This window comes from Rhinichthys klamathensis, unplaced genomic scaffold, assembly GCF_029890125.1.
Source record: "Rhinichthys klamathensis goyatoka isolate OS25496 unplaced genomic scaffold, OSU_Roscu_1.1 h1tg000323l_1, whole genome shotgun sequence".
Classification (NCBI taxonomy): Eukaryota; Metazoa; Chordata; class Actinopteri; order Cypriniformes; family Leuciscidae; genus Rhinichthys; species Rhinichthys klamathensis.
In genome coordinates, this window is record NW_026606839.1 from 18,151 (window position 1) to 237,956 (window position 219,806).

The 219,806-nt window shown below is 37.9% G+C and overlaps 10 protein-coding genes and 1 non-coding gene across 27 annotated transcripts; 4 read left to right on the plus strand and 7 right to left on the minus strand.

Annotated features, from left to right (window-relative positions):
* Positions 1–5,537: 5,537 nt before the first annotated feature.
* Positions 5,538–6,601, minus strand: xcr1b.3 (chemokine (C motif) receptor 1b, duplicate 3). Its single transcript, XM_056271620.1, has one exon. The coding sequence runs from the start codon at positions 6,599–6,601 to the stop codon at positions 5,573–5,575; it is 1,029 nt and encodes a 342-aa protein (XP_056127595.1). The 3' UTR covers positions 5,538–5,572.
* Positions 6,602–8,016: 1,415 nt separating this feature from the next.
* Positions 8,017–17,445, minus strand: xcr1b.2 (chemokine (C motif) receptor 1b, duplicate 2). Of its 4 annotated transcripts, none has more exons than XM_056271702.1 (2): positions 17,383–17,435; positions 8,017–9,128 (listed from the first exon to the last, which is right to left on the minus strand). In XM_056271702.1, the coding sequence occupies exon 2, from the start codon at positions 9,126–9,128 to the stop codon at positions 8,043–8,045; it is 1,086 nt and encodes a 361-aa protein (XP_056127677.1). In that variant the 5' UTR covers positions 17,383–17,435; the 3' UTR covers positions 8,017–8,042. The 4 variants fall into 4 exon arrangements, 2 of the variants coding, with proteins under 2 accessions (XP_056127677.1, XP_056127676.1); XM_056271701.1 differs by lacking the exon at positions 17,383–17,435 and adding an exon at positions 9,279–9,376; XR_008809641.1 differs by lacking the exon at positions 8,017–9,128 and adding an exon at positions 17,086–17,136 and having other exon boundaries at positions 17,383–17,445.
* Positions 15,843–17,002, minus strand: xcr1b.1 (chemokine (C motif) receptor 1b, duplicate 1). The gene has a single exon (XM_056271703.1). It carries the CDS (start codon positions 16,988–16,990, stop codon positions 16,004–16,006), a length of 987 nt encoding a protein of 328 aa, XP_056127678.1. The 5' UTR covers positions 16,991–17,002; the 3' UTR covers positions 15,843–16,003.
* Positions 17,446–20,655: 3,210 nt separating the features above from the next.
* Positions 20,656–46,153, plus strand: fyco1b (FYVE and coiled-coil domain autophagy adaptor 1b). 2 transcript variants are annotated; one of them, XM_056271618.1, is made up of 18 exons: positions 20,656–20,769; positions 21,279–21,379; positions 22,672–22,778; positions 23,820–23,945; positions 31,202–31,308; positions 32,154–32,297; positions 32,629–32,722; positions 33,637–35,721; positions 35,797–35,889; positions 36,426–36,535; positions 36,650–36,817; positions 36,980–37,123; positions 37,428–37,621; positions 39,685–39,805; positions 40,174–40,269; positions 41,025–41,235; positions 43,270–43,379; positions 45,276–46,153. In XM_056271618.1, the coding sequence occupies exons 2-18, from the start codon at positions 21,328–21,330 to the stop codon at positions 45,352–45,354; spliced, it is 4,041 nt and encodes a 1,346-aa protein (XP_056127593.1). In that variant the 5' UTR covers positions 20,656–20,769; positions 21,279–21,327; the 3' UTR covers positions 45,355–46,153. The 2 variants fall into 2 exon arrangements, with proteins under 2 accessions (XP_056127593.1, XP_056127592.1); XM_056271617.1 differs by having other exon boundaries at positions 20,684–20,776.
* Positions 46,154–85,813: 39,660 nt separating this feature from the next.
* Positions 85,814–126,876, plus strand: adcyap1r1a (adenylate cyclase activating polypeptide 1a (pituitary) receptor type I). Of its 6 annotated transcripts, none has more exons than XM_056271594.1 (15): positions 85,814–86,020; positions 88,416–88,519; positions 96,631–96,730; positions 107,724–107,831; positions 109,253–109,353; positions 110,013–110,110; positions 111,028–111,160; positions 116,905–117,058; positions 117,289–117,349; positions 118,678–118,747; positions 118,866–118,957; positions 119,979–120,062; positions 124,081–124,210; positions 125,202–125,243; positions 125,661–126,876. In XM_056271594.1, exons 2-15 carry the CDS (start codon positions 88,424–88,426, stop codon positions 125,883–125,885), a joined length of 1,494 nt encoding a protein of 497 aa, XP_056127569.1. In that variant the 5' UTR covers positions 85,814–86,020; positions 88,416–88,423; the 3' UTR covers positions 125,886–126,876. The 6 variants fall into 6 exon arrangements, with proteins under 6 accessions (XP_056127569.1, XP_056127570.1, XP_056127571.1 ...); XM_056271595.1 differs by having other exon boundaries at positions 119,982–120,062; XM_056271596.1 differs by having other exon boundaries at positions 85,815–86,020; positions 125,674–126,876.
* A 3,673-nt stretch (positions 126,877–130,549) lies between these two features.
* Positions 130,550–152,102, minus strand: ghrhra (growth hormone releasing hormone receptor a). Its single transcript, XM_056271610.1, has 13 exons — positions 152,023–152,102; positions 151,323–151,431; positions 147,475–147,582; positions 144,287–144,387; positions 143,715–143,812; positions 143,421–143,553; positions 141,353–141,506; positions 139,449–139,509; positions 139,178–139,247; positions 138,938–139,029; positions 137,238–137,367; positions 137,067–137,108; positions 130,550–131,208 (listed from the first exon to the last, which is right to left on the minus strand). Exons 1-13 carry the CDS (start codon positions 152,065–152,067, stop codon positions 131,053–131,055), a joined length of 1,299 nt encoding a protein of 432 aa, XP_056127585.1. The 5' UTR covers positions 152,068–152,102; the 3' UTR covers positions 130,550–131,052.
* A 2,549-nt stretch (positions 152,103–154,651) lies between these two features.
* trnal-uaa (transfer RNA leucine (anticodon UAA)) lies at positions 154,652–154,734 on the plus strand. The gene has a single exon. It is a non-coding gene; the product is annotated as a tRNA-Leu (tRNA).
* Positions 154,735–157,597: 2,863 nt separating this feature from the next.
* Positions 157,598–173,095, plus strand: eef1da (eukaryotic translation elongation factor 1 delta a (guanine nucleotide exchange protein)). 8 transcript variants are annotated; one of them, XM_056271600.1, is made up of 10 exons: positions 157,672–157,754; positions 160,163–160,668; positions 161,774–161,894; positions 162,244–162,315; positions 170,240–170,305; positions 170,748–170,835; positions 171,196–171,296; positions 171,408–171,605; positions 171,705–171,899; positions 172,964–173,095. In XM_056271600.1, the coding sequence occupies exons 2-10, from the start codon at positions 160,166–160,168 to the stop codon at positions 173,000–173,002; spliced, it is 1,383 nt and encodes a 460-aa protein (XP_056127575.1). In that variant the 5' UTR covers positions 157,672–157,754; positions 160,163–160,165; the 3' UTR covers positions 173,003–173,095. The 8 variants fall into 8 exon arrangements, with proteins under 8 accessions (XP_056127580.1, XP_056127581.1, XP_056127582.1 ...); XM_056271605.1 differs by lacking the exon at positions 160,163–160,668 and having other exon boundaries at positions 157,598–157,754; XM_056271602.1 differs by lacking the exon at positions 170,240–170,305 and having other exon boundaries at positions 157,668–157,754.
* On the minus strand, positions 173,084–195,140 carry ftr87 (finTRIM family, member 87). The gene is given in 15 exon segments (XM_056271707.1): positions 173,084–173,957; positions 176,553–176,606; positions 176,723–176,782; positions 176,901–177,060; positions 177,242–177,475; positions 181,995–182,081; positions 182,169–182,750; positions 185,634–185,640; positions 186,045–186,099; positions 186,241–186,327; positions 188,838–188,897; positions 189,021–189,174; positions 192,703–192,936; positions 194,225–194,320; positions 194,405–195,140. Coding segments are annotated over 15 exon segments (3,018 nt in total). The 5' UTR covers positions 195,002–195,140; the 3' UTR covers positions 173,084–173,406.
* Positions 195,141–197,261: 2,121 nt separating this feature from the next.
* Positions 197,262–201,369, minus strand: si:ch73-52e5.2 (protein THEM6). Its single transcript, XM_056271615.1, has 3 exons — positions 201,282–201,369; positions 200,346–200,850; positions 197,262–197,495 (listed from the first exon to the last, which is right to left on the minus strand). The coding sequence occupies exons 2-3, from the start codon at positions 200,844–200,846 to the stop codon at positions 197,388–197,390; spliced, it is 609 nt and encodes a 202-aa protein (XP_056127590.1). The 5' UTR covers positions 200,847–200,850; positions 201,282–201,369; the 3' UTR covers positions 197,262–197,387.
* A 1,186-nt stretch (positions 201,370–202,555) lies between these two features.
* them6 (thioesterase superfamily member 6) lies at positions 202,556–205,799 on the minus strand. Its single transcript, XM_056271614.1, has 3 exons — positions 205,715–205,799; positions 204,096–204,600; positions 202,556–202,699 (listed from the first exon to the last, which is right to left on the minus strand). Coding segments are annotated over exons 1-3 (618 nt in total). The 5' UTR covers positions 205,717–205,799; the 3' UTR covers positions 202,556–202,588.
* Between the last annotated feature and the right edge of the window lie 14,007 nt (positions 205,800–219,806).

Here is a 219,806-nt window from a genome sequence, read left to right on the forward strand (position 1 = left end):
TTTCAGACTCTGATGTTGAATGACAAAATTACCTTATAAAATTCCTACACTATTCGGTTGAGTACATAAGTATATAGTGTATAAGTGCGTCATTTGGGACACTGTGTCGTTTGATTTGAACAAACTCATAGTTTTCACTGTCTTCCTTCCATTACAGTATATAGGCATATTATGGGCTTTTTTCACCTGCTATATGTCTTCCAGGAGAAAATCATAAGTCCAAACATTTAGAACAGTAAAAATGTGTGGTATTTTTAATGTCCAGAGCACAAATGGTGCAGGACGAGTTTTAAGTCCCGGAGCGATAGGGGTTTGTTCAAATCCACCCTAAGGACGCCTCAGCAAGCGCTAATAAATTAGACGGTTCTGGTTATAATGAGGAAGAGATTAGTATAAAAATCCTTTAGAGAACAGATGTCTATCGGCTTCAATCAATGCCACACCTGGTTATTAAAATGCATCGTTTCATAAGCAAGACCTTTGAGTGAGCAGAGAATAATTCCTTTGATATTTAGAAGAGAAGAGTTTTGTTTTAGTAAGATGACTCTAATTCTCTGTTCTGGCACTTAAATTAAAATCATGTAAATAAAGAGTTGTTGCTGTTACGCAGAACATCACAGGTGTAAAAAAAAAATCATGAAGAAATGAATATAGTTGAATCCTATATTCCATAGTTCTCCTCTCTGACCCGGTAGAGTAGCTGTGCGGTGTGACTCATGTTTTTGGTTTGATCAAGGATGATTTGAACACTGTGTTTCACTCCAATCTGCTCTCAATTAACCCTGATGTCCTCTGAGGTTTGCCTGAGGCATATGCACCTCTTTCCCTCTCATTTACAACAAGCACTCTCTCTACAAATTTATATTTGAAATCTATTTCTAATCAACTTTATTTGTTCTTAGAATTATTATATATAGTAAATATATAATAGTATGATAATGTAATAATGTATTTTTTTGCATATGTATATATTTTTCTTCATGTATATATATATATATATATATATGTATAGCCTATATATTTAAATATTATTCTATGCAGAATATGAGAATAAGATTTTTCATATTATATAGTAAATGTATAATAACTAATAGTAGCCTACATATAATACTATAATGTATTTTTTGCATATAGGCTATCTAATATATATTGCATATTATATTATACCATATTATTCCTATATATATATTTTATATTATTTATATAATACAATATAATTATATGTTATTCTTTTGCAGAATATGAGAATAATATGTTTTTTAAATTGTATAAGAAAGCTTGTCACACTTTTTACTCAAACTTCATAGTGTAACATGTTGTCAAAGTGTATGGGGTAAGTTGTCACAATGGGACCCTGCCATTACATTTCAGGCAGTAGTATAGGTCATGAAACATGATGAAGAAACATAAACACAGCAAAAATAGGCCATTAAAAGATATTACAATTGATCAATTTGATAAAATTACAAATTTAATGTGATAAATGTGACATTTTACCCGGATCTAACATTTGTGAAAAATAATATCAAAGAAGGAAGACAGAAATGTGCTGGTTTTAAACTCCTGTCAGAAAACGAGGGCATTAAAAGGCAGCAAAAGAAACGAAAAATCAAACTACGTTAAATAAAGACAGGAGGAAAACAGGTAAGAAGAAGAAGTCTAATGAGACTATTGAGCAGAAAACAACATCTGTTTGGCTCCTGGCTATAATCTGAGCACACATTTGCCAGAGAGGTACAGTATGGTGAAGGACCGCGTCTTTCAAGAAACCTGCAAACAGATGCAGCGAACAGGTTTGTCTTTTCTCAACTTTTCCGACGACGAGAAACTGTTTCCGTTCAAACTGAGAAGATTTCAAAGGTCTTCGAAGGATTTAACACTATTTTCACCCTAGATAAGGTGAATAGCAGGTGTTTCTCCGTCTAGCTCTAAAAAACACTGAGGAACGTAAAGACTGTATAACTCCTGCCATGTTATGAGCAAGACATCAATCACATGGTCTCTTCTGAAATGTTGTCCATGTTTGGTGAAACAGCACGATCAAGGACATTTAGCGAGGCATGTCAGTGATATAAACACTGTCATTTTAACACTGCTGAAATGTCATAGCAGACGTGTTGTCAGACAGTGCTGGGCAAGCACATACGCATGGACAGAGACAAAAAAAATGATACACTTGCGTTCAAAATTTGGGGGTGTGTAATTTTTTTTTAAATAAAAAAAATCTTCAGCTCACATATTTATTTGATAAAAAATACAGCGAAAACAGTAACATTTAAAATAACGGTTTTCTAATTGAATGTGTTTCCTAATTGAATACTGTACATGTTAAAATGCAATTGATTCCAGTGATTTAAAGCTGAATTTTCAGCGTCATTACTCCAGTCTTCAGTGTCACGTGATCCTTCAGAAATCATTCTAATATGATGATTTGCTGCTCAAGAAACTTTTATGATTATAATCAATGTTGAAAACAGATGTGCTTCATATTTTTGTGGAAACTGCGATGAAGAGTAAAAGAACAGCATTTTATTTTAAATCTTTTGCAACAATATAAATGTCTTTACTGTCACTTTTGACCAATTTAATGTATCCATTTAATGCCATCTTTCAGCTGACCCTCAACAGTTTGTACAGAATGAAGTTATGAGTGCCTGGTTTCAGACAGGGTTTAGATTAAGCCAGGATTAAGCCTTATTCAATTAGAACATTTAAGTATAGCTTTTATAAACGTGCCTTAGAAAAAAAGAAAAGAAAAAAAACATTACTGGTGTGCATCTTACGACAAAACAACGGCACTAATATATTTTAAGATATATTAGTGCAAGTTGCTTTCAGTTAAAACAGCTCAAACATGCATTTTAGTCGGGAGGCTTACGCCTTGTCTGTGAAACCGGGCAATAATGTTCTGGTACAAATTTCATATGCATATTCACCTTGATTTGAATTTGTGGTAAATCACTCCAGAACCGAGCTTAGTCTGTGTCTTGTCTAGGAGAGCAATTGACTGCCGTCTGTTAGGATTGTGGTTTGGGAGTTTTATGGGATCAGATCAGGACAGAGACTGTGTGGGAATCTGAGTTGCACTGAATGAGATATATCAGGAGGCTATTAGACAGATATCACACATAATCACGTTAGGTGTTATATTAAAGATACCTTGGAGTATATGTATCTGTGATATCCAGAACGCAGATCCGCATTCATATGAAATACTCCAATGAATAGCAAAGCAGAGAGCTGTCAATCATCCACTTGTCATCTGGGCTGGATGGTTTACTGGCAAATAATCTATACATTTATTCACTGTGAATTGAAATTATTCCAAGTGTCCGCAGCAGGGGGTCCACCAAATTTGGGGGGGGGGGGGGGGGGGGGGGGGGGGATTTCAGACTGTTTTTCTTTTGTGAAAACATGAAAACATCCATTAAACAAAGATAAAATATTAACTTTGACTAATTGTTATGTTAAGAAGCTAAAGTTCTGCTAAATTATTAATGGCTTTTTCCACGATAAAATGTAAAGAACTTGCTCAAGTTCATCCTCATGTATTTTTTAAAGCATGACTTCCTTTATTCTGTGGGATACAATGACCAAGCTGCTCTTTTATGATACAATTAAAGTGAATAGCAACCATAGTAAGATTTTTAAATATTTCTGCAAAATTAATTATGAAAAAAAGAAGTGAGTCTAAATGATACTGGACAAAATAACACTCGAAAATATAATAAAAATGACATTAGAATCATGTAATCCATAGTGCCAATTGTCTCACTTATTGACCTCTATTGCCACCTACTGGATACTAACAGGAATGAACCATCATGAACCTTAGTTTGTAACCCAGAGGCCTAGGTATACTAAAAACTTCTCATAAAGCTTTCTCATTTCTTTCTTTTTTTCATTTTTTTTTTTTCATTTTTACTACACAGTGGAAAATTATCCTTTTCAATATTCTGCTATCACACTTGGTTTTCCATCTGCTTTTTTTCTGTCTCTGTTCCTCTTTCAAAAAAGTTGACAAATTACAGTCATGATAAGCACTTCTCCAAACACAAACTCAAGCATGCACATATTACTGTAATACATGGAGTTCAATGACACGCTTTTCTATTTTTTTAGATCTATAACACATTCAATTAATAAAGACAGCTATAATACACATATGATAAACATGTTTTCATTTGATAGTTTCTGGGGCTTAAAGGCAAAAATGTGAAACTATCTAGAAAAAAAGACTAAAGAAGTTTGGTACAATAGGCTAGCTTCTTTTAAAAATAAGCAGTAAAGCCATTTTATTTTTGAATAACCAACATTCAGAAATCCATTTTGTCACAGGAAACCCATAGAACAGAAATTATATCACAAAACAGACCATGTAGACCCTCATGGCTGTGTGCCAAGTATATTTCGATATCTTGACCGTTTTATTACATTTAAGGTTAATTAAAACTGTTAAATGTCTACTTTTTTAATGTATAAATCAAAATGAATTGCCATTTAGATTACATTTCTAAGAATTTGATCCATTCTTTTAAAAATCGATTTATTAAGTTTTTATTCATCTGTGACATTTAAGTAACACTTTCCAACGATTTTTATTTATTAACATAAGTTAACATTAACATGAACTAAGAATGAAAAATACTTCTAAGCATTTAAATCAGTACTAATCTAAGCACTAAAATCTGTTAATATCATTTAATGGACTGTTTAATATTATTTAACAAACTAAAAGACAGTTGTATTTTAATTAAGTCAAGTGAAGTCTTCATTTATATAGCGCTGTTAACAATATTAACAACAATAGCTTTACAGTGATAATAGGAAATTAAAGCAACAGAGATTTTTTTGCAGCTCTAGAATAAAGTTATTGTCCAGCTAAAGTTAGTTTTGATTCATTCATTTCCGTTGCAAAGATCATTAGTTATTAACTTAATGCTAACACGACACCGTTCTCACAGAAAACCCTTAACGCAGTCCGGCCGCTCATTCGCACATCAACAGTGCCTGGTGGTTCGAGAACGCAAACCTTGAAATAGGTTCCAAGGTGCAAGCCTTGAATAAAAATAAAAAAAAGAAATAAAAAAAAAGAAGTTATCTCTGCAAATTTCAAAAACGCAAACCTGTGAGAACGCCGACGTCGTGCACATGCGTATTAAGTGTTTAGTCTAGGTATGCGCGTTTGAATATATATGTGCGCAGGCGTGTAGTCTTTTTTTTTTACAAATTGACCTCAGCAAATTACTTGTCTGGCCTTAAAAATGTATAATAGCCTACAGAATTATTTATCGCTTCCGCGAAAACGGAATTATTTTGACAGCGTTTTAAAGGGAAGGAGAAGCGGGCCTTCACAGTGGAGAGACTAGTTGACACTTCAGGATTGCGTTGTCGTCGTGTCCAGGCTCAGGTCCTTCATCAGATCTGGACACGGCTTGATGGCATCGGCGCAGTCTCAAGTCGGACAAAATTTCTAACAGGCATGCACTGCTTTAAGTCAGACCATGATGGGTTTGCAACGCTATGAAGCCAACACACCTCATGATATCATGACACTTGACCCTTGATATGATCAGAGATGAAACTGCCCTGAGAAGCTGCTCTGATTGCTGAAGGTTTGAGTGCTGAACCTCTGTGAGAGCCGACGAAAGCCTCCGGCCCATGGCAGGTATCTCCTGAACTTCTTCCCTCCAAAGATGTGGACGAGCGGGTTCAGACAGCAGTGGGAATACGCTAGAATATGAGTGATACTGTAGATGTTCTCCCAAGCGTTTTCCCACACCGCCTGCCTGAATACAGCGACGCCTAAAGACCTCAAGGAGATGAGGAAGAGGAAGATGTTATACGGCGCCCAGCAGATGAAGAATCCCACTGCGATGCTTAAGATGATACATAAAGCATGGTTTCTGCTTCTGATGCGGCTCTGATGGATGCTAAAAGCCATCCGGGTGTAGCAGAACGCAATAACCAGGAATGGCAGCAGGAAAAAGAGAATAATCTGCGTGAAATATCCAAACGACTCCATAAACATTGAGTTGTAAGTGGGAATGCAGGACACACCGCCATGAGTTTCCACGGTCTCAGAGAAGATCATTTCAGGCAGGCTGAAGCCCACCGAGATCAACCACACCACAGCAGACGAGGCGTGTGTGTACAGTCTGCTATTGCCGACAGATGAAGCGAACACCGGATGCACGACCGCCACATATCGATGGACAGTCATGATTGTGAGGAACATCATGTAACTGTAAAGGCCCAAGAAGATGCACCAGCTGAACAACCTGCAGGCCAGATTCCCAAAGATCCAGCCCCAGATGTGATTCACGGTCCAGGGCACCAACGTGAAGGTGAAGATGAGGTCGGACGCTGTGAGATGAAGGAGCAAGCAGTCCGCAGAGCTTCTCGAACCCACCTTCTTCAAGACCACCCAAAGCAAAAAGCTGTTTCCTGGTAGACTGATGCAGATGATGAGACTGTAGCAAACGGCGCTGATCACCGCCAATGAAACATTCTCTTCCTCTAATTTAATCAAAGGATAATCCACATATGAGTAGTTATAATCATAGCTGAAATTGTCTGTCTGCAAAGTGTCTATATTCATCGTCTGGAAAAAAAAAAGTATGTTTTACAAGAAAATACCACTTCAGTCTTTTCTACTAAATTCTGTTTAATTAATGCAATGTGCTACAATTTCTGAGTGAAAATAGTTTAAAAGCCATTTTTTCATTATAGAATGACAGCAACATTCAATAATGTGAAAATATTATGTACAGAGATCATATCAAAAACCATATAAAACGTTTGCAATAAGTCTGGTCTACCATTAATCAACTTATTTATTCTCTATTTTACGGTATGTCATGCTAATGCTGTTTTTTTTACACGAATCACAAAATTATACATTTAGAATATTTCTTTACACAATTCTTTTACGTGCAATGACTATTTATAATGATCAAAAATCACTATAAAGTTAACTTTTTACAGCTACTGTATATTACAAATCTTTTGAAGCCATGCAGAACAGAAAAAACACAGATTTGATGGAAAAAATACAAAATTAGTACTTATACAAAGCTATCCTTTGGAATGTGGCACATGAGTCATATGACCAATGGTATTTGAGAGACTAAATAATGACAGAATTTTGTATTCTCTTTAAAGCCATTAGAAATACAAGTGAAGAGAAAAATAAAGAAAGCTATAAAATAAGAAATACCTTGATTGTTGGGGTTCCTTAAAATATTTGTCTTGTCTGTCATAGAGATACTGAAATTTGTTCTGCATGTTTCCCCCTCCAGTCACATGAACGTCCAGCCCACTCATTACCACCCAACTCATTAACACACATCTTCTCTAACTGATACATCCATCTTAAAGTAAATCCCTGAACACAGTAGGGATAACACAAATCATTTCCACTATCACTCTTTACATTTCTAATACAGAATGCAAAAATAAGCATCCATACCAGGAGTTTTGCTCTTTCAAATATGATAAAATCTGAATTAAAAACAAAAAATGTAAAGAAACCTTTAAATAAACAGCCATAAGAGTTTTGCTCTTTCAAATATTATAGAAAAATATTATTTTATTAAAAAGTATATGTATAAATATAAATATGTGTGGTTGTGTGTGTGTATTATATAAACACAGTTTGTTACATGCGATTAACTGTGATTAATCTATTTGACAGCACTAATTTAAAATTGTAAATTTAAAAAATATATTTTTAAAATAAAAAAATATATATTTTTTACACCTATGATGTAATTTTCAGGGAAAAAAAAGCAAGATTTGTTTTAAATGAAACATAACTGAATGTACTAAAATGTTTCTCCGGGAATAAATACATATATATATATATATATATATATATATATATATATATATATATTACAGTTTACTTCATGATTATACTAAATTCAAAAATTTTGATTTTTTTTTTTAAATATCAGTATATATTTTTTTTATATCTATGAAGTCATTTTCAGGGTAAAAATAGGGCATAATAGCCTACATCATGTTTGCATTCTCCATTTTTACAGTGTGTTCAGCTCTGTGGCGTTTGTTTGTCTCACGTCGCAGTTTCCAAGAGCTCCTTCATTTGTGTACGGATGAATCCTGGAGTCGCTGGGATCCGTGGCTCCTCTGTAGGGCCCCGACGTCCTGAGTTCAGGAGAGCAGAACAAAAAGCTGGACAAGAGATTTCTGTACTTCCCTCTGAGAATATACAGCGCTGGGTTTACACAGCAGTGCGAAAACGCCAGGATTCTGCAGACGACAAACGCAACATGCAGCTGGTAATGTTTGCAGGCATCAAATTCATAGATGGACATCAACACGATGATGATATGATACGGACCCCAGCATATGAAGAAAGCAATAACAATACACAGCACTAACACCACAGTCCTGTATTTCTGCCTGGTCTGCGTTGACATGAGAGTTATAATGATTTTGGTGTAACAGAAAACAATGAGGGCAAATGGTACGAGGAACAGCAGAATGAGTTGTGAATAATATCCCACATTATCATCGACCGTGATTGTGCTTTTGCAAGCATAAGTGTTGACATGGACTTTTTCTGCCATTGAGGCTATTGAATCTCTCAAGCAAGCAATCACACTTATGATCCATGCACCAACACAGGCGACTTTTGAACATTTGAGCCTCCGTCTCCGCGTTAGCCAACAACTTCTCACCACCACGACAACAAAACGGTCGAGGGTCATGGCCGTGAGAAGAATAAGACTTCCGTAGATTCCCACAAAATAGGCCCCGGTCATGATCTTGCAGGCGACGTCACCAAAAACCCAGTGATGAAGAAAGTCCACACACCAGAAAGGTAACGTCAGTGTGAACAGAAGGTCGAAAAGTGCTAAGCAGAACATGAAAAGGTTGGTGACCCTTTTCAAGTCTTCGTAGCAAGTGAGTGCACATATGAGGAAGCCATTTCCAAGGATGCTAAGGCAGAAGACCGTGGCGTAGCAGACGGCTGTCGTCTTTTTATAGTCATCAACTTCACACATTTTGATTAACACGCTGTCAGTCCCGTTGTAGTCATAATCATCATCATGGCTGCTGGTTGAGTTGTTGCTGCTGCTGGTCGAGTTGGACGTTTCCATCTAGCACGAATATAAATGAGCATTTTACAACATTTTCCATTTCGATAGATTTCGAATCAAAGTATTACAGTCCCGCACAATCAAAAATCTATGAAAAACTGTTTCTTGCATCATCAGTATATTAAGAATGAAAGAACACGAAATGCCTACCTCAAGGTTTGTATTTGACAGGGTTGAAAAACTTCTAAAGGAAAAACGTCTAAGTGACAATAGAGATCACACTTTTGTGCAGTCATTTCCTTTTGCTAATGCGAGCAGTTTCACAATGAATAAGTGTGTGGCTTGGCATGTCTTCTGGGAAGTTTAAAACACTCTTCACAGATTGGTCTACAGATCCTAATACACTGTAAAACACTTTTTTTTTTTCATGAAGATGATTGGAGTACGTTTTACAATAAAATTCTATTTCAGTCTTTCAAAATTTCACATTTAATTCAATACATGCCATTTCTTTGTTTTTGTTTATTACTAGTAATTTCTGGGTGAAAATTATTTTTGCACCCCCCCCCCCCCCCCCCCCCCCCAAAGTGTATGTACATTTTTTGCGAATTTAAGCGATTCCAGTTCCTTAATTTTTTTCCTTGAACCATATAAATACTGGGGGGGGGGGGATGCAGTTGCATTGCCTCTTTTTAAATTGAGATTTTTAAACAGTTCTTCCAAAAGGTTGGATTTTAAGTGAGTTGTCACAGTCTTTTTAGTAAGCAGCATATCCAATGCTATCCAAATACTGGCTTTTATATTCATATTTTTACAGCTACATCTGCTTTTGGACCAGTGGCAGACATGCAGGGGGAGTATTGGGGAAACCTGTATAAAAACAGTCATCATTTTGCGATTCTGTTTAAGGTCGCTAATGGCCCAGACGTGACACACAAAAAAGACATTGGACTATTAGTCTAGACAATTTATTAACAATTCTGCATAGTATTTCCATATTATAGCACACACATAAGGTAGAGTATGCCCCCCCGAGCAAAGTTTACAATCGTCATTTGTTTTTTCCTGGACATATTACCAAAACGTATACCAGGGGACCACACTGAATCAGCTAACCACGTATGACTGCTAGTGTCAAAGCTGCGGTGAACTGAAGCATAGAACTGCGGAATGTACGAGAAATTAATTTTTATTCTTTGTGACTCAGCAAATTATAGACAGAAAAGGCCCATGGACATTCTGCAGTGAAATATGCACACATGCTTTCAAAAGAATTCACCTTAAACAATACATGATAATGTTAATCAAGTCAAGCATTATCTGTAGATGTATCAATTCATGAACTTAATTACAGAAGAATTTGATTCATTGATTTATTTCATTATTATAATATAAATCTTATTGGGAAAATATTTCTTTTTTTTTAAGTTACTCGCAGAAAATACCCAAAGAAACCCGAGTATGAGGCCACAGCTAACATGCAAACATTTTACATTGCACTGTAAAAAGTAATTGTTGATTCTACTTAAGAAAAACTAGTGAATTTAACTTACTTTGAAAACTCAGTTGATTTAACTTGATTACACTGTGTACTGTGAACTTTTAGGTGAAACTAAACAAATCTAGTACATTGTACTTAAGATTGGTAAGTGTATTGTACTAAAGGCATGTTCACACTGTTGCAAATATCTGGAGCACAGAATTTGCATATAATAATAATAATAATAATAATGAAATTAATAACATTTTTAGTAAATACCATACAATTAGAAACGGTTTGATGATAGCTATAGCTATATACATGCGCGCACACACACACACACACACACACACGTGCGTGTGTATTTATTTATTAATAAGCCATCGGCTTATTAATAAATAAATAAATTAATAACATTTTTAGTAAATACCATACAATTAGAAACGGTTTGATGATAGCTATAGCTATATATATACATGCGCGCGCACACACACACACACACACGTGCGTGTGTATTTATTTATTAATAAGCCATCGGCTGCTACTGCTTCACAGTACTTATTTGTATTACAGAGCTTTATATATTTACTGTTCGTTGGTTATGAAGTTTCAGCATGAGACGAAACAACTCGGGGTTTTTTTTCATCTCGCGCGTGCGCATTTGCCCAATTGGACGGTTGAACTTGAAGAAGACGACATCGACGAAGAACTTCATCTCGTGTTCGGGATCGGGATGCGGCAGCAAAACTAGGTATGCTAGCCTCTTGAACAACTATTTATCAACTTTAATGTCATTGTATTGCTTAAAAACAGAATTTATTTAGCTCATTGTGCAGTAAGAGGAAAAGGCACACTGAAGTTACGTTAGTTTTATGTCGAATGAGACCAGTTGAGACAAGTGGCTTACTAGCTAACGTTAGGTTGCAAAAATCGATTTTTACTGAACACTGTTTTATGTACAGTTTGTAAGCTGTGTTAAACGTTTATAAGTTCGGGGATTATCATTAATAATATGTAAATCCTGGCTGTGCGGCCTAACGTTACTTTCATTCTGTCTAGAAAGTTCGATGCTCACGTGTCGTTCACATGGAAATTAACAACACGATGCATTAATTAAAATAGTGTAACTAACAAGCAGGTATTAGCTTATTTTGTCGTTTTATTTTGTGACAGATTCACTCAACGTTTCACCAATAACTTCAAGACTTAATGTGGAGACATTGGCTGCAGCAGATTAAAAATGACGTAAGCTCATCGCAATTATGTTTCGATAGCAAAACAAATGCTTTTGCTGTTGTTTTTTTGCTCTGTGTTGTGCTAGTGTCGAGCGCTATTCAATATACATTTTTATAACTTTGCAGAAATCCAACATCAATGCGGAACAAACAGCCGTTCTTCATGGCCTACCACTCCTTCTCGGAGAGGACCCCACCGATTTTTACAAGACATGTTTTGTAAGTATTTTTTTCTCTGATGTGATTCTTATTTAACAGGCAAACTGTTCTTCAAACAGTTGATATCTGGCAAGAAGAGTTATGAAGGCAAGAAAAACAGTCAGGACATTGAAACAAAGTAAGGGTTAGAGAAAAGAAAGTGAAAGATAAGTTTTATTTATTTGTTTGTTTCACATTTTAATGAGTATGTGCTCTTAAAGGGATAGTTCACCCAAAAATAAAAATTCTGTAATTTACTCACCCTTATGTTGTTCCAAACCTGTATGAGTTTCTTTCTTCTGTTGAACACAAAATAATGTTTCGAAGAATGTCGGTAATGAAACAGTTTAGATTACCCATTGACTTCCATAGTATTTTTTCTAAGTCAATGGCTACTCTCAACTGTCTGGTTAACAACATTCATCAAAATATCTTCTTTTCAGTTCAACAGATGAAAAAAAACTCATGCAGGTTAAGAACAACTTGAGGGTGAGTAAATTATGACAAGATTTTCATTTTTAGGTGAACTATCCCTTTAAAGCAACACTTCACCGTTTTTCCATATTAAACTGTTATTCCCTTTACTAAGACGAGTTGATACATACCTCTCTCGTCTCAGTGCGTGCACTCAATCGCTCTGGCGCGCGGAGACACTTTGTTAGCACTTAGCTTAGCCCAGTTCATTCATTAGGATTCAAACAGAGATGAAGTTAGAAGCGACCAAAAACCTCCACGTTTTCCCTATTTAAATACAGTTAGACGAGTAGTTACACGACCAAGTATGATGACACAAAATAAAACGTGGTTCTTTTCTAAGCGGGTAAAATGGATAACTAATGTATGGCGGAATAGCACTTGAGAGCACTTCAACTCAGCGCAGTAATATCATTTTTCAGGAGTGATGATATTACTGCACAGAGTCCAAGTGCTATTCCGCCATACATTATAGTTATCCATTTTACCTGCTTAGAAAAGCACCACGTTTTATTTTGTGTCACCTTACTTGGTCGTGTAACTGTATTTAAATAGGGAAAACGTGGAGGTTTTTGGTCGCTTCTAACTTCATCTCTGTTTGGATCCTAATGAATGAACTGGGCTAAGCTAAATGCTAACAAAGAGTCTCCGCGCGTCAGAGCGATTGAATGCACGCACTGAGATGAGAGAGGTATGTATCAACTCGTCTTAGTAAAGGGAATAACATAGTTTAATATGAAAAAAACGGTGGGAGTGTTCCTTTAAAATATGTTTTGTGGCTTTCTTTGACCTCATTTTTGTTATATGCTATTCCCATTTTTAGGACTGATGACAATGAAGATATGTCCAACATTGAAATAGGTATTCTGACAGTGATTCCCGAGTCGTCTGCAACCGCTGCCGTACCCTACTCCCTGCATCTTGATGCGTCAACAACGGCAATCGTTCTGGAAGGTACAGTGGTTGTGGATGATCTTGAAAATCTTCCTCAAGCAATGTGTTTGCTCTTTGGACTAATTTATGCTCTAAACCTGCAGCACTGAAGAGCACATTCGACTTCATACAGAGAGTGATTTTGTCCCTTGGCCACAAGTCACTCAAACCTAAAATCCAATCACTGAAAAATCGCCTGATGCAGTAATAGATCATAGCCATGATGCTTTGAGTGAATAGAGCTGTCTTTAAAAGAACACTCCACCGTTTTTTTCATATTAAACTATGTTATTCCCTTAACTAAGACGAGTTGATACATACCTCTCTCGTCTCAGTGCGCGCACTAAATCGCTCTGGCGCGCTAGACACTTTGTTAGCACTTAGCTTAGCCCAGTTCATTCATTAGGATCCAAACAGAAAAGCAACCAAACACCTCCACGTTTTCCCTATTTAAATACAGTTACACGAGTAGTGTAACTCGACCAAGTATGGTGACACAAAATAAAACGTGGCGCTTTTCTAAGCGTGTAAAATGGATAACTATAATGTATGGCAGAATAGCACTTGAGAGCACTTCGACTTGGCGCAGTAATATCATCACTCCTGATGATGAGAGGATTTTTTAGGAGTGATGATATTACTGCACCGAGTCGAAGTGCTCTCAAGTGCTATTCCGCCATACATTATAGTTATCCATTTTACACTGGTGTAATCATCTTACACCATTCTCGGTCGTGTAACTACTCGTGTAACTGTATTTAAATAGGGAAAACGTGGAGGTGTTTGGTCGCTTCTCTGTTTGAATCCTAATTAATGAACTGGGCTAAGCTAAGTGCTATCAAAGTGTCGCGACGCGCCAGAGCGATTGAGTGCACGCACTGAGACGAGAGAGGTAGGCCTATGTATCAACTCGTCTTAGTTAAGGGAATAACATAGTTTAATATGAAAAAACGGTGGAGTGTTCCTTTAAGAGAACTCTAAAGAAAATTGTTCAGTACTGTTTTACAGATACGTCAGTGTTTTCCAATTGTTGAAAATGAAAAAATAAAACATATCCATATTTAACAGGATGTTTTGAATTTCAAGTTTACTTGTTTGGTTTTAGAATAGAGTTTTATAAGAAGAGAATTTTAAAGAGAACTGTAGTAGGAAAGGCATTCTGTACCAAACTCTGTGACTTAAACGCTCTGCTTTCAACCACTGTTGAAACATTGTAAAGATGTTAAAAACAAAGAAACATTGATGTCTTTATTGTCTTTAGTTTTTTTCTTTTTTTCTTGAGTGCATTGTGCTTTATTTCTAAAATGTTGTTGGCGGGCCAGTAATGTTTTAACATTATTATTGTTGAACAAATAAACATTCTAGTGTTTTGCCAAATGTGTTGTCTGTCTTTGTATTTTCAACTTAGAATTTTGAGTACAACTTGCTTGAGAAATTTAAGGCAATCAGTTTCCACACATTCCTCTAGTAAAATGAACAAGCAGACATGTTAAATTAACTGTTTTGTTTAAGTTCTGCTTACAAATCTCAACTTAAATCTGTAAGTTGCCTAAACTTGAGTTTATTAAGTTACCTGTACTCAAGTTTTATGGTAACCTCTACAAATACACAAGTTAACTCTACAAAGAAGTAGACAGTAGTATCAAGTCAAAACTTATGACCTAATTTGCTTGAAAAATTTGAGGCAATCAGTTTCCACAGCTTTTCTTAGTAAAGTCAACTTATTACTTTTTACAGTGTGCATTTACAGAACTCACGCTATAATTGCATAATTTTCAGATCATAGTCCTCTGAAAATATGTTACCCATGGTGGCAGAACATCCTGGCAGGTGTTTCCTGACTAAATGTGCTATAGGGTATACACCTGACCAGGTTTTTCTCATGCTCATGCAATGTACTCTAAAAATGTTTTTTTTTAATTTACATATTTTACTTCAAAAAGTTGAAGGAAATTGTGATTTGGGACCCTTGACATAGATCATAGAACCATTGTTTGAGATACTGGCAGAGGATGTGGTCGTGTGCAGTTTATTTTTAATGTTTGTGGTTCATAAATGACATTTGTGACAGAAGTGCAGGAAAATATTTATTGCACATGTTTTCAAAAACATTAATACATCAGAACTATATTGATGGATAAATTTCACTCAGTTTGAGTTTGTAGAAATTGTAAAAGTGGAGAAATTGCATATGTTGTGCAATTTCTTTTTTTTTAAATCGCTTATTATTGTTGTTAGTAAAGCTATTCAATGTTAATAAATCTAATTAGGCAAATGTGAATTATGTGAAACACATGCATAATGACAAATGCAGTTGTGATTACAGCTAACATGTTTACTATATACACCCCATATTAGTTTATCATTTGTTGCATCAAGTATGAATGTATAAAAGAAAGAATATATACAATCCAAATGAATTTAACACAGTAAATATAAACATACTCTTGTAAAATTGCATCCGATTTTGAGAGCTTTTTTACACGCAGTTTTAGTAATATAATTAGTTGAAACATTTTTAAAAGTTTGTTCAATTACAGTACAGACACTTTACATTGCATTCATTTTGTTGCTGAAAATCAGTTGTAAACTGAGATATTTTTAAGCATACATTGCTAATACATTGATATTTCTTCGCCGTTGGAGTAAATAAGCCTGCTGTGTCGATTCTGAGGCTCGCTGTTCTTCTTACGGAAAGTCCATAACATTTTCTTCAAGTGGTTTCGGAACTTTATCCCCATAAAAACATAAAACACGGGATTCAGGCAGCAGTGTGAGAAAGCCACCATGCGAGAAATGTACATCCAATAGTCGACGGATTTGCTGACCTCGCACTCGTTAAAAGGAGAGATTCCCCACGCAATCAGAGAGTCCAGAAATATGGCCACGTTGTACGGCCCCCATCCCAAGAAAAAAAACACCACTATGAAGAGGATGAGCTGCACTGTCTTCTTACGAGTGTGAGATGTTGGTCGAAGCAGCCGTGTAAGGATCACAGTGTAGCAAAAAGCAATGATCACAAATGCGACAACAAAAAAGAAATTTTGCAAGTATACGGTTTGAAGCTTCCAGTTAATTTCCCCCTCGAAATCACAAAGCAGGACTGTCGTTGTCTCAGTAGAGCTGTCCACGACGGAGTTGAACATGGCTTGTGGGATGGCTGCGCAAAAACTGATGATCCAGATTACAATTGAGGTGGTGTAGCAGTGCAGGCTCTTCCGAGACATGACCACCGACATGGGGTGGACCACGGCCATGTAGCGGTGGACAGTCAAGACGGTCAGGAAGATGATGCTGCTGTAATATCCCGTGTAGAACACGTAGTTGATTGCTTTGCAAGCAGGATCTCCAAGAGTCCAGCCATACATGTAGTAGTAGGCCCAGAACGGCAGGCCAAAGGTGAAAATCAGATCAGAGAGAGCCAGATTCAACAAGAATGTGTTGGTGAGGGATTTCAGATTTTCATACTTCGCAAGGACGTACAGGACCAATGTGTTCCCCACACAGCTGAACAGAACAATGATGATAAAAAGGATTGGTGTGACGGCTCTTCCAAATTGGTCAACTTTTGTCTTGTTACAGATTTCGTCTCCTTGGCTCATATTGAAATCATGATAATAGTCATCATCGAAATACATTCCAGGCTCACTGTTATTTATTGATTGGTCTGCCATCTTGATGCACAGTGTAAAAAAAAAAAAAAAAGCGATATTTAGGTTAATACAAAAATGAGGTGATGATAGACCCTCTAAAAGGAGTAAAACATGGACCTGAAGAATAAAGAAATCTTTTGTTTTTCTTGTCTGTTGCACAACTGAAATTTTTGTAGATAAAGATTGGCCACTAATGTAAAAATTAAAAGGTTTAAATATAGCCTAACTGATCACAATGAGTATTCTCAACTATTTTGAGAAATAATTAATGATTGCATTGATAATGCAAATGTTCATTACATGCACTTCAGAAATATGGAGAGATGAGTTATATCACTTACCTTTCTGAAATTCTGCAGAGAAAACTTGAATGGAATCAGGTGATAGCAGGCTGAGCAAGTGTAGTTAAGTGTAAATATGAAACTTTCTTTGTTCCTATTGGAGTATCAGTAAAGAGTACAACCCACCCAATAAATGATGCTCAGATCCCGCATCCTCAACCCCAATAGGCCCATGCCCTTTTTTCTGTTCCTTATATAGATTCATTTGCAAGATCAAGAGAGGCCTTGCCATTTGACAAAAATGGACTTGAATCAAGAAATTTTAATCAAAAGAAATCACATTGAGTTGACCACTAGGCCTATATCCTCCTGGGACCCAAGAATAGACTTTTGTCCACTGTAGAGGAGATTATATTTTAGTGAATTTCTCTGACATCATGTGACATGACACGACCTGGGTGTCCTATGACACGCCAATTCGTATTTCCATTTTTGGCGTGCTATCAACACACATAATCGCTTTTCAGCGTGTTTATCAACGCCGTTGACTTCACGTTATATTAGCCTACTGTATATATAAATATATGACCTACCCCAACCCCGTCCCTAAACCTACCCGTCACTGGGGTTATTATGAGTCTTCCCCTACCATCCTAGGAAAAAAAATATCGCTCCCCAGATGTAGATCTAAATTTTGCTTCGTTTCGCTCGGACATTTAACGGCGTGTACATACACGCGGAATCACTCGGACATTTAACGCCGTAGACATACACGCAAAAGATGACGGTTCGTTTCGGCGTACACATACACGCGGATAGCTCAAAATGCGTATAGATAACACGACACTTGACTTGAAAGTGGCGTGTATGTTTACGCAAAGTCATGATGTCATGTTGCATGACATTGACTTTTCAGAGATACCAAATGTTTGGAGGTTTCACCATTAAAACAACTTCTCCTTGGTCTTTAAAAATGTCTGACATTAATTTAGTGATCAAATGTAGCATTATTATGGAAATATGATAATATATTGTAATTATAATTTAAATGGGACTACTTTTTTCGAATTGTATTTCATAAAACAACATCTCAGGAAAATGTTAAGGGGTTTCAAATAAAAAAAAATTACTTTCTGTTACAGAACAGGGCATTGATTTCAAACGTGTCCACTGTAGAGGACATCAGGCTTAAAATCATGTTTATCATGCATCCTGGGAGACACAACAAGTGAATATGGAAATAAATTATACATCAATATTCCTATGAAATATTAGATATTATTATTAAAATGTTGCCAATTATTACTCCAATTATTACACTTATTTTTTCATTAAATGTTGCTCCAAGAACACATTAATGTGCAAATTAGATACAGTGTATAGATACATTGCATTGAATATTAATTTATGGCAATTTTATCAACATATTGCAAAAAGTAAAATGGTGTATCAATTCATTCCATTATTTCTTTCATAACATAGTTGAGAATAATCTTTATACAAATTTTGGTTGAAAAAATCCTGAAACCCCAAAATTTATTGGTGATTGAAAAAAAATCCCATTGTTTTTGCCTATACATATAATTTCATGTCATTTTATTTTTTAAACAACTTAGTCCTGGCGTCCACTACAGAGGACATAGCATAAAATATTATTTTATAAATGTGTTTTTTTACCATTTGTTTATTGTGCTCTAAACAGTGTGATGACATGGAAAAAACTCCATGGGTCTCAGGAGGCTAGATTAAATATAGATTATGTTAAACACAGACTTTGCTACGAATTAACTTACTTTTGCTATCATCTCTTTTTATGAAGCAGCTGCTAATAAGAAAGCCTCTATGAAGAAGCAATTGATTTACCTTTATGAATTTCAATTTTAACCATCACAGTCTGTAATAGCCTACATATAAACATTTACACAAAATACAATGTAACCGTTAAGATTTTAATCTGGAACATGTTTATTTTTTATGTTTTTCGGGTCATCTTCTTAAAAAGTGTCCTTACCGCACACAACGTTACAACAACGTTCATTTTATACATTTTTCTTTAGTAATTTCTGTAAAAAATTTCATATATTTAAATAGCTTTTTCAAATTTGATTCAGTTTTGTAAATACTGATATAAAAAATAATAATATACAAAATAGGGAATTTCATGTTTTTTTTCTATGCCATGTAAAACATGTACAGTAACCTTAGATGTCAATTGTTTCCATAGACACAAAAGATAACATATTCAACTTTTTATGACAGATGTTGCAATTTCAATGTTTTTATCATCTCAGCTTAAGTGTAAAAATATTTTTTTACAAATGAAAATGTGAAAAAAAAATGGAAATAGAGCAGTGCTGTGGTAATGACATCTTGTGTCGGTAAGGACACAATGTCATGCCACGACAAAAAATGGCATGTTTATATATATACTAATATATATACTAATATATACTTCAGTACTAATAATATACTGAATATTTGTAATTTAATATACAGTAAACCTTGAATTTGTGTCTACCGCAACACAAGGCCTTCCTGCAACACCTAAATTTGCTGATGATGATGAAAAAAACATGTGTTTACCTTATTTTTTTGGCATCTTGTGAGTGAGGTAGTGTGGTGGTCCAGTCTGTCAGCAATGTGCTCAAGTGATAATTTCTGTTTCCATAGAAACTAGACTTGTTTGTGTTCGATAAAATTTCATAATGAAAGCTTTTTTTCATTGTTGCGGTAAGGACTCAAAAGTGTGGGACAGGCACATTTAGTTAAAAAAATCATAAAAATTATCAGTAAATAATACAAAGAATTTTAAGATGCTGTAAATGAATCTGTATATTAAACAATTCCATTTGAAATAATGCCAAATTGTAATTAAATTAGCTTATTTTATGTATCTCAACATTGAGACCACAGGTGTGGGACATTAACAAAAATGGTGTTTTGAGCTATAAATGCTTCATTATATTATATTTAATCACATTAATCAGTAATTATATTTTTTGTCAAGGTATGTAATGGCACTGTGAATATATTTATGAAACATCAAATGACAAATTTGATCATAAATCTAAAATTTCACTGCTGGGACTTAAAAGTGCCCGTAGTTGCAGAAACACCATAAAACTAACAGTTAATGGTTGGTTTTGATCTTTCAATACGTGTTAAATGTATCTGGTCATACAGTGACACTCATATTGTAACATTTTTGTTAACACCGACTTGAGTTTGTTTGTGTTTTTGATTATGCGTTCATTACTGATCATCATCACATGACTACTTGTTTAACTGCGTTTATCGTGCAACCAAACTTGGTGCTGGACAAATGTGCTACTGCGTTTTCTTCTCTGATTGGATCAGCGTGCTGTCAGTCAATCTAAGGAACCGTCCCCTATAATGGCAGCAGGGTTGTATCTACTGTAAACACTCGATGAGGAAGAGCATCTTTCTGTATGAAGTATGTCTTGACTTACGTCTATTTATCATTATTTACATCAGTTTATCTTATATACATCTATTTATCCTGACGATAAACTGTTCTGGTAGAAAAATGACTCGATATAGCCTACGCTGTTCAGAAGTTGTAAAGTTCAGCAGGTGCGTTAGTCTCGTCAGTTTCATTTAAAGATTAAAAAATATTTTTTGTTTTTTAATCATTGTAGTCATAATATATTATCTAAGGGTTTGTGAATTTATGGAAGTTCTCCACGTTTAAAAACAAAAGTAAAACTGTTTGACAAAAGTAAAACTGTCTAATGCACCTGCATAACTCACGAATACATTAATTATTCTCGTCTAATGCTCTTCTTTTATGATATAATAGTAATACAAAGTAAAAGTATCATCACATATTATGTTTTTTATGACATCGTATACTATCATAACCAGTTTGAGATTTACTGTTTTATTGTTGTCTTTATTCTTTTAGTACAACCCTGTTTTTTTCTTTGGTTTTACAGGCATAATGTTGACTTTATGAACCATCCACACTAACATATTCAGCCCACCATGAGTACAGTGGGAGAAAACCAGCTGCAGAGAATAATCAGAGATCTGCATGGTAAAATATCTGTCTCCCTCACACCCTCAGTGTGATTTATTGCATGTGCGCACAGTCATGTGAGCTGAGTGTCTTGACACTGTGATTGGCCAAGAATTGATAAAGCTTATACTAGAGACACCACATTATTTCCCCACTTACTCCGTATTCTCATAGGTATTCAGCAAGCATGTTATCTGCATGTGCAGTGTTGAAATTATCATCTGTGAAATTTGGTGCATTGGTGTTTATTTATTAATATAATGTTTCTCATTACTGTGAGGTGCAATTAATTGGTCAAGGTCTCACCATAATGGAAAGCCTAAAAATATCAAGAAAATATAAATAATAAGTGGTAACTCATGGAAATCCTAATATGTTACTGAAATTTGGAGCTAGTTTTACTTAACACAAACATCATGCAGTCTCTTATAAAATGAAACAATATATAGCCTAAAAATCAGGGCTTGACATTAACTTTTTTGCTCACCAGCTACTGTGGCTATTGGTTTTTCAAAGTTATAGCCACTCAGCATTTTCACTGGTTGATGTCGATACCATGTGGAAAAACTGCCATATATTTTTTAATATTATCTCATAATTGGGCAGTCAGGTATATTAGGCTGCTGTCACTGTAGGACCTGACACACTGATCCATTATACTGTTACACATGCGTTTTCTTTCTTCACTGTTTAAGTTCACTTTAAAAATAACTGACTGTGTTTACGTGAATACTCATTTTGACATTATTTTGTGTGTATTTGACTGTTCAAGCGCAATAAGCAGCAAAAAAATAACTCAGTTTAGTACTGAGAGGATACTTTATGTGTGCGCACTTTATGTGTGAGCTCAAAATCTGCAGGAATGAGTAAAATTATGTGCAATATGCGCAATCCCATGCCGAAGTTCAAGCGCTTAACATCAACAATATTCATCCGGAGCAAATGAAACGAGTGAGAGAGGAGAGGCGGGTTTGTGTGTCACTCGCTGTCGGAGAGATGATGTGAGAGAGAGAGAAAGAGCAACTGGTATCGTCTATCTATTCTGCGTAAAATTAGTGTTGGAAGCGTTTCAGATATTTCAGTATCGATATATTATGTATTAAAAAATCAATATTTTTGACAAAAATGTATGTATTATATATAATTTTCAACCTGCCAAGGTGGCAAGTAGGAGTGACTGCGTTACACGAAACATTTGAAATGCACCCGCATTTGGCGGGTGTTAATGTCAAGCCTTGATAACAATATATATAACTATTTATATATATATATATTTATAACTTTGAATGTAAATTGCACTACACCTGCAGATGCAGTTTCTGAGTTGAGCAAAGAACATTGTGATACTGGAGAGCCCATCACCGATGACAGTTCCAGTCTTCACAAGTTCTGCTATAAACTGGAGTACCTACTGCAAGTATGGGACAGTTTTTAAAGTTTTACATTTAATGCTTGAGAGATTTATTTGTCCATCATGAACTCTGTCTTGAAGTCAAAATCAGGGCCGCATGGAATCTGCACCTACAAAAATCATTTCGAAGAATTCAATTGGTTGTAATTCACAAAGTTCTACACATCTCTGCCCCATCTATGTTCATTTATTGGATTTATATATTAATTACCAATAATAGTGGAGGACCTTCTCATTCCTAGTTTAACTTTTTTTTTAGTTTTTTTTTTTGTCTGGTCTGATAATTTCATCCATACTCCTTTTCTCCCTATTATGAGTCTGAGGACATAATTAAATTGATACATTTTTAAAATAATTAGTTAAATCAATACAATTGGAATTAATGTTCTTAATTTCAATTCTCAATTATATACTGTTATAGTATTTAATGTTTGAATTCTTTTATTTTTTATATTTTCATTTGAATTTTAGTTCAAATTTTAGTAATTTTCTTATGCGCGTTTGTCGTTTTTATTATGTTTCCCCCCTGTATAGCTTTAATCCTTCCCCCCCCCCCAGTTTTAGTAATTCTAGTACTTCAACTTAAATCTGTTTTATTTCAGTTATTTGCCAAAGCAGCATTTCTCATTTTTGTTTATGTTTTTATTGTAATATTTATATTTTATTTCAATTACCGAAAACGTATTTGAATAGTTACAGATTTAGGTTTAGTTAAGAAGAACAAAACTGATTTGACAACTGTAATTTGTAATAATAATACATTTTTTTTTTTAAAACCTGGCAATAATTTATATCCATTCCACATATTTTCGCCCCTCAATCAGTGCAGGAAGCGTAGAACAAGTTTGCAGATTCTGGTGGAACTAGTTTTAACTTGAGCAAAAGTGGAATGTCATGTAGAATGCCAGTTGTTACAACTAAACAAGATTATTGTAGATCTTAACATGTCGTTCTATGGTGACCTGAAAGATCTCTGCATTCATGTTCAACCAAAAGTCGTGTTTAGAGTGATTGCTTTGAGATTAACCTGTTGACCGTTTTGTCCAGTTTGACCAGAAAGAGAGGACCACATTTCTGGGCAGCAGGAAAGACTACTGGGACTATTTCTGTGACTGCTTGTCCAAGATTAAAGGAGCTAATGACGGCATTCGCTTTGTCAAATCAATCCCCGAGGTAATCCACTGCACGAGCCCAAAGCTCTGCAGGAAAACATCTCTTGACCCAGTGCGTGTTTGGCTCCAGCACACCTTCTCATTTCTCTTTCACAGTTTCATGTCGCTGTTTTTCTGACATTTTATATACATTTTTTTTTTTACCTCCACCTCTCCGGAGGGTTTCAAGAAGGAAGCAGTGACACTCAGCCTCAGGTTGGTCATGTGCTGTAGGTGTTCAACTAGCGGTAGAGGCTCTCGCCGTAATAATGCACATTATACACATAGGTAGGTGAATTTTAGTGCTGTTTGTTAAGGCATGCATAACTATTACTATTACTTTGGGTTAGAAAGAAACCACTAAGCTTAAGTATTAAACTTTGGCACACAACGATACCTTAAATCATGCAGCTTGCTGTGGAGAGGTTAGCTATTACTTTTTTAAGGGATCAGACTTAATTTATCAGCTGGTTGGACAAAAATTAGGTGGAAAAATCTTTGGAGGAGGGACCTGAGCCTTATCTTGGGACCAGAATATTATTATTATTTTGACCAAATTTGGATCTAAGCAGCAATTACCCTGGCTCCAGTATGCAACCATTAGCACACCCACACCCTAGAAACCACCTAGCAACATCCTAACAATCTCCCACAACATACACCGAAACTTGAGTTGTATATGTATTGTATTCTCGCACGTACCATTTTTTCAGAGTAGGCTTTAGTGAGATGGTATCATTCTCTTTGTGTACTGTTCCCAACAGAATCATTTTAAGACACTAACCTGTTTTACTCACAGTTTAAAATTTAATAGATTTAGGACCTTTTCCTTTTTTTTTTCTCTCCTTTGAAGAACAACTTTCACTAATACATACAACAATTCCTTTGCCACTGAAATGCAGGTTTGTGTGAGTCTTGAATCCAGAACAAATCCAGAAATCCAGCATCAGCTGTAGTAGTGTTACGTTTCCATCTGGTGTCCTTATGCTCTTTGGTCACCCACTGTAATCCTCCATCTGTTCTCCTGACCATACTGTACCAGAGACACACATAGTTTGTGTTTAGAATGGCATATTACCATACTATTCATACAATAATTTCAGTTTGGAGGGTGTGTACTACACACATTTTCTGTATACATGGAATACCCAGAGGTCCTATTACTACATTTGCCAAATTGTGCAGAATACAACCAGCGCACACTGCACGGATAGTGTATCCCACTATGCAGTGCACTCAGCTTGACCTTTCATTTCTAGTGTGCCAGACCAGCAGGAAGCAATATTGAACATGATTTCTTGACTATTTGATTGGACTGCCAAAAGTTTTGTTTTATTTGTTAATGCTAAAAAGGAATAAGAATTTAAAATTTTAAAGTGCCTCTATTATGCCATTTTAAAGGTTCCTAATTTTGTTTCGGAGATCACCTACAACAGGGTTACATGCATCAAATGTCAAAAAATACTTTAATTTTCTCATAATATACAGTGCACATCGCCTAATTTTTCAATGATTCTCAAACGACTCGTCGGATGAATCAGTCTCTCTGAACCCCTCCTTTCCATGAGCCTACTCTGCTCTGATTGGCCAGATGGCCCAGTCTGTTGTGATTGGTCTACCGCTTACAGCGCGGGAAGCCGAGCACTAACGTGAATTACTGATGCAACGTTAAAGTTTGAAAATCTTGCTCCATTCTTCATCTTTACTCAAAGTAGTAAGAACAACAAACGATCTGCATTAATAGACACAGTTTTAGGTAATAAGTGGCTCACAGATAATAATAATAATGTAAGTCCGTCTAATTTGATCCAATGCCGGCATTCAAATTAGCGGTGAAGGTCTCACGCTGTGTTCCGTCTCTTCCAATGGCAAAGGGATTTTTAATTAAATGTAATACATTTTATCTTATGTATTAACTCGTTTCATCTGACTCCATAAAATGAAAGTGTTTTCAATGATATCTGTGCATCATTAAATATATGTTAATGTTTGACTATTCCTTTTAACTCCAATGAAAATAAAGTCAAAGTCTGTTAGAATAATCAAATTTATTATGTCAGGTAAATGTATTATAACAATTCCATAATCAATTGAAAGATAATCAATGCAAATCATCAAATGTTCTAGAACAAAGAGGAAAATCTTTTACCCGACATGAAATACATGAATGCTGAGTCTCGGCGACTCAGCCTCCATGGGTCGATCTGAGATACAGAAAGAGCCACGATCCCTTGCTGCCTTCCATTAAATAGCCAGACCTCATTTCATATGTAAACCTGTATTCACAGTGGAAATGTACTGTGTTCATCCCCCCAGACTTACTGGGGGCAGAAGTAAATTTACATGGTACCATTTGCTAACAGTGGAAATTAGCATTGAGTTCACACCTTCTGGGAGTAGGAGACCACATTCATTTGTGTGCCAGATATCCCTAAACTCTTAAAAAACCTTATTACCTTTTGTTTTTTACTTTGGGAATGAGACATTTGTACCACTCATTCCTGAGAAATTTCAAATGATACCAAACATAATACTCAATGATAATCATTCACATCAAACCATAGATATTCTTATGTGAGTTTTTTATGTGTCACTGCGAGAGTGGGGGATGCGGGGAAGAAGTGTGTGTGTGTGTGTGTGAGAGTTCAAATGTTAATTTGCCAAGGTCCTTTGTCTCATAGACCAGTGGTCTATCTCTTCACCCAGTTTCCAGTTTTCCAGTCTTACAATAATAAATAATAATACATTTTATTTCTAAATGCGCTTTTCTTAAACCCAAAGCGCTATAGTAAAAGACACAAAAACAGCAAAGCAATACAACAATTAAAAAACAGTCTTAAATAAGTGTGTCTTAATCAACTTTTTAAAATGTTCCAACGTTGGTGCATTTCTGAGGCTAAGAAAGAGGAAGCTTATTCCATATCTTCGGGGCTTTATATGAAAAGGCTCGTTCCCCCATAGTCTTGAACTATAGTTCCCCCATAGTCTTGATGATTTGCAAAACTATTTCAGCAAGGCAGTAATAATGTGAGTTATCTGGTTAGCTGAAAACGTACACATTATAAACACAAAACTACGTACAGTATGTTGAACACCCAGTAGAAAATATATACATAAAATTATTCACTTACAGATTGTGATTCTGAGGATCAAACTGCTCCAAATAAACTGGGTACTCACCCATCTTTCAAGAGCAAGCGTTTTGCGAATCCTGTGTTGAACTCCGAGATTTAAGAAGCAGTCGTCAGTAAAATTGTGTTTTAGGGCGACAAGTTGTTCGCGGGCGGACCACGTACAATATAGGCGGGCATTATGCAAATGTCTTATCTAGTGACGTGCAGGCACGGATTAACGCACGGGCCTACTGGGCACTTGCCCAGGGCACTGGGCCATGCAGCAGGGGGCCCTGTAAAATGTACTGTGTCTATTCTTTTCAAATAATTATTTTTATTTTATTTTCAGTAAAATTGTGTTAAATATTGAGGAATAATGTGATTTTTTTTGCAGTTGCAAAGTATTAACTACTAAATAAATCAAATAAATAATTTTAATGTATTGCTGCGCTGTTGAGAAGGACATCTAGAGGCGAGTGAAAAGCATTGCGTAATATAAAAGTCACGCAGAAGACGGTTACTCAAAAACCAAAACAAAAATGAGTTTAAAACCACAACCAAGGGAGAACATAGGCTAAGTTGTTTATGTTTTACAATAGTAGCCTATGGGCTTATTTTTTTAACGAAATGTCAATCTTCATCTTTATAACAGAAGATATAATACAATACAACAATCTTCAAGATACAGTAAATCTTCAAATGTGTAACGGATTGTCACCTTAAAAAGTGTCTTTTGTGGTGGAACAAGCAATGCTATATAGCATCTTAATTTAATCTTTGTTTTATTATTTTAGTTCATTAACTAATTGTTAACTCACTAACTAATAACGTAACTAATTTAACGCTAACTAAGTTAACTAATTTAACGTAAAGACCTGGATACTAGAATTAGGCTACTAAATAAAACTAAATAAATGTCAACTAGCCTAAATGCATTGATTAGAATTGCCATTGACTAAAGATTTTCTAGTTGACGACTAGTAGTCATTCCTTTAAGCAATTAGTCGACTAATCTCAAGTTAATATTAATTTCTGCTTAAATACTGAGTGGAGGCATATAGCCTATTCCACGCTCAAGCAAGCGCATGCATAAATATTGCCTCAAAGCACCGGCAAAAGCAGGCTAATGATAATATATGTCTGGAAAAAAACTAGGCATTTTTATTGTTTAATAATAATAATAATAAATAAATAAATTAAATCAGTGTCGGCTCGGCTGCAATCATATCTATATCTCCGCTGTAAAGTGGATGCGCCTTTAGAGAGAAATGCACCTTTCATATCATATCAGCCTAATCAGCCAGTATTTGCTTTCGATTCGAATTTTTTCGTTTAAAAGTGGACATTTCAAGCTTTATATAGAAATATTCATCATGTATGTGAGGCTATACACTGTGTTTCAGTTCATTTTTGAGACGTGCTCCAGTTCACGCCACGGAGACCATGAAAGCGCGCCCTGTTTGTTTTATTTGATTTTACAAAAGCACAACGTTTTCTTGTTATTGTGAGTTTACAAAAATAAAAGTAGCTACTTGCGACTGATGCATTATTCTTTTCTGTATAGGCCTATGACCAGAAAAGATTGAGTAGGCCGATTTCAAGTTGTTTCCACTGTTGATAGGAAAATGCAAGTGTTCGCGCCGACGCCTGACATGCAGTGCGCGCTGCACACTCCGCACACGCACTTGGATATGCATTTATCTAGGTTAAAGTTAGAGCGAGCTGCCATGCCAGACGGATAAGTTATTTTCATGTTTAACAAATCAAATCATGCATTTTCTACCTACCGCGAGTAAGCGCTGCACCAGTTTGAAAAAGGTAAAAGCATAACGAGCGTAACGAGCGAGAGGCCCCACACTGGGGGATGCAGAGATGTTGCTGCGTCTGTTATTATTAACATTTCTGATTGTTTAAATGACCAGCCCTCGGGGGTCCCCTCAAAATGCCTGGCTTGCCTGCCCACTGTTGTCCAAAAAATTGGTGAAGGGGGCCTTTGAGACATCCGTGCCCAGGGCACATCATCGCCTTAATCCGTCCCTGGTGACGTGTAACTGCTACGCTGTGGGATTCAAATTCCTGACGACTCGTTTAGGCGTTTCAGAGTTATTCTTTCCTTTGGGAGACAATAATTTTTCAGAACTTTTACATTCACAAACAGCTATATTACACACTGCATGAAAGGGAAAATTCATAAAAACATAATAGGGGTACTTTTAAGTGACCCTATTATGCTATTTTAAAGGTTCTTAATTTTGCTTTGGAGGTTTTCATACAACAGGTTTACATGCATTCAATTTTCTCATAATATACATTGCACATTTCCTCATTTCTCAGACGTCTCTCAGTCTGAAACCGGTTCGTTTGAAGATTCAGACTTTCTAAACCCCTCATTTCCGCAAGACTACTCTGCTCTGATTTGTCAGATGGCCCAGTCTGTTGTGATTGGTCTACCACTTACAGCGGGTGTCGGAAAAGGAATGCCTATTACCATATTTAAATTTCAGCTCTGGATCATCCTTTGCACTTGTATACACAGTGATACGAACAGTAACGATGGCGTTTTTTTCGTATCCTCATCCTTTGGAAGTGCATGCAAAGTGGATTTGCAGCGCTGAAAACAGCATCTTCTCGACATGTAGACAACACACAATTGAAACTTTTAAGTGTTTGAGGGCAGGTCAAAGTAGACGTTGGCAGTGGGCAATGAAGACCTGTGTTGGGGGTAATGCATTACAAATAACACGAGTTACATAATCATTACTTTTTTCAAGTAACTAGTAAAGTAATACATTACTAATACATTTACAACAGAATATCAGTTACTTTTTCCAATACGTAATGCAAGTTACTTTGTTTTCCCAATTATTGCCTGACACCTCTTCTGTCCCCATGTTGAGAGAAATTGAGAGCAAGTGCAGATGCGTTGTGTGTGCTGTGTAAACAAGGTTGGAAATTAAGTCTGCAGGAAGGTAGTCCTCTAGCAGCAGGGTTGGCTACCCCTGTTCTAGACCAAATGTGAGCATGCATTTACTCACTTGCACAAAGCATCTCACTTGCACAAAAATGGATTCAAAATAAATAATAACAGTGAAATGCAAACACAGAATATCACACAAACCTGCAATAATTAAATATATTAAATAATACACATAAATTTAATCTCACTTTAGTAGCCGATATCTTTGCTGCTGACCTTCGATGATCCAATTCAACCATACAATAAGCAAAAACGTGCAATCCAGAATGGCAGCACAGCTGAAAGGTTTTTATGAGCTGCGTCCTCTACTGTACAGCTGTCAATTTGCATTTCCTTCAGCCTGAGGCTTATTCATTTTACTTTTGGTGCGAAAGGGCCTTTACATGCCATAAAATATAACTTTTTTGGTTATTCTAAAACAAACAAGCAAGCCCAGCCCAGAAAAAGTAACGCAACACAATACTTTCCATAAAAAGTTACAAGGTCATTTAGTTACTTTTTTAGAGAGCATTCCCCAACACTGATGAGGTTTCGGCAGGTCAGAATCCATTCTTTCTTTTAGGAGACAACTCTCTTTATTTTTCATGCACTTTAATCTTTACACCTTTTGTAGACCCTTTAGCTATATTACACATTGCATGAAAGGTGATATTCGGAAAAGCATAATAGGAGCACTTTAAAAATGAACTATAATGTAGTTATCTTTGTTTTTTAAGCAGATAATCTGTACACTGACCTTTGAACTAAGTAATATTGTTTCTTTTTTTAATGTTTGTCAGGTGTTGTTACACTGTAAAAAATGTTTTTCTAAGTTAAATAAAATGCAGTTTATTGGAGATTTCTTTTATAAGAAAATACAATTTCAGTCTTTTTACTTCAGAGCTTCACGTTTAATGCAATGTAATCCAATGTTTATTATATTTCTGAGTGAAAATTGTTTCTAAACCAAATTTGTTTTCAGTGTAGCTCTTTTGTGATGTTCACATGTGTGTTGTTATTGTTCTTTAACATGTCTCATTCCATTATAAGGATCTTTTGTTTTTTGAAGCTGTTGTGTTGTGGTCAGTGCCAAACTTGTGTAATTTATAGTTAACATGAACATATTTAATTCTCAGGTGTCTGTGATTTTAAAACATGTATATATTTTTAATCAAATGCAATGTCTGTATATATTTTGTGTGAATTTAGCTGAAGACGTCATTGGGGAAAGGACGGGCTTTCATCCGCTACTGTCTGGTGCACCAAAGGCTGGCAGACACTCTTCAGCAATGTCTTATGAACTACAAAATCACATGGTAATGTGTTCACCAATAATTTGACCATCTTAATGGGAACTTCTCTTAATACATGATGTACAGTAATAGCTCAAAATCCATAGTTTTGCTATCTCAAGTGCAAAGTATCATTTGTATTTCCAGTAGACATCTAGTAAAATGTTTATGATATGGCATTAACTAAAAATTAACATGAGAAAAAGAAGTCATGAAGATGTATGAGCAGTATGAAATTCGAGTGTCTATAATATCAGTATTATGCCTGAGACTTGTAAACTTGTAAACAACCAAACTTCTGTGCAAAGCGTAACCACACTCGACTTTCTAAAGTGTGGTGAAGAATTCACACGAACATAATGTGTATGCGATGCATGAAACCAGAAACTAGCTCTACTAACCAACTTTTAAAAGGTTTAGGCTTCAGCAAATTAGTCTACAATAAATTACACGTAATATTTATTTTGCGTATAACACAACATGGTCATGTGAATAAAGAATGTTGATGCATTAGTGCACATCTTAATGCATTAATTAAATAATCATAGTTGTCACCAGTATCACAGCTTTTGCAAAGCTGTTTTTTACATAACAGAAGTGTTGACGCTTCCACCCATTAATTTCTCTTCCTCCAACCGCTTTCACTTCTCTTTTAAAACGTATTGTCTCAAAGTAGCATACTTGCATGTAATGTCAGCGATTTTTTTGGGAATACTGACAACACAGGATATGCCGCCCAAAGGCCTGTGTTTGTGCTATAAAAGCAAAACTAAATTCACTGAAATGCAGTGTATAATATCTCTTAGCAGCAAACATTCTGAGAACTTCAGTTTTGTTTATGATTGGTCACTGATTTTTGTTTATTACAGTGAGTGGTATTATGAACGCAGTCCCTTCCTGAAGTCCCATCTGAACATCGATATCATCAACCACCTGTATGAACTCAATGAGGTCCAGTTTGATGTAGCATCCCGAGGTCATGACCTTGACTCTGACTGGCCTGCTTTTGCTAGGTAATTCATAAAGTTTCAATCTATATCACAATTGTGTACAAGTATTGACTTAATTGAACAATCTGTTTTTAATAGCATCGTTACAATATTTGTAAGCATTTTATTAAATTCGCTTTCACATACAAAAAAACCCGTATAATCCAAATACTTTTTTTCAGTATTTGCATATGAATTAGGGATCTGGAAAGTAGTAGACAAAAGGGCATACTAGCCTACAATGACTTTGTAACTTTATCTAAGCTCTACATAAATGTGTACTTTTGTAGCCTATGTAATTCAAATGAGCAATACAAATTGCATGGTTAATTATGTGTTTTTTTTACACATACAGAAAGACTTTGGGATCAGCTCTCTCATCTGCCCATGTGTGGAAACCACCCAGTCGCTGCTCTAGCGTCAACAGTCTGGTCAGCAGTTACTCACAGGTCTGCTAACACATTAGAAACAGCATTAAAATGAGCAGTTCTGTTCATATATCCGCACAATCTTTGTGCGGATATATGAACCCCTCCTCCAATAATACCCCTCAAAACAAACAAATGAAAAACAAAACTTTTATTTTTATATTTTCAATATATTTATTGGTAACTATTTACAATAAATCACTTTACAAAAATTAGTTAATGAGGAAATCATTTGATACAGCTGTTCATTGTTAGATCATGTTGCCTCAGGTCTGTTAAATAATATTTACGGATACAACTTTTGATTTTAATAATGTAATAGTACATTTTGAAATTAACATAAACTAAGATTAGCCTACTAAATGCTTTAATTTTTTTTATTGATGTTATGTTATCTAATGTTGTTAACTAATGTTAACAAATTGAACTTTATTGTACATTTCTACCATTTTTTTATTTCAGTTTTGTACTTTTTGTAACTTTTTTTAAGTTTAAGTTTTTCTACTAATATTTATATATTTTTTCAGCTTTATTTTAATTTATTTTATTACATTTTTTATTTTATTTATTATTTTACAATTTGTTAGTTTTAGTTAACAATAATAACATTGCATATGTAGTCACATCATAGGCATACATGACTACAATATGGAAAAGGGAGAGGTTTTCAAGTGTGTATCTCAGTAGTTCAATTAAAAAATAGAAAAGAAAGCTGGTACTTACTCTAAAATGTACCATGGCTATTATGCAATTAGCACTGATGTCTGTTTTCCTGTATTTGTACCACCAATTTAATTTTGGATTCAATACCACAATACCAGTAATTTTGTGTCTTTCATTATCAACAATGGAATAGTTTGAGTGATTGGATTTTAATTTTTTTCACTGTTGTCGCTAGTCACTGTTGATTTAAATTAAAATTTCCCCTCATGCAGCAAGCTCAGGAGTTTCTTCCAGGCCAAGAATTTGGCTCCAGTCTACTAGGTGATCTGGGTGAGTTGGGCGAGCTGGGCGAGCTGTCTTGTAGCCCTTCTGAGGACCTGCGCATTGAGCTTGACCAATCAGAGTTGAGACAACAAGAGCTCCAGGAGAAGGTCCAGCAGCTCACCAGTGAGGCAGGTGATCTTAGAGCCGTGCTCAGTGACCTACAGGAACAACTCTTGGCTAAAGGACCTAATCAAGAGAAAGAAGGAGAGCAGTCCTCAGGGGAGCTGGAGTCTCTGCAGACATCAGAACGCAAGCTAGAAGCCAAGCTGAGCATTGCGGAGAACAGAAACATGGAGTTGCTGTCAAAGCTTGACGGAGCTCTGAGCGAAAAAGGACAGCAGGCCGCCAACTACTGTGACTCTGCCTGGACGATCCAAGAGCTCCTGACCAAGCTAAAGGAAGCTGAAGAAGAGAGGATTGAGTCTAAACGAGAGAGCGAAGACCGAGCTAGACTAGCTGAGCGACTTGCCCAGGATCTGACGCTTCAGGAGGAGAAAGTAAAGGAGATGGAAGGAAAACTGGACACATGTAGAGTCTCCGCCGACAAAGAACGAACAACTGCAAAGCAACAGACTGATGAGCTGCAGGTGACCATTAACCGCCTTCAGGGAGCACTATCACTGAAGGAGCGGGAAACTGGGAACTTCCAGACACAGCTTCAGGACGTGCAAAGGGCATTGGAGGCCCAGGAGAGTCAACTGGAGGAGCACAAGAAAAGGATGCAAGATGAGTTGCAACATAAAAGTGTGCTTGAAGAAAAACTAAATACAAAGATGAATGAGTTAGCCACCAGTACCCAGAAGATTCGGCAACTGGAGAATCATAACCAGCGGTTGACTGCAGAGAGTCAGAGCTTTCAAGGGCAAGCCAAGAAACTGGAAGAGTACAAGACCCAGTGCACAAGTTTAATGGAGATCAATGCCAAGCTGATCCAGACTGTGAAAAGAAACGAGGACAGCAGCAAAGAGCTGGCACAAACCAAGACCGCTCTAGAGAGAGATCTGATCACTGCACAGGCCTACGAGAGGCAACCTGTGAGCAGACTGGAGTCAACTGGACTGACTGTAGAGAACCGAAATCTGGAGAAGTGCATACAGAACGGCCAGATAAACAGTGAGGAAACTGAAATTGAACAACTTGGGGAGAAGAGTATATCAAGGCTGGAAGAATTAGACGACAGTGCCGCAGTCCCACAGGAGAACAAGAGAACATCTTCTAGACAACTACTGGAGGCCATTGAATCCTCAAGAACTGAAAATGGAAAATCCACTTCCAGGTTGGCTCTGGCTGAGGCCCAACTTGAACTCAACATGAAGGAGGTTTCCAGACTTCAGGAGGAGGTCATGGAGCTCCGGGCACAGCTATTGGTAAGCTCAGAGGAGAGGATGAAGATCCAGGCTCTGCAGGAAGTGACAGAAGCCTCCAGAGAAGACCTCCGTGCTCAGACGGAGCAACTTAAGTCCCAGGTGGAAGAGCTAAACCGTAGGCATGTGGATGAACTGCTACGCTGCCATGAAAGAGAGGACGCTCTGGTAAAAGAGAGGGACATGGAGGCCAAGGTACAGTCAGAAATCCAAACGAGCATTACTGCCATGAGGGAGGAGCTTAATTTGTTGAAAAAGCAGAACAGCACACTTGTATTTGAAAATGGAGAGGCTTGTGAGGCCTTACATAGGGCTAACACTGAGACAGCAGAGCTCGGGGTTCACGTTTGCATGCTGACGGGCCAGAATGAGGAGGCTAAGTTGCGATGGGAAGAGCTTTCTACCAAACTGCAGGAGCTACAGATGGAGGCACAAGAGGAGGTGGAAACTCTCAGTGATTCGATGAAGGCCATGAGTAACGATAATGCAAGACTCCAAGAGCAGCTAAAGCAGACAGAGGGACTCCCAGAAGCCATGCAGAAATTGCAGGAGAGACTTGAACAGGTAGAGGAAGAGGCCAAAAGCCTCCAAGAGATCCGGCAGAGGGAAGGGGACACACTGAGGTCTCAGTTGAGCGATGAGGCAGAGCACCACCAAAGTCAAGTACAGGTAACTGAAGTAAACAATGCTTATGGGTTTTGGATTTGTCATATTGAACAACTGTTTATAAATGTCTTTCTGAAGGGTCTGAATGAGGAACTGGATGCACTAAGGAGGAGGTTGGAAAACGAAGTTGAGAAAGTCTCAAGTCTTGAGTCCAAAGTGTTGGAGCTTGAGGTATTATGATCTCATTAGATTGCTGTTGAGGCCATTTCCTATTACTTGGCGTTTCACTACATACAGTAATTGACAAACCTGTGAATGAATCAAGTGAATACAATGTTAATGCACTGGATAGTTTGCTGTAGTCTTGGCAACTATTGAACAGCCTACTCTTAGGGGCTGTCCACACAGAACATACTTTTGCTTTCCACTGCGCTGAATTGAGCAAAAGCTTGTGCATTTAAAGCATGATGCAGATGACATAACTTCAGTGTGTGCTTATAATAAACAAAACATTATTATGCTTTGAAGTGGATGCTAATATAATTATCATTTTAGTTATCTTTATGTTATCATTCTTGGTGTGAATGGCCCTTTAGGCTATCATAACGCTATTGAAATTATTTCATATAAAGTATTTAGCATGTGATACTGAATTATTATTATGAATTTTAACTCTGAATTATTCTCTGATAACTCTGAATAATCAGAAGACTTAAATTTTGGAAAATAAACAGGTTTTTGCTTCCATGTGTGTTTTTGTTTGAAAGTCTGTCAACAGTCAGATGATCGAAAAGAAAAATGCCCTCGTTGATGATTCTGAAACTATAATTCATCAGAAAGAGGAACAGATAAAAAACCTCAGACTGGACTTATCAAGGTAAGAGATTTCTGTACTGCTTTTCAGGTAGACCATACATTAAAAATGTAAGCACATAAACATAAAAAACAAGAGTTGGTAAAGGCCTGATCCCTGATCCTTGTTTTTTGTCAGAGCTGAGAAGGAACTGGCACTTGCTCAGCAGTCCTGTCATGAACTGGGTGTGAACTTAAGCAGAAGTGCAATGGAGAAGCAAGACATTGAACTGAAGATGTCTGCTGAGATAGATGACCTTTATCGTACCAAAAAGAACCTGGGGGAGAGACTTATTGAGCTCCTAAGGTGACTTGGACAGTTACCTACTAATGTTTTTTCTGCTCACATTTATCTAACACATCAGGAGATATGTTACCTACAACCCAAAAACTGCACTTCAAAATTCATTTACTGAATCTCCTAAATTGTTGCAAGCTGTTCTTCATAGAACTTTGGCACCCCCTGTAGGGAGAAAGATGCTTTATGGCAGAAGTCAGATGCACTGGAGTTTGAACAGAAACTGAGAGCTGAGGAACAGACAGACAGAGACGTCACATACTGCCTGAGCTGCCGCAATAACTTCGGCTGGATGCTGCACAGACACAACTGCAGGTCAGGGGTGGAACTTTAAGGAACTCTATCTGTTATAAATGTCATGTTCTTGCATTCAAATCAGCTAGATGCAATGGAATAAAGATGCAATGGAGTGTCTGCATGTTAACTCTTCAGAATAACAGCATTTATTTGAAATATCATCTTTTTTAATAATATAAATGTCTTCACTTTTGTCAATTTCGAGAAATTTAATGCATCCTTGCAGAATAAAAGTATTCATTTCTTAAAAAAAAAAAAAATCTTACTGACCTAAAACTTTTGAAAGGTGGTGTATGTTTGAGTTTTCTATATTTTTTGGCAGGCTATGTGGGCGCCCATTCTGTTACTACTGCTGCAATTATGCTGTGAGTGTCCAAGGTGGTGGTAAGGAGCGCTGTTGTAAGGACTGCTTCACTCAGCACAGTGCTGGACAAGAGCGCCACCCAAAGGAAAATTTGGGCAGTCTTTTACGCTCAATGTCAAGCCCAACCCGAACCAGCACACCTAGAGTCCCTGGTGAGATGTTATAGAGCTCAAAACTGATATTCTGATGTGACGTCATATATTCGAAGTGTTCTGGAGGTATACAATAGGCTTTGATAAAATCCAATCAAAATTGTATGTATTATTTAAAGAAAATCCTGACCTTGGCTGTTGTTCTTCTGTGCACTGCTATGGTTCGTGTTTGTAAGGCCCCGTCCACACTACTGCGTTTTCGTTTAAAAACGGAGACCTTTTGCTACGTTTGCACCTCCCGTCCACACTAAAACGGAGACCCAAAACGGAGAAGTTTAGAAACGCTACCGATCCGTTTTTCGTTTTGAATCTCCGGAGGGCGTTTTAGCGTAGACTTTAGAAACGATGACGTAGTAGAGGCTCGCGCTCGGCTCAATGATTGGGTGTCATCAGTCATGGCGTATATCTTTGCTAGCAGCTGTTGTACAAGTCAATTCTGCATTTTACAACGCTATAACTGCCTACATGCGCCGGAGTCAAGCTATTATTCGAGCGATCTGTGACAATTCCCGTGTGCAGCGGCGGCGTTGACCGTACATGGAGCGTCGGTTTGGGGTTAACCCAGAGCATAGTGGGATAACTTTATCAATGAAGTTGTGTTTACACCGGCACGCGCAAGCCCAGTGTTGGTGAATGGTCACGTGATCCGCGTTTTCAGTCGTTTTAATGTGAACGGAGATCAATTCTAATACGCAGCTAAAACGCTGGTGTGGACGGAGATCGTATTCGTTTTAATTATCCGTTTCTAAACTAAAACGCAGTAGTGTGGATGGGGCCTAAGACTCTAATTAGTGCCGCAGTTTACTCCGACTCACCTAGAAAAAGCACACTAGTTCTAGAAATCAAGACTAAGGAAAACACAACAATTTACCGTTTAGGGGGAACTATTCCTTTAAAGGGGCAGTACGGTGGCTCAATGGGTAGTCACTGTCGAGCCCCGGCTGAACCAGGAGTCCCTTCTGTGTGGAGTTTGCATGTTCTCCCTGTATCAGCGTGGGTTTTCTTCCAGGTGCTCCTTGTTATGTCATGACGTAACACAGTCCAAAGACATGCAGGTTAGGTGGATTGGATATGCCAAATTGTGTGTGTGTGTGTGTGTGTGTGTGTGTGAGTCCCAAGCCATGTAATGGGGAGGGGTGGGAAAGACCTGGTACATGGCCAAAAAAAAAACTTCATATGGCAAGAGACGGCCATAGCATCACCAAGAATTGGATACGACTGAAATGGTAATATAGATAGAGATCCCTTTAAATGCAAATGAATACTGGTTGAATATGATAGCTGATTAGACAATAATGAACAAAAATTATTTAGGGTCTGCTGTGTGTGCTTAAATGAGCCCTATTATACTTCTCTTTCTTTTCTTTTTTTTCATTTTCAGCTTTCTTTAGTGTGTAATGTTGCTGGTTGAGCATGTAAAAGTTCTGCAAAGTTACAAAGCACAGAGTCTCCAGCGGGAGTTATTCTTTATATCAGTGTCGCTGTTTCTGAACTCCCTGAAACTTCATTGTAGTCTTGAGTTTCCTTCAGGGAACGAACATGTCATAGTATTCATAATGTAAATAATTCCTGATAAATATATGCAAAAAAAGGGGGCGATGCCTGTTTAAGTTGTGTTAGTAATGTGATGAAACTCGTGGTTATGGTAAGGGTGCGTGACATTTCTGAAACCTAAATAGATAGGCTGCATCCGAAAACTGTAAAATGCAGCGTTCGGAGGACGCATTCCAAGGTAGGAAGGCATCAGGGCACGTCCGAATCTAAAGTTAGCTTCACTTCCTGTCTCCTATGATACCTTCATCTGATCGATTTTTGAAGGCAGCATAGTTGTATCCTTCACTGCCTCTGATATCCCACAATCCTGTGCTTTACATTCTGTGACAGTTCTGACAGTGGGAAGAGAAGTGCTGTAACAATGTAAAATATGTGAAAAATAATGTGTTTTTGAACATTCAACAATGAAAACCTATTCTAGTAGACCCCAAAAACAAAATCAAGATTTTATTAAAGGGCATAATAGGTCCCCTTTAATTCTGCGTGTAATGTGACTGTTGTCCTCACAGGGGTACTGAAGTCCCCTCGGCCAGATGACGCAGCGTATGACATCATCACAGAAGAGGAGGCGAACTGTATCCATGACAGCGACTCATACTACACTGCACTGTCACCAGAGACACAACAGCTGTGAGAGACACACACACACACACACACACACACACACACACACACACCTGTCTTGTTAGCACAGATTCTCTGCACTAAACACAACACTCTGAATTTGTGCTGAAGTAACAAACAAAATTAAATTTGCTCCTGCTGAGCTAAACTCAGTTCCATTATTGGACTTATTTATCAGAGCAAATTTGACATGAACACATGGCGCCTGCCAGTGTATCTTAATCTACTGCTAAGTAAACTACATGATATTGAAACTTTCTGGTTTTGTTTTAATTTCATTTGTATCACTTGGTATGATATGTGCACTTTTTTTATTCTGTGATTAAATAAGTGTACGACAGGAAATTAAAATGTAAGTTCATATATGTTTTCAGAAGCAGCAGTGACATCGCCAGCACAGAAGATTCAGACGAGCTGATTGGCTCGGTTCAGGATGCTGAGATCTGCCTGCTGAAATCTGGAGAGATGACGTGAGTGAGACACAATGCTTATTGATGGATCCTGATGCCTTTTATGATTTATGCTAAATTATTGTTATTATTATCATTGTTATTATTATTATTATTACACTTACAAAAAAAATATTTAGTATTGCAATGCTTATTTATTCCCATGACCAGCGATGTTGATCATATTTTTTCACATCTTTAAATTCTTAATGGAAAAAGTAATAACTTCTTATGTATAGTTAGTAAGGTAGTTGTTAAGTTTAGGTATTGGGTTGGGTTAAGGGATGTAGAATATGGTCATGTAGAATAAGGCATTAACTTGTGCTTCATAAATAGTAATAAACTGTTAATATCCTACTTATATGCATGCTAATAAGCAACTAGTTAATGGTGAAAAGTGGACCCTAAACTGAAGTTACCCTCATTTGTTTACTGAACTGTGGGAAAAAAAAAATATATATACTGTATTATTTGCAGTGAGTTGTAAAGTATTTAGTGAACTGCCTTTAATTTATGCTGATTTTAAATAAATAAAAAATATATTATGCATTTTTAATTTATGTATAATCATTATGCATTTTTGTATTACAGTAATAAGAATCTAATAAAAAAACTCAAAAGGAAAACTTTCAGATGCATTACATTAATGAGAATTTAATGGAGAAATGTTGCATATTTGTCATGAAAATAAATAATGTCAAATTGAATCTAGTATTGCAATATTTATTAATTTCCATGACCAGCAACGGTGACATCAGTGATGTTGTGTTTCACAGGCTGTCTGTGCCGTTCAGTGTAAAGGACGTGAATCAGTTTGGCGATATGTCCAGAGAACTCTTCATCAAGTCCAGCTGTTACAGTGTTATTCTCATAACCGCTGCACATCCGGGTCCTACGATCAGCTGGGTCTTCTCCTCTGAACCCAAGAGCATCGCCTTCAGCGTGGTGTACAGAGAGAACACAGATACACCTCTAGAAGAGGCCAAGGTAATGTGCTGATTAGAAATGTAGCTTGTTGATGTTTTTACTATGTATATTTATACCAAATAATGTATTTTATAATATATATACCAAATATTTTTTAAATTTCAGTTAGATTACAGTTAGCATTCTACTTCAGTTACTGCACATATCATATCAAAGCTTCCTAAAATTGAGTGATTTTAGAGTTAAATATGGTAACACCATACTTTATATTTTTCCTTGTTTTTTATAGGCATTTGTTAAAAGGTTTGCGTTTATTTAGATTCAAGATGAATGGCGTGCTCAATTCCTTTTGAGTTTGATTTGGGTGCTCTTCGGTCCAAGGTAGAACATCTAAGAGACGGTGTAGAGAAAGAATTCTCTGATAACCGAGGCACTCCTTAATTAAAATGTCTTTATTACAAAAATGACATGTCCTAAACGGACAACTTTAAAACGCCCACGCGTAGCGGCATGGAGCCTTCTTCAGGGCATAGTGAAGCAGATAGAAAACTGATCTTATAATGACAAAGACACACAAGTAGAAGCAAACACACAGGTGCAGGCAATCAGTGTTAAAGGTCTACAGGTAATTACTAAGACACGCCTCTCACACGGTTCCCAGCACTAAAACTATAAATCACAATAATAAACAGAAACACAGGCAACAAATAGCATGGATATATATTCATGCATACATTGCTATGGCACGTCTCTCACATGCTTCTCAGCAACGAATCTGTTGATCACAATAATAAACGAAAAACATACAAGCAACAAAATAGCATGCATATACACTCATGCATATATTGATAGGGCACGCCTCTCACATGATTCACAGCACTAAAGCTGTTGATTACATTGTAAGTAAAAAACACAAGCAACAGGTAGCACGCATATATTCATGAATACACATTCATGCATACACATATACATATACAATACATATGAAAAGTAGATAATCACAAGAAAAAACAATATTACAGAGTCACAGAAAAGGTCTATAATCTATCTCCTCATTTAATCCTGGATAGTCCATTGCTTGCGTTTGCGTTTATTATTATTATTTTACACATCACCTTAGAAAGATACTACTACTACAGCTTGATGTACTCAATGTAATATCCAAACAAACTACAAAAATATGAAGCAGCACAACCATTTTCAACATTGATAAGAAATGTTTCTTGAGCAGCAAATCAGTATATTAGATTGAATGATTGCTGAAGGATCATGTGACACTAAAAACTGGTGCTGAAAATTCAGTTTTGCATCACAGGAATAAATTGCATTTTAAAATATATTAAAATAGAAAACTGTTACTTTAAATTGCAATAATATTTCACATTATTACTGTAATTTTGATCAAATAAATGCAGCCTTGGTGAGCACAAGGAACTTCTTTCAAAACTTTATAATATCTTACAGACCCCTTAACCTTTGAACAGTATTTATATTATTGTATAGTATACTGTACTACTATATTAGATGTAAGAGATATTTCTGACTACAGACAGATACCTTGAGGTCCAAAAGGGATTTGGATTCAGAAGAAAAGTGAAAGTCCCTTGATAATGCTATGTGTGAACAAAGCTGTAACTTTTAACAGTTCCACTGCTCTAGTATAAGATGTTGTCATGGAGTTTGCGCTAGACAAGTTCTGTAGGAGCTAATTACTCTACATCATTTACCATTTTAACAAACTAGTATTATATACAAATTTTCCAGCAGAACACATTAACAATAATCTCTGGACAGTAACAGTAGACTGTAACAGTATTTTCCCAGCGGTGTGTGAAGCAGTTGCAATAAATATATATGATGTCGAAAGCCGTTGCTTGCGTGAATAACAGATGTGGTACCTTAACTGAAGAAGTTAATTCAGCAATTTTACAGCAAATTAAAATGAACATGGCTGTATCTGTCAAACACACATTGCAGTGAGTGTTGACAAAAATAGACCACAGCACTTTTCTCCTGTGGCGATGACATCTGGACAGCTTTAGAAATCGTAGTGTAATAATGAATGGATCCTAAATCCTGGTTCTTATTTTTCAGGTTCTGATCCCTCTGACAAGATGTAAATCTCATAAGGAAACAATTCAGGGTCAGTTGAAGGTCAGGAACACTGGAGAATACACCCTTATCTTCGACAACTCCTTCTCCAGGTTCGTACTGAGATCAGTTCGTTTCTCTTCTGTCGTTCTCTCTTAGTGCGTTTTCACATCTGGCTCGTTTCGGAACCTGGTGCGTTTTCTCTCTTAGTTCGTTTGGTTTAGGCATACACCAAAACAATCGCTCCGATATTGGCTGAACGAGGTGGTCTCGGCCTGGTTAAAAATGAAGTCTGGACCAACAAACCATGCGGTATCATAATTCATAACGGCAAATGTGTTATATCAAAAGCAGCAGTGTCTGACTCTGTGAGTGTGAGCATTTTAGTTATCGCAGTTGAACACCAAGGAGTGTCTCTTCATCTTAAAAGTTTGTGTAATTGCTCTTCTCCGTGCATTGCAAGAATGCTGTCTTGACGAATACTTGATTCCCGCTTTAACTGCATTATAATTTAAAATGATATAAATACGTAATATATATACGAGAGTTGGACAATGAAAATGAAACACTGGCCAATATAGTGTTTGAGGTTTCATGCTTATTTACGTATGCATGGCCTGGTGGCCAATCTTCACTGATTTTATATTCCATCAGTAAGAGCCGAGTGTGACGGTTGAATTCGCAGAGGATTAGGACAGCTATACATAAAATATGCAATCCACACAACATAATGGGAGACATATCAGAGCTCCTAAGAGGACAAAATGTAGGTGCGCTTCTCGCTACAGGAAGTATTTTTGGTGTCTTGAGAGCTACGGTATCCAGGTTAATGTTGCCATACTGTAACTGTCTACACAAGAGGAAGCTGTCTGAAAGGGATGTCCAGGTGCTAACCTGGATTGTATCCAAAAAAAGCCCCCCAGAAATCCACAGCTGCAGCCTCACTGCGCACCTCGACTCTCCTGTTTCCACCAGAAATGTGCATCAGGAGCTCCACAGAGTCAATATTCATGGTCGGGCTGCTATAGCCAAACCCATGGTCACTCATGCCAATGCCAAATGTCGGTTTTATTGGTGCCAACACTGCAAATCTTGGGCTGTGGACAATGTGACACATTCTCTGATGAGTCCACCTTCACAGTTTTTCCCACATCCGTGGGAGTTACGGTGTGGAGAAGCTTCAAACAGAGTCAACACCACTGTTGCGTGCCTGCAGTGAAGCACAGGAGTGGATCATTGATGGTTTGGGCTGCAGTATCATGGCATTCCCTACTGTGCTTGATGGACAGGTCCCTGCCAAGAACTACCGAACCATTCTGGAGAACCATGTGCACCTAATGGTTCAAGCATTGTAAACTGAAGAGGGTGCCGTGTATCAGCATGATAATGCACCATTACACACAGCAAGACTTGATGAACATGAAAGTTAAACATCTCTCATGGCCTGCGCAGTCACCAGATCTAAAAAGGTTTTGAGCCACTGTGGAGTATTTTGGAGGAGCAGGTCAGAAAACGTTGGCCTCCACCAGCATCTCATAGTGACCCGGCCACTGTTCTGAAAGAAGAATGGCTCAAAATCCCTCAACCACTGTGAAGGACTTGTATATGTCATTCCCAAGACAAATTGATGCTGTACTGGCCCGCAAAAGGAGGCCCTACACCATACTAATATATCATTTATCAGTTAAAGCGGGAATGACGGCAGCATTTGTATAAGTGTTTGCGACACTGCGACACGACAGCTATAGATAAGGCTGCAAAACGAACTTTTCAATACATTTAAGGGATGACGCAGAGGAACGTAAACAGGTGAATGCTGACCAATAAGAGGAGAGTTTTTCTCACATGTGACTTGCATAAACATTTTGGTACGCTTCGAAATGTTGCCTTGTGAAAGCGAACCAAACCAAGGAAAAAAATGCAATATTGTAACAAATTAAGCCCGTTTCAGAACAAAGCAAACTATCTACAAGTCTGACGACATGTTTTGTTGTTCTTCCTACTTGCAGGTTCGTCTCAAAGAAGGTCCTGTACAAACTGAGTATAGAGAAGCCAGAGGAAGCCAATGGAAGTGATTGTTCTTCATAAGACAACAAAACACGCACACTATTCTGTCTGTGCCAGGTCAAGGGACTGCTTGTCGAGGATTATGTCCATTCATCAAGCCAAACATGGTGCATGATGCTGCTTTCACAATCACATGAAGGAAATAAGAAAATAGACTTCACATGGAAATGAAGGACATTTTAGGATTTTATTTATTATATTATTTCCCCCCCTTAAATTCTTGTCCTATTAATAATGGAAAAATCTATTTTCTAAAAATCTAATTCAAAAACCACATCCCTCTTATGATTGATTTTAACATATTTTTGGGGAAACTCTAATAGCCAGAATGGCACAATATCTCTGACATAGTTATCAATAAATCTAAAGGGAATGGATGGCAAAAAAAAAAAAAAAAAAAATCTGAAATGCAGTGAAATATAGAAATATAGCTGTGTGGTCAGTAGTAAAATAGATGAAGGTTGAAGGATAGGAGATTATGCACTACAGAAGAGCTTTATTATTGTTTTGTCATTAAATTAGTAAATGTAGATATGCTGAAAATGCTTCTACGACATCAGGTTTCTCACATACGCCTGTCTTTTTAACATTCTGTGTTAACTCTTTACAATGAGTTTTCATTTATGAACAATAATTAAATGCATTAACTGATTTTTACAGCAGTATTACCCTTTGTTAATGTCAGTTAATAAAAATGTTAATGTTCATCTTAGTTCACAGTGCATTAACTAATGCTAAAAACTTTTGATTTTAAAAATGTAGTTGTAAATGTTTAGATTAACATTAACTAAGAATAATAAATGCTGTAGAAGTACTGGCCATTGATAGTTCATGTTAACTTATGTAGTTAACTAATGTCAACCAATGAAGCCTTATTGTAAAGTTTTGACCATTCTTTTATAGCATCTGTCTAATATCAATATAAGTCTAACACAGATGCTAAATATGGAGGAATTTGTGTCTATAGATTGGAAACTAATATATTTTCTTGTGAGGTTAGTATATCTCACATTCTGGGCATCATGGGCTTTTTTAAAGCTTTATAAGTCAACTAAGACTTCTATGCAGACATAAAATCTGTATTCTGAAAGGACATGTGCACTGTAATAAGAGGCAACTCAGAGGGGCAACTCCAGTTCTTGGCAGTCTTGTTTATTATCAACCAAAAAAAATGCATTTTCATTCAGCTGACGCCAGGCAAAAATATATAAGCAATAACTCAGTGACTGTTTTTTTATTTTATTTGCAAAAATAAGATTTTATGGCAGCCACACAGTGCAATGACTTAAGATGGTGAATATTGTAAATGGCACTTTTTGTTATATCTAAATTTTAATAAGAAGCATTGATACTTTAATAAAAAGCATCAACACTGTTGCACTTTCTGAATGTGTTTTAGAGGCTGATGACGGTGCTTGATCAGAGGACTGTAAGCATATCAGAGTGACTCGCAGTCATTTTTTACTGTAAAGAGCTGTGATATAACAGTAGTGAAATGGAGCTTTTGAAATAAAACTACCTGATGGCATGACTCTCCTTTTTTAATCCCCCACCCCCCACCCCTAACTTTATATCTACAGGTATAAATGTGTTTTCCCCCTTAGGCCACAATTGATATCTAATTGTTTAAGTTGAGTTTGCGATATGTAAGACATGCTGTCAATTTCCATAGAAATTGGTATTGAAGCTTGTTTCTGGAAGCTTGTTTCCGCCATGGAATAGAACAATTTAAAAGATAAATTCTCACAGTTACGAGTTTACATCTCGCAATTCGTACTTTTCCCCCCTCAGAATTGCATAAAAACTCGCAATTGCAGAAATAGACTTTTTTTTCTTAGTTTATCTCACAATTCTGACTTTATAACTCGCAATTGCTATTTAATATCACGCAATTCTGAGAAGAAAAGTAAAATTGTTAGATGTAAACTTGAGCGAGAAAGAAAGTCAGAATTGTGAGATTCCATAAGCTTCCATATGTTTCCGCCACAGAATAAAAAGACTTTTTATTCAGATTTTTGCGAGTTTACATTTTGCAATTCTGACATTTTTTTTCTTAATTGCGTGATATAAACTCGCAATTGCCAGTTATAAAGTCAGAATTGTGAGATATAAACAAGTCTTTCTTTTTCATGAAAATTTGACTCGGAATGGCGAGTTTATATCAAACAATTCTGAGAAAAGAAGTCAGTATTGCGAGATAAACGCAAAAAAGTTGCAATTGTGAGTTATAAAGTCAGAACTACGAGTGTATATCGTGCAATTCTGACTTAATAACTCGCAATTGCGAATTTATATCATGTAATAAAAAGTCGCAATTATCTTTTAAAATAGTTTTATTATGTGGCGGAAATGAGCTTCCATAAATTAGTCTTAATTAATTAATTCAGGTCTATTTAAAAACAAATTATATTAGCTTTAATTTAAGTTAACAATAACAAAACGGTGTATGATTTACATTTGGCAGACGCTTTTACATTGCATTTCAAGGTACACATTTACATTCTTATCAATTCTTGCTTTCCCTGGGAATCGAACCCATAACCTTGGTGTTGCAAGCACCAACCTCTACTGTTTGAGCTACAGGAAAGACCTCTAAATTCTTGTTGTATAGATCAAAACACATAAGCCTTTTTAAATAACGTGTAAATAATGCACTCTCATGACATTGCCATCTGTTCCATTAATATTTGTGTGTTCTTCACTGTGAAAAGCTCAGTCTCTGTCCACTAAGGATATTGATTATTCCCTGCCAGGGCTGCATCCAGTCTTGCTCGGATGCCGGTTGCCCGTGGTTACGGCAGCGCTGCAGAGGGCGAGCGCTGTTGATCTCACCGTGAAGTCCATCTGAACACAGCGTGTTTGTGGTGCAGAGTCCAGACCATTTCCCAAGGTTAATGAACCCATTGTAAATCAGATCACATCCTGTGACCAGCCTGCAATGATCAGAGATTTACACACATACAGGCAGAGAGAGAGAGAGAGAGGGAGAGCTGGGGGAGGATGTGTAGAAAAAATGTGAGTTGAATATCAATGTGTATCACACACACACACACACACACACACACAAATACATATTCAGGATTTGGGTAAACAGATGTGATCATTTAAGAGTCAACCTTTAAAAAACACACACTGTTTTTTTTAACAAGTAATCTGAATTAGTGGCTGTGATCAGAATAGATTTCTACCATACTTCTGCAGTATTTAGTAATATGTAACATTTATTCACGAGTGAATCACTGCTGAATTGTTACAATTTTGCAAATCGATTCAGTGTCAATATCACGCCATTGTTTTGATGTCTTTTCGTACAGATCTTGTTAAAAATGTCAGCTTTGATTTAATAAGTATTTTGTTAACCATTTTACAGCATTAAGCTTTATTTTGTCATTTTAACAAAAACTGACAGTTATAAATTAAAAGTTCTGTCACAGATCTCTAGGTCCTTATCTCAATCTGCTTGCAATCCCATCTTTCTCTAAAGGGCACAGCTGATTGGTTGCTGTATCAGTAGCCAATGCGCTCGCTGCTTAACCTTCAAATACTGGTCAGCATTGTCTAGCAGTGCAGCGCGCTTTCAGAAGCCCTCCACCTTCCCCAGCTCCACCTGTATAGATCTGCTACGGGTAATTCACGGACGCTTTGTTGTACAGCAGCAGAATGTCTTGCTTGCTCACAGCAGTGTGTCGTGTATGTATTGGCAGTAGCAAGTCACGTACTTCACACCAAGACCAACATGTTAACATCATCATATTCATTACCAACCAAACACTCAGAGAGTTGTCATGACAGAACTACATTTTGCATAGAATAGCAGTGTGCTCTGTACCCCAAAAAACAATTCACTTAACTTATTCCTAAATGATCACTATAGTGTGTATTCAAGTTCACACTTGTAGTTCGGTTCGCTTGGTTCGTTTGGTCTGGACCCCCGACCGTTCACAATGGCATTTTAACACTGAACCTAAAGATACCGAACCTAATGTATAAAGATATGTTCACAACCTGATTGGTCGGCTTTTATGACGTATATTTCACGACATAACTTACCGAACATCCAAAACAAGGCTGTGTTCTGGGCTAAATGCACTCCCTGTATGTGCGTAGCTACATATGATGGTATTGACCAGCTGAGAACTCGTGAAGAGCTTATAAAATGTGCAAAGGAGTCAAAACAGTGGCAGGAATCCCTCCGTCACACACACAAGAAACATCTGTTGCTAGGAGATCTTCAATGAGTAACATTGCGACTGTGACGAGAGAAAAAAAAAGGAATGCTTGAGCATTCTGTCCTTTTTATGGTCACATCTTGTGACATCATGTCCCGTTTTTGGGTTAGTTTACATGTCTTTGGTCCATGTTCATATTTCTATCGAACCGCACCAGAGTTCACTTCAAGCGGATCAAGACCCATCTTTCAGCGCTCTTGGTCTGCTTGTTTGGTTCAGATGGCCGCGTTCACACGTATGAACCGCACTAACAGAGCAATCGCACCAGGGTTCGGTTTAATCGAACCAAACATGCCAAGTTTGAACACACCCATAGTTTTGGGCACATTTTGCATCACAGGCAGGGCACTTTCAGTCCTTTCCATCTGTGTTTCCTGGCTTGGAATGGAATACTAGCATACTGCAGCACAATACACTGTATTTGCATACCTTTATTTTTATTTTTATGGAATGCTTACATCGACAAATGTTACAATACAATATACTTTATTGTCCCCTTAGGGAAATTTGTCTTGGGGCTCAGTGTATGCTAAACAAAAAAATTATTTTGATTAATATATCTTTTGACAGTCCAATCAAATAATGAGTCAAGAAAGATTTACGCCAGAAATAGAAGGCAGAGCACAATGCATTATGGGATATAGTGCGCAGTGTTCTTTGGTTGTATACTGCAGAAATCTTTTACGTACTACAGTTTTGTACTATGCTATTCCTAATGTTTTTCCAGTCATATCCATCCTATATTCAGTGTAACAGTAACCTCTTAAGGAAAAGGACACTATTTTTGAGCCCTCGTTGGCTTATTGAAGTGTCCATATCATATCAGGCTCTGTTAAAGGGTTAGTTCACCCAAAAATGAAAATTCTTTCATGTTGTTCCAACCCCGTAAGACTTTCGTTCATCTTCGGAACACGAATTAAGATATTTTTGATGAAATCTGAGAGCTGGATCACTCCTCCATACTAGTACTAGGCTTCTTCAGGGATTGAACTTGCCGGCCTCGAAAAGTTATTAAAGACATCGTTAAAATAGTCCAAGTGACTACAGTGGCTCAATCTTAAGTTTATCAAGCGACGAGAATACTTTTTGTGCGCAAAAAAAACAAACAAAAATAACGACTTTATTTCAACTATTAATTTCCTTCTCTGTGGGCCTCGAGTCAGTTCACTAGTGTAATAGCGTAAGCTTCTGTTGTTGTACGTCACACGCATCACGCACATGACCAGCGTCGGCCAATAGTGAGCCTACGTGTGACGTAGCTCTACGGAATCACACTACGTTAACTGACTAGAGGCCCACAGAGAAGGACATGAATAGTTGAAACAAAGTCGTTATTTTTGTTTGTTTTTGCGCACAAAAAGTATTCTCGTCGCTTGATAAACTTAAGATTGAGCCACTGTAGTCACTTGGACTATTTTAACGATGTCTTTAATAACTTTTCGAGGCCGGCAAGTTCAATCCCTGAAGAAGCCCATGGACTAGTATGGAGGAGTGATCCAGCTCTCAGATTTCATCAAAAATATCTTAATTCGTGTTCCGAAGATGAACGAAGGTCTTACGGGGTTGGAACAACATGAGGGAGAGTAAATATTGACCGAATTTTCATTTTTGGGTGAACTAACCCTTTAATTGTGCCATAAATCTTTGCTCGTTCTCCTCTCGTGTCCAGTACAGGGATGGGAAGAAAATATGACCAATGATCATGGGCTCTGATATGTAATTAAAGGCCCACTGAGTCTGAGCTGCATTGAAACACGCAGCATTATCCATTTCTTGAAAATGTATTCATTTACAATTCTTTTTTCATGTCTAAACCAAAACGTTGTATTAGTCAGGATGTGTTTGATGTGCTGTATGTGGTGCTGATCACTAGGTGGCAGCCTGACACATTACAATCATTACTGCTAATGCAACAAATCACACCATGAACGGCACTGATTTGATTTATTGTATCAGATTTCTGAAACTGCATTCATAAAAGCTGTGAAATGCATGCGAAACATGACTTGACAGAGAATAAATGAATGTCTGTAAGATAAAATAAAATAAAAGCTGGCTGTAAGAAAACACCCTGAAAATATCCAGACGACAGAATTATTTTGGAATATTAGTATCTTTTCTTTATAATAATTATATTTAACCTGTTGTTTTGGACAATTAAATAACCCATCAGATTTATCCTCATCTTTACGGTATAGTGCGGTATAAATTGAATGTCATGCAGCAGCACTAATTTTCTTCAGAAAATATAGAATATTGTTAAAGTTTCAGTGTCATGCATCATGATTTCCTTCATGCATAACAAACAATGTTCTTAATAACCTCTACAACAGGACGGGTGATGAGCAATAGGCATAATTCATAAAATGTAAATACGGGCCATAGTGATGCGTGGCCTCTGGAATCTGTTTATGTTCCAGTGTGTGAATTTTATTAGCATAATGAACAACCACAGAGCGCTTTTATTCTCCTGAGCACTGTGAGTAGGCTACACTTATTCAGATTCTCCTCTGCTAATATGCCAGTGTTGCTAATCAATATCAAAGTGTATTTATGTGATATCAAAGTGTGTGTGCGTGCGTGCGTGTGTGTGTGTGTGTGTGTGTGTGTGTGAGAGAGAGAGAGAGAGAGAGAGAGAGAGAGAGAGAGAGAGAGAGAGAGAGAGAGAGAGAGAGAGCTGTATTCTAACAGATGCATTTGTGTCCTGTTTCTCCCAGTATTGCTTGGTGTCAAGCACAGTTTCATCAGAGTGGTTTCTTAAGTCCTCAGAGGCCTTTCATCACAAACTTCTGCCTGTCAGGTAGCAACCGCGACCTTGTTCCTCTCAGCTCTCCTTGCGTTTCATCCAACCTTGCGTAATTCTCCACTCTTTTTTTTTTTTTTTGCTTTTCTTCACTACCTTATCTCATTCTTTACCAGTTGTTGCATATCAATTAAGCCTTTTTTTGGTGGATAAAAAAAATAAAATAAAAAAAAAGCATTTACCATGTACAAAACTCATCACCAAGATGTCGCCAGAGTAGGCCAGCTGATTGCTATACAGTGGTTTTTTTTTTTTTTTTGCAGGTTGGTGAGGGTGTTTCTGGTCCACTGTGATATTCTCTAGATTTTTGCTGTTTTATTAAAAGTCAGATGAAAATAGCATGTAAGAGTTCAGATGCAAAAGCCTCTAAACGCCACCTCCGTCAAAAATGAGATAATGACATTGAGTGAAAGCTATCTGAACACAGTACACGTTCAACAAATATATTTGCTTCAAATCCTCGAAATCTCAGCCTCAGCCCATTCAGAAATATCAGTTTGTCGGCAAAAGCCTCTAGACGCCACTTCCCTTTGGCAGCAAAAGCCACTACATCCCGAGAACCAATCAGAAGGCGCGAGCCGCGCGAATCAGTACAGGCTGTTTCAATAGAGCGGTGCGCTGAGGAGACGGATTTTTTTAGACGGCTGAGGAGATTGTTTTGTTTTTGGATTCAGATTTTGTACATTTTTAAGATGGAGTACGATGAAATGGAGGAGCCTGTCCTGCTGACATCAAAAGGCAGAAGAGAACGTCGTTTATCTACCTCAAAACTCTTCCCGTTAATTTACAAGGCAAAAGAAAATCGGTAACTTTACAGTGAAAATAGCTTGGTCGCAAGTGTAGCATGCACTCATAACAGTTCTTAGTGCAGTGCTGTAACTTTGAAGGAATTTGATTTATTATACTTGAGATATACATTATAATATTACTTTACATTATTTAAGTCTTATAAGCTTCTTATACAAAATGCACAGATATTGATGTTTAAGAATGTTGCTCTGTTCTACTTGATTATACAAACTAAAACTATTAAACTATTTTAATCGCCAATTCTTTTTGCCAATGTGGTTGTACTGTGTGAATCGGGGGGGCTTTTGTCTTTATTCAGACAGGGCAGAAAGGTGACTGCAGAGAAATGGGGTGGGATTTGCAAATAATCGCAGATCTCATTCAGCCCCCCTGTAAAGAGGTGTGTTTACTGTTTAGTTTTGAAATGAATGTGCTCTAATCTTTTTCAGTGTTTCTAGTTACATTTGTATTGATTTTTCAGCTATTTACTATGTCTTGTCCCAAAGAGGTGGATTTAGAGGTTTTTGCGAAAAAAGCACAAGTGGATTTAGCTGTTTTTGACGCAAAAGAAAATCTAATTTGTTAAAAATCACTGAATTGACTCAAGTGACATTTTTGAAAAAAAGTTATTTTATTCAATGACTAATAACCTTATCAGTACCTTTAAAATGAAACTACTGGACGTGAACATAGGAGCCTGATAAAAAATGCTCATTTAAAGAAAATAAGTCTGACGGATTTAGAGGGTTTTGCATCTGAACTCTTCGTATATTCTCTAAGAGAAGTAATAATACACATCTCAACCAGAGTATGAAAAATCGTAATAGTTATGCTTGCCTTAAGGCTAGTCCACACTTAAATCTTATCAGATCCCACAGAGACCAATACAGAGACCACACACATGGTGATAAAAATATTTTTTTTTACAATTGAACAGTTTTGTTCATATAGTGTGTGGTAGGGCTGCACGATATTGGGGAAAACTGACATTGCGATGTTTTGCATTGTGCATCTGCATAGAAAATAATACACAAATTACAAGCATATAAATACAACAAAGATACAAATTAAATTAGCAGTGCTTTGTTTTTCAGGTAAATCTAAATGTGTTCAGGTACAGAAATGGAATAATCTAATATTATTCCATTTGTAAAACAAACACTGTATTTTTACTATATAAATGTAATATAATTAATAATTTATCTTTGTTAAAGCTACAAAAGTGATTTTCTCTTTCTCTTTAGTTGTTTGATTAACATTGGTGACACAAACACCTGCGCGTATATTAGGCTGCTGTCACTTTAAGACGAATGCACGGATCCAATATAATGATACGCATCCGTTTCCTTTCTCTGTTTACAACACATAACCGACTGTGTTTACGGGGATACTCGCCAAGACAGCCTTTTTGACTTAATTTTGCGTGCACGTGTCCGTTCAAGCTCAAGAGAAAGAGAACTAAATTCGGTGTTCACATGCTGTCTGTGTGGATCTGGTGCGCGCACAGAAAACAGCGCGCAAGTTCCTATCAAAGCATTCCCATGATGGTTAAACTTTGCAATTAATTTGCAAACACATGCGTTCTGATCCGGGGAGTCGCTGGACCGTTCGGATCAACTACGATCCCTATACTTGACATCGCACATCCTGGGATGTGACTATTGCAGATGCGCACATCGCGATATCAATGCTAAAACGCTATATTGTGCAGCCCTTAGTCTGTGGAGTGCCGTGATGTGACCAAGACAGTACAGAACAGATTCCATTCACAAACAACCAGAGTCTCGACTGTGAAATCTCTCAAAATCTCCCGCGGTCAAAGTCAAACTGTAGACTGTAGAGTAAACAAGCGTAGATGGCGAACAACGGGCAAGTTGAAATGGTGATAATGGTGTTTGGACTGCTTTTTATAGAAAATTTGCAAGGAAAAAGGTTTGGATTAAGTCCTGTTGCTTCCGTCAGCTCGCTTTCTGATATGGTATGGTTTAGTTCCATTTGACAGTCAGAGTTTGTCCTCAGTGTTCCCCCCACTCAACAGGATTTCTGATCATAAATATTCAACGTGTTGCATATACACTCACCGGCCACTTTATTAGGTACCCCATGCTAGTAACGGGTTGGACCCCCTTTTGCCTTCAGAACTGCCTCAATTCTTCGTGGCATAGATTCATAGGCGTCGATTTCGGTGGGGACGGTGGGTACGCGTCCCCACCAGATTTCGTCATGAGTCATTTTGTACCCACCACTCTTGGAAACATTGAGGTACGGATGTACCTAATACAAATAAAACATCTCCAGTTAACTAGCAGAGCATTCATTTAGTCCGCTCTTAAATAAGAGATCTAGCGCTAAAATGTTTTGTTTTTTAACTCAAGCTGAGCGCTCGTGTCCGCTGCTATCAGTGTCGTGGATACAGTGTTCTCTTTGGCTCGCGCACAGTTTTCACTCGGACGCGCACTTCAATCTATCGCCGTTGCGGAGAGACTCTCTATATATTCATTCCGGTGAAATTACAAAATAAAATGCACACAAACGTGTCCCTGGCTGCTTGATATAGACTGTAACCACTGATGAACGTATTCAGTTTTGAGAGAAAAAAAAACTATACCGAGGGCGGATTAGAACCCGTAACCTCTGACACGCTTGGCAAAAGATCTACCACTAGACCATTTCAGAACTCAAACAAAAATTTGCGGATTGATGCATTTATTTACGGGTTAAACAGGCTGCAGAGTTTGTACCCAGCACTTTTGAAAATGCACTTCTGAATGCGTCTCTGTCCCCACCACATTTCAAACCAAACTGACGCCCATGCCAACAAGGTGCTGGAAGCATTCCTCAGGGAGTTTGGTCCATATTGACATGATGGCATCACACAGTTGCCGCAGATTTGTCGGCTGCACATCCATGATGCGAATCTCCCGTTCCACCACATCCCAAAGATGCTCTATTGGGTTGAGATCTGGTGACTGTGGAGGCCATTTTAGTACAGTGAACTCATTGTCATGTTCAAGAAACCAATTTGAAATGATTAGAGCTTTGTGACATGGTGGAAGTAGCCATCAGAGGATGGGTACATGGTGGCCATAAAGGGATGGACATGGTCAGAAACAATGCTCAGGTAGGCCGTGGCATTTAAACGATGCCCAATTGGCACTAAGGGGCCTAAAGTGTGCCAGGAAAACATCCCCCACACCATTACACCACCACCACCAGCCTGCACAGTGGTAACAAGGCATGATGGTTCCATGTTCTCATTCTGTTTACGCCAAATTCTGACTCTAACATCTGAATGTCTCAACAGAAATCGAGACTCATCAGACCAGGCAACATTTTTCCAGTCTTCAACTGTTCAATTTTGGTGAGCTCTTGCAAATTGTAGCCTCTTTTTCCTATTTGTAGTGGAGATGAGTGGTACCCGGTGGAGTCTTCTGCTGTTGTAGCCCATCCGCCTCAAGGTTGTGCGTGTTGTGGCTTCACAAATGCTTTGCTGCATACCTCGGTTGTAACGAGTGGTTATTTCAGTCACTGTTGCCCTTCTATCAGCTCGAACCAGTCTGGCCATTCTCCTCTGACCTCTGGCATCAACAAGGCATTTCCGCCCACAGAACTGCCGCTCACTGGATGATTTTTCTTTTTTTCGGACCATTCTCTGCAAACCCTAGAGATGGTTGTGCGTGAAAATCCCAGTAGATTAGCAGTTTCTGAAATACTCAGACCAGCCCTTCTGGCACCAACAATCATGCCACGTTCAAAGTCACTCAAATCAACTTTCTTCCCCATACTGATGCTCGGTTTGAACTGCAGGAGATTGTCTTGACCATGTCTACATGCCTAAATGCACTGAGTTGCCGCCATGTGATTGGCTGCTTAGAAATTAAGTGTTAACGAGCAGTTGGACAGGTGTACCTAATAAAGTGGCCGGTGAGTGTATATACGATTGGAGATCGGTTTGGCCCCAAACAGATTCAGTCACTCTTAACACACCTCTCACCACAGGAAAATCTGATAAGATCATCTGTAGAACCATCAGGATAATCAGGACTTTACCTAGGATTGTTGGAAGGGGAGAAATGGCCCCAAAATCGGCCGATTATCTTGTAGTGTGTGTTTGTGGTCATGTTTTTTTTTTTCCTGCCAGCCAGGACTTCCGAGGTTTAAATGGGTGTCTCTGAGACATATTTCTGCTTGATTGATGGATCAATGGATAGACCTCATGAGGAGAAAATGTACACTCTGAGAACGCTTCCGGTGGTTTGGCAGTGGAAAAACACACTTATATCCAAAATGATTTATGTTACGGGTCTTAGTTGAATAAGATAGAATTTTTGATTGTCTCCTGTTAAAATGTTATTAATTCATTAATTGATTCATTTATTTATTACACTTCTCTTTTTCCTTTTTTTCCCATTCTCGGCTCATTTAGCTTTCCAATTGATAGGCTTTTTATCTGTTGTTTCCATGACAACGTGCTATAGCTCAACCTCTCAACAAAATGTCTAAATATGAGCAGTGTTTGAGAGACAGCCTTTTTAGTCCATCTTTGTTGCAGTAGAAGGCAACCAACAGCATGAATAAGAAATATAAAAAAATATATATATATTGTTAAAACCCACTCAGAACACCCAAAGACTTTAGATATAGGCTACAAAGACAGTGCACTCATAGATATGTGTACGTAGATTCCACATTCGCCCGCCATCTTGGAACAGTCAGCATGTCGTCACTCTCAGTAAGAATAAATGGTAACACTTCCTTTTACAGTACGGTACTTACGTGTACTTACATAGAAAGTATTGCCTAATATAAGGTAAGTACATGGGTTAGGGGTAGGTTTAGGGGTAGGTTCAGGGTTAGTACCTACTTATTACCCAGTAATTGTAATTACTATAATAAGTACATAGTATGTACATGGGTAACAGGACTGTAAAAGGAAGCGTTACCGAATAAATTATGTCAAAACATTGTGCAGCTTCTGGTTGTGAATCCGCCGAGATTTAAATTCCATAGGAAATGTGACTCTTGAATGAACTTGCTCTCGACGGTTCACGGACCAGTGTTTTGACCGTTCCAATATGGCGGACGGCTTACGTATAGCGGTGTCATGACAAAACGGGTTCTCCCTTAAAATTGGGTCTCCACAAAATGTCAGTTAATGATTATCCTAAGTATATACGAATTATATTAATTTAAAATACGCATAGCTTACTATTTAATGCGTGATAAAACAAATTAGTCCATAATAAAACCAATTTAACATAATTTCTTACACTTGGCTAACTGTTAATTAATAAATAATAATAGCCTATTAAGTGAATAATTGAACATCATTCATTTGTTTTATTTATAACTGAAATATTTGGACATTTAACACTTAATTTAACACATAATTATAAAGATGATTGTGAGTAAATCTAGGTATAAGTGCAAATGCGTGTATAAACTAAGCTATCAAGCTAATCAGGTATCTATATGCTATGCTAGTAAGCTAACAGACATAAATGATAATTATAATGTAGTTGAAGCAGCATTTATCATAACATGATTTTAGAAAATGTAATCAGGCGCTGAGGAGAGTATACCTATTAAAAGCAATTTGAACCAATGGGATCGCTTGGGGTCCTAATGGAGACCCGACTTCTAGTAGAGACCCAATTTGTCACTACAGCGGCCCATAGAAACAGCTGCGAATGAGGCAAATATGTATATATATCGATGGGTGCACTCATATTACTTATGAATATGGTGGAATAAGTCCCGCCTTCTAAATAAAAGAGCCAATCTCCAATTGTTGCCGCAAGTCCACGGATTTAGTTGGCCAAATATGTAAATATGGCCGCTGAATGAACAGACTTTACTTGCAAGGGACATTGGAACAACCTAGCAACAACATAGTAACACAGTAAAACAAGCTTAGGAATGATGTAAAACATCGATTTTTTTATATTGTTGCAATATAAGTATTGATTAGTATAATTGATTTGGTTGCACTTGAAGAGATTTAAAACACAACATATACTATAACAGAGAGAGAGACCATGAGTCTTCATGGCCAAAGACAAAGCGATAAATTAGATTTGCTTGCATGCAGAGGTTGTGGCCCACTGCGTGTTCTGCCATGTAGCAGGTTATTCTGACACATGGCCATGACAGTACACATGATATCATGTGTCACTTCACAGATGAGATGTTCTCACAGGCCAGAAGGACTTGATTTAGGTGGAATTTTAATCAGGTCATGCGTAGGCTGGTGTATTTGCATGCGGATCCTTCAGACGGCCGTGATTACGACCATCACTGGGTTTTTTTTTTTTTTCAAGCACAGAATAAATGGCTCTGTAATTACAATATATCGCTGCAGGCACTGGGACGGACATGCTCTCCAGCTCAGGTTTCCATGGATACTCCGTCTGTTCTGGAACCTTTCTAATGCGAGTCATTGACTTCCATTAGACAACCGAGCATCAGCCGACGAGAGCATGCTTTAACAGAGAGAATATACATGTCTGCCGCCTTGTTACGTACACAACTGGGCATCCAAATATACATCGCCACCTTTAATTTAGTGCCAATCATGAAGCCAATCTTGATCAACAGCCTTCGTTGAACGTCTAAATGAATTCAATTATTTAAAGGAAGTAGAACACTTGATAAAAAAAAAAGAAAACACCACAGAGATCATTGCTTGATATACAGTATTGTGCAAAAGTCTTAGGCACGTTAGCATTTTCACCCCCAAAAATTGTTTTGAGCCAGTTATTTACATATTTTGCTGTAGTTTGTCCGTAGGAAATATCGGTCCAAACATTCCTTTTGCCATTAATTGTAATAATCCAGTGAGATTTTTGTTTGCACAAGGGGTCTGACAACAGCCGGGATGACGATCTGATCTCACCATCATCGAGTCCGTCTGGGATTATATGAAGAAACAGAGACTAAATCCAGAAGAACTGCGGCATTGCCTCCAAGACACTTTGTGAAAATACTAGCGGGACTAAGACTTTTGCACAGCATCTTATTTTCTAAAACACTATCTTCCCAGCTAAAGGGAATGTTCTTAAAACTTCAGCTAACGTTCTGGCAAGGTTCTCTCAAAGTTATAAACAAACATTAAACTACGAGGTGACTCATTGTATAACACACTTTGATTTTAAGCAACAAAAAAAAAAAAAAAATACAATCCCATGAAGTATTGCGAACAGCATAATTGAATTAGAAAGGAATTAGGTATATTGCAAAATATGCATATATATGTGAAAAATATATTTAGATTATTAAAAAATATTTTGAGAGCGAGCGTATAGGGAGACCGACTCGATTACACCATTCGGAGTGCTTCATGGGATTGGGCGGAGCTAAAGAGATCTTTTGGCGCTTGTTTCTACTCTCTGATTGGTGGAATCTTCTGTACCGCATCATGGGTAGTGTAGTTTTTCACAAAAAAACTTTTGCGAGAGAAAGTTTTTGTTTCCCTGAGAAACTTTGCATTCACTCGCAAAACCTTTGCTTTCCCCTGAGAAACTTTGTGTTTGCATTCATTTAGCATTACAGTACTAATGTCTGACTGCTATATTTCATAGGCTACTTTTTGTATAGATATTTTTTTTTTTTTTTTTTTTTTTTAAGAAACTTTTGCATTGAGTTTGGCTATCAATGATTAATTGATATATATGATATATTTTTCCCTGTCTGCTGCAAGAGTTAACAGTCACATGACATTTACAGCTCAAATGACTGACTTGCATGTTTCTGGAACTGAATTCCCATGAAGGAAATAGAGTCTGTCCATGGTTACTATGGCAGTACGAGCGGAAACCAGGGATAACGCGGATATTACGTCATTGACAGGCGACAATGACCAGGAACGAGACATTATTTAAATTTGCAGGAACTGCAGGAAATATATCACACTGTGCAAGTGATTTTTGGGTATTTTATTACAAAAATCTTACATATTGTACCTTTAACAGCAGAATTTGAATTTGTCTCATATTTGATAAAGTTTGCGTCATTGATTCTGTTATTTTCCTGTTTATTAGTGTGAGGCTGCTATGAAACAATCTGACTTCTGTGCATCAGTTTAAAATGACCACTTACCAATTTAACCCACTTTTGTTTCAATCGGGACTGTGAGATCCAACCACACCTTTTCTTTTCCAGTCTTCAGCACAGACCGAGAAGGAAACCCTTTGAGAAAGTTCAGCCACTTTGTAAGTACCTCTATTGACAATCTAACAAAGTCATGCAATATCAAACAGCAGCATCCAATATCTGATGCATCAAAGCATATTAAAACTGGCGACAGTGTTCAGAGAAAGTAAAATGGCTTTCCTTTTAAGTCAGCATGTCAGACAAATTAAATGATTATAATGTGTGCCCCATCCGCAAGGTTTAAATCCCAGTAATTATCAGGGTTAATGTCTACTGTAATTTCTCAATTAGATATTTTAACTCTACTGAGAGCAGGTGGGGAGTGATGCACCTGTTCCACTAACTGAACGTAGGAGTGCAGAGGCGAGATGTCAAAGTTAGACTCATTAAAATGTTCAGAATGGAAGCACTACATACTGGTAAAAATATATATATATATAATTAAAAATAGTATGTGAATCAGTATGCAATATGCAGCATTTCATACAGTATATGCTATATTGGTATTACATGACCTTTTTATGTGCATAATTCAAGTAAATCCAATATACATGGAAATAACTTGTTAGAATTCTCATTCATCTCAAAGGTAGTTGCTTGGGTGGCACATTCAGAATTATGCGAACTGGCCGGATACGCATCTGGCCAGTTCGCATAATTCTGAACATTTTAATGAGTCTAACTTTGACATCTCGCCTCTGCACTCCTACGTTCAGTTAGTGGAACAGGTGCATCACTCCCCACCTGCTCTCAGTAGAGTTAAAATATCTAATTGAGAAATTACAGTAGACATTAACCCTGATAATTACTGGGATTTAAACCTTGCGGATGGGGCACACATTATAATCATTTAATTTGTCTGACATGCTGACTTAAAAGGAAAGCCATTTTACTTTCTCTGAACACTGTCGCCAGTTTTAATATGCTTTGATGCATCAGATATTGGATGCTGCTGTTTGATATTGCATGACTTTGTTAGATTGTCAATAGAGGTACTTACAAAGTGGCTGAACTTTCTCAAAGGGTTTCCTTCTCGGTCTGTGCTGAAGACTGGAAAAGAAAAGGTGTGGTTGGATCTCACAGTCCCGATTGAAACAAAAGTGGGTTAAATTGGTAAGTGGTCATTTTAAACTGATGCACAGAAGTCAGATTGTTTCATAGCAGCCTCACACTAATAAACAGGAAAATAACAGAATCAATGACGCAAACTTTATCAAATATGAGACAAATTCAAATTCTGCTGTTAAAGGTACAATATGTAAGATTTTTGTAATAAAATACCCAAAAATCACTTGCACAGTGTGATATATTTCCTGCAGTTCCTGCAAATTTAAATAATGTCTCGTTTCTGGTCATTGTCGCCTGTCAATGACGTAATATCCGCGTTATCCCTGGTTTCCGCTCGTACTGCCATAGTAACCATGGACAGACTCTATTTCCTTCATGGGAATTCAGTTCCAGAAACATGCAAGTCAGTCATTTGAGCTGTAAATGTCATGTGACTGTTAACTCTTGCAGCAGACAAGGAAAAATATATCATATATATCAATTAATCATTGATAGCCAAACTCAATGCAAAAGTTTCTTAAAAAAAAAAAAAAAAAAAAAAAAAATCTATACAAAAAGTAGCCTATGAAATATAGCAGTCAGACATTAGTACTGTAATGCTAAATGAATGCAAACACAAAGTTTCTCAGGGGAAAGCAAAGGTTTTGCGAGTGAATGCAAAGTTTCTCAGGGAAACAAAAACTTTCTCTCGCAAAAGTTTTTTTGTGAAAAACTACACTACCCATGATGCGGTACAGAAGATTCCACCAATCAGAGAGTAGAAACAAGCGCCAAAAGATCTCTTTAGCTCCGCCCAATCCCATGAAGCACTCCGAATGGTGTAATCGAGTCGGTCTCCCTATACGCTCGCTCTCAAAATATTTTTTAATAATCTAAATATATTTTTCACATATATATGCATATTTTGCAATATACCTAATTCCTTTCTAATTCAATTATGTTTGTTTATAACTTTGAGAGAACCTTGTCAGAACGTTAGCTGAAGTTTTAAGAACATTCCCTTTAGCTGGGAAGATAGTGTTTTAGAAAATAAGATGCTGTGCAAAAGTCTTAGTCCCGCTAGTATTTTCACAAAGTGTCTTGGAGGCAATGCCGCAGTTCTTCTGGATTTGTTAGATTGTCAATAGAGGTACTTACAAAGTGGCTGAACTTTCTCAAAGGGTTTCCTTCTCGGTCTGTGCTGAAGACTGGAAAAGAAAAGGTGTGGTTGGATCTCACAGTCCCGATTGAAACAAAAGTGGGGTAAATTGGTAAGTGGTCATTTTAAACTGATGCACAGAAGTTAGATTGTTTCAAATCAGCCTCACAGTAATAAACAGGAAAATAACAGAATAAATGACGCAAACTTTATCAAATATGAGACAAATTCAAATTCCGCTGTTAAAGGTACAATATGTAAGATTTTTGTAATAAAATATCCAAAAATCACTTGCACAGTGTGATATATTTCCTGTGTACTTACAATATCCCAAAAGTTCCCAAAGATTTTTAATTTCAGAGAAATTCCAAATCTAAATAATGTCTCGTTCCTGGTCATTGTCGCCTGTCAATGACGTAATATCCGCGTTATCCCTGGTTTCCGCTCGTACTGCCATAGTAACCATGGACAGACGTGGACAACTGCGTTACGTCTAGCGGCACGCTCACGCTGTTGTTGTTTCGTTCAAACATTATGGACCACGGCAAGCAGACTTTGGGACAAAAGGAGAACTAAAACGAGGATCAATATCAGCGTGGCGTTTTCGCGATGCCGAGAGGGGACCAGGGGACCTCTGGGGACCAGAAACGCGCCCGCGCGTTTTGCTCGTTTTTTTTTTTAGCAATGCAAAATAAACTCAAACTGCTCTGTTAATTTTGATCTTTCATGTTCGTGTTATACATCAATCGATCCTGTTCAGTTTCTATTTTTTTTCTGTATACTCACAATAAAAATAAAGTGTTTTGCTTTTTGCCAAATAAAGAAAAATGAACATGATGCGAGTTCTTCACTCTCTCTGTCAGCGAACTCCAATTTGAAACGCGTTCGGAAATGATCTGTAACATACCCACGGGCATAAAGCTAGAGATCGCATCTTTTAAATGAAGTCATTTATATTAAAAACAAATATTCTCAGCTTCTGTAATCTGTATGAAAATAGAGCGATTCCAGTCGAGGTCATTACGAGCTCATTCACTTTAATTCGTTCACGCCTACTCCCGGAGCGCGCTATTCACAAGATAATGTGTTAAGCCATCTATGGAAAACAGGTAAACGCCCCCAAGCAAATGCATTAAAGGCTTCAAGTTTCATCATTCAGTTCACCTGCGCGTTAGGAAGATGGCACGATACACCGGTGTTGAAGCTCTTCAGCTCGTCCTGGATACTAGCGACGAAGAATCCACATTTTCATCAGAAGAGCGCGACTCTGATGACGACCGTTTGATCGAGCCGTGGATAGAATTTCGTATGAGTAAGTATTTAGTCTTACTTCCATTAGTTGACAAGCTATTCAATATAAACATGTAGCTTACGTATTATACTGGGTGGACTATTTTCCACTTGCCATCCAGAGTATTGACATTTGATATATTCAACACGATCTAATGAAAGTGCATATCTATACCATGAATTTAATATCTCGTGTTAAAGAGAATTTTTTTTTTTTTTTTTTTTTTTTTTTTTTTTGCATATGCTACGCACTGTAAACCCCAGTTAGGAAATTTGTATGTGTAAATGATATGTTTAGATCATTGTGTATGAAAGCTAGAATGTAGAAGTTATTTTAGAAAATAGGCCTACTAGATGTTTAGATTATATTTTGACTAGTTTAAATGCTGCCTCATTATTATCATTGACGATGCATGCTCGCAAATATTAGTTGTAAATGTGCTGAAACGTGTAAATATACCCAGTTAATGAATTGCGCAAATGTGTTTTGTTTGCGGTGTGCCTCTCCGGCAATGGCCCATTGACACGCATATTTATTGCACTCGCCTAAAATTATTTACATCAGTTATTCATTATAGACTAATGCTGCTATGGTTATATTTATGTAATAATATTCCTCAACTTAAAAAAAAAAAAAAAAAGGAATGTAGCTTCATCACTACCTTCGCCTGCAACTCGGAGTGCGCTTTGCAACACAGTCAGAAATCAGAAAGAGTAAGTACATATTTACCTACAATTTTACAGATGTTAGTTCAATTTTGTTTATACTTCGTGTTAATACAATATGAGCCTGTATGACTTCACAATTGCTTTGTTTATAGCCGACTGATTATTTATTTATTTTACTCACATTTGATTTGCTTAGAGCAAATTTAGAACATTTAGTTTCTCCACATAGAGGAATTACAATAAAACAGATTGAAAAACCTTTGAATCTCCTCTCATTCTTTGTTCAGGCTGCCTCACTTGATGGGCCATTAGCCATTGGGGGAGTGTCTGTCACACCCCTGGTCTGAATCTCAGTAATATTGATAGGCCATTACCACCCCCTCGCATAAACCTCTTCTGACAAAAAAAACTGTCATACAAAGTATGAATTCATGTTTTGCTTTATGTGAACAATTAGGCAGGATGATTTTCACATCATTTTGAAGCCAGAACTCGAAGCGACAACATCCATTAGTCAAAAGTCTTGTGGACACATATTTAGTATGTGTTTTGTGGTCTTATTTCAGCAACTTTCATTTTTATTTTTTTCAATAACCACGCATAAACATTATTCTCTTAAAAATACAAACATGTACATACATGTTGCTCACATATCATGGTAGCCCCGTTTGTGCTATATAGAGTGAATTTACACCTTTGCCATTAATATGTTTATAAATAACTGAAAAAAGCACAAATGTCAGTGCATGTCAAAACATCCCAAAGGCCCCAAAAACACGCTGGTCCCCAGAGGGTTAAGGTTGCAGGCTTGCCTTCCAATGGCTTTGGTATAATGACTAGAGAATTCCCATGATGCACTGTGAGAGTCACATGCCTAATGAATACATCCATCCATTTTCCAAACCGCTGGTCCAATGTGGCTACAGCGTAATATCATTCAGGTATAAATTTCTTTTTACTTGATTATTAAATTGTTTAATTAAGGTTTATAGATGCTAGTTTTCATGACAGAGTTCAAGATAAATCGTTAGGGAATAGTTAGCCTGGTTAAAACCAGACCATTCTCAGTTGTAACTGAGTTATGGTCTGGCAAAGTGTCATAGACAAATCATTTCCAGAGGGGCGTCACCAACGGACGTCACGGATAGACCTAAACCCAATCAGAGCGATGAAGGAGATGACGTATGCAGAGCGGAGGTGAAACATCTCCGAGTGTTGTTCTTTCCTCGGTTTTTAACAAAAGAGCTCATTCAAGCCCATTTCCAATCCGCCGAAATCGCGCCACCAATCAGAAACGTTGGGGCGGGCTTTACACGCTGACGACAGCGCTGGGATTTTGAAGCAGATTTTGTAGCCTACATTACAAAGATGGATGCCGCCGTCGAACATCACTCGTTCGAATCAGCTATCGCGTCTGTTTTAAGCGATTTGAACGTTTTAACCAGGCTAACTATTCCCTAACGATTTAACCAGGCTAACTATTCCCTAACGATTTATCTTGAACTCTGTCATGAAAACTAGCATCTATAAACCTTAATTGGAGATGGATGAAAAAAAAAAAAGCGGTTTTAAAAGAGAAGTCAGGTACAATGCTTATCCACAAACAGTGATTGACTGTCGCACAACTCTGAACGAAATTCAATGACGTCACGATCACGGCTCTAATGTGATTGGTTATCAAGGCACACGTGATCCAAGTTAGCCGTTACTTTCTCCAAGGAAACGTTCAAATCTCTTAAAACAGACGCGATAGCTGATTCGAACGAGTGATGTTCGACGGCGGCATCCATCTTTGTAATGTAGGCTACAAAATCTGCTTCAAAATCCCAGCGCTGTCGTCAGCGTGTAAAGCCCGCCCCAACGTTTCTGATTGGTGCCGCGATTTCAACGGATTGGAAATGGGTTTGAATGAGCTCTTTGCCAGACTAACTTTCAGAGCAAATCTAAATTTGCCGGAAGTTGTCTGGGTTTTCCCAGGCTAGGGAATAGTGAATGGGAATTTCAGAATTGTATTTGTGATGCTTGCTGTAGGGCATTTTATTGAAGAGTAGATTGTCTGTAAAGCCTGCTGGGATTCGTCTGGGAATCTAACAGGACCGAGAGTGCATGTTCTCACGCAGACAGGTGTGTTTTGGATGAAGGGTCATTGAATCTCTTCACACTCTTCCGGAGTGAAGGGTCCTTGCACAGATCTCACCCTCTCGGCAGGAGCACGACTCCCGCTGATCTCTGACAGTAATCATTACTGTCTGAATATGACCGCTGAGGACAAAAGAGTTTATACAGCGGAACAGACGAACTCTTAGAGGAGAGAACAGCGTGTCCTCTTTTCCGTTGGGTTTCAGTGATATCTCAGTTTTTTGTTTGACATGTCACTCACAGCTCTGTGAACATTATGTCTCATGGTTTACAGCTGCAGAGCTCTTTTTGAACTTTCTCTTTTGGGTGCTTTCACGGTTAGTGTTGCTTTGTTCTCGTGGTTATTTTGGGTCATGTCTGTTGATGTGACGTGTGCAACATCTTACACTCTTAGAAGAAAAGGTTATATGCAAGGAACTGTTCTTATGCAATTATTTCACATAGAGAACTTTTTTGGCCCAATTGAACCTTTGTTTTTTGTGGTGGCAAGTTTGCTCAGGCAAGAAACACAGTATTAAATGTAAAAATCTAGTTTGTTTCTCTCATGAGAAGATGGCATGTAATGTTTAGTTACAACCTTTATTTTTCTGTAAAATAGATAGGATTCGTTTCAAAGTGTGTTGTATTGCTTCATGAACGATCAAGAAAAACCCACATTCAAAGTATTTTAAAAAGTAAAATTAATTATTTATTTATGTGTTCCCTCCACATATTATAATTAAATGAATAATAAAAGACAAATTAATAGTAGTATTAAATAAATATTAAAAGAGAAAATAAATAAATTTTAATAAGTAATTGTAAAAAATAAAAGATATCAACAGAGCTAAGGTCGCATGAATTTCTTTCTTTAATGTATTTGTATTCTTTATTTTATATGATTAATAGATAATTAAAATTTTATATTTTGACATAATAAATACTGTCTGTAACGTGCAATTTGTAAACAAAAATGCATGAGATGTTAACATGAAAAATGTCAAAATATTATAAACCTTTATTTTTAAATTATTTTTTATATTCCGCTCGCATATTATAATTATAAAAGTAATTATACAATTAAATATTTAAAACATGAACACGTGTGTGAGGTATGTGTGATGTGTGTGTGTGTGTAAGTGAGTGTATATATATATATAGGGTAGAGTGGGGGAAAATGCCCCCCTGGGGTAAAACGCCCCCCACCCGTTTTTCCCAAAATAACCACTAGAATTAATCAAGATACATTTTTACTATTGCTATGCACTACGTTGACAACGGGGATATACAAGTCTCCATGGAGAAGCAGACACCAGCAACGTATTTGAAGAGAAGAGGATTACATGGAAAGTGCTATAACTTTCAGATATTAATAAACAAGTTTTTAATAGAATATTGTTCACAGTGATATCACATTGATGTATGATAGATGAATAGTGATGTCTGTAGTTTGAGAGCATATGTTATTTATAAGGAATATAATTATATTTTTTAAAAATAAACAATTTTTTAAAAAGACATAGCTTGTGGGGTAAAACGCCCCCTATGCTGAGGGGTAAAACGCCCCCCAAGGGGCATAGTTTCTCTTTATCATAATTACTACAGTAACATATTTCTGTTCATCAAAGTCTTTATTTTACACTTTAATGCAGTATAACTAGGCGGTAAAATCAAAATATTTGAACAAAACATGAAAAAATTACCTCAAGTGAGCATTAGCTAGCTTGGTGAATGCAATGATGGAAGGTGGTTAGGTGACCCAATGATAAAACACAGTGACCTTTAATGCATTTATGGAATATATTTCACTATAAATATACTAATTTATGTTTAATATGTATTTAGGGTTTTCTGTTTTTCTTGATGATAGTGGTGAACAAATACTACATCAATTATTAACCCCATATAGGCCTAGTGTAGAAATCAAAATATTAAAATGTTAGAAATTTGGCTATTTTGTACATTGCTGAAATAAATATTAATAGGTATATATATATACATGTTGTTGCATTACTTGCCTTTTACTTTTAGAGATTAATAACTATGTTCATTTTGCTGTTGATCTATGAAGCAAACTGGTTGGTAAGAAAGGGGGCATTTTACCCCACCGCTGGGGCAAAACGCCCCTTTTGTACAAAAATATTTTCAGTCAAAAAAAAAAAATTATTATGAAGGTTGAGCAATTTTAATATTTGGTAAATAACTCCTGCCATAGACACTCAAAACTGGGATGGCAATTCTAGTCACATTTATGTTTTGTTTCACAGTAATGTCACATTTTCCTTAAGGGGGGCATTTTCCCCCACTCTACCCCTATATATATATATATATACGGTATATATAATTTTTATATATATATATATTTATTTATTTTATTATTATTATTATTATTTACATTTCTTTATGCACATAATAGCAAACTACATGTGTAGTTTTATCAGTGGATCATGAAGTCATGAACTGTCTGTGCTGGAGGGGGTTGTTCTGATCTGCTTGAAGCTCTTTGGGTTTTTATCTGATGAATAGAGGATCTGGTCATTGTTACCATGGAAATTGTAACCATGAGACCTTTGTGATCTGTTGCTGAGACACAGAGGGCAGGTAAAACTTATTTTGGTCAAATGATGACCGAAGAACTGTTAAGTGTTGACAGCTGGATGTGAAAACCCACATGAATCCATATTTTGCCTGTAGATTACGGCTTCTTGTTCCTTCCTCGCCTGCACACTCGAAACAGATGCTTTTGTTTTTATCTGAAATGACAAATATCTGTGTTTGATGACAATATTGGCTGACAGAATGAGGCTGGGATGCGTGTGTGTTTGTAATTACTGTGATGTTTCTAACTACAAACACACATGATCCTAGATGCAGGAAATGATCTTGCTGATTGAAAAATGGTACAGTAATAGCATTTACTTTATTCAAAGAATAGTGTCCATATTGTACTTCTGTGCTGTATATCCCAAGCCTTCTGAAGTCATACAATAGTGAACAGAGACATCAGGTTATTTAAGTTATATAAAACTGGGCATGAAACGTGAGAACCAATAGCATTTGACCTCACTGTTACACTCGTCTGAAAAGGGTGCAACATAAAAATAGACTCTGGAATGCAGTGAGTTTGGAACAACAATGATGAATTTACTGTCTTAAACTGGGACTCTAGATTCAGGAGATGACCGGGCCAAAATAACAAACAAAACTTTATTTTCTTAAAACCTCTCTAAAAAATAAATAAATCAAACATTAAATCTGCAGTCGGCAGTTTTTCCTTGTTGTCGCCATCTCTGTTCGAAATCTGCAATTGCAGTTATTCGCGGAATTATCAACTTTACGTGGGTTGTGCCTCGGCTCGGCACAGCGCGGATGAACACAATGTTTGAGGAGAGTGTGCGGCTGTCAGTCGCCGCGCCGGTGTGGATACTGGCATTCAGAATCACAGATTATCCTTTTTGGAAGTATGACCAACATAAGAATTTTCACCGGAAAATGTCATCTGAACAAGCAAGTAACATCCACTTTTGTTCTGACCAACTAAGGGAAAAAAAGAATTGCAGTAAATCGCTCTGATTAAATCTAAAAATCGCTTATTTCATTTAAAAACGTACAAATTATACTTTGTTCTCAACTTGTCAATGTTCAACATCAGCATTGCGTGACTACATTTAAAGCCCTTCCGATATTTATCCTTGTTTTCGCATGGGGTGTTAGTCTCTTTTTTTCTGTAGCCACTCCGAAGTCTTTTGCGTTTTACAGCGGGTGAGTCTCTAGTTGTCACTGGTGATTGTCGTTTGAATCTTTCTGGATCCGCCATCAAATTGATAAGTTTAATTATATCAAGTGCTGTGAGAAAAGGCTATAAATCTCCACCTCCAGCATCCTCACACGCAATATAGCCTACTAGCCCAGTGGTTCCCAAACCTGTCCTCACGGCACCCCAACACTGCACGTTTTCTTTATCTCCCTAATCAAACACATCTGATTCAACTCATCAGCTCATTATCACATGGGTTAATGAGCTGATGAGTTGAATCAGGTGTGTTTGATTAGGGAGATAAAGAAAACGTGCAGTGTTGGGGTGCCGTGAGGACAGGTTTGGGAACCACTGTACTAGCCGAGACTCTTCTTTATGTGTACAGATGTGACGTAATGACGCAAAGACATGCTCGAATCTCCCACGGAAATCCACCAGTACCACTGGAGTTAAAAACATTATTACAAGCTTACCGCTTTGAATCGAGCTACGTGCAGAGTTTTGAGCGCTGGCTGGTTATGTACAGTATTTGCTCAATTTTATTTTGGATAATTTTTAACCCAAAAAAGCTACGGACTGCATCTTTAACTCCCTAACCAAAACTGTTTAGGATAAACAAAAGTGAGTCTCAAGCTGTGAAAGTGCAGGAGCACGAATGAGATTTGAAAACTATGATGACCTGGAAGATTTTCAGCTTTAAAAGACATTATAAAGTAGTATGAACTAATTTTATGGTTCTGCAAAATTTCTTCTTTATTTGTTCAGTTTAATGTCCTTGCTGACGTTTTTATTCAGCAAGGACATTAAACTGAACAAATGTGACAAATAAATTCATAATGTTAAAAATTCGAATAGAAATGCTGTTCTTTTGAATTTTCTATTCATAAATGAATACTGAATTTTTTTTTATCATGGTCTCTACAAAAATACGAATCACTGTTTTCAACATTGATAATAATCAGAAATGTTTCTTGAGCAGCAAATCAGCATATTTCTGAAGGATCATGTGATACTGAAGACTGGAGGAATGATGCTGAGTAAATTAAAATATATTTAAATATACAATAGTTATTTCATTTGTAATATTTTTTCACAATACTGTTTTTTTTTTTTTTTTACTAAATAAATGCAGCCGTTGTGAGCAAAAAAAAAGTTCTTTTAAAAATGAATTTGTCACACCACTGAAATACTAAATTGAACTGATAAAATGGTGTTAAAAAGTTGAAAAATAAATTGAAAAAGGCGAGCAGTTGTGGCACCTAAACAAGTTTAAAGACATAAACTTCACCTTGATTTAAATCAGTTTTAACATGAAATCAGTGAAATTGTTGTATTATTTCAGCTGCATGGATCCAGTGTGCAGGACTCCAGGGAAATGTGGGATTAAACGGAAGGAGACCTGAGGTGGCAGTCGGGTCATATCCTGGAAGGAGCTTGTCATGGTATTGTACATAAATAATGCATAATATCTCAGAAGACAATCTGTGCAGGGGTACATGCTTTTTTGCTGCTGACAGACTGTAGACAGACTATTTCCAACTTTATCTGAATAGTGACAAGCTGGCTTACCCAACAAAGCAGTCTTTCTGATTTCATTGATCGTTGCATCGTCAATGTATTTTCCAATTGAGCAATTGTATCTCTCCCTCTCTCTCTCTCTCTCTCTCTCTCTCTCTCTCTCTCTCTCTCTCTCTCTCTCTCTCTCTCTCTCTCTCTCTCTCTCTCTCTCTCTCTCTCTCTCTCTCTCTCTCTCTCTCTCTCTCTCTCTTTTACTCTCTCTCTCTCACTCTCTCTCTGTCCCACCTCCCCCTCAATCTCTCTCTCTCTCTCATGCTAAGAATCCTCAGGAAATGACAGGGTACACGCAGAACGCCCACTTGACTCCAAACTCTTCCCGGCAACACTGTACATCACACTGTTTTTTTGGACAGTGTTTCTCATAAAACGGACGCGCTTATCATGTGACTTGTGCATTTGAGTGCAGCGTAACCATGACAACCTCAAGACATGCTGCATGGTTTAGTCAGTGCTTTTCTCAATTCAGATATTAGGTGGTGAATGTGAAATATCTGAGGACAAATGTGAGAAAATGTGGACTCTGTCAAAGCGATAAGCATGATTGTGAAATGAAGTGCTTAAACTCTCTTTAAACCATGGTAAAATCAATGTAATCAACTTTTTTTCCATTTATAACAGGAAAGCCACAGCAAAATAGTATAGTAGGCCTATACCCTATTGGTGAAAAGTCTGGGGTCTGTAAGATTGTTTTTTTAAAGACATTAATACTTCTATTCAGCAAAGATGCATTCAATTGATAATAATGACATTTATAATGTTGCAAAGATTTAATTTTTTTTCTAAATAAATGCTGTTCTTTTCAACTTTCTATTCATCAAAGAATCCTGAAAAAAATGTTTTCATAAAAACGAAGCAGCACAACTGTTTTCTGCATTTATAATAATCAGAAATGTTTCTTGAGCAGCAAATCTGCATATTAGAATGATTTCTGAAGGATCATGTGACACTGAAGACTGGAGTAATGATGCTGAAAATTCAGCTTTTCATCACTGGAATCAATTATATTTTAATATACACTCACCTAAAGGATTATTAGGAACACCTGTTCAATTTCTCATTAATGCAATTATCTAATCAACCAATCACATGGCAGTTGCTTCAATGCATTTAGGGGTGTGGTCCTGGTCAAGACAATCTCCTGAACTCCAAACTGAATGTCAGAATGGGAAAGAAAGGTGATTTAAGCAATTTTGAGCGTGGCATGGTTGTTGGTGCCAGACGGGTATTTCACAATCTGCTCAGTTACTGGGATTTTCACACACAACCATTTTTAGGGTTTACAAAGAATGGTGTGAAAAGGGAAAAACATCCAGTATGTGTCAGTCCTGTGGGCGAAAATGCCTTGTTGATGCTAGAGGTCAGAGGAGAATGGGCCGACTGATTCAAGCTGATAGAAGAGCAACTTTGACTGAAATAACCACTCGTTACAACCGAGGTATGCAGCAAAACATTTGTGAAGCCACAACACACACAACCTTGAGGTGGATGGGCTACAACAGCAGAAGACCCCACCGGGTACCACTCATCTCCACTACAAATAGGAAAAAGAGGCTACAATTTGCAAGAGCTCACCAAAATTGGACAGTTGAAGACTGGAAAAATGTTGCCTGGTCTGATGAGTCTCGATTTCTGTTGAGACATTCAGATGGTAGAGTCAGAATTTGGCGTAAACAGAATGAGAACATGGATCCATCATGCCTTGTTACCACTGTGCAGGCTGGTGGTGGTGGTGTAATGGTGTGGGGGATGTTTTCTTGGCACACTTTAGGCCCCTTAGTGCCAATTGGGCATCGTTTAAATGCCACGGCCTACCTGAGCATTGTTTCTGACCATGTCCATCCCTTTATGGCCACCATGTACCCATCCTCTGATGGCTACTTCCAGCAGGATAATGCACCATGTCACAAAGCTCGAATCATTTCAAATTGGTTTCTTGAACATGACAATGAGTTCACTGTACTAAAATGGCCCCCACAGTCACCAGATCTCAACCCAATAGAGCATCTTTGGGATGTGGTGGAACGGGAGCTTCGTGCCCTGGATGTGCATCCCACAAATCTCCATCAACTGCAAGATGCTATCCTATCAATATGGGCCAACATTTCTAAAGAATACTTTCAGCACCTTGTTGAATCAATGCCACGTAGAATTAAGGCAGTTCTGAAGGCGAAAGGGGGTCAAACACAGTATTAGTATGGTGTTCCTAATAATCCTTTAGGTGAGTTTATATTCATACAGAAAACAGGTAGATTAAATTGTAATATTATTTCACTATAATAATGCAATATAAATGCAGAAGAGCAGAAGAGACTTCTTTCAAAAGCATAAAACAAAAAAATCCTTTTGAATGGTATCAGGCTGCACCAGTCCTCTTCGTTGTTTTGCATGTGTGTGTGATCACGTCACACTCTGCAAGGGATAAACACAGCATTCATTTAGAATTATTAACTTTTCATTGCCTATTAACCATAGTGAAACCCTCTAAGAGGTTAATAATGTAGAATCTCATATTTGTTGTGAGAATGGATTAAATCACTCCCATATGAATTCAGGCCTTTGATGAACATGAACCCAAAGCCACATGTGACTAAAACTTGGATCCAGACGGTAAGCTGGAAATCTGACTATTCCTGAGGAACTCTGCCAGACCACATTCATCATGGGAGATCACCAGCAGCGGCTTTATTTTTTGTGCTATTTTGTAAATAGTTGTTCACATGAGAACAACTAATGACATGTCTGATGTTTTTGAGGTACAGTATTATCTAGGGACCATGGATTCTCTAAAAAATAAATTACATCAAAAGACAATGTGTAAATATTGCTGTATGAAGTTGTATGGTAAAGTCTATATTTCGTTTTGGAGTCTCTCATAGAGTCTCATAATCATCTCAGCTGGTTGCCAAATGCTCTTCCCACACAAACATCTTGCTTCACCCCCTTTTTTTGACAGGAGTATTCTCTCCTTGAAAGACTGGACATGTGCGCCATTGCACATAATGTTCCAAAGAAAAAAATAAAACTGCATTTGCAATCCATTTTACTGACGTAATGGGACATTTCTGAGTGAAAAGAGATAATTCGAGGCACAAACGTAGAGCTGGACTTAATCATGAGGACATGTTTGTATGGTGAAAAATATCAATTGTTTGATAGGGAGGGCTTGAAAAATAAGAGGAATTGGTGATCATCAGTCATCACTAAAACATTTTTCAAAATATCTTCTTTTGTGTTCCACAGAGGAAAGACAGTCAAACACCTTCGATTGGAATGACATGAGGCTGAGTAAATGACAGAAATCATTTTTTGGGGTGAACTATCCTTTTAAGTGTCAGATTATTATTTTATTACCTATGAACTTCATTGTGCATTATGCATCTACTTGTATATATAAGTTTGTTGTTCTTTAGAGTCACTTTTGTACTTGTAATCACTCAGAAAAGCTGTTGAATTTTTTAGCTGGGATGCACTTGCCCTCATTGGAGATGAGTCTCGATTTCTGCTGTGACGTTCAGATGGTCGGGTCAGAGTTTGGTGTAAACAACATGAAAGCATGGATCCATCCTGCCTTGTATCGGGTTCAGGCTGCATGTGTAATGGTGTGAGGGATATTATCTTGGCACACTTTGGGTCCATTAGTACCATTTGAGCATGGATTAAACACCACAGCCTACCGGAGTATTGTGTCTGACAGTGTCCAGCTCTTTGTGACCAGTGTTCTCATCTTCTGATTCCAGCAGAATAACACGCCATGTCACAAAGCTTAAATCCTCTGGAACTGGTTTCTTGAACATGACAATAAGTTCACTAAACTCAAGTGCCCCCCACAGTCTCCAGATCTCAATCCAATAGAGCAGCTCTGGGACGTGGTGGAACGGGAGAATCGCATCATGGACGAGCAGCCGACGAATCTGCAGCAACTGTGTGATGCTCTCATGTCTATGGACCAGAATCTCTGAGGAATGTTTCCGGCACCTTGTTGAATCTCTGACACGAAGAATAGGACTTAAGACCGTAGACGCGCGCGCGCGTGTGTGTGTGAGTGATAAATATATAACATTTACACACCCTGCTGACACTTTGATGTGGACCGATTTGTTCTTTGAAGCATAGAAAACACAATGACATGTGTCAATCATATACCTATGTATATCACTCGTTTTAGGCATGCTGTAATTATATGAGAAAAGCTTTTCACAAAGTTATTCTTCCACACAGCAGTCGGCTTGCGCTGCCAGACGACTGCAGAACAGGCCTGTCAAAGACAAATGGAACAAAATGAAACAGACAAATTGCTGTGAGCCTGAATTGCAAAAAGATTTCGCAGCCTGGACACGAGGGAGGCTTTGCCCCGACATGTGTCATCCGCTCCAAACCCTATAGAGAGCGACCTCGCCGTCTACATAGGAAGCTGCCTTCTAAAGCAGCGTTCTCAGTGCACTCCACTAATGTCATTTATAGGCAGCAACTTGTGCAGCAAGGGACTTGACTAATCTTTATAAGTTAAGTCTGATGTTGGCATTTCGCTAAGACCAAAAAAAAACAGAACACAAATATTGAGTGAAATTAGATTGTAATTAGAACTATTTGTATTTATTCCATTAAAGGGATAGTTCACTTTGGAATTAATTTTTGGTATGTTTTAGCTTACCTCAAGGGCATCCAAGATGTAGGTGTCTTTGTTTCCGCAGTAGTTTCAATTTTGATATTTTTAGGTCAAACCGTTCTTGTCTGTCAGTCATATAATACAGGTCTATGGTCACCACCTCAAAGAGCATGCACAGAGAAGTCCAAATTAAACATGATTTAATGACTCGTAAATGTAAGTACACATTGATGGCCTAAGACACGAAACGAGCGGTTTGTGTGAGAAAACGAACAGTATTTATATCGTTTTTACCTCTTGTAAACACAGCCACGTCCAAGTGCCGGAAGTGATCTTTCGCGCGTGTACGTCACTCATACAATTTTTTTTTTTTTTTTTTTTACGACGGTTTAAACATCCCGGATAAGCGCAAATTAGTACCCTTTTAATTAGCCGTCTTACCTACAATCTCTGTTCTGTGTAAACAATGAGTGACGTACACGCGCGAGGTTTCACTTCCGGCGCTTTCCGCCGCTTGCCGGGCGACCTCAGATCACTTGGACGTGGCTGTGTTTACAAGAGGTAAAAACGATATAAATACTGTTCGTTTTCTCACACAAACCGCTCGTTTCGTGTCTTAGGCCATCAATGTGTACTTACATTTACGAGTCATTAAATCATGTTTAATTTGGACTTCTCTGTGCATGCTCTTTGAGGTGGTGACCATAGACCTGCATTATATGACTGACAGACAAGAACGGTTTGACCTAAAAATATCAAAATTGAAACTACTGCGGAAACAAAGACACCTACATCTTGGATGCCCTTGAGGTAAGCTTAAACATACCAAAAATTAATTTCAAAGTGAACTATCCCTTTAAGACTAATATTTAGTCGCTTTACAAAACATGTTTGTATTTGTAAATATGCACATACATTTAACAGCAAAAAAATACATACTCTCTCCAAACTTTTGCACAGTAGTGTACCTCAACCATGTATTTAACTTTTAACTCAGCTGTGTTGTGTTTTTACATTGGCAAACTTTATTGCAGTGAAGGTTTTGCGCCTGGCATCTTCTCACACGTGTGAGCGCCAATGCTCTCCTCCTCTTAATGAGAGTGGATGTTGATGGCCGTTATGGAGTGCTTCCGTTCTCCTCCCCGCAGTGCGCTCTTCACGGGGGGCCGCAGGAGTTCAGCGCTCAACCCTTCAAGCATCTATCGGCTCTGCGTCACCACCAAATCACCATGGCGATAGCGGGCGCTGAGGGCCCTGAATGAGGCACCAGCTCTGTTTGAGACGTCTGCTGAGCCGCGAGGATGGGGATCATTCGCGCAGTGGAACAATACAGGGAAAGTAGACATCAAAAAAACCTTCAATTTAAAATTCCTTCTGAATAATTAGAACGCTGTTTTTGATGCTTTATAAAGTGCTCTGATGTTGAAGGACATCTGATTCTGGCGAGGTCTTCAATTAAGAGAAGTCTCTCCTGCTGATATATTGTTTTTGTATTTTTTCCTCCTTTTTACCCTTGGAAACTTCTGGCAGCTATTGATTTTAAACTGCTTTGGAGCACAGTGTGCTATAAAAATAACACTTTCCACAATTATGCTATATACTGTAGTTTATATAACACAGCACTCTTCTTCTCTGCGTGAATGTGTGCATATGTTGACCTTTAGATTCTCTGCAGATATTCTTCAGTTTTTGTGAGTTCGTGTGCTCCCCCTCACCTCATTTCAGACTATATAAATGATGGTGAACAGATCCCAGCAGGACACTGGGTTGGAGGGGTGAAAGCCCTGTGTGTCCTTGCCCAGGTCATGCGGCCGGGGTGAAAGCATTTGGCTTTTGTTATTCTGCTGATTACTAGAGAAAAACCTGGTGTCTAGTTTAAATACTTACAGGGAGATCTGACAGAAAAAAACTGAAGAAAAAAACGAAAAACTTTTAGAAATTTAAAGGAATAGTTCACAAAAAATGTCATTATTTACTCATCCTCATGCCGTTCCAAACCCAGATGCTCTTTTTTTTCCAGGGTATTTTCATTTTCAATGAACTATAATCTGTTAACACAGTCCTTTAATCTGTTAACAGATTGCCACACTTGCAGGCTTGATTTTTCCCAGAGGAATATTTTATTGCTCAAGGATTTCTCTTTTAATTTTAGGAGATTTACTGGATATGTTAAACTTGGTTAGTTCACCCAAAAATGAAAATTCTGTCATTGAGTGCATTTACATGCACGTTCTTAACCCGATTATGTTTAATAAGCTGACACTGCACATGATCATGTAAACGTGCTAACCCAATTTCAAAGCACTCGCATCACTTCATAAAGTTGAGGTTAAACCACAATGGAGTCACATGGATTACTTGAATGATGTCTTTACTACCTTTCAGGGGCTTGAAAGTGGTAGTTGTGTAGCTGTCAATGGAGGGACAGAAAGCTCTCAGATATTATTAAAAAGATCTTCATTTGTGTTCTGAAGATGAACAAAAGTCTCACGGGTTTGGAACGACATGAGGGTGAGTAATCAATGACAGAATTTTCATTTTGAGTTGAACTAACCCTTTAACGTAGTCTCAGATGTTTCCCCTAAAATGTGTTTGGATGAATAAAAATAGAAACAAATTGTTATAGAGTAATATAATAGTCTATAAAATGTGTATAGCAGCTCAGATAATTTGTTTAGATCCATGTTCAGACTTTTCTTCAAATCTAGAGCAATGTTTTTCAACTGGTTTTGTTTCAGGATGTGACCTGTTTTTTTGTTTCGTTTTTAACCACAAAAACTTCTAGACACATCTGAAATAACTGGGTAACAAAGGTCTATGTTTGCTTTCTATTGAATCTAATAATCTAAACAGATGTCTAGAAGAAACTATTTAGATAGCCTAAGATTTAATTTGTGATTTCGTTCCTGCAGGTCTCTTATACTCAACAAGGGTGCGTTTATTTGATCAAAACAATAGAATACTAATCATCGAATCCATAAAGGCGATTTAAAAAAAAATGGGTTTATAGCAACTTCTTGAAACTGGTTAATGTGTGAGCATTTCTAACAGCTAGAGGAAGTGCATTCCATAACCTTGGTGCAGCGACAGAGAAAGCTCTCTACCCCATAGATTTTAATCTACACGGAGGCTGCTGAAGAGGAAGAGAATCAGCAGAACGAAGGGAACAAGAAGGAATCTACTGGGTGACTTAGTCAAGTCAAGTCACATTTATTTATATAGAGCTTTTTACAATACAGATTGTTTCAAAGCAGCTTTACAGAGATAACAAGAAAATAATGCAAAAAAGTTTGTTTCCAGAAGAATATTGCGTCATCGTCCACCTTAAGGCAGATCAATAATATTGTTGAATATTAAATTAAATGTCCCCAACTAAGCAGCCAAAAGCCAAGGCAACAGTGGCAAGGAACCAAAACTCCATCAGGTGACAGAATGGTGAAAAAAAACCTTGAAACCAGGCTCAGTCGTGGGCCAGTTCTCCTCTGGCCAACGAGCGATCTGTGTATGATTATGATTCAGGCAGCATTACAGGTCAGAAGTCAGATTGGATCAGAATATTTATCCGGTTCCATCTGGTTGGAAGTCGGAGTCATCACGCCGGTATGGAGACGAGTTTGTTGAGGATCAGTGCCGATGGCTGTCGAGTCGATGAGGCCTTCACAGGCCTGATGAGGCTGGCACTTCAGGGATGCGTTGTGGATGGGTCCAGGCGCAGGTCCACCATCTGATCTGGATACGGCCCGGATCCGGCTGATTTCAGTAAACCTAGGGTAGAGAGTTGACACTTCAGGACTGCGTTGGCGTCGTGTCCAGGCGCTGGTCCTTCCTCAGATCTGGATACGGCCTGGATCCGGCGGACCTCGGGATAAACAGAGAGACTAACATTAGCGTAGATGCCATCCTTCTTCTGATGTACCAAGTACGCAGGATTTATGGGAAGTGTTCTGATCTAAACTATACAGCCTTGTCAGCCTAACATTGAATTATTGAAGTCTATAATTTGTTATGTGTATGCTAGGCCAAAGAGATGTGTTTTTAATCTAGACTTGAACTGACAGAGTGTGTCTGCTTCCCGGGCAATGTTAGAAAGATTGTTCCAAAGTTTTGGTGCTAAATAGGAAAAGGATTTACCGCCAGCAGTCGATTTTGATATTAAAGGTCTTATCAACTGGCCGGAATTTTGAGATCGCAATAGACGTGAAGGACTGTAATGTGTTAAGAGCTCGCTCAAGTACTGGGGAGCTAAACCATTTATTGCTTTGTAAGTAATATTTTAAAATGTATACAATGTTTAATAGGGAGCCAATGCAGTGTTGACAGAACCGGGCTAATATGGTCATACTTCCTGGTTCTGGTAAGACCTCTAGGTGCTGTGTTTTGGACCAGCTGTAGTTTGTTTACATGCAGGGCAACCACCCATAATAGCATTACAATAATCTAGCCTTGATGTCATGAATGCATGAACTAATTGTTCTGCATTTTTCATTGAGAGCATATGACGTAGTTTAGATATATTTTTAAGATGAAAAAATGCGGTTTTACAGATAGACACGTGACTTTCAAATGAAAGATTGGTATCAAAGAGCACACCCAGGTTCCTAACTGACGACAAAAGACTTAACAGAGCAGCTATCAAGTGTTAGACAGTATTCTAGGTTAGTACGTGAGGAGGTTTTTTGTCCAATAATTAGAATCTCTGATTTTTCAGAATTAAGTAGTAGGAAATTGCTAGTCATCCCGTTTTTTATATCTGCTATGCATTCCATTAATTTTGTGAATTGGTAAATTTCATCAGGGCGTGAAGAAATATAGAGCCGAGTATAATCAGCATAACAGTGAATACTAATGCCATGCTTCCTAATGATATCTCCTAAGGGTAGCATGTACAGAGTGAACAGCAACGGTCCTAGTACTGAGCCTTGTGGTACGCCATACTGAACTTGTGATCGATAAGACATTTCTTCATTTACTGCTACAAACTGATAACGGTCAGATAAGTATGATTTAAACCATGCTAGTGCAATTCCACTAAAATTTTCGAGTCTATTTAAAAGAATGTTGTGGTCGATAGTGTCAAGTTTTTAGTCTAGATTTAAACTGACAGAGTGTGTCTGCTTCCCGGACAATGTTAGGAAGACTGTTCCAGAGTTTTGGTGCTAAACAGGAAAAGGATCTACCGCCAGCAGTCGATTTTGATATTCCAGGTATTATCAACTGGCCAGAAGTTTGAGATTGCAGTAAACGTGAAGGACTATAATCCGTTAAGAGCTCGCTCAAGTACTGGGGAGCTAAACCATTTAGTACTTTGTAAGTAATCAGCAATATTTAAAAATGTATACAATGTTTAATAGGGAGCCAATGCACTGTTGACAGAACCGGGCTAATATGGTCATACTTCCTGGTTCTGGTAAGAACTCTAGCTGCTGCGTTTTGGACCAGCTGTAGTTTGTTTATTATTTATAAACTTAGTCACAATTTAAACTTAGTTACAGATACTGTACAGTATAAGAAGGGGCTATTCCATGCATACTGTAGCTTTGTATGTTAGTGTAAGAGTTTTAAAAATGATACGCGACTGAAGAGGAAGCCAATGCAAATTATAATAAAGCACGCCTGTGATGTACTGATGTGATGGTGTGTAAGAAAACGTGCAGCTGAATTCTGGATATACTGCAGCCATTTGATTGATTTAGCAGGTCAACCAACTAATAGTATATTACAATAATCAATCCTGGAAGTAACAAATGCGTGAATAAGCCTCAGCATCAGGCAGTGTGAGATAAGGCCTATTTCTAGAAATGTTTCTGATGATGGAAAGGAGATTTAATATGTGAGTCTAATGTCAGATGAGTGTCAAAAATCCCACCAAGGTTATATCTGGAGTAGATTGCAATACGACACTATCATCCATAATCAAATTAAAATGGTTCCCTTTAGAATAGCTGCTGGTTTGCCAATGAGTAGAACCTCTGTCTTGGAACTATTCAATAAAAAAAAATGGTGCATCCACATTTGGTAATATAGCAATAGAGTTCAAATGTTAATTTCCTTTGTTTTCTCAGAGAGTAGCCCTCTCTTCCAGTTCTTCCAGTTTCTCTAGTCTTACAAAATTAAGAAACGTGTTACACCCCTGCATAGAGGAACAAAGTGATGGCTTAATTGGTGTAAGAATATTATTGAAAGTCTTAAGTCTTAAAAATCTTTTTGCGGTTTGCAGCACCATCACTAATGGACGAGTAGTACTTTGTTCTTGCCGCTTTAAGTGCTTTAGTTTATACAGTATTCAGTATAGTTTATAACATTGCAAATGTCTTTATGCCACTGTTGATCAGTTGAATGCATCATCACTGAATAAAGTATTAATTTCTTAAAAAAAAAAAAAAAACTCAAACTTTTCAATGCTGAATGTTTTTTTCCAGAGTGAGAGACAACAGCACAGCTAGACAGAAGTTAAAGAAGACAACACTCTCTTATGACTGATCAGAGACGGTGAAGCCCAGCCGGACCGCTGCGATCTGCACCGCTTCTCTCCACATGATGGATTCCTGCTTGTCCACATTGTACAGCTTCTTTATTCTTGGCCTCAATGGTGGAACAAACTCCAGCTCATACATCAACCTTTTCCAAAAGTAACCTCAACTCTTCTATAACTAGACCTCACAGAAACACACACCAGAAAACATGCACTGTAAACGAATTATGTACAGTAGACCCGTGTTTTGGTATGAAAGCATACAAACAGACTATTCTAGTTACATTTACAGTGTTCTCACACTGAACTGTGCAAACTAATTTTAACTTGTCACAAGACAGTATAAAATGATTTTTACTTCCACTGAGGCATCAATCATCTGTGTTGAATGACGGTTCACAGATTGTGTGTAATGGCGAGTGATGGTACTGTATTGGACCTTCAATGATGATGAATCATAGTGATGAATAATGGTGTGTGAGTTTATGTGATGGTTAGTTTTGACCAGTGTTTACTGATTGGTTAATAATGTTAGTGCTGGTTATAGATGGTTCAGTGATGGGGAATGTATAGGATTTATCAATATGAGTGATTTTCAGTGTTGGACAGTGATATTAGTGATGGCAAATAATGATGAATAATGGTAGGACTGATCACTAGTTAAGGAGTGCAAACCACAATTAGAAACTTGCAAAACAGCCTTCAAAGAAAGACATTTTGGTGAAAAAATGTGAAGGATTGTTTAATAATAAAGTTCAGTGTTGGAGAGGAATATTAGTGATGATAAGCAATTGTTGGGTTGTTCACTTGTTAATGGATTATGAACCACATAAAAACAGTCTTCAATGAAACTGCATTGAATGTGCATGATTGGTGAAGTGGTCACTGTCACTGTTGGTGATTAATAATTAATAACGATGAGTGATTGTTTATTAATGTGATGTTCAGTGTTGGAGAGCAATATTAGTGATGATGAAGGCTGGTTGGATCGATCACTAATGGATTATAAGCATGACTAGAACTATAGAAATGGACAAAACACAGGGAAAAAAGAAAATGCATAAAGCCAATTAGTGTAAAAATTGTGTGTGATACTATTGAATGATGGTGAGTGATGGTTCATTTATATAAATTATGGTCAGTGTTTGAGAACATTATAAGTGATTATGAATAATGGTTGTTTAATTAATGGGTTATAAACCACAATTATAAAGAAAAATACAAGAAAATACATTGAATACATCATGCAGGTTAGTGAATAATTGTGAAGCATTCACTCTTGGTGAATGATGGTTCAGTGATGTTGAATAATGATGAATAAAAGTGAGTGATGGCTTATTTACGGTATATAAATGATGTTCAATATCGGAAAGCAATATTAGTGATGATGAATAATGGTATGAATGATCACGATCACTAAAAACCTTGATTCACTGTTGGTGAATGATGGTATATGGTGAGTGATGGCTTATTTATCAAAATGATGTTCAGTGTTGGAGAGCGATATTAGCAATGTTAAACAATGATTGTTCACTAGTTAGTGGATTATATTGATGTTCAGTCTTGGAAAGCAATCTTAGTGATTATGACTAGTCAGTGGTAGGATTATTCACTAGTTGATGGATTATAAACCACAATTAGAAATTCACAAAACAAAGACAAGAAAATGCATTGAATGCATAATGCCAAAATAAAGATTGTGACGTTGACTGTTGGTGAATGATGGTTCCGTGATTATGGATACTAGTGTGTGATGGTTTAAGAAGTGATGGTTTTTCTCAGTGCAGGTGATTGTCAGCAGTGAGGGAATCACCGAGTACACACACACACACACACACACACACACACGAGCTCTCTTCAGTCTCACGCTCCTCTAGTGCTCTACAGACCTTCATTACTCCAGTCTGTCGATGTGAGACGCGGATGACAAAGTTGAAATCGCAGGTGTACGAAGCGAACCGTCCATTTGCAGCCGTTATAAAGAAGAAGGAGGATTATATCGCGTGCCATTCTGTGATGGTGAGTTTGCGCTTCTTCGCGTTTCTTCAGTCATTGATCGCAGTCTAGCACTACAGCGATACATTGAATGTGTTCGACCTCCGTTCACAATAACACGATTATCAACGACATACTTCTTATTCGGTTCACGCGTGTTTTCTATAGACGGATTAATCATGAATAAACGATAATTGAATATTCAGGGACCGCAGAGATCATTGGGCTTTGCTTTGTTTGATATATGTACAGTTATGTAATTTAAAGATGATTTCTGGGTTATAATGCACCGATTCATGAACATCATCACTTTAAAATGATGCATTTCAATGCATCCCAAACATGTTTGACGTAAATCGTTGCTCAGCATGAGCGTTTTTTATAAACTATAACGTAATGGGTTAATCTCACGAAGCTTGTCCAGAACATTTTACATTTCACATCGCACTTAAATTAAGATAATAACGAAATTATATTAGTGTTTTTATCTCCAAATGTGACTTTTATTTTAATGACAATTCATATTTTTTTAGTTGACTGTAATGCAGAAACTATTTATATATTATTTAAACAGTAAATTGATAGATACAAATTGATACATCGAGGCTCTATTTGTTGTGCTATACCTTTAACGTATAGCCTACTGATCTAAATAAAAAAACTGTCCAAACAGGATGATTTCATTACTCTACAGTAATGAGAATCTAATGAGAACCATCATTAAGAATAATGAGAATTACAGTCGAACTCAGAAGTAAAACCTCTTGAGGCTAACACTGACAACAAAGGGAGGAAAAAATGTGTTATATTGTAATGAACATAATTCAAATATCTTAAAGTGTGATAAACATATTCAATAGCATTTTTTTTCTTTTGGGGTGAAATATGATCTAAACTGCAATACACTGATATGCACCTCATGGACCAAATTCATGTGTGTCTTAGCCAGAGAAATGTTGCCAGTGTCATTTAAAGCAAAGCACCAGTGTAAAGCCAACAATTCTGATGGATTCTCTTATGCATTAGGTCTGTTTGTCTCTTTCTAACGCCTCACATCATCATCATCAGTAAATCAATCCAGATTTCTGCAGTGAATATGAAGGCATGCAGTGAGTCACAGCACACTTTAATGCTGCCTTCACATCCATGCAAAACACTGTATACTCCCTTTCAAATGATTGCCTCAGAACGAATTTAAATTTTCAAAAAGTGCATCTATTGACCTCTATTTTATTCAGCATCCTTACACACATTTGACCTTGTAAAGGTTTGGCATTATGAACCATATGAAGTACCATATGAAGAACATATGAAGCAAGTGTTGGTTTGGTGCTGAAAATGTGATGCTTTTCTCTGTGTGTTACAGTGTGTCTTTTTGTGTAGTGGAAAAGATGCCTCACCATTAATAGGCTACAGCAATACAGTAGATCACATAGCATTAGCTTTATACCAATATACAAGAACATACAATGTTAAATGACCGTGGTTATTATTGCCAGATGCTGTTTTGCCTTTGCTTCAAGACACAGAGCCCATTCAAAACAGAGCCGTGTTCAGCCCTGTGCTTCTCATTATGATGGTTATCAGAGCCTCAGTGTGTTTTGCATCCATATATATATATATAAAAAAAACCTTGTTTGATTGACACTGTGTTTCTCTCCTTGAAGTGCCTGTTTGCGCCCCATAGGGTTACAAAAATAGCATATAAAGAGTGTACTTGCAAGCAAAAGATGTACATTTTCTACAATAGGAGAGCTCAGTGAATGTAAAGCATTCCCATTCAACCAGAACAAACCTTCAGAGGTTCAGTGTGAAATCAGATTCTTTTACTCTTAAATCACTGGTGTCAGAATTCTTGTTTTTCTGATCATGCAAGAACGGAGTTCTTCGGCTGCATGTAATTGAATCTGAGGTCGTTCTGTGTGTTTTATTCGCTATGATTCATCCGTTTATTCATTTTTTGGGGGGAACTAATAAAGATGAGTAAGACACCGGGGGCTCGGAGACCGCTCACTATCCTCGCACAGGTCTCGTCTTAAGGGTTTTTATACCTCCTTAGATTCGCTGTGGATCAGTAAATCTGGTCGACATAAACCCCTCCCTCCCCATCGGTCCTGCGCACTTCAGTGATCAGAGATTTGATTATTTGAGATGGGGTTATAATAAAGAATGTAGGTGATTCAGTGATGGGTTGGTTGTGTTGTTGTAGGTCCAGACTGAACATCAGCTACTCTGGTGCAGTATGTTATGATGTAGCCAATAGTACTGAAGCAAGCAGCTCTCTCTCTCTCTCTCTCTCTCTCTCTCTCTCTCTCTCTCTCTCTCTCTCTCTCTCTCTCTCTCTCTCTCTCTCTCTCTCTCTCTCTCTCTCTCTCTCTGTGTGTGTGTGTATTTTAAAACAATGTACCTTCTCTTTTAGGCTTTATAATGCTGTACGTGAGATCTCCGGGAACAATCGTGAACAGAATGCATAGACACACGGCAAGAGCATCCTTCCTCGTCCTCTTCCTCATCATCACCCTGGTAAGAGCAGAGATGATCATGTATTTATGTGTTCTTTGGGCCTGTATTCTCATGGATTCACATGATTATATTTTACAAATGTGACGATTAGTGAAGTTTGAAATGGCAAGAATCACTATTATGGTTTCTCATTGGAAGTTAGTGGGTTTTTTTTAGCAAACCCCAACCCTTACATTCCAAACATCGGAAATTATGATTTTGCCTGCTATTTAGAGACTAAAATATCATAGAGACTTAATGCAAGCAAGCATCCAGAAAACCACAGAAACCAGCGTCCAATAGAGAGCAACAGTCGGGTTCCAGAAGTAAAAACTTCCCATAGGGAAATTGATTTTTAACAATCATAAGCTTTTATAGACAGCCTTACTGTGACCTACAAGGTTCTTAATCAATAGTATTTGCTTTTGTTGAAGCCTTTGGCCCACATTGTTTTAAAATGATCATGTTTAACGGTGGAATTCATGGTAAAAAAAAAAAAAAACCTTTACCCTTGATGCTGTACAGAAGATTCAACCAATCAGAGGGTTGAAACAAGCAAGACACACCAAAATATCTCTTTAGCTCTGCCCACTGCCAAGCACTGCAAATTATGTAATTGCGTTAATCTACCTGTCCTACACTCTCAAAAAACTTAAATATTTAAATATATATGCATATATGTGCAGTAATTTTAAAATATAGTTTTTTTATATATATTATCATTTTTATATGAGTAGTTTTATATTTCTCCATCGTTTTTAATTACGCTGTTCTCAATGCTTCGTGGGATTGTAGTTCTTTGTAGATTGTAGTACAAAGTCTTGTACCTATGCATTTTTGTCTGATTTTCAAATACTTTTTTGCTTCAAATCAAAGTTTGTAATGTTATGATTTACATCGTGGCTGCTTGGCCTGTTTGATGCCTTATTACGCTTTAACAAAGACTTTTTTTAACATCATCGCTGAACAAAGTTGGTGGGAACTAATGCACCCTATGTCCTAGCAACCACTCAGAACACCCTTGCAACCAGTGTTATTTTAGTATTTTAGTATTTTTATATACTATTATAGTTTTTATTTTATTTTAATAACCCTGGCAACCACATTTAAACCAACCACCTTAGAAACAGCACAGTGAAATGATGACCTGGCAAACCACACAAGCATTGATTTAAAACAAAAAAGGTAGAAAAGCACATCCTGTGGTTTTGAAGATACCTACTGTACAGCTACAGTTCTGTGAAAAATGTTCTGTTAGTTCTCTGTAATTTCCATACAGTGTGACAAGAGCCTCTTATCTTTAATCTGTCATCTATAATGGTCTTTTTAAATCAAAATAAAGATAAAAAGATGTTTTAATGATGGAAAATCACCTGTTTTTTAACTGTAAATGATAAGCTTCCATGACGGCGCAGCACGGCAACGTCACATGAGTCGAGTCAGGTCAAGTCACCTTTATTCATATAGCGCTTTTTACAATACAGATTGTATCAAAGCAGCTTCACAGTGATAACATGAAAATAATACCACAACGTTTGTTTCTAGAAGAAAATTGCGTCTTCGTCCACCTTAAGTAAGGCAGATCAATAATATTGTTGAATATTAAATGTCCCCAACTAAGCAAGCCAAAAGCCAAGGCGACAGTGGCAAGGAACCAAAACTCCATCAGTGACAGAATGGAGAAAACAAACCTTGGGAGAAGCCAGGCTCAGTCGGGGGCCAGTTCTCCTCTGGCCAACGAGCGAACAGTGTATGATTATGATTCTGGCAGCGTTATAGGTCAGAAGTCAGATTGGATCAGAACATTCAGAATATTTATCCGGTTCCATCTGGTTGGAAGTCGGAGTCATCACGCCGGTATGGAGACGAGTTTGTTGAGGATCAGTGCCGATGGCTGTCGAGTCGATGACGATGAGGCCTTCACAGGCCTGATGAGGCTGGCACTTCAGGGATGCGTTGTGGATGGGTCCAGGGGAGCGCAGGTCCACCATCTGATCTGGATACGGCCCGGATCCGGCTGACTTCAGTAAACCTCGGAAAACAGAAAGACTAGCAGTAGCGTAGATGCCATTTTTCTTATGATGTAATGAGTACATCTTGTAAGTAAATAAGTTCATAAAGTCATTACTGCTGTGCTGTTTGGAAACGTCCGGTGTTGGAGCTTTATTGTTCGTTAATTTAGCCACTGTTTCGAATAAATACCTAGGGTTGTGTTTGTTTTCTTCGAAATGTGTTTGAAAAATAAGCAGATCTAGCAGTTTTTAAGGCCTTTCTGTACGCAATCGTGCTCTCTCTCCACGAAATGCGAAAATTCTTTTTGTTTTCTTTCAGCTACGCTACATTTTTCTGGCTGCTCTCTTAAGGGCCCGAGTGTGCTCGTTGTACCACGGTGTTGGACTATTTCCTTTAATCTTCTTTAAGCGCAATGGAGCAACTGTGTCTAAAGTGCTGGAAAAGAGAGAATCAATCATTTCTGTTGCAACATCGAGTTCTTCTAAGCTATCTGGGATGCTGACGAAATGAAACTGATCAGGAAGATTATTTATAAAGCAATCTTTAGTGGCAGAAGTGATAGTTCTAACATATTTATAACACAGAGTCGGCTTTGCAACCTTGGCTAAATTAAAGGGTTAGTTCACCCAAAAATGAAAATTCTGTCAGTATTTACTCACACTCATGTTGTTCCAACCCCGTAAGACTTTCGTTCATCTTCGGAACACGAATTAAGATATTTTTGATGAAATCTGAGAGCTGGATCACTCCTCCATACTAGTCCATAGGCTTCTTCAGGGATTGAACTTGCCGGCCTCGAAAAGTTATTAAAGACATCGTTAAAATAGTCCAAGTGACTACAGTGGCTCAACCTTAAGTTTATCAAGCGACGAGAATACTTTTTGTGCGCAAAAACCCCCCCAAAATAACGACTTTATTTCAACTATTCATTTCCTTCTCTGTGGGCCTCGAGTCAGTTCACTAGTTTAATAGCCTAAGCTTCTGTTGTTGTACGTCACACGCATCACGCACATGACCAGCGTCGGCCAATAGTGAGCCTACGTGTGACGTAGCTCTACGGAATCACACTACGTTAACTGAGTAGAGGCCCAAAGAGAAGGACATGAATAGTTGAAATAAAGTCGTTATTTTTGTTTGTTTTTGCGCACAAAAAGTATTCTCGTCGCTTGATAAACTTAAGATTGAGCCACTGTAGTCACTTGGACTATTTTAACGATGTCTTTAATAACTTTTCGAGGCCGGCAAGTTCAATCCCTGAAGAAGCCTATGGAGGAGTGATCCAGCTCTCAGATTTCATCAAAAATATCTTAATTCGTGTTCCGAAGATGAACGAAAGTCTTACGGGGTTGGAACAACATGAGGGTGAGTAAATACTGACAGAATTTTCATTTTTGGGTGAACTAACCCTTTAAGTATACATGAGATTAAATAATGATCTGAGATGTCATCGCATACTGCAGAATTTCAACGGCATCAACATTGACTCCATGTGACAATATTAGATCTAGAGTATGATTATGAGAATGAGTAGGTCCTGACAGGTGTTGTCTAGCTCCAATAGAGTTTAGAATGTCTGTAAATGCTTATGCCAATGCGTCTTTTTCATTATCTACATGGATATTAAAATCACCAACCATTAGAACTTTATCTGCAGCCAGTACTAACTCCGATAGAAAATCAGCAAATTCCTTGATAAAATCTGTATGGTGCCCTGGTGGCCTGTATACAGTAGCTAGCAGAATTCTCAAACGGGATTTATCACATACGCTAGATAACGTTACAGAAAGCACCATCACTTCAAAATAATTATATTTGAAACTAGACTTCGGAGTAATACTGAAGATATTGCTATAACAGCAACACCACCTCCTTTTCCTTTTAAATGAGCCTTGTGTTTATAGCAGTAATCTTGCGGGGTGGACTCATTTAAAGTAATGTAATTGTCTGGTTTTAGCCAGGTTTCTGTCAAACACAGCACATCTAGGTTATAATCTGTAATCATATCATTAACAATAAGTGCTTTTGAAGTAAGGGATTGAATATTCAGAAACCCGAGCTTTATCATTTGTTCATCTGCATTGTATTTGTTTTTTATTTGTTGAACATCAATCAAATTTTTACCTTTAAATGGGTTTGGAAGTTTTTTGCTTTTTGTATTTCCTAGTTTGGGGAACAGACACTATGTGATGATATCTAGGTGAAAGAGTCTCTATGTGATGGGATTTATCTGACCTCAGTGATGTGAGACAGCTAGCAGACGGTCAGTTTAGCCAGTCTGTCTGCTTCCTGACCTGAGCCCCAGATTGTCATGTTTGAGCTCTAAGACTATGCGCCATATTACTAGAGAGAAGAGCAGCACCATCCCAGGAGGGATGAATACCATCTCTTTTCAACAGGTCAGGTCAGGTGCTTTGGCTCCCGGCAAACATGTGACGATGGTGGCTGGTGTCTCTATTTTCACGTTCCGTGTAATAGAATCGCCAATAACTAGGGCACATTCAGCAGGATTCACAGTGGGTGTTTCACTGAGTGGGGAGAACCTGTTTAATGTTGTTATCGGAAAGGAAGAGCAGTGTTTTGTCCCGCGACTACAGCGTCTCACGGTCACCCAGTTGCCCTGCTGCACGGGCTCTACAGCCGGAATCGAACAATGTACAGAGTTCACTAAGCTAGTCGCATCCAACGCAGTATCTAAGGCCCTTGCATTCTTACTATCCTCGATTAAAGTTTGGATGCGTGTCTCTAGTTCTGAAATCTTCTCCGTCAGCCTCCCTGCATTTATCACATGTAAAGCCCTCGGCGCTGACAGAGAAGGCTATACTATGCATGTGACATGGAGTGCAAGGGACAATAACAGGAGAAGACATGACTCACCGTGTTTGTTGACTGATCCTACTCACCACAGTTGTTTGATGGACTCGAAAAGGCGCGAGCACGCGAGAGAAAAAAGACGGCAAACACGGATGGCAGATTAACAGGCTAGCGGAAGGCTAGCGCGTTTTGCGAGCGATAGTGATTTAGATTAAAGCTAGCGAAGTCAGATCAATGTGACCGACAAAATGAGATAATATCAGATATCTGGTTAATGAGTATGATATATTTAGCGATATAAACAACAAGGAATGATAGTGCGTAACCGCCATATGAGACAAAGCAGTATATCGCTCACTACTACATGAGGCATTCAATATTTTAGATAAATAAACTTTTTGTATATATTTTGGTCCCCCTCCCCAACCATTAGTTTTGCCTTCCTTTGGGACATTCAAGGCTTAGTTGGAGCAGTCAGGGCAGGGGTCAGACCTCAAAATCTCCAATCTATAAAGATCCTGTCTGCTGTCCCAGAAACACAAATAATTCAATGAGTGATGGTTCCATTTTTGTTTCAGCTGACCACACTGAGCCATCTGGATTCTGTGAATCTACTGCATTTATTGACTCAAACATGAGATTTTACTCAGCATGTCATTAATTTTACTCAGGATATCAAGAAATACATGCATGTGAAATGTTGAGATTCTGCCTTTAGAATGAGAGATAATACAAATGCAAAAGTGGCCATTCATACTTTTGTCTTATAGAACAAATACAAAAACACAAATTGTAATCTTTTTTTTAGACATCAAGAATTTTGCTATAGTCTCCTGTTTCTCAGATGATTTTCTTGAGAAAAAGGCCACGGTAATCTCACGTTGTAACCCGTTGAAGCGCAATAAGCAGCGAAAAGGAACTCATTTAGCGCGCGAGTACTGAGATAAGGTCTTTTTGGCGACTTAATGAGCTTGAACGGTCAAATACACATATTTACGTGTCCAAAAGCCTGTCTTTGCGTTTGCAAGTATCCTTGTTAACCGCCATTTATGGGAACAAGGGAACAATGAAACTGAAGAGCAAACAAGGGACACGTGCACAATCAAACCAATGAGAACCAATGAGAACATAACATGAAACGAGAGCTGCGTTCAGCCCCGACAAAACGTTGCACAACGTTTTATTAAACAGAAACGGTGATGCGTTGAACACACTGTTCTGATGACGCAAGAGTTGCAACTATGGCAGCTGAGAAGGCCATTCTTTGTGAAGAATTTTCAGAGCCTGATGAAGTCTGTATAAATATGTGTTTAATACTACAAAATATGCCCGATGTTACAGTTACTGCACTTGCCGCCCAGAACACAAGAGAACATCCCAATCGAGTGAAGGGATTTTTGGAAACTGAAATGGAAGCACACATCTTACCTAATTCAGACTAAAACACATCTATTTAGCCAGACATACTGACTTTATTTGTAGTTCATACTGTTTTAATACCCTGTATTTTCTTTCTCATTTTTAGGAAAAGCACCTAATTACCATTGTTTATTTCTATACCAAATGTCATTCACTTGCAATGAAGCTAAAAATATAAACAACTACATAATTATGTTGATATCCCGCACCATTTTGAACTTGAAAGTGCCCAAGGAGGTACATAACAGGATCACATGAGGCCAAGGAAGTCACATGACAAGAACCTGGAACAAATGTAGAAATAAAGGATATGAAACAAAACTCAAAACTAGACATGACATGACAGTAGTGTGTTTTTGGTGCGTTTAATTACATTATACAATTCATGTAGTATGTCATTTTTATGTCCAGTGCTTGAAGTTTTTCAGGTAGGTCTATTTCATTTGAGTCTTTGTTCTATTGTAGTTTTGCCCTGTTGCTTGTAATTTGTTTCTTTGTTCTTATTTTATCACTGACTGTTTACTTGTCTTCAGTAAGCTTGAGAGTTTTTTCTTTCTTTTTTACTAAGGCTATAGTATTGAAATTGGTGATGAGAATTATGAAATTTCAATGGTATCAAAAATTGTTATATAAAAACCTTATTTAAATGAGAAATAACTAAATTGTGATATATTGTCGTTATTGTGAAATAAAATTACTCATATCGTGATATAAGATTTTCGTCATATCGCCCACCCCTATAGCTACACTATTTTTCACAGAATGACGTTTGAGTAACCACAAGATTACAAGTTACTCAGAGCATGTATTTTCACTCAGTTGCAGGATGAGGTAACCATGGCAACAGTTGGCTGCTCAAGTGCTTCCCATTAGGATCAATGGACAGTACATCAGTTTATTTGGAACTTTATTATAGATTTAAATTAGCAAAATGTGCAATATTCTTGCATGGAAGTAACTGTTTTATAGTGTGTTTTTCATTATATGTCTATACTGTACTTTTTAGTCCTTATTTATTGTGTGTATAGCCTTAATAGCTCTATTTATTATTTATTTATTTTACTGATGACTCTAAGAGCTTTGCTCAAAAAATCCTATGCACTCGTACTGGATGTGCTTGTACAACCAGCAAATAAACTTCAAACTCAACCTCATTTAAATTGACCCCCATCAATTATAAAATGTTGTATAATTCACATCCAACTACAGACAAATCATTGTTTTATATGCATACTACAAGAGTTTGGCAACATAAATCTATCCAAGAAACCTCAGCTGCACTCATTGCTTTACAATTTAGACTGATTATATTTATGCTTTCTGATCAACAGGTATCATATCACAATTCACAAACATCATTGTTACTCCATGTCTTCTTGTTGGTTACAAATAGATATTTGGTTAGATGTGGATTGGACAGTGATATCAAACCAGGTCATACCAGCTTAAACTGGCTTTTGAAATGTATCAGCTGGTTTGGGGTGCTGGTTCTTGGTGGTCTAGGACAACCTCTAACCAGCTTGATCCACCTACAACCATTTAGACCAGCTAGAAACCACATAAAATGACCTATTTTAGCTGGATTTTTACAGAGATGGACATTCAGTATCAAACCCTATATGGCAGAGACAGAAATAACACAACCTCTATAAAAGATAAAGTATGTGAAAGTTTGTTTTATTTTTTTATTTACCCCCAGAGTAAATAGTCTAAACCAGCACAGATTTTTCTGTATATGTTTACTGTACATGCAGGCACATTGTTAGTGGAAACATTCTTGTGTTTTTGGCGTGAATTCATCATCTCCACTGCTGTTGTTTGTTGGTATTGCTCTTGTGTTGTTCTGGTTTATAAACGTTTTTTTTATTTTTTTATCTTTGTTCTTCCAGATGTGGCCCATACATTCTGAGAACTGTGTCATCAAGCGCGAGGAGGAGAGATGCTTGGAGCGAATCGCTCTACATGACCGCAAAGATGACGAAAACTTTGGTAAGAGACATAATGCAATGCGTTTGACTCGACCTTCCAATTATAGTGAAAGATGAACAGGAAACAATATCATTGTTATTGTTCTCTTTCTAGACACATTTTTATCCCTCATTCATTCGCATGTCGAATTCACAACAAGCCGTGGATCAGTTGGCTGATAGTGAGAGGATTTTAAGTGAGCAAAGGATTTGACTGATGTGGCAAAAAAGAAGTTACTTTAATAGCTGATTACAGTTAAAAATGTTATGTAGCATTTTATTCAAACTTCCTAACCTTTTTGTTACACTACCGTTCAAAAGTTTGAGGTCGGTAAGATTTGAGGTCGGTAATGTTCTTGAAAGAAGTCTTTTCTGCTAACCAAGACTGCACTTATTTGGTTAAACATACAGAAAAAAAAACAAAAAAACAGTAATATTGTAAAATAACTGTTTCTTTAATGGACTGTTTAAGGGCCTGTAAAATGCCAGGCAGGGATGTAAGGGGCCGTGAGAGAGAACTTTTTTTAACCGATTCATTGAAATGAGCAATTTGATCCGTGGAAAGGGTTCGGAACAGATACAGTGCAGCATATCAAGTCACATATTTCATTCTCTTTCTTGCTATCAGCCCTTCTTTAGAATGAATTAGTCATGATTCTCCATCTCTTCCTCACGGAGTTAACTAGAACTTTCATACATTGGGCTGATTTTGCTCACCGTGCACTAAATGTGTCATCCGTCCCCATAGAGGTATTCAGGTGTTGTGGTAAACAGGAAGCAGGGCTGTGACACCTGTCAGCAATTACACAGAAGAGCAGTTATTTCTGTGAGAGCAGGAGGACTCATACAGCGAGATGTGGATAAATGGGCCGAGGGGGGGAAGAGGAAGACGGAGAGAAAGCACTTTGACTCTGACTCATATGTTTACAGCCTCAAGGACACTCCAGATATTTCGGACTGTTTGGAGCAGAAAATACCCGATTATAAGGTGTGAAACAGCTTGAGTTGCTAGAAAGACTGAACAGTGAAAGTTTGCATGTGGAATTTCAGTGCTGTATTCAATAACCACCACAATGCAACTTAACTAGATGCCATTTGCATTTCATGTATATTGTCATTGTTATTCTTTTCAGAGCAAACTCAAGTTTTCTTTTCGGACATCAGCAGTAAATAGAGTTTATTTCCTTTTAGACTGGTTTTAAGCTGTTTGTTTCAGATGTCTTGGTTTGTGATGGTCCTCTTTAGACTTTTTCAGATGTACAAAAATGGCACAATATGTGAGGGGAAATCTGTGTTTTAAATATACACCACAATTCAAAAGTTTGGGCTTAGTATAAGAAATTCATATTTTTTTTCTCTCCAGGCATGCATTAAATATCAAATCTGACAGTAAAGACATTCATAATGCTACAAAATATTTCAGTTTCAAATAATTGCTGTTCTTTTGAACTTTCTATTCACCAAAGAATCCCGAAATGTATCAGCACGACAGTTTTCAACATTGATAATAATCAGAAATGTTTGTAATGATGCTGGAAAATCAGCTTTGCATCACAGGAATACATTACATCCGAAAGTATATTCAAATCGATTTTAATCGTTATTTTGAATTGTACTATTTTTACTGTTTTTACTTTTATTAAATAAATGCAGCCTTGGTGAGCATAAGAGAGTTCTTTAAAAAAAATAATAATAAAAAAAACTTTTGAATGGCAGTGTATATGAATGTTAATTAATATAAAAGGTTTAGTAACACATTATGAATGTATTTTATGCCTTGTAATGCACCTTATATTGCATTGTATGATCTCATGAATAATTGTAACCAAAGTGATAATACATTATAACTGTATCTATAAATTGAAAACACCTTTAGACAGTATAATTCATTAAAACACATGACAAACAATAAATTTCAGATGCAACAAGGAATCGGCAAATATTATAATGTATTTTTACTTTGGTAACAATTATTTATGGTAAGATATAGTGCATTATAACATACATTATGAATACCTTTATAATGCATTGTAAATAAAGGCTTTAAGTAAAGTGTTACCAAAGTTTTCCCACAACAGTCTTAAATTGAAAAAGCACTGTGAAGTGCAAAATAAACTAGCAACTTTGATGTACAAGGAGGTCAAATGTTTGGCTTCGTGTGTTGAGGCACATCTCCCTCACGTTTCACTTCAAACCCATTAAATTCTTGGCAAACTTTAGCCATCCAATCAGCATCCTCTGGGGGCGGTTAAGCTAATTAGACGACAATAGTACCCTCAACCGCAACGAAGAGCAACATGCTTACCAGCTGAGAATTAGGCGTCAGTTTCAAGATATGTGAAAACCATTAAAACTGCAGTAATTGAAGACCTTGTTATATTGTTGAAAGCTCTTACTGGGGAAGGACGATGTTATAGCTGCAAAATACTCATGCTCACTGACATGGTTTTAGTGAACTCAAGGTAAATCTGAGTACAGAGACCTGCAATTTACACCTTTAAATGCATTTGATCAATTGACATGGCCTAACAAACATCTGTTGTGAAATATTTAGTTCGAAATGTGTGCTTATGTAATCTTTCTTTAGAGTAAATGCTCCTTGGTTTGATATTTTGTGCATATAATGCAGTGACATTTTTACAGGTGACTTTAGTGTCCGCATACTTTCAGGGGCCATGTCTCGGAGTATTTTGGAGGAACGACCTCTGTGTGCAGCCTGTTTACATCTGCTCCATTGATCCTCATCTTCTCCTGTTCCTTAAAGCACAGCAGGCTCATCGCTGCGCAGGCAGAAAATCATTCAGCCGGAAATAAAACAGCCACGTTTGCAAGAGAGAAGGAGATTGACAGATGCAGACAGAAAAAGCAAGTGTGTGAGAGAGAGAGAAAATGAGACAGAGAGAGAAAACAAAAGAGATAGTGTGCGAGAGCGATACTAGTGTCATTTGGACTATTAGCGTAAGCAAGACAACACAGCTACACATAATCATCATTATTGCTGTCAATTGACAAATGTACAAGGAAGCAGTATCAACTGTATTTTTTAATGATTTTCTTCTTGATTCATTATTTGTTTGGGTTAAAACAGGGTTGATATTATTATAACTAAAACTAAAGCCATAAAAACATTTTTGTTACTTGAAATAAAAAAAAAACTATCCCCGGTTTCATAGACGAGGCTTAAAGGGTTAATTCACCCCAAAATTTAAATTCTGTCATTAATTACTCACCCTCATGTCGTTCCAAACCCGTAAGACCTTTGTTCATCTTCAGAACACAGATGCAGATCGTTTCGATGAAATCTGAGAGCTTTCTGTCCCTCCATTGACAGCTACTCAACTACCACTTTGACGCTTCAAAAAGTTAATTGAGTTCGTAAAACTAATCCATATGAATTGAGCGGTTTAGTCCAAATTTTCTGAAGAGACTCGATCGCTTTATATGATGAACAGATTTAATTTAGGCTTTTATTCACATATAAACATTCATCAACTTGCACATCAGTTGTGATAAACGGATGCTCAAGCATGTTTGCTTGACTTGCGAGAACCAATGAGGTTCATGCTTGTGTTACGCAGCACGTTTGAGCTTCTGCAAGAACCAATGAGGTTCATTCTCGTGTTACGCAGCACGTTTGAGCTTCAGCAAGAACCAATGAGGTTCATTCTCGTGTTACGCAGCACGTTTGAGCTTCAGCAAGAACCAATGAGGTTCATTCTCGTGTTACGCAGCACGTTTGAGCTTCCGCAAGAACCAATGAGGTTCATTCTCGTATTACGCAGCACGTTTGAGCTTCAGCAAGAACCAATGAGGTTCATTCTCGTGTTACGCAGCACGTTTGAGCTTCAGCAAGAACCAATGAGGTTCATTCTCGTGTTACGCAGCACGTTTGAGCTTCAGCAAGAACCAATGAGGTTCATTCTCGTGTTACGCAGCACGTTTGAGCTTCAGCAAGAACCAATGAGGTTCATTCTCGTGTTACGCAGCACGTTTGAGCTTCCGCAAGAACCAATGAGGTTCATTCTTGTGTTACGCACCACGTTTGAGCTTCAGCAAGAACCAATGAGGTTCATTCTCGTGTTATGCAGCACGTTTGAGCTTCAGCAAGAACCAATGAGGTTCATTCTCGTGTTACGCAGCACGTTTGAGCTTCCGCAAGAACCAATGAGGTTCATTCTCGTGTTATGCAGCACGTTTGAGCTTCCGCAAGAACCAATGAGGTTCATTCTCGTGTTACGCACAATACGCAGCACGTTTGAGCTTCAGCAAGAACCAATGAGGTTCATTCTCGTGTTACGCAGCACGTTTGAGCTTCAGCAAGAACCAATGAGGTTCATTCTCGTGTTACGCAGCACGTTTGAGCTTCTGCAAGAACCAATGAGGTTCGCAGCACGTTTGAGCTTCAGCAAGAACCAATGAGGTTCATTCTCGTGTTACGCAGCACGTTTGAGCTTCAGCAAGAACCAATGAGGTTCATTCTCGTGTTACGCAGCACGTTTGAGCTTCAGCAAGAACCAATGAGGTTCATTCTCGTGTTACGCAGCACGTTTGAGCTTCAGCAAGAACCAATGAGGTTCATTCTCGTGTTACGCAGCACGTTTGAGCTTCAGCAAGAACCAATGAGGTTCATTCTCGTGTTACGCAGCACGTTTGAGCTTCCGCAAGAACCAATGAGGTTCATTCTCGTGTTACGCAGCACGTTTGAGCTTCCGCAAGAACCAATGAGGTTCATTCTCGTGTTACGCAGCACGTTTGAGCTTCAGCAAGAACCAATGAGGTTCATTCTCGTGTTACGCAGCACGTTTGAGCTTCAGCAAGAACCAATGAGGTTCATTCTCGTGTTACGCAGCACGTTTGAGCTTCAGCAAGAACCAATGAGGTTCATTCTCGTGTTACGCAGCACGTTTGAGCTTCAGCAAGAACCAATGAGGTTCATTCTCGTGTTACGCAGCACGTTTGAGCTTCCGCAAGAACCAATGAGGTTCATTCTCGTGTTACGCAGCACGTTTGAGCTTCAGCAAGAACCAATGAGGTTCACTCTCGTGTTACGCACAATACGCAGCACGTTTGAGCTTCAGCAAGAACCAATGAGGTTCATTCTCGTGTTACGCAGCACGTTTGAGCTTCTGCAAGAACCAATGAGGTTCATTCTTGTGTTACGCAGCACGTTTGAGCTTCAGCAAGAACCAATGAGGTTCATTCTCGTGTTACGCTGCACGTTTGAGCTTCTGCAAGAACCAATGAGGTTCATTCTCGTGTTACGCAGCACGTTTGAGCTTCAGCAAGAACCAATGAGGTTCATTCTCGTGTTACGCAGCACGTTTGAGCTTCAGCAAGAACCAATGAGGTTCATTCTCGTGTTACGCTGCACGTTTGAGCTTCTGCAAGAACCAATGAGGTTCATTCTCGTGTTACGCAGCACGTTTGAGCTTCCGCAAGAACCAATGAGGTTCATTCTCGTGTTACGCAGCACGTTTGAGCTTCAGCAAGAACCAATGAGGTTCATTCTCGTGTTACGCACAATACGCAGCACGTTTGAGCTTCTGCAAGAACCAATGAGGTTCATTCTTGTGTTACGCAGCACGTTTGAGCTTCAGCAAGAACCAATGAGGTTCATTCATGGTTGAGGTTCAAAGCTACTTAAATGTCCTAATTGAACTAAGGCCTAATCCTGGTTTAATCTAAGCCCTGTCTTTGAAACCAGGCCTAAAATAGTTCCTCATTGATATTAAAATAACACTGCTACCAAAAGATCAGACATTTTCAAAAAAAATCTTCAAAATATCTTAATATATAATGTCCAAAATTTGAAAAATGATAAATGGGAACACTTTTGAATTAAATGTATGCAAAATGAGCTCATGTGACAGTGTTATTCAGGTATTATTTACTATTATAGTTTTATTATACTACTGTAGTATTTATTCATATTTTGAATTAGGTTTTATTTTTATATTTTAAGGTGTTATAGGACTAGTTTGTATTTCTTTAAAATATGTTTTATGTAGCCTAAGTGTATTTTTATGTCAGTTTTAGTTTGAGTGATTTTAGTACTTCAACTTATATATTTTAATCAGTTGTAAAGGCATCTTTCCATTGTCACTTTAAAAGAAAAAAAGGTTTTCATATATTTTATTTTATTTTATTTCAGCTCTATTTCGATTTCTGAAAGTGATTTTGTAATAGTTTTGCCTTTACTACTGTTTCGCCATTGCATACTGAATGCTTCTTCGCATGCTATTTTTCAAAAATTGTAAATGTTTTAGTATCCTAACAGCTTATTCTATATTTGTGTTTTGTTTAATTTTTTTTTAAATGTTCTTTAGTATGAATGACGCTCTAATGACGTTTATGCTAAAACAGCAGTATGCCCTTTGGGCTCATGACTCATCAATGACGTCACACTTTAATTTGTCTTCGAGTCCAATCGGCAAAATCTCACCAATAAACTGATTACGATCTTAGCAATGACCTTTATAGCAGTGAGTCAGTCTCTGATATGAGCAGATGTGTTCATCTAAAGCTGTTCGCTTTAGAGAGTTTTCAGTAGAAATGATTCAGAGAGTCAATATTCCCTGTCAATATGAACACTTTTATCTGTGTCTGGTTAGTTCACTGTTCTTCCGTCTCTCTCTTGCTCTCTCCCGCTGGTTTAGCGAGCTCTCGTTTGGCCTTTCACGTAATTGGCTTTATGTCCAGATTGGTTGGAGATCTGTGCGAAAGAACATGTGCCACCTGACAGACAAAACCTAGTGCTCTCCACTTTCACTTCGCATAATAACTCTCATATAGAAAAAACAGACAGGCTGTGTGTGTGTGCAGAGAAACTGAACGTTGCTCTAGAGACCCTAATCAAACTTAATGTACAACTTTTAGTTAGTCAGGCTCTTGGCCAAAGTAACTATGACATCATTCCATCCTCTGAACAACAGCGTGATTCATTGTTCTTTTCTCATGTGAGTTAGCAAATTATAATTATGTTAATATAAGTTTTCACTGATTCTGTGAAATGAGCGGTAGAGAAATGTTATTTTTCCATGGAGAGTTCCCAGAAGGAAAGTATTGCTTGAATGTTGCTTCAGTTATGGTTCAAATGAAACAAATATTAGAGATAGAGTAAATTTAAAATTATTGTATTATTGTGTGCATGTGTGCGTGCGTACGTGCATGTGCGTGTGTGTGTGCGTGCATGTGCGTGTGTGTGTGCGTGTGTGTGTTTGGCTTAGGCAAACCCTACATTATGGCAATATCTGAAATCCTTGTCCCCATTTTCTGGTCCCCATGAGGAAAGCAGCTTATAAATCATATAAGTGATGTTTTTTGAAATTGTAAAAATTCAGAAAGTCTACTGTGATGGATTGGTTTTGGGTTAGGAGATGGAATATACAGATTGTACAGTATAAAAGCCATTATGTCTCTGGAAAGTCCCCATAAAACATTGAACCCCAATATGTGTGTGTGTGTGTGTGTGTGTGTGTGTGTGTTTGTTATTTATTTAATTGTTTTTATTTATTTTGTATTTATAGTATTAATTTAATTTCTTTATAGAATATTCATTCATTTATTTAATTTATTTGTAGTCTTCAGTTTGAGACTCAGTGTTTATTTATTTATATTTAGTATTTATAGTGTTCAGATCTCTGCCTTTAGTTTGAGATCTGAGTTTGAGATATAAAGGTCTCTTCTGAAACTCTGGAGATTATTTGTTTTCATTTCTACTGTTGAAAATCAGTTGAAAGTGTTTCAAATTGTTCTTTCATTATACAATAGAATGAAACGGTTTGCAATAGAATAAATGAATGTATCATAAATCCTTCTATGTTAATGAACAGAAATAGACACATTCGAATCAAAATCTGCCGACGTTTTCGTTGCTGTTGTTATACATCAAGAATCTCCAAGTTCTTTCCTTCATCTTTTGCATCCTCTCTTTGCCACTATAGATTGAGTGAGAAGCATTTCTGTAATTAATTCTAGAATCATTTCTGTAATAAGCTGAGGGAAACGAGGAGTCAAATGCAGTTCTGAATGTGATGGATTCTGATCCATATCACATATTGATCATGTTCACGTCCTCGGGCAGGCGCTGAGTCGCAGGAACCCGTGCTGATGCCCCCTGCTGGTTACATTCACATTCACCTTGGCGTCCCCTCAAGAGCTAATCTTAGAAAGGCCTCGGTATAATTGAGAATTAAACGGAGACATCTGTTATAATGTCAGGAGTCCAGATGTAATTGGGCATTGGTGTTTTCAGGAAGACTTGGCTTTATATGCAAAAGAGTTTGCTTTCAGTGCTGATCTACAAAAGTTCTGTTGTGGTTTCAGTAGGAAATACCATGATGAAAGAAACCTTACTGTAAACTCTTACTGGTATCTATCGAAGGTAAGGCTACATAGTTAACATGAACTAACAGTGAACAATCCTTCATTATTATTCTTAATGTGCATTTACTGTATTTGTAAACATTGTGAACTAACAGGAACAAACAGCGAGCAATTATATTCTTAAACGCTTTAAAATATATATCGCTCATTGTTATACTTCATGTTAGCTAATGCATTAACTAATGTTTACAAATGAAACCTTACCGTAAAGTGTTACCGATACTTTAGTTTACAGTAAGGTTTCGTTTGTAAACATTAGATAATGCACAGTAAACTAACATGAACTAACAATTATTTCTACAGCTTTTATTAGTTTTAGTTCATGTTCATTTTAACATTTAATACATTTACTAATAAATAACTGTATTTTAAGTGAATGCACTGTGAACTAACATGAACAATTGTTTTTGTATTAACTACCATTGACAAAGATTATTAAATGTTGTAAAACATATATTGCTCACTGTTAGTTCATGTTAGTTAATACATTAAAGCTGCAGTCCTTAACGTTTGGTGCTCTAGCGGTTAATAAACAGAACTGCATGCGTGTTGCGGAAGAACATTGTAGCCGGAGCTACTTCTCTCTGTTTATGTCTATGTCACGCAGGTACTGGGCTATCCGCAGCTGTACGACCCCAACCAGTCTAAAATAGTCCCAATATAAACACTTATTATAGATGGACTGTATGACTCAGGATAAGACAAAAACACGGTTTCGGAAAATGGATTCAGGATGTACTCGCTCATTTTATAATCTTTGTCCCAGAGTTCAATATGCTCAACCCCCTTTTTCCTAAGCATGTTATTGGCCAAGACTTTCCGTCCCTGGAACGAGCTTCTCATCTATTACAATCCTCTATAATACACAGTAGATGGCATCATAAAGCCTGTTTTTTTCACAGATGATTGCTTTTAAAATATATTATTTGGGGTTTAAACCATTTTGTACGGAGCCCCTAAAGGGACCTTTGCAAAAAAAATTAAAAATAAAGACTATTGCGTCCGCACGCGATACGTTTCTCGTGCGCACGCGATAGTTTCTCTAGGTGCTATTTTATTTTGTATTTGAAATATTGTACAAATATGTTTATTATTGCATTTTTTATCAATCTATTCAATGCCATTTAAAATTAATTTTGGATTTATCATTAATGTGGAGTTAAATTGAATATGACTTTTGATAAGATGAATCAGAGTAGGTGAAATAGCTTTAATGACAGAATTCAATTCTTTAAAATGCACAGGAAAACTATGGATTCGCATAAATTGTTCGTATGTTAAAATATTTCCATAATTATCAAACATATTCATAAGATGATTAATATTCCTGTTAAACCAATTCCTTAAAAATAAGGATTTATTGGTCGCGTTGTAACCAACAGTTTAATAACACTTTGGTCTTTTTTAATCTAGAGGAGAAGTTTAAACTTTGACATCCATGCTCTTGTTTTCCTCAATAGTAATGACAGTGACGCAAATTGTACGCAAACCGGAAAATGTAATGCGTGCACACGAGAAACGTATTGCGTAACTATCGCGTGCGCACGAGAAACTATCGCGTGCGCACGAGAAACTATCACGAAACTATCGCGTGCGCACGAGAAACTATCACGAAACTATCCCGTGCGCACGAGAAACTATCGCGAAACTATCGCGTGCTCACAAGAAACTATCGAGAAACTATCGCGTGCGCACAAGAAACTATCGCGAAACTATCGCGTGCGCACGAGAAACTATCGAGAAACTATCGCAAAACTATCGCGTGCGCACGAGAAACTATCGCAAAACTATCGCGTGCGCACGAGAAACTATCGCGAAACTATCGCGTGCGCACGAGAAACTATCGCGTGCGCACGAGAAACTATCGCAAAACTATCGCGTGCGCACGAGAAACTATCGAGAAACTATCGCGTGCGCACGAGAAACTATCGAGAAACTATCGCGTGCGCACGAGAAACTATCGCGTGCGCACGAGAAACTATCGAGAAACTATCGCGAAACTATCGCGTGCGCACGAGAAACCATCGCAAAACTATCGCGTGCGCACGAGAAACTATCGAGAAACTATCGCGTGCGCACGAGAAACTATCGAGAAACTATCGCGTGCACTCGAGAAACTATCGAGAAACTATCGCGTGCGCACGAGAAACTATCGGGTGCGCACGCAATAGGTTTCGCATGCGCACGCCATAGTCTTTTTTTTTTTTTTTTTGCTAAGGTCCCTTTAGGGGCTCTGTAATTTTGCCAAAATAGAAGAAAAAAATATCTTTAACGAATATTAACAAATGAGACCTTATTGTAAAGTGTTACCTATATAGCAATTTGATTTAGAATTATTCTTATAATCATATACCATGCTATTTACTTGGGACTCTAGTGTAGTTCAGATAATACCATGGTTCATGTTGAAAACAATATATGGTGCAATAATAAATAATTTCCAAATATTGTATTGAGACTTATGCAAGCTGTAAACTTTTGTATTTCCATTTGAGTGTTTTTTATTTATTACCATACTTTTTTTCAAAAAGGCCTTTAAATCTCTGGTAAAAGCAGTCCCAACACATCAAAAACAACTAGCTCCTGTCAGATGTGAGGTGTACTAATGTGAAAATTGTTGTTGTTTTCAGAGTGTCCATGGGAGTGGGACAACCTGACCTGCTGGCAGCCGGCCGATGTCGGTGAGGTCGTGGAGGTCAACTGTCCCGAGCTCTTTGATTTCATGAGTCCAGATGAGGGTGAGAGACATTCATAGTAATGTATTTAAAACCCCTACTTACAAGTACAAAGTATTGAATAAATACTGCAAAAAGATGAATGAAAACTGCTCATTGTTAGTTAAAGGTGCAAAACGCAAGTCTCTGAGTTTTTGCAGAACTACGCCCCCTCTGGCGACAAGCGAAACTGCAACCAGAGTTGTGCACGCTCATGGACCACACGTATCTTTTATTGGATATGTTTTATGTTTCATGTTGTACTATTCTTCCGAACACAATTCCTAGTTTATGAAACTGTTCACTAACAATGGTAGTAAAACCAATTCTGATTGTACATGTATCTAGCTTATGCTAAAGCATTACACATTTTACGCATCATCATTTGTTGTCATACATAGATTGGCCGTATCAAACATTAGAGACTGGGCTATATCTTACCGTTTTATCAAGAAAAAAGCCAACTGAGGATCCCGTTTGAGACCAAGAGCAGACCGGAGATCTCTCCATTTGTTGAAAGCCTTCCCGATGTTGACTCTCGTCTTACTCCGACGCCTGTCTGACTCCAATTTGGACCTTTTGGTGGCACTAGACAAAAATTTTCTTTTCTTTACTTTACGTGGAGTTTGTGTTGGGGTTTGGAGTGGACTACAAGCCGGTCTCTTTGAATCCATCTTCTACCTTTGACGCACGAGTTGTCTTCGCTGATGCGGAGAATGGCGGTGCCGGCGAATATAAACAAACCTGCCAGACATAGCCTGGTGAGCGTGAACGCGCATGACGTCACGCCCAGTCTCAAATTCGAGCCCGAATCCCTCTTATATATTTTACTGTACAGGATTATAGAGGCAATCTCAGTGCGCAGAGAAGGGCTCATTCAGCCCATCAGGCAGTTCTTTAAGCATGTATAGGATAGAAAAACAGGTATTTTTAATATGAAAAGTTGCGCAATGCACCTTTAATGCATTAACTAACAATAACTTATGAGACATTATTGTAAAGTGTTACCAACATATTTTGGTATACCTAATACATGTAATTTATTCCTGTGATGCAAAGATGAATTTTCAGCATTATTACTCCAGTCTTCAGTGTCACATGATCCTTCAAAAATAATTTATTTTGAGAAGAATAAATAGTATAATAAAAATGAGTTAAATATATAAACATGAACAAGACAAAAACTGTATTTCGTATCTTGTCAAAAATTAGAATGTTTTTGCCCTTATTTATGGCGCAGAACAGCAACAATGCTAAACCAACTTTAGGCTATACGTAAGGTCTTGAGTCAGTCAATATAAATGTATGTGGTGATGTATGTACGCTTTTGTTCTTGCAGTTCTGCTGACAGCAGCAAATTTCAGCAGTTGCTTACAGGTTTTTTTAAAAAGTGAGAAACACATTTGATTTATGGCTGTTCTGGTTGTTGCCCTACTGCATTTCAGGGCTTGGCAAGATCAGCAGAAACTGTACGGAGTTCGGTTGGTCTGAACCGTTTCCACACTATGTTGATGCCTGTATGATAGGTTACAACTCAACCAACCCTGTGAGTATTTCATCTGACTGAAATCTAAATGATAGAAACGATTCGGATCATGATGGTCATAACCACCATAGTTATTTAGGGTTATAAGTGACCCCCATTATTTAAAGGTGCAGTAAGCTATTTCTGAGAAACGCTGTTGAAAGCCTGAAAACAGACCCCATTGGTTTTACTATGTTTCACAGAACCAAGATATGCTGTTGTTGTAATGTTAGCAATAGTAACAGGACAGTTTTGAGTGTCGAGCTAATGTGTTGCTAGCAACTTTTGCTTGTATATACTCTTGTGTACTGGATGTTCATGTTTTGTTCTTCCTTGTCATACATTCGCTTTTGTTTTTCATGAAGCATTATTTTACTTTGTTTCAGCTAGAAAGAAACATCCACTCTTGCATTGTGTGTTCATGCATTTGGGGGGCGTAGCAATGAATATCAACAGTGTTTCTCAGAAATCACTTACTGCACCTTTAAATTAGACCAGTTCTTAAAGTAGTGGTAATTTTGTATTTGCATAGTATTTGACTTTATTCGTCGAATTTGTGGTAAGTGTTTACTCTAGGACAGTGCATGCTCTGTATTCAACTCAAAGAAATGGACGAAAACAAAAACCTTTGCAAAATGGCTGCTCACCAAAAGTAATTTTGTTTTTCTCTTCCCTTCAAGGACATGTACTACGCATCTGTGAAGGCTCTCTATACGGTGGGCTACAGCACGTCTCTAGTGTCTCTGACCACAGCTATGGTCATTCTGTGCCGGTTCAGGTCAGTTTTAAAGCAGTGTCATCACACAACATTGACCTTTTCATAACATGCTGTTTCTCTTGAGAACGTAATTTTGTGCTGGTCACTTGAGGAAGATTCAATGGAAAAGGATCCAACCTGCTTGCAAAGGGCTCTTAGGGGGAATCTCTCGAAAACCATGTCATATTTGTCAAGAATTGTGACATTATGTTCAACAGTTAAGCACATTTTAACCTCTGGTCATGTATACTGTATGTATAAATAAAAGGAAATAAATGTTTTAGAAATAATATGAATTAATCGTTTGTCCGAATACTTAACGTGAATTAAGCATATATCATTTATCTTGTTTAACACGTTTATTTTGCCATCATTCGCTATATCCAGCAATGTAAACTATCAGATTGAACACATAAAGGATTTTGAATTAATCGATCTCAAAATCTTTGTATTTCTAAAAAATGTATATATTGGTCAAACTCTATAGTACATGATGAATGTTAAAAACATGGAGTTACCATGATATCTTATAAATACAGGTAGCATATTCTTTTTATGCAAAATATAAATATTTTTATTTTTTGTAAGATTGTCCCCATAACTTTAAAAAAAAATACCGGTTTCCAATTACAATGAAAAAGGATTTTACAGCCTGGTTCAATTGAAGAAGCTTTTCGAGATACACAAAGTACTTTGTTTTCTTTTGGGTTTTTTTTTAGAAATCCTTCTATGTAGCGGTGCTTTCAAGTACCCTGAAACCAAATAGAGTGATCTGAAGAACCTACGTATAATGTAAATTATGATAAGATGCCAAGGGCTTCAAAAGAACTATTGATGAGTGTTTACACAGTCATTGATACAGACCCTCAGCTTCCCACCCAAACACATTAGAATTTCAATCTCATATAATGGCGTAATCCTTGAACGTCTGTCAACAGGAAGCTTCACTGCACCAGGAACTTCATCCACATGAACCTGTTTGTGTCCTTCATGCTGAGAGCCATCTCTGTGTTTATTAAGGATGGGGTTTTGTACGCACAGGAGGACAGTGACCACTGCTTTGTTCATACTGTGAGTAATGCACATCTGCCATTTTGTTTTTAATGCCAATGAACACAATGACCAATCTGATTAAAATGATGTTCACTAATACACAATGAAGCCATTTTATTTGTCATGAAGTTGAGTGCACATCACCAGCTAAATATTACTCATTACTTTTTGCACTTACGGTTTTCGACACCAAGTCAAATCAACATGTTTCGGGCAAAACCATTTTTGAGCGACGGCCAACTTAGTTTTTTCGTTGTGTTCCGCACCGTTGGCTCTAGTCGGACGCTCCCTGGTTTTTTGGACCGACTCAACTTGAAGAATCGGTGTCGGGCCGTCGGTGAGAGAGAGAACTATGATTGGCTGTTCAGTTTAGCAAACAAGAATAAGCGAAGAGCTGATGAAAGCAAGCAAAGAAGTCATGACGGCACAGACAGAACGCTGTTCTAATGTTACGTCATCTTACCTGAGCATTCCACTGCGTGAATATTTTAACATGATCGGAGGGGAATAAAGAACGTGATCAGCATGATTTATATTAAAAATGGTAACCAAGCGCTGCTTTGTTTATGGTTTGTGTACCTGCAGTCTTAGTTTCGCTTTCCCTTTTGGGGAATATAGACGAATATATCTGCTTAAAGGGATAGTTCACTTTGAAAATAATTTTTGGTATGTTTAAGCTTACCTCAAGGGCATCCAAGATGTAGGTGTCTTTGTTTCCGCAGTAGTTTCAATTTTGATATTTTTAGGTCAAACCGTTCTCGTCTGTCAGTCATATAATGCAGGTCTATGGTCACCACCTCAAAGAGCATGCACAGAGAAGTCCAAATTAAACATGATTTAATGACTCGTAAATGTAAGTACGATTTTTTTTTTTTTTTTTTATTATTATCTTGTGCCCTGACTGCAAATCAAGTTTCCCATGCACCTGAGATAATAATAATAAATGAAATGAATGAAATAAGTACACATTGATGGCCTAAGACACGAAGCGAGCGTTTTGTGTGAGAAAACGAACAGTATTTATATCGTTTTTACCTCTTGTAAACACAGCCACGTCCAAGTGATCTGAGGGCGCGGGCGCTTCGGTCTGCGCAAGCGCCGGAAGTGACCTCTCGTGCGGTTGCGGAAAAAAATCAAAACTCAGATCACTTGGACGTGGCTGTGGTTACTACAAGAGGTAAAAACGATATAAATACTGACCATAGACCTGCATTATATGACTGACAGACAAGAACGGTTTGACCTAAAAATATCAAAATTGAAACTACTGCGGAAACAAAGACACCTACATCTTGGATGCCCTTGAGGGTAGGGGTGGGCGACATGAGCAAAAATTTATATCACGATATTTTTCACAGTCCGGACGATATCGATATTATATTGCGATATGAGAAAAAAAATTGGAATCACATTTTAGTACACCTTAGTTAAATTACAGGCAAAATATGTATTTTAACCCTATTACTAGAAAAAGGTGAGGGATTTAATTGGACATAGACCTGAAAAATCTTTTTTTATTGTGCCATTGTTTTTCTCAAAAAGTGCAAACGTGCAACATGAGGTAGGCCTGAATTCACTAGTTATCTCTTTCCACTTTTTATTTTTTGCGGGGGTCAAATAATTCCTTCGTTAATAATTCGTAAGATGAGTAACACTGGAGTTTGGATATGTTTTGGATATGTGAGTTTGGATATGTTTTGAATACGTTATAATCAATAAATATGAAATAGTGTGATTTCAGAGAGGTTTGACACTTAGGCCTACTTCCTGCTTATTCAGTGGTGAGAATTTAATTGTTGTTATTATATATATATTGTTGTCCATTTATCGAACTTCCATACTTCTTATATAGTAATTATATATAACTATGTATCAATTTACTAATGCTCGGACACACGCGGTCTCTCTCACTTGAGGTAAGATAAAACATATCAAAAATTAATTTCAAAGTGAACTATCCCTTTAAATAGACAGTTACCAGTCATGCTAGCTGACAGTCGCCTGTAGTTCTTTCAGTGTGTTCAAGCACAGATTGTTTTGCCCCCGATGCAAGGTGACAACACAGTCGGCTTTCATCAGCCCTAGTTCTTTGGCGTCGGTTTGGTGTGTCCCTACCTTAAGACTCACTACTGCTATACAAATAGAATATATGAAATGACCTGTAGCAGATCTATACAGGTGGAGCTGGGGGAGGTGGAGGGTTTCTGAGGAACCTTGCTGCAAACTGCTACAGCAAACACTGACCAACTGTTTAAATGTTGAGCAGCAAGCTCATTGGCTGCAGATGCAACATGAACCAATTAGCTTGTGCCGTGTAGTTAATGATGTAACTGTGTAATTGTCAGCGCCATCTAGAGTATCATGACAGAACTTGCTGTTTATTAGTGAACCATTTAATGTCCATAGCTCTTATACACTGTAAAAAATTATTTTGTGATGAAGTAAATACTACTGAAAAAAAAACAATGTAATTTACATGAAAAAGTTAGTTCAGGCAAGAATTTAAAAAACTAAGTAAATTCCATATCAGTACTTGATTCAAGCGAGTAGAAATGAAAGCGTAAATATCAACTTAATAAAATTAAGTAAAAATTACTCAACTTTTCTGACACTGGGGTTCCCATCATGCACTGGACCTTGAATAAATAATGAGGTTGATTTTTCACTGGTTTCCAGCTGTATTTACACTGTTTTATCATTGCTTTTGTTGTTAGGATTATAGTAACTTGCCATTTTGTGACATTTCGACTAAATTTTCTGCTCAAAATGACACATTCAAACACAAAAACGATCCATCAAATGTTACCGTCATTGTGTATTTTCTACCAAGTATTGAGGTCTTTGCATTCACATGTTGTTTATTATCTTACATGATGTAGTATAAGTTACTTAGAAGTTCTAAGTAAAGCACATACTGGTATAATTCAATGTTATTGTTTGAGTGAAATGTAATGCAAAGGAAATTTCAACTAAATTGATATTGCTCATCCTTTTACTAGCCAAGTTAAAATTTCTTATTTTATTTGTTACATTCACTTGACTAGGTTAAGTAAAGTTTACTTAATTCCATATTTCAAGTAAATTTAACTTAAATATTTCTAATTAAAGCTACTGATAAATATGTTTAGGTTTTTACTTGGCAAATCGTTGTAAATTTACTAGCTTTTTTCAAGTAAATAAATTTTTTCAAGTAAATAAATTTTTTCAGTGTAGTTAGCTTGAAAATATCTCTAGAGAAGAGTATTTTGCTAAATATTTTACACATTCATTATATTTTTGTTTAACCTTTTGACTTTATTAATTAATGTTTAAAAAAAAGTGCAACCAAGTTTTCATGAAAACAAGTCCTTTTACAGCCACCATTTAAAGGAGCTGTAATGAAGAAATTTAATTCAATTAATCATAAAATGGCCCTGATATGTCACTAGACATTAAGAAATCATGTTCATTTCAAATACTTAAATATCACTGACAACAGTAGTTCGGCCAGGATATTGTCATTTAAAAAGTGAAGTTGCAGCCATCAACTGATGTTGATGTTGTCATGTTGTGTTTTGGTCTGATGCTCCACCCTCCACCTATCTACCAATCACGAAGTCAGTAGTGTTGCGGCATCCGGGTTGCCAGCTCTGCTCTAGTTACCACTTCTTGTAGCAGCCTACGCTCCTGCTGGATCCTGCAGCCTGTCTGGCAACCTCGAGTCAGGGAGGAGGGGGAGGGGATACACCTAGTCATTTGAAAGTGATTGCAGTACCAGTTTTGGCCACAATCTTACATACAGCTCCTTTAAATGTTTATATTTCAACAAGGAATTGTAGTAGAAATATAATTATATAAAAACTGCCTTGTGTACAATTGAATTGTTTATTTACAACTCATTATTTATTGATATGAGTGCTGATTATTAAATAATTGATTATTAAATAAATGTTATTTCCCGTTTAATTTTTCGGCTAAATTAAAACTTTAATTTCGTTTTCCGGTGTCTCTATAAGCTTTGCTTTCACAGTGAATCGCCCACAAACGGATACGTATGAATATGAGATTGAACTGTTGGTCTTGGATGCCATTTGCATGTGAAACCCACAGACTAATAATAACTCGATCCGTTTATGTTCAAGCCCACGTTCTGCAGCAACATGTTCTGTTTCCCCCATCTGTGCCTGACAAACAGCTGTAATTATCATGAAGCCGAGTTCAGCGAGCTCTGGAAATATTCCATTATTTCCATATTAGCATATGAATAGCTTATCAAAACGGGCGCGCTCTCATTATACACCTGAATGAGGGCTTTGAGCTCTTTCCCCCAGCCAATCAGAGGCCGTGGTAAGGACATCACTTAGCTTTGAATTGGTTCAGAGGGTAACTGATGAACATAAGACTTCAGGGTGTTCTGACAAATAGCGGGCTATATATTGTGAATGGAAATGTTCATCTTTCAGACGAAAGGATGCATCACTGATCCAGAAGCGTATAGCTGGTTTAAGCTGGTCATTAGGCTTGTTTGATGCATGCACTTTAAACCAGCAACACATCAGCTACCATGTTATAAAAATCAGCTTGACCGATTGAAGGCCTTTGATAGTAATCATCTAATCAACTAATCTAATTCATCCTAATCAAATAGCCAGTTTCAGTTTTTTGCAATCAAATAATTTCACGATGTCCTATTTTTTGTTGTTGTTGTTGTTGTTGTTGAACATCCTCTTTTACTCTAAAATATGTCGGAATAGGAATTAAGGTGAACTTTGGACATTTCCTATTCAGTAGTGGTCAAAATATTGAAATTTTCACTCATTTATTATTTTCGTGAAATTAAAAAAAGGGGACAATATAGATTTCTGTATGTTTCTGTTTTATAACTGTTGTGGGTTACATTATTATTATAATTAATCATTTTTATGATGTTTGCGACTGCGAGTCAAACTGGTTTTAATACAATTCGCCAAAAATCATACTATAAAAAAATTGTAAATTGCAAATAGCAAACAGATCAAAATTATACAATATTAAACTTACGACTTCAAAAAAACATTACAAAAATGAATCAAATAAATGATTTGATTAAAAACAACAACTATATAACAAATATTTTTTTATAATTTCATTTCACAAACTGTGAATATACTGTATACAATTCTTTTCCAATGTTATTTTAATGTTTGTGCTTTTGTAAAATAATCTTTACTGTCCCAATTCATGCATATTATTTTGCCATTTTGGGTGATTTTAGCACAAAGTATGTGTTTTCTGCTAATGTAAATGCTAGTGTCATTTTTGCCAAATATCAGACCTTATCTGACAGTAAAGTATTATAGTATTGTATAATACTATAATACTTTACTGTCAGATAAGGTCTGACAGTAAAGTATTATAGTATTGTATCGTAATGTTATGACGTGTTGATTGTGTCAATTACTGTGTTGTGAGGGCGGGAACATTTAAAATTCTGTATAAAACATTTGCATGGCCTGTTATATAGTACAGTATTACTTTAATTTAACATGAATAGTTAGTATGTGATTACCTTGAAACCATCTGTTTTGGTCATTGATGATAGTATTGCTCAGCTCTAGTCCAGGTTTAGTTCTTCTTCATGGCTAAAGTAGCGGCATGCAACCAAGTGATTATTTACAGGTTTTTTTGAATGTGCTATACACTTCTGGGTACAGGACACTGAAAACTGTGTCTATACTGAGGTCGTCTGATGGAGTACTAACAGGGATCCACTGGCTTTTCTAAATGTGTTTCTCTGTGTTCAGGTGGGGTGTAAGGCAGTCATGGTGTTCTTCCATTACTGTGTGATGTCAAACTACTTCTGGCTCTTCATCGAAGGTCTCTATCTCTTCACACTGCTGGTGGAAACCTTCTTCCCTGAGAGACGCTACTTCTACTGGTACACCATCATCGGCTGGGGTATGTCACAGTGATGCATCATACGGAAACGGATTGTTACGTGATTGATTATGTGTCACACTCATAGATATGGAAGGAAATGGAGTGCAGCGTCTGTATTAACCGGCCACTGGCTCTTTATGATGTGATTTGTTGTGCTGGCATATGTAATACATTAATATTGAAGGTCTAAATGCATTAGAGAACAGCTTTGAGGTCTGACAGATTTGCTCTTCCTCTCACACTTGCAGGAACGCCCACCATTTGTGTGACCATATGGGCTGTTCTGCGTCTTCATTTTGATGATTCTGGGTACGTGTAATGCCGCATAAACAAAAAGTGATATACTGTAATTGTTGCTTTGATGCCTACGCAGATGCTGGCACTGAACTACACTATTAGCATTCAGTGGCACTAGTCACAAGAATGTTTGGAAAGGAATACAAATGTAAAAATGAGTAATGATAATTGCACAGTATATACTGTATACTGCATACCATTTAAAGCAAATGTATGCAGTATGGAACAATACATGTTTTAAATGAGATTCTACTACTTTGTTACATAACCTCACTATGTTGCATGTTTAATTCGGCGAGTGCCATCTGATGCATATGGTTTAATCCAGGTTTGTGTAAAAAAAAAATTTTTTTAGTCAGTAATGGGTTGATCAACATGTAAAGGTGCAACTCATTTTACGTCTGTAATGTGATATAATAATGCACAATATGACATTTATTAACCCTATAAGGGCTGTATCACATCTCATATGCAAATGTTTAAGGCCTTTAAATTATCATGAAGGAAAAGAAAACTTGTACACAATCTACTACATGCCTTCTGTCCACCTTTAGATCATGGTTCACGTGTTTTTTTGCTGTGAAATACTGATTTTTATTAAGTAAATGTAAGAATAACTTTAGCATTTTTATCAATATTTCACAAATGGACAGAAGCAACTTAGTTCCACTTGATTATCAATACATAATTATCTGTAAAATCCTGTTAAAATGTATCAGATATGATAGGCTACATCAGGCTTTTGAGGAACGTATCAATCATCACTGTATTGCATTGCATTATATGATAAAACTAAAGAGCTTTGATAATAAAAAACAACTGATATTTATGTGCATTTTGTGTAAGTATCTGCTATACTGTTACAAAGATCTCATTAATTTACAGTACAAGCTACCAGAATTTCATCTTACTGTTTGGCCATATAAATATCAGTATCTGTACCAAAATAAAAACTGAGGTGGTTTTCCTCCTGGAGTATGAGCTCCATATTCTCACAATACGAGTCATAAAAGCCTGACACTAAAACTTTTTTATTTAGATTAAAAAAATATATACATTTTGTCTAAATGTTCAATAAACTGGAATCAAAATAATTTCATATGTCAGGCTTTACAAGGGTAAGAAAATGAAAATAAATAGGGTCAATTTTGATTCGAGCACATTGCATTGTGTGCCGGTTTTCCAGGCAGTGTGCGCTGTCGAATATTGTGCATTTAGGCAAATGTAGCCGGGCATCTGGCACATACCGCAAGCTATTCTCTTTCAAAAGCATGTAACTGCTAAATCATGTGACCGAACGGACCAATGGCCAGTTTCTTAAATCAATTGTATTTCTGCAGTTGCTGGGACACGAATGATAATACTGCCCTCTGGTGGGTGATCAAGGGACCTGTTGTGGCATCAATCATGGTAAGCCAAGAAATTTGAATAAAAAAAAAGAAGCTAAATCATGGATATATAAAACATATATATTAATTTATGAATGTATGTGAATGGGAGACATAATAACGCATGCATTTGCTTCCAGATTAATTTTGTCCTCTTCATTGGAATCATCATAATCCTGGTGCAGAAGCTGCAGTCTCCAGACATCGGCGGGAACGAGTCCAGCATCTACCTGTGAGTAGCTGGCCTCAGTCACCATGGAAACAGCGTACTGTTGGTGTGTTGTGTCTGATTGGTCGATATGGAGTATCTCATGATGAACTCGGTGGCTGAAATTAGATTGAAAGTCTTAATAGTTGTATGCAAAAAACTATACTTAATAGCGCTTTATACAGATTGTTTCAAAGCAGTTTTCTAGTGATAAACAGGAAAATAAAGATTCAATGATGTATAGCAGCTCTAAAAGGACAATCGTAAACAGTCATTATTCAGTTGAAATCATTTCAGTGTTGATAGTATAATCGGTAGCATTCATTTTGCATGCATACAGAATTCCTTTTGGAATTGGGTGTAATAATAGAATGTGTGAATAATGTTTCATAGTGTCACAAATCTCCATAGGCCGCTATTTGTTGATTGTTGTTAGAACGGTTGTAGTTTATGTTCAGTAATTTAGTTGTGTGCTGATTGCAGGAGAGAATCCAGGAGGAATCATTGTTGTGTCGATCGAGGTGACGTGTGGCAGTGATTAATAAGATACAATGACTGTTTTTGTTTTCTGGATAAGCCACGTTGTGAATGAGGACTTGTGTCTTAACGTTCACATTAATGCATTTGGCGGATGCTTTGATCCAAAGCGATTTACATTGCATTGAAGGTATACATTTCATCAGTTCTTGTTCTCCCTGGGAATCGAACCCATTACTTTGGAGTTGCTAGCGCCATGCTCTACTGTTTGAGCTACAGGAAGGAAACCCTGACATCTATTGAGATTGACTTTAATTTATGTTTGGGGTCTTAATAGTCTAAATAATTTAGTGCACAAGAAGGACCATATTTAATTTATGGGGCTTTTGCGTTATTTTTTAAGCTTTCGAAGCCTTGTTTATTGTACGGGAAACAGTATCGTGCAAAGTATGTGCTTGAGCTATGAAATGTCCTTGAGGTCTGTTGTGTGCGGTCAGTTTTATCAGTGTGTGTGTGTGCGCGTGCGTGTTCTGTCCTAAAGAGTGTTTGTTGTCTTTGTCGTGTTTAGCAGCTGTGCACAGAAATGCTTCAGTGAGCCCACACAGGCCGCCCAGCATTCGTGCAGGATGTCAGAGCTTTCTACCATCACGCTGTAAGTGTGTGTGTTTGTTTGTGTGAATGTGTGTGCCTGAGTCTGTGTTGGCCAACAAATGTGCATTTTTGTTTTTAAGCTGTGAATATTCCCCGCTGATAGTTTTGGTGTTCTTTTCTGTACATTTGCATGTTTGGCAAATGCTTTTATTGCATTGCATTCCTGTTTGTATACATATATTTCTATCAGTTGCATTCCCCTGGGAATCGAATCCATGCCCATGCTGTCGCTAGTGCCATGCTTTACTGTGTGAGCTACAGGACTTTTACCTGCTGAAAAATGCAGTTGCATCTGTGTTTTGGAACTGGTGGTTTAGGCTGGTCCAATCTGGTTTATACAAGGTGAACTATGCCAGAACTGTTCAAATCAGCCAAGTACTTATGGTTATTGACCCTTGATAAATACTGTATTTAACTACATACCATCTTAAGGTGGTCCAGCTGGTTTTTGGAACATGGCAGATCACTTATTGCTGATCCAAAATGGTCTACCAGCTCAGCCAGTGCAGAATAGCTTAAACCATGATCCCAAAACACAGCTTCCAACACTTTTTGGAGCATTTTTAGCCGATATAAATGTTTGCTGAGCATTTTTTCTTCTCCAAGCTAGTTATTAGATGAGAACTAAATCCATTATTGAGTAGTTGACAAAAAGACATTTCTTGATGCATAGTTGAGTTCTCAGTTGTTTTATTGTAATATCAACTTTATCTCAGATGTTTAGTTCTTCCTATATTTTCAAAGGGGAAAAAATGAAATAATTGTTGACATGCATATGAGTGTCACCATTATGTTCAGTTTAGCTTTAGTTTTTTTTTCATGGACTTTTAGTTTGTTTCTGTTTCCTTTGTTCTAGTTTCCCGCCACTAATCAGTTGTCATGGACATTCATTTGACGAGCACACCTGTCTGTATTCAGTTCATTATCTCTGTGTATTTAAAGGGATAGTTCACCCAAAAATGAAATTTCTGTCATCATTTACTCACCCTCAAGTTGTTTCAAACCTGTATGAAGTTCTTTCTTCTGCTGAACACAAAAGAAGATAGTTTGAAGAATGTCGGTAACCAGACGGTTGATGGACCCCATTGACTTCCATAGTAGGAAAAAAAATACTTTGGAAGTCAATGGGGGTCCATCACTGTTAGGTTTCAAACATTCTTCAAAATATCTTATTTTGTGTTCAGATGAAAAAAGAAATGCATACTGGTTTGAAACAACTTGAGGGTGAGTAAATGATTACAGAATTAAAAAAATTAAGTGAACTATCCCTTTAAGTTCTTTTTTAGTTCATATTCATGGTCCGGTATTGTTTGGGTGTTTGTTCTTGCAACTGTTCTTTGGACTGAAACGTGACAATGAGTACATCTAAAATATATACACTCACCTAAAGGATTATTAGGAACACCTGTTCAATTTCTCATTAATGCAATTATCTAATCAACCAATCACATGGCAGTTGCTTCAATGCATTTAGAGGTGTGGTCCTGGTCAAGACAATCTCCTGAACTCCAAACTGAATGTCAGAATGGGAAAGAAAGGTGATTTAAGCAATTTTGAGCGTGGCATGGTTGTTGGTGCCAGACGGGCCGGTCTGAGTATTTCACAATCTGCTCAGTTACTGGGATTTTCACGCACAACCATTTCTAAGGTTTACAAAGAATGGTGTGAAAAGGGAAAAACATCCAGTATGCGGCAGTCCTGTGGGCGAAAATGCCTTGTTGATGCTAGAGGTCAGAGGAGAATGGGCCAACTGATTCAAGCTGATAGAAGAGCAACTTTGACTGAAATAACCACTCATTACAACCAAGGTATGCAGCAAAGCATTTGTGAAGCCACAGCACGCACAACCTTGAGGTGGATGGGCTACAACAGCAGAAGACCCCACTGGGTACCACTCATCTCCACTACAAATAGGAAAAAGAGGCTACAATTTACAAGACCTCACCAAAATTGGACAGTTGAAGACTGGAAAAATGTTGCCTGGTCTGATGAGTCTCGATTTCTGTTGAGACATTCAGATGGTAGAATCAGAATTTGGCGTAAACAGAATGAGAACATGGATCCATCATGCCTTGTTACCACTGTGCAGGCTGGTGGTGGTGGTGTAATGGTGTGGGGGATGTTTTCTTGGCACATTTTAGGCCCCTTAGTGCCAATTGGGCATCGTTTAAATGCCACGGCCAACCTGAGCATTGTTTCTGACCATGTCCATCCCTTTATGGCCACCATGTACCATCCTCTGATGGCTACTTCCAGCAGGATAATGCACCATGTCACAAAGCTCGAATCATTTCAAATTGGTTTCTTGAACATGACAATGAGTTCACTGTACTAAAATGGCCCCCACAGTCACCAGATCTCAACCCAATAGAGCATCTTTGGGATGTGGTGGAACGGGAGCTTCGTGCCCTGGATGTGCATCCCACAAATCTCCATCAACTGCAAGATGCTATCCTATCAATATGGGCCAACATTTCCAAAGAATACTTTCAGCACCTTGTTGAATCAATGCCACGTAGAATTAAGGCAGTTCTGAAGGCGAAAGGGGGTCAAACACAGTATTAGTATGGTGTTCCTAATAATCCTTTAGGTGAGTGTATAAGTATACTTATTATTATACTGACGATACACGTTTCAGTTCATAATAACCATTAAGCCTATCATATTTGATAAATTCTAAGGCCTCTAAATTATTAACATGATCTGATGCGTTCTGTAGTCTGATGTCCACCTTCAGGTCTTGGTTTACATGTCTTTTTGCTTTTAAATATTTATTGATTTTAAAAAGTAAACAAACCATTTTTATATTGTTATTAATATTTAAAGATGAACACTTACTTGACTGAAGTAATCTCATGCTATATATTACTGATATATTATATTGATGTATTTATATTTATATCTATATTATATATTTATAGAAATTTCATGCTAAAATGTGATTATCAAATATGATACAACAGGCTTTTGAGGAACGTTTACAGTATACGTTCATCTCTCAAACGTTATTGTATTGCATTGAATTATATGTCTTCCCCTCCACAATAAAAGCTACGGAGATTTGATCATAAAACTAAGCATTTAAATATCATCACACTAATACATATTGGGAAGGAGTAACAACTGATATGTATATCCATTTTATGCTTATAAAGATCACATTGGTTTACATTACAAGATAGTTGTTCCTCCTTGAGTATGAGATCTATATTCTCACTATGTGTGACCCTGGATCACAAAACCAGTCACAAGTCACATGGATATATTTGTGGCAATAGCCAACAATACAGTGTATGGGTCAAAATTATCGATTTTTCTTTTATTTCAAAAATCATTAGGATATTAATTAAAGATCATGTTCCATGAAGATATTTAGTAAATTTCCTACCGTAAATATATAAAACATTTATTTTTGTGAGAGAATGCAGCACAATCGCGAACATAAATGGAAAACTTTAAAGGCGATTTTCTCAATGTTTTGATTTTTTTGCACCCTCAGATTCCAGATTTTCAAATAGCTGTATCTCGGCCATATATTGCCCTGTCCTAACAAAGCATACATCAATGGAAAGCATATTAATTCTCAATTTCGAAATATTTACCCATGTGACTGGTTTTGTGGTCCAGGGTCACATATACCATATTGTCTAAAGGTTCAATAAACCATTCCATTAAAAAATATATATTTTTCAGACTATTATTTCATATGTCAGGCTTTACAGGACTTTTAATTGCAGATTTTGGTATTTTGTAAAGACATTGTTGAGATCACAGTCTAGACTATAAGACACATGTGAGATTATTGGGGTCGTTTGCTCAGGAAAAACATCTGAGAAGCAGGTCTATATTTATTGTGTTTACTGTCTAGGAGAAACTATAGATCTATTAAAGAGACCATCTTTCCTATGGAGCAGGATTGTTGTGGATGGCTCTGATCTCCAGTGTATTACAGTAACTGTGTGTTGACATGGTGAGAGATTCAATCATCCGTCTGAAGCGCTGTGTGTGTGTGTTGACAGACGGCTGGCACGGTCCACCCTGCTCCTCATCCCTCTGTTTGGAATCCACTACACGGTGTTTGCCTTCTCCCCGGAGGAATTCAGCAGGCGGGAGCGACTGGTCTTTGAGCTGGGCCTGGGATCCTTCCAGGTACTGAGCATCTGCTTTTACAGCAGCAACTTTAGCATTGTATTGTGGGAACTAGTTCTCTGTTTCAAACCCTATGAGCTTCACTATAGCTGCGATCCCATTGATATTAGGCATCGATATATTACATGCTGCCATTTCTTTGATCGGAAACTAAGCTTTTGCAGTTTATGTTCAATTCAATTCCAGAATGCATTTCAAAAATCTTAGTGAAGAGTAGAATCAAGGGAAAGCATATATTATTCTGTAAACGTATCCAGTTCTGTCTTAAATATATACATATTTGTGAGTGTGATGTATGTATTTGAAACCATTAGCTTAACAACATGCTTATGTTAGGGATTGTAGAGTGTAGCATGCGTGAGAGATATTTTTCTTATGCTTATGTACAATTCACTTCAATTTTTATTTGTGTTGTTTCATTTTTAGTATGCTGCCTTATAGTCGCCTATGTAGGCAACGAGGCAGCTCACTAGGTTTTGGAGCTTTATTGAATAAATAGACTCATTATTTTGTGGGTCAGTAAGATTTAAAAATGTTTTTAAAAGAAGCATCTTATGCTCACAAAGGCTGTGGATCCAAAAATACAGTAAAAATAGTAATTTTGTAAAATATTATTACAATTTAAAATGGCTGTTTTCTGTTTGACTATGTTAAAATGTAATTTATTCCTGTGATGCAAAGCTGAATTTTCAGCTTTATTACTCCAGTCTTCAGTGTCACATGATCCTTCAGAAATTATTCTAATATGCTGATTTACTGCTCTTATTATTGTCAACGTTGAAAACAGTTGTGCTTTTTTTTTGCATTTTTTGTGGAAACCGTGATACATTGTTTTTTCCAGGATTCTTTTGATGAATAGAAAGTTCATAAGAACAGAAATCTTTTGTTACTTTACAAGTGTCTTTACTGTCACTACTAAACAATTGAATGCATCTTTAATTAATTGAATGCACTTTTAATGCAATTTAGTGATAATATTCACTCTATGCAGGGCTTCGTGGTGGCCGTGCTGTACTGCTTTCTGAATGGAGAGGTAAGAGCATTTCATTTGAAATTCTCAAATGCATGCAATCAGTTTTTGGTTAGAAAACAATACATTTCCACAATAATTTTTCCAATATTACTACATGAACAATTATTTTTAGTTACTACCATATCCTAACCAGGCATGACACGACAGTGACAAGCGATCAATTTCATGTTACACACAAAAATACATTTTGTCAGTTAATTGGTAGGTAGCCCCGCACATAGTGAAATCTCATTGGTCCGAACATAAAACATCAAACGACTTCTGACTGGCTATGATTCCGCTTTCTGTGAGGATAGTAAAAATTGATGCTCGAAACGTGTCACATCTGGCTAGGACATCGTGCAAAGCATGAGGGAGAGAGTGTGGAGAACGCGTGCACCCTTACAGCTGAGTACATTAAAAAATGACCTTTTCAAGTTTCTCCCTAAAGGTGCAGTCGGAGATAAAGAGGAAATGGAGGAGTTGGACGGTGAACAGGTACTTTGCTGTGGACCTGAAGCAGCAGCGTCACCCTTCGCTAGCAAGCAGTGGGGTGAACGGGGGGACGCAGTTGTCCATCCTCAGCAAGAGCAGCTCACAGATACGCATGTCCAGCCCACTGGCCGAGACGGTCAACCTCAACCTGCCCACCTGAGCGTCTGATTGGCCCACGTCCCTAAAGCCCCGCCCTCAACTCACCCTCTTCACCTGCAGTAGGGCCGGCCATTCACAATGAGAGAAGAACTATTAATATTATTCATCAATCCTCTGGATAGTATTTAAAGATTCCGAACAAGATCCTGAACGCATCACCCATTATCGGTTAGAAAAGATTCGTCCAGGGATATATTTATAGTGCCAAAACTGTTTTGAGCTAATGCTAACAAAAGTTGCAGTTCAGGTTAGAAAGCTTTTTGACCATAATCCAACTTTTTGAAGGCTTTCTAATTAATCTAATAAGAAAACAACAATATGAGCATAAAAGAATGTCATTTTATCGCAAGAGTTGTACGTTCTTTCTCAGTCAATAATAATGCAGAGCAGGGGGCTTGTACGCTTCACACCGCTGCCCTAAACGCCAAAATGAGATCGCAGCAGAAATTCGAGTGAATTTTCATATCGCATTATGAGCCATAGAGAATGTGAATCGTTTGTGGTTAGAATGTAGTCCGAGAAACGTTCATACATTCATTTTTTGTCAAACCAATAGCACATTGCTTTCTAGTTATGAACATTAGTTTGTAATCGGAGACAGACGGACGGGTTACAATTCAGTGTTATGATAAGATCAAGGAAAAAATAATAACAAAGTGCCAAAACGTGACTATTTAAGTATTGTTTTATCAGCAAGCTACTGTGTTTATCAGAAGTACACTATAAAAAGAAAATGTACAGACTTCGTGTTGCTCGTTCAAATGCTGTGTATTTGATTCCGTGTTCTCCACAGAGAGATTGTAAAACATATTTTTTTACAATCAGCCGTAAGTACAGAGTATGTCAATAATATAAAGACTTATGAATGACTCATGACGTTAGATTATATGTAAATGTTGTTTCGATTTAGCTTTTAGACAGTGTATTCTTATTGTCATGCGAATGGTTTATAACTACAAAGCCAATTTAAACAAACCAAGGATTGTCACACACACACACACACACAAAAAAAAAAAAACATTTACCGGAGCGAGGAAGCTATATTCCCACAATTCCCTCTGATTCGTTCTGAAGTGCCTGTTGGTCACAAAAATAGCTTTGATGGATCTATTCTAAACAACCAGTGCCGTGCGCTATTGATTTAATTATTAGTCAATTAGTAGATTAACAGATTCAGTGTTCAGGTTGCTTTTACAATCTTTCATTTATACCGAGTAGGAATATATTCATTTATACGTGGTATTAGAATGCATATATAGTATGTCTAAATCTTTGAGATGCGCAAATCAATGCCATTACGTTACTATCAGGTGCATTATAAATGCTTTTTAGGGCTGACAGGAGACATCTGAATGAAATGTGATAGTGTTAAAGGGGTACTTCACCCAAAATTGTAGATTCTGTCATCGTGTACTGACCCTCATGTCAATCCAAAATCGGACTTTTTGAATGTTTATCCTCTTAGAATGAAAATAAGCTCCAAAAGGCTAACAAAGCGCCGTTTTACTACCGTAAACGGTGCACAAGTCATATGAAATACTTTTTATGGTACGGTAAAAGTATGTCATACAGGTTTGAAATGGCATGATGATGAGTAAATGATGACAGATTTTCACTCGTTTTTTGGATTGAACCCTTTTAAAGCTTGAGAGACAGTTAACCCCAACCCTTTACAAGTACAATCTCTGATGTCAATCTATGAAGCCAACCAAATTTACTGCATCACCACTGACTGACAATCATAATTAGTTATCCCTCACATTTTACATGTTAGATCACGAGGACAACGTGCATCAGTGTATAAAGTGGCAACAGTCTCTGCTAAACGGTGTTGTTTATTTCCAGTACAGTATTTTTCTCTGCTGTGAAGTTCTAGGGTGTAAATTCTCTGTATACGTTACACATGTGCCAGTAAATGATGGATGTACCAGCACTCTCTCTTTACATTAGCCAACACTTGCAGTCAACATGGAGTACTAATGATGTATGTAAAACTTCTGTGATTATGAACGTGCCAATTCAAGTGCATTATGCTTTTGTTGCAGCTCAGTTGTCGGTGTATCACATTGGAGGCAGAGTTGAAATTATTGAAATGTACAGTGAAAGTAATGGTCGTGTAGATTGCACAAATCCTTCTTTTAAACAATGTGGAAAATGTATGTTTTTTTTTCCCCCTTAGTAGTTATTTTAAAGTTGAAGCGTGTAATTTGTAATCTGTTCTAGAATCACCATTCAAAAGTGCAAAAATAATAACAGGTTTCATACACTCTCCCCATCTTTCATTAGCCGAATAAAAATAGCCCCACCCCGGTTGAGGCAACAATTGCAGTTCCTTTAAAAGTAATATTTTTGATGTGAAATACGTTTTATTCTTAATAGAGACAACTATAAGTCATTTGTAGCTGGCTTCTGCTTGAAAATTGTAAACACTGCGGCTCTTTGGTGCTATAAAAAACATGTTTGTTTTCAGCATCACAAACAGCAACATTAGCTCAACCAATGGCATGAGATTGGGGCGGGGCTGTATCTGTTTGCCGACCAATGGCGAGGGGAGTCTTTAAATAAAATATTCCATGAGTGCTCACCGGTGATGAAAACTTTGACCTTTCTCATTTTTGTCTTATCGTAATTTTTCAGTCTGTAAATACGAATGATCTTCAACAAGCTCTCAGTGATAGTGAACTTGTCTGTTGAAATAAATTGTGAAATCCTAACAGAGTGTCATTAACAGAGCGTCAGATGTTGCTTGGATCATGTGACCTTACGACATAGAGCTTCATATGTGTTTGGATATAGTAACGGGAGGGCCGAGCTCCCTCTGTGTCTCTTTCTTAAAATATCTGCATGAAAAAAAAAGAGAGAGAATTTTGCTGCTTTCTATGTTCTTGACACCAGCCGTCATTCTGAGTGTGAGCGCTCAGAAGCTAACGACCATGTCTCAAAGCTGTTACAGACGTGTTTTCTTGTGCTTGTAATACATCTATCTGCCAATAGATGACGCTTTTATTTCATAGAATAATTGAGCGCTGTATATTTGAGGAACGAGGGTTGTCTGTCGTGTAGGTCTGAAGTTTCATTGTGTCTTTGAGATGTCTTCATGTTGTGGACTAACTCATTTCAGTCTGAATGTAACACCCGGACAACAACTGTATTGTACATTCAGCTGCTCTGTAAAGCTGCCTGCTGTTTCTTCTGCTTTGATGTAGAGATGATGTCTATGTTTGACCTGTGAACATTTTTGTACGTGTCTGAATTCCATTCTTGACATACAACTCTTGAATTTATGGAATTTGTGTAGTTTTTTATGTATGTATACATGTGTCTTCTTTGAATGTGTGTGGGAGAGATACAGTATAAATATGGTTGGCTGTTCACTGAACTGTGCAAAATAGAAAAATGCTAAACTCCCCTGATTTTATTTTTGTTAAAGGTGCAGTAAGCGATTTTAGAAACACCGTCTGATCTGACCGAGCGGCACAACACACTTGTAGCCAATCATGTTCGTTTGAGGTGATTTCAAATATCAACAGTGTTTCTCAGGAATCGCTTACTGCGTCTTTAAATTTGACAAAAAGACAAATGTGTAGGGAAGGTCTACACCTCCATGCAAATGCATTTTTTTTTAATTAGAAATACAAAAAAATCAAGTAAAAGTAGTAATAGTAAAATAAGCTATGCTACAGCCTGCATAGTCAAATTAACTGGATACATTTAAATATTTTCATAAATATATTAAATATTAAAATAGTCAGCTGTAATTTGATCTAATACATATTTCATACAAAACCAAAACATTTAAGAACTGTGTCAGTCGGGAAAAACATCAAAATAAACTGTCAGCATCTATAAAATGGGGTACAAAGTTAAAATAAATTACAGTACATTACATATTTTTAAAGCTGTAAACATTGTTCTCAGTGTAACATTGCAACATAACTTGACATTTCTGAAGATTCACTTTTTTTAAAGTCTAAGTGCTCCAGTTAATATTGTACACTATTGGTATTCAGCTGTGATGTCTGCAGAAGTACAATACCATTTAAAAGTATGGGGTCAGTAAGATTTTCTTTGAAAGAAATTAATAGGCTATTTTTATTCAGCGAGGATGCATTAAGTTGATCAAAATTGACAGTAAAGAAGACATTTATAATGTTACAAAAGATTTCTTTTTTTAAATAAATGCTGTTCTTTTGAACTTTCTAAGAAAAAAATGTATCACGGTTTACACAAAAATATGAAGCAGAAGAACTGTTTTCAACAATGATAATAATAATAAATGTTTCTTGACCAGCAAATCAGCATATTAGATTGATTTCTGAAGGATCTGTGTTGACATCACTGTATTAAATTACATTTGAAAATATATTCATATAGAAAACAAATTGTAATAATATTTCACAATATTTCCATTATTTTTATTTAATAAGGACAGCCTTGGTGAGCAGCAGAGGCTTCTTTCAAAAACATTTTTTAAAAATTTGACTGACCCCAATCTTTGGAACAGGAGTGCACACTTAAAAATCAAACTGACAATATTATATCCCACAGTAACATTTAAATACATCGATATGATGATAAGCACTATTATTATCAGTTTCTGACAATGTACGGTGTTCATTTAAAAACAGCTATAAGTAAGCATTGGCATGTAAGAAAAACCTGTATCCTTATGGCACACCTTGCCATCAGCAATAATAAATAGCTTATTAATAACTGTAAAAATGAAATGCCTCCAAACTGATAAATATGAATTGTGTTATTATCAGTTTACAGTTTACGCCATCTAGCTCATCTAACTTGGAATGAGGATGTAAATAAAAATTCTTAACATTTTATAATCACTCTCATTTGCATACCAAAATCAAATACTGATATACAATCAGATTTTTCAAATGTTAATCAGCCATTTCCCAAAAAAGCCACCATCAGGACCAGGCCATTTTCATTATCAGCTGGTCCTCAATCAAATCAAGCCTCCACACACTTGCTGTGTCATGAACTCTAACATCTGGTTGTAGTTTTACAAATCCATAACTCTGGTGTTTTCAACATGACCTTGATAAGTGCTGTACGGGTACCTGTTTCCTCTCATGTGACCGTCTTCCACTCTCCGGAGCTGAGCGGGAAGCTCTTGAAGTCTTTAGCGTGTCTTTCCGCCTGCACCCTCCAGGTGTGTTCACACAGACGTGATGTAGCCGTTGCAGACGTCAGTCTGTGGATGAGCAGTCTCATGCATCATGATCTGAGTAACAGTGACCCGACGCTTTTTACTGGGGCTCAGATGAGTCTGGGTGTGCCACGTCCATAACCTGCGCTTCAACTCTGCCTGTACCTGAAGGAGGAGAGAAAGTATGGTAACGCTTTACTTGAAGGGGTGTGCATAAGACTGACATGACACCTTCATGATCATGACATGACACATGAATATGAAGGAGGTTTTATGCATGTTTATGACAACAGTCATTAAGTGTCATTCGCTCAATTATGACATTTTAATGCAAATATGACATTGTTTGAGATGTCTTTGTTATGACAACTTGACATAAACCAATACATCATAACCTGTCATAAATATGTCATAAACATGACATAGCAGATTAACTATTAATTATTTTATAACTTAAGAAACCACTTAGCTTAATCGGTTAACATTACATTAAACTGTCATGTGGCTGGTTTTGACATTGGCTGTCATGAGGCCATTATAACTGTGTCATGAATAATTTCTTGACCTCAACTACAGTGGTACAAATTGAATTTGTCATTAAAATGTTATAATGCTCTCATGACAGCTAATGTCAAAACCAACGACCTGACAGTTTAATGTAATGTTAACCCATAAAGCTAGTGGTTTCTTAAGTTTGATCATTAATCTGCTATGTCATGTTTATGACATATTTATGACAGGTTGTGTTGTCTTAGTAATTTCAAGTTGTCATGACAAAGACACTGACAGGTTATCAAGGTGACATAACAAAGACATCTCAAACAATGTCATATTTGCATAAAAAATGTCATAATTGAGCGAATGACACTTAATGACAGTTGTCATTGTTATGTTCTGTGATTTATGTTCATGGACTGCAATACTGAACCAGTCCGCTAGGGGCGGAGAGACAGAATTGTATGTGGGGTTAAAAGTGAGAAAGAAGGAGAGTGAAGTAAAGTTTGGAAATGTTGTAAACAACTCGTCCTGTCTCCTTGTTTATTTTCTTTTCATTACAAGTCTAAATGTTACAAATTTTGGCGACGAGGATGTCTGCATCCGTACCCATGCCTGCATGTTTTCTTCCGACGGTAGGAGAGCCTGCTATACCGTTTTCTACATGGAAGAAAATTTTCCAAAACTACTTACTTGTCATCGGAGCGCGAGGTGATGCATGGCCTGATGCTAGACTTCGTGCAGTTCTTTTACATTGTCTCGGTACGGAGGGCCAGAGACTTTTCTATACGCTGCCAAACGGAGGTACAACTTATGATGAGGCCATGGTGGCACTTGATGCTCATTTCACGCCAAGAGTGAATGTTGTCGCTGCTCGACATAAATTCCGACAACGCGCACAGCACACAGATGAAACCGTAAGTCAATATATAGCGGAGTTACGTCATCTGGCGGTGGATTGTCAGTTCGGAGGAATGGAGGACGAAATGCTAAGGGACCAACTGATTGAACGGGTTTTTCTGGCCGCGGTGAGAGACAGATTGTTACTTGAGCCCGAACTTACATTGGAATGCGCTTCTGCGTTAGCGTTGCAAGTCGAATCGGCAGTACAAAATGCTACACTTCTTTCAACTACTGGTTCATCTCCTGCCCAGGTTCAAGCCATCTCGAGGACAAAGGCCAGTTTCAAAAGAGGTAAACAAAAGTATGAAAAAATGCCAGTACAAACTGTGAAGCCAAGACTTCAAATAAAAGACGCTGTTTTCGCTGTGGATCAAATACTCACTTGGCCAACGCACACACTTGTCCTGCTGCATCGGCCACATGTCATCAGTGTGGAAAGAAAGGACATTTTGCAAAGGTATGTAAATCTGCTGTTGTCAGAGAAGTGGTGGTGCCTGAATTGACTGTACTGTGGGTAAATCAGTCTCATGACAAAATTCGTTGCCAAGTACAGTTGGAAGCACCGCAAGGAAATAAAATACCACTTGAATTGATTGTTGATACAGGATCAAGTGTGTCCATCCTCCCAGAGACCCTGTTCATGAAACATTTTGCAAATTGTGAGCTGAAGGAACCTCAAGTGAGGTTAGTCACATACTCACGTGAACCCTTACCAACCTTAGGCTGTTTCACTGTTCCTGTGTCGCATGATGGTGTTGCAACCACTGCAAATTTCTATGTGGTCAAAACGGGCTCACCACTTTTGGGCATGGATTTAATTAAAGCCCTAAACTGTCACATTGTGGGAGATAGGATTGTCACATTATCGGACCCTGCTGGTTCACCAGTGCTAGAAATATGTAATACAGCAACCAGCTCACCAGGATGTGTCAAAGGATTCGTGCACAAAGTGCAGATTGATGAGACTGTGAAACCAGTGCAGCACAAACTACGCAGATTACCGTTGAGTGTACGGGAGGAGGTTTCCAAGGAAATTAATCGCTTACTGAGAGACGGAATAATTGAAAAGATTGATGCTTCGCCATGGGTGTCACCAATCGTCGTAACCAGAAAAAAGTCTGGAGAAATTCGTGTGTGTGGATTTGAGAGAGCCTAATCGAGCTGTAATTACTGACTGCTACCCACTGCCTCATATGGAGGATCTTTTCACAGAGCTTAGAGGCGCTACGGTGTTCTCCCAAATCGATTTGCAAAGTGCATACCATCAACTTCCTCTTCATGAGGTGAGTCAAAACTTGACGGCTTTCATCACACACGATGGGTTATTCAAATTCACAAAGGTTCCTTTCGGGTTGGCTTCGGCGCCCTCCGCCTTTCAGAAAATGATGAAAACTGTACTTGAGGGTTTACCAGGAGTACAGAACTACTTAGATGACCTCATCGTGTATGGCCAAAACAAAGCCACCCATGACTCAAATTTACGGGCAGTGCTGACTCGACTCACAGACATTGGTCTGAAACTTAACATAAAGAAATGCAAATTCAGCCAGAGTAGGATTCGGTATCTAGGCCATGACATCTCAAAAGAGGGACTACATCCTAACCCTGACTCAGTTGAAGCCATTGCAAAGGCACCTGCACCAACCGACCTACCTTCATTACGGTCCTTCTTAGGTCTTACGTCTTGGTTTAGCAAGTTCATCCCGAACTATGCTATGGTAGTAGACCCTCTGCGGGAGATACTCAGATCATCGCAGAATGGGTTTATATGGACAGAAGCAGCTGAGGTGAGTTTTCGAGGACTAAAGCAGCTGTTAGTCCACAGCCCAGCCTTAGCTTTATTTGACCCCTCCTTACCAACAATTGTGTCCACAGATGCTTCCGATTACGGCATTGGAGGTGTCATCACTCAAATGTACCCAGATCAGACAGAGCGTACAATAGCATTCGCTTCTCGTACATTGACGCCAGCTGAAAGAAAATACAGTACAGTTGAAAAGGAAGCATTAGCGTGTGTCTGGACAGTGGAACGTTGGAGGACTTACCTTTGGGGCAGGAAATTTACACTGAAGACGGACCACCAAGCACTGACCACATTACTGGCCACCAGAGGAATGAACAGAGCAGGAATGAGGATAGCGCGCTGGTCAGCCAGACTCCTGTGTTTCAACTACAATCTGGAGTACAGACCAGGTAAAACAAATTGTGTTGCTGATTGTTTGTCACGCTTACCATTACCCGATTCAGATGCTGGTCAGGGAGAGGAATTAGGCCTGGTGGCAGAGCTTTCAAAGGACCTTTCAAGAGCCATTCCTATGAAGGAACTCCTGGAAGCATGCGAATCTTGTCCAGAGTTGTCCAAGCTGCATGCCCAAATCACACAAGGCTGGCCTAGAACACAGAAACAAGTGGATCCAACGATCGGGGCATACTTTCAGATCAGGCATGAACTTGCTGTGGATGATAAGTATATTTTGAGAGGGCAGAGACTAGTTGTGCCAGTTGCTTTGCGCTCTAAATTCATTCACTTAGCACACGAGGGGCACCAGGGAATGGTACGAACTAAGCAACGGCTAAGAGACTTGTACTGGTGGCCTCGTATGGACTTTGATGTGCATTCAACCATTGCTTTTTGTTCTGCCTGTCAGTCCTGTGACAAAACCGCCCGGACGTGTCCAGCTCCATTGCAGCCAGTGGACCTGCCAGATGGTCCCTTTCAGAAAGTTGCAATAGACATTGTAGGACCTTTTGAGAGAGCCACACAGGACTGTCGGTTTGCTATTACGATGGTGGATTATTATAGTAAGTGGCCGGAGGTTGCATTTACCTCAAATGTTACAACCAACACCGTTACAAAGTTTCTAGCATCTGTGTTTGCGAGAGAAGGTAACCCACTCACCTTAGTCAGCGATAACGGTCCTCAGCTAACTTCTTCTGCATTCGCTGATTTCCTGGCTGAAAGAGGAATAAAACACATTCGCTGCAGTGTTTACTGGCCCCAAGCGAACGGTGCTGTGGAGAGATGGAATCGAGTTTTAAAGAACTGCATCCAAGTAGCTGAAATGCAACAACTTCCATGGAAACAAGCAGTCACAGATTTCCTCTTGAACTACAGAGCTACACCGCACGCAACCACAGGCGTATCACCTTTTGAACTGTTAAGAGGGAGGAAGATGCGCACAAAGCTAAACACTCTGTTAACCACAACAGTTCAGGGTGAGAAAGTGACGATGGGCATACGTGACCGTGTACAGCGGGTTCAGCAAAAGATGAAACTGTACACCGATAAGAAACGTGGAGCAAAACCACCACCCTTCAAGTGTGGAGATCGGGTACGTGTAAGAAAACCTATGCATGTACCAAAGGCTGGAAGGAAATTCACTGTTCCAATGGTAGTGAATAAGAAACTGGGACCAAGCACCTATGTCTTGAGTGATGGGAAGAAATGGAACGCGGCTCACTTGTCTCTGGTTCCAGAAAACACTCAAATTGCATTAGAGAATGCTCAGGTTAACCCTGGAACAGAAAATATTGTGCATGAGCCAGTTAAGAGTACACGGGTTAGACAGCCCCCTCTATGGTTAAAAGACTATGCTACAGAGTAAAGGTAAACGAAAAGAAAAGAGTGAATGAAAGAACACTAGTGTTGTAGTACGGAAGTAACTGAAAATAGATGGTGAATGTGTTCATGTGTTTATGCATATGTTAGTTAATCGATAGGTTCTAAGATACAGAAGTAAAATGTATGGGTTAAGGGCATAATTCATAAGTGGATGGAAATTGGACTGAATAATCCCACTTGTTAAGAGTCTTTCCTAAAAGAAAGAGGGGAATGTTATGTTCTGTGATTTATGTTCATGGACTGCAATACTGAACCAGTCCGCTAGGGGCGGAGAGACAGAATTGTATGTGGGGTTAAAAGTGAGAAAGAAGGAGAGTGAAGTAAAGTTTGGAAATGTTGTAAACAACTCGTCCTGTCTCCTTGTTTATTTTCTTTTCATTACAAGTCTAAACGTTACAGTCATAAACCTGCATAAACCCTCCTTCATATTCATGTGTCCTGTCATGATTATGAAGATGTCATGTCAGTCTTATGCACACCCCTTCAAGTAAAGTGTTACCGAAAGTATTGCTCACACTTAATGCTCCTCTAGTCAACACTTATTGCCGAAATCTGGGCAATCAGTTAACAGATTTCACAGAAAATCGCGTTGTGTAGAAAAAGCCCTGTTCGGACCGGACTAGATTTCATGGAGGACGGGATTCAATATCATGTCCGAATCTGCCATGTCAGTGTTTTTCTCACACAACGACTTAAGTAAAAATTCCAGGGCAAAATACCAACACTTACTGTAAACTCAAAGATCCTCTGAGAAATCTAATCCTGTCCGAATGCGAATGTCTGTGATTGCAAATATTGTATTATAGCCCAGAAAGCACACATATGTCTCCAAGATGTCTTATAAAGAGCACTTTGTCTGGAAAGCATCTGCTGTGTACAAACATCTGATAAACATCTTTAAAAAGTCAGTTTAAACATCTTAAAGACGTTTTCTAAGCGTCTATACCATATATATATATTTTATCAATATCATGTTGAAGTTGTCCATTATGGGAATACTTACTTCTCCATTGAGAAAACAATAAAGAAGTGCCACCACAAAGCCCTGGGGAAAGGGGGGAAAAAAGACTTAAATCAAGACTTAAAGGAATAAAATCAGACATTTCCGCATTATTGAATCTGTAAAATAATACTTAGCCGATCATCTCTTCATAAAAGATGAATTCATCTGTACCTGGAAGGAGCCCAGGCCGAGTTCGATGTAGAATCGGATAATTTCACCCGTGTTTTCTGGCAGAAAGGCAAACACAGTGTAGTGCATCCCAAACAGAGGAATCAGAAACAAGGTGGACTTGGCCAGTCTCCTGTATGATGATCAAAGATAACTATGAGTCAGTATTAATGCCATCACACAAACAATTCAGAGCACATCTACTAGATGTACAGTATTATGCGTGTAACATCTTTAGCATATGGTAATTTATTTCATTTAAGAACAGTACATATTACAGTATAAACTACATATTTTGTAACATGCATTAAAGCAAAGTTTTATTTAATTTAAAGAGGCCATATTTTGCTCTTTTTACAAGTCTTACTCTTGATTTTGGTTTTGGGCTCTGTAGAATAGGTTTTCATGCTTGAAAAACTCATTATTTTCCCATATCTGACATTGTTGCAGCACCTCCCTTCTCAGTCTGTCAGTAACGCTCTGTTTAGTTCCTGTCTCTATGAAGCCCCTCCTTCTGAAAAGCACAGTGTGCTTTGATTGGCCGGCTGGACCAGTGTGTTGTGATTGGTCAACTGCTTCGAGTGTGTTTGGGAAGTGTTTGGGAACACACTACTAATGCAACTGAACCACGCCTCATCCCTTTATTTTGATATAGAGAATAACCAAAAGTTAGTGCGTTCATAAATGCTGAGGTTGCAAGGTCAAACCCAGTGCCAGTATGAAGTTTAATCGCACATAATCAAATTTGAAAGACGGATCTGAACTTTTAGAAACTAATAAGCCTTCGGATAATGAGCTAAATGCAATTTCTCTTGGTCTTTGCATATGCATCGCATTATCAGTAGGTACAGGTATTGAGACACAACGGGGCCTTAAATAGAAACTCACCTTTGCATGAACCGTCAAGCGAAATATTATTCATGCATGAAGCACGACCTGGCAGCATGTAAAGCCGTATTCTAATGAACAGACATTTTGCAGCGAAATGAAGATATGCACTTCACTCGCATTAACACATGCCATCTGTTTGATTCTAAACTGGTTTCATCTGGAACAGCATACATAATATGTTTACCTTTTAGGGTTTCCATCATGGTATCATTTTATGGACTTAGTTTTTAATTTTGATTCAATTTTATGAATTAAACAGCTTGTAAACACTTTTATTCTAGAAAAAATTGAAACAACACTTTAAACATAACAGTATTATGCAATCATTTAAGTCGTTTGTCCTTATAAGCAACCTTTTTGGCATAAAGTATTCTTTAAAACTGAGTCAAGAAACTATAGCACACATACTCTCTCTCACTCTCTTTATATATATATATATATATATATATTCTCTATATAGAATCCCATTTAATGTGCATTTTAGGCAAACACTTTTTTCAAGAAAATGTCAAAATATAGTGTTTATTTGACTTCAGCAAATTCTGTAGTGAAATATTCTCTGCAGTTTAACAAAATTATGATTACACTCAATATGTTTTAATGAAAGACAAGAAAACTGGCTGGTAAGTAATTATGAGTGATATAATGTTATATGCTGTTTGCTGGAAGACTCAAATGAAATAATCAACTATTTGGTTTGACAAAAGCAAATATTTAAAAGAAAAAAAAGATTGTTTTTAATTCATCCACCATTAACAGGTCTGGCAAAACGTTCATTTTCAGCACTTCTTGCACATTATTATTTGACTCACATGAAGTGACCTGTGTCATTGCCACCAACTCCAGGACTTTTCAATTTCTGAACCAAGATTCGAATCACATTTAGGAAGATGATGATATTAGCCTGTCAGACAGAGAAAGAGCTACAATAACAGTAGAGCAGGTACATTTTCATGTTCATAATATATATATATATGTTTGAATGAATGCTATAAAATGTGAATAAATGTTGTCAGTCTCAAAATCTGACATACAACAACATCACAACTCACAAACAGTGATGCTGTGATCGGTCCTTTAATGATCCACCAGATATTCATATTATCTGTGTCATCCCAACATCTGCAAACATGAGAAAATGATTTATTGTAATTCAAGTCATGTCAGAGATGGAACAAGCTCTACTTTTTGATTAAATATTACAAACACAAACATTTCTTCAATAAATAATTCACAATCAGACCCGGAAAGTGCATTAAGAAAGTAAATAGGGTCATTTTTGTTCAGTTTCGTGATAATTTTAAAGTTGAAGATGTGACATACCCTCTGTTATCAAAGAATTGTCTGGTCAACACCCACACAATCAGCACAACTGATGGGACGCCTATACACACACACACACACACACACACACACAAAAACAAACAGACAATACATACTTTCTCCAAATCCACAGAATTGCAACTTGCAGGTTTTTAACATATCATTTGTTTCAGAACAGATTTAACAGATCTCAATAATGTGACACACAGCGGGGGGAACGTGAGTTATGTAATCAGATTACTTTTTCAAGTATCTAGTATTTACTTGATACTGCACTTACACAAAAACAGATTCAGTATTCCTCAAAATAATTAAAAACAGTCAAATGCAAACTCAAAATACTTTATGTATTTAATCTCACTTTATTGACCAATGTCTTTGCTGCTGACCTTCGATGATCCTATTCAATTATACTAATATGCAAAAAACGACTTTAGATAAACATCAAATTTCTTTATTGCTGAAGTAAGAGTGTCGAACTTCTCCTGTGTCCTATTCTTCTGAAATCCAGAATGGCAGCACAGCTGAAGTTTGTTTGAGCCTCTACTGTACAGCCATGAATCTGCATTTCCTTCAGCCTGAGGCTTATTCATTTCACGTTTGGTGCGAAATGGCCTTTACATTTGCAAAAAAAAAAAAAAAATTTGTTAAAATTAAAAAACAAACAAGCAACCCCAGCCCAGGTGAGAAAAAGTAACGTAACACATTACTTTCCATAAAAAGTAACTAACATTAATTCATTATTTTTTAGGGAGTAAAGCCAGGTTGACACTGTAAAATGTTGGCCATGATTTGACTGTCCGAGAACAATTTTATGAATCCTAAAAATCTGAAGTCTTTAATCGTTAGTCTGACATGTTTACTGACAGCCGATTAATGACCATTGCGATCAAATTTTGCCTCCGACAAACTAACCGTCCCGCATATAAATCATAGACAGTATAAGAAGTGGACAGAGCCATCTCATTGGAACTCAGTTGAGACAGTTGAAGCCCATTTTTAGCGATTTTTGAGCACTTCCGTTCCTGACGCGCAGACTCAAACCGACTCAAACTAAGCTTGATGACGTGAGCAACCTGTCTGACAGACGTGAATCTTCTAGTAGCTGTGCGTGAAAATGGCCAACGTTAATCTTGCAGAGACGGGGAACTTGAGCAAAGAGTTCTTTGGCGTGAGTGAGCAGGAGTAAGTATTCTGATTAATTAAATACTGATTCATTTGTATAGTATTTATTTTAAAATGTGCTTCTCCCTTGACGGGACGTCCCCCCGATTGCCTGCAAGCTTCTCCTCCTGTCTGTACGGTAACTTCTGTACAGCGCGACAGAGAGTCGAGTGGTTATGACGCAATCGTTAGCCTATTTTTACTAAATCTGTTTCTACGGGGCCATAATGTAACATAGAAGGTAATGGAGCCCTTTATACATTGTCGTGTTTCTTTAGAAATAAATAATGGACAAATGGAGTCTTTAAACGCCTCAGATGTAAAGTTATTCGCTGTCAAAGTGACGCCAAAATGAATGGGAGTCAATGGAAATGCTAACGCAAGTGAAGTTCTGCTACAAGATGGCGGCACCCGGCCGGCTTCAACTTCCGGTCGATGGATTACCCCTTTGATTTAAATGCAGCTCACGTCACTGAACGTGTCACGGATTGATGATGTAAAACTTTCTTCTTGCATGCGTCTGTTTTTACCGTGTCTTGACATGGGTGGGAACCCGGGTCAACACAATATTATTAAGCATTACTTTTAAAAGTAACTTTCCCCAACACTGGTGACACAAACTGCTCATTTGTATACTCATAGTTCCTCTAGCACTCAAATCCTGGCAGACTGCCGGAGATCTTTTAATCTGATTACACAGACTTTCTCCTGGAAGCCATTTTTTTTCAGGATGTACCAACCCCATCCTATCAGAATGTACCACCAGAAGTACTTCCTCTGCGAGACGAAGGCAAGGGCGAGGAGCGTCTGCAGGTACATGCCCTCCACCAGCAGCCAGAAGTAATTACTGAGGATGCAGAACTGGAAGAAGGTTACGGCAGTCTTACACGCTATCTGTGAACAACAACACACACAGGTCCAGAATGAGAGCACACCCCTCACCTGCACTGGAACACGTCAACAACCTCATTTAAACATGAAAAGTTTGCTAAATAAAATTAAAAAGATCAAATAAAATATTATTAATAAAAATGTAACTTAAATAACCATAACCCTCGCGTTGTTTTCCAGTCTTTTTGACCTGGATAGGGCTTTCTTTTTCTTGAAAATGCTAGTTAATGTAATCGCGGTTGACTAAAGGCCTGTTCACACCAAGAACGATAACTATAAAGGAAACCATAACAACAACTACATTAGCGTCCACACCAATGAACGATAACGCTCTGTTTATTCTAACCGTACTGCAGTTTTGTCTTCTTTAAATACTTGAACTCTTTACAGTGGAATGGATTCTGATTGGCTGTCAACCTTTATCCTTCATCAGCTGGAAGAAAAAAAACGTTCTGAAAGTGATTCCAATGATATAGTTTCTCTGTGCCGTTATAGTTGTTGTGTGAACTATGCTATTCTTTTATATTTAGAACTATATCTTTATCATTATCGTTATAGTTATCGACCTGCTGCCTTAAAACTTCGCTGACTTTGCTTGCTAACAACTTCTCAAACGTTTTTTGATCATTTTGACACTGGTGTTCCCAGGCAAAAATGATAAATCTTTTGTTATGCTATGTTATTGTAGCCTGGATGCCAGCCCAAACCCCGCCCACAACTAATGTTATTGCCAAATATGGAATTCAATCTTTTTATCAACTTGTTTTCTTTCAATTAGCTCAGGTTTTGTATTTCTATTTGGAACTGATTTAGGCCTCATTGATCTGAGCTTATGCACCTCAGTTTTTTTTTAGCTGAATAAGCTTGAGTGAACTTTTTTTAATAGTATATAAATAATTCTAAAATAAAATTTTATATAAGTGAAGTCTTATAATTTAATTTAAAGGACTCAAATTCAAATGTCTATCCTACAGAGCATTAGCCTGGTTAAAACCAGACCATTCTCAGTTGTAACTGAGTTATGGTCTGGCAAAGCGTCATAGACAAATCATTTCCAGAGGGGCGTCACCAACGGACGTCGTGGATAGACCTAAACCCAATCAGAGCGATGAAGGAGATGACGTATGCAGAGCGGCAGAAACATCTCCGAGTGTTGTTCTTTGCTCGGTTTTTAACTAAAAGGGAAACGTTCAAATCGCTTAAAACAGACGCGATAGCTGATTCGAACGAGTGATGTTCAACTGCGGCATCCATCTTTGTAATGTAGGCTACAAAATCTGCTTCAAAATCCCAGCGCTGTCGTCATCGTGTAAAGCCCGCCCCAACGTTTCTGATTGGTGCCTCGATTTTGGCGGATTGGAAATGGGCTTGAATGAGCTCTTTGCCAGACTAACTTTCAGAGCAAATCTAAATTTGCCGGAAGTTGTCTGGGTTTTCCCAGGCTAACAGAGCATGAAAGATCAGGAACAACTTTTCCCTTTCATTTCCAATAGGCAAATAAAAAATATATCTTCCATACAAAGATCTAACTTAACCAACCAGCTTCCAAGACATTTGATGGAAAAAGACACAAGACTGGGTCGGCTAATTAATGTTTTTTATGAGGCAATAAGCTACACATCCCTTGAGTAACAGAAACAATGATGTGCAATGAAAAACTATATTGATTAAAAATTAACTATATAGCCTATTACTGCAAAATAATCAAATATCGTACAATAAGTAGTTTAAGAGTTCAGGGATTCAAGGGATTCACATCTTGCCATGCAGTTTTTGATTGGTTTTTCTCTTCCGGATAATAGTTCAATCATTCACATTAAAATGACACATTTATGCATTTAGCAGATGCTTTTATGCGAGTTAAAGTGGCTTTTTGATAGGAAACAGAGACATTCGTACAGAGACATTCTCACTCACCGTGGACATTAAACAGTGGTCCTGAGTTTCATCTGAGAACAGAACGGCGTCTTTGATGAAGACTGCACTAGCCCGCAGGATGAAGGAAACAAACAGATTGATGTGTATGTAGTTTCTGGTACAGTGAAACTTCCTGTAATGAACAGAGCACGATGGGTACATCATTTAATATAATATATGTTATTCTGAAGATTGCATACAGAATATTTACAAGATATTTTCATTCACCCATGATTCCATTTTGTGTATAATAAATACCTTTTGGATATCATAAAGATAATATATAAGTGTTACCTGAAGCATGTGAATATGATAACGGCTGTAATGAGTGATATAAGCGATGTTGCGTATCCTGCAGTGTACAGCTGTTTCAAAGTCGATAAGTAAGTTGTCTGGAAAATAAAGGCCAAGTCTGAGAGAAAAGTAATTTACATCAATAGACAAACTGCATCAAGTCAAACTATTCCACCAGATTTAAATTTCATTATGTGTCAGTAACCAATACCTTAGATTTTGATTAAAACTGTCCAAAGGAAAGCCCTTCTAAATCTTAAAGGCCAAAAAATGACTACTATGTATATTCTGTGTTAATTTTTTTTTTTTTTTTTAGCATGAAGAGGTCGATGACCTGCTTAGTTTTAAAATAATCCTAAAAGAAGAACAGGAAACAAAAAGCAGGACGTCAAAGCATTGTGTAAAAACAAAACATAGCGACCACTGGTGGTCATCATGGGAAGTTCAAGTACACACACATGCACTGAAACTAAGTCATTCATCAGACTGAGCCACTCCACATAGCTAATGTTTTTAGAAATATGGTCATTGCTATGCTGTCAATCATGCATGTATTATAGGAATATATTCACCACAGTCCCCGACTCTGAATCATCTTCAAATACACAGGCCTCGTCATATGGAGGATATGGGTCACTCCAGCCATGAGCCGTGCAGTTCCTGTATATAAAACCTGCCGAACAGACAGCAAAGAATTATGGTTTAAAGATAACAAAACAGCACCGTTTGTTCCGGACGGCCTTTGTAAAATTTCACTGAACTTTATTGCTCGAGAAACCCAATTAAAGGGCTTTTGTCTTGATCACAATGAATAGTCATTCAAATCTCTCATACGCATGAGTGCCAAATAAGTCTCAAGTTTGTGAGTTGTTACAGACTCCTGCTGATCAGACCGCATTTCAGAGAGAAGTAAGCACAATTCCCATTTCATAACACCTCCAAAAATACCAACAGAAGCCTGGAGAATGCTTAGGGGAAAACATGATCACTCGAACTGGGATAAAACCTGCTGCTGGTTGCTTTCCTGTGCAGAGCAGGTGTTTTTCAGCCCCCATATGTGCATCACGGCTTCACCTGCTTTACCCTGAGCATCTGAACAGCAGTGTGAGTCCCAAACAGCAACTACTTTCAAACTATAAGCCATAGAATAAAGCTGGAAATTAATAACAACATGGAATCAAACAGACACATTTTCATGTTCGGGTTTCATGTTTTATGGGGAGTTTCCATAGACATGTTGATTTTTATATACTGTACAAACAGTATATTCTATCCCCTAACTCTAAACCTACGCCTAAACACAACCCTCACAAAAAACGTTCTGCATTTTTACATTTTCAAAAAACACCATTCTGTATGATTTATTTTCCTCATGGGGACCAAAAATTTCCCAACAAGGGCAAGGATTTCGAATATTGGCTTCTTTGTGGAGACATTTTTTCCCCATAATTTAGGGTTTGCCAGGAACACACACATACACACACACACACACACACTAACTTTTTGCCACACTTGCTAAAGGAAGATGATTTAAGAAAATGTACCGGCCATAAATATTTTTTACCAGCCCTGAAACATAGATTAATCCTTATTAAAGTTACAAAAGTTATTCAGTCAAGAGCAATGAGTGATTGTTGTTTGATTACGTAACATTAAAATCAAACAGCAGCAGGAATATTAGGCTGGTGTCACTTCGAGAGCTAATGCACAGATCAAATATATTATTACATATGCGTTTTATTTCTCAACTGTTTACATTCACTTAAGACAATTTTCCGTTGTTAAAATATACAGTATATGTATACGTGTGTGTGTGTGTGTGTGTGTGTGTGTGTGTGTGTGTGTGTGTGTGTGTGTGTGTGTGTGTGTGTGTGTGTGTGTGTGTGTGTGTGTGTGTGTGTGTGTGTGTGTGTGTGTGTGTGTGTGTGTGTGTGTGTGTGTGTGTGTGTGTGTGTGTTACGTAATATGGCAGACACCATATTTCAAAATGAGGATAGAAGGCATAGAGTACAGATGTACACACACACACACCATTTGAAATATGGTGTGAGTGTGTGAGTGTGTGTGTGTGTGTGTGTGTGTGTGTGTGTGTGTGTGTGTGTGTGTGTGTGTGTGTGTGTGTGTGTGTGTGTGTGTGTGTGTGTGTGTGTGTGTGTGTGTGTGTGTGTGTGTGTGTGTGTGTGTGTGTGTGTGTGTGTGTGTGGCTGTGTGTGGCTGTGTGTGTGTGTGGCTGTGTGCGCTTGCGTGTGTGTACATCTGTACTACATCTATTGTCTGCCCTGATTAAGATCTGCTGGTAAGTGTCTACTGTCATCTGAACATCCTGATCTGTAAGCACTCCAGAGGATTTAAAACATTTACAAAACCAGACTAGATTTAATCCTACATGTCCGGATTTAGGGGAAAAGCAATCACACAGATGTGATATATACCACCTGATGTTTAATATTTAGTGGCAGTAACAGATGTTACAATTCCTTGTTGAAGAGAATTTTGATGAAATTATGGATTATAAAAATGCTGTATTGTTTGACAAGCATATTTGTAAAAAAACAAACAAAAAAAACATCCCCAACATGTTTTTTTTTATGATAACACTGACAAGCAGCGAAGGAAACGCTGACAAGAGTTAAAGATTAATCTTATATAAGGATTAGGTCAAATTGGGCTGGGTAAAATGATCGACTTTCACATTCATCACAATCCTCATTTGGTGTCGATATCGATTTTAAAATCCAAAGATCGATCTTGTTTCCTTCACAGCTTTTCATCGCTGCCAAACTGTTGCAGCTGAATCTACAGCACTGGCAAAGTGTTATATTTCACCAGAGTCTGCAGTTCGAATTAAATTATGATTATGTTCTATGTAAACAGTTTTGTTTTGTTATGCCTTTCACACAGAATGAAAATGAAAAGAACTGAGCCATGTTCAAATTTTTGGCTATTTATAAAGCACTTTCTTTTTTCGGACATGCGACAAGAAAAAATAAAATAACCTCATTTTAATATAGTAGAGCACTAAATATCTGCCCAAAATCTCTGTCATCTTTTATTTCCATATATCCAGTTATGGCCAACGAAAATTATTCATGTATGCAAATGGATTAAGTAAATTTCCGCTTTAGGAATTTAAATTGATTGCATGCCATGAAATTAAGCAGTGAAAAAATGTTCATGAATTGTGCTGCATTAGCAAATTTAATTAACTAAATTTAGCCAGCTGCAAAAATCCATTCTTGAGTGCATATACATACACAGGTCACCGCAGGTCAAGCTGAATCCCAATATCTCAAGGGCTCTGTGACTTTCTGTCTGCATATTCAACATTTCACAGAATCATAACCCTGTAACTATAAAGACTACTGACCCGTACAATATTACAACCCCAAACTACACTATGACAGCTTTCAGCTATGGTTATTGCACACCAGCCTTAAAAAAAAATAAAAAAAAATCATCTGCTGCTGTTTGACAAACTTCAAGCGAAATGAGCCTGAAGCTCACACCAGCTGATGTTAAAGAATGACAGCAATGACAAAGAGCACAAGAAATGATAGATAGATAGATAGATAGATAGATAGATAGATAGATAGATAGATAGATAGATAGATAGATAGATAGATAGATAGATAGATAGATAGACAGACAGACAGACAGACAGACAGACAGACAGACAGACAGACAGACAGACAGACAGACAGACAGACAGACAGACAGACAGACAGACAGACAGACAGACAGACAGACAGACAGATCTGACCTTGAGTGTTAAATATATGCTGGAAGACTTCCGAACAGGACACATTGATTAGTTGTCCAGAATTGGCTGTATGCCAGCAGCGGATCCCATCCCAATCCGTCCCACAACCTGAGACACAGAGGAACTGTCATGACATAGACAAAATCCCCCTAACAAAAGCTGTCTGGACAACAATATATAAATATATTTTAAGTTTTAATTGAAATTATTGCTAGGGATATCAGTGTCACTGGATAATGGTAGGGACACGTCCCTAGCGTCCATACAAAAATTCTACGCCCCTGCAATACAGTATATGATAAATTCATTCTATCACTCTTCCTTTCCTAACATTTCCATAGTCAGAAGTTTCCAAACTGTATGATTGACACAAAATGATTCAAGTGAGCTAGTGATTGATCCACCTACATTAACAGAGCAGCACCAGCTTGCCCAGTCAGCCCACATTATCTTATAGACAGGGTTAATTTATATCCAAGTCTAACAGTCTTTTGTCATGCTAACATGTGCAGGCCAGTGATTGCATTGGATGAACTCTTATTGACCGCTCATCCAACTGCATGTAAAACATTTGTTTCTGTTTGCTGCCTAAAGGCATATAAGGGCCGTAATTAAATGCAACTTTTTGACAACTATTAGTGTCCTTAATATAATGTCACTGAATATTCATTAGCTAGACATGCATCCAGTTTTCAAAGGTCAGTAAGCTTCTGCTCACTAGTCAATATCTGCATGCATTCATGTCATACAAATTACAGTCTATTAAAACGATGAAAAGCTGGAACAATCAAATAGAGTAATAAAGAATGTGAAAGGTTGTAGTATAACAGGGTCTTTAAGACACTCAAGACTTCTGTTGCAAAGTGACCTAGATGTCTATGGCTATTGATAGCAACATGAATTTTTTATACTCAGTTTGGGGGTATCACAATTCTTTGAGGGGGAAAAACATAAGGTAAAATACATCAAGGGCAAGGCTTCCTTGCAAATTAACTCATGAATATGGTTTGTGCAATTGCAAGTCTTCAACAGATTTCAGACACTTGGCAGATATACATGGTGGCATGGATACTATCTGGAAGATGCTTTCTCAATTTAATGAAGCCATTTTTTTAGACAATTAAGTGTACATGGCTGTCATTGTGCCACACTGTAGTGGGGAGTTAGAGTCACCATGGAGCGTGAGGTCTTCCCACACTGACTGTCCGTCCATTCCTCATTCAGTCAGTGGAAGCCCCAGTCCTCGATGACCGGGAATCGGAGAAGGAAGAACAGATCCGCCTCATTTTCCGCCCACTGAGTGGTGGCCAAGCCCATTGCAGCTTCTCCTGAGGCACCGGAGACCACTGCAGCGCTCTATTAGGATGCGGAGTGCATTGCAGCTTCCCAGGTGGCAGCCGTCTATTTATCACCTTGCCCTCGCAAGCGCTGGAGAAGGAGGGGTCCTATCGCTTCCCCAAATCCAGTTGTCCTGGAGGACCTGACTTCGGTGGTTCCGAATCAAGTGGTCCTGGAGGACCCGACTCTATTGGTCCCAAGTCTGATGGTCCTGGAGTACCTGGCTCCAGTGGATCCAAGTCCGATTGTCCTGGAGGAACTGACTTTGTTGGTCCCAAGTCCAATGGTACTGGAAGACCTGACTCAGGTGGTCCCAAGTCCAGTGTACCTGGAGTACTTTACTCCGGTGGTCCCAAGTCCAATCGTCCTGGAGGAACTGACTCCGGTGGTCCCAAGTCCGATGGTCCTGGAGGACCCGACTCCAGTGGTCCCAAGTCCAGTGTACCTGGAGTACCTAACTCCGGTGGTCCCAAGTCCAATCGTCCTGGAGGAACTGACTCCGGTGGTCCCAAGTCCGATGGTCCTGGAGGACCCGACTCCAGTGGTCCCAAGTCCAGTGTACCTGGAGTACCTAACTTCGGTGGTCCCAAGTCCAATCGTCCTGGAGGAACTGACTCCGGTGGTCCCAAGTCCGATGATCCTGGAGGACCCGACTCCAGTGGTCCCAAGTCCAGTGTACCTGGAGTACCTAACTCCGGTGGTCCCAAGTCCAATCGTCCTGGAGGAACTGACTCCGGTGGTCCCAAGTCCAATCGTCCTGGAGTACCTAACTCCGGTGGTACCAAGTCCAATCGTCCTGGAGGAACTGACTCTGGTGGTCCCTGAGCTCCCTGTCATGGGCCATCCCTGAGCAGCCTGCTCTTCCTGTCTGTCCCGTCATGTACCTTGCCGTCATTATGTGTGTCTGGGCTGCATACACCTCTCTGTTGGCTACTTCTGCTCTAGTCTCTCCTGAGCCACCTAATCTATCAGTCACGGCCATGGAGGCCATTCAGTCCTGGCGTGGCCAAGAGGTTAGTCTTCACCTTTTACTCCATGGTTGTCCTGTGTCCCTGGGCAGCGCACGCTCCATTCCTGTTTGCCAGCCAGAGTCCACTCCAGAGTCCCCTCGAGAGTCCTGCTCTGTCTTGCTTGTTAGATGAGTTCTTGATGCTTGATTATAGGTTTTTTGTTTTGTTTTTTGTTTTGTTTTGTTTTTTTAGATCAGTGTACCATTGTTAACAAAGGCAAAGTGCATCCCTCCTGGGTTATGTTATGGCCTCATACAATCTTATAAAGGTCTTATGGCTCATCAGGCTGGAAAACCCTGTTTGTAAGCTTCATTTTTTAAGAGAATACTGCATTTCGCCCTAAAGACATAGACTGCTTTGTCTCTGTATGTTCCTGCTGAGGGGAAGACATGTCATTTTAAAGTCTGCAGGTCAGAGTCGTTCAGACATACAGTCTGTGTAGGGATCAGCAATTTAAAAATGCTGCAGACTGAATAAAAGCGCTTGTCGTGTGACAATAGCCCCAGCACACTTATTTGGAGTTTTTTCCCCCAGTAAATATTGAAATACAAGTTTAATTGGGATTTATTAATTTGCAAATGATGTAATTAATTTGATTAAATTGTTACTGTTTATTATTACTATTATTATCTTAAATCCTGAGGTGAAGCTTTTCTGGTCTGCTGAAGTTTGTTTGAATTCAAACATGGCATATTAGGAAATGTTCTATTAACCAGCATGGAGTCCTAATTTGACTTGAATTGGTAGGTAACAATATTGTTGCATTTTACCTTGTTTTAATGAAAGCTCAAATAAAGCATGTATGAACATATGCTGCAGAAAACAGCAAGAATACCATTTCACACAACCCCCTTTACAACTCACACATTGTCAAGTTGTAAGAACACAGATCTCCGGAGGTTTAAGCTGCCACGTAACATAATTATCATATGTCCTGTGGGTTGAACCATATGTCTGCATTAATCTCATTCAAAAAAGTACTATTCATAGAACTTACGTCTTAGGAAGGAACGTAATCAGAACCCCAATAGAAACTCATTTCAAATAATTAATAACTTTGCAAGTCACTTTTGAGAATTTATGCTTGACTGGTCTAGAGCTTTCAGGGGGGGGGGGGGGGGGGCTTTAATTTAACAATTAAAGTCCTATAAAAAAAGGACAACACTTCAGTAGTAATCCGCTAAAATGACACTACAGAATTGCTCTGTCTTCAAAAACCACAGAACTAATGTGGGTCAATTCTGTAGTTCTGCTAAGTTTACAACCGTTTCCCTCCTTTCCCTCACTATATTCAATTAAAGTAACATGGTTACATTTCTGCATGGTAATTTCATCTTTAGTTAACCAGGCCAAGCTAAGCATGAACACATCAGCTGCTGACACACACACACACACACACGCACACACACACACACACACACACACACACAGAAAGAGTGTGCATTTTTTTATCAGTATGATAAATATATCACTCATTATGTAATGTTTCATCGGTACAACCTTTTTGTTGAGACTGGTTCTTCATTTCTCTCTTCCTATTTTTGATGCAGATCTCTTGGTCTTGGATAAGCTGGGAGATAATAGCACAATCTGGATGGATAGCATGCACCTAATGAAAAAAAAGAGGCACATTAACCAGCATATAGTCTGTACACATACAGTAAGATGTTTGCAGTATGTGGCATTGGTTCATACCAGCTTTTAAAATAATGCAAAAATGTAAAATGATTTCAAAGAAGTCATGCTTCCCATTTTGCCCAATTCCGAATTACATAAAGTCACATAAAGACTTGTTTATTTTCCCCCGAAATTTTTTATTTTTTTTTTTTTATTATCATTTTAAGTCTATCCAAAAGAAGCGTATTGGGATAGATATTAAACAGTTGGTACAGTTTTCCTACTTTGCTAAATATATAGTGTAAAAGAAAACATAGGCCTACAATTTCTAACTTAATAAAATTCTAAATTCCATGTTATGATGGAAATTCCAATATGATTCCTTTTTACTACGCGGGCGTCTTTGTTGTAACCAAATATGTAGGCTATTTTGACAGATGCGCATACTCAGCAATTGTTTGCAGAAATCTGAGCAAGACATACAAATCTAATAGGCAAGTACATTCTGAAAGGAATCTATTAAAAGTATCTTTTTTTTTATATAACGGTCATATGGAGAAAATGTATAACATTAAATACTTACAGCTCTCCAAAAAGTCGCGAATAAGCACAGATGTAGAACCGTCATATTAAAGTCAATGTGATGACCCAAGAAACACGAAATATCCCTGTAACTCCTCCAACAGAGTGATCTGCTCAATTCAGACTCGACAGACTGAAGTCACACTCACAGTCTCTCTCTCTCTCTCTCTCTCTCTCTCTCTCTCTCTCTCTCTCTCTCTCTCTCTCTCTCTCTCTCTCTCTCTCTCTCTTTCTTTCTTCGACAGATGCGCGTGTGCGCGTCCTCATCATGGCTCGTGGAGCGCGCACTGGCAAAATTAACTTTTAAGATGTAACCTAATTTCACAGCTGAATATATAAGCAGCTGTTTGTGGAATGCATCTGGAGAAATGCTGATCTTTTCAGAGATGTGTGGGATTTTGTAGAGGTATAAGCTATGCTTTTGTAGACAAACAATGCTTTATTCATCAATATTTAATATGAGAAAACATCTATTTTTAGTTTGTTTAACAGGGGCAGATGATTCAGGGGAGAGGAAATGTAGTCTGACAAAATGTGAATAATTGAAAACAACATTGGTAAAAAGACAGTGAGCCATTTCTAGGGATTTGACATGGGAAGGCATGGGATTGGTTGGCACAGGGGTTGGTCGGCACAGTTTTCATTCATTGGTGATTATCTCTGGTGGAACAGGCAGTAACATTACACAATAGGTGCAAATGAAAGCTAAGGTTCATCAACAGACATAGAAATGTCCAAAAATGCTTACAAAACAACTAAAATTATGTTGTACTAAAATTACATTTGTTATTATCCCCATAACAAATGCTTGGCAAACGGGGTTGGTTACAGTAATTGTAAGAGAGAAAGCAACTAGAAAACATAATGTTTAACAAACCAAACTAATAACATTTAAACCACATTTGCAATAACTTTTGTGGCTGAGTATTTTTATTTCATTGTGATAAAGTATTTTTTGTGATTTAGTATTAACATTCCTTGCTCTCTTTTAGAAATTAAACAAAAAATCACAATGGTAGACTCCTCCAATTGCCTTATATTACATATTACATATAGACTCACCTAAAGGATTATAAGGAACACCTGTTCAATTTCTCATTAATGCAATTATCTAATCAACCAATCACATGGCAGTTGCTTCAATACATTTAGGGGTGTGCTCCTGGTCAAGACAATCTCCTGAACTCCAAACTGAATGTCAGAATGGGAAAGAAAGGTGATTTAAGCAATTTTGAGCGTGGCATGGTTGTTGGTGCCAGACGGGCCGGTCTGAGTATTTCACAATCTGCTCAGTTACTGGGATTTTCACGCACAACCATTTCTAGGGTTTACAAAGAATGGTGTGAAAAGGGAAAAACATCCAGTATGCGGCAGTCCTGTGGGCGAAAATGCCTTTTTGATGCTAGAGGTCAGAGGAGAATGGGCCGACTGATTCAAGCTGATAGAAGAGCAACTTTGACTGAAATAACCACTCGTTACAACCGAGGTATGCAGCAAAGCATTTGTGAAGCCACAACACGCACAACCTTGAGGCGGATGGGCTACAACAGCAGAAGACCCCACCGGGTACCACTCATCTCCACTACAAATAGGAAAAAGAGGCTACAATTTGCCAGAGCTCACCAAAATTGGACAGTTGAAGACTGGAAAAATGTTGCCTGGTCTGATGAGACTCGATTTCTGTTGAGACATTCAGATGGTAGAGTCAGAATTTGGCGTAAACAGAATGAGAACATGGATCCATCATGCCTTGTTACCACTGTGCAGGCTGGTGGTGGTGGTGTAATGGTGTGGGGGATGTTTTCTTGGCACACTTTAGGCCCCTTAGTGCCAATTGGGCATCGTTTAAATGCCACGGCGTACCTGAGCATTGTTTATGACCATGTCCATCCCTTTATGGCCGCCATGTACCCATCCTCTGATGGCTACTTCCAGCAGGACAATGCACCATGTCACAAAGCTCGAATCATTTCAAATTGGTTTCTTGAACATGACAATGAGTTCACTGTACTAAAATGGCCCCCACAGTCACCAGATCTCAACCCAATAGAGCATCTTTGGGATGTGGTGGAACGGGAGCTTCGTGCCCTGGATGTGCATCCCACAAATCTCCATCAACTGCAAGATGCTATCCTATCAATATGGGCCAACATTTCTAAAGAATGCTTTCAGCACCTTGTTGAATCAATGCCACACAATGGAACACCAAATGCTTTTACTCCACTCCAAAAAGCCACTTTACTTTGTCTGGATCTGTCAGAATGTGGTGATCCTAGTTAAGGACACTTTATGATTAATTGTTTTCCTTTCCATTTTTCAGAGATCAGGGTGGCCGAGTGGTTAAGGCTTAAATGGACAAAAAGCCACATGGGTTCGAATCCCACTCCTACTATAGTGCACTGTGCTCAAAACTGAGGTTGTACATACGGTTTAGCCTTGATTTAATCCATATTCTGAAAAACAGTAGTGTTTAATGCATATGTTGTAGGAACATATCACAGTTGTATTCCACTCCTATTCCACTGCCGCTTTGACCATGACCAGGAGACCATGGAGATCTCAGATCCTAAGAGCACTTAATAGTTAATCGTTTTCCCTTCTATTGATCTATGTTTGAACACTCTTTGTAGACCAGGATGGCCGAGTGGTTAAGGCGTTGGACTTAAGATCCAATGGATAAATGTCCTCGTGGGTTCGAACCCCACTCCTGGTAGTAGCTTTAGTAGACAAGCTCTCTAAACTGAGAGATTTGGTGACAATAACAACAATCTTGGAGTACTGCATGCTCAAAGATGATAGATTCTTGAAAATCAAACACCAAACAGTTTATATAAAATGTCCCTTTGATTAAAAGAAATTTCACAAGACTGCTTATGAGAGATTTAAAACTGCTGTGCATGTCTATTAAAACGAACATTTTGTGTAAGTTTATTCCTGGCAGACCGTATCAGTAACATGATGCCATTATTATATTATAATTGATTATTGTATAATTGTCTATTGATGCTAACAGTCACTTTATACTCTAAAGGTTAAGTACTATTGATTTATAATGTTCTGTATTAGTAAATTGTTGGTAATTGAGCTAGCATCGATTACTGTCATTTTAATGGGGTAATTGTTATTTATTGGACTGAACAATACCAGAGGCGTTTCAGATCTCAAATTCAAGGCACTAAAGGCCACAAAATGCTGTATCAGTCAAAGCACAGCACTGGGACTCAAGCACACTTTACACAGAATTTTTTACAGTGAATCATTTGTCCGTACTGGGACATCCCTCTTCTGCACCTTAAAAAAAAGAAAGAAAGAATTTGCTTGTTGTAATTTAAGTATTTCAATATGTAGACCTATAAATAGGCCTAACTAAAGTTGTTACTCATACTGAGCGTTAGCTTACATGATATTAATATTCATTTTTATGTTTTGACCATCTTTTGAAATCATATTTGGATCTTTAGACTTAGGTTTAGCTTTTAGATTGCATTAATCACAGTACACAAGGATGGCTGAGTGGTTAAGGCATTGGACTTAAGATCCAATGGACAAATGTTCACAGGGGTTCGAATCCCACTCCTAGTAAGATTGGTTATTTAAGAAACCTGAAAGAAAGACATCCATGTGTGTTTTAAATGCATAAAGTATTGTCGTAACAATAAATCTAATACGGCGTGTTGGTAACATTCATAACAGCAGATGTTCCTTTATTTCCAGGCTAACTCTAACTGGTGGCAAAATGCTCAACACAACACTTGAAGATTTTAAAGAATTTTATTGATCAAAAAAACGTATATCTTTCCTTTTTTGGCAAATACAGAAAAGACAGAATAGTATTATAATCAAATAAAAAATAAAGCATCAAAATGTTGATAGAATGTTTTTACTTGAAGCTTTGATGTGCAGCTGTTTTTTTTTTTATTAGTATGCAACAATAACAAAAACAAGACAATAAACAATAATGAGGGTTACAAAACAAAACCAAAGATAATATTAAACTAGCTTAAATGTTTTACACCATAACAGAGTCTTACATTCAGTCTAGAGTTTTTAGAGTTCCTCAAGGAGTTTAGATGCACTTTCTTGAAAATAAAAAAGTTTTCTTTGAAAATGTACATTTGTGAATATAAAATGTGACAAGAAAAGGTAGTAAATTAAGTACAAATTTAAAATAAGAAAGGTTTCATTTCAGAGAGTCACCAAAAAAATTTTTTTTGGCTTATACAGAAGTTTGAAGATACCTTTTAACAAGTTTGAAAAGTCAACCTTATTTGCAATACACACAGTCCCAAAACAAATGATTAATTGTGTCTTCAAACTGATGACAAAAGGAGCACATGGGGAAAATATTTTTATTCAATTTAGCAAGTTTATATTTAACTGGGTAGCCATTACTAATGATTTTTAATAGAGACTTCAAAAACTTTATTAGATAAAACAAATTCTCAGAAGAAGCAAGACATCTTGCCATATTATATCATTAAATGTGTTCTTCCATAAGCTTACACAAGCAGGTAAAGAAATCTGAGCTCTGTTAAGAATGGAGCGAATATTTTTGTTTGACAAGCTGCTGAAAGGACGTCGATCAACAAATAGATGAGTGCTGTCAATAATAGGAGGAGAGCATAAAGGACCTTAGGGCCAGGTTTGACTAATGGTTTGACACGATCCGGAATTGCACCAAAAACAATGTCTTACTCTCTTGGAGGGACTGTGAAAGAGAATTCTGCCATAAAGTGTTCATAAGAGAGCAAGCATCATCTAAAAGTTGACTCACTAAAAGTATGTTTTGATCAAACCAATTATTAAAAATAAGAGATTTATTTTTCTGTCTATTATTTTGGTTGTTTCAGATAAAATAGCTAGGCTATGTGGAGAAAAATTATAATTAGCTATATATTAGGGACCAGTATTAAAGCCTGTTTGTGAAAACTAGAAACAGTTAAGGGTATTTTAGAGATGTCTTGCAGCGCAAAAAAAAAGAAAGAAAACATCCAACTGAACTGAAAATATGACGTGATAATATTATAAGATAATACTTTAATATTTATGGGTTTGCAACAGAGATAGGCTACCTTGCAACAGAGATGCCTTCCAAATGACTATTTTGAAAGTGGATGGCTATTTGCTATAGAAAGCAGAAAAAGATAAGGCGATATTGGGCAGACTTGATGGATGGAGAAAAAAATGAGAATTTCTTGTAAAACTCAGTGGTCAGACCACCATTTCCAGGAGATTTATTTAGTTTCAGATTATCGATAGACTCAGAAATATATTTAATATGAATAGGAGATTCACACAGAATTTTGCCGTTTGAGTCAAGAGAATTAAAAAATAAATCCACATTTTGTTGAGTGTGTTAATAAATCCAAATTTATGAGCAGCTGTTAGTTCGGTGCACGAGGAGGACGGAATGTTTCGGTGCAACGTAACTGATTGTACCATCTCTGCTCTGGGGGGCGATATTCATAAAATACTGGCACTTTAATGAATATTTACATATTTGTACATACTGTGTAGATTAGAATCAACTCTTTCCTAATAAAGACGTATACTATAATGCTAAAATCGTATAACCTGCATTGCATGGTTCCATATGAACAATGATATTTAGCAGGACACCCCTCTATTAGCTATAAGTTCGTGTTACCCGACTTCCTCGGTCTCTTTCTGTAATAGGGAGTCCGGCTGAGAAGTTCAACTCGAACCGCTTGTCACTTATCAAACTCTTCGAAAGTAAGTAAAACTTTAGTTTCCACTAACACGATAGTGGTAAATATGTTTCACTTTTATCGTGTTATTGCTGAAGTGTACCGCTGTGCGTGTCGCGCCACGTGGCTGAAACTCGTGAGTTTAATCCTCTGCAGAATTTAAAACTTCTTGAACTTGATCCAACTCCATACACATCATACAGTTTCTTATTCTTAGCTCATGAGTTTATAAAGCTTCCATGAAGCATCTGGAGTTGATACTGACAGAGAGCACACATGGCGTTGAAGTGTGTTCATATGTTCATAAACAGGGTGGGTCATATGAAGCATCAGTAACGGATCTGTGTGTGTGTCATCTAATCCTGACCTACAGGTCTCTGCTGGTTTAAATCTGGGTTAGACGTGTTGTTGTTACTCTGGTTTATTTGCTTTTCGTGTCCTTCAAGCCAAAGTCAGTCTCAGTGACTCCCCTTTTTATTTTGCATGAATAAAACGGACATCTAACGTTATGTCACATGGTAACTTGCTAGTTTCTCCATCTTTCTTCTCAACATCTCTTTCTCATTCTTTTCATCTCAAAGACTAATGCAAATTTTTTATAACAATTTATGTATCTGAAATACAATTAAATATTTTATTTTAAAATACCGGTTACATTTTAAGGTTCCATTTGTTAACATTAGTAAACAACATGAACTAAAAATGAAATCCTAAAAATACTTCTTAAGCATTTATGAATGTGAATTTCAACATTTACTAAAAAATTATTAAAATCAACTTGTACTTGAGTTAACACGAACTAACAATGAACAGTTGTGTTTATTAACAAACGTTAACACAAAGATTAATAAATAATGTATTGCTTACTTGTAGTTATTGTTAGTTAATGCATTAATTAATGGGACCTTGTTGTAAAGTGATACAAATAATACAACTTGATTGGAGATCTGATGACAAACAATAAAATGTTAAATTAACTCCATATGTCATAGCAACCATGCTCTGTGATGACATTTGGTGACACTGGAAACTGTAACCAAGAACACTAACTTGGCATAAAACCTTGTTATTGGCTAAATAGTTTGTTGTAATGAAATGCATGGTGTGTTTGTAACCTGAATGATGGATTGTCTGTAGTTTTGGAAGTTGGATTTAGTTTTTGTTTGAAATTTGGCATGACCAAATTTTCACCATTATAAGGTAGGGAATGTAATCCTCCTCCCACCCTTAAATGTTCCCGTCTATTTTCAACTTGATTGTTGCCATTTACACCATTTATTTTCGCAAAACTGGCAAAATACCGTACATATTTATACCTTTTAATTGAATTGTTAATAGGGTTCTCTGGACTTTTGCTTTCCACATCACAGCTGAGGTTAATTTCTAGTGAAAGGCGTTGGGATTGTGTGCATGTTTCTGTTGTTGTTTTTTCCTGTGGCTCCAATTACTCGTCAGATGGCATTTTTATTACTAGAATGATTGTAGCTTAAAAGATGTGTAATCAACAGTATGACACACATGTGTAACACTTGATATCAAGTTGAAAATAAGCCAGAATATATTGAGGTATTTGGCTGTAATTTTGTGCAACTTGTTGGATATGGGCAAAACCAAACGTTTTTTTCTGTTCGTTTTGTACATTTTGTTTTGCTCAACTTGCATGGTTAAAAAAAAAAAAAAGTGAAATATTCTTTTACATTTTTTATCAAAGGGACAACAACAATTTAGCTAATTCTGTCATCTTTGGCCAGACTGCTAGCCTGGGAAAACCCAGACAACTTCCGGCAAATTTAGATTTGCTCTGAAAGATAGTCTGGCAAAGAGCTCATTCAAGCCCATTTCTAATCCGTCGAAATCACGGCACCAATCAGAAACGTTGGGGCGGGCTTTACACGATGACGACAGCGCTGGGATTTTGAAGCAGATTTTGTAGCCTACATTACAAAGATGGATGCCGCCGTCGAACATCACTCGTTCGAATCAGCTATCGCGTCTGTTTTAAGCGATTTGAACGTTTCCTTTCTGTTAAAAACCGAGCAAAGAACAACACTCGGAGATGTGTCTGCCGCTCTGCATACGTCATCTCCTGCATCGCTCTGATTGGGTTTAGGTCTATCCGCGACGTCCGTTGGTGACGCCCCTCTGGAAATGATTTATCTATGACGCTTTGCCAGACCATAACTCAATTACAACTGAGAATGGTCTGGTTTTAACCAGGCTACCAGACTGCACAATCTCATTCGAAATATGAATAAAATCACACTGTCTGAATACGAAACGTCCAGTAATGTATTGGTTCCCTTGATGAATCCCTGTGAAAACATTTCCCTGTAAACCGGCTGCTCTGCCCTCGTTTACTCTCTAACATCAGCTCAAACTAATTCTTTAGCATGTACCTTATTTGTTTTTCCTTATATGCTGTAATTGAGCTAGAGGATGGAGAACCAGTTGGGGTCTCGAGCCAAAGAAGATACTAGACACGAAAAGACAAGGAATCTGCCCAATTCAAATGACGGAAAGAGAGACCGCACTCGTTCTTCCAGGTCTGAAAATCAAGGTTCTGAAGAAGGTCGTTTCCATCATGATCTGACCTCTCAGGGCATTAGAGGAGAGAAGGTTTGGTTCAACAGCAGCCTATATGAGAAGGCCAACGATGCCTATCAGACCTCACTGAGCGCTGGGAGCGGGACCCCTCCAGTTTCGTCTTTCAAAGATCGAATTCCCCGCAGCCTGGTCTTCAGGGCTAAACGAAACGGTGCACAACAATCCCAAGAGAAGGAGAACCAAACGTACACTCGTTCCTATGCGTCACACCCACAGCAGTGGGGTTCGACCCACCAGCGCTCATCGTCTGAACCCCAGAGGGATCGGCATTTCCCAAAAAGTAACAGGAAGAGGGTCTTCTCCGAGACTGAGCGCGCCCCTCATAAAAGGGACAAGTATGGCTAGTTTAGGGGCATGGGACAATTTGCTTTTTTAAGAAACTCTGAAAATTGTCTTCTGACTTATTGAACGGTGTGTTTTTGTGTGTTTTGAGTTGTTTGTGGACCGTAATGGATCATTTTTCTCTTTTCAAAAGCCTCAACCTGGTGTGTGTGACCATTGGCTGCTGGGTGAAAGTTGATCAGTGTGAAACTAATCCGAGGGCTTTAGCACGCAAAGTCTGTGCTATTGTCTGAAGCCAGTGTCAGCAAAAAAATAAATAAAGGAGTTTTAGTGGTTGAAGGCAGGGACTTGGACAATCAATCCAAATAACCAATCTACAAAATCAACGTGAATGCAAGACCTGGACGATACAGTTTTTTTGTCATCGTAAAGTTAGCCAGGCATAAAGTGGGTGTTGTACGAGTTTATTTGGTTGGTATAGTATAGGTATATATTGCCAAACATTCCTATTTTGTCAGCATATTATATGGTTTATATAACTTATTTTCATTGCTTGTTTGTTTATTGTTATGTTCCTTGTTCTCAGTGAGTGACAATATAAGTATAATTGCTGTATTTAGCTAGTTATTGTCAGTCATTGCTGCCTTATTTAAACCAGCAGTTAGCCAGTCCTTCATGGTCACTAAAAGTTTAATCTTGCTCAACAAGTTTTGTTTTTCTCCTCCAGCTTTTGGAGATTCTGACCTTTTTTTTTTTGTTATAGAAACATACCAATTAAAAGTGAAGTTTTAAATTGAAGGAAAAAAAATCGGTTGTATTGGTTGCCAAGAATTTAGCTTGAATGCAAGAAAAATCTCTAATGATTTATTGTGTATTCAATTTAAGATCCAAATTCTGGAGAATTTGTGAGCTGTCATAATATGTGTGAATACAGGAGAGGAGATGTGGTGCTCGGCTTGATTTATATTTGCTGATGTTTTAATGCATTTGTTATGCACAATTACTCATGAATGAATTACTTTAAAAATGCATTGAAGACTTGCATTTTGAATTCTGACTTTTTTCTTTTTACTTTAAGTCTCTTTCTAAAGTTGTATGTTCGCTCTTTGACACAAACTATAATTCTAACTTCCACGTCTACTTTTTTTGTGTTCTTAGCATCACAATGAGTGGGCTTCAGGGACTCGCCCAGGAGAGCATCTGGTTTGACAAGTCCAGATACGACGAGGCCGAGAGATGCTTCTACGAGACCAAGAACGGCGTCCCTCAGACATCTCAGGTACTGACCACTAGAGATCAGGATGCTGTAGCAAAGCAGTTTCAACAGCACAATTTGAGGGTCTAAAACTTCCTCATTTGGGTTGTCATACAAACCGGTATAAGGCTGTAGTTGTCCCAATGAATGAGGGTGACAGAATCCTAATGGTGAGGCATGAAAACATGTTTACTCAGCTGCTGTATATCCATCTATCCAGGTGTCTGCTTTTTCTTTTCACTGCACTCACAGCGCTTCATTATGTACCTCACCTGTGTATGTATGTCTGTTTGTTTGCTTGCTTGCATGCTCACTCTCTGCCTCTTGCTGGTTTGTTTGACATGGGCCTTTTTACCCCGCTGTACCCTTCCAGGAGAGAGATTCTAGTGCCATCCTGCAGGACATTGCTAAAGCCCGACAGAATATCCAGCAATCCCTATCCGGAGTGAGTACTGCCCCCAAAATGAAAGAACTCATCATAATCTCAACTCTTGGTATTAATCATTTTTTGGAGCATACTGAATTTGTTCTGTAATCTTCTTGTGAACCGCATTTAACTAGAGTGATTACTGACGCTCTGTTTCTGTCGTCCTGCATGGGACCACTTTGAAGGGCTGGTTTAAATCTACATCATGAAACTTTGACCAAGTTGGAGGTGAAATGAACAGGACAGTTTTTCATTCAGCTGCTGATCACCCACCAGATAGGAGCTACAGTACAAACACTCTCCCTCCCAAAATATCCCTGTGCTATTTTAGCATGTTTACGGAGCCCCCTCTGTGGCTTTGGCAGGGAGAACAAAATCAGCTGTAGATATGGATTAGTAAACTGTACATGCAGATTACTAACTCGTGTACACAATTTTGTGTCCTGTAAAATGATTTGGAGTGCCAGATTATATATTTTTTTTTAAAAGTTTTTAAACTTAAACAGAAATTATTTATTATTTTAATATTTATGGGGTGTAACGGTTCACAAAATTAAGAAAGCAATGCCAGAGAAATTTCCTTGATTTTTACAATTTTTTAATTTATTAAACTAACATCATAAAGTATGACTCTTTTTTTTTTTTTTTTTTTTTAAACAATGATGAAGCTATACTTGACCCATCTCTGGGGTGTCTTCTTAGCAGCATTATATATAAAAATAAATAAATAAATATATATATATAGATATATATATAATATTGTAGTATTATAAAAGGTTTATTTTATCTCAAAATAATTTTATTGCAAGGCTCCAGATTAACATTTGAGGGCAGCAATTTTATTCATAATGTCGAAATAATAACTTGAAAGCAAAACGATTAAAAAATAAATATTTGGGAGTGGAAATGGCAGCCATCTACTGGTTACAATAGTAATTGAATGTCTTTTGTATTTTTAAGTAAGTGTGAGTTTTCCTACATCTTGAAACTTTTAGTTTTATAAATTGGGGGTAATCTTTGAAGGATGAACAAATAATGTTTTGTTCATCACATTAAAAATAACATTTACAGTGCTTAGCATAAGTGTACACACCCATGCTGAAGTTGACTAAAAAGGGGAATAAAAAATCGATCTTAAAGGGATAGTTCACTTTGAAATTAATTTTTGGTATGTTTTAGCTTACCTCAAGGGCATCTAAGATGTAGGTGTCTTTGTGTCCACAGTATTTTCAATTTTGATATTTTTAGGTCAAACCGTTCTTGTCTGTCAGTCATATAATGCAGGTCTATGGTCACCACCTCAGAGCATGCACAGAGAAGTCCAAATTAAACATGATTTAATGACTCGTAAATGTAAGTACACATTGATGGCCTAAGACACGAAACGAGCAGTTTGTGTGAGAAAACGAACAGTATTTATATCGTTTTACCTCTTGTAACCACAGCCACGTCCAAGTGATCTGAGGTCGCGAGCGGTTCGGTCTTTTCCAGAAAGCGCCGGAAGTGAAACCTTGCGCGTGTACGTCACTCATTGTTTACACAGAGCAGAGATTGTAGGTAAGACGGCTAATTAAAAGGGTACTAATTTGCGCTTATCCAGGATGTTTAAACTGTCGTAAAAGAAAACAATTCCAAAAAAATAAAACAATTGTATGAGTGACGTACACGCGCGAGAGATCACTTCCGGCACTTTCCGGAAAAGACCGAAGCGCCGGCGCCCTCAGATCACTTGGACGTGGCTGTGTTTACAAGAGGTAAAAACGATATAAATACTGTTCGTTTTCTCACACAAACCGCTCGTTTCGTGTCATAGGCCATCAATGTGTACTTACATTTACGAGTCATTAAATCATGTTTAATTTGGACTTCTCTGTGCATGCTCTTTGAGGTGGTGACCATAGACCTGCATTATATGACTGACAGACAAGAACGGTTTGACCTAAAAATATCAAAAATTGAAAATACTGCGGAAACAAAGACACCTACATCTTGGATGCCCTTGAGGTAAGCTAAAACATATCAAAAATTAATTTCAAAGTGAACTATCCCTTTAATGCCTTAATTTAAAAAATGAGGAAAAATCCAACCTTTAAGGACTCCAATTTTTTATGAAGGAATAATGTATCGTAAATAAATAAATGTTCTTCCCTTAAAATACAGGGGGCATAAGTCAGGACACCCCTATGTCGCTGTATTTTGCAGTAAAGCAAACAAATCTTAATTTTGTGGATGGGTTTCCATTAAAACACTTATCACAACATGATCAAAAGCTTTTCACAGAGACATGTTTACATCATGCTGGGTGTTAATAATATGCCTTTACATTTGAGAACTGTGATTTTAAATTTAAACCGAGGAAGATTTACATTTGTGATTTTTGCAAAAAGGGCACATAAGTTGTTGTGGTCGCATTTTATCAATGAAAACAAACTTTTGATCTGCTGCACTCTTTTAGCTGACTTTGTTTTTAGTTATTTTGCTTATGAACCATTTTGTTTCTGTAGGTTTATCCAGTTCATTTTAGGGTAATTTTATGAAACCATGTGCACAGATTCTAAACTGAATTGCTTCAATACTTAAAAGGCTCCATAATTTTCCCAAAACAGACAGAATCTCCCACGCTCTCTTCTCACTGATTCTGCAGTATTTGATTCCTCCGTCAGCAGTTACTTTACACCTCCCGCATCATCAAAGCATATGCGTTCTAGACACTTCAGATAATTCCACAAATACATCAACTAAGATTGACACCTCAAAGGTTTTATATAATCCAACTGTGTGCACTTATCTATAGCTAACTGTTCTGTCATGCAAGTGGGTCTAGCTTGATCTCCTTCCGTTCACAACATGACATCTTTATTAGTGTTTATGTGCCTGTTCATTTTGCAATGCATGTGCTGTGCTCTGTCGTTCTCAGTCTTGTTCATCTGTCATCATTCACATTATAAAAGGAAGCAGGTTGCTTTGCAGTTGCCTGAAGATGTTAGTGTGTGTTTGTGGTTTATGCTTTTATGGCATGTTCTTGGTCTGACTCAGATTCAAGCGAGCAGACCTCACAAATACACTGCAAACATATGCTTGCAAGTTTTTATTTGCTTCTTGAAAAACTGCAAAGATATGTGTGCAACTGTCATTTTATTAAAAGAGCTATGCACAGTTGCACAAATATATTTAAGCAACCTATTTACCTCTTTAAAGGGATCGTGACATGAGAAATAAAATTTGCCTTACTTTTGACATGAGGTACCATTAAAATATCATGCAAGGTTCATAGCTTTAAAGGGATAGTTCACTTTGAAATTAATTTTTGATATGTTTTAGCTTACCTCAAGGGCATCCAAGATGTAGGTGTCTTTGTTTCCGCAGTAGTTTCAATTTTGATATTTTTAGGTCAAACCGTTCTTGTCTGTCAGTCATATAATGCAGGTCTATGGGGTCCACCTCAAAGAGCATGCACAGAGAAGTCCAAATTAAACATGATTTAATGACTGTAAATGTAAGTAATTTGGACTTCTCTGTGCATGCTCTTTGAGGTGGACCCCATAGACCTGCATTATATGACTGACAGACAAGAACGGTTTGACCTAAAAATATAAAAATTGAAACTACTGTGGACACAAAGACACCTACATCTTGGATGCCCTTGAGGTAAGCTAAAATATACCAAAAATTAATTTCAAAGTGAACTATCCCTTTAAATATCCTCCTCGTTATAATCAAAGCACTTATTTAAAGCTCCAGTCCGTAACTTTTTTTAAGTAAAAAAAATAATCCAAAATAATTATATTAAAAAAAACTTATTCTGCCAGTGGTCAAAACTATCTGCTTGCCATAGCTAGATTCAAAACGGTTAGCTTGTAATAATGATTTTAATTCTAGTGGTACTGGTGGGTTTCCGCGGGAAATTCGAGCATGTCTTTGCGTCATTACGTCACACCCGTACACATAAAGAAGGAGTTTCGGCTAGCCGGCTATACTGCGCGTGACGAGATGTTTAGATGTATAGGCTTTTCTCGCAGCACTTTACATAATTAAACTTATGGCATCCAGGAAGATCCAAACAACAATCATCAGTGTCAACTGGAGATTCAGCAGTTATAAAACCCAAAAGACTTCGTACTTCGGATTTAAGGTGGCTAGAGAAAGAGAAAGAAACCGTCTCATGCGAACACAAGGATTTAAACATCGGCGGGGCTTTTGAAAAGTGCGTGAACTCCGTGTTTTGAAGGGGTTCAAAACGGAAGAAGAGACGGCTTTTTTCTGCTGAACAAGTAAGACATTTCAATAGTTCAATCGTGTAACAGTACGTTTTCTTAATTCACACAGTTATGGAGTTTCCTTTGTTGTGCCTTTCTCGTTTTGCTATTATGGAGAATATGAATTCTGAACTACACAGGTAACCATAAAACACATTAAATTTAACATTAGTCACGCAATGCTGATGTTGTTAACATGAATTTGAGAACAAAGTAGGCTATAATTTGCACGGTTGCTGTAAATCGCGTTGATTAAATCTAACGAAGCTTATCATGTCGAATGCTTTTTCCCCCTTAGTTGGTCAGAACAAAAATGGATGTTACTTGTTCAGAAGACATTTTCTTATGAAAATTCTTATGTTGGTCAAACTTTCAAAAAGTGAATCTGTGATTCTGTATGACAGTATCCACACAGCGTGGTGACTGACAGCAGCTCTCGCCTCAAAGCACTGTGTTCATCCGCGCTGTTTCATGCCGATTTACAACCCATGTAAAGATGATAATTCCGCGAATCACTGCAGTTACAGATTTCGAACAGAGAGATGGCGACAAAGAGGAAAAGTTACGGACTGGAGCTTTAATCAAGCTCCAAAAATGGCTTGTTTGGATATTGTGGGATTTGCGACATCATGCGGGCGAATACATTTGCATATACCTGCCTCCAGAGCAAGACATTGATTAATAATTATACATCATCACATCATAGGCTCCTCCCACCTGTGTTCAGTCGCTTAACCCATTATAATCGCTGACTACACTGTATGCAGTATACAGATGCGCATTCAGTTTCTGACATACTCCACGTGCTCGAGTCTGCCGACAACAGGACAAATGAAAGAGTGAAAAAACGTTTGCTTTGACGCGTCGGGTTTAAACGTCTCTTTTGCGTCTCTACGCAGACTTCAGAAGAATCCCACCGTCTGAAACATGGATTTTTTTTTAATGGCGTCCTGGATCGTGTCAGAGGATTAAATGTTTGTTTGGAGCATTTTGTTTTGTAAATGAGGCACAGTGTAATGGAGAGTTCGCAAATAAAATTTTGATCGGACAGCAGCTGCATTACAAACCATATGTAAATGTTTTTATAATACTTTCTCTGTAAATTATGGTTTTATATGGATAATGTTTTCAAGACACTTCTGTGCAATAGCGAATGGGTGTTATTACTGTTTCCTATGAAATGACCTTAGCCAATCATAAGTGGATATTTACTGACAAGCCTTAAAGGAGCCTCCCCTTAAAGCTGCAGTCGGCAGTTTTTCCTCTTTGTCGCCATCTCTGTTAGAAATCTGCAATTGCAGTCATTCGCGGAATTATCAACTTTACGTGGGTTGTACTTCGACACCCTCGACACGGCACAGCGCGGATGAACACAATGTTTGAGTAGAGTGTGAGGCTGTCAGTCACCGCGCCGGTGTGGATACTGGCATTCAGAATCACAGATTATACTTTTTGGAAGTATGACCAACATAAGAAGTTTCACCGGAAAATGTCTGAACTAGTAAGAAACATCCACTTTTGTTCTGGTTCTGACATTGCAGTAAATCGCGCTGATTAAATCTAACAATCGCTTATCATATCACGCAAAACCGTGCAAATTATACTTTGTTCTCAAGTTGTTAATGTTAACAACGTCAGCATTGCGTGACTACATGTAATGCTATGTATCCTTCCGATATGTGTCCTTGTTTTCGCATGGGATTGCAGTCTCTTCTTTCTGTAGCTGCTCCAAAGTCCGAACGAAGTCTTTTGCATTTTACAGCTGGTGAATCTCTAGTTGTCACTGGTGATTGTCGTTTGAACCTTTCTGGATCCGCCATCAAATTAATAAGTTTAATTATATCAAGAGCTGTGAGAAAAGCATCCTCACACGCAATATAGCTTATACTAGCCGAGACTCTTCTTTATGTGTACAGATGTGACGTCATGACTCAATATAGCCTACTAGCCGAGACTCTTCTTTATGTGTACAGATGTGACGTCATGACTCAATATAGCCTACTAGCCGAGACTCTTCTTTATGTGTACAGATGTGACGTAATGACTCAATATAGCTTATACTAGCCGAGACTCTTCTTTATGTGTACAGATGTGACGTCATGACTCAATATAGCCTACTAGCCGAGACTCTTCTTTATGTGTACAGATGTGACGTAATGACTCAATATAGCTTATACTAGCCGAGACTCTTCTTTATGTGTACAGATGTGACGTCATGACTCAATATAGCCTACTAGCCGAGACTCTTCTTTATGTGTACAGATGTGACGTCATGACTCAATATAGCCTACTAGCCGAGACTCTTCTTTATGTGTACAGATGTGACGTCATGACTCAATATAGCCTACTAGCCGAGACTCTTCTTTATGTGTACAGATGTGACGTCATGACTCAATATAGCCTACTAGCCGAGACTCTTCTTTATGTGTACAGATGTGACGTAATGACTCATTATAGCCGACTAGCCGAGACTCTTCTTTATGTGTACAGATGTGGCGTAATGACTCAATATAGCCTACTAGCCGAGACTCTTCTTTGTGTACAGATGTGACGTCATGACTCAATATAGCCTACTAGCCGAGACTCTTCTTTATGTGTACAGATGTGACGTAATGACTCAATATAGCCTACTAGCCGAGACTCTTCTTTATGTGTACAGATGTGGCGTAATGACTCAATATAGCCTACTAGCCGAGACTCTTCTTTGTGTACAGATGTGACGTCATGACTCAATATAGCCTACTAGCCGAGACTCTTCTTTATGTGTACAGATGTGACGTAATGACTCAATATAGCCTACTAGCCGAGACTCTTCTTTATGTGTACAGATGTGATGTAATGACTCAATATAGCTTATAGCCGAGACTCTTCTTTATGTGTACAGATGTGGCGTAATGACGCAAAGACATGCTCGAATCTCCCGCGGAAATCCACCAGTACCACTGGAATTAAAAACATTATTACAAGCTTACCGTTTTGAATCGAGCTACGGCAAGCAGAGAGTTTTGAACACTGGCTGGTTATGCATTTTCTCAAATATGTATTTTGGATCATTTTTAACCCAAAAAAGCTACGGACTGCAGCAAAAATACTTTATTAACATTATTAGTGAATCTCAAGGAACAAATTATTATTAAAAAAATCATCTCATGTACCCTTTTTAAGTGAAGCAAAAACTGAATGGCAATAAACACAGTTAATGCATGCATCTCTTCTATGAAAGCTCGTTTCCTCCACTGAATAAAAAAAAGAAAAAGTTATTTTTTCTAAGAATTGCGTGTTATAAAGTCAGAATTGTGAAAGATAAATTCGCAATTCTGAGAATAAAGTCAGTCTTTTTTTCACTCTCAGAATTGGACTTTATAACTTGCAACTGCGAGTTTATACCTAAAAATTCTGAGAAAAGAAAGCAGAATTGCGAGAAAGCCAAAAATGCACGTTTATATCTTGTAATTTTGACTTTATAGCTCCCGCAATTCTGAGAAAAAAGTCAGAATTGTGAGAGAAAAAGTTGCAATTATCTTTTAAATTGTTTTATTCCCTGGTGGAAACAAGCTTCCATACTCCTCTGGTGTCTTTCTTTCTTTGAATTTTAATAGAGTAAAACTCAGTTTCTGTTATAGCAGTTTATCTGTCTCTCTTCTGATTTGTTTTCTGGTTGTGGTGGTTAAATGTGAATCTCTCAGGTGAAGACTTCTCTACAGGGTAGTAAAGGGCACACGCGCTCTCAAAAACCGCGGGAGAGGAAGACCGTAAGTGCTCTGGGGCGGTTCAGTCGCTCATCTGTGTGAAAAGCATGTGAATGGAGCCTGGAGAAGCGTGGATCATACACACATTTCTGCTTGACTCATCCAAAACAGTCTGTTTACTGTGTGACTAGTGTTTTTATGGGGGGGGGTTACACATTAAGGGCACAGACGTCATGCATGACTGTGTTTTCATGCATTGGTTTAAAGTTTTAGCCTTCACCAAAGTAAATTGCATGCAAATCAAGTGCAAATTTTTATTTTATTTCAATGATTCATATCCTGCTATAAATGCATTCATCTGGTTTCCTGTGGTTTTTAATTGGTTGACAAACCTTTTGTTGGGCATGTCTGCAGTCGCAGCCCTGCATGGTGTGATTTTTAACAGTCAGCTCTCTGTATGAGATGTAATTCACTAATGTTCAGTTCTCCTCCATCTGATTTGCAGAGTCAGAATGCCAGTAAGTCTGAGGATCAGGGTGAGCTGGTCTCTCGTTTCAAGAGTCTAGAACTGGACAACAAGAATCTGCACAAAGGTACATATGAGAGAAGACTGAGATATGGCTGTTCCAAAACCTAGCAAGTTTCCTACCTAGAAAGCAATTTTCTAGTTCTTGACCTGAAGGCTGTTGGATGCTGTTCGTGCACAACAGCGATTTTGGAGTGACTTGAAGTCAAGACACGGTGATTGTTAGCGATGCAATGTGGGATTGTCCATAAATGCACAATTCCCACAGGCTTTCCTACCCACTAAGACCAACATAAAAAACCTATGTGGACAGTGGGGTTTGGACAAAACTTGGACACACACACCATACACTAGGGTTTGGAACAGATTGACACAGTTTGAGCATATTGTGATCAGTGTGAGATTAATGGTGCGTTTGGTTTATCAGTGGTGGATGATCTAAGAGCCGCGCTGTCCAAACTGGAGGCCAGAATGGCCACGCTGGAGAAAGGCCAATCGCCGGCTTCAAAGTCTGTTACCGTCACCAAGGTAGTTGTGAGATACTGCCAACTTGAAGTCAATATTAACGAGGCCGCCTTTGTGCATTAAGCAAATACAACCGTAATTCTTCACATACCATGTATATTGTTTTATCTGAAGGCTGCTCCTGTCCAGAAGCCCAAGGTTGAGAAACATAACGGTGCTGACGATGATGACGACATCGACCTGTTTGGCAGTGATGAGGAAGATGAGGAGGCCGAGCGTATCAAAGCAGAGAGGGTGAAGGAGTACTCCCAGAGGAAAGCCAAAAAACCAGCCCTCATCGCCAAATCATCCATCCTCCTGGACGTCAAACCTGTACGAGACCTTCAGCACACACAATCCTTAACCTAACAACTATAATTTCTTCCTGCTGAGTTCTAGTTTTGAATATATCATGTTTCTTTCATTGATCAGTGGGACGATGAGACCGATATGTCCAAGCTGGAAGGGTGTGTGCGCTCCATACAGATGGACGGGCTCCTGTGGGGAGCTTCGAAGCTGGTTCCTGTCGGCTACGGCATCAAAAAGCTGCAGATCAACTGTGTGGTAGAAGACGATAAAGTAGGAACTGACATTCTGGAAGAGGAGATCACCAAATATGAGGACTACGTAAGTGCACAATGTTTTTGGTTGAATCATGATTAAAAAAAAGTTCTCGTCACTTTTGATTTTCAATTAAACATTTTTTTAGGGCTTTTTTGTTTTTTTTCACATTTTCTCATCCAATTTCCATTACTGTAATGTGTCCAGACATTGTACTTTAGCATTTTTACTTTATTATAGTAATTGTTTTATATGCTGTAGAACAATACTGATTATATTATAATAATGATGTATATTTTACAAATGTGTTTATATATTTATTGCATTAGTCATTTTTATAAAATGGAGGAAAACATTAACTTGATATTCATGAAAATAACTCTAAATAAGATTATTAAAGAAATAATTATAAGAAAAAATATAATGAAAAAACATCACATTGACAAGAACCATATTAGACTAATAGCCTTAATTTAGGCATTATATATGATACAATTTATTTAAAAAGAAGATTTATATGTCAGTATAAAATCGGTATTTTAGTGCAATAAAACTATTTTTATGTGTGTATTTATTGCTTTATAGAAATTTTAATAAAAGGAAAACTTCTGAAGAAATATTTACGTAATTATCATTAAAGTAAATCGCTTTATTATATAAATGATATGAAATTAAATGTATACATTTATTGCATATTTATCACAATGACAAAAAAAGTTTTTTTTTGTTGTAATTTTGTGAATTGCAGCGGAATACTGATGATTTTATATTTATGTATAAACAATTTACAAGTGTGTGTATATTGCATTAAAGTAATTTTAATAAAATAATTCAGGAAAAGTTGAGGACAAATCAACTTAATTGTAAGGAAAATAGAAATAAGTTATATAATTTTTTTATGAAATATTATATATATATGCTGTGTGTATCAGTACATTATTTATGACGATGACAAAAAACATATTGGTCTTCAATTATGTACGTATACATTTTAAAATACACCAGTAAATTTATGTTTGGGTGAAAAATGAACGGAAATGTTTGTGACTTTTACTCTTTGATAAGATTTATAAAATGTTTTTAAAAAGTTTTATTGACCAAAACTACATTCATTCCTGATTTTGTTGTAGGTCCAGAGTGTCGATATTGCTGCCTTCAACAAGATCTGAGCCTCTCACCATGAAGAACCACCTCACACTGGGTTATGCTGCTTTTATATCACACGGTTTCCAATAAACTGTTCAGCCACGTTAACAAACTCACTGTATTGACTCTTTATTTGTATGCTCTTTATTCCTGTCCTGGTTTTACAAGTTTCCATTATATTCATTCTTTATATTTTAACTATTATTCTTTATTTAAAGGGTTAGTTCACCCAAAAATGAAATCTAAAATGTAACAAAGATATATTGTGGTCAGAGTGCTCCTTTTCATAACGGTTGCATGGGCGGCCGGTTTTACAATAACGAGCCACTGGAAGAAAACAAACAACATGAAGGTGAGTGAACAATGACATGCTTTTGATTTGTGGGTGAACTGTCTGTTAAACAAAATGAGAGCACAGAATGCATTACTAAGCTGAGAAGCTGAAAGTTCGACAGAGTTTCAAAGTGGACCCCAGTCCAACCCAGAAACCAGGGTAGAGAGGTTGGGTAAACATAGTCTGCTCTCGATGCAGCAAAAACATGGTATTATCTGCCAGAGAAACGCTATAAAACGCAAGAGTTCCAGCGCCGCGATCGAGATACACGCCGACTCTGTGTGCTGTTGGAGTGTGTATTTCTACACTAAACTTACTGTGCCGGAACAAACAAAGACAATCGGAGAAATCTAAACTCCACGATTTTGAGTTGCATCCCAGTTTTCGGTCCATATTCCCTCCAGTTCTGGGAATTGATTTGTAGGAAACTCCAATAGAAGCTCCTCCAGCACCTCCCCACTCCACCTCCCAGTATCCGCATCCAGACAGAGCTTCAGTGCACAGGACCTGAGCCCAGCTGCTGAAGCGCTCTGGGTGATCCGGGTACGGCTGAGGCTCGTGGACCGTCGTGACCTCGGTGTGATCTCCAGAAAGACGGAGGAAAAAGTTGGCGGTGTTTGGGTCTAATGTCAAATCACAGCAGTCTGAAAGAGGAAAGATACTTGGCTAATAAGTCTCGGCTAATAATTTACATTATTACATGGCTCTCTGGAGTCTTATATTCTGATTGGTCAGTTATTCCCCGATAATGACCATCATCAATAGCACTGCTGTGTAATGACTGCTCATTTGAGGCCAGCGCTGCTTTCTCACGTTTACACCACAGATCTTGCACCTCAATTATCGACTATTTACTGTCAAATGAAACCGATGGCTTCAGAATTAATATTAGGCCTGCAGAAATATTTTTGAAGTGTTCGTCTAGTTGCTTGAACGATTGTACACTGATTGTAAAATTTGAAAACTGTTTCTTCTCAAATCAATATCCTGTCCCTTCATGTGGTGAAAAGCTGTATAATATGTGATACGACTGTAGTTCTTGTCTGAAGTTCTTGTTCAAGCTTTTTGGTCTATGCTCAATGCTGCTAGCCAGGAACTTTTCTTTGGGGAAACTTCTTTTAAGGCATAATCCACTTCCTCCAGGTCGTGCATTTATCGTTTAATGCACAGCTTGCAAAGAACCACTCGAATCGAAATGCATTTAAATCAATTAATAATGCGTAGCTAGCCATGGATTATCACGCCTATACCGCGGACATTTGCCAGCATTGGTAAGTTAAAACTGACTTGATGATTGCTGTGCAATATTTGATTGGAAAAGTAAAAATGCAGGTTACTTTCCTCAGTTACGGCTTGTCAGATCTATTCTGCCTGCTTTGAATCAGGCACAGATATAGTAGTGCGGTAAGATTACATTTATTTAAATAATTATAGCACTTGCTTGAATTATCGAGAGAAAGATGCGTGTGTGAATTACCTGCATCTGTGCAGTGTCTTAACAAGCTGTGAGGTTAATAACTTCAAAAACAGCGATGTTACCACCTCGCTGAGAAATATAATGTAGCGTTAGTAGCGAAGCTATTTTATTAATAAAAGTTACAGGGCAGCGTTGATATCAAGTTTCTGTGCTCTGGAATGTTTTTGTGTGTGATCTCTGCACGCTTCAATGAAATCAGCGCTTTAAGAATGCTGATTAAACTAACTGGAAGTACATGTGGATTAAACGGTTTTAATGCATACCTTCCAGCCAATCAAAATCAATGGTCCCACTTTATATTAGGTGTCTTTTAACTGTGTACTAACATTAAAGGGGTGGTATAATGCCCTTTTCACAAGATGTAAAATAAATCTCTGATGTCCCCAGAGTATGTATGTGAAGTTTTAGCTTAAAAAAACCCACAGATCTTTTTATATAGCATGTTAAAGTTGTCACTTTTTGAGGGTTAGCAAAAACACACCGTTTTGTGTCTGGCCCTTTAAATGCAAATGAGCTGCAGCTCCCGATACAGTGGGCGGAGCTTCAAGAGTGTGTGTGTTAGCAGCTCCGATTACCTCACGCAGACACATGCTAAAATGTCAGAAACTGTTCTGCCTTTTATGTTTAAACCGGAGTCAGACAAAGATGGAGAGACTAAGAAGAAGTGACAACATGTAGAATGCAAAAGGACATCTCTGAATGGTTAGTTGATGAATTTATGTTGCTGATGTGGAGTTAACTATCTTCAATTAGCATATTCTGTCAGGATAATCTATAAATCGCTCATATAGGAACTGTGAGATGCACACAGAGTAACTTTCTATTGCATGTGAAAAGACGGATGCTACAGTTTGAGCAGCTGACTCACAAATGTGCTTGACTACAACAGCTCTTCCTCTTCTCAACATGGACTGCGTGTTCCCGGGGGCGGGGTTTATGTAAATTTTAGGCTTAGTGATGTCACTAACCCGGGAGGAAGCTCGTGTAGTTCCTACCAGCCGTTAGTTGTAGTCCTTAAAAAACAATTTCTTTAAAAGCAAATATCTCCCTTTGCTTTGAACTTTGAGCGTTGTAACTTTGCAGATGTTGTTTATGCTCAAACAGCAACATTACACACTAACTAAAGTTAGAAAAGTGAAATCATAATCATAAAAATAATGAAATTAGAAAGATACACAACATTCTAGGCAGTAAAAACTAAACAAACAATAAAAATAGAAGGCCGATATAATAACAAACACAGCAATCACACAAATCACATAAAAGCCACCCAAAAAAAGTACGTTTTAAGGGACGATTTATCTGTCCCCTAAATCTGTCCCTTCTGTGTCCCACCTCAGTAGCAGAAAAAGTGTTTTGCAATGCAACATAAACACAGTATATATATATATTGTACATATTTGTTGATGCAAGTAAGTAAATAAGTTAAATATACCTAATATAAAGTGTATGTGTGTGTTCAATTAAAGCAGCGCATTAATATAGAATGGTGATTAAACTGACTGGAACTACCCGTGCATTAAACAGTTTTAATGCGCACCTTCCTGTATTCAGGGTATTCAGGTAGGCCATGGTATAATATTTCAACTCAAAATTACTTATGCGCAAAGTAGCTGTGGAATAAGCGGGATAATGTTCATTCAGCTTCGTGTCGGGGGTTCTGAACAGTGAACACCCTGTCAGGGTTTATTTTGCAAAAACATCCAGCTGGATGTACATTACCTTGTACATGATAACCAATGGGTGCTAAATCAGAACTCACATTGTAAGAAGTCTCCTCTGGTCCTCGCCTCAGTCTGTTGTAAATGTCTATGGGCTGGAAAAGGTCAGAGAGTTGAATTACGTCAGATGCATTTAACTTACAGCGGTAAACATGGTTGAGTTGATGTGGTTTGATGACTCACTTGCTGGGAGGGATGTGAGTGTCCGTACCTGTTTCAGTGTTCAACGGACAACTCGGGGAGTTTTCAGCTGACTGATCGTGCTCATCAACTGTAAATATAAAAGTGTTCGCTGTCAACAGCCGTTTGTGCATCAGCAGATGATAGAATGCAAAGCAGGCGTCGGCTCTGGAGGACTAGATCTCGTGGATCTGTGTTTATATACTCACCTAATTCTGAGATCTTTGTCGATTCTCTGTCACAGACCTCGCTGACTTTATCTCTCAGCTCTGTCAGAGCTTTTCTCAATATCAGCAAAGGAAAGTACGGATGGACATCAATGCTGGGCCGACCTCCAGTGTCAGGTGGAGCACAGAGCATCTTATAGTTCTGCACAGGTGAGTCAGACAGGTAAAGTTAGTGTGTTAATGTACAAGCAAACACACACCTTTTTATTCGCTGCACGGCCCAAATTCCCCTACAGACTATAAACAAAGAGAATGACAGCAACGTATGAGTATCGTAACCTCCAGCACAAACAAACAAATTGAGTTGATATTTCAGACTTCACCTGTAGGAAATGGATATGATCCTCAGTGTTTGAGAGCGCCTCTAGCTCGGCCTCTCCTCTTCTTTGTTCAACCATCTGTTGACTCAGTCGTTCTAGAAGCTTCTCCGTCTGGCCGAGAGCTGTCCTCTCCTCACCTCTGATCTGCTCTTTCACCTCCGAATGCTTCTTTTCAACGGTGCGCAGCAGTCGGATGAAGATCTTTTCACTGTCCTCCTCAAACGCTTGTGCAGAACGCTATTGCAATGACAGAAAGGGTTGTTTAACCCTCTGGTCCTGTTCACTCACAGGTCACACTCACACTGTTCGCTAACAGAACGAATACTAGAAATGTGTCTTTTTTTAAACAAAAAGAATGTGCTATATTTTTCTTCCTTCGTATTTTTTTCATTCATATTTTGTGTTTTGAGAGCATTTCATGGTAAGCTACTAAAAAAATATTGATCTCTAAATAATGCCCCATTTATTCAATTTAAAAATGTACAATCATTAGGATACATTTCTCAATACATAGGTCAATTTTTTTCACAAAGTTCTAACTAACTTTCAGCTTTCAAGTTCACATCCATAATGCACTAAACCTCCGGAACACTTCATACATCAACTCTTCTATAGACCTTATGTAGCCCCGCCCCTTTTCAGCGCTGCGCTCGTTGTCTTTTGACTTCCGGTCTGTATTTTCACAGCGATCTTGCATAGGTATGAATGAACAGCTTGTAAAAAAAATCCCCGGTCGACATTTGTTAAAGGGGTCATATAATGCCATTTTTGTACAAGCTAATATGATTCTTTAGGGTCTAAATTAAAAGTTTCTTACAATACTAACTTTAATTAAAAATTGTCATTAGTATTGTAAGAATGCACGCTGCACGGGCGGCAGTGGTTCATGTAGGTTGTCTACAAACCGGAAGGTTGGTGGTTCAATCCCCGGTTCCACCTGACCAAGTGTCGAGGTGTCCATGAGCAAGACACCTAACCCCAGCTGCTCCCGACGAGCTGGATGGCTGCCGTCGCCCGTCGGTGTATGAATGAGTGAGTGAATGGGTGAATGTGAGGCAAATTGTAAAGCGGTTTGGTGGCCATTGGGTCTGTGAAAGTGCTGTATAAATGCAGTCCATTTACCATTTACCAAGAAAACAGTTATTTTACCTGGTCAAAAACAGCTCTGTTTTCAGCACGCCATTTCAGTGCATATGACTTTAAATGATAATGAGCTTTGCTCACCCCGCCTCTCTGTTGTGTGCTACACCATAACTCAATAACACAACAACCATAACGCGTTGTTCAGTATAAACGTGGGATTATGAATTATATTGAGAACGTCATACATAGAAAACATGCCGTAATGTACCCTGAGTGTAAACCTTAGCCGCATTCATGGTGAAGCGTGCAGCTAGCGATTTGCAAAGATTAATATATTAATATAAAGTTTAATAAAACGTTACACTCACTTCCGTTCTTCTGGAGATTCAGCAGGAACACGAATAGCTGGTACCGATCCTTTTTTCATGAGCAGCTTCTTAGCAAATCCAGCTTTATACTGATCCTCGTTTATAAAGCAGTCTGCTGAGAAATGATTCGCGCAAACATGAAAGCATTGACGTTGCTCGTGGGGAATATTCCCTTCGAAAACAAACTCAGCCACTGCGTCTTCATCGGTTCGGATTTAGGAACATTAAAATGACTGTGTTCGTTATTACACCCAAGAACAGAACACCACAATCGCTTAGACGCCATTCTGCTCATAGACAGTGCTCCAGCATATCAACAATGACCGCACCGGTCCGCGCCGCGCAGACTATTATTGACAGCTGAGCTCCCTCATGAGCGAGGGCGGGTCTGTGTTGAAACGCTGCTGTCAATCAACAATCGTGGGAGGGGCGTGCGAGCCTGTGACGTCACAGGCTCGAACGGCTCGATTTGAGGCAGGGGAAAACATATAAGGAGATTAAAACAAAACCACTGGATGGATTTTTATCATTATATGATGGTTGTGTACAGACACTGCCAACACACATTTCAGTACAATCAACTTGTAAAAGTGCATGTACCATTATATGACCCCTTTAAGACATCTGCTTTACAATGCTTATGATAAATATTACAATGCTCATGATAACTTTCGTTAACTCTACAATAAGTAAATCCACTTCTTCACCACCAGCTAATTACTCCTCGACAGCGATGCCATAGAAATATACAGAGTGACCCGCAAAAACGGAAGTTCAAAGACAATATTCTAAAGATGACGGCGCGCTTGTTTCTCTGGTGCATAAGGTCCATACAACTAGCAAAGGTTGTGGCCCAACAAATTGGACTTTATTGTTCATAAAACGATGACATAAAAAAACACTAACAACAGATAGCATTACACAATGAAATGTCTTTACAAAACAAGAATGACACTCTACTGTTACATGGTCCATGTTTACAATACAAAATTAAGTTTCCCCTTTTGTTGATGGTAATGAAACACCTGAGGTGTTCAGCTACATCTAACATCTAGATTTGTAACATGTTTTGATATATGGTATTACTGTAGAAATGTAGCAAATTGATGTCTTTTTTGTATTATGTTAGGTTTTTAACTTAAGCTTAACCATTTAAAAAAAAGACAACAGTATGTACTTTAATTGTGCAAATTGGCCTGTAGTTTTGGTGGTGTTTGTGTCTAAGAAATGAATTCATACCATTTGAAAGAAGTAGTCACTGAATGCATTTTGTTCCAAAGCAATGATAAATGATCCAGTTTAGCGCACATACACTCACCTGAAGGATTTTTAGGAACACCTGTTCAATTTCTCATTAATGCAATTATTTAATCAACCAATCACATGGCAGTTGCTTCAATGCATTTAGAGGTGTGGTCCTGGTCAAGACAATCTCCTGAACTCCAAACTGAATGTCAGAATGGGAAAGAAAGGTGATTTAAGCAATTTTGAGCATCGCATGGTTGTTGGTGCCAGACGGGCTGGTCTGAGTATTTCACAATCTGCTCAGTTACTGGGATTTTCACGCACAACCATTTCTAGGGTTTACAAAGAATGTTGTGAAAAGGGAAAAACACCCAGTATGCGGCAGTCCTGTGGGCGAAAATGCCTTGTTGATGCTAGAGGTCAGAGGAGAATGGGCCGACTGATTCAAGCTGATAGAAGAGCAACTTTGACTGAAATAACCACTCGTTACAACCGAGATATGCAGCAAAGCATTTGTAAAGCCACAACACGCACAACCTTGAGGCGGATGGGCTACAACAGCAGAAGACCCCACCGGGTACCACTCATCTCCACTACAAATAGGAAAAAGAGGCTACAATTTGCAAGAGCTCACCAAAATTGGACAGTTGAAGACTGGAAAAATGTTGCCTGGTCTGACGAGTCTCGATTTCTGTTGAGACATTCAGATGGTAGAGTCAGAATTTGGGGTAAACAGAATGAGAACATGGATCCATCACGCCTTGTTACCACTGTGCAGGCTGGTGGTGGTGGTGTAATGGTGTGGGGGATGTTTTCTTGGCACACTTTAGGCCCCTTAGTGCCAATTGGGCATTGTTTAAATGACACAGCCTGCCTGAGCATTGTTTCTGACCATGTCCATCCCTTTATGGCCACCATGTACCCATCCTCTGATGGCTACTTCCAGCAGGATAATGCACCATGTCACAAAGCTCGAATCATTTCAAATTGGTTTCTTGAACATGACAATGAGTTCACTGTACTAAAATGGCCCCCACAGTCACCAGATCTCAACCCAATAGAGCATCTTTGGGATGTGGTGGAACGGGAGCTTCGTGTCCTGGATGTGCATCCCACAAATCTCCATCAACTGCAAGATGCTATCCTATCAATATGGGCCAACATTTCTAAAGAATGCTTTCAGCACCTTGTTGAATCAACGCCACGTAGAATTAAGGCAGTTCTGAAGGCGAAAGGGGGTCAAACACAGTATTAGTATGGTGTTCCTAATAATCCTTTAGGTGAGTGTAGACTACTGTTGTGCTCACTGTGGGAAGAGTTTTGAAAAAGTGATTCTGGTGTTAAGAAATGCGTCCTAGCAATTGTAAAATTCATATATACTCATATATCAAAAACAGATTATCAATTGGGATACTTTTTGATGGGGGGCCTACTTATTAATACACAAGAAAAGCTCTTGTGCATAACCCTTTAAATATATAATAGGGTTGTGTAATCCCTAGTTAGTGTTCTCAGACATAATTATTGACACTGCATTTTGATATAAATGCAGTTCATAAGTGTGTGTGTGAGTCTATTTTGCTCTCTAGTGTCCAGTTTCCCAGACAGACTAAAGCAACTTGAAAGCAACTTGCATTGATATATCTTAAAAAATATCTGTGCCATTGTTTTGTCTTAAGATGCACACCAGTAATGTTTTTTTTTCTATGGCACGTTTATAAAAGCTACTTAAAAGTCCTAATTTAACTAAAACCTAATCCTGGCTTAATCTAATCCCTGTCTGTGAAACCAGGCCTAGATGTTTTACATTCATTACTGGATTTTTTCCCCTTGCATTGTGGCTGATTTGTAGTTTGTATCCCACACAAATGTCTCTGTTTTTCATATTTCTCATTCATATGGTGTTCCCCGCCAAGTTTTGTTCCATTCCTCTGAAGTAGTTTTTTTCATTTCCTCGAACAGGACCAGGGGTTAATAAAGCAAAAGCACATACGTGTTCCACACAAAAATACGCAATCTGTCATTATCTGAAATGTTCAGCACAACGACAGTAGGCCTACCTTGACGTATTTCACAATGTCTCTGAGTTCCTTTTCTCATTCCTTGCACCTCTGTTTTGACTTCTTCCACGCTTCCTCAAGATGTTTCTGTTTGTAAACCATAAGTGTGAGAATTTTGCCATCTTCAAACTCTATTATGTGCAATTCAAAGATTTTCTTTACAGTTTTTGTTACCTGTTTTTCCGTCCTCTCCTCCATCACCGACACCACGCTGTGCCCCTTATGTCCGTCTTTTAAGCACGAACTACAAATGCATTGTTGGTCTGTGCGACAGTAAACATCCCGCAATTTATTGTGCCGCGAACAGATTGTTTTCTGCGCTTGTTTTGTCACTTCAATAAGTGGATGCATTCTTCCGCGATTCCTTTCACTGTGAAGCTTCAAGTGAATTTCGCAGTATAACGTCTGACATTTCACACAGAACTTAACAGCTCTGTGTTTCTTCCCAGTGCAAACATCACACTCCACATTCTCTGCCTTCGCACCAGGATCTTGAACGGCGGTTCTCCTCAGTTGTTCCACTATATCAGCCAGCATGGTGTTTTTCGACAGCGCAGGTCTGGGGCTGAAGGTGCGTCGACACTGAGGGCAGCTGTATTCCTCTTTTAACTCGCATTTCCTCCAGTAACCTTTAATACACTCCATACAGTAACTATGTCCGCAGGGAATAGTGACCGGCTCCCACAGCACTTCCAAGCACACCGAGCAACAGAATTGGTCCTTATCGACAGAGATATTTGTTCCTGCCATTTTCCCCTACATGTGTACAGTCAGAGGAGAGTGAAATGAAAGGCAGTAAACTGGTCGCCAAGGACAGAGAGGACGAAACAATGATTGTTTGTGTATAAACTGGGCGTGAACATAATGCAGGTACAGTAGAAGCTTATCAGGTTTCAGTCCGAAACAGCCTGAAGCGGCCAATCACACACGAGAACAGGAAAGGGCCACTTCTTTGCTTTTATGCAAAGCGAAGTTCCAGGTGGGTAAACTTGCTTTACATACATACATTATATTTTGTGATCTGCTCCACCATTTTGAGAAACACATTGTGGGTTTTAAGCATTTAGAAAAAAAAAAAAAAAGAGGAAAGTCCCTGCTTACTACTGATATAAGTATTGATTCTCATTTTTAAATAGTGGTTGTCATAAAAGACGTTTTTCAGAAAGGATTTCTAAACATATATTATTCAGTCTCGTTTCATTGATCAGGGCTTTCCAAACCTTTTTAATGCTAAGACCCACCAAAAACATCTTAGAATATAATATAAGTGCATTTGTTCTCTTTTAGTTCACATTTGCTATTTTCTTTGGCATAGTTTTAGTAGTATTATGGGAAACATGAATAAAGACATGAGTGTGAGATATAATCTGCAGACAAAAAGAGAATATATCTTGCTTTCTTTTGCTTCCTTATTTCTTTATTAAATAATGATGCATATCACATGGAAATGACAGTTCAGTAAATGAGTCATATGTTGCCACTCTGATGGATTCAATGAGTTCATTCAGTATAGAATTCATCGGATTGATTCAAACTGGTAAGTTTGTGAGTCTTTTTCAATGACTCATTAAGAGTAATTGTTTTTTTTTTTTTGTGATTTGAGACCACAAGGTCAAACTGCACGGCAACTCATGATGAGATACATTACTGGCCAAAAGAGATGTCCAGCCTAGGAAAACTGACATCTTTTATTTAAATGTTATTAAAAATGTTAACGATTTTGTAAGCATAATGATAGAGTGCTTGGAGTCAATTGTTTTATTTGTGATAATGCACTGAAACTTGCCAAATTGTGCGGGCATCATTTTTTGCCAGGCTGTCATACAAAGAAATAATGAACACATGCAAAAACAAGAGAAACGGAGAAATGGTAACTGATTATGTTGTAGTCAATGTATGCGTTTCCTGTGAGATCTTTGTTTTTCTATGCATTTTTTTGCAAAACAAAACCTGCAGATGTAGTTGCCTATTTTTGCACAAATAATTTTGTCAGAACCTTAACCAAGTTTAATGTTTTGTTCTTCACTCATATTTAAAATGTTTTCAAAATATAAAATATTTCTCATATTTTGATGGTTTAATTAAACTTGTACGGTTATTAAAAACAAATATATTGCCGGACAACACTTTTGGACACTATATTTTGACTAACTTCTGAGGATGGTGATAAATATACTAATCATACTAGTAAACCTTTTCTTCATAACACTTTTGCAACTACACATGAAGTTTTTGAAAATATATACTGCCATTTCTCTTTGCTAACCTGAGCTGTTTTACTTACGCATTAAATGAATGCCTTCAAGCTAATATACACAACTGATTTGCCTAAGGTGTTAGAGAAAATAAATTTAACAAATTAACTTAATCCATCTTTACATTAGTTGTCAAAGGTAACTACTTTTTGGAGAGGCAACACATTTTTTTCTTTTTTTTTTCTTTTTCTTTTAAAGAAATATATTTTGAAAATAAATATATTTTATTTTCACAGTTTTATATTTGTCCCCAAAACTAATTTTAAGCATTTAAAAATAAGTCTTGTTTAAAATATCTTTAAGATAATGTGTTAATTACACGTATCATTAATATAGAGATGACTATGTTTTACATATAAAACAAGTTTATTTACAAAGAAGCTGTTCATTTTAAAGCAAATGTAAAGCTCATGTGACAGACCCACATTATACAATCCACCTTCATAATTACAGGCAGTATATTTTTCACGAGCAGATTTATCTTCCCTTTAATGCAGATTTTGCAACTCTGTGCAGATCCAGATGTTCAGATAATTGAGAGAGAGAGAGAGAGAGAGAGAGAGAGAGAGAGAGAGAGAGAGAGAGAGAGAGAGAGAGAGAGAGAGAGAGAGAGAGAGAGAGAGAGAGAGAGAGAGAGAGAGAGAGAGAGAGAGAGAGAGAGAGAGAGAGAGAGAGAGAGAGAGAGAGAGAGAGAGAGAGAGAGATGCTTCCATGCATGCAGGAAAAAATGTCTTAATTTTTTTTTTTTTTTATTCAATTGGTTCCACAGTAAAATCCCAGAGCCATCAAACTACTTGTAAGAAACTTTATTTTGTATGATTTTTTTTTTCCCCCATAATTTTAAAAATACTTTCAATTAAACAATGTTTAATACACACAAATACAGTTCAGACGTATGAAGCTAAAATAACACTTCTATGAATATAGACGTCATCAGTTGATAAACACTGACAAATTACACCAATATAGCACACTATATAATGTGTATGATTAATACTTAAGAAAATACTATAATCATAGCTTAGTCAACAGGTAATTCGTTTAAAGTGGACCAATTATGCTTTTTTTACATGTTCAACTTTCTTTGATCTGTAATGTTGCCGTTTGAGCATGAAAAGGGTTCATGCTCAAACCTTCCTCCGGGAACGAACTCGTCGTCACTATATTCCTCATTCAAATAATTCCCACCCAAGGCATACACAGAATAAAGGGATGAGGTCTGGTTGAGTTAGAACTCACGGTTTTGGAAAAGAGCGGGACATTTCCGAAACACGCTTGAAGCGCTTGACCAATCACAACACACTGGTCAAGCCGACCAATCAGAGCACATTGTGCTTTTCAGATGGAGGGGCTTCATAGAGACAGGAACTAAACTGACCGTTACTGACAGACTGGGAAGAGAGAAGCTGCAACATCAAATATGTGAAAATTACGTTTTTTTTTAACATTCAAGCATGAAAACGTCAATCAAGACTTTGTAAAAGAGCATAATATGGCCTCTATAAAAGTTTGGAACACACAATATTCTAACTTTCACTCCAAGCACATCTGTAATTATAAGATATACAGTTTAACATTCTGTAAGTTTAAAGTTTATACCATTGAGACTTGGACAATAGACACTGAAACGCATCTGCATTTACATTTCCGTCTTATTTAGCAATAAGAGTTTGTGGTTAATATAGCTTTACATTTTTTTACCATGAAAATGTACATATTCCAAACCACTATGACAAACCGACTTTGGCCTCTTCAATGAATTCTACTCAGGCGTTTCTCAGGCCACACTTAAGGCTACCTTCGTCTCCTACGTGGCTGTAGTCTCTGACGAGGACCTTGTGTTCTCGATCCTGAAGAGGAAAGAGAAGATGAGAAGACAATGATTTACCGTACACACAAACAAAGAGGTCAAAGATGATAGCGTGGTCACAGCTTGATCTCTTCATGTCTCAGGTCAACACTATAGAATCAAATCTTTTCCTGGTACTCACCAAATGACGAGAATGGAAACACACCAATCGTCGGGACGCTGACGGTAAAAGGGATCTGTACAGGCTGGCCAAACAACGGTGCTAAAGCTATGAAATAAAAGAATGATCCTGTAAGCTTTTTCACATGTAGTTGACATGAAATTAATGAAGTATTAACAATATTTTATTATATTAAAATGAAACATCCTAAGTTTTTGATTTTTAAGCTCTGTTCCAAAACCTAGTGAGCTGCCTATCTAGACAGTCATAATCTACACTACCACTAATTTTTTTTTTTTTAAGAAACAAGATACTTTTTTTTTAAGCAAAGATGCATTAAATTGATCAAAAATGACAGTTACAATGTAACACAAAATAATATTTTATAAACGTTGTTCTTCAGAACTTTTTTTTATTTATCAAATAATCCTTAAACATGCATCACAGTTTCCAAAAAATAATTGTTTTCAACATTGATAATCATAAATGTTTCTTGAGCAGCAAATCAGCATTTTAAAATGATTTCTGAAGGATCATGTGACACTGAAGACTGGAGTAATGACGCTTTGATCACAGAAATAAATGACATTTTACAATAAATTTAAATAGAAAGCTGGTACAATTTTAATTTGAAATTGTAATAATATTTTATAATATTTCCGTTTTTACGGTTCTATTTTAATTTATTTTATTTAAAAAGTATAGATAATAGTAAAATCGAATAAAATTATACAGCAAGTCAAAATCGAATTAAATTATACAGCAAGTCAAAATGCAATGTATTTTTTTTTATGCATATTACAATTTTGCATTAGTAGTTTAACAACAAGCTAATGCCATGTTCTGTTGGAATCAATTGCGAGTTCTTTATACAGGGTTCCTGCACACTTTTGAAAGTCAAATTTAAGGCTTTTTAAGACCTTTTTAAGACCTGAAGAAATCAAAATTAATACCGTACATTAGGGCTGTGCAGTATTGACAAAAATTTATCTTGATATTTTCAACGTTTTGTTGATAATAATTAGATGATATTTTACTGATTGTGTTTTTGTGCTGGTGCCATGGCTGGTTTAGGTCTGTTGTTGACAGCTGACTCACGAAGATATTCATATTTTTCATATTCTATGCAGTGGTCAGTTCACAGCAGTGACAGAAATGAATATTTTAATTAAGGGGCAATATTTGCCACCTTAAATTGATTTTTTCAGGGGCATTTTCACCTATATATGGACATTTTTTCTAAACTTATTTAGAGTTATGCTTTAATGTCAAATACTATCATTCAAATTAAATTATACAGTAATTATACAATAATACTTAATTATATAATAATCATACAGTACCACTGTTACAGTCAAATTAAATCATTCAATCAAAATCCATCTTTGCAGTGCAGAGGTGACAGAAGCGGCATCAGAAGTGGCATTAATTTATTTACACTCCATTTACAACTGCATAAATAAAGCTATGAGATATATATTTTTAAATCAATATTCAATATTTAAATATGAAATGATTTCTAATTTTAACATTTTATTTAAAGGGTACTTTAAATATGAAACCGCAGCGGCAAATCACTGTCTTAATAAATGAGTTGAGGGAGTCATTCATTCAACCGATTCGTTCAAACGGCTGATTCATTCGGGAAAGAAGCAAGTGATTCGTTCAAAACGCGGATTTCAGTCAAGAAATAATCGCTGTCGGTTGCATTGAGACTCTGCTACGGTTTCATTTTGAAATTATAGTCGGCGAAATAAAGGGAAAACAAACAATATTGACAATATTGTGTCTAAAAAGTAACTCAATGTTAACTTATTGTTAATTTAACTGTTGTATAACATAAATATCACAATTGGAATTGTGCACGGGAAAACGGCACTCTTTCTGATATGATATTCTAATATAAGAACATAATATGATATAAATATAAGACAAAAACTAACTTGGGGACATTACAGTTACACTGCACACATCACGCAGTGAAAGCACGAGAGACAAATGCGATGTCAGCTCGCAGTGCCTCGTACATTGTTAAAACAATGATTACAATATCATAAAAGACAATACACATCGCACACCATACGCACATAAAGAATGAACTTACAACTGAACTGACATTTACGACCTTTCTTCTCCTTCTCTCCTCTCGCGTGCAGGAGACAGTTATGCTGCCGCGACTCGCGAGTGACGCGAAATGTCACGTGAACTAGCAAATCCACAAAGATAGAATAATAAATAAATAAAAATTCGTACGCTAATTAGATGGTTTTAATTTGGAAAGCTTTTAGATATGTCTAAGTCAAAGTGTCATCTAAAATTTAAGACCTTTCATAAGTAAAAATAAGACTTTATAAGACTTTTTATGGCCTTAAATTTTAAAAATCTAATTTAAGACTTTAAGACTTTTTAAGGATCCGCGGGAACCCTGTTATATAAAAATAAATGTTCTTTATTAGCATTGATGTTTCAGCAACCCTTAACAAAAGGTTCTTCACAGTGGAAAAACATTCTTCACACTAAGTGTAGATAGCAGGCATCAAAGCAGCGCACAAGGGTTTAGAACAGATTCTATAAACAGAATTGTGTCTAGACTTCATTTAAGGCATTTTTAATCTTACCTTCATTTGAGTCTGAATCTGTCTTTGGTTTAGTGCTCTGAATAACAGTAACATCACTCACTGCAAACCGGAACAGGAGTGTTAGATTGAGCATTAAGAGTAATTTCACAATACAATGAAATATTGATTTAGTTCTAAATGGCTTGAAATGTGGCATTTAAAACACAATGCAAGGCTGTTTACCTTTCTCTGAGATATTGACAAATCCCCCCTGACAGACGTCCTCGAGGAGAGCCTGAAACTCTGTCACCACCGCCATCACTGTTCCAAAGTTTGGGTCACAGGTAATGTTTGGCAAGTCTACGGGAACAGGCTGAGCACACAGAGACTTGCAGTTCTGAATAAGAACAATGGGGGGAAAAAATGATTGCAACTATGTTAGCCATAGGCAGTGGTTTGACTTTAAGCCTGTGTGAATCAAAAACCGTATGCAACCCAAATCCAATTCCTGATACTGGTTTCAGTTCCCAAAGGCTAGGCTTCATCTTAGCACACAATGACAGATTAAAGCACAGACTGACGCAATCTCAATTCTGTGTCTCTCTTTGAGTCCTTTGAAGGTTGCAATTTTTCACATGGTTTTCAAGTGTTCACCATGTGAAACTCAATGAAAACCAGGAATACCAAACAGTCCAGAGGACAATTCCGTATGCTCTGCTCGCATTTGATGGAATTGGTCACCCAAAAGTAAACATTTTTAAAGTCACCATGAAATCAAAATGGCCAATTATCTCTTTTGTTTTTTTACAGTATGTTGCAGTGCTTATTATAAATTGCATGTCTGTGCAGTTTTTTTTTTTGTGGTGTTTTTTCACATATATTATATTTTATAGTATCTTTAATTAAAAGGGGGGGGGGGATTTTTAATTTTTTATTAATTGATATTTTTATTAATATCAATTAATAAAAAATTAAATATTGTCGCCGTCGGGCAGAAACCTCATATCTCCATTTATTATTTTTTTTCCAGAAATCATTACTGGTATCCCATTATGTTTGTCTGTGGTTTTTGAAAATGTTTAACCAATGAAAAATATTGAAAAGAGCTTGTGACTAAACCTCATAACTCCATTGGCTCCTCTAACTGTCAGTCAAACCTCATAACTCCACCCCCCTCTAAAGTGAATGAAGTGCTGCACGCAGTTTGGTCCGACTCTGCTTGTTTGCAATGCAAGGGTAAATAAAGAACTGATTGTTTGAATAAGTCATTCAAATATTCTTATTCTGTGACAACTTATTTATATTATGTGATTTTTTTTAAAGGAACACTCCAACTTTTTGGGACTTTAGCCTATTCACCTTATCCCCCAGAGTTAGATAAGTCCATACATACCTTTTTCATCTCCGTGCGAGGCACTGCTACTTGGGCGGAGTGATAACCGCAGCACCTGAGACGCGCTCTCTGGCTCTCTGCTCCTCACCACGGCTCGTCTCAGGTGCTGCGGTTATCACTCCGCCCAAGTAGCAGTGCTTCGCCTTCAGAGAATATAGTTCCCAGTATTTATACGGTTAAAATATGTCTGTCTCATGTGACTTTGTTTTTTGTACACTCTGTGACTATACAAATCACAACATGTAAATAGGAAAATGTTTCCGTTATTTTGTCACTTATTTGGATTAGTATGCTAGCTGCAACCATTTACATCCAGTCTTTGTGCTAAGCTAGGCTAGCGGTGGGTGCGTCAAACAGACTTATAGCACGCACGGAGATGAAAAAGGTATGTATGGACTTATCTAACTCTGGGGGATAAAGGCCAATTTATACTTCTGCGTCGAGTGTACGCCGTAGGCTACGCACGTAGGCGATGCCGTCATGTGCATTTATACTTCTGCGTTTAGGTCTGCGTTGCTCTGCAGTACAGCGCCGAAACGCTAGTTGGCGGCGGAGGGTTTTAATGTTCCACTGTGTTTAGATTCCTCGCCGCAAGAAGAAGAAGATTCCTCGCGGCTGTTTTGAGTTTAGGTTACTACAAGCAATGGCGACTGAAAGGGAGCAGATCATGTTTGAGTTGGAGCTTATCGAGGTGGAAAAGGTAAATTTTTAGTTTTTTTTAACAGTTTCGCTGTACTTACTTAGAATTTAAAAATGGCGGGCGGTGCAGAAGAACACGCCGGAAATGCATAGGAGGAAACGCGATGCTACCAAGCCGACCAATCACAGATCTTGCGGTCCGCGTCGTCGCGACGTGTAGTTACATTTTTGAGGAGGTGCGCGTCAGGTTACGGCGAAGGGTACGGCGTATGGTACGCGTCTGTGCGTATGCTACGCCGTACCTACTGCGCGCACCCGATGCAGAAGTATAAATTGGCCTTTAGGTGAATAGGCTAAAGTCCCAAAAAGTCGGAGTGTTCCTTTAAAGGGTAACTAAACCCCTTGTCAGAGCCTGACTCCACCCACTGGCAATATTTGAAAAATGCTGGAAAAGTGGGCGGAGCCCAGCGGAGGGGGGCGTGCACCTGAGACAGGTCTCTCTGTAGGCAAGGGGGCGTGGTTAGCTGGTGCCTGCTTACATCACAGGGCACCACAACTTCCAATAGGACAATACAACTGCAGTAGCCACCGTTCAACCTGAAGAGGGCAGCACTCAGACGTTTTTACACCATATATTGTAGAATTAAAACACTTTACACCCAAATGTCAAAAAAAATTACTTGAATCAATGAACAGCATTAATAAAGCCCCAGTCTTACAGATCATTTACTAAAAAAAAAGTTGTTTTAGAGTTTAGTTACCCTTTAAATTGTGTACATTTTGGGACTTTTTATTTAGTAAATATGTATTTTTTTTGTATTTTGCCTATCATAATATAAGGTAAATCTGGCCCTGGTCACAAAAAGGAAGAAAAGACTAATTGCAACTTCCGTTTCATGCCAACTTTAATCCTAAAAAAATACAGTATTTGGAAGTGCAAAGGTATGGAAGCTTGTTCCAGCCATGGAATAATAAAAGTTTTTTCAAAAAGGTAATTGCGACTTTTCATCTCACAATTATGACTTTATTTCTCACAATTCCGAGTTTATATCTTGCAATTTTGAATAAAAATTAAAAATGAAAAAAGTTTTTCTCAGAATTATGAGTTTATATATCACAACACAAATACTACATATACATGAGTTTATACATTGCAAATTTAAGGGTAACATCTAATTCAACTTTGTTTTTCTCAGAATTGCGAGTTAAGTTAATGACTTTATTTTGTCACAATTCTTTGTTCTATTCAGTTTTTTTGTGAGAAATAAAGACCCAACTTTGAGTAAACATCTTGCAATTCAGATTTTTTTTCCAAAAAAAAAAAAAAAACAGTCGGAAATGCAACATGTTAAATCAAAATTGAGAAAATTGTGAGAGAAAAAAGGTCTGAAATCTGAAAATAAAAAAAAGTCACAATTACCTTTTTTATGTTTTTATTTCTGAGGCGGAAACAGGCTTCCATACAAAATAGATTTAGGAGCAACAGATTTTTATTGAACACAAAATGAGTCACACGGCCTACTTTTATGGTGCCTTTTTGACTTTAAAAAGCTTCCGGCTGCTATATGCTTTCATTATAAGGAAAAAGCAGCTCAGATATTCTGCCAAATATCTTCTTTTGTAGCATCAATTCACACAGGTTTGAAACAACATGAACAATTTTCATCTTTTGGTGAACTATTCATCCGAATGTGAAACATCTATACCTGAAAAATCAAATCAAAACAATAAAACTTCACTAGTATGGAGTGAGTGAGTGTTGCAACTTGCTTAGTGGTTAAAGAGACTGATTAGGTTTGAAAATGTGCTTCATGAACTAACCACCATTGTGTGCTTGGATAAGGCACTTAGCTTTGGATAAGAAAGCAGTTTGTGAATAACCAGCAGCATTACCTGAAGGAAGGCGATATGGTCCTCTGTTTGCGAGAGCTCTCCTAATTCACGGTGTCTTTTCTTCAGCTCTGTTATCTCCTGCTCCAGTTGTTGAAGAAGCGCTTCAGCCTGGCTCACTGCCGCCCTCTCCTGACCCCGGATCAGCTCCTTCACTTCAGCGCGCCGTCGCTCTATAGAGCACACCAGCTCTGTGAAGATGCGCTCGCTCTCCTCAAGGGCTGACTGTGCGGAGAGCTGGCGGGAGACAAAAGCAAAATTAGAACGCATGACTTTGGCTTTAAAGGGGTCACGCCGTGGAAAAAAGGATTTTTATTGCCCTTTTGAAGGGAGAGTTTGATGTACTAGATGTACTGTAACTTTCAGAACTCCTTCCAACCAGAACATTCACTGAAACTTAAATGGATAGTTCACCCAAAAATGAAAATTAGCCCATGATTTACTCACCCTCAAGTCACCCTAGGTGTATATGACCTTCTTTCAGACGAATATAATCGGAGTTATATTAAAAAATGTCCTGGCTCTTCCAACCTTTATAATGGCAGTGAATGGCTGTATATCTTTTGAAGTCCATAAAAGTGCATCCATCCATGATAACAGTGCTCCACAAGGCTCTGGGGGGTTAATAAAGGGCGTCTGAAGCGAAAGCGAAGCGTTTGTGTAAAATATTCATATTTAAAACTTTATAAAGTAAAATAACTAGCTTCCGGCTAAACGGAAGTACAGTAAAAAAAGTTCAAGGTAAATATTTTCATCGTATTTTCATTTGAGATATTGACATTACTGTGATTTTAATTATTGGCAAGAGCTTTAAAATAATAAAGTATAAAACAATTTGTGTCCACTTTTTGTGAAAAGTAATAATCATTTTGTTTGATTTCGCCTCGATATAGGTTTATTTCTGTACTTGAGCAATAAGTTGTCTTACCAAAAATACAGTAAATATTGTTACAATTTAAAATAACTATATATTATGAATATTTGTATATAGTATAAATATAACTGGTGTATTTTCAGCATCATTACTCCAGTCTTTAGTGTCACATCACATGATCCTTCAGAAATCATTCTAATATGCTGATTTGCTGCTCAAGAAACATTTCTGACTATTATCAATATTGAAAACGTGTGCTGTTGAGAGTTGTGCTGCTTTATATTTTTGATGAAATTGGGATTTCTTTCCAGGATTCCTTGATGAATACGAAGTTCAAAAGAACAGCATTTGTTTGAACTAGAAATATTTTGTAACATTATGTCATTTTTGATCAATTTAATGCTGTATTAATTTCTTAAAAAAAAAAAAAAAACATCTTACTGATCCCAAACGGTAGTGTACATAAAACTATAAAATGAACTATTAAATACATTAGACTTTCCTCTCACACAATGAACATTTAATAAATAAAATAAACTTGACAGCTGTGTTATTTGCCCCCAATGAATAAACTATTATTAAAAAGCAAGCGGTGTCCACGGATCGAGCTCCTTCAGTGAAGTTTGTGATGGGAGAACAGAAAGCACTCACAGTGAGCGTCTGTGTAGCCTGTCTCAGGTCTGCCAGCTCCTTCTCTCGCTCCTGAATCCTCTGCTGGGAAATCATCTGCATCTCCGCCAGAGCATTCTGGGAAGAAAAACATAGGTTACATAATGGTTGGTTTGTTCTGACTCGTAAAAATCACACTCTAGAAATGCTCTACAATTTTACCTTTTTCTCATTCATCTCTGCTGTAGCTAGAACAGTGTCATGTCCTTTGTGTTCATCCGTCAAACAAAGGTAACAAATACATTGCTGATCTGTGCGGCAAAACACCTCTAGTAGTTTATCATGCCGAGAGCAGAGCTGTTCTTGCATCTTCTTTGAAGGAGAAACCAGCTTGTGTTTCTGGAAGGCAGGAGACTCGAAGTGAGGTTGAAGGTGAGTCTCGCAGTAAGACGCCAGACAGACCAGGCAGGATTTAAAGGCTTTGTTTTTCTTCCCAGAGCACACATCACACTCAACATCTCCAGGTTCAGCTTGGGTGGGATCGGACGGGGTCGGCCCAGCATGCAGTCCTGTCTTCTTCAGTTTCTCCACCACATCAGCCAGCATTGTGTTCCTGCCCAGCAAAGGTCTGGGAGCGAAGCTCTGCCTGCATTGAGGACAGCCATAGATCCCCAGATAGTCGTCCTGGTCCCAGTAGCCTTTAATGCAGCCTTTACAATAGCTGTGCCCACATGGAATAGTCACAGGGTCCTTTAGGACATCCAGGCATATAGAACAGTTGAACTGGTCATGCTCCAGGAAAACCCCAGCTTGCGCCATTTTGAAAGGATTCTTGCCGTCCAGCCCCAGTAGCAGAACGAAGCCCAGGGAAGCTGTGTTTATGCAGGAAGTGAGTCATGTGACCAGAGTCTGACATGAGGGGGAGGGGCGGAACAGCTGCTCTCACACAACTGAGCATGTCAGAAAACACAGTGTTCAGCTCTGTTACGAATTAGAAGTAGCCTGGGAAAACCCAGACAACTTCCGGCAAATTTAGATTTGCTCTGAAAGTTAGTCTGGCAAAGAGCTCATTCAAACCATTTCCAATCCGCCGAAATCACGGCACCAATCAGAAACGTTGGGGCGGGCTTTACACGATGACGACAGCGCTGGGATTTTGAAGCAGATTTTGTAGCCTACATTACAAAGATGGATGCCGCCGTCGAACATCACTCGTTCGAATCAGCTATCGCGTCTGTTTTAAGCGATTTGAACGTTTCCTTTTTGTTAAAAACCGAGCAAAGAACAACACTCGGAGATGTTTCTGCCGCTCTGCATACGTCATCTCCTTCATCGCTCTGATTGGGTTTAGGTCTATCCGCGACGTCCGTTGGTGACGCCCCTCTGGAAATGATTTGTATATGACGCTTTGCCAGACCATAACTCAGTTACAACTGAGAATGGTCTGGTTTTAACCAGGCTAAATTAGAAGGTGAATCTCACAAAAATGAGTCACGGTCATATGCCACCCTACAAATCAGCAAATATAAAAATAATTTATACATTTATATCTGAATATAAAATATATTTTATTTAATATATTTCAATATTTATATAAATATAGTTAAAACAATAATTTAATAAATTATTTAATGTCTTAATTATATTGGAATAATATAATATATTTTATATTCAGATATACATTTATTTATAACAATACAAAATACAAATTATATATATATATATATATATATATAAATAAATTTATAAAATGTTTTACACCTTTCTATTTATTTTACATTATTTTTCTCTTATATATATATAAATAAAATAAAAATAATTACCGCCAAAAAATCATTTAATTTTTAAATTATATATAATTATTCTATTATATATAAGATAAGCAGAAGGTAAAATAAATCAATAAAAAGGTGTAAAAACATTAAAAAATATATATAAAAAAACAATTTTAAAAGCCTGCTTTTAGGATCATATATTAAACTTTAATATCTTATCTTTTTATTTAATATACTGTACACTGCGAGGTCCACAAAGAAAATAATCTAATTTAAATTTGGAAATAAACTAAATGATTAAAAATGTTGAAGTAAAACAAAGATACATCATTTCGTAACAAAAAAACTAATACAAAATATTTGCGATTGTTCAGAGTTCTCTGGTCAGATAAAACTAAATAACCAATACTACTAATTAGAAAAACTCCTTATACATAATTTGTCCGATTTTCTTGCTCACACTGAAGCATAAGATGCTCTCTGGAACATCTCAAATGATGCTGGAGAACATGATCATCAGGTTTTATTCATGTTAGCTCCAGTGCTGCTACCATTCATTCAAAATAGGTGAAAAATAAACAAAAGCTCAGACATTCTGAAATTCATACATTTTTAATTCAACTTTCCACTTTGAGAGTGTAACACGACACTAGATGGCAGCAGTGCTGCATTCACTTGATACCGATACATGAACAGTGTTTATAAGCAAATGCTTCTAATAACTTAGAAACATATACAAACAATATTGATGATGCAGTACTTTATTTCATAATGCAAGGCATCAGGTTTCATTACAGGTGGTTAAATAACTTTACATAAAGAATCTTCTTAAATAAATTATGCAAATCTCAGACTTTTTTACTTGAATAAATACATGTTCCCTTTTCACAAATAATAATAATAAACCATTTCAGTTTTAAATAGGTAAACTATATTAACATATCTGACCGGCACAACAAATCCATGAGGTGATATGATAAAACAACACGCTCAGATCTCATTTACCGTTTTCGACTATTAAAATATTCAGTGCAAATCCTTTTAAAGTGATTTTCGTTACGTTCGTGTGCGTATTTGGTCATGGGAGCGTTCAAAAGCTCCAAGCATTCAAGTTTTTTCAACATTCGTTCATGCGTTCTCTTTGTCAACAGAGAAACATGCTCTGCGTTTTGTCAGTTTCATTCCTTGCAGCTTCTGGAGTGGATTTTGTAAATACAATAATGAGAGTACAATACTTCTGAACTAAAATAAACTCTACAAAGGGCTGGTATGATAGAGTAAACACTGAAGCTTCCGACACAGGTTCTGGACCAGAAAACTCTTTTGTAATTTTAAAACTGACACTTAGAGATAAGCTACATGATTCAAGGTTAGCGTCACGGGAAACTTACATGCACAAGGAAGGCTTACGGTAAGAGTTTTAGATATGATCATTTGGTCTTCTCGTCTAGTCCACTCTCAGCTCTCAGAGCCTGACTGCTAGCAGAGATGAATCTAATCCAGTGCTGAAGATCCTCTGAAATGTCAGGGCAGTCCACCTTCAAATTAGAGACATGTGCGTTATAGGTTAGTCAAACAGGAACATACTTCAAAGAAAATTACCATGGTATTACCATGGTACTGTATATGTCCAACAATAGGGTCTAATTTCAAACTGGGAGTGCTAGGGGATCCGTGAAAAAGGTTTGAGAAATAAAACTTTTTATTAAAATAAAATAAAATCAATTTTATAAAAACTAAATAAACAAAAAATATGATTATTCTTTTTTACAAATAATAATACAGTAAAAAAAAAAACATTTTAAATAAACAACTAACAGTACAGTACTATAGGGGTAAGGAAAAACGGTAACACTTTACAATAAGGTTCATTAGTTAATGTATTAACTAACATGTACTAACAATGAGCAATACATTTGTTACAGTATTTATTAATCTTTGTTAATAAAAATACAGCTGTTTATTGTTTATGTTAGTCCACAGTGCTTTAACTAATGTTAACTAATGTCAAATACAACATTTGATTCAATTGATTGTAATAACATATTAATAAATGTTGAAATTAATATTAATGCTGAAGAAGTATTGTTCATTTTTAGTGCATGTTAAATAAGGTAGTTAAGTAATGAACCTTACTGTAAAGCAGGGGTCTCAAACTCGCGGCCCGCGGGCCATTTGCGGCCCGCGGGGTGATATTTTGTGGCCCCCTACTTAACATTAAAGTTTAATGTTAGTGCGGCCCGTCGTTGCGTGTGCCGCGAAAAAAAAAAAATGTATCCCTTATGAGCTACCATAGATAGTCTCGTGACAGCTTACGGAGGGTTTGTTGTCAATAGTTGTCATAGACAACCGCGAAGTACAAACATACTGCGCCTGGAAAAAATGAGCGCGTCGCTTCAATTATGAGCGCGCTTGCCGCGCGCCTACATTTGAAATTACGAACTTGAGCGCGCAAAATATGTGAGCGCGATATGTGAACGGCCCCTTGGCGAGCTACCACCAATCAGGCCACGAGCTACTGGTAGCTCGCGAGCGACGTGTTGGAGAGAGACCCTGCTCTAAAACAATGTGAGAATAATCACTTTGAGCTTGTAATATGTGTCCAACAGGTTCATAAGAAGGTTTGCTTTGATTTGTGCAGTCAGTAATTTGAGACACTATACAAAGAATTCAATAAGACGGGCAGACATGACTGCAAATATTTGTATTTCAAAAGCAATAATTGTTTTTCTAAGTATAATAAAAGGAAATGTGCCTTCCAAAAAAAACATTCAATATCATTAATGTGTTGTATAAAGAAAATAAAAAGGACATAAGCAAATATAAATATCACAAATATGTGTTATAGACAAAGAAAGTTTGTAAAATGAACTTCAACTGTCAGAAGGACAGCTCATGAAGAACCAATCATGTACAGAAAGGAATGTTCAAATTCAGAGGAACTGTTCAGAAGAAACGTTAATAAATATTGAGAAGATTGGATCAGTTGTGCTCCTTTTTTGGAATACTTGAATACTATTTTTTTGTGGAATACTTGATGCGGCCCAGCCTGACCCAGACTCCACCTCCAGCGGCCCCCAGTTAATTTGAGTTTGAGACCCCTGCTGTAAAGTGTTATCGGAAAAACATAATAGAAACTTAATTTTCCAAATAATATTTCACACATATTTATAAAACACATTTTCACTTAAATTTAATTAAATTAAAGCCTTTAATTTCACATTTTTATTTAAATAAAAATAATACTTAAAATATGTAATGTAGCAAAATGGAAGCTAAATATTTTCAAAACAATTTTAGTAGTATTTTATATTTTATGTATATTTATAGTATAAATTGGGTCTTTATACATTTTTTATAATATAAATATTTATAGTATAAATTGGGTCTTTATACGTACATACATATATATATATATATATTTTTTTCTTTTCTTGCATGGGGTTTTATATTGTAGTGTAAAGAAACTAATAAATATTGTTTTGAAAATACTTAGTTATTTAGGTAACACTTTATTTTAAGGTGACGTAGTTGCACGTTACTTACTAGTAATAAGAGTAAGTTTTGCATAATTATATTATGCATTATTACAAGTAAATAAACCTAAACCAAATCCTAACCTAACTCTACAGTAAGTACATGTAGTTTATTAATATTACTCAGTTACTTAAGTACAATGTAACTACGTCACCTTCAAATAAAGGGTCACACTTTAGATTAGGGTCCAATTCTCACTATTAACGAACTATTAACTATACAGTAAAAAATAATTCTTGGTTTAACTTAAAAAAAGTACGTTTTCCTGGTTGCCTTAAAATTGAGTTCACTGAAATAAAAAAAATTGAGTTAATACTAAGAAGGAGATTGGTTTAATCAACAGAACCTCAAAATGATCTGAACCACATTAATTATCTAAGTTGATTTGACAAAAGAAAAAAAGTTGTGGTAACAAATCATGAAATTATTTTTTTTACAGTGTATGACTTTTGCCTCAAACTCCAAATTACTGCTTATTAATATTTAGTAAGTAGGCTAGTAGTTAAAGTTTAGGTATTGGGTGGATTAAGGGATGTAGAATATGGTCATGCAGAATAAAGCATTAATATGTGCTTAATAAGTACTAATACACAGCCAATATCCTATGCTAATAAGCAACTAGGCCTAGTTAATAGTGAGAATTCGACCCTAAATTAAAGTGCTACGAAATAAAGTGTAACCATAATGTTATTCTATTACGGTATAAATTGGGTCTTTATAGCCTAAACATAGCCTATAACTGCATTTTAAATGAAAGGATGGGGTCCCTGACACGAGGACAGGTCCAGTGTCTTTTAAAAGATAAAAAAAAAAACTGCTTTAATGCACACAAATGTTAGTAAAGTGCATACCCCCCTCTTGCAAAGGAAATCCAAGATCTTCTGTGGATTTCCGCGAATCACGTTCTGTCGGCACAGCATGACAGCAGAAATGAACCCGTCTGACTTGGACACGAATCTCTGCTCTATGTAGAAGGACTTCTCGTCCCACGACACGATGCGGGTGCGCAGCTCGAACGCCTCGCCGAGGGCCAGCGAGCGTCTGTAGCGGATGGTTGTGGCCCCGACCACCATGGTGGCGTTGAGCGCGCGTGCGGCCCCGAAGAGCCCGTTCCGGGTGCAGTGCGCAAAGCGGGCGAAGTCGCACTCGCGCAGATAGCGGGCGTTATTCATGTGACACATGAAGTCCAGGTCGTGAGGCAGAACCCGTCCGTGAACGACCTGCTCGGCCAGAACATCTCGAACCGGACCCTGGAACCAGCACTTGATCGCCATCCACGAGCCTCTCAGGAAGTACCACACGTCAACACTGCCGAACAGAACCAGAGACCCGGACAGAATCCACAGCAGCATGATTCTGTTACACAGTGAAGATTATTAATTATTCACATCATGAATAATACACGAGCGTCAGATGGAGATATATAACTGGGTTAATTGAGTTTTTTCTTTTTTTTTTACATAGGCTACTCTGATAGTAGGAGAAAAAGCGATGCTGACAGGCTTCATATGCTACAAAATACGACGCAAGACATTATTAGGTCATTATTGTAATAGTTGCTGTCAGAATATATGTAACATTCACTCATTCATTTCGGAAATGAATGAAACATCTACATTTAGATTAAATAGAAAACGCACATACAGAACATTGACAATAATATCGTGCAACGAAACCTATCCCAGGTCTACTGGTTTGCGTTTAAATACATATAAATTGATGAATTAGATGCATTAAGCAATGTTTATAAGCATAATCTTGTCAAATATGATATGCTTGATACTCACGCGATGGACACCTAAAAAACCGGCTTCACGCACTTCCGCAATGACAGATACTGCGCTCTGATTGGTTTAAGGAGATAACGTGACTAGGCAGTAGGCCGCACTACATGACGACAGATTTCTATATCATCCCATTAGAAATAAGGTTTCCAAGACAAAACACAAATATTTTGGATGGTGGTTACATAAATTTAGAGATAATTAAAATCGTTCCACTCTGAAATGTGTATTAAGACAGTTAAAATACATAGAGAAATAATTATCTCAGAGTAGAACATATTCAGGAAATAGTTGTCATTATTATTACATTTTAATTATTTTTAAGGAAAAAAAGGGAAAGGTTTTAGGGTAAAAAAAGAGACTTAGATAGACATAGATATCAGCACACTTAGTTGATTGAATACATTAAGAATTGCAAACAATTTTGTATTACAAGATTTCTGAAAAGTTGTTTAAATATGCAAGTGAGGCATTATCTAATTAAATATGCAATCATTTGCATACATTTGTAGAACAAAAAACTAAACATTGGATGAAGTCAGGTTCAAAATTCGTTAATTTGTTTTGACATATTAGAGTTAAAGGTTTTTACAAAGGGGATTTTGGATTTTCCATAGATCAGAAAATACTGTCTACAGCCAGAAAAACAAAATACTGTAATAAAAAAATAGGAATACAATGTATAAAATTAGGCAAATTATATGTGAACAACCCCCTCTGTAAAAACCTTCAGGATATGAATAAAACTAAAGTTAGGTGTATGTTAGTGCTGCTGAAATGGAGATTTATGGCTCAATGCAGGAGAAAAACACATTTTGGAAAAAAAAAAATTGAAACTGTAATTGAAAACTACAGACGCAAATAGATAAAAGTGCTATAAAATATACACTTAATAGTGTATTTTTGATGTTTTCTTTCCACTAATCTAAAAAATAAAAATTTAAAAGCTAAAAAGCCCAAAACCTCAAAATTAACATATGCATGAAAAAATGCTGTTTTTGTCTGTAGTGTATCACCTTAAATATTATTTTGTTTCCACTCCAGTCCAGTTGGTGGCGTTAATAAACCGTGAAATACACCAGAAAATATTATTCATCCATTGTTTTTAAGATTTAGTTTTTTAGATATTTACAATCTTCCGGCTTGCATGAGACAATGTGGCACAAACAAGGCTTTTAGAGTACAGCAGAACTCACATTTTTATTTTGCATAGGAGTATCCAAACACCTGAGACTTTAATGTACGTGCATCAGAGCGTTCTTGCGTTTTTGTAAACCATCGAGTAAGAGTTCATTTAAGGCAGAGAGCCATCATTCGCTCTTTTTATTATCGAGCTGACATTCCCCCCTGAGGGCTTTACTGCTGGCCGAGATGAAATTGATCCAGTGCTGCAGGTCTTCAGGAAATTCTGGCACTTCAACCTAGAAAGTCAGATTATAAATGTCAGGCTTTAATGTTTTCAAAATGCGGGAATTCATATTCGATCGGAACAACATGAAGTAAACAATTCCTTTAACTCTCTGGTATTCCTCAATTAGGGGCGAGTCACACTCAAAGATAGAAGCGTATCTTCTTTAATAAAATGAATGTACTTTTTTTTGTTTCAATAATATTTAGGGTTTTTTCGGGGTGTATTTCATGGTACTAGATAATATTCACCTCTAACTATGCACCATTTATTTCTATATAAAAACAGTTCATATTTTCAATTAATACAATGTATATATAAGGCTGTGTATTCATTAGTTGCTTATAAGAGTATTTGCAGACATAATTACTTATTTTTATTAAGTTTTGCATATATTTAGACATTAACAAAGACTATTTCATTAAGGTTGATTTGTAGATTGTACCCCAAAAATTGCTCTGTATTTTTTTAAGACCACTTAACTTTTTCTAATCAATTTTTTTGTGTGCTTATATACAGTAGCAAGTGGCACAAAAGTCAAAAAGTTGTAAATTATCCCAATGAAGTACAAAATACAAAACATGAAATAATTGAGTCTAAAACGATCGAAGACCACCAGTCACCGTGATGTTCTCAAGAAAGACATGTTCATGTCTAAGAAACAAAAATGTAGTCCTAACCCTCAGGGGCGGATATTGTGATTTGGGGGCCCCAGAAAAAAAATATAGGAATGGGGCCCTATAATTTTCACCCCAGTATTCATGTTAAAACAGGTTAAACCAGTATTAAAGTAGGTTGGACACTAGGTGGGGTAATTTTCATTGTAATTCTAAACTTTAAAACACATTTATTTTTATTTTAACTACTAATTTAAATGAAACTGAAAAAATAATGAAAAGGAAATTATACATTTACACACTTAATGATTATTTCAACCAAAAATTAAGGACAAATATCTGATGTGTGCAAAGTAACTGCGCATGCATCCTCTACTTGGGTCCTTCACAGAAACGAGTGAGTGTCATTTTAAAACAATACAAATATAATACACAATGTTGCTCACTATTTAGATTCAAATGCATGATATTTTCATTTGCTACATGCAAGATACACAAGAAGCACGGTCAACGTGGATGAACACGCATCTCGTATATAAAAAGCATGTCAGGGGGCCTTTGGTTTTTGGGGGCCCAAGGGGGACGCCTTCCTTTGCCTGGTGAACAACACTGATGTAGAAGCACCAAACCCTGGTTATTAGTCTAAACTTGACATAAACTGTAAACCTGACCCTAAAATCTGATTGGATGATTGAAATGTTGATCCAGGAACATGTTGTACTTGGTGAAATCACATTCACCGATGACCAACAGAGGGTTAAAAAGTGTAATAAATCTATTAAAGCTGCTCACCTTTCTTTTGCACAGGTACTGCAGGATCTTGTCCGGGCTGCTGCGCAGGACATTCTGTTTGCAGAACATAACAGCTGAGACCATCCCATCTTTACAGGACACAAAGCGCTGCTCCAGGTAAAATGACTTGTCGTCCCAGGTGATGATCCGACTGCGCAGCTCAAACGCCTCACCGACACACAGTGGGCGTCTGTAGCGGATGGTACTTGCCCCAACAACCATGTTGGCCCCTAGAGCTCTTGATGCCTTGAACACCCCATTGCGGGTGTATAAAGAGAAACGGGCAAAGTCACACTCGCGTAGGTAGCGGGCGTTGTTCATATGGCAAAGGTCAACGTCATGGAGAAGGACTCGTCCGCCAGCGGTCTGCTCTCCTGTGATGTCAAATACAGGTGAGAGGAACCAGGCCCTGACCACCACAACCACTGCCCGTATATAATACCACACATCCACACTGCAGAACAGGAGTAGCAACACACCCAGAATCCACAGCAGTGTGTCCTCCCTGCCATAGACACAAGTCAAATTACAAGAATAAACAAGAGACATATTAAGCATATGCATGGGTAGCTGACATGCCATATCAGTGATTTAAACTATTTCAAACAACAATTTTTATTTATTTTAGCATTCAAATTATTCTATTTTATTATTACAATTCTATTTTGTTATTAAAAAGTGGCATGTTATTTGTCAGCATTCCACTGAGATGTCTTTCTATGCTGCATGAGAGACTGTTTGCACTCATCTTAAACATTCTTCAAAATATCATCATTTGGGTTCAACAGAAAAAAATAATTTATACAGGTTTGGAACAACCTGAGGGTGAGTAAATGATGACAGCATTTATTTTTGTGTGAACTATCCATTTAAAATCCTGAGATTTTTAGGTTTTTGCTACAAGCCTCATTCAAGTAGAACTAGTTAGGCTGGTTTGTGAACACATTTTAACGAGATTTTTATCTGCTTTTTAAACGTATTTCCAGTATAAGACACTAGAGAATGTATTTGTCGTAGAAAATAAATAATTGTTTTTGATTAATGCATTGGTTAGAGAAACTGATTAAAATCCACACTGCCACTTTAATTTAAATCTAACCCTAAAACTTTAACACAGGTGTTTTGTTTGAGTGAAAACTACAACTATTTACTTGTGCTATTGTGGTACCATTTTACAATAAGCCATTACATTTAGTTAACATCATTAGTTAACATGAACTAACAATAAAACATAGCTCTAAAGTGTTTATTAATCTTACCAATCAAAAGTTGTATATGTTAATTTAACTAATAGACCTGAGGTAACATGGATTAACAAAGAACAGCTCTATTTTTATAACTAACGTTAAGGTTAATGAGTACTGTAACACATATTGCTCATTGTATTTCATGCATTAACTAGGGTTAACTAACGTTATGTTATTGTATGAACTAGCCTACTATTCAGCAAGATCACATTATTTACAACGTTGAAGGAGAATCAGAACTGTCATTTGAACTGTTAAAGAAAACTGTGTGCACCGTGTAAACCTTTGCGAAATCGATTACACATTTACAACGATAAAACTACTGGTTGGAAGTAAATTAACAGTAGTGAAAGTGTCAAACACAGCACTTACATGTCCACGCTGTTACACCAGCTGCTGCGTTACGTTCTTTACGTCCCCAGACTGAACGCACGATGACACGCCCCCTAAATATGACGTAACGTGAAACTGCTCGGAAGGAGTTTGCTAGAAGATTGGTAGATTGGAAAAGGGCCTGGCTTTTACCTGGAACATATTGTATTTCCAATAAGGCAAAGGAAATACATTTAAAAATTGTACCTACATAAAATATACCCTGTCAGTTGTAATAATTTGGATATTTGGACAGAAGCAGAGGAGACATTTGCACATCTGTTTTTTTTGGTTGCCCTATATCCAAACAATTTTGGTCTGACCCGGTTCTCACATATTTGATTCTGCCAATGTTACACTCTGTTTCAGTTTAAACGACATAATGATAATAATAAAAATAGATCCCTGGAGTATATTGTTATTTTTTTAGTTTAGATGCCAAATTCTTCATTCATAAGCAGAAGTTTGCAAATGGTATTCCATCCTATCCCCACTTTGAAAGTGAATTAAACTCCTTCTTAAATCTCCTTAAAAACCTTAAGATTTCTTAAATATTATGAAGAAATATTTAAAGAAAATCCATGTATTTAGAAGCTTTGTATCAGTGTCTGTATTAATACAATTGTAGTGTCTGTGTCCCTCCCTGTCATGTTGTTTTGCAACGTTTCGGTTATGTTGTTTGTATAACTTTTAGATTTTTATTTTATTTATTTATTTGATATTAGGCTAAATTGTAATTATTTTCAATTTGTTGTAAGATGTGTTTGGTCATGTGTTAATCAGAAATAATTTATTTATTGTGTGTGTGTGTGCTGGCAACGTTCTTATGTTATTGTTATAAAAAACTGTATTATGTAGCCTATTTTCTTTTTCTTTACTTTTCTTTAAATCTATAATAGATTTATTTATAAAAAAAAAATAATGGTAAGAAATAATCTGAATTGTTATTTATTGCTTATACAGCCTATGTAAAGTAATAATTCAGTTTAATTTTCAATGTATTTATAAGAGTAGGTATTTTCAGTCTCAGAAATAAATATGTCTATTTTTATTCTAATATTGTGTAAAAATGCCTTTTCAGATAATGAATCAAAGAGATTGTGGTATTTATTGTGGTTCCATTGCAACATTCTTGTCAAGCACGCTGCATTGTGGGATGCTGTTTATAATGTATTTTGGCAAATGTTGTAGGTTTTCCATTCTTACAGAAAATGTGCATACTGTACACAGAGTGTGTAATTAGTTCTATGCTGTAACTAATACAACCATACTGTTTTACTGCTTACATCACGTTAAGTAGGCTATGAATCTCAGAAGCTCAAATTTGGATGCACTGACTATCTAAAAAATCCTAGCATAAGCAGATTTGCATTGTTGTGAATGACTTAATTTAAAAATGTGTTTTCATTTTTTTTTTATGAGCATGTGGGATGCATACATTTACATATTTTTAAGATTCCTTGTCATTTTATGAATTCAGGTATTCATATCTGCTGGATTGGTTCCTGCTTTGACTGCAGTTTGTGTCCTCTGTGAAGTCTTGTAAGTCAATATGAATGATGAATTATAGGAGATTGAGTCTGGCATTGTCAGTGACAGAGAGGGATGAACAGGCCTTCAGAACGTCTGAAAGAAACGGAAAATTACTATAGCCATCTTCCTCCATTCTCCTTTCACATAAGGCATTATACATGAATTCATCAAAGCTTTAACGTGAAAATAATAGCTCTGCAGTGTGTCTGAATGTGAATAATCGGCTGAAGTTAAATGGGCTGAAATTCCAGGAAGACAGATGTCGTCTGAGAAGCGAGCATTAGTCAAGACACTTCTGTGTCTCATAAACGGCATCCTGTGATTCTGTTGAGACAGGAGAGCATTTGAAAAACAGTCGTCCATCACGTTAATGGAAATGTATCGATTGTGCTGCAATGTGTTTCTGAAATCGTAATGAGCATATTGAGGGGTGGCTGCTGAAAAGCATTGAGTATTTACAGACGACGGTGTTGATGGGCTGTGAGTGTTTGCGTCTGTGAGTTGGAATGAGTGGCTTGGACTTTCGGATAGATAGGCGAATTAAAGGGATAGTTCACCCAAAAATGAAAGTTTGCTGTTAATTTACTAACCCACAGACCATCCAAGATGTAGGTGTCTTTTTTTTCTTCAGTAAAACAGTAAAGAAGATTTTTAGCAGAAACTGTGGTCCTTGGTTATTCAAATAAAGTCGTGTCGCATGATGAGGTACGGAAGCGTATTGCATTCACTTGAGAAAAGAGGTAATTATCTCAGAATTACGAGAATTTTTCATGAAAAAAAAAAGTTTTTGCTCTGTTTTTCTGAATTAACGAGTTAATATCTCAGAATTAGAGATCATTTTTAATGAAAAAAAAGGTTTTGCTCGGTTTTTCTGAATTAACGAGTTAATTATCTCAGAATTACGAGATATTTTTTCATGAAAAAAAGGTTTTTGATCTGTTTTTCTGAATTAGCAAGTTAATCATCTCAGAATTACGAGATATTTTTTCATGAAAAAAAGGTTTTTGCGCTGTTTTTCTGAATTAATGAGTTAATATCTCAGAATTATGAGATCATTTTTTCTTGAAAAAACATTTTTTTTTTCACTCTGTATTAATTAATAAGTTACTCGTAATTTTGAGATAATTAAGTCATTAATTCAGAAAAACAGAGCAAAAACTTTTTTTCATGAAAAATTATCTCGTAATTCTGAGATAATTAACTCGTTATTTCAGAAAAACAGAGCAAAAACGTTTTTTCCATGAAAAATTATCTCATAATTCTGAGATAATTAACTCGTTAATTCAGAAAAACAGAATAGATTTTTTTCCTCAAGTGAATGCAATACGCTTCTGTAGGTATGGACTAGGGGTTGCACAAACTAAACTACTAGACGACTTTAAAGGTGGCATATCATGAAAATCTACCAACCCAGAAAACGTGAATAGTGACAACCCAGTAACTTTGTTTTGGTAGGCTAAGCCTTTCTCTGCAAGCATGTCAAAAAATAAGCCAATCAGATTTCGCTCCCCTTCTGAGGTAGGAAGGGGATCTTATTATAATATTACCGCCCCTTTTAAAGGATTAGTTCACTTTTAAAAAAACTTTTGCTGATAATTTACTCACCCCCATGTCATCCAAGATGTCCATGTCTTTCTTTCTTCAGTCGAAAAGAAATTAAGGTTTTTGATGAAAACATTCCAGGATTTTTCTCCATATAATGCACTTTGCTGGGCACCAAACGGTTCAAGGTCCAAAAGACAGTTTCAGTGCAAACTGCAAACTGTTCAAATGGCTTTAAACGATTCCAGACGATGAATAATGGTCTTATCAAGCGAAACGATCGCTCATTTCAAAAAAAAAAAAAAAAAAGTTTAAGTTTAATAATGTCAAATGCTCGTCTTGCTCTGTTCTGTGATGCACGTTCGTGACTCTCCTGTTCAAACTCGTTCATCAAAATGAACAAATCTTTTTTCGAGTCATTTGGTTCATTTAACGAACGAAATGAACGAATTGACTCGGAAAAAGATTCGTTCAGTTTGATGAACGAGTTTGAACAGGAGAGTCACAAAGAACAGAGCAAGGCGAGCATTTGAGCTTATAAAACTTAAACTTTCTTATTTCTTTTTTAAATGAGCGATCGTTTCGCTTGATAAGACCCTTATTCATCGTCTGGTGTCGTTTAAAGCCATTTGAACAGTTTGCAGTTTGCACTGAAACTGTCTTTTGGACCTTGAACCGTTTGGTGCCCAGCAAAGTGCATTATATGGAGAAAAATCCTGGAATGTTTTCATCAAAAACATTAATTTCTTTTTGACTGAAGAAAGAAAGACATGGACATCTTGGATGACATGGGGGTGAGTAAATTATCAGCAAAAGTTTTTTTTAAAGTGAACCAATCCTTTAATCTGCTCGTTTTCACCCGCAGCGCCACCATTTGTTTTTCGCAAGCGGCGAATGGCAAAAGTTCGAACAAAGCATGCAAACTGAGCTGTCGTTGGTAGACGAGCACAGAACACTATTTAGAGTCCCAGCCTCAGAGAAGACAAGAGAGCAGTGTATTCATTTTATTTTCAAGGGAAATCCCCCAGAAACAGATGAATAAATATAACTCCACAACAACTACATAAATGTATCTAACCATTCAGAAACGTCCAGGTGCGTCTAATAGTTGCAACCTCTTCCAGTCTCTCTGCAAGGCTGCACTCCATTACTGGTTATTTCTGAGATTTCTGGATGAGCGAGATTCTCGTGTTTTGTTATTGTAGGCCAATCCGAAGCTTGTGTAAAGGATCGGCCATCTTCTGAACGGGGGCAGGGAGCACACCCAAAAAGGCGCAAATTTGACAAGCTATAATAAATTATCTGTGGGGTATTTTGAGACACATTCTGGGGACACTATAGATTTATATTACATCTTGTGAAAAGGGGCATAATATATGTCACCTTTAATGCTCTGTGCGATTAGAATAGACCTTTATCACAGTCTGCATGTCGTCACACCGGCTTAGATTAGTAGCGTAATCGAATTTCCGCCTGCATTATTGTCAATGGACGGTCCCCAGTTTTGACAAGAAAATTTGTTGAACTTGACAACGAACATCAGTATTTCAAGCATTTCATAAACGCTAACCTACCACGTGTGTAATCTTCCATTTTAATGTGCAGCATTATGTAAGCGAGGCGATTATCCCCGTTTCCGGTGTCGCCGCAGTCATGAGATAAATGAGGATCTGCGCCGCTGCTCAAGTTACTGCTGGAGGAATAATCGGAATACTACATACACTGTTTGTTTTAATTTCCTTTTTAATTTTGTTGTTATTATTGTGGCATGTTTATTATTAATCTCCAATACTGTCTACAATAATGCTATCCAATCATTGCACTCGAACCTGGAGGATATGACACGTTTATGATGATCAAACCAGTTATTTTTAAATAATCGTCTCTGGGCTGGAAATATTCCTTTATTTGAACGACTTCAATTTGTTCTAATACCGTATTGGAAAGTAAAAGTAAGTGAAAGTAATGCTAACATTGTTTAATTTGTACAGTCTTTACTCGTAATTAAAAGTACAATATGTCACGGTGCGTGGTGTGGAATAAATCCGTGGATTCAAGTGCAGAGTAAGAAATATTTAATAAGGACCAAAACATAAAATAAACACAAGAAAACTACAACGTACAACCTTAATCCAGAACAAACAAGGCAGGGCAGGAACAGAACTCAACACGACGAATACACGTAACAAATACAACGAACGAGCACAGGACAGCAAACACAGGAAGACTAAATAGGAAGGCAAATAAGGTTGGTAACGAGGATAACAGGTGGGACAAATAAACCAATAATCAGATAACAAGGGGGAGGGACCAGACAATAACAAGAGCACATGGCCCAACATAACAAAACACTCAAGTGCATAACCAAGACAGGACAGACATGTGACACTACCCCCTCCCTATGGAGCGGCTACCAGACGCTCCATAAAACCGGGGCGGGAGCGGAAGGTAACACCAGGGCGGGAAGGGAGGGACAGACCAGGGCGGGACGGACAGACCAGGGCAAAACAGAGAGTCCATCGACGGCCAGGGCGGTGAAGACCCCTCGGGCGGCCAGGGCGGTGAAGACCCCTCGGGCGGCCAGGGCGGTGAAGACCCCTCGGGCGGCCAGGGCGGTGAAGACCCCTCGGGCGGCCAGGGCGGTGAAGACCCCTCGGGAGGCCAGGGCGGTGAAGACCCCTCGGGAGGCCAGGGCGGTGAAGACCCCTCGGGAGGCCAGGGCGGAGCAGACCCCTCGGGCGGCCAGGGCGGAACAGACCCCTCGGGCGGCCAGGGCGGAGCAGACCCCTCGGGCGGCCAGGGCGGAGCAGACCCCTCGGGCGGCCAGGGCGGAGCAGACCCCTCGGGAGGCCAGGGCGGTGAAGACCCCTCGGGAGGCCAGGGCGGTGAAGACCCCTCGGGAGGCCAGGGCGGTGAAGACCCCTCGGGAGGCCAGGGCGGAGCAGAGCCCTCGGGCTCGGGCGGCCAGGGCGGAGCAGACCCCTCGGGCGGCCAGGGCGGTGGCTCAGGCTCTGGAAAAGCAGACACCGGCTCAGGAACAGCAGACACCGGCTCAGGAACAGCAGACACCGGCTCAGGAACAGCAGACACCGGCTCAGGAACAGCAGACACCGGCTCAGGAACAGCAGACACCGGCTCAGGAACAGCCACAAGAACTGTAACAGTCACAAAAACAGACACAAACACAGAAACAAACACTGGCTCTGGAACAGACATTGGCTCCAGCTCTGGGACGGGCACTGGCTCTGCCTCCGGCTCTGGAACGGGCAATGGCACTGGCTCCGGCTCTGGAACAGCAGACACTGGCTCCGGCCCTGGAACAGCAGACACTGGCTCCGGCCCTGGAACAGCAGACACTGGCTCCGGCCCTGGAACAGCAGACACTGGCTCCGGCTCGGGAACAGGAGACACGGGCATGTCCAGGATCCGAGCCAGACGCTCCAGATAGTCCAGGTCCATGAAGGTAGACGGCACTGGCTCTGCCTCCGGCTCTGGAACGGGGACTGGCTCTGCCTCCGGCTCTGGAACGGGCACTGGCTCTGCCTCCGGCTCTGGAACGGGCACTGGCTCTGCCTCCGGCTCTGGAACGGGCACTGGCTCTGCCTCCGGCTCTGGAACGGGCACTGGCTCTGCCTCCGGCTCTGGAACGGGCACTGGCTCTGCCTCCGGCTCTGGAACGGGCACTGGCTCTGCCTCCGGCTCTGGAACGGGCACTGGCTCTGCCTCCGGCTCTGGAACGGGCACTGGCTCTGCCTCTGGAACGGGCACTGGCTCTGCCTCTGGAACGGGCACTGGCTCTGCCTCCGGCTCTGGAACAGCAGACACAGGCATGTCCAGGATCCGAGCCAGACGCTCCAGATAGTCCAGGTCCATGAAGGGAGACGGAACGTGAACAGTCTCTGACTGGGCAGACGGAACGTGAACAGTCTCTGACTGGGCAGAGGGAATGTGAACAGTCTCTGACTGGGCAGACGGGACGTGAACAGTCTCTGACTGGGCAGACGGGACGTGAACAGTCTCTCGCTGGGCAGACGTGACGTGAACAGTCTCTCGCTGGGCAGACGTGACGTGAACAGTCTCTCGCTGGGCAGACGTGACGTGAACAGTCTCTCGCTGGGCAGACGTGACGTGAACAGTCTCTCGCTGGGCAGACGTGACGTGAACAGTCTCTCGCTGGGCAGACGTGACGTGAACAGTCTCTCGCTGGGCAGACGTGACGTGAACAGTCTCTCGCTGGGCAGACGTGACGTGAACAGTCTCTCGCTGGGCAGACGTGACGTGAACAGTCTCTCGCTGGGCAGACGTGACGTGAACAGTCTCTCGCTGGGCAGACGTGACGTGAACAGTCTCCGAATGGACATGCGCAGGTCTCCTCCTCCTCCTCCTCCGTCCCTTCTGACGGATATGCGCAGACTCGGGGCTGGCTAAAACCATCGACGGAGTACCAACACTGGACGGATCCAGTGACAATGATTTTCTTTCCGAAGAGGCCAGTGGAGAAGACTCTGCTGCCCTCCTCTCCTCATTCCTTTGAGCGCACAGGGAGAAATATTTTAAAAGAGAAATCCCATTCTCCCTTTCTGCAGGACAAAGTTCGCTCCGCTGAATCCACATAATGGCTCGTTCGTTCTGTCACGGTGCGTGGTGTGGAATAAATCCGTGGATTCAAGTGCAGAGTAAGAAATATTTAATAAGGACCAAAACATAAAATAAACACAAGAAAACTACAACGTACAACCTTAATCCAGAACAAACAAGGCAGGGCAGGAACAGAACTCAACACGACGAATACACGTAACAAATACAACGAACGAGCACAGGACAGCAAACACAGGAAGACTAAATAGGAAGGCAAATAAGGTGGGTAACGAGGATAACAGGTGGGACAAATAAACCAATAATCAGATAACAAGGGGGAGGGACCAGACAATAACAAGAGCACATGGCCCAACATAACAAAACACTCAAGTGCATAACCAAGACAGGACAGACATGTGACACAATATGTATGATTTTTGCAGTAAAATATCCAAAAACCACTAGGCCAATGTTATATATTTTGTTTAGTTGATTACTTACAATATCCCCAATGTTTCCAACTATTTGTAAATCGTGAGAAAATTGCGATTTTAACCAAGGAAACAGGGGTGAGGAGTCGCCAGTCAATGGCGTCATATCCGCGTTACCCTCGGTTTCCGCTCGTACTGCCATAGTAACCATGGCGACAGACGTGGACAACTGGGTTATTAGCAAAGGGGTAATCCATCGACCGGAAGTTGAAGCCGGTCGGGTGCCGCCATCTTGTAGCAGAACTTCACTTGCGTTAGCATTTCCATTGACTACCATTCATTTTGGCGTCACTTTGACAGCGAATAACTTTACATCTGAGGCGTTTAAAGACTCCATTTGTCCATTATTTATTTCTAAAGAAACACGACAATGTATAAAGGGCTCCATTACCTTCTATGTTACATTATGGCCCCGTAGAAACAGTTTTTGTAAAAATAGGCTAACGATTGCGTCATAACCACTCGACTCTCTGTCGCGCTGTACAGAAATTACCGTACAGACAGGAGGAGAAGCTCGCAGGCAATCGGGGGGACGTCCCGTCAAGGGAGAAGCCCATAGATAATGAGTCCATAAAAGCAACGGAATACTTGAACCGTTGTCCACTGAAACTGCCTATTCACGCACCAGTGGGGCTCGACAGCCTTAGTCAACGGGTTGGCGCGTATGGTTGGGCTGCGGAGAGATTGTGAGATTGTGGTTAGGTCTCAGCAGCAGGAGGGACGTAGAGGTCAGTAAGCTGGGCTGAGTTGAGTGGGGGACGGAGGGGGGTGATTTTGGGACGCAAGAGTCACTGTCTTCATGTTTTGTCATTTACGCCTGTGTTATGGAAATCATCATTATGAACAGCAGCTACGCTAATTATTTTCCCTTTGCTTTTCTGCTGTTATCTCGGGATGCGAGTCCCGAGAAAATGGCGTTCATCAGCTCCAGTTTGTATCCAGCCTCTCACGGAGACTTCAGATGCTCCAATCACAAAGCCTGTGAAGTGACGACTCAGCACGGGCGATATGGACTCTCTATGGTGGACGGCACTGATCCTCAACAACTCGTCTTAAGACCGGCGTGCATACTTGGACTTCCAAAAAATACTCTAAATGTTCCGATCCAATCTGACTTGTAATGCTGCCCCAATCATGCACTGTTCCTCCGTTGGCCAGAGGAGAACTGGCCCCCCGACTGAGTCTGGTTTCTCCCAAGGTTTTTTTCTCCATTCTGTCACCTGATGGAGTTTTGGTTCCTTGCCACTGTTGCCTTGGCTTTTGGCTTGCTTAGTTGGGGACATTTAACATTTAATATTATTGATCTGCCTTACTTAAGGTGGACGTTGACGCAATTTCTTTTAGAAACAAACTTTGTTATATTGTTTTCATGTTATCACTGTGAAGCGCTTTGATACAATCTGTATTGTAAAAAGCGCTATATAAATAAAGGTGACTTGACTTGACTTACTTACTCCTGCTCACTCACGCCAAAGAACTCTTTGCTCAAGTTCCCCGTCTCTGCAAGATTAACGTTGGCAATTTTCACGCACAGCTACTAGAAGATTTACGTCTGTCAGACAGGTTGCTCACGTCATCAAGCTTAGTTTGAGTCGGTTTGAGTCTGCGCCTCAGGAACGGAAGTGCTCAAAAATCGCTAAAAATCGGCTTCAACTGTCTCAACTGAGTTCCAATGAGATGGCTCTGTCCACTTCTTATACTGTCTATGATTTATATGCGGGACGCTCACGCTGTTGTTGTTTTGTTAAAACATTTTGGACCATGGCAAGCAGACTTTGAGACAAAAAGAGGATTAAAACGAAGATCAAAATCTTTCGAGATGCCGAGAGCTCCATGTCCGCGACTAACTTCGACTTGACAGAGACGCGAGTGTTCCATGTCCTTTATTAGACAGGTGAGCAAACGTTACATAAAACTAATCAATGTTATTTAGTTCAACATGATGAAATGTTAGAATATGGTCTGTATGTTATTCTAATGTTAAATTCAACACACTCTGTCACAAACTGACCTGTGAGTAACTTATTAATTCTGCACTTGCGGGTAGTTCGGTAAAATGAAATGTCCTTATTCCTTTAAATCTGCGGGACTCGCGTTGCGTGTGACGCTGATATCTGTCTCTCATTAGCAATCGCGTCCTGCTTCACACCACAGTCATGTTAAAAACATCACTGTATTCACTCATCCATAAAAGATCCATCAGCTTGACGACAAGATCCATAATTCCGCTTGATGCTTTGCGTCATCGATATACGCCTTTGTTATTGTAAGAGATTAGCGACCCGTGGTGGCCAAAAATGACATACTGTACATTTAATGTTTCATGAGATGTATAACCTTGTCTAATTATATTGATCTTAAATTTGATATGTTGTTTGTATTCTATTATTGCATCTCTTTAATAAAAAAGTAGTACTCGGAAGTATTGCGCATACACATACAGTAGGCTTGTGCACTCCCCTATAAATCATGAAATATGTATCAGAATTACATGATACCCACTTCTTTGTTTCATCATGACATACATCAATAAATCACAACAATCTCATGCTATGTACACAGCCATTGATACAGACTACAGCGGAAGTTATTTTAGGCTATTATTTGAAGCTGAATGTTAGCGTTATCTTTATCCTTTCTTGGTGTGACCGGGCCTTTACACACACACACACACACACACACACACACAGAGATAAAAGTGCACAACATTAATCAGTCAAATCTGCTTATTCTTTGACCTTTGAGCAGAGAGTATAGAGACAGATGTCTGAATGCGTGTGTGTGTGTGTATGTGTATGTGTGTGTGTCTGAGCCTTTCTGTTTTGCTATATGTGCTAAAGCCCTTGTTTTCATCCCTCCCCAAACCCCCGAAGATTAGCGAAAAAGAAAACATCTGTCTATACACCATTGCTCAGGTTTTCTTTCCAAAATATGACTTTTTTTCAATGCAATGTAATCCCTCAAAGCTGTTTTAGTCATGGCCCACCTCTTTCTCCAGGGTGAAAACGTGTTTGGTTTCTCAATTCAGTGTTACAATAATTCCTACAAAGCACTCTGCCTATGTTTGGACACAAACAAATGTACAATCTTACATGCACACTTACACATTCAGAGCTCGTATAGCTACTGTTTTGTAGTTCACAGAGACAGTTGCTCTGTTCCAAAACCAGCCAATCCTTGCTGTCCATAGACCTCTTTCAAAGTCAGCCAGTCCGTCGACCCCATCTACACTGGTTCCCTTCAGCCCCTCGGCTCCTCCTCTGACACCACTCTTCTGTGTGGATTTACCTCTGGTCATCTGGTTTCCAGCTCCGCCTAGTCAAGAGGATCCCCTGGCTCCGCCTCCAGCTGTATTGGCTCCTCCCTCCCTCGGCTCCACCTGGAACCATCGGTCTTACGGCTCCACCGGGCTCCCTCGTTCCTCCGGCTCAACCTCAGACAATCGCCACTGTGGTTCCGAGTCGGCCTCCAGGACCATCGGTGTTGCCAGGTCTCGCTGGCTCTCCGTCTGCGCCCAGGTGTCCACGTCCATCGACTCCATCTCTGTCCATCGTCAGCCTGTTTTCCCTGTTCCTGTTTGCCCTGTCAATGTAGTTGACCTAGTTTCCTACCTGTTGTTCATTTGGATCCTGTTTAGACCTGCTATTAAGATATGATCACAATAGGATCACAAGTGGACAATGCTAAATACAGGTGTAAACGGGATCTAAAACACTTTGAGCTTGTCTCTTTTTTTTTTTTTTCACTTCCAGAGGTAGTCGAAAACACATTTGACCGGATTGCTTTCGTAGTGTAAACGTTCATGTGATCTAATGTTTTCTAACAGCCACAAAAGACCGTCTACTCTCCACCTACTGACTTAATGCGTAAACATTATGGGAAGTGCACTAGCCAGACGGGTATTAAAGTTTGGCTGGAGACCCAAGTTTGGTTTGAACTAAGACGAAAAATGTACCAAGCACAATGTTCTCTCAACATTCGGCTGGTCTTGCGGCTGTCTCCGTATGTTTTTTCCGGTTGTGTTCATTTGTAAATTGTTTGAGCTTATTTCATACATTAGATTGAAAGATCTGGAAAAACAAACAAACATACATTTACCCGCCCATAGACCCTTCCCTCGATGTAAAAGTGTCTCCCTGTCTACTTGTGGTCCGATCGACCAAAACGCATCTTAATAACAGTTGGAAACAGGGCCTTGGTTACCTCATTACTCACTGTGTATTTAAGCCCTCAGTTTCCTCAGTCCATTGTTCAGTGTCGTCTTTATGTAGAGTATGCTAATTTGTATTCTCCTGTGAATCTCCTGCATTTTGGTTTTCTTATTAAAGACTTTAAATCAATACGACTAGAACGCACCAGAAACCTGACATATTGTTTTAATACAACTGATGACAAATTGAACGGCATACATTTAATATGTAAAATTATATCTGTTTTGCTTGCAGTATATTCTGGGATTGCCTCATCTGTGAAATAAACATTTGATTCTACCTTATGTTGAAAGCCTGGTAAATCAGAATTTCCGAAAACTCATCTTCCATGCATTATTATGCAATGGAATGCTTTTGTTGCAGAGGTCAGAAATATCAACTGGAATATCCAGTAAAGTATGGAATGCAGGATTTGGTCAAAACAAGTTACCTGGGAACGTGTGTTTGATATCTTAAAAATTAAAAATTGAGTTAAGCTGCTCACTTGGTTTTGGTTTTATCTGTCTAGAAAAATGAAGCTATATGAACTAATGTGTGTTTGTTTTTGTATGTGGTGTACTAAATCTCTCATCTACTCCAGACGCTGGTCTCTGATGTGTAATTACTCAGATCTGGGTCGACATGGACCAGCACAGCCCTGAGGGTATTTACATGCACAGTAAATGCAAACAAACACCACAATACAATCTCACTGCTCAAAACGTGTTTGAATACATGCATCAGCACAGATGCACACGGATCCAAATGTATGTGAATGTGGGTCAGCTTGCCTTGATCCCCCTCTACCCTGCTCCATCCCAGAGGTTAATACGACCCATATATAAACAATAACGCAGCCGTCAAAAGAACACGACAGGGATTATGTGCACAGATAACCAACTGCATTCTCCACGCAGGAGAGCAAACAGAGGGGAAAAAATGCAGAGTTTCTCTTCCTTCTCGTAAACCAATATTAATGTCATCCCAGGATCACATCACCATGGTGACAGGGTGCCGTTTGCTGAAAACTCAACCTTTCATTGTGTGCCATGCACCTAGTTTTATGCATTTAACACAAGGGCGGAAATGACATCACCAAGCCCTTGTTTTATGACAAAGTGCGGCAGCTGAGGACAAACATTATTGAGATCTGGGTTATGCCGTTGACACCTGGGCGGCTATCATTTATGAAGAGCTTGTTTCTGTCGAAACATTCATTAAAAGCATGGATTGGTTCTGAAATAAATGGTGTTATTATCAGTCTGGGAGAGATGCATTATTAAAGTAGGGTGACACTCGATTCGTCTTTGCTATTGGGATGAGAGTCGGCCCAGGAGCAAAGAACAAATCTGCTATTCGACACACCGTACAAACATATTCTTTTATACAAAGACTTTATCTTTTGAAATAAACACAGACATAAATATACACACAGGCATGAAAATTACAGTTACAGCAGATCGATCACCAACTCCTCATCACATATAAGTGTTGTTTCATGTAATTGAACACTAAAAGACAGTAATGGACCGTGAGTTAGTGCATTGGTGAACTGTACTGCTCATGAAGAGGTTTAATGTAGTTTTAAGCCTCTCAGAGGAGGGTAAAATAACAAATTAATTAAAATAAATTCTGTGGTTTAGAATAGATGTGTCTACCCTTTTAAATCAAGACAAGACCAAGGTGTCGGATAAGCCATACTAACTCATGGGCATTTATTAAAGGGTAAAGAAGCACCAAAATATCAATACGGTAGTA

What these genes read in the sequence shown, in the direction of transcription:
- xcr1b.3 (XM_056271620.1), bottom strand. Translation starts at nt 6,601, where the DNA reads ATGAATATAGACACTTTGCAGACAGACAATTTCAGCTATGATTATAAC.
- xcr1b.2 (XM_056271702.1), bottom strand. Translation starts at nt 9,128, where the DNA reads ATGGAAACGTCCAACTCGACCAGCAGCAGCAACAACTCAACCAGCAGC.
- xcr1b.1 (XM_056271703.1), bottom strand. Translation starts at nt 16,990, where the DNA reads ATGAGCCAAGGAGACGAAATCTGTAACAAGACAAAAGTTGACCAATTT.
- fyco1b (XM_056271618.1), top strand. Translation starts at nt 21,328, where the DNA reads ATGAGTACAGTGGGAGAAAACCAGCTGCAGAGAATAATCAGAGATCTG. An exon ending in TGGTCAGCAGTTACTCACAG is followed by an intron (nt 32,723 to 33,636) that starts GTCTGCTAACAC and finishes CCCCTCATGCAG; the next exon opens with CAAGCTCAGGAGTTTCTTCC. An exon ending in CAGCACACCTAGAGTCCCTG is followed by an intron (nt 37,622 to 39,684) that starts GTGAGATGTTAT and finishes TTGTCCTCACAG; the next exon opens with GGGTACTGAAGTCCCCTCGG.
- adcyap1r1a (XM_056271594.1), top strand. Translation starts at nt 88,424, where the DNA reads ATGCTGTACGTGAGATCTCCGGGAACAATCGTGAACAGAATGCATAGA. An exon ending in CAAAGATGACGAAAACTTTG is followed by an intron (nt 96,731 to 107,723) that starts GTAAGAGACATA and finishes TGTTGTTTTCAG; the next exon opens with AGTGTCCATGGGAGTGGGAC. An exon ending in GAGCTTTCTACCATCACGCT is followed by an intron (nt 120,063 to 124,080) that starts GTAAGTGTGTGT and finishes GTGTGTTGACAG; the next exon opens with ACGGCTGGCACGGTCCACCC.
- ghrhra (XM_056271610.1), bottom strand. Translation starts at nt 152,067, where the DNA reads ATGACGGTTCTACATCTGTGCTTATTCGCGACTTTTTGGAGAGCT. An exon ending in GAACCAGTCTCAACAAAAAG is followed by an intron (nt 147,583 to 151,322) that starts GTTGTACCGATG and finishes TCTGTGTCTCAG; the next exon opens with GTTGTGGGACGGATTGGGAT. An exon ending in GCATATATTTAACACTCAAG is followed by an intron (nt 144,388 to 147,474) that starts GTCAGATCTGTC and finishes TCTGTTCGGCAG; the next exon opens with GTTTTATATACAGGAACTGC.
- eef1da (XM_056271600.1), top strand. Translation starts at nt 160,166, where the DNA reads ATGGAGAACCAGTTGGGGTCTCGAGCCAAAGAAGATACTAGACACGAA. An exon ending in AGTCTGTTACCGTCACCAAG is followed by an intron (nt 171,297 to 171,407) that starts GTAGTTGTGAGA and finishes TTTTATCTGAAG; the next exon opens with GCTGCTCCTGTCCAGAAGCC. An exon ending in TCCTCCTGGACGTCAAACCT is followed by an intron (nt 171,606 to 171,704) that starts GTACGAGACCTT and finishes TTCATTGATCAG; the next exon opens with TGGGACGATGAGACCGATAT.
- si:ch73-52e5.2 (XM_056271615.1), bottom strand. Translation starts at nt 200,846, where the DNA reads ATGCTGCTGTGGATTCTGTCCGGGTCTCTGGTTCTGTTCGGCAGTGTT. An exon ending in ATTTCCTTTGCAAGAGGGGG is followed by an intron (nt 197,496 to 200,345) that starts GTATGCACTTTA and finishes TCTAATTTGAAG; the next exon opens with GTGGACTGCCCTGACATTTC.
- them6 (XM_056271614.1), bottom strand. An exon ending in AGTACCTGTGCAAAAGAAAG is followed by an intron (nt 202,700 to 204,095) that starts GTGAGCAGCTTT and finishes CTGACTTTCTAG; the next exon opens with GTTGAAGTGCCAGAATTTCC.